The 288,358-nt window shown below is 41.8% G+C and overlaps 2 protein-coding genes and 1 long non-coding RNA gene across 7 annotated transcripts; all 3 read right to left on the bottom strand.

Annotated features, from left to right (window-relative positions):
• Positions 1-108,866: 108,866 nt before the first annotated feature.
• On the bottom strand, positions 108,867-221,660 carry LOC135972931 (uncharacterized). The gene is made up of 4 exons (XR_010589549.1): positions 221,466-221,660; positions 122,924-122,993; positions 120,032-120,099; positions 108,867-112,442 (listed from the first exon to the last, which is right to left on the bottom strand). It is a non-coding gene; the product is annotated as an uncharacterized LOC135972931 (long non-coding RNA).
• A 7,963-nt stretch (positions 221,661-229,623) lies between these two features.
• Positions 229,624-272,815, bottom strand: BMS1 (BMS1 ribosome biogenesis factor). Of its 5 annotated transcripts, none has more exons than XM_065551743.1 (23): positions 272,670-272,815; positions 268,495-268,738; positions 267,882-268,072; positions 264,524-264,603; positions 261,153-261,341; positions 260,142-260,284; positions 258,317-258,438; positions 257,250-257,446; positions 256,403-256,542; positions 252,919-253,736; positions 252,105-252,206; positions 250,563-250,717; positions 249,160-249,241; positions 248,051-248,130; positions 244,787-244,969; positions 240,963-241,151; positions 239,551-239,731; positions 238,894-238,952; positions 234,858-234,980; positions 233,545-233,692; positions 232,355-232,530; positions 231,230-231,391; positions 229,624-230,173 (listed from the first exon to the last, which is right to left on the bottom strand). In XM_065551743.1, exons 2-23 carry the CDS (start codon positions 268,668-268,670, stop codon positions 229,943-229,945), a joined length of 3,927 nt encoding a protein of 1,308 aa, XP_065407815.1. In that variant the 5' UTR covers positions 268,671-268,738; positions 272,670-272,815; the 3' UTR covers positions 229,624-229,942. The 5 variants fall into 5 exon arrangements, with proteins under 5 accessions (XP_065407815.1, XP_008168748.2, XP_042712094.2 ...); XM_008170526.4 differs by lacking the exon at positions 272,670-272,815 and adding an exon at positions 270,792-270,936; XM_042856160.2 differs by lacking the exon at positions 272,670-272,815 and adding an exon at positions 270,792-270,936 and having other exon boundaries at positions 244,787-244,971; positions 248,056-248,130.
• A 4,510-nt stretch (positions 272,816-277,325) lies between these two features.
• On the bottom strand, positions 277,326-283,014 carry LOC135972720 (homeobox protein unc-30-like). The gene is made up of 3 exons (XM_065551742.1): positions 282,855-283,014; positions 282,231-282,415; positions 277,326-279,978 (listed from the first exon to the last, which is right to left on the bottom strand). Exons 1-3 carry the CDS (start codon positions 282,886-282,888, stop codon positions 278,971-278,973), a joined length of 1,227 nt encoding a protein of 408 aa, XP_065407814.1. The 5' UTR covers positions 282,889-283,014; the 3' UTR covers positions 277,326-278,970.
• Positions 283,015-288,358: the final 5,344 nt, after the last annotated feature.

Genomic DNA, 288,358 nt, shown 5'->3' with positions numbered 1-288,358 from the left:
CCCACTTCCAAGTTTAAAATCTCTGCTTGCAGGTCTGGAAACCTAACAATACACTGGTTAATATAAACAGAAACGGAGCTATAGGTCTATTTAAGGGATGGATATTAATTAAATTATACAAAATATTGTATACTTTTATATTCATTTTAATTAACCTGTATGTTTAGTTGTCTAGGGTGCAAACTACCAATCTGCAGAATTTATGTTTGGCTACCATCGGTCCCAAAAAAAACCTATTAGACCTAAAAATGCATAAGTCATTGTCACCAACACTGAGACGAGTGCTAACCCTTGTTTTCAATAGCTCAGTGTCCTAACTTGGTATCTATTAGCGAGAAGACAGTGTTCTATTATTTGAAAAGCTGTTCTCTTTGATTTATGGCCTTATATTAGCCTCCTTGTGGTGAGATATTAGACAATCATACTCTGTCGTGAACAATCTTAGGTGGAAAAACATACCACATTCATCTTTTCTCGCTACCTAGGACACTTCTTTTCATCTATTGTTTTTTTCCTGTGGCATATTATTTCCTTGTAATCAATTTAAACCAGAGGCTGTAATGACTTAGTGTGTTACAAATTCCCTTCCCTACTTTGTGTTTGTTGCAAGAAAGTTAAAGCCCAACCTCCTTTAAGAGAGTTTGTGGAATTTGCCCTACAAGCAGAGACCACTGCTTTCATTGCTGGATACCGGAGGGTTGTAAATTAATTAGAAATGGGCCTGAACCAGAACCCTGGGTCGTGATATCCCAAAATTTCGGGGAAGTTCAGCTTCAGGTGTGAATTTTGTGGCTACAGACTATAAAGGGTAAAAGCCTTTCAGGAGTTCAGCAGAAAAAGAAAAGCAGTTGTGAAACGGAGGTGCTCAGGCCAGCAGGTAGATGGGTCTGTTCAGAGGACAATGAGCAGATATTAGAACGCTACTTAGGACTCACAAGACTGCAGAGCTGGAGGAACTCTGGCAGATACCAGGGCTCAGAACCTCATTTTTAAATCAGCCACTAGAGGGTGAGACAATTGCAAATCAATAAAGGCTTGTGCTTGTTTGAGACTATCCTATGGCAGCAGGTGACGGACGGTATATGGGGTATGCAACAAGAGTATAATGTGACTCCTGTATGTTCATCTGTGTAAAGCTTCTACATTGAGGAGTGACATAAAAAACGCCTGCCACTGCTATTTCCCAACATATCTATGAGTAGCCAATTAGGGGACCACCACAGATATCCAAACATATGAATATGTTCATAAGGCATTACAATTGTAACCCACTGAAATAGTTAGTGAGAATTGCTGATGGTGAGGAGGGACAGAAAGAGCTACAGACACACACCCTCAATTCTGTCTTTGCATATATATATATATATATAAAAGAGAGAGAGAGAGTCTTATATTGTGCTTATGACAGTTTAACTGTAATCTAGACATAAAATTTTAAGTGTTGCCATGTATAGTAATGTGTGTTAGAAAGGGTTACCCACCCCAGTGGCAAAAAAAATAAAATCCCTTTTTGAGAGCAAGGTCTTCTTATTCTCATCTCAAACACCACAGGAGGAAAGCTCATTTTTCTAGGAAAAAGTGCTCTTCCTATGAGAAACAACATAATTCCTTTGTGAAAAGTTATACTTTTTCACTTGAGGCTAATCCACAAGGGAAGCTCTTGCTAGGAAAAAATAAGTTGTGCCTGTTGAAAGAGTAACATTTTGCCTTACACCAGAGTCACAAGTATTCACAAATTGAAAACTGATAGTCATTTCACACAGCTCTATCACAAACCCTCACGTATACCTTAGACACAATCTGCTGCAGGCAAGGAGAATATTTTAAATGATGAAACCGCAAAACATGTAGCATATAGTAGCAGATCTTTATAAGTGCCCTTTTGAAGGATGTATATCCTGAGGTACTTAAGCGTTGAATTGCAGTAGGAATTACCACGACCAGAAGAACCGGGAGGGTGCATGTAGACAGAATTTCTGTCCTCCCAACCCTTGTGCCTAGTTCAGTGAGGATCACTCTACATCCCTGCCCTGTGGGAGCAAGGCTGATGAATTTGGCACTATGGGTATTCACAGGCCCTTGTATTCAGAGCAGTTTGACATAGCAGCAGCAGGGACTACTGCAACTCCTGGCTGAAGGGGAACTGATCTTTGAAGACAGCCCAAGGTTACAAAAACAAGTACTGGATTAACCTACAATGGTTTAACAGGTCAGCTTACACTGTATCCAAAAATTCAGAAGCCTATCCAAAGCTCATTTAATGTCTGCAAAACTGGAATGGAAACCTGAATACAAGCTCACTTTTGAGGAATGTGGCACTTCCTGTTTCTGGCTAAGCAGGAAATCTTGTAGGAGCACTATGTTCAGAGTCAAGAAGTGCAGGGCGTGTTAAGATGAATGCCTCCTAACATGACCTTTCAATCATCTAGTGAATAAGGGTCAGACATTTCTTGGATCTGTACAAGCTGATCCTTCTCTCATTGAAGTCAATGGTGAAAAATGTATTGATTTCACTGGGAAGAGAAGTGGGCGATTCGTTTATTGGAAACAGAACACTGTCAATGACAAGGTTCAGCTCTATCTGACACCTTAACACCTTAGTGTTTTTCTTTGCATTTTTGTATTTCCAGTATTTATAATTGCAATAATCACCTCCAGGTGAGACTTTTCCGGGCCATTAATGACCAACTGAGTCAACTCCACTGGCTGGTCATTCATTCCCACACAATGCTCTCTGCAGTGGTCATTAGTTTTTAAATTGCTGGTTAACTCTGAGAAGTACCCTGGGTGACCAGATGTCCCAATTTTATAGGGACAGTCCCGATATTCAAGGCTTTGTCTTATATAGGCTCTTATTACCCCCCATCCCCGTCCTGATTTTTCACATTGGCTATCTGGTCACCCTACCCTTTGATAACAGCACTTTCTTACTCAAAAGCTCTGTTCCTCCAGGGTATTCAGCGTCATAGTTGCTGACACTAACAACACATCTCTTTACATTAGTGACAAAAATAACATTTTACTACTTTTACTCCCATTAGCCTTGCAAAGATGACAAAGGTAAGAGTGAGCAAGCTAGACTCTATTCTGGCTCATGAATCACCAACAGTTCTTTACTAACTTACAACTGCAAGGCCAAAGTCTATAATTTGTCACACCTGCACAAGTTCACTCAAGAGAATAGGCCAGATTCAGTTACACATGTGTAAATCTGGAATTACTGTAAATTTAAGTATCAGGGGGTAGCCGTGTTAGTCTGTATCTACAAAAACAACAAGGAGTCTGGTGGCACCTTAAAGACTAACAGATTTATTTGGGCATAAGCTTTCGTGAGTAAAAACCTCACTTCTTCGGATGCATAGGAAGAAGTGCATCCGAAGAAGTGAGGTTTTTACTCACGAAAGCTTATGCGCAAATAAATCTGTAAATTTAATTACACTCACATTTTTTTTTAAATTATAACCTATCTCATAGACCTGGAAGCAGGGCCAGCTCCAGGCACCAGCCCACCAAGCATGTGCTTGGGGCGGCGCCTGGAGGGGGGCGGCGCGGCAGGCCGCTCCGGCCCGAGAGTGGGGCCGCGACTGGGCTCACCGCCCTCCCCCCGGCGCTCCGGCCGGTCGGGGAGAGCGGACCCCGACCAGGCTCGCCGCCCTCCCCACAGCGCTCCGGCCAGTCGGGGAGAGCGGAGAGCCGCGGCGGGCTCGCCGCCCTGCCCCAAGCGCTCTGGCCGCCGGGGAGAGCGGAGAGCCCCAGCCGGGTTCTCCGCCCTCCCCTGCCGCGTTGGGGGGGGGGGCGGGCAGTGCGGTGCGGCAAAAAAGCCAGAGCCGGCCCTGCCTGGAAGGGACCTTAAAAGGTCATTGAGTTGAGTTGAATACCCTGCCTTCACAGCAGGGCCAAGTACTGTCCTTGACAGATTTTTGCCCCAGATCCCTAAATGGCTCCCTCAAGGATTGAACTCACAACCCTGGGTTTAACAGGCCAATGCTCAAACCACTGAGCTATCCCTCCCCCCAAGCAGAATCTAACGAAGAGTTTTTGATGGGTGTTTATTTTATATGGCCCTCATGATCACAGCCCAGGTGTAAATGAGAACAGACTTTGGCCTATACAGTCTCTCTTTTACTTTAGATGAGCCGGAGGAAGGCAAGTATTCAACTTGACTTTCACCAGTTGCATTTACAGGACTGTTAATAATTGATAAACCATCTTTTTAGTTGCAAATCAAGCATATATGTGCAGAGCCAGTGAGGCACAACAGACACAGAACCCCACAATAATGTTTTTAGTTACTTGTTAGAGTTAAAAAAACCAAACCCAGCCACCCACCCACATTATCGTATTACTGTGAAGCTAAATCCTCCAGTCCTCACACTCAGGCAAAGCTACCATTGAAGTTAATAGGAGTTTACTTGAGTAATAATTGCAGGATTGGCACATTATTATGGTCCAAAACTTTCATAATGGAAGGTAACATTTTTTCCATTTTGTATAAAATCACAATATGGATCTGATCAGAATATGTAATAAAAATGTTTCAGGAAATCAAATGATACACAACCCTCTCCACCCCAAGATTTCATGAAAACTTAGAAGACTTTTCAGAGTTTCTTGAGACGACCTGTAAAGAGCAAATGTGACTCCATCCAAGGAGGAATGTTGTCTTCCATGAAAAATGGTATGTAAAGTAAGTAATGTTGCAAATAATTGCCCTCTCTCTACCTAACTAGAACCAGTACAAAAGTACAAAAAGTACAAAAAGTCTCATACTAAGGATTGTTCTTTCAAAGAGCCAATTTCTATACAGTACACAGTATATTAAAGTGACTCTATCGACTTAAGAGAGACAAGGTGGGTGAAATAATATTTTTTATTGGACCAACTTCTGTTGGTGAGAGAAGGAAGCTGTGGAGCCACACAGAGCTCTTCTTAAGTGACTTGCACCTTTTTAACTGAAAGCAGAATCTTTCCTAACACAAATGTCTTCCTAAAATTTAAATATACTCTTGCTTCCTTTAGATTCAGATTTACCTTTTCTTTCTTTTTTTTTCATTTTAATGGTCATTCTACATTTTCATTCACCAGATGTTTCTCCTTGCCATGTACATTATCACTAGGTTGTGCTACTCTGAAATTGAGGAAATCATCATTACAATTATCCATTCTCCCTACCATCTAATTCACTCTCTGCATTATAGGCTGCTTATTGGTTGGCCAAGTGAAGTGAGATATTCTACTCAACTCAACAACATTTCTCTATCAGTCTGTAATATCATAACTTGTGATCACTGCATTTGGTCAATTCCAAAATTTCAGGGACTATCCTAGGCACCAATGTGCAGAATCCTACTGATTTTGGTGAAAATCAGAAGAGAGAAATGGAGAGAAACACAGTGGCTTTGGCATGTGCTTAGCAGACCCAGCAGCTTCAACCACCTCTGTAGTTGTATATAGTCCAAAGAATTGGCTGATGGCAGCCATTGAAACCTCCCAACACAACAATACCCCACATCTCAGCTCTACCCTTCCTCCAAATAAAGTTTTAAAATATTGACACCATGAATGACTTCTCTCCCAGAAAGAAAAGAAATAAGAATGTGGGGAAGGGGAAAAGAGGGTATATTGTGGTGCACATGGAGCCCCTGGCATGGGTGGGTGGGGGGTGTACACAGACCCCCCCCCTTGGCATATGGCAGCAGGGAGAATGAGGACAAGTTTTTATAATCGAAAAGACTTCAGCATGGTGCACATGCTGCCATCATGTTATTCTTTTATTCACTCTAACTTACTTGGGGCATCCAGATACCAGAAGCAGGAATGTCAGGCAGAGCCACATTGTCTCCAGAACAGCAATGATTATCCATTCTGGCCAGTACAGGACAATATCTCTGGCTGGAGCCCACCAGTAACCAATCTAAAAAAAGCAGAAAATAAAGGCTGTTAAAGAAATACTGTGAGACAAGTATAGCTGGGCACTTTAGGAAGCTTCACGTAGACATCAATATTTAAAGCTCTTTTTTCTTTTGTGCGATTCAGCAGGAAATACTGTGTTTTAACCAGAGTACAGTCTGTGAAAGAGGCAATTACAATCTGTTATCCACATCCTCTCTCTTTCACTTAAGGGACTTTTTTTTTCAGAACTAAAAGCAACACAAAACTGTTTGCTTTATTATTTAATCTTGTGGAAAGCAAAAGCAGCTTGTCAGTACCTTGTCTAACTCCCATATCACTGTTCCAGTTAGGGGTGATGGGGTAAGGGGTTGGCTATGTGTTTTGGGGAAATTTCAGACACACACTGCACTTATTTATTGTCAGTTCAAAGTTTCTTAAATGAATCTGAATCTTTTGAAGTTTGAGCTCAGTTCATTACCAAGTTACCTCCGGGGGACTGCCAGGGAGTTTTGAGTGACACCATCAAATTGTAGAAAAGCCTGATATTCTTAGTAAGAAGGGCAGAAGATCTTTAACAAAACTCTCAAAGCCCCAGGCCAAGGTAAATTGTGTTACAATGCAGTAAACAAACAGTAATGCAAACCACAGGGAAGTATACAGCAAGGACAGCTATATCGCATGGCTGGGAGGTTAGAAGCAAGAGTCAAGGAACAGACGGTTTCAGTGGAGTATTACTTTGGCTTATAACCCTCCACAAAGAGCTCATTAATCCAGTAGCAAGTATAGATAAACAGCATGGTCCAGTGATTAGAACACTGGAGTAGCAGCCATGAGATCTGGGATCTCTTCCCAGCTCTGCCACCAGCCTCCTGTGTGATATTGGGCAAATCATTTCACCTCTCCATGCCTCTGTTTCCCTTCCCACCCTTTGTTTGTCCTTTCTACTTAGAGCATTAAGTCTCTGGCAGAGGGATTGTCTCTCACTATGAATCTGTAGAGTGCCTTGGCTAATGGAGCCCCATCTCAACTGGTACCTACAGTGGTGACAAATAGTGATAGCACCAGAAGTATGGTGAAGAGCAGCCTGTAAAGGAGAGAAGAGTGGGCAAGGGGCCATGGCATCAACACATTGTAGCAGTATGGTTGAGCAGCAGCAAGTAGCCACAATGGACCAGAGAAGCAGCTGATAGGGTAAGACAGGAACATCTAAGTAAACATGTACATTATTTTAAATATCTTCACTGGTGGTTTTGAGCTCTCATGCAAATATATATTTAGATAATTATTAAAAACATTGACTCAGCACTCGTAAGAGGTTCTATAGAGTCACTATGGTCTGCTGCATATTATATATTGAGATTTTTTTTAAAAAGTGTATCATTAATAGACCATTACAGAAATGAAAAGGCTGTTATGGTCTAGCCTATAAATATGCATTTATACTACATTTAAAATAGAGTCACAGAAACCAAAGATGGAAAAGATTTATGAGGTCATCAGTTCATATGCCTGCCAATGCAAAACTATTTTTTTCCAGTTTAGTTTTAAACACTTTGGAAAATGGAAACTCTATCCCTTTCCTTGGCAGGCTATTCCACAGGCTAACACATCCCACAATCAGGACGTTTCTCCTAGTATTAATCCTCAATTTCCCCTTCCTCAATTTTATCTCATTACTCTTATTTACAGCCTCTTGTACCAAGCACAATAATTCCTATTCCTCCTGTTATTAACACTCCCTAAATATTTGTACAGTAACCTTCCTTAGTTATAGCCATCACATAGGCCAAGTATACACAATTACCTCTCAATCCTTCCTCATAATTCAATCCCTTCAGCCATCCAGTCATTCTCTCCCCTCCCACCCCCCACCCCCACTTTAATCATATCTCTTGGAAATGAGGGATCCAAAATTGAACTCACTAATACAGTCTCTCCTTTGTCAGAGCCACTTAGCTCTATATTGCCCCATGACACCTCTGTGGATGCAGACCAAAATGGTACTGACCCTTTTTCTGTCATATTACATTGTAAACTCATGTCTAATTTGTCCACCACCACCATTAGGTCTCTTTTAGTATTGCTAATCCCTATGCTCCTCACTCCCCTCTCTTCCCCCCCCCCCCTCGAAGTGTGTGTCTGTTACAAATTATTTCTCCCCAGATGTATTCGGTTGCAATGTCCCAGGTTTTTCCTCTGTCCAGATATCTAATTTCTCTAGGTCACTCTGTAAGTGCTCTGTAAGGTCACTGTATCCACGCTGGTGGTTGTCAACAATTTCTAGTTTCCAATAAGGAAATGCAGAAAAACAGTACATGTTCATTGCCACATCAAATGCTCATTCATTTAACCTCAACTCATACAGACATTGAGGGGGATAAAAATAAAACATGGGAGGAAAGAAGATCCTCTTATCTCCAGGGGGAGGAGCGGGAGAAAAGATAGGGCTCATATCTAAAAACCCTGAAAAAACAGTGTTTGTTAATGAGAACAATAATCTACTGCAACCATAACAGCAGCTACATCAATGAACACCCTTCTAGGCCCTGATCCTGCACCATAGGAGTCAATAGGAGCAGGATCAAGTCCCCACCGAACCAAGAGGAGAACTGTATTTGTAGCCACCACTGCCATACTGCCTCTGTGATAGTAGCATTAGTGCCAGATGAGAGGCTGGAGAGAGGGAAAACAGGAGATGGAGCAGTTTGCTTATTCTTACCTTTGTAACTGGACTAAAATCATGAGAGGGAGAGAGGAGGTTTCCTCATATTCTAGACTAAAAATAGATAGGGAGCATTTATTACAGCTACAACTAGAAGGGACGTATTTCTAAGGGTAGGCACGTTATTACAGCTCACCTGATATTTCTGGATATCCTTTATACTGAAGCAGGTCTGCATCAAAGCCACAATGAAGCTGGTGAACCCAAGTCCCTGCAAAACTCCTGGGATCCTTGCTCAGCTCCATGATACTGTGGGGAGAGAGATGAACATGCAAAGTGACATTAGCACCAAAATGTAGTAGATTGCAATTATGTGCCATCTGTGCAAAGCCAAAAAGGTGAGTAAGGTACACCCAACTACCCATTAAAATAGCTGCAGAGTGGCAGATAGAGAATGTCATCATATATTACTACCATTAGTTAACACTAAAGATTTGGGAGCTACACAGGAGCCAGTTTAATCCATTAGGATGCACCCATTGAAAAAAAATGCTTAGAATTTTTTCTACAGCATGAAGTCCAAAAGCCTTGGCCCTGTCTACACTACCACTTATGACGGCAAAACTTATGTCGCTCAGAGGTGTAAAAATAAACACACCCCGAGCAGCATAAGTTACACCGACCTAAGTAATAGTGTGCACATGGCTATGTTGGTGGGAGAACTTCTCCCGTTGACATAGCTACTTGCTGGGGGTAATTTAATTATGTCAGTGGGAGAGCTCTCCCCCATTGTCATAGAGCGGCTACACAAGAGATCTTACAGTGGCGCAGCTGCATCAGTACAGTGTTGACATAACCTAAAGCCGAACATGCATTTAACTTGCAGTACTGACCTGCCTTGAAGTCTACATGGTCAATACGATAGCTCATGGTGCAATAATTAATCAATAGCATTAAGGAGGAATTACCAAAATGATACAGAAGATCCAATGTTGTTAAAATATTTGGATGTGGATTAGACAGCTAAGAAGATTGGTAATGTGACACACAGCCTTTTACCTGGATTCTCAGTTCATATCAAGCCCAAATTTGTAATATGACCAAATGTCACCATCTATGTTGCCCAGCAGCTTGTGAGAAACAAGTTTATGTTCTCTATTTCCTAGAGGACAGGTAACTGCATCACAAATGGTTCTAATAGGCTTGTTTATTTGCAGTCTCAGCAGGTGAAGGATGGAATGGGCATGGAGAATGATCTCTCTTCTCCAACTTAAAGATATTCTCCCATGGTAGGGTTGTGGCACTTTGGTGGAACAGTGTGGGGGGAAGCTTATGGTGGAAAACCACCTTTTCTGTCAATCTAACGTTTTCCCCAGGCATTAAAATTTCCTCCACATTTTCCCCAAAACATTAATGAAACAGTTAATTTATTACAAGTATGTATTTGAAATACATAAAATAAACCCTGAGAAACTATGAATCTTTATTTTGAGATAGACTGACAACTCTATTCTAGGGCTTCAGAGGGATGAGCTCTACTTTTTGTAGCAGCCCTTCACTTGCTACAGAATATACTGAAAGTTGCTGTGATCCTACTCCAGCGTAAGGGTGTGAAAATACACTCTCCGGTCAAACTAATCCCATGTTAGAAAATATAGAAAGACACTTTTCCTAGAAAAAATATAAAGGTAATACTGCAATAATAACTATTATTATTATTTGTATTGTGGTAGTTCCTAGAGCCCATTGTGCTAGGCACTCTATCTACACACATAGAGAGAGATTCTCTGCCTCAGAGAGCAGAGTGTAAATCTCTATTTAGATTTTAAATTTAGAGATCAACAAAAAACCTGTGGTAGTCTGGGGGGGGGGGGGGGGGGGAAACTCGCCTGATTCAACATGAAAACAAAACCAAAAACCAACAATACTTAAAAAAGCCACGTTAGACCTCACGGATTCTGAATAGGTTTCCTACCACTAGAGAGGGGAAGACAGTGCTAGTTAAGTGTCCTGATCTTGCCTTGTTGCCCAGCACCCACATACTTCCCTTCCTCCCTGGCACAGTGTTTCCTAGAAACCGCCTCCAAAACCTGGAAATTAGTCCATTCCTTGATAATAGCCATCTGGGTACTTGTCAGTTTCTTAACAGCCAACACATGCCTACTCTCTCCCCTGATGAGACCCAGGACTTTAAAGTGCACAGGTTATGAAGACAAAGAATGTGAGGATTAATCAGCAGGGTTCGTACTCTTAAGAATTGGGCTCCATCCAACCTATATTGTCCATTTACAGTGGAAGTATTCCCTTCAGTACATTACTGCCATTTATTCTTAATGTACTCTTCAGCTTTTGTTGTGCAAGCATAAAGGGGGCAAAGTCTTGAAAAGGATGCTTTTTAAGAGCATTCTGCTTTCTAGTGTTCACTACAGAGAGGAACCTGGCAGTTCAGACTAACAATGACAAGAGGATAGAGACTGAAAGTGTGGTGGGCTCTCAGGGCCTTAGGCAATGAATCATGTAGTCGTCTGGTTGCTATCAAGAAATCTTACCCTGGAATCAATTAGAAAATCTCTCATATTCATTTTTTGCTTGTTTTTCTAAAATATATAGTTTCGGCTTTTAATGCCATGAGCCCATCTTTTGCAGTGAGAAAATCATCACTCATTCCCCTCCAGACTTGATTTGGAACAAACATTTCATAAAGCTATTTTCTTTCTACTAATGTTATTCCTGTACAAAGATCTAGAAAACGCTGTGTCAAGCCTATCATTGTTTGGAAAGCCAAATCATCATGAAAAATTCAGTTTTCCCCTTAAAAAAAGAAAGAAAAAAAAAAGCATACTGGAAGCTCCATTTCACATTTTGGAGACCATCATTTACCTTGGCCTGCTAAACCCAGGGTTGTGAGTTCAATCTTTGAGGGGGCCACTTAGGGATCTGGGACAAAATCAGTACTTGCTCCTGCTAGTGAAGGCAGGGGGCTGGACTCGATGACCTTTCAAGATCCCTTCCAGTTCTAGGAGATAAAATAAATTAATGGAGATATCCTATTTATTTATTTAAGCAGGTCTATTTTTAAACATAGGTGCCTGTGAGAAGTAGGTGCCTTTTCCAAATCTGCTTTCAAGTAGAGTCTACACACTTCCATCCATCCTGTAGTTTGGGTTAATTAACACAAAAAAATAATAAGAGAAGAAAGTTCAGCTCAAACCATCTCCCCAAGGTTTGGCTGCCCTTAGGGTTCCTTTCTCCAGACTGGTCAGTCCACACCCTAGCTCGAAGCATCCTAGCAGAATAAAACAGCCACGTCTTAATGAATCATCAGAACCAAGTTAACATTCCGTAGCCGAATGAATGCTTGCTGCCAGAATAGGATGTTTCAGGGGTGTATCCATTTGTTACAGAATCTCATTAGAAGATCAAAATTCTGTCAATACTAGCAAGGCTGATGATTCCAAATGAAGGTTGGCCTTGTCATGTCCCAGGTTACTGGGAGTCTAAGGCCTGGTCTACACTAGGAAATTAGGTTGGTATAATTACGTTGTGACGGGTTCGGTCACAGAGACCCCCTTGGGACTGTCACCTGATGTGCTAAAATTACCTTTGAGTCTGTTTTCCCTGCCAGCTTGGGACTCCAGAACCTGCCTTGTTGAGCCAGACACACTAGCCTGCTGTAACACAGATCCAGGTCTGGTTCATGCCCCCAAAGCTGCAGACTTTAACCAAAAACTGCTCAGCAGGTCACCTATCTCCAGCACGCAGACACCCAGTTCCCAATGGGATCCAAACCGCAAATAAATCTGTTTTACTTTGTATAAAGCTTATACAGAGTAAACTCATAAATTGTCCGCCCTCTATAACACTGATAGAGCGATATGTACAGCTGTTTGCTCCCTCAGGTATTAATCACTTACTCTGGGTTAATTAATAAACAAAAGTGATTAAGTATAAAAAGTAGGATTTAAGTGGTTTCAAGTAATAACAGACAGAACAAAGTAAGTCACCAAGCAAAATAAAACAAAACACACAACTCTAAGCCGAATACATTAAGAAACTGATACAGGTAATCAGGGCTGGCTCCAGGGTTTTGGTTGCCCCAAGCAGCCAAAAAAAAAAAAAAAAAAAAAAAAAAAGCCATGATCACGATCTGCGGCGGCAATTCGGCGGGAGATCCTTCGCTCTGAGGTGGAGTGAGGGGCCATCTGCCGAATTGCCGCCGAATATCTGGAGCGGCTGCCCCAAGCACCTGCTTGACAAGCTGGTGCCTGGAGCCAGCCCTGCAGGTAATAGCTCACCCTCAGAGATGTTTCAATAGACTTCTTTCACAGACTAGACTCCTCCTTAGTCTGGGCCCAATCCTTTCCCCTGGTACAGTCCTTGTTAGTTCCAGCTCAGGTAGTAACTAGGGGATTTCTCATGACTGGCAGCCTCCTTTGTCCTCTTCCACCCTCTTTTATAGCTTTGGCACAAGGCGGGAATCTTTTGTCTCTCTCTCTGGGTCCCCACCCCTCCTTCTAAATGGAAAAGCACCAGGTTTAAGATGGTTTCCAGTATCCCGTGACATGGTCACATGTCCTGTGAGACCTCATTTTTCATTCTTCCAGGGCTGGCCCACACGTACCCCGGGAGGTTTGCAAGTAAACAGAGCCATTTACAACCAATTGTCCTACCAATGGGAGCCATCAAGATTCTAAACCATCATCAATGGCCCACACTTTGCATAATTACAATAGTACCTCCGAGCTATACTTTATATTTCTAGCTTCAGATACAATGATACATACATACAAATAGGATGAACACACTCAGTAGATTATAAGCTTTGTAATGATACCTGTGGTAGTCTACACCGCCCCTCATTGCACAAACAGGGGGTAGAGGGTGGAAGCGCACCATCTACAAGTCCTCTCCCTGGCTTTCCAGATGTCCGGGTCAGGATCTAAAGTCCAAAACACAGGTGATGGTGCCTAGGATTGTGGCAGCGCAGCCTATTGGATGGTGTTCAATAGAGCCCCCCTTGGGATACAGGTCAGCATGGCCTAGCGGCCAGAGTTCAATAGAGCCACCCTTGGGGTACAGGGCAGCCAGAGGCCAATGTGGGGGATGCCCACCAATGGGTTTGGCAGCCCCGATAGGGGGGCCTGGGCCCACCTGACTCCATCGGGCCCTGACCCAGGGCCCAAACATTGGTGGAGCAATTTGCCACTGACTCAGTGCGGGGGTCCTACCGAAACACGCCGAGGTTTCCTGGGCGGAAGGTACCACTCCGTCACCCTCCCTGGGTCACTTCCTACCAGTATCTGCATTGAGGTCTCCCATAAGGCTTTGGATTCTCTGTGGTCTGATGGGCCGGTCGCTTCCTGTGGCTCCTCCTGTCGCCAGAGTTCAGGCAGGCCCAGGGAGCTCTGGTTCCCGGCACAGAGAGGGGCTGTGGCTGGTCCTCCGCAGGAGCTTCCCCGACATGTCCTTCCCCTGTAGCCTCCAGCCCAGAATGAGCTCTCTTTATACTTCCTCCCTTTATACTGCTAGAGCATCCGGAGCATGCCCAGTCCTGCCTGGGAGGCGGGACTTCCGCTGTCAATAATATGGGTTTAACCCTGTCTGGGTGAGTACGGGGTAAGTAGACCCCGTCACAATACCTTACAAGAGACCTTTTGCATAAAGCATATTCCAGTTGCATTATATTCACACTCATTAGCATACTTCCATAAAACATATGGAGTGCAACGTCACACACATTGCTCATGGGTAAGAGAAATCCCTATCCCTGAGCCACTCAGTTGAACTGACCTAATACCTGATGTAGACAGCACTAGATCAACAGGAGAATGCTCTGTTGATCTAGCTACTGCTTCTCAGGGAGGTGAAATACTTATGCCCATGGGAGAATTTCTCCCATCAGTATAGTGTCTTCACTAATGTGCTACAGCGGTGCTGCTGCAGCATTTTAAGAGCAGATGAGCCTTATCCACCAAATGGACATTCAGGAAAATCAATCCAAATTAATTAAAGATGTGAATTAGAAGTGGAGTTGTTAAACTGCATTAAATCCCTGTGTGAACACTCTCATTCTGAAAGGCCACTTTAATTCTGAATGAGGGTGTTCACACAGGGATTAAATGTGATTAACTAATCCACTTCAAATTCACATCTTTAGTTAATTTGGATCAATTTACCTTTATGACCCTGTGGCGACAAGACCTATTTTAAATTAGTGATCAAGCAGATTTACTCAAGGCATTCATCAGTCACCCTCCTGACGCTAGCTGATATGCCCTGTCCCAGCATGCCTGATTTCTCATGTAAAACAAAGGATGGATTCTTTAGAGAATCTGTTTCTTTAGCAGGTATTCCAAATTCCTGGCCAAGAATATGGACAGTGTGCTAATAGGATATTATAGCAATTGGTCAGGGGCAATATAGGGATGCTTACACAGCCTAAAGAGCAACAGAGGGTCCTGTGGCACCTTTGAGACTAACAGAAGTACTGGGAGCATAAGCTTTCGTGGGTAAGAACCTCACTTCTTCAGATGCAAGAAGTAAGGTTCTTACCCACGAAAGCTTATGCTCCCAGTACTTCTGTTAGTCTCAAAGGTGCCACAGGACCCTCTGTTGCTTTTTACAGATTCAGACTAACACGGCTACCCCTCTGATACACAGCCTAAGTCTTTGTGGCTTATTGCTAAAATGTACAAAAGTTTCATCTTTCAGTTCTGTCAGTAACTTAATCTTGGTAAGCACAAATATTCACTCATTTTTAAAAATAGAGTAAAAATAAATAAATGGATTCTTTGGAATGAGCACTAAAAGCAATACAATCAGCAAGTTCAGCTAAGAAAGCCCACTGTCTGATACCTATATTATTTGAAATAGGAATGACAATGCATCTTGCAAATCACAGTATAACATTACCAACTTTCCATCACATTACAAAATTTATGTTAGATTGAGTTGGGATTTTATTACATTAGTATTTGGTTTTTGATAATATGATACATAGCAGAGCCCCTCTCTCACTACTCTAGGGAACATGTGCAGTAGGAAGATACTGAAAGCCAGGCATGCCATTTCTAGCACATCAAGCTCATTTTTAACCGAATTCAGGAGCCCAAGAGGATTGCATACAGTAAGCCTCACATTATACCAACAGTCAGTCATTCAACCCTACGAGATTGAAAGTCAGTCATTTTTCTTGTATATTTTCTTTTCCATTTGACATATCTTCAGCCATCAGATCTTTTCAGTTTCATTCATTTTTATAGATTTCGTTTTCATTTTGGATACATCTGCACTAAAATACTTGAACTTTAGGTAATTACACCAGTGGGATAGCACTAGAAATAACAGTACACCTAAGCCAGGGGCTTGGACACCTAGTTGTAGAATAAAGCATTTGGAGTGACCAAGTTCACCTGAACCTAAGTTTCCTCTTCTTCCCAAATGCCCACACATCACCACCTTCTGGCCCACTTCCAGAAAGCTCATAGGAAAGCATTCCCTAAGACCTGCTAACAACTGAGATAGCAGATTTCTGCCAAAGGAGTTGATTGCTGGGAAAACAGAGTGCATATGAGCTCTACAGTGCATGTGGCACTACTTGTACAAATAAGTGGCTTCCAGGAAACGTGGCCCGTGTGTGATAGGATGCACAAAGTAGACTAGACAGGCTACTTCAACACTGTAGGAGAAGTATTTGCACTGTTGAGCTACTGAACCAGTGATACCATCTACGCTAGCACTGTACCAGCGGAGAACGGCATAGTGCAGGCGTAGCCAAACTGCGGCACATAAGATGCATGAGTCTCTTTTACAGTTGAAGTGCAGCTTGTGGAGCCCCTCACCGCCCCCCGTCCCCTATTCTCCACCTGCCAGACTGGGGAGAGGGGTGAGAGCTCGGGGCTTCTGCCTCACGGTGGAGTGGTGCGGCTAGGAGCTTCTGCCCTGTGAGGAAGAGGGTCTCGGGGCTTTAGCCCCACAGGGAGGCATCGAGGCAGAAGCCTGTGCCCTGGCAGGCACCACCTTGGGGGGCAGGTTGTGTATGTCTTGTAGCTTTTGAACTTCTGAAGATTATCGTATGCACCTCAGAGGGTCAGTAAGTTTGGCCACCCCTGGCATAGTGCCTAGTCTTCCTCAACGGAAGTCCAATCCAGATAGAAGTTGGAGTGTCATTGTACCATGGGAAGCATTTTTAGGTGTAGAGGTGACACATATTACAGACATGTTAAGTTGATAGTATACCAAATTTACAAATGGTGGGTAGCATACCAAATTTTTCCAGTGCAGCCAAGGCCTACGAATTAGTATAAGGCCCAGCTAATATATATAGCTAAAATTAGTATCAGATCATGGGGGGGGGGAATATCTCGTGATTTTAAGTCTTAGGAGAACAGTCAGCCTGCTTGATTGATGAGGCTGGCTTCTGTATTTCCTTCCTCATTTTCTGAAAGGTATTCTTGTCTCTCCATTCCAGTAGTTAAAAACTTTTGAATTAACAGGCAAGAAAATAGACATGTTCTGCTTACTAATGTTTATTGGTAATATTTTGTTTTAAGTGTCAGGAAATTGCACTGAAACACAAGTAGTAAAATGTACTGTACTGAGTATTTATATAATCACGTGCTCTATTTTCTGGTAGCTGCTATATATAATTTTCAACATGCAAAAAGAATGGAACACACATGGTATTTTAGTCTTTGCAATTGGCCCCATTCAGCAAAATATAAGTTGGGCTTCTGCCAAAGGCCATAAGCAGCTGTGGTTAAAACAGATGCCTTGTTACAGAAGCTACATAAAATGGGGGCTAATTCTGCCCCATAGAGATTGTTTTCCACACAATGAAATCAACTTTATCACACATCAGAAGGCCTAGGGTAAGATTCACCTAAACATAAGTTACCACAAAATATCAGTGGCCTGCTGTACAGACAGAAGCAAGCACTAGCTAACAGGTTATACATTACCGGCATACATGTCACAAGGACTTACCTTAGTAGTTACAAATCCACTGGATATGAAGTATCTGCCCATTACTTTGAAATTCCACCTGCCTATACTGTAGCATTTCAAACACGGGATTCAAGGAACCTGGGATGAGCCAAGCAGGACAAGAGGGGAGGGGAGAGGAAAGCCTTGCTTTGGTTAGCTCCTCTCTTTCTCACTTCCTTGTAGAGTCCTCTTGCCACAATAGTTTATTTATGTTCCCTGGCTGCAATCAATCTAACTGCTAATTAAGCCCTTTGTAACCTTATTCTGAACTAATTAGGGTTTTCTGAACTTGCCTGTATATCAGCTACTTTTTCACTAACTCAAGAGAGTATCCCTTCCTTCACTGGCCATATGCCCAGGTCTTAATGTCCCATTGCTGCCACGCTCAGCAGTAATGCTGCTCTTTTGTCTCTGACATACAGAGGATGGATCTCAAGAGACTCAAAAAATGCAAAATATCCCTCCGTTGGGCTTTCAGTTTATTGTGCCATTAGGTTTGCTTGTCAGATGTTGCCCTTAAACTTTTCTGCACCTCTATACAGATCACCCTGAACTCTCACCAAAAGGAAAATTCTAACACTTTGCACAACAGGTGGGGCCTCATGCCTGTCAGGTTCTATTAAAATCTGTCTAGTCTCCTAACCTACTGTAGTCACCAAGCAGCAAAAGAGAAGTCTGGGATTTACTGTGATTTTCCCAGATGAAAAGTGGAGGCTAAGAAATCCTGCACCTGTCTCACGAATGATGAGAACTCCAAGTCCTGTAATGCACTCAGGAGAGTTCATTAGAACCACAGAAGTTACGAAAAGAAAAACATGTATTAGTGAAGCTCATATAATCCATCTCCATGCCAATATGAGGAGTTCTCTACCAGTTTTTTTCTTGTCTAGTCAAGTGACTCAGCAATGATGCTCCAACACCTTCTCTTGAAAGTTCATCCCAACACCTCTCCCACTTAGAGCATTTAAACTCACCTTTTAATTTCCGCATGGGATTCCTAAGGATATCGTATAAAACATTTTTAACAATCTCTTCACAATGATGTTAGCAATAATTCCTGGTGACACGTCAAAACTGAAGTGACCACAATACATTGAACATTCCATTAGAGATGGTTTAAATTTAAAAGAGAATCAATTTGTAAGACTAAATACTGTTGAGTATGTCCTAATAATTTCAGTATCCAGTTAGCAAACAGATGCTCTCAATTCATCATTCAAATTTTGCCATATAGCAATATAATTTTTTTTAATCTATGAAAAAATGCACAAAGTAAGTTCATGGAAGGGGAATAAATATATGGTGAAGATTAAATCAATAGCGTTATGTGGGTAGAGCAGCAATTTCTTTTCCAACCTTCAGTGCAGATTTCCTTTGCAATGGGACTTCCTGGCAAACATCGATGGTATTAGAACTCCTGACTCTGGGAATCAGAACAACACGAAGGGTCCATGTATACTGCACACGAAGCCCAAGCTCTGACTCCAATTTGAGCCCAAGCCCCCCTTCCATCCCACACAGACCAGTCTGACTCAGGTCAGCAAGTCCTAGGACCCTGAGAGGAGGATGGGTCAGAGTCCTGAGTCCCACTGTGATTCGGGTTTAAGCCCTAACATTTTGCAGTGTGGACATAGCTCAAGCTGTAGACCAGAGTCAGAAGATCTGCATAGTGCAGTATGGACGTGTTCGCATGGCTGTGAGACCTGGGTTCAGCAATTGTAAACCCAGGTTTACAATGCAGTGTGGGCACATTATAAACACCAAGTCCACAAGCCCAGGTCCCATAGACCTGATTTTACAATGCTGTGTAGACATACCCTAAGGGGGGGATTTTTAAAGGCATAGAACAATGGCTCTCAACCTTTTCAGTCTACTGTACCCCTTTCAGGAGTTTGATGTGTCTTGTGTATCCCCAAGTTTCATCCCACTTAAAAACTACTTGCTTACAAAATCAGACATAAAAATACAAGTGTCACAGCACACTATTACTGACAAATGGCTTACTTTCTCATTTTTATCATATAATTATAAAATAAATCTATTGAATATAAATATTGTACTTACATTTCAGTGTATTGTATATAGATCAGTATAAAGAAGCCATTGTCTGTATGAAATTTTAGTTTGTACTGACTTTACTAGTGCTTTTTATTAGCCTGTTGTAAAACTAGGCAAATATCTAGATGAGTTGATGTGCCCCCTGGAAGACCTCTGAGTAAACCCCAAGGTACGTATACCCCTGGTTGAGAACCACAGGCATAGAGAGCAATGAGTCATCTAACAACCAGTGAAAGTTAATGTGAGTTGGGCACATCAGCACCATTTGTGACTTTGAAAATCTTCCCTTAATCCCAGACTTTTGGATTAAAAAAAAATAATCAATTTTCATTTCCAGTAGGAACGAATGATGAAAATGCTTCCCAAGCTCTGAAGTACCATCACATATAGAATGACAGCTCTAACAAATAACCATCCCTGAATGGATGTACATATGGTATGTGTGTATGTTATAAACATTTATACTCACAAGGGTGCCTCTCCCTTCCCCTGCACCTAAAGCAACTTTATTTCCACTGTTTAAAAAATTTGCACGTAAACATGATACAAGTTTGCATTCATTAAATGTTTACACAGAATTATACGCTCAATAAAAGAAATAGGTTTCATTCAAAATCCACTACTATATCCTCTATGTTACAACTCTGCTATGAGAAAAAGAGATACACATTGCAGCCCAAATCCTCCACTGGCATAAATCAGCATAGCTCCACTGAAATCACTGAACTATATTAAAAGTCTCATTACAAAACTCAGAGAACCAAATAGAATGTCTAAAGAAAGCAAGTTACGTCCATTCAGTTAAGGATTGATTTACATGAACTGTACTTTTGCCTGACCTAAAAAGTTTCCCTGCAAACCAAGATTTCTCTTTAGTACTGATTCAGTTCACGACAGGATCTCCAAGAGCTTTAGAAACAAATTAACCCTCACAACAGTCCTTCATAGCACAGTGTGTAAAAATTAGAGCTGATCTAAAATATTTGAAAATGTAGAATTCTAACAAAAGTTTTTGATAAAAAAATTCTTCTTAATTTTTATCAGATATTATAATCACCACCACCACCACAATTTGATGGCATTTTTCATTTGAGGTTCTCACAGTGCTTTAGGGTGACCAGACATCCCGATAAAATCAGGACCGTCCTGATATTTTGGTGTCTGTCCTGCGTCCCGACCGATCTTTGGTCCCACAATTTGTCCCGATATTCACCGGCAGCACTGGTTTTTTTGTTTTTTGGGTTTTTTTGTGCTTTGTGAAGGTTTCAAATATCAGGTGCAGTGAATGAAGAACAGGGAAGTTAAATGACTTTCCCAAGTCCATACAGCAAGTCAGTGGGGACAGAATACAAGAGTCCTTTCTGACTGCCTGTTGCTTCTTTTAGCTATTGGATACATCATCTCCCTAACAGTGAACAGAATGGTAGAAATGCCAACAACAGACACTGCAGCACTCCACTTTGATCAATTTTTAAAAATTAATTGGGCCTAAGACTAAGAGGGGCTGAGAGTTAAGAGAACAGTTTTTCACATGTGAAGGTCTGTTTAAAAATGCCTTACTTTGGTGAACCCAGTCAGTGCATTTGTGGCTGCCTGCCCATGTTATAAAATCACCACTCAGGTGGTTCTCTTCAGCAGAGGCCCAGCACAGGAACAGCAGTAGTGCTCTAAGACAGGATTGAGTGGCATTACGGGTGTTGAATACAGAAACTTGGACAGAGCGTGTCCAGAGCCAGTGCTATTGGGTCCTGTTGTGATAATTGGGCCTACAAATTTACCCTGATTATGAGCTCAACTGTGAAAGGTTAGGGTACATCTACACTGCAATAAAAGACCCGTGGCATAGCCGCAGATGGCCTGGGTCATCTGACTTCGTCTCACAGGGCTTGGGCTGCAGGGCTATAAAATTGCAATGTAGACATTTTGGCTCACGCAGGAGCCCAAGCTTCGAGATCCCGAACTTCCGCCTCAGTCCAAATGTCTACACTGCCCAGCTGGCCTGGGCTCTAAGACTCAGTGCTATGGGGTTTTTAATCACACTAAAGGTATGTCTACAGGGCAAGTTCATAAGATGTCACAGGTTTCAGAGTGGTAGCCGTGATAGTCTGTATCAGCAAAAACAATAACCTATAACAAGTGCTGATGTGAAAAGGTATGAAATGGAGACAAAGGCCTACTGATAGAATTCAAGGACAGTGTTAAGATATTTGGTAAACTGCAAAATGTGGGATTGGAAATTAATGAACCAAAATTGGAGTGTTAGATATTAAGCCTAATTAGTGGACAAAATAATGAGGGAATAGGCTATTCCACTCTATACACTCTTTTGAAGTCCTTAAAGGAAGAGACTTTGGTGAGAAAAATTGGCTATTGGAGCAAGCTTCACCATCATGACTGCCACCCCCACCATATTCTGTGACCCCAGGCCTTTGTCATCCTGATCCTGAGCGATATCCTGACCAGACCAGGCCAGACAGAGTGAACCAGATGACATCACCACCTCTACTAGCTACAGTTGAATCCCAAACAGCACCTGGGATGAAATGGGATCGGGCTTTAACAACAATAGTAACATCATCTTCAAGCCCTTCTCAACTAACATCTTTTCTTTTCAGATATTCAGGAAACTATTGTTATCTTTGATACCATCTAGGAGACTGACAAACTAAGGGGGTTTTCCTTTTAAAAACTCTTTCCAGGTAAAGGGAAAGGGAACCAGCTATATTGTTAAAATGAAAGCCATATTTAATACTTTACATTGCAAATGCTTTGACTGTTTTTCTTCTTTTTATCTTTAATAAAAGGTTAAAAGGATTTTTAATGGTGTGCTTGCTATGGCACTAAGCAGGCTGGGGGCTCTGTATACCAAACCCCAAACCTTGTTTAATGTTGGACAGTGACTGGGTTATGATAACACCTTTGGCCCATGTATTCCACCTAAAGTAATACAATTGCCCTCATCTTGGTGACTGCTAAAATTTGTAAGGGTGGGATTTTTATAAGTGCCTAGGGTGATTTAGGAGCACTAGTCTTATTGATTTTCAATGGGCGTTGTGCTCCTAAATTTTATATTCATACTCCCTTGGATTGCTTTTATTTCCCACCATGCTAGGTTATTTGGATCAGCAGCATTCAAGAATTTGAAATATGTGATATACATTAATATTGTATATATTTGAATTGTCCTTCTAGTGGAAGTACAGATTATAATGTCATCTATAAAGTAGGTATTTGACTTGACAGCACTGTTGAACTTTGAAAGCGCAATGATCAGCATGATTACTTCAAACAAAACTTAGAAAGCTTGCTTTCAGAAAGACCTAATTTTGAAAGACTCAGCCTCTAATTTTGCACATACGCAAACATTTGGAGAACCACATGGCAGTGCACATGAAACTACATTTGACTGTATGAAAACAGACAGCAACAAGAGTGAATACAAAATTACTTGATACTTTTTGAAGAACTGGTCTTACATCCCAAGTTCCTGTTAAAATTCAAAGTCCAAGTAACAATCTTGTGCTTTGAGGAAGTTTGAGAGGAGTGAAAACCTACTATAAGAATTCTGAGATCCTGAACAAATTCAGAATGCTCATTTTTCACTTCTCTCCTTTCCCTTCCCCCATTCTTTCCTTGCCCCCACCTCTCCGTACAGGTCTTGTCTTTCACTTGCTTACAAAATCCCAGATACTATCATCATCCAAAAGCATACAGTGCAGTGCATTTACATCATTCCATTATCTTCATATCTGCTGCCCCCCATCCATTAGATTTCTTTACTGATTTTGCAACAGAGCAAGAACTTTTTCCAAAGAGTGAAGTCATATCAGTAAGTTGTGTTTCAGATTCTGAGTAGACTATTGCCGAAGCTTTAATATAAATACTGTCTGTGTTTCTAACAATGGTGCTGTGGGTATCCCAGGAAATCAATTTAAGTGATCACTTAAAGGAATGCTTTATTTTTAATTATTTTTTCATGTGAATTCATGTGCTCGGGTGAAGATTAATCCTTTTAAAATCAAATGAGTTTCTCTCCATTTTGAAGCAAAGATTTTGTGACTCACAACCCTATCCAATCAAATTGCCAAGAACTTAGTTCCCTCTCTTTCCTCCTTCTTCCCAGGGGCTCCATAAATGGTGCTGCATTTTGTTTCTGCTGGAAAATGGATGCTGAATATAACAGCCAACTAAAAGAAAATGTTTCAATAAATAAATGATCCCCAAACACTCCAACACCACCACATACACTGGCTTCCCAAAACATAATGCATACTTAGAAGATTTGCCATTGGGCAGCAGAAATGAGATACCACTGGTCTGGTAATTGTTATTTCTAAAAGTCTCCAGGATCTGATTATTGTCACTAAAAGTATCACCATATTTTACTAAACTGAATTAGTGAGCCATTCTTGCTGGAAGCAGCAAAGTGCTAATAGCTTGTTGTTATGATACTCACTTCACTAGATGCCTGGGCTCAGATGGACAATAACTAGCTGTGACTAAATGCAAAGACACTACACAATGCAGCACACTGTGCTTTGCTTTGCAAGATCCATATTATATCTATTACAATTTGCCAAGCAGAAACGATTTCTTAGAAGGAAGCCAGATTTTTAATAAAAAAATTAAACGTGACAAAATTTTCATTGAATATAAAATGTTAATAATGGTAGCCACAAGGCAACCATTGGTGCTACAAGCCCCAACACAATGAAAAACAACTGCAAAGTTATTAAAAGCAATCTTAAAGTGTGTGTGTGTATATATATAGGTGTGTCAGGTGTGTGTGTGTGTGTGTGTGTGTCAGATAAAAAAGCAGAGTTTATTGAAATACATGGGACAACAATGCCTTAGAGAGCATTCTGCAGAGATGCAAATGACAGTACAGACGTTGAGGCAAACGAGAGCCAAACATGCATCTATTTGGCAAGCATGTGCAGCACCACAAGGTGCTTTTAAGATGTGTCATGAAGCATCCCAGTTGGCGTCTCCAGGATATACTACAGAGACAGGGCCGGCTCCAGGGTTTTGGCCGCCCCAAGCAGCCAAAACCAAAAAAAAAAAAAAAAAAAAAACCACTCGCGATCTAAAAAAAGCCGCGCTCGCAATCTGCGGCGGCAATTCGGCGGGAGGTCCTTCACTCCCAGGCGGAGTGAGCGACCGTCCGCCGAATTGCCGCCGAATACCTGGAACTGCCGCCCCTGTCCGGAACAGCCGCCCCAAGCACTTGCTTGAGAAGCTGGTGCCTGGAGCCGGCCCTGTACAGAGACATATGGAAAATTTCACAGCATTAGCAGAAAATACCACGGAAAGAAAGAAAGAAAGAAAGAAAGAAAGAAAGAAAGAAAGAAAGAAAGAAAGAAAGAAAGAAAGAAAGAAAGAAAGAAAGAAAGAAAGAAAGAAAGAAAGAAAGGGTTCTTTATAGGGTGAAAACATTTTCACTAGCAAATACAAAGATAAATGATTGTCCTGCACTGCTCTGATTAAATATGGGTGAAATTCACCCCCATGCATAACACCTATGCACCACCTACACCCTCAGTATAGGGTTTACATGGTACTGGCCCTTCATACAGAGTGAATCTCACTGTATGTCAGCACTAATTCCTCTCTACTGCATATGGGCAACATTCCTGCTATTGACAAGCAAGGATGGGCAAACTCATTCAGATAAACTAAGAATCCACATCCCCACCCAAATTCAAACACACCAATTCTAAACCTGCTTCGGGTTTTGATAACATTATGTGATTTTGTGTGTCTTAATTCATGTCACCTCCTTTTTTCTATGTCAAGCATGTAACTGCTGGAGGATTGAGAGAAGAGCTATTCTCAGGAGAGAGCTGTTCTTGTGAGATTCCCATGGGATTTTTGTTTTGCCTAAGATCCAACAACTGCCAAACATCCTGAGGTTGTGCACCACTACAAGTCAGTCACCAGATTAAATCTCTTGTCTTTCCCCTCTCTTTTTGGACCACATCTTGTTAATCTTTTTTACTGAATGTACTACCATTCTAATTAAGAACATTGTCAAAAGGGGTAGTGAGAGCTATAGATATTTCTTAAAAGATATCACTCCATCACTAAACTCCAATTAGTCCAGTAACACTGCTTACATAATACCCATCTGAAGCTGCTAAGTTTCTATCCAATTGTTCATCCTGTCTTTAGATCATATATTTTTGGCTGTCCTAACTCTCTTTAAATTCCACAAATTGTTGACTTCCTTTCCAACCCATTCCTTAATTGTTTCCTAAAAAAAAAGAAAAAACTGACCTAGACCTGGAAAAAGAAAAATCTCTTATATTCACAAGCAACACCACAAATCATTCAAACCAGCAAAGTTCAACCACACTTTTGGTGAGTATCAGAGGGGTAGCCGTGTTAGTCTGAATCTGTAAAAAGCAACAGAGGGTCCTGTGGCACCTTTGAGACTAACAGAAGTACTGGGAGCATAAGCTTTCGTGGGTAAGAACCTCACTTCTTCAGATGCAAGTAATGGAAATCTCCAGAGGCAGGTATATATCAGTGTGGAGTTAACGAGGTTAGTTCAATCAGGGAGGGTGAGGTGCTCTGCTAGCAGTTGAGGTGTGAACACCAAGGGAGGAGAAACTGTTTCTGTAGTTGGATAGCCATTCACAGTCTTTGTTTAATCCTGATCTGATGGTGTCAAATTTGCAAATGAACTGGAGCTCAGCAGTTTCTCTTTGGAGTCTTGTCCTGAAGTTTTTTTGCTGTAAGATGGCTACCTTAACATCTGCTATTGTGTGGCCAGGGAGGTTGAAGTGTTCTCCTACAGGTTTTTGTATATTGCCATTCCTGATATCTGACTTGTGTCCATTTATCCTCTTGCGTAGTGACTGTCCAGTTTGGCCAATGTACATAGCAGAGGGGCATTGCTGGCATATGATGGCATATATAACATTGGTGGACGTGCAGGTGAATGAGCCGGTGATGTTGTAGCTGATCTGGTTAGGTCCAGTGATTGTGTTGCTGGTGTAGATATGTGGGCAGAGTTGGCATCGAGGTTTGTTGCATGGGTTGGTTCCTGAGTTAGAGTTGTTATGGTGCGGTGCGTGGTTGCTGATGAGAATATGCTTAAGGTTGGCAGGTTGTCTGTGGGCGAGGACTGGCCTGCCTCCCAAGGTCTGTGAAAGTGAGGGATCATTGTCCAGGATGGGTTGTAGATCACTGATGATGCGTTGGAGAGGTTTAAGCTGAGGACTGTAGGTGATGGCCAGTGGAGTTCTGTTGGTTTCTCTTCTGGGCCTGTCCTGTAGCAGGAGGCTTCTGGGTACACGTCTGGCTCTGTTGATTTGTTTCTTTATTTCCTTGTGTGGGTATCGTAATTTTGAGAATGCTTGGTGAAGATCTTGTAGGTGTTGGTCTCTGTCTGAGGGGTTGGAGCAGATGCGATTGTACCTCAGTGCTTGGCTGTAGACGATGGATCGTGTGGTGTGACCGGGGTGGAAGCTGGAGGCATGAAGGTAGGCGTAGCGGTCGGTGGGTTTTCGGTATAGGGTGGTGTTAATGTGGCCATCGCTTATTTGTACGGTGGTGTCCAGGAAGTGGACCTCCCGTGTAGATTGGTCCAGGCTGAGGTTGATGGTGGGGTGGAAGCTGTTGAAAGCATGGTGGAATTCTTCCAGGGTCTCCTTCCCATGGGTCCAGATGATGAAGATGTCATCAATATAGCGTAGGTAGAGAAGGGGCATGAGTGGACGAGAGCTGAGGAAGCGTTGTTCCAGGTCAGCCCTAAAAATGTTGGCATATTGTGGGGCCATGTGGGTGCCCATAGCGGTGCCACTGGTCTGGAGGTATATATTGTCACCAAATTTGAAATAATTGTGCGTGAGGATAAAGTCACAGAGCTCAGCAATAAGTTGTGCTGTGTCATCATCAGGGATACTGTTCCTGACAGCTTGTATTCCATCTGTATGTGGGATGTTTGTGTAGAGAGCCTCTACATCCATGGTGGCTAGGATGGTGTTTTCTGGGAGGTCACCAATGCATTGTAGTTTTCTCAGGAAATCTGTGGTGTCACGGAGATAGCTGGGAGTGCTGGTGGCGTAGGGTCTGAGTAGGGAGTCCACATATCCAGACAGTCCTTCAGTGAGAGTGCCAATGCCCGAGATGATGGGGCGTCCAGGATTTCCAGGTTTGTGGATCTTAGGTAGTAGATAGAATAACCCCGGTCGGGGCTCTAAGGGTATGTTGATTTGTTCCTGTGTTAGTGTAGGGAGTGTCCTGAGTAGATGGTGCAGTTTCTTAGTGTATTCCTCAGTGGGATCTGAGGAAAGCGGCCTGTAGAATTTGGTATTGGAGAGTTGTCTGGCAGCCTCCTTCTGGTAGTCAGACCTGTTCATGATGACAACAGCACCTCCTTTATCAGCCTCTTTGATGATAATGTCAGGGTGGTTTCTGAGGCTGTGGATGGCATTGCGTTCTGCACGACTTAGGTTATGAGGCAAGCGATGTTGTTTTTCCACAATTTCTGCCTGTGCACGTCGGCGGAAGCATTCTATGTATAGGTCCAGACTGTCATTTCGACCCTCAGGAGGAGTCCATGTGGAGTTCTTCTTCCTGTGTTGTTGGTGGGAGGGTATCTGTGTATCTGTGTATTGGACTGAAGGTGAAAAATCCATTGCTATCTACATACTGCACAGACCACAGTGAGAGATTATGCCATACATTATCAAAGAAACTGAGGAACCACCTGATCAGCATCCTATATAGCAAACAGAAAAACATCAAGAAAGAGCTCTCCAACCTGGAGACTTCCATAAATAACCAACCCTCCACACAAATGGACTTTACTAAAATAAGACAGGAGATCTACATTACACACTTCACCTCTCTACAAAGGAAAAAGGACCATAAGCTGTCAAAAATCCTACCTGCCACATGGGGCCACAACAGGGGTACCCCTAACTCACCCAGCAATATCGTCAATTTATCCAGCTACACACTCAACCCAGCAGAAGAGTCTGTCCTATCTCGGGGACTCTCCTTTTGCCCCAGCACCCCCACGAACATGATACAGTTCTGTGGTGATCTGGAAGCCTACTTTCGCCGTCTCCGACTCAAAGAATACTTTCATGATAACACTGAACAGCGCACTGATACACAGATACCCTCCCACCAACAACACCTCAGCTTAAACCTCTCCAATGCATCATCAGTGATCTACAACCCATCCTGGACAATGATCCCTCACTTTCACAGACCTTGGGAGGCAGGCCAGTCCTCGCCCACAGACAACCTGCCAACCTTAAGCATATTCTCACCAGCAACCACGCACCGCACCATAACAACTCTAACTCAGGAACCAACCCATGCAACAAACCTCGATGCCAACTCTGCCCACATATCTACACCAGCAACACCATCACTGGACCTAACCAGATCAGCTACAACATCACCGGCTCATTCACCTGCACGTCCACCAATGTTATATATGCCATCATATGCCAGCAATGCCCCTCTGCTATGTACATTGGCCAAACTGGACAGTCACTACGCAAGAGGATAAATGGACACAAGTCAGATATCAGGAATGGCAATATACAAAAACCTGTAGGAGAACACTTCAACCTCCCTGGCCACACAATAGCAGATGTTAAGGTAGCCATCTTACAGCAAAAAAACTTCAGGACCAGACTCCAAAGAGAAACTGCTGAGCTCCAGTTCTTTTGCAAATTTGACACCATCAGATCAGGATTAAACAAAGACTGTGAATGGCTATCCAACTACAGAAACAGTTTCTCCTCCCTTGGTGTTCACACCTCAACTGCTAGCAGAGCACCTCACCCTCCCTGATTGAACTAACCTCGTTAACTCCACACTGATATATACCTGCCTCTGGAGATTTCCATTACTTGCATCTGAAGAAGTGAGGTTCTTACCCACGAAAGCTTATGCTCCCAGTACTTCTGTTAGTTTCAAAGGTGCCACAGGACCCTCTGTTACTTTTGGTGAGGAGAGGCATAACAGAAGACCTTGACTTTTTAAGATCTTGCCTGATCTGTTTATTTATTTATTTTGGCAAGGAATGTGTAAGGGGGTGGGTGAGGCCCCACTGCTGGAGGCCTCAGCATCCTGCCACACCCCATCCCAGAGAGGAGCAGAAGAGAAGTCCTCCAAGCAGCCAAGAGTGGCTGCAGGGGAAGCAGCCAATCAGAGGGACTGCAGGACCAGGAGGGCCTTAATAAAAGGAGCAGCAGAGACAGAGTCAGTCAATTGTTGCCTGGAGCTGGAAGGTTCCCAACTGGCTGACAGAGCAGCAGGACCACAGACAACTCAGTGAGGGTAGAGACCAGGGGAGCTAAGAAGGAGCTCCTGGCTGGCTGCTGGGACTGAGCAAGGACTCAACCAGGGAGTGCTGCAGGAAGACAATGTCTCCAGGGAGGAAACCCTGGGGGTACGGCACCATACCAGGGCCAGGACAAGTTAAAAACTATATACCCTGGAAGAAGTTGTTCTGTTCCACCTACAGACAGCATGTGAGACTCGGCCAGAGGGCTGAGTCAATGAAGACACGCCAAAGAAACCATTACAGGATGCCTGAGCTATATGCTTCAATGATGGTGCTAAGACACTGGTGGCAAAATATAGTACTTACATGGCCCATCTCTGGCTCCATAGTTGTAGAAGACGACCCCCATCACCAATAAAATGATGGTCTTCCATGTCAATTTACTCAAGGATTGGATGTAACTCACTCCTCTTTTTAACATGCCATAAAAAGCCACAGCCACTGAAATTCCAATAATTAAAGCAAACCTGAAATCAAAGAAACTTGTCAGAATTGGCTGAAACAACACACTAATTTATCTTCCCTTCTATTTTAAAGGCCTCTGGTTCAAACCCAGAATGGATCATATATAATAAAGGCAGTTTGACTCTGCTATACAGACTGTGCTCAGCAAGAAGCCAAGTGTTCCAATCACTTTAATAAACCTTCAGTCCTTTAATAGAATAGCCCCAGATGTGAGAAGAGAGGATCAATGACTAAGTAATTTGGTCAGAGAAATTTTCATCTCAAATGCCCCTTAAATATAATAGAAATTGTGACAAGTAAAGTCACATGTAAAATAGTTTAACCTTTTCCCCTTCATATGATTCTCCTTTTCTATTCTGCCTTTCACTATACTCTATGTTATACCATGATCCAATAGATACCCCAATAAACTATACATCAGTATTGCTCTAAGGGTTCTGGGCATCTTTTTCTGCTTTGTTTCATTTTCCACTCATCTCTCTTCTTCCCACACCCATACTCCCTCACACTCTTTTCCGCCAAGCTTAGCTGAAGTGGAAAAGAGACTAAATTCCTGTAACAATCCATTCTTATTATGGGCAGTCAAAGAACAAAATAGGATTTTCTCTTACTCTTATACAGTCAATGCCTTATGGAATTCACTACCATGGGATATTATTCAGGCTAACGAGTAAGAGTTCCCTTCCTCCATAACTTCCCTTTCATTTATACAATTAAGATTAGCATCTGCAGTTACACTGGCTCATATAAAGTTATGAGAGCTCTCAGTCCTTATGCTACAGGGCATAAATTGATCACTGGTGTCAGAAAGGCACATACCTGTACTATTATGCAATGGAGGGTAAGTGCATTATGGGGATTTATATCTTCATTTGAAGCATCTGTTGTTAATCAATGTCCTAGGCAGAACACCAGACTAGATTATTGGGTCTCTCCTGATACAGAAAATACTATATGCCATCAAAGATCCCAAAGGGCTCTCTCATGTGAAATAGGACCCTCTTGTTTCAAAATTCCAGTAACTTAATTCAACAGCTTCAGCTTCTTTTGCTCCCTTTCTTCTAACCCCCTCAATTTGTCAATCAAAAGGCAAAAGCTAATCATCAGAACAATGACCTCCTCCCTTCCCCCCGCCTCCTGCATCTATGAACTATGATCATCTCAGATGCAGAGATCAAAAACCTAACCTCAGCAACCTGTTCAGACTTTCATCCCCTCCCCACCTCATTCCAGTCACCAGGGGGGTATTCTTTTTTGCTTCAAAGGTAAAAAAAACCTTTTATAATGGAGTTTATTTAGTGGGTCTTGCTTTAAGTAAGCAAGTTTTTAATCTATCGTATACATTCCTGTAATGTGGGTTTGATGTTAATGGATTGTAAAGTGGGTAATAATTTTCTTACTGACCTCTTCAATCAGATTAGATCATATTATTGACCATGCTGTTTGTTTTATAACCACAATCATATTGTGGAAGAACATCTCTTGCAACTTGCACATTTGTAAGTGCCCATTAAGGCAAAGGATGACAGGTCTGCATGTTTGGCACTTTTTAATATTTCTTTTTCCCTTGTTGGCTGTTTTCCCATCTGCATTTTAAAGATATCCCTTTTCATCCTGCTGGGTTCTTATGGGGAGGGATTTTTTTTTTTGGTTCTTTTTTTAAAAGATATCTGGACTACAAAAGAAAGAATCAAATCCAAATTTTGCAAGCTGATCCTACTTAAAGCAACACCCAGATTGAGTTCCAGTCGAGATGCCAGGAATTTTGAGAAACTCCTTTGCTGAGTCCATCTTAATTCATCTTGGGCATAGTTTTCCATTTAAAATACATATTAGCTTTGGAGGCTATTTCATAATCAATTACCATCCATTCCCTCAGTGAGCTGCAGGATTATCTAGATCAAAAGTTCCTTTAAATATCTTGTACGCCTCAGTCACCTGTGCATAAGTGTGTGTTGAGAAAAGAGGAAAGATGATCTGGTGATGAGGCATGAGACTGGGACTTGGGAGAGTGGGCTCAATTTCTAGGCTCTACCAACAAGCCTCCTGTGTGACCTTGGGTAAATCACGTCATCTCTCCGTGCTTCAGTTCTGCTTCTGTAAAATGGGGATAAAATACTTCTTTTTCCCACCCTTTGTCTTCTCTATTTAGATTTTAAGCTCTTCAGTGGAGGGCCTGTGTTCATATAGGGCCTGTGTTCATATACTGCCTCGCATGCCAGGGTTCTCATCCTGTAGGAGCTACTATAATACAAATAATAAACAATCATCCCAGTATTCCCACAAGGATTTTGATGCCATTACACATGGGGATCCCGACTAAACCAGGGCCAATATTTGTTTATGCCTATTACTTGCATTCAGGAGAATATCATACCGTGTTTCCATTTTCTTTAAGTACATCACGCTAGACCTACAAATTGTGTTTCAGGACTGCAATTCAACTACCATAAGGGGTGGGAACTGCAAAAGGTAAATGTTAGAACTCAGTATTGTATCAGCCAGACATTTTTCATTTCTAGCTATTATTTACAGTAATCAACCAGGCTAATAGTCTACAAAGAAGCTCTCCAATAGCCCAATGAATGTCCAGCCATTCTTCTGCTTCCTCAAAAATACCTCCCTGGTTTTGGTTAAAGAGGAGAAGGAAAACTTCTGCTGGTAGTCACCTACATACTGAGACTATTTTAGTACAAATAAAGTCTTATACCTTTACCTTTAAAGCCTTTCCCACTCCTGCAAGTGAAAGAGATCTCTATGCTAGGAGTGATATTTTCAAAAGTGCCTAAATGAGTTAACCCAAAATTCATATCCAAAAGTGACAGACTCCTATGCACCACAGCCTCCTTTGACTTTAAGAGAGACTATAGGCTGGTCTACCCCAAGATTTATAACTCAGGGGATGAAAAATTAACCCCCCTGAGAGACATAATTAAGCCAACCTCAGTCTCAGTGTAGAAAATCCCTTTGTCATTGCAGTAAGTGTCTACTCTTCAGATATTGCTGTTGTAGCGCTTTTAGTGTCGACATACCCTTAGGCTCCTAAGTCACTTCAGGACTTTTGAAAATTTTACCTCAGAGCTAATCTGTGAGTTTGTGCAAAAGCCCCTTATGGGTGATCGACACCAGACTTTATTTAGTTTAACACTTATTTGGGGTTAGGACAACAGGAGTAGAGCTGAGCGAATAACTGACTTTTCAGTGCAGTGGCTAAACTGAAAAATCTGAACAAAAAAATGTTTCGTTTCGTTTCGAACCAAAACTGAAGTTTGGTTTTTCTCACCACAATGGAAAACTCGGGTCAAATGAAACATTTCATTCAACCGGAATTTTTTTTTAATATATATTTGTGTTTAATTTTGTTTTCAGGGGTGAGGGAGGTTACCCTTTTAAGTTGTTGTTTTTTTTGTTTTTTGTTTTTTTTAAAGAAAAGAAATATGCCTAAATCTAGAAACCAAATGTTGTTTGAAAATAAAGTCAAAACATTTCATATTGAAAATGCTGAACTGAATCATTTAAGCTTTTTCAACATTTTCCCCCAATTTTTTTATTTGGCTGAGGCTATGCACCAAATTCTACCTGAATTCACAAATAATTTTGGTTACTCCAAAACTGCATTTTTGATGAATTTACTGTTCAACCAAAAAAATTTGCCCAGCTGTAAATGGTTGTTTGCTTGACTGAGAACTGAATAAACTAGGAACATCAGGATTAAACCCAAAACCAACTGCTACTTCTATTTTTGTCTTAATAAGATTGGAGTGCAGCTTTATGAAATACAAATATGGAACAAAATACAAAGAAAAGGTAAGGACTAAAGAGAGGATGTGACTTCTTCACCCTTACATGTTATCAGTGGGATTTTCCCTCTTTGGTCCATTTGGGACATGGTAATGGATCCAGGACTTTATAAAGTACACCTCTACCCCGATATAACGCTGTCCTTAGGAGCCAAAAAATCTTACCGCGTTATAGGTGAAACCGCGTTATATCGAACTTGCTTTGATCCTCCAGAGTGCGTAGCCCCACCCCCACCCCAGAGCACTGCTTTACCGCGTTATATCCGAATTCATGTTATATCGGGTCGCGTTATATCGGGGTAGAGGTGTATTACTTTTGGCATGTATTATCTCCATTTAAAATAAGCAATCTTGAATGAAGTGGGCTTACCATGGCATCACAAGATCTGTAATTGTCAGCCCTGTAATTAAAACCAAAGATATACCTTCAAAATGTGGATAATGTTTCTTAAAATCAGTTATCAGTAGAAACAAAGTAAACTTAAAAATCAAACTCAAGGATGAGGCACTGATAGTGAAACCACATGCAATGGGGAAAAAAAAACATACAAGTCAGCGAACAACTAATCATCATTGGCTACCTCTGAGGGTTTGAAATAGGAGTATTAATAATAAAACTGCTGTCTTTTTAAAAAAGGCATATGGACATGGATTTAATTACCCTACTACTCAAGCTCTGCACAGATAGCACAGCTCTAAACAGCCGTAAACTAAACTAAATATATACAATTTTTGTTTCTCTCTTGGGAAAGCTGTATGCATGCCTAGATTTAAATTTCTCCCAAAAAGAGCAAGTTTATCAGAAGCAAGGTACCAACTGTATTGTCCAGTCTGTGCATTTTCCCCAGGGGCATCAATATATGTATATATTTTTGCTGAAAATGCCTACCAGATCACCCATAATGGCTAGGTTTTTGAGCTGAAACCACATCTTATTAAACAAATGATAATTGTTTCACAGCTTGTCCTTAATTCCATCCCCTATTTATTTGTATCAGCCACTCTTGTAGTTTAGTCATCTTTAGAGCAGGGCTTGTCTTATTAGGTGTGTGCATTTAGTACCTAGCCAAATGAGGCTCTGATCCCTGGTCAGGGCCACTTGGCATTACTGCAATTCACATAAATATCTTTGAGGATTCACTCTTGACTTATTGGATAATATTTGATTTCTTTTCATTATTAAAAATGTGCTTGGACAAAAACTCTGGGCTCATGTATGCATTGTATAAAACAGCAATGCCAGTTCAAACCAAGTCCCACATAGTGGCTATTACTATATGGCAAGGTAATTTCAAATAAAATGAAAAAAGTTAAACCACAAAAGTTGACCATTGCTACTACTTTGGGTTCTGTTCATAAGCTCTCTGAAATAAATACCTAAATTGAAGGCGGTGTTATTTCTAAGGTTCTGCGAACATTTTATTAGGAAACAAAACTTACTGTTTTTTGTCTAAAGTTTAAACCATGATTGAGTTTTTTACCTCACAAACTCTTCCTCTGTCTACACAAGTACACTGCCACAGGAACATGCAATGTTAACCAGTGTTCTGGGGAATAGCAAGTGGGTAGTTCAGTGAGCTGCAACCATCTTTTTCCCCAGCTCCAGTATCTTCAAGGAGAAATTGGATAGTCCTTTCCCCAGCCCTACTGCATTCTGGGTTGCTATACCTACTTCTATTTTACCATTCCAAGAAAAGATCCCCTACTAGCTCCACTGTTGCTGTTCTACCACCTCATTCTGATCTTTCCTACAATAAAGACTATTCAGCAGGGTAGCTTTTCCTTAACCAAGAAAGGTTAAGAAGTGTCTTGATCTGTGTGTAAGTACCCACATGGGGAGAAGATTTCTGACAGTAGAGGGAATTTTGATGTTGCAGACAAAAAACATAACAAGATCCAATGACTGCAAGTTCAATTGAGACAAATTTAGACTAGGAGTAAGGTAAGACATCTTTAACAACAATGGCAACCAACCACTGGAACAACTCACCCAATGATGTGATGGACTTCTCATCACCAGGAGTTTTCAAAACAACATTGGAGATCTCTAGCTCAACCATAGGTTATGAATTTCATGCAGAAATTGCCAACTGAAGTTCTATGACTCATGCTACACAGCAGGTCAGACTAAATGACCAGAAAGAATGATAGCCCCTTCTGGCCTTAAAATATATGAGTCTGTGCACACCTCTATGTCTAATGTCTCACCGTTCTCCATGGTACAGTCTAAATGATTTGTTTTTCAGGTTAAAGAACAAAAAAGAGTGGCGTCACCACAAAATCACAGTGTCTTCCCTTTGTAACTGACTGCAACTGAGCTGCAAACAAAATGGCAGCTGCCCTCAGCAGAAAGATTTCTGAATACTTAAAGGCTCTTTTCAGAATGAAGCAAAATCATAATAGTTATATAGCTACATACACCATGACAGGTAAAGGAACATTGTTACTTCCATTTCAACTAATCATTTATACAATAAATAGGTAAGTAACGGAAGTGAAGTTAAAGACAATTTTTTCCAGAGTCAACAACATATTTCCTTGACATTTTAAGTTTCCTCTGTTACATTTGTTAGAGCTGTTTGAAATTTTTTGGACAAAATATTTTCCTGAAGAAAAATGGGATTTTCTTCAAAAATGATCCCCCCCCCCCCCCACCGGGTTTATATATATATAAAAAAAATATGAAATTTTGAAATGAAACAAAAAAGTTAATTTGTTTCAAAACTGAAGTCATGCTTTAATCTGATTTTTGAAAACCAAAAAAATTTAGACATTTTTGGATTTTTGATCCCCTCCCCTCCCACTTTTCTTTGGGTCACTGAATACAATGGAATGAATGATGTCCAAGAGCTTTTTTCTTTCACTTTTACACCTTTTTCTTTTTCCTGCCTCCCCCGCCTCCACTTTTTCAGCTCTAACTTTTCAAAACTTCTTCAACATGAGGAAAAACCAAGGAGGAAATTATAAAAAATTGCAGAGTGGCCAAGCTGCAGTTTCATATTACCAAACACAGTCAATTGTGACAGAAGTAGGACTAACCTAGAGATATATGTGGTTTTAAAGATAAAAATGTGCATGTAATTAAAATGTATGTTATGAATATGGTGGTTCATAATCAACATCAATTGATTTGTGAGCTAAAGTAGAGAGAGAGAGGTAATTATTGTACTTGGCATCCTACTTATCCATTTAACAGACATACCAGAATTCCATCGTTATGTTACTGAGATTTTGGTGATGGCAATATGCTCTTAAAAGCTTCTCGCTAGCTTTCAGGAGTCAATATGCTCTAGTGAAAAGGAAAGCTCAGCAGAACTGGGCAGTTACAGATCTTGCTTAAGCATAAAGAAAAAAGCCTTTACAGACAACAGACTAAGACGATAAAATTAAAGAATGAACTCTAGCTAAATAAAGTAATGGTCCTCCAGTGGAAAGACAAAATACAATTAAAATTCACATGCTTATTTTAAGATCAATATTTTTCTGCTGATTTGCTGAAGAGGCTTTTATGAAGTTTAAGCAGAGTTCATTGTTAAATACTCCTACCTACAGAGGATACAGTATGCCATATTAATTCTTTTTCTTTATAGATCAATAATTAGATTGCTGATTTGCTTAAAGTGCTCTAGGATGAAGAAAGAAAATGGAAGTTATACTGTGCCATACCATGGAGCATGCTCAAAGAACCAGTAGCCCCTTCTCCCCACATACTTAAAGATCATGTCAGTAAAAGACAATGTGGAAAAACAAACAAACAAGGAGTGTCCCCCACCCCCACAGGAAAAAGACATGGTTCATAAGAATAAACAAACCAAACCCAGACATAGACTTTAACCTCTGAGGTAAATGTAACTCGACACAGAGATCCACCAAATAAAATTTATTAAAAATAGGAAAATAAGTGTAAAAGCCACTCACATCTAGAAATGGTGGCAAAGAGATAGGAAGAAGACTCCAGCACAAGGCTCTATAACAGTGTTAGTGGTTACAGATGTAATTACAGTGCACGTGTGTAGGTGAATTTGTCCCACCAACTTTCACAGTTTAGACACCACAACCTTTGTCCCTTCCAACTTTCTCTTGTCCCTCTGCTTCACTAAGAAAACCATCTGCAGTATCTCTCTCATTCTTCCCCTCCTCCCTGTCTCAGCTGAACAATGGTTCTCAACAGAGAGAGTGGAAGGGGAGCATCAAAGGAGCTGTGCCCTGAGCTACTCCCCTACTGACCACACCGGCACAGAGTAGGAGCTAAGGAGTGTACTGTTAGGAGCCCTGCTACCATAATGTCATGGGGGAAGAAACAAAATAGAAACAATATGTTGGCTCACCAACCCACACCATGTGCCACAGGGCTGGGAAGAAATTACAGGGGGGTAGTGAGGGTTCACTGCGTAGTTTCTAGGGAGACTGGGGCCTATAGAGAAAAATACTGAGATTTAGGCTTGTGGAGACACCTGGGGCTTTTCCAGCTAAACACATGGAAGAAATTGAGGTCTGAGATTCTTGGACTGAAGATATAAAAGTCCTAGATATTACTTTTGCTAAATCTGGGGCTGTTGCTCCCATCACAGGAATATTGGTAGAGACAACAAAAACATCTTTAGAAGGCCTAATGTTAATACCCAGTAATGATCATGGATAAATTGTGATTCATTTCTCATTTAAACTCAGTCATTGATGTAACCAAGCAAAAATGAACTATGAATATCCTGCTCGCTTGTCATAAAATAAAATCAGTAATTATCATGATGTAGTACTACAACTGCCACAGTATTTGTAGTATTTTCTAGTACAATAGTCCATAAAATGACATCAGACCTTTATATTTTACTTTTTATTCTTTTATTGCATCTTAAAAAATTTAGTAGAGATTTTCAGTCTTCCTCAACACCTTCTAAGAAGGCATATCCAATGCAGTTTAGTCGTTGGCTCAGTTACAGGAGAGAATCAAAGCATCTGAAATGGGACCAACTTCACTTTCTCTGGTGAAGCAAGAAGACAGACTATGCAAAAATATGGTTTGCTTAATTGCTGAGGTGTTCTTGAACAAGTTAAGTATCTTTCTTAGGCCTCTGACGTTTCTCATTGTGCTCACTATACAGAGAACCACTCTGAAGGTACTTACGATGCTTGAGCACAGATTTTGACTTGGCTAACTTGTTTTTCAGCTTAGAGAATTGTGTGACATGATGAATACAGAACACAGACTCTTGTTAATCGGCATCTCATTGTGATGGACTTGGCACCATGGTGACGGAAGAAAAAGGATCATGTACCAAAAGGAACCATTCTATTTTGAATAGGTATTCTGCATCAAAGTTTGGGTTGTCAATGGACAACTTTGATGCAGAACTCCCACCAACAAATCACAGCTAAAAAAAACTGAAAGAAAGTTTTGAAATAGAGACATTGTCCTGATAAAAACAAATCGGTAATTACTTTTTAATATAATGTGTGTGTTCATAGGAAACATCCCAAATTCATTCTAAAATAATATGGAGGTTTCTAAATTTGAATGACAAAATATGTGTTGGTAGTAGAGTTAATGAGCATGAGGGGGGGACAAGGAGCGGTAGCACTATACTGTTTTCATGGTATTACATTTCATATTAATCATAATTTACATGAAAAATGTGTTTTAGAGTTAATGGTGCAGTGTCTGAATGTAATGTTGACAAACACAAAATGAATAGCTTCAGCAAAATCTAAAGTATCATATGTTCATACCTTGACTATTTAAGTCAGGTGATATTGTTCAGTACTTTCAAAGAACTTCAACTTTGTGATGAATGAGAATTAACTGAGCAGTAAAAAGTCCATAACCTGGTTTACAGTGTTCTTGAAGTACCTCCATTTGACATACTGCCTCTCCATATGGGCAAAGATACACATTCCTTTTGAAAGGCCCTGGCACTACAGAAACCACATAGAGAAAGAAATGATGATGATTAAAGTCTTTTGTCTTGTGCCCATGGACTAAATTTTCAAGAGAATTTATGGCCCCTTTGTACTGTGTAATATTATACTATAATACAACCCCAGCAGAGAATTCCCTAGGCATAGGGAAACTTCTTTCTGGCATATTTGTGCCACTGCTGGCCCTGTGCCTCTGTCCTGTCCCACCCCACCTTTTCTGGTGTAAGGGGACAGTCAGGGGCAGGAGAGTGTGTGGTGGAGCTCTGTTACACTTTTCCTCCACTGATGTAGGATCCATTAAGGAACCTACCTCTAAGTAGTGATGGAGCCAGAGCAGAGCTCGGACACAGGAAAGAATCTGCCTCTGTCTATCTCACTTTAGGCAAATGTGTACTTTTCTTATATTTTAGGACCGCAGGTTCTGAATTGCACAGACTGTAACACAGATTTTGGGTCCCTGCAGCCACCATACATTAGAACAGTGAGAAAGGAAAGAATGCATAACCTTTGCCCACAGATATCTGCATAAACAAAACACACAGTTAACAATAAGCAGCAGCTTTCTGAGACGAGAGATAATGTTAGCTGTGGAAATTGATAATTTTGCAGGTTTTGTTTAGGAAGGAGGCACGATCCACAGCTTAGTTCTAATCTGCAGTAGAGTACAAAAATGTATTGCTTTTGGCATCAGATAAATAAAAAAAGAGACAGGAGATTAATGAGTTTTAGTTTACAGAAAGCCCTTCATTATTATTGTTGGGAAAATGTGCCAAGGCAGCTAATAATTATTTTAACTCTAATGAACACAAATACTATATTTGGATTTGGCATTGAAAAAAGAGAGAGTTGTTTTAAGGCTGATTAATATATTAAAAATTCTTCCTATTCATCCACACTGAAAATGTTAATTAAACAACAAAGGTCATCAACACATAAGGGAAGTTCTCCTCAAGTACTATGTGTAGCAACTTTCCCTGGTCACCCCACAACGCTGCATAGGTGCACAGCTGCTCAGGAGTGCAATTATTATGAATTTTATTCCACTTAATAGCACAAGCAGGAAATGGAAGGTTATATTACAGATCAATATATGGGCTAAGGGAATCTGACAACCTTTGGTCAGAATTGGGAGAATAGATAGCATTAATTAATTCACTGGCTTGTTGAAAAAAATCATTCTTTACAGCTGTGACAGACTAGGAAATACTCTTTTCTGCTATTGATTAATATGGGAGGACAGCTATCAACAGACTTTTCAGTTATAAAAGTCCCTCTTCTATAAGACATTTGAATTTCATAAACCAGGGCACTTCAAAAAACACTTTCTTGCTTATTTCCTGTGTTTATTTTAAAAAGTTTAAAGATGTATTGAACCATCACAAAAATTTAGTAGAAATGTGATCCAAGGTATTAAATCCATTTAATCTTTTAGGATTAACAAAAGCACCAGTGCAGCAGATTCTCAAAGTTCAACATTTGGAATTGTGCTCATTTATTTTCATGCAGCTAGCTTTGAAAATCTGGCCTCACTCAGACAGGCATGCTAGAAACTACATCTGCCCATGGTTACTGAAGTGCTCTAATTTATCAGTTGAAAAGATACATGTAATAAAGGTGTGGCACACAGATGCATCAGTAAGAGACTGCTTGATTCTCTGGACACACTCATCTGGCGGTGGGGGTGGGGGTGGGGGTGTCAGGATTACAAAAGGCTATGTCCCTATGACATGGCAGGGTCAGTATGCACTGACTCCAGAGGCTACTGTTACAATAGAGAACAAAAATAACGAAACATGTTAATTGCTTTCTAGAGGGAAGCTAGCTTCTCACCTTTAGTTTCAGGTTCTGTCATTCAGTTGACCCAGGAAGGGGATTAAAATACCAGCACAGTCCTATGGTTTCGAAAGTTCTTGGTCATTTTGAACTTACATATTTTGGACTTCAGTGCCACTATATATACCAACAAACTTCTTGAACTACTTCAGCATACAACCAGGAATTAAAGGAGAACCAGAGGATGAAATGTGCAAGTCAACTAGCCAGAAGAGATGACTTACATGAACTTATTTGACCTGAAAGTGAAAGTCTGTATCTAGAGTCAAACTTACCCTACAATTTGGAAGTACTAGGACTTTGGGTTTACATTGTGTGTTCATCTCCAAATTGATTTAACAACAAATTTTGATTTGGGGATGGTCAGTGTTGTTTTTATTTAAGAAATTATTGGACTATGTCTAGCGGAGAGTTAGCCATGGATCTTATTAGAATATTCCTTTTTGTTAATCTGTAAGCACGTGGTGTTTCCACTCTGCTTCTAACACAGCACGCACATTTAGGATATGGTCCAAATTTACCTACTCCCTGGGGTTTACCTTCATGATTAACAAACTACAAACACATACACTTCCGCCCGACCTTCCTCCTGAGCTCAGATGTTCTGGTTCCAGTTTGCTTAACAGGCAAACATCTCACACTCCACTGCCTGGCTCATCCACTGCTTCTTTACTGCAGCAAGTAACTATCATTGTCATGAGGGGGCAGGTGGTCCAGGATAAGCGTCATCATTCAGGATTAGTGCTGGCAGGCCACAAAATTTATGGCTGCCAGGGTTTACAGAGGAGGCACAAAAGGTTAAGAGTGCACATGGGCTTGCTTTGCACCTAACTCCTCCAGTGTCAGCAACTGAGATGTACTTCACTCTGCCTTGTGGAGTCAAACCATCTAGGCTCAGACAAGATTTGTAAGCTCCGCTGTGCTCCCCACCCCAAACACAGGGAGACATGAAGGGAAGGGATAAGCAAGAGGAGGTGCCGTGTCCTTCTCTTTTCTATCTTGGTCTGGACTCTTGCTTCTGCCCCAGTGGGTTATTCTCTGGACCCACACCCTGCCACCTGTTACTGGCCTGAGGAAGCCTTCCTCCAATGCCTTCCCTTCCCAGGCAACTGCTTCTGACCATCTGGGGGTTTCCTAGCTTTGCACCCCCCATATCCACCACTACTTTTGCAACTTAGTGCTACCAGCTGTCTTTTGTCCTGAAACTTGTCCTGTTGCATGACTGTCTCCAGACCCCTCTCCTCTGTATCTCATCTGCTGCTCACCTGCCCTTCACAACTTCTCCTCTCAGCCTGCCAACAAGTGTGACTGGCCCTGAAACCCTTCTTTGCACCCTCTCTCCCCACAAGCCTTCCTGCCCCTGCACAGCCTCTCCTCCCACTGGTCTGCCTACCTGTGACAAAGTATAGAAAATGTGGGCTCATTTTATGCGCAGAACATAGTTTTAATTAAAAGCTATGCATTGGGAATGAATGGTTACAGAGGAGCGGCCTCCCCTTCAGCTGGCCCCGCTCTCCCTTTCCATACAGATAGCAGCTGCTTTTGCAGGGAAAACTGCTTCTGTCTTCTCCTACCTTCAGCCACCCTCCTGCTGGAGGAAATGTAGCTCTCAGAATCACAGCAGGGTGGCTGCTCTCTGATAGACCGATAGAGCCCATACCCTGTGAAAATTGGTTGGGGGTGAAACTGGGCACAGCCCAGCTTAGTGGGGGGAAATGTTCAATATAGTCTCACAGTGGAGCAGAGAATACCATGCAGAAGCTCTGTAGCTCCAAGTTTGAACAGGCCTATGTAAAATTAAAAAAAAATAAAAAAATTGATGGCTGGCTAGTGATTACTATAGACTCCAGAAGTGCTGTATTGCTTTTTTCAGTATTAAGCATTTTACTAGTGGGTCGTTCCACCACTTCCTCTTGGGGGATACACCAGCTGTAGAGCAGAATGACCAGCCAATTAAAATTCATGGACAGTATTCCTGACAGTCTGGCACATTAATCTGCTGTATCTCTTAGGCAGCAGACACTGCAACTCTGACACCTGGAACTAAGCCATACAGCTCTCTTTCCACAACCATACATTTCCTGTAATTTTGGGCAGTTTTTCCAGACCTGCCTTTGATTTTATCAGCAGCCGGGTGGTAGCAGTCTTCTCAGGCCACTTTGTTAGTTAGACAAGGCTTTTTTATGCTATTGTTGCTGCCTCTAGTTCAAGATGACTGACAGTTATCCCAGCAAGAAAATTCCTAAAGCAGAGGCTGTAGGTTTCTATTGTCTCCATATAGTTTCATTGATTGTTGTAATTAAGGTCAACAAAGCCCCCTACGTTTAGGGGTCCAATGTCCCCTATTAAAGGGCTACTGTTTGAGCTATTTTGAGTTCTTAATATCTGGCAACTTTGCTCTTCCAGCCATGCCATGCAGCAGTGTTTTGGGGTATTTTGATTTTTAAGTTGAAACATTCTAGTACAATAGAATCATAGAATCTTAGGACTGGAAGGGACCCCGAGAGGTCATCTAGTCCAGTCCCCTTCACTCATGGCAGGAGTAAGTAATATCTAGCAATTAAGGGGAAATGGATTCATCCAAAATAATAATCGTGGCACAAAAATATCTCAACCTGTGCCCTCAGAGTTGATTGTTGCAGCAAAATGTTTATTGTTTCACATTTGCCACACATTTAGTTAACTCTCTGGTATACTGGAAATGGCTTTCTGCAGCAGTACACAGCACTTCCAGCTGACAACAAGACTCCAAGTTGTCCCAGGAGTGGACAAAAGATGAATTCTCATTAGATGCAACTTCATAAATATACTCTCTGCTATAGTAAAGCACAGCTATCTGCTGTGAAGCACACCTTTAACACGGCAAAAAAATGTATTTGAAAATAAGCTATTTTGACACCATAATCTCTTTTTGGGAAGTGAGAATATACTATAACTGAGCAAATACAGCTCTCTCGGTATATAGTTACCCTTATCAGTTTGTTTGAAAAATAGTGTCCTATTGACAAGAACTTTTTCTTAAACATAGGTGTTGTTTTATTTAGGAATAGCAACATATAAGGCAAAAATAATGAACAGACTAATTAGGGAGAAGCATAGTCAGCTTAATTATGATTTCTTTAAAACTCTCAAGTCTCGAAGTGTGTGTAGAGGAGAAGGGCAGCACCTCTAGACCAAGAGAAAAACATCCTAAATAATTTCTGACTGGAATTCCAAAAAAATATAACTATGTTTCTTTTCTCAATATTCTATATGTAAAGCCTCAATGAAGCCAACCTGAACTCCATTCAGCGGTGTTGTTTGGATGTATCTGATGGCAGTATTTGATGCAAGGAGTTTAATTTTGTCATGAAGCACCAAATTCTGCTCATGCACAGGTGCAAACCTGAGCTACATTCCTTTTAAAGCTAAAAGGGTTACTATCCATTTACACGAGCATAACTGAGCAGGCGTTTGCCCTATTGGTACACTCCTATTCTCCCTGAGGGGAAGAGAAGTTTTGACAATTTACATTAGTGGGGACAGGATCAGGCCCTAGATGAACAACAGTGTCCATGGCTAAGACTACATCTAGAAAAAAGGGACTATCCGTTTGCAATCTGGTCAATTTCATAAGCCCATCTCAGGGTTTTATACCGCAGCCCATCATGGTAGCATCTGAGCATCTTCTACATAAAATCAATAGCACCAGTGAAGTCCCATGGGCACTTCATGGAGTCTGGCACTTTTCAGGGTAAAAACTCTACTTGCAATTGGAGGAAATGGGGTTTGTTTAAAAGTTCACCAATTTACCGTTATTGTGCTTTTTTTAATTAAAAAAAAAGAGGTTGAACTGCTTCAGGGTTTTTTAATTCATAAATTGAATTAAAAGTAGTTTTAGGTACTACTCCTGCCCCAGAGTAGTTCTGCCAATGTTCATGGTTTCATAATCACATTATTATGTTTCAGAGTAGCAGCCGTGTTAGTCTGTATCCGCAAAAAGAACAGGAGTACTTGTGGCACCTTAGAGACTAACAGATTTATTAGAGCATAAGCTTTCGTGGACTATCCGAAGAAGTGGGCTGTAGTCCACGAAAGCTTATGCTCTAATAAATCTGTTAGTCTCTAAGGTGCCACAAGTACTCCTGTTATTATTATGTTTGTTTCTTACTCACTGTTGTGTAAAAGACCCACCTAAACAACAGGGGAAACTGACTGACTAAACACAACATGTTGTCAAATGCACGAAGGACTCAAATGAGGAGAAAAAGATCCTCATCTCTTCCAGTTAGTCATCTTAGGTGTTATCTGTAATTAAAGTAAGTAAAATATTGTTCAGAGAACTATGACCTGATTGAGGGTGTCCTATAAATGTATTCATAAGTAGAGCGGTGCAAATAACTGATTATTTACTTCACTGGCTGTACTGAAAAATTAAAATATATTTTGTTTCGAGGTGACCCAAAATGAATTTTTTTTCAATTTTTCAATGAACCAACGAATTAAAACAAAACAAACAGCTCAGGTCAAACAAAACGTTTCATTCAATTAAAAACATTGTTTCTTCTCCATTGTTTGGAGGGTTTTGACCAAAACAATTTGAAAAGTTTTACATGAATTCACAAAATGTTTCAGTCAACCTGAATGTGAATTGTAAGGTGAAAAAGTTTTGGATGAAAAATTCTCTCTATTCATAAGTACTTTATACTAATGGAAGTACGTAGTATATACATTAACGTGTATGGGTATGTGATACCACACATGATGGTAATAACCGTGTGACTATCACTTTGATCCCTTGCTTGCTCTGTGACCACTAGCCTATTTCTCTTGGCTGTAATATTATATATATTGTGATAGACCCAGACGAATTGGAAACAGCAGAGTAGCAGAAGGGAGATATACTGGCCACTGGATAAGTAGTTTTCTGTTCCCTGAGTGACCAGAGCAGGGGCTGCTCCAGGCTAATAGACCACCTGACTCCAATTAACCTGCTAAGAGTCAGGTGAGGCGATTAAGCACCTGACTCTAATTAAGGCCCCTCTGATGCTATAAAAGGGCTCACTCCAGTCAAGCCAGGGGGAGCTAGGGAGCCAGAGGAGAGGAAGTGTGTGTGTGTGTGAGAGAGAGGAACTGGGAGCAAGAGGTGTGCAAGAAGCTGAGAGTGAGTAGGAGTACTGCTGGAGGACTGAGAAGTACAAGCGTTATCAGACATCAGGAGGAAGGTCCGGTGGTGTGGACAAAGAAGGTGTTGGGAGGAGGCCATGGGGAAGTAGCCCAGGGAGTTGTAGGTGTCGTGCAACTGTACAAGGAAGCACTCTAAACAGCTGCAGCCCACAGGGCCCTGGGCTGGAACCCGGAGTAGAGGGTGGGCCCGGGTTCCCCCCATACCTCTCAACTCCTGATCAAACACAGGAGGAATTGACCTGGACTATAGCTTCTACCAGATGGGAAGGTCAAAACACAACACACACACGTTGTACTCCTGAGCATCTTAAGAAAGCTGCAATCTTTAGAAACAGACAAAAAAAGAACAATCTGTCCATATGGATGTTTTTACCATCTACTTCCAAATCAGTAATTTCTCCTAAAGTCTTACACCTGCCTGCCTCAGATGGACACGGTACAGTCATGGAGCAGGTTTTCTATCAAACACCGTTAGGTGCTATGTGTCATGGTCTCAAAAATGGGAACTTTATCCTCTTAAGGAGTGGAGATTGCCCATTTCCCAACAGGACCTATATATTTATTTCTAACCCTGGAAAATCCCAAGACTATGGACTCAAAAATAATGAAATTTTAGATATGCAAAAGCTATACCTTGTGTCATTATGACTCTCTGAGCAATTAGATTAATTGGACTCATGTTAACTAAAGATGTACAGATGAAAGGATACAAAAAATGTCTCAGTAATGTTATTGGAGATTTGTTTTTTGAACTCTTAAAACATTTCAAAAATAGCTTTTCTGTAGGCTATATGATGGACACATAATGGTGTGGTCTGGTCCAAACATCAGACGCAACTTGCATAACTTATTCATGCCTTCACCACAATCAAGTCATGAAGTTTTGAAACTTACACAGATTAAACCTTAGTAGCACAGCATCCGAGTCCATAAGCATCACTGTAATACAAACAACAACATATTCTGGATATAAACAGAGAATCAAAAGCATAATAATAAACTGTATAGTTTTGACTTTGATCATCTTGAATATGGACCCACTTGAATATTACTCTGTTGAGAAAAAAAGACACAGCAGATGCAGGATTTATAAACAAACAGGACTATGCAAAACATTACCTATTAATATTTGCTTGCATCTTTAATGAATTGGCTTCAGCCATTCTTGCCCTCCTCTGTTGGTTGCTTTCAAGAAATTCCTCTCCCCCTCGCCCTCCTCTTCACCTAACTGGTTGTATTGTGTGTGCTTGTCCTATCTGCTTCTATGGAAAATGTTACAGGAAATGACAACCTTTCTACAGGCCAGATCATGAAACCCTTACTCAGATAGTATAGTCAGCACACTTATACAGGTCATTCTGGTTTTAAAGATATACCACTTCCAGCAGTACTCCCTATTTTAAAAAAAGAGGAAATACCACTGGAATCTGTAGTACAACTGCAACCAGAATGAACCTTGTAAATATGCCCACTGTACTTTACTCTACAAGTAGCCCCACTGATTTCTTAAGACTACTCTCAGTGTAAGTATAAGGTGCTATACAACATGAATAAGGGTTCTATGTAATTTAATAGAGAATTATATTCATTGTTACAGGGTGGTTTAAAAAAAACAACTATAAAAGGAGATATATATATATATGTTTGTTAAGTGCTGTATGTATTATGGCTCTATATATGGGTAACTGATTTGAATAGTAAAGTAATATACAGGCAAGCAAGCATACCATTTTAAGTAGGTTTGCTGCAATTTTTAATATACAAGGATTAAGCCATGCACTAAAACTCATTCATTTGCACAATTGCACTGATTTACACTGAATATATTAATTTTTCAGATGGTAGGTCAGCTAGTTTAATTAGAGTATTATATTGGGTTTTTTCCTATTCTAATTTCTCAGATTTTCCCCTTCATTTTGGGATTTCATTTCAGCTTGATCTCCAACAAATTAGTACTTTGTCTCTTTTTCAAATCCATTAAACATTTTCATTTAGAAGCCTCTTTTGCCAACTTCCTATCTCATATTCCCCTGCACTATCTATCTTATTTGTAGGGTGGGCATGTCATTACTTGCCTGACAAACATAAGAATAAATATTTGTACCATTGGTTATCTTTCCACTCTAATACTCATGTATATATGGGTGATTTATTAACTATTCCACCGCTGATTATCTCTTGGGTTGATTTGGGCTTTTATCTATAAGAATCATCTTAAAAGGAAGCATGACATTTGGTGAGTGCCAAATGGAACCCTTAAATGAAGAGTGCTTCTCGACCTGTGGAAAACCATACACTGAAATATCCATTTTACAGGAGAAAAAGATCAGGGAGTTCAAAACTGTAGTGATGAGCACCTCATATATTAAACTGAGATACATTTATACAGGAGAGAAAGAGGGTGGAAGTGATGCAGCTGAGGTAATGTCAATCACTATGGGATGGATTGGCACCTTACAATCCAGCCTAAGTAAGGGACAGCGCATAGAAACAAAAGCCCGAACTGTGGCTCTGAGAATCGTAGTTCAGTCCCTGCCTCCCTGTTGCTCAATGGGTGCCATAAAGTATGTCAGCCCTTTTCCTGGTGCATTTCCCTCTGCAATGGCTCAGCTGTACTGGCCAGCATGTTTCAAGGCAGCTGAGCCAAGGCTCTGCCTACTCCTCCAACCATGTCCAGCCCCTTCACATCCAACAGCACAGGAGGGAGAACTAGCAGATGGGTGGCAGCTGCTCCCCACTCCTATAGGATCCGGTGACTCCTATATCTCATGTCCCTTACTCCCCCTGAGTAGCCAGAATCACAATTGAGCCCCATGGGGAAAGAACATAGTCAAGGAGACAGGAAGAAAGAAAAGACAGAAACGACAGATGCCTCCACCAAAATGGTTTCTCTAAGCAAGGTAAGATGAGATACACTGGATTTGATATGGCATTATGAAGCATTTTAGACCATCAGTGTGAACGCTAATGTTGAGACTATTCTCACACAGCAGAATATTACGTAGATGGGGTTCATGAGATCTAGAACTCATCAAACAATATCAGAAAGTAGGAATATCTGGAAAAGGAGAACTGGGGGCATTTCCAAACTACCAAGTGCTTACAGGTGAAAATGAGAAAGTGCATGGTGTGGATCAGGTCCATTGCTGCCAATTGCTGACTCTGCAGACCCCAGGGTTGGGGGCCAAAATGGGTCAGGCCTCCACTGGGAAGAAGGACCAAGACAGGTCTCTGTATGCTCCTCATTCTATTCCATATCAGGAGAGATTGTGAGCGTCTCTTCTTCCTAGCGCATCTGAAGCCATTTAGGCCCACTACCCAATAGCTAAGAGCTGGTTGGACAATGATGGGGCTTTTACTGAGGAAAAAAATTGGACTTTTCATCAAGAAATGAAAATCTAACCATTTTAATCCAAAAACTGCTGAAAACCGAAAAAAGAATTGGTGTCCACGTTTTCGATCAAAAACTAACAAGTTTTTAAGAAAGCACACGCTGTCTACAAAAATTTTATTTCATTGAAAAGCCTAGTTTTCTGCCAGAAAAACGCCTTGATGGAAAAATGTAAACCAGCTCCTCTGATAACATTCCCTGCACATTCCATGAGACAAGGAAAAGGAAGGGAAAGGAGGTCAGTGTCCTTTTTCCCCCCATTTCCCTTGTCTGGTTCCCTTATATTCATGCTCCTGTGGCTGTCCCCAGCTGGAGCTTATGTCTCACTTACTCATTACCCTACAGAGCTAGTATCTCTCTCTCTCCTGCCATCCATCTCCACCCTCTGACAAACAGAGGCTAGGGACACCATTCCTTACCCATCCTGGCTAATAGCCAGTAATGGACTTAACCTCCATGAATTTATCTATACCCTTCTCTGATGGATTATATTTACTGAGGGACAAGCTATCCTAAATTCTCAATTACTGAGGGACAATCTACACTCATTGCTATATTTACTTTCACAAGCTACACTTAGTGTAACTTTTTATGAGTGATGCATCTTAATATTTGGATGCTAATATTTAAACTATCATTTAAATTTGTTAACCTTCATTTGGGATATTGTACTATATGTATTCTATGACTTTTTAAACCAAACTTTGTACTTTTGGATAATTTAAAAATTATACCCACATGTATAGAAAATTTTTTTTAACCTATATATTAGATAATTTTAACATTAGCTTTAATACAATTTTTAAATCTTACTGATGAGCAGACCAATGTCAAGATAAACCCTTCCTTATGCACAGAACTACATACAGAAATAAGGTAACATACTTTCTCCTCCTCTTTACTTTCATCCCATGTTGATGCTCCAAACCCTTATGCACATGAGCAGTATTATGGAAACAATGGAACTATCCATGGTAATACAGTTATGTACCTGCTTAAGTGTTTGCAAGGTGAGGTCCTTATTTTTCAATATTTTGTATTTTGGCTGTAGCAGCTCTGTAAAATTCAAATAAGAAACCTTACCAGTAGTGGCATTAAAGAAAACCCCACCACTTACAATTTAGCTTAATGTAAAATTTAAATCCCAAACTGCAATAGCACAAATTTTCAAATGAATTTTAGTAAGTCTCAACTGGATTTAAACCAATGATTTCTTTTTAAAAGTCAGCTGATTCAAATCATGGTTAAAATCAAGTAATTTAAATCAACTAATTAAATCACTTAATTTAAATACACCACTACCCCGATATAATGTGACCCGATATAACACAGTAAAGCAGTGCTCCGAAGGCACGGGGCTGCGCACTCCGGTGGATCAAAGCAAGCTCACCTATAATGCGGTAAGATTTTTTGGCTCTCGAGGACAGCGTTATATCGAGGTAGAGGTGTAGTCCCACCCAGCAGTGCTCTCTGAGTGTCCCCCCTTCTGCTGCTCCCTTCATGAACCCCCCTTTTCTTCCCACCATCTCCTGGCAGCTCCTGTGAGCTATGCCTAGGTGCTTCCTTTGCCCAACCCCTGGGACTACCCTGCCACTTCACAGCGCTTGCTGTTTCCTCCCCGCGGAGCCTCCCTTTTCCTTTCTTCCTCCCCCACAGCTTCAGTCTGCCCCTGCCCATCTCCTCTGCCAGCCGTAGCCTTTTCCTCAGGGCTATGGGGTTTTTTGAATAAAGATACATACAGTTTTAATTGTAAGTATGTGACAATGGGGATAGGGAAAATAAACCACAGGCAGGGCCCTCAACTGAGTGGACTCCCAGCAACATGGATGTGGTTGAACTGGTCAAAATCTAGAATACACTCCTTAGACAGCAGTTTGTATTGTCACATTGGATGATTAAATTGTATTGTCAAGGTCAACAATAACGTAACGCTCTAGAAATGGGTCCTACTAATGGGGATAAAGTGAGAGGTGATGTACATGGTGGTCTGAATTATATATCTCTAAAATATACCTGGCCAAGGGCCTCTACTTTAATCTCATGCATTCGGTTGCTTTTACTACCACTCTGCCCTTCTTCTCCCTCAGCGTGTAAATCATACTCATGGAAATTCACACCACCAGTTCTCTGAACTTCGGCCCCCGGTGTCTTCAAACACCACCACCTATCAAATGCTCCACCTCGTCCCACTTGAAAAAAAGAAAATGCAGTCTGCAAAAAAGCAAGGAGTTCAAATACTATTTAAAAGTCACCATCAAACATTGTGTCTCTACTCCTGATAGGTGTCATTCCTGGGAGTTGTGAGTGGGTATGTAAAGTGCTCTTTGGGCTTCACCTGTCAATTTTCAAGAAATCCTGCATCATGTTGGTGAGATGAGTTATGTGCATTGAGGTTTAAAGAATAGAGGGCAAAAGAGTGGTTTTCAAGGTTTTTGTCTAAAAATGCAATAGAGGACACCTTATCAGGTATGATCTAATTCTTAACTCTTTGGTGGTTCAATATGAATTTATGCTGAGATTCCACCAAGCACATTACTTTTAGTCCCAGTGGAACAGTTGTTGCAATTTCCATATTATCTCACAGGTTATTATACATACTTTGGTGCATTAATGAACTTGAGTAAGTAGGATGTCATAGGGTTTTAGAGCCTGATCCTTAAAGTTTTGGAAGTGGATACGCAATATCAAAAGATAAATTGAATAGCCTAAAATCAAAGTACAGAAAGGCTTTTGGATGCATCTTGCTAACATAACATTTTAATCTTTTAGTATCATCATACCACAGCTATTTAAAAAAGCTTTAGGCCCTCTGCTTTCTTTCACACATGCAGTTACAATTATGTCCATTAGTTGCCTTAGCAACAGAGGCAGAGGTTAAGTCATTTTCTAGAAGAGGCCCCGTGCAAATTATGGCATTATACCAACTCATTGCCAATCTTTTTAATTAAAACATTTTGCTTTCACCTCAGCTAACACCAGAGATCAGTAAACAGGGCAGATCAAATTACTGATATTTAAACTCCCTTGTCTTTAGAGAGGTCCACTGTAGCTTAATTAGTGGTTGGGCACTACCAATGAGGGGAGAGGAAGAAGAATTAACATACACAGGTATGGTTCAACTCATGAAGAACAGCAAGTTCTGCAGTGACCATGAAGTGAGCTATGAAATCCTGTAATTAGATCACTAAAAAATTTTGAAGAATGAAGCTTAGGTACAATATGTAGCAGTTATCTCATTACTGACCTTTTAACACTAGGAATTATGATTTCACAATGCCAGATGCTGGGGCATTATTACAGTAATTCCTGCCAAAAGGTTATATATTTGTACAAATAAAAAAGGAAATTCCCTTAAAGGAAACCTATCATGTATATTTCAGACAGGGCCCGAACACTACTCATCCTACAAGATTCTAGTTTGCTTTCCTCTGCATTAAAACCTTCTGGAGATTTGAAACAAGAGGTACGCTTATTGGAGAAAACTACCCTTAGAAAATGTCTCCTTCCTACCTTATGTAATCTTTCTTTACTCTGTACAATACAAGCTGCCACTTTAACAAAAATACCCATGAATGAAGATCAATGTGCCATTGATACACCACCATTTTCACAAGGAAATGCATTTCTGAATGGGTAAAATACAATGGAGTGCGTAATGGTCACCACATTTGACAACATTCTCAGTTTGCACCATCTTTCAGATTCCCCCATCATTCTGTCACCACAGCATCTTGGTACAACAGACGTGTTACAGAAAATAGTGGGATCGATATGGGAGGGACAATCAACATCCATCCTGTTCTTGGGTATCTTGACTACGCGCTATAATCTTATATCGGGCACTGGCTGCAAGCACTGTAATTATGGGTGCAAAACAGTTTCCATCATAATTACATTTTATATCATCAATATTTGCCAAAACATCAAACTTTCGACCTGAAATTCCCATATTTGATTCAACCCAAGGTGATTTTTTTAAAGTATGTTCAAAATCCTTCCAGTTATTTCTGAGTTACATCATACAAAAATTCTAGATACTTTTTTTAAACCAAGGCCATAGAAAAATAGCTTGATACTTTTATGAACTCAGGCCTCATTTAGGACTAATATCTCTGATTGGTCTGGAGGAAAAAAATTGGGAAACAATTGAATTGCAAGTTATTGCGGGGAGGGGACGGGAAGCATATCTGAACATGCTCAGTGGGTAATGCTCAGATTTTAGTAGATTCTAATGAAGCCTGGTCTTTTATGACACCACCGGGAAGAGCTAAGCCGGAACAGAGACTGCTACCAGGACAATTTCACAAGCGAGATCTTAAAGAGTGTCACTGAAAAACTCACATTTAATATCATAACGTGGATGCTGAGGGGGAATAACTGTTGGGTCCCACAATTTTAAGACTATTCAACTTTTCAGTGCTTTGCAAAGCTTAAGCTTTCATTGAAACATTAAGTTGTTTTTTTCCATTGCCAAGATACAGCCACCACAAGGCAATCCAATGAGACTCTGTCCCATTAACTCAGAACACAAGCAGGAAAGGGGAATGGAACTACTATCCTTATACGCCTTCTTGAGATGCAAACTTTATAGGCTTAAATGGTCTATTCAAATGCCACCATTAATAAGAAAAGGAGAATATTTGTTCTTGGCAGGATGTGAATTCCAAAAGGAATTATTGTTGGTGCTCTACTGGCAAGAGATGAACTAAATGGACCAATTGTTCTTTCCAGCCAAAATTCTTATGTCCTTACATTTGTGCATAGGATATGTAACCTACATTAAAAAGCAGCTGCAAAGCTACTGCTAAGTAAAATTCTAACACAGCTTATCCATTTCTGTATAGGTAAAGCTATTGCATATATAATATCAGCCATACACCCATTCATCCTCTCATAGATGTAGTGGGAATTATAATACAGCCCATTTTGTTGTTCAAAAAGTAGATTTAGAGGCAGAGGGTTACATTAGAATATCAAGCAATCATCCATTAAGCAAGAGCCATTACTCCTCAACTAATTGGAAAAGGTAATCAGGATAATTAACCTAAGAAAAATCATAAAAATATATCAACCCCCAAATATACAAATTGCAAGTAAAAATCCAGGAGGCATTACAAAGCTTTTCTGAGACAGATAATCTAAACTATTCTATCAACAATGACAGTACTCTCATGCTATCTCAATACCAGTAATTTGAAAGGGAAAATTAGGAGAAAGACCACAGGCTTGTTCAGAAAAGCTAGATCTCCTGGTCACTTTTAGCTACTAAATATTTTACTATTTATGACTTCGGGAAACAAACACCTATAGACATTAACTTCAGTATATGCACTGATCACTTCAAAATCCCAAGCTGCATGACAGAAACTGCTGTTGTACTTGTTAAAATGGATAATAGTTTCTTTTGAGAGTTTTGTCATGGATTTCAAGTGACTAGAACTGTGTCCAACCACAACATGAAAAGAAGAGCTGAGAGAACCCAGCACATCACAGGATCAGGCCAATGGTGCTTGTCTTCCCAACGGATTCCAAAGCATTTTACAAATGAGCATGTGCATGGTTCTATATGTAAACAGACTTCTGCTGTTCGGTAGCATACAACACCACCATTCAGCTGTTTAGGACAGGAAATGAAGCAGCATAAACTCTCCAACTGAAAGCTCAGGGTGACTATGCCTAGTGGTTAGAGCAGTTGGTAACCAGAAATCAGAGCCCAGAGTCAGACATCAGGAATCAGAGCCAAGGGTCAGATGCCAGAGCTAAGGGTCAGAACCAGAAGCAGAGACCAGCTGCCAGAGCCAAGGGCCAGAGCTAGAATCAGAAATCTGAGCTGAGGCTCACAGCCAGGTTACCTGGAGTGAGACAAGACAGAAGCAGGACTTATTGCAGCCTCAGGTGAATCTTTCAGCAGGCAGTACCCTCCTGTTGGTCTTAAAAACTGGTCTGCTGATCCCCTCACCCAATCAGGCGGTTTGGCCAATCAGCCACTAACCTGAGGCCCAGCTGTGGTCATTACAGTACCTGGAGGTTCATTTGCCAGGTAAGCGGGCTAGCTGCAGATCCTGAGTCAGGGGAATTTAAGCAGGCTGACTAGAACTACCAAAGCAGAAATATGGAAAGGTCATCAGGGCAAACTCTACTGCTCTTGCAAAAAGTGTCATAGGACCTTTAAGGTCCACAAGTTCTCAGAATCTCATTAACTCTCATCCAAAATGGGGCACTTGCAGAAGTTCATTGCTCCCCTAATACCACTCCGACTGGGCATTGCCATAATACTGACTACGAATGAACCATCACAACCAGGTTTTCCTTTAAGGTGTCGCTTTACCACACTGACAAGGCCCAAGCCCATGGAGCAGTTTGTAACCTTTAACAAGTTCACAACACAAGATGGTACAGTTACCTGAAACTAGCCAGGAAACAGTTTTCCCATCCCGCAAATGTTTTCAAGAGTTCAATTCCCTTCCCCTCCCTTTCCCCATCAAATCAGGATGAAAAGCTGAACTCTTGAAAATACTCCTGAACTTAAAAACTGGAATGCTTTCATTTAGACTCAATCGAAACTTGTTGCCATAATTTTGAATGCCATTTTTTAACCTTTCTTCAATCTAATTAAATTTCAAAACTAACAGTTATTGTGAACTGGAAAATGATTATTTTGTTTAGAAAACATTGAAGTGAAACACTGAAATTTTTAACATTTTCTATTTTGACATTTTTCAAATAAGGAAATTGATCAACCCTGTTTCACTAACTGTTTTAATTTTGCCAAACTGGCATTTTTCTATGAAAGAAAGATCTTTTGAAAAATTCCCAACCAGTTCTAATACTTATAGACCATTTTTGCTTGCCTTCATTTGGTTACTGCAATATTACCAATCCCAACTGTTCAAAAATCATAAATTAGGCCCTCCAAAATCATGAGTTAGACTTAAAAATCATGAGATTTAAAAATAATAATGTTGGGGCTTTTTTCATTATCTTGTGGGTTCTGAGCATATAGGGTTCCCATTTTCAAGCATTTCCTCACAAACATAATGGCTAGAAACTTATTTTTTTTAAAATGAAAGAATCTCTCACAATAACATGTCTCCAGGAGCTGGAGACTTTAGGGAAAAAAACCAAACACCAGTGTTACTAACTCTTGTGATTTTATTGCAAGTCTCATGAAATTGGGTGTTTGCTTAAAGCCCCAGTTCCCAGAGTCATGTTATTTTTTGAGAATCATAGCTTTTAAAAAATGGAAGTTTCTAGCCCTCATGGTTATGGAGAAAAGCTTGCAAATAAGACATGAGTATAACCTAAAAGCTCAGAAACCTGAATTAAAAAAGGAACCTCATATGTATTGTTTTTAAAGCAAATGCGTGATTCTTGGAGGCTTGACGTGATTTTTTGCATCCTTGGGGTTGGCAACACTAACTATTGTTGCTTTCAGTGCTGCGTTAATTGAGGCTATAGTTAGTGTGACTAAGTGTTTCTGGATAAATTTATACCTAGATCAGCCACTGCTATATAAATATTCCTGGGTTCTCCATGTGTTCTCAGCTCTAATTAGGATGCTGCAGTGGAACTCTGACATCTTTCTTTTATCACTTTGTGTTATGTTCAATTCTCTTTCAATAGCTTTTCAGGCCCAGGCAAAGAGCCGTGTGTTTCTTGAATTAAAGAGACCAGTGCCAGGGCCCCAGCCACCTTAAGAGGCTGGACTTAGTGTACACTTAGAGCAGGGGCAGATGAGATGCAGTAAACTTTAGAGGCAATCAGTTGTGCCTATGGGGCAATATAAGAGCTGCTTCAATGCATAAACCTCATTTCTTCCTATGGCACTTAAGGGTAAGATTGTGAACTTCTTACTATCATGGGTGAGCAGTTACTCATTCCTGTACTCCCATGATGTCAGTGGGACTACTTAGGTCAGTAACACTTTCCAACTTAAGTAAAGGGATCAACAATCTGGCCCTAAACCATTAACCCAAATTTGCAAAATTGTCATAAAAAATTCCTATCCCCGGAACAACAGTTCATTTTCTACCCTTTACCAAGATTACTGATACTTGTGGGGGAAGATGACATTATTGGTAGCTTATTTGCTCATCAAAATGAACCCAATTATTCATTCTGGGCAAGTACAATTTTGTACAGATGGATTAACCCTTAGAACACAGACATTTTGCAAGATGTCAAAAGACAGCTGAGATCCTAAGGCCTGATTCTCCACTTCCCTAGGTCCCAATGCAGCAAAGATCTTAAACACATGTAACTTCAAACATAAAAATAATCCCACTGGCTTGTCTACATTTGTTTTGACTTCAGTGGAACAAACCACATGCTTTAAGTTAGACAAGAGCATAAGTGCTTTGCTGAATCCTTACACCTCGGGTGTCATTTATGCCAGCGCAGAGGGAGCGCAAAGTGGTATAAAACACTCACTGACTTGATAGCATTTCACACCCACTCTGCATAGATGCAGACGATTACACAAGTGGGGAATCTGACCCATTCTGTCACAAGTCTCCAACAGATTAATATTCTGTTACAGCTTAATTTTAATATTTTTATTATTAAAACTCAATTATACTTTGGTCAGTTTTTGAACCCACTGATTTGATTGATCACAGGGATACAATAATTACAAGGATACAATCAAGTACAGTCTGATAAGGAATAGTTCTAATTGAATTACACCTTGATAAAGATGCTCTTAAGCCCACTACATGCTGTTCCAGGCTGCATCTGATATTTAAACTCACTCAGACACATCTGTATTGCCAAAGGAGCTTGCTTTTAACTGACTCATAATTACTGCTAAGCTCCTCTTAAAAAAAAAAAAAAAAAAAAAGATGAAAATGCAAAGCCCATGAAATTTATCACATTAAAGTGCTTGGGGAAAACACAGTGGTAAACAATACAGAGTAAGGTGCATTACAGGGGGACTGGGCACAACAAATTATTCTTCATCCTGTAAAAGCTGAGTGGCAATTCCCTGCACTCCTAAATTTACTAACATTTTGGAAGCTGTAGGATTACAGTTCCTTGGGGAGTTTTATTTTATTGATGGCTCAAGTGAGTCACAAGAGCAAGATGGAGGCATGCTTAATCCTTTGAACTGAAACAAAGCTTTTAATGGACAAAAGTAGGCCTCTAAGACAAGCAATTGGCATTCTTGAGACCAAACTTGCTCATCACGCCTCACTGCCAGGTGTTTCCCTCCTCTACAGGAGCTGTACATATTGATTGCAGGCTTGTGTGCACATGTGTGTGTGCGCGTGCCTAGAGAACAATGGAACTCCTTTTTTTATATTCAAAATAAAATTATTATTTGTTCTGCAGTAGCCTTAATTCATGGAGCAGGACCCTATTGTACTGGGTGCTATACAAACACATAACAAAAAGACAGACCCTGCTCCAAGGAGCTTACAATTTAAAGTAAGTTGGATAGGAGTATTGGTCCTTATCTAAATTAATATTGCAAGCACCTTATGAACCAATGAAGAGAAAATATCAGTCGAGGTGCAGACTGTAGATACAGAGATACGACATACACAAGAGACTACTGCTTTCTTGGCTTTACTTGTCCAAGCAGCATGTAGAGTACAAGTTTTACACACACCTGTGATTTGACGGGATGAGAATATGCGGAACCCTAGCTATTTGGACCCCCCTCCCCAAAAAAAGCTCTTAGAATACCAAGCAACAGCAGAAACTCACATACTGCCTTTTCTTTTAGCCCTGTGATTAGCTATTAGGTTGCATCCTTTCCTCTCACCATTGCCATCCATGTCTTTCTCACCTCCAGGTTTGATTACCATAGCACACTTTATTTGGGGCTACCCTTGACTTTTACAATGCACTGGAACTGGGAACAAAAGTAGGGGCTTTGAAAAAACTCCACTGGTCCAAAATACAATAGATAGCCTGCAACACAAGACAAGTCAATGCAAGTGCATTTGGAGTGTTCCTGATACTAGACTGACTACTCATAGTAGTCCAAATCAAATTCAAGGGGCCAAATTCCACTCTCATTTACATTGCTGCAAAGCCACTGCAACTCCACCAACCTCAATTAAATTACTCCTGAATTACACTAGTGTAAATGAAGCAGAATTAGGCCTGAGATTGTCAAATCCCTCAACAGACTGGCCTTGAGCTATCTCAAAGTCCACCACCATCTGAGATCTCTGTGACCTACAATTGTAACTGGGATAATCAGGAACAATGGAACTGTAAATAGTAAGGACACGACTCTTTGGAGCAGGGGACTTAGCTTTAGAGCATCTTGCCCATGGCCTCTGAACTCTGTGCCACAAAGAAAGTTATTGTCTTTAGGAAAAATGTAACATGTTTTCATCAGAGCACTTCCACAATACCAGCCACTTTTGAACAAAATGACTGAACCAAGAATGAATGCTGAGAGAGACAGAAGACAATAAGGAAGAAACATGGATGGGAAAAGGGGAGAGAGAACCAAAAATATCAACTGGCTTTGCAGACTCTATTTAACTTTTGTAAGGCACCCAGATTCCATGCTAATGAACATAGTATGAATAACCAACTAGATTGAACAACACCACTTGGAAAATACAAATAGCTTCATTCACCTGCTTAATGGAAAGGGTCAGCATGCATGTGTTACTCCTGTGTGCCATGAACTGAAATAGCTTTCCATCTGCTTCTGGGTGAAGGTTGAAGGTTTAATTTTAATCCAGCATATGCTGTTTGGTTCAAGACTTGTCTTCCTCTCTCTCTCTCTGTACCATCACAATGGCTGAGGCTAGCGAAGATGCTCCTCCTGACAGTCACTTGAAGAAGACTGACAGCAGTTTTCAGAAGAGGCTTCCTGTTTATGGAACTTGCTCTCTCTGGAAGTCTGTCGGAGTCCAAGATTACTGATCTCCAGAGCATAGTGTAAGACACAGCTTTTAGGTCAAGCATTTGCTGATTGTAGCTGGGGAGGACTTGTAATGTGTGCATGCAATCAAAAATTAGCCACCGTGGGATCGAACTTGATTATTGGGTGTCAACTAAATTATATTGATGGAGGGCGAAAGCAAGTTTCAACTGTAGAAAAATAATAGAAAAAGAAATGTATATGAAAAGATATTGAATAAAGAGATGGGTAATATTGGGGAGAGGGATGAGGAAGCAGAGATGGGACTGAGCTGCAAAGTTCAGCTTCAAATCCAAGCTTCCTCGAAGTCTGGAGCATTCAGATTCAGGACTTTGGTTTGTCTTATTAAAAGAGAGGGGGCAAATTACAAAGCTCAATTTTCTACCAAGTACAGAGTTCAGTCAGGGCTCATATCTAGAAACAGAAAGCACATTTAAAAGGAAGGAAGCAGATAAAATAACTCTGATAACCCAAAAGTAAATGTTGCCAGGAACAATCTAATACTTGAGGAAACCATTTTTGGCATCCGTTTTTCTAGTTACAATTGGTGAAAGCAAATTATGAAATGTATGCTGGGATTTGAATACTATTATCTAAACCCTAACTCCATTTTGATGCTTAGAATAGATGTGAGCCCCAGTCCACTTTTCCTCTGTCCCCATTCCAAACAAGCTGTTACTATTTTACTTATTAACAAAGCAGATTGAAAATGTCCCCTGTACTAAAGTCTACTGAGTTGAGATGGGACAAAAAAAAAAAACCACAAACAAAAAACACCAGCCTTTTGAACCCTGGGGTTTTGGAAAAGAAAAGTTGCCAACAACCCTGAATTTTGGAAATTATATAGCACTCAGGAGATGCCTACCCTGCACCGAGGTGCGACTACAGTTTAGGTAGGCATCCTCATGCTAGCTTTAGTCTAGCTAGCATGGATAAAAATAGCAGCGAAGACAGGGTGGAACAGGCTTCAGCGCAGGCTGTCTAAGCCCACGTGGGCCCTAGGTACGTACTTGTGTTGTTAGCCCACACTGAAGCCTGAGCCACGACAGATTCATGGCTATTGTTACCCATGTTAGGTAAATTAAAGCTAAAACACGTATGTTTGCCCGAGCTGCAATCATATCAGACACACACACACACTTACAATCTCTTCTTGAAAACAGCTGGATAAACACTAGAAACACAGTTTAGTTTTCTTCATTGTCAGTTCCATGATTATATAGGAGTTTGCTATAATCACAGCATATCTACAGATTAAATGTATAGTATGGATTATATTTTCAGGGGTCTTTGTTAGCAGATGCCACCAGACTCCTCATTGTTTTTGTGGATACAGACTAACATGGCTACCCCTCTGATATTTATATAGACTGTGAAGACTGAGACCCAGATACTCAGCTGGTATAAAACAGCACAGCTCCACTGAAATCCACAGTGAACAATGGGTTGCATAAAGATTTCAAATAATGTTTTAATTAATATTTTATCAAATCAAATTTCAATAACCAATTTTAATGTAGCCCACTGTTCAGCGTGTGTGTGTTATGTGGCCCCTTCTGTGCCCAGTTCACAGAAGATCCAACTGCTCCCGGCTAAAGAACCTAATCCATTAGCTCAAGCTACAGAGGTTTATGCATTAGCTCTGGTGTCCTGAATTCAATCCCTCGTGATAGTTTTAATTTAAAATATTGTAACAATTACAAACCCAAAACACAGCAATTTATTAATTCTTATTATTAAAGCATGAGGTCCGGAAAATATAACTGACTAGTGCAGTTTTATTGTTAGGCTGAGAGAAGGGGAAAAAGCAAACAGCAAGTGAAAGTCAGAAAATACTTCCAGGTTTAATTGTTAAAGGCCCAGTCCTGCAAATAACTAATCCCATTGATGTCATTGAGCCAAATCCTCAACTGGTAAAATGATGCAATAAAACTATTTGCATGAGCATCCCTCATTCTCATGTGCAGGGCCTTAGGTTCTTAGAACAGGGGAGGGGCTTTAATATTTTGCCCTCATTTTTATCTTCCCACTGTTCCTTTAATTTAGTGCTTTTTCTGGATACCATTGAAAAGAATAGAAAATACTCTACCATTTGGAGTCACAGGTAGTTCTTTACATTTTCTAACCCATCCTTTTGAGATGCCACTAAGAAGTATGGTTTTTTTCATCGCATTGAATTGCTGCCAACAAGAAGTAAATGCACTTTCTGCATCCCAACATGAAATTATGGTAAACTATGCAACAAGAGAGGCAAAACCATGTTTGATGAGCACTGCAGCTCCCTATATAAGAAAATAAGAACATAGAATGGCCAGCAGCGGCTCCAGGCACAAGCACGTGCCTGGGGCGGCAAGCCGCGGGGGGCGCCCTGCCGGTCGCTGTGAAGGCGGCAGTCAGGCAGCCTTCGGCGGCATTCCTGCGGGATGTCTGCTGGTCCCGCGGATTCGGCGGCAATTTGGCAGCAGGTACGCCAAAGCTGCAGGACAGGTGGACCTCCTGCAGGCATGCCGCCGAATCCACGGGACCGGGGACCTCCCGCAGGCATGCCGCTGAAGGCAGCCTGCCTGCCGTGCTTGGGGCGGCAAAAAAGCTAGAGCTGCCCTTGAGAACGGCCATACTGGGTCAGACCAAAAGTCCATCTAGCCCAGTATCCTGTCTTCCAATGGTGGCCAATGCCAGATGCCCCAGAGGGAATGAACAGAATAGGCAATCGTCAAGCGATCCATCCCGTCGCCCTTTCCCAGCCTCTGGCAAACAGAGACTAGGGACACCATCCCAGCCCATCCTGCTAATAGCCATTGATGGACCTATCCTCCATAAATTTATCTAGTTCTTTTTCATATGCAGCCAGGGAGCAACCCTCCCCTCTTCAGTCTGTTCACTGGTTATCATTGTACGTCTATTGCTCATTTCACCCTACTGCCCCTTTGGGATCAGTGCCTGTTAATTGAAATGCGCCCTCCTCTGCAACAGTCAGCAGCTGGTTTGATTGCTGTGTTCCAATAAATAACACAGCTGTATTAATTCAGACTGAGCAATTAACACAGGGGCCATACACTTTTACTGTATCAATTTTTCTATGTACTAGCAACTAGTTATTTCTATTGAAATATCTTTTAGTGAGGGACAAACAAATTCAGCTATAGCTTGATCCCTTCAAAGAATATCCCTTCTATTCTCTCACCAGGAGCATCTGACAATGTCCTTTAACTCACTCACCTTAGTCCACATTTTGTTTACAATCTGCATCATGGTCCACACCACCATGTTTCAAGAGCCAAATATACCTTTCACTTTTAAGAAGCAAAAACTGACCCCAATATCTTTGCTCAGATATTGAAAACTGACTTCACATAATTACACATGCTCTCCATTCTGCTTCCTATTATTTAGATTCACTACAAGAGCAGTTCTAATAGAAAGAGAAGAGTTTACTTTTGGGGGAATTTAAATTAATATTTGATCAAGGTACATTTTTAAACGTTGTGTTTTGACAACGTTGTGTCCTTGGTCCCTTTTAAGCATTTCACCAGGGTTAGCATTCGAAGTACCTCTTCTTCCAAAAAAAGGTCAGTAGATTTCCGGTATAGGATGGTATTTATGTGACCATCGCTTATTAGCACAGTAGTGTCCAGGAAATGGACCGCCCAGCTATCTTCGAGACACCACTGACTTCCTGAAGAAACTACAATCCATCGGTGATCTTCCAGAAAACACCATCCTGGCCACTATGGACGTAGAAGCCCTCTACACCAATATTCCACACAAAGATGGACTACAAGCTATCAGGAACAGTATCCCTGATAATGTCACAGCTAATCTGGTGGCTGAACTTTGTGATTTTGTCCTCACCCACAACTATTTCACATTTGGGGACAATATATACCTTCAAGTCAGCGGCACTGCTATGGGTACCCGCATGGCCCCACAATATGCCAACATTTTTATGGCTGACTTAGAACAACGCTTCCTTAGCTCTCGTCCCCTAACGCCCCTACTCTACTTGCGCTACATTGATGACATCTTCATCATCTGGACCCATGGAAAAGAAGCCCTTGAGGAATTTCACCATGATTTCAATAATTTCCATCCCACCATCAACCTCAGCCTAGATCAATCCACACAAGCGGTCCATTTCCTGGACACTACTGTGCTAATAAGCGATGGTCACATAAATACCACCCTATACCGGAAACCTACTGACCGCTACACTTACCTACATGCCTCCAGCTTCCATCCAGGACACACCACACGATCCATTGTCTACAGCCAAGCTCTAAGATATAACCGCATTTGCTCCAATCCCTCTGATAGAGACAAGCACCTACAAGATCTCTATCAAGCATTCTTAAAACTACAATACCCACCTGCTGAAGTGAAAAAACAGATTGACAGAGCCAGACGAGTACCCAGAAGTCACCTCCTACAAGACAGGCCCAACAAAGAAAATAACAGAACACCACTAGCTGTCACCTTCAGCCCCCAACTATAACCTCTCCAGCACATCATCAGAGATCTACAACCTATCCTGAAAGATGATCCTTTACTCTCACAGATCTTGGGAGACAGACCTGTCCTCGCTTACAGACAACCCCCCAACCTAAAGCAAATACTCACCAGCAACCACACATCACTGAACAAAACCACTAACCCAGGAACCTATCCTTGTAACAAACCCCGATGCCAACTCTGTCCACATATCTATTCAAGTGACATCATCATAGGACCTAATCACATCAGCCATACCATCAGGGGCTCGTTCACCTGCACATCTACCAATGTGATATATGCCATCATGTGCCAGCAATGCCCCTCTGCCATGTACATTGGCCAAACCGGACAGTCTCTACGCAAAAGAATTAATGGACACAAATCTGACATCAGGAATCAAAATACTCAAAAACCAGTGGGAGAACACTTTAACCTGTCTGGTCATTCAGTGACAGACCTGCGGGTGGCTATATTACAACAGAAAAACTTCAAAAACAGACTCCAACGAGAGACTGCTGAGCTGGAATTGATATGCAAACTAGACACAATCAACTCTGGACTGAATAAGGACTGGGAATGGCTGAGCCATTACAAACATTGAATCTATCTCCCCTTGTAAGTATTCTCACACTTCTTATCAAACTGTCTGTACTGGGCTATCTTGATTATCACTTCAAAAGTTTTTTTTCTCTTAATTAATTGGCCTCTCAGAGTTGGTAAGACAACTCCCACCTGTTTATGCTCTCTGTATGTGTGTATATATATCTCCTCAATATATGTTCCATTCTATATGCATCCGAAGAAGTGGGCTGTAGTCCACGAAAGCTTATGCTCTAATAAATTTGTTAGTCTCTAAGGTGCCACAAGTACTCCTGTTCTTTTTGCGGATACAGACTAACACGGCTGCTACTTTGAAACTCTTCTTCCAGAAAGCATGTTGACTCATTCTGGAGAATCTTCAGTTTCAAAGAGGCACAAAAGAAAAGAGAGGTAACTTGGGACATTCCATTACAGCCAAAATTGCAGGGGACAGAAGACTTGAAAATAATTATTTATCAACCCCATAGTGGTATTGTTTGCCAGTATTCGTTAACATTTGTAAGTGCTTTAAGATCCTCACATAGGATAAATGACAGAAATGTAAAGTGTAATTTTTCCCCCTCCTCTTAGTTTACAGCGCTAAATTTCCTCCCTCATTACAGATGTTTGTCTGTGTTTCAGTGATTTATCAGGGTTCTTGCCCCGTCTCTTTCTGATGACAGAAAGTCTTTTCATTGATTGTTTGGGCAGTTCCAAAAATTGATCATCCCTGTTTCAGGCATCTGATATCGCCAAAGAGTGAATGAAATTGACTTTACACAGAAAAGAGACAGAAAGGGGAAGATTCCTTATACATTTATATTGTAAAGAAGCACTACAAATGGGCTGGATTGCACTCATTATAGTTAAGGCCCTGTGTACCTCAGTTTCCCATATTTACAGAGCTCTCTGCACCTCCGTTCACCATCTGTAAAATTAGGATAATAATGCTTCCTTTTGCCTACTTTTTGTCTGTCTTGTCTATTTAGATTGTAGGCTTTTGGAGGCAGGGACTGTCTCCTGCTACAGGAGAACCTCAGAGTTGCAAACACTAGAGTTATGAACTGACCTGTCAACCCCACACCTCATTTGGAACCAGAAGCTCGCAATCAGGCAGCAGAGACAAAAAAAAAAAAAAAAGGCAAATACTGTACAGTACAGTGCTGTGTTAAATGTAAATTACTAAAGAAATAAAGGGAAAGTTTAAAAAAATATTTGATAAGGTAAGGAAACTGTTTCTGTGCTTGTTTCATTTAAATTAAGATGGTTAACAGCAACATTTTTCTTCTGCATAGTAAAGTTTAAAAGTTGTATTAAGTCAATGTTCAGTTGTCAACTTTTGAAAGAACAACCATAACGTTTTGTTCACAGTTACGAATAACCTCCACTCCAGAGGTGTTTGTAACTCTGAGGTTCTACTGTATCTATATGTATATACAGCAGCTAACACAATGAGGTCCCTGTCTCAGCTAAGGTCTTTAGGCTGTTTCACAAATAAAAATAAGCAGCACTTATCTCTTAAAGTTGTTGTGAGGCAAACTTTGTTAATGTTCATAAGCTACTTTGAGTCATGTGGATGAAAGGTGCCACAGAAGAGCATACTACTTTTCAATTTGGGTAAACTTTTGCTACAACCCCTTGCTTTGGCATATCAAATAAACACTCTGTTTTGTTATTACAGCTGTGCAATGGAAGCAACAGAAGGTGGTAATGGTTTCTTACTTCAGGGACCCGCACAGATTATTCCCCTCACTAGATTAAATGAATATAATGTCTTATATCATTACACAGCGCAAAAGACAGTACAGGAACTGGCAGAGAGCTTTGCCTCACCGTTCATTGTGGAAATAAATGTATGATACTTTATTAAAGTAGATGTCTCTTTGCAAAAAAACTAAAAAATGAGGAAAGTTCTAGAGATACCAGTAAATTAAAATAAACCATTTCCTGACCATTTATTGATTCTGACCAGTATGTGAGCACAATTAAGTTAATGGTCCTTGTGCAGCACAAGGCTGATGTATCACTCAAATTCCATGGAAGCTCTCAAAACAGAGATTAAGTGTTGAAGTGGCCTTGTTCTGGCTCTGTATAAAGTGGTAAATTTCACCTTACCTGAGCAGAGGATGAATTCTCCAGATGAGCTATTTGTTATGAATTATTTGCTCATCTTTAATTTTTTTTCTCTGCCTTGCTCCTCTGCTCTTGTTATTTGTGCACTGAAGTAACATGAAAAGCTTCTCTCGCTAGCTCTCTGGCCTACTTGGAAGCACCAGATATCTCCTGGGAAAGTCTGTTAACTTCTGTGCCTTTTGAGGTTCATCCATCACTACATACATACAAAACACACACATCAACAAATCCACCTAAGCATTTGTGTGATGACCAGGAAAGTGCCAGCTTTCTAAGGATTGTGAAAATACATGCTCAAGTTAAAACTATATTTATTTTAAATATATAAATGATGCCAGGCCACAATTAACATGAGGAAAAGCTGATGCGCACTGTAAAGAAACAAAATATTAAAAGTAGGTTTTAGTCTATACTTGAGGAGGCTTTGGTTGCAGTCTCTAGGTGCTACCGTAACACAAATAATAAAAACAACATCGGAAAGAATTGTAGCTAGGGAAAAATCCCATTAGAATTGGAAGGGGAATAAACCCCACTAAACAAAGAGTAGCAATAACTGGAAATAGCAGGTGGTTTTATAATTTTCTTTAAAAGTGAGAACAGTCTCATTGCAATGGGGTTTAGAAGGTGGTGGTAGCACAGATTGGAGCAGTCCTGTCCATATTAAAGCAAAGCCAAAGAATATATAAAATTGAGATGTAGATACACTTTATGAAGGAAACCAATTATTCTGACTAAAATGCATTTTTAATTCTCAGTTATAAAGCAGCTCATTTTTAAATGATTTGTTTAAATAATTGTTTATCTGGATGTGTTAGCTAATGATTCGCTGAGCCTGTCATGGGGTCCACTCACTGCTAGGGCTCCTCCTCCTGGTTGCTCTGGGGATTACCGCTCCGCAGGTCCAACGCTCCCTTTTATCAGTTCCTCTCCTAGTGGTGTCTCTCTTTCTCTGATACTTGGGGTGCTCCTTCGTGACTCAGCCCTCCAGGTCCCTATAGTCCTCCATTCCAGTGGTATCAAAGTCCCTCCATACAAAATGACCACCCCATCACAGATCCCCCTTAAGGAAAAAAAAAAGCTTATACAGTAGATGCTCGTGAGTAACAATATATCAGTGCCCTTTGCTATCTTGCTACTAAGCGACTGTTACTGTTCTGGGGAGTGTCGACAATTCACAGTGTTCCCAGGGAATTATTGCTTGTAAGCAACGGTTAGTCTTACAAGGTGTTGCTGCAAACAAGTGTCTATTGTACTGTACTTTTTCATCATGTGAAACTCAATTTAACAGAGAGGTTGTATCATGGAATTCAGATACGATGGACCAAATTTTAATCTCAATTTGACTTTATGATTATGCTATGCTATATATTGAGTGGTGAAGCTACGCTATACTTACACTAGTGCAGATCAGAATCTGGGCAAAGGAATTTACTGTGTTGAACTGAACTGGCATCATGCAGAGCCATGGATGTCCATCCGTTCCTAAGAGTGAGTGAACAATTATCAGTTCTCCTGAGTACAGTGAAATGATGCTAGGATGTCTGCACAACACTGACAAGGAGAAGATGAGAAAACAGGGAAGGGAGATAATCATAGGGGGAAAAAAGCTAAGTGCTACTGACCATTTTCCTTAGCGCTGATCCAGCAAGACACCAAGAAACATGGGGTATTTTGCTTTGCTAGTAGATTTCCCCCTCCTGCTCCCTAAATAATTAGCATCCTTGAGCCAAAGCTTTTACTAGCTTTGTCAGTGAAAGATACCAAGTGACAAAATACTTCATGGTCAGCACTGTCACTCTTTGTATTATTAACATAGGGAAAACACATCATAAAATGCCGTTTAAAAGGTGCAATAAATAGCACCCGAAAGCCATGTTTGACATGTAATCTGTCTTGACAGGCAGTGGGCCCACTTCGCTGGCCTATTAACCCAGCCCATGGGCAAAGCACATCTCTTTGCCACAGCTAATCTTTGCAGCACTTCCCTGTCACAGTGGAACTCCATTTCAAACAGCTGAAAAGGTCAGAGAATATCCCCCTCCACTTTCACATTGAATTCAAGTCAGTTGACATCTGGGCATGAAAAGCACTGCAATTCGCTATAGAAATCTTGTAGGGTTTTCCCCTCTGGTGATTTTAATTACCTTTTTCTACAGATATGTGTATGAAATTGCCATTGCAAGGCCTCATACAGTGTTGCCTTGCTCTTTGTGTAGACACTTACACCTGTGCAAATGCCAAGTAAAATGCTACCATATGAGAACAACACTTTTACACCCACTTTGCACTGATACAAATGACTAAGCAAGGTAAGAGCAACAGTGAATAGGACCCTCAGAGTATACTCCTGCAGCCGTTACACCTGAGAGTAGTTTCACTGAAGTATAGACAGACAGGAGAGTAAGGACAGCAGATTCAGGCCCACTTAGGTGGCAGGATAGGCATATCATGTAGTAGACTATAGTAGGAAAAACTCTATTGATTGTTGTCCATGGCTGATATCAGCTCTCTGGTGCTTCTCCATGGATGCCAGACAAAGGCAGAATGTGCAGCAGCTGTTTAAGTATTGGATTGAAGGGCCAAGGACTTTATGACCTCTTGAGGATAAGAAAACGGGGGGAGGAGGGGGAGGAATCACATTTCAGGTGGGCCATTAAATGAGGACCATCCATAAGTTAGTATTTTTTATTACAACTGGGGAGTTTTATAATGATAAAATGTTGCAAACTAAATTCACTTTAATTTTCACATTAAAACTTCATGGAGCAGCTGGGTGAATTGAAGAGTCCTTTAGGCCCTGAAATGAAGCCACTAGTAGCAGAGGGTAGAAGTATGGACTTCTAATATTGAGATTTTCTCCTAAGTCACTTCCTCTTTAGTAGAAAGCTATATGGCCCTAACGCTTTTTGGGGGGGGTTCATTTTTTAAAGTGTTTATTTTGTTCCTGGCTGGGTATTTAGCTGTAAATGTTGGAATTGTTCAAGAGAACAAGGTACTTTGAAACTACAGAATTACAAGTGAGTCACACTCCAAGATACTTGCTTTTTGTAGGTAAACCAGTAAAAGTCAGGTTGGAGTCAACAGAAAGACTTCCTACCACTTAAAAAGTGAGCTAGGCCATTTATTCCTACTAGGGCTGGTCAAACAATCCATCCCATCAGCCTACCCACCATCAGAAGATAAGCAGATCTGGGGACCTTTAGATCACTATTTTCTAGCTGCTATGGCTTTTGCTATCACCTGACCAACACCAGTCTCCTCCTTGATTTGCATTGCTGTTTTCCAGCTCATCATTTCTTCCTAGCAAGGCTTATGCATAGGGTTGCCAATTTTTTAATTGCAGAAAACCGAACACCTTTGCCCCACCCCACCCCATGCCTTCTCCAAGGCCCCGCCCCGGTTCACTCCATTCCCCCTCCCTCAGTCATTCGCTCTCCCCCACCCTTGCTCACTTTCACCAGGTTAGGGCAGGGGGTTGGGGTGCAGGAGGGGGTGAGGGCTCTAGAGTGGGGCCAGGGATGAGGGGGTTGGGGTGCAGGAGGGGGTATGGTCTCTGGGCAGGGGGTGTGGAAGGGGGCTCTGGGCTGGGGCAGGGGTTGGGGTCTCCGGGAGGGAGTTTGGGTGCAGGAAAGGGTGAGTGGTGCAGGCTCAGGCAGCTCCCGGAAGTGAAATCATGTCTTTCTCCTAGGCGGAGACATGGCCAGGGAGGTGCCGCGTTGCTGCCCCCACCCACTGGCATCGCCCCCGCAGCTCCCATTGGCTGCTCGGGGGCAGCATGCGGAGCCCCCATGGCCGCCCCCCACCTAGAAACCAGACATGTTGCCGCTTCCAGAAGCCGCATGGAGCCAGGCAGGGGAACCTGACAGCCCCACTGTGCCACAGCCAGACTTTTAACAGCTGCCAGGGTCCCTTTTTGACTGGGTGTTCCTGTCGAAAACCAGACACCTGGCAACCCTACTCATGAAGCCTCTCATCTTTTCCCTGCAACATATTGGCAAGTGACCATCTGGTCGCAAAACCATTTATATGGCCCTATGCTATGGACAAGTTAGAGGCAAAAAGACATCCTTTAATAATTGGAAATCAAATCTTACTGAGGAAAATAGAAAGGAGCATAAACTCTGGCAAATCAAATGTAAAAGTATAATTAGGCAGGCCAAAAAAGAAATTGAAGAGCAACTAGCAAAATACACAAAAACTAACAGCAAACACTTTTTAAGTACATCAGAAGCAGGAAACCTGCCAAACAATCAGTGGGGCTACTGGACAATTGAGGTGCTAAAGGAGCACTTAAGGAAGACGAGGCTATTGCTGAGAAACTAAATTAATTCTTTACATCAGTCTTCACTGCAGAGGATGGGAAAGAGATTCCCACACCTGAGCCATTCTTTTCCAGTGACAAATCTGAGAAACTGTCCCAAATGGAGGTGTCAAAACAGGTGGTTTTGGAAAAATTGATAAATTAAACAGTAATAATTCAACAGGACCCAATGGTATTCACCCAAAAGTTCTGAAGGAACTCAAATATGAAATTGTGGATTACCACTTGTGATATGTAACCTATGGCTTAAATCAGCCTCTGTACCATGACTGAAGGATAGTTAATGTAACGCCAATTTTTTTAAAAGGCTCCAGGGGTAATCCTGGCAATTACAGGCCGGTAAGCCTAACTTCAGTCCCAGGCAAACCGATTGAAATGATAGTAAAGTACAGAATTATCAGACACATACATAAACACGATATGTTAGGGAAGAGTCCACACAGCTTTTGTATAGGGAAATCATGACTCATCAATCTATTAAAATTATTTGAGGGTGACAACAAGCATGTGGACAAGGGTGAGCCAGTTGATATATTGTTCTTGGACTTTCAGAAGGCCTTTGGCAAGGTCCCAGACCAAAGGCTCTTAAGCAAAGTAAGAAATCATGGCATAAGAGGGAAGGTCCACTCTCATGAATCAGTAACTTGTTAAAAAAATAGGGAACAAAGATAAGGAATAAATAGTCAGTCTTCAGAATGGAAATAAGCAAAAAATCAGGGTCCCCCAAGGATCTGTACTCGGACAAGTACTGTTTAACATATTCATAAATGTTCTAGAAAAAGGGGTACAGTGAGGTGGCAAAATTTGCAGATGATTACTCAAGTCCAAAAGCTGACTGCAAAGAGTTATAAAGGGATCTCACCAAACTGGGTGATTGGGCAACAAAATGGCAGATGAAATACAATGTTGATAAATGCAAAGTAATGTACATTGGAAAACATAATCCCAGCTATAAATACAAAATAATAGGTCTAAATTAGCTGTTACCACTCAAGAAAGAGATCTTGGCGTCATTGTGGCTAGTTCCCCTGAAAACATCCTCTAGATGTGCAGTGCCAGTCAAAAAAGCTAACAAAATGTTAGGAAACATTAGGAAAGGGATAGATAATAAGACAGAAAATATCATAATGCCACTATATAAATCCCTGGTACGCCCACATCTTGAATACTGTTTACAGTTCTGGTCATCCCAACTCAAAAAAAGATACATTAGAATTGGAAAAGGTACAGAGAGGGCAACAAAAATTATTAGGGGTATGGAACAGCTTCTATATAAGGAGGCATTAAAAAGAGTAGAGCTGCTTATCTTTGAAAAGAGATGACCAAGGTGGGGTGGAATATGATAGAGCATATAAAATCATGAATAGTGTGGAGAAAGTGAATAAGGAAGTTTTATTTACCCCCTTAACATAACACAAGAACCAGGGGTCACCCAATGAAATTAATAGGCAGCAGGTTTAAAGCAAACATCAGGAAGTACTTCTTCACACAACACACAGTCACCCTGTGGGAACTCATTGCCAGGGGATATTGTGAAGGCCAAAAGTATAAAGAAAACAGGGTGACCAGATGTCCCGATTTTATAGGGACAGTCCCGATTTTGGGGTCTTTTTCTTAGATAGGTTCCTATTACCCCCCCCACCCTCGTCCCGATTTTTCACATTTAATGTCTGGTCACCCTAAAAGAAAACTCCCAGAGAAGTTCAACAAGAAATAATCTCTCATGGTAGATGTAAGCAATATTGGATCCCCAAAAAGAATTAGATATGTTTATAGGCTCATCAATGGCTATTAGCCAAGATGGTCAGGGATGCAGTTCCATAATCTGGATGCCTCTAAACCTTTGACTGCCAGATGCTGGGTCTGGACGACAGGGGGTGGCTCACTCAATAATTGCCCTGTTCTGTTCATTCCCTCTAAATCACCTGGCACTGGCCATTGTCAGAAAACAGGATACTGGGCTGAAAGGACTATTGGTCCAACCAAGCAAGGCCATTCTTATGTTCTTATATAACAGAGGTGATTCCATGAAGTAGTTGTCCTTGGGAACTGCTTTCTCAACTTTAGTATTTGTTCACACTTTGCTCCACGTTCTGAAGCTGGAACATATCCAAGGGAGCTTTCCAAGTCTCCTTGCACTCAGGGACCTAAAGGGGATTTACAGATCTGAGTCAATTACATCCTATAGGAGCATTTGAGGCAGTCTTTGATATTCTATTCAGTGAGGAGAAAAACAGTCTAGAAGAGGATCTTGATAAATGGATAGATGTATTGGAGAGTCATGGGCTCAAAAGAAGCAGAGGAAAAACAGAATATATGGTGGGTAATTTCAATAATGTGACCACTGAGGAATTATCCTTGAAACAAGATGGGCAGACAATACCAAAAACAAAATGTTTCAGTATCTAGGTTCCAGAATACAGGAAAATGGAGGGCAAAATAAAAGCTAAGATAATAAATGACTGACTCAAATGGAGAGAGATAAGTGGGGTAGTATGTGTCAGGAAGATACAAGTAAGATTAAAAGGGAAAGTCTATAAAATGGTGGTTCATCCAATATTTGTGTGTGGTGCTCAGTACTGGGCAAGAAAGAAGAAACATGAAAAAATTATCTGTTCCACTGAAATGCGAAAGATTAGATGGATGTGTGGTATAAGCAGAAAGACCACATGAGGAATGTGTATGTTAGTGACATGGTCAAAATAAAACCAATAAGTGAAAAAAGGAGGGAGTGCATGCTCAGATTCAAATCTGACAACTACATGGGTAAAACAGTCCACCAAATCAAGACTGAAGGCAAAAGACAGAGAAGCCGACCCAGGTAGTGGAGGTAGGATGTCATAAAGGAAGAAATGTTAATATGCGATGTGATAGAGTATATGGTATTGATCAGAGCACTTCAGAGGGCGAGGACTCAGAGTGGACCCAACACAAGGAACAAGAATAGCTTTTGAAGCAGCATTAAAGTTGGCACTTCCCCTCCATGTTTCATAAACCCAACTCCCCATTTAAGGGACAAGGGGGAGATTCCAAGGGCATCAGCTGTCAGGCTGAATTCCTGCCATGGTAACCATTCTTTCATGAGGCCAAAGGGGGCAGATAGCCTAATATACAGTCAGAGGCCTGATAGTTTGGGAAGACCAATCCAATTCTTCTTGTTGGTAGGAGAAGAAATCATTATATCCTCCAGGGAATAATGCCAGAATAAAGCTATGGTAACTCACAAAGAGAATTTTCGTAGTTTCCATTCCCCTATGTTGGATAATATCACACAGAGGATCATCTAGACCACTATTATTACTGTTTTCCTTTATCTCCTCCCAGAGAAAGAATCATAGAATATTAGGGTTGGAAGAGACCTCCGGAGGTCATCTAGTCCAATCCCCTGTTCAAAGCAGGACCAACACCAACTAAATCAGCCCAGCCAAAGCTCTGTCAAGCCGGGCCTAAAAACCTCTAAGGATGGAGATTCCACCACCTCCCTAGGTAACCCATTCCAGTGCTTCACCACCTTCCTAGTGAAAAAGTTTTTCCTAATATCCAACCTAAACCTCCCCACACTGCAACTTGACACCATTGCTTCTTGTTCTGTCATCTGCCACCACTGAGAACAGCCGAGCTCCATCCTCTTTGGAACCCTACTTCAGGTAGCTGAAGGCTGCTATCAAATGCCCCCAACTCTTCTCTTCTGCAGACTAAATAAGCCCAGTTCCCTCAGCCTCTCCTCATATGTCATATGCCCCGGCCCCCTAATCATTTTCGTTGCCCTCTGCTGGAATCTCTCCAATTTGTTCACATCCCTTCTGTAGTGGGAGGGCCAAAACTGGACACAATACTCCGGATATGGCCTCACCAATGCCAAATAGAAGGGAATAATCATTTCCCTCAATCTGTTGGCAATGATCCTACTAATACAGCCCAATATGCCATTGGCCTTCTTGGCAACAAGGGCACACTGCTGACTCATACCAGCTTCTCATCCACTGTAATCCCCGGGTCCTTTTCTGCAGAACTGCTGCTTAGCCAGTTGGTCCCCAGCCTATAGTGGTGAATGGGATTCTTCCCTCCTAAGTGCAAGACTAATCCTGCACCTTTGCCCCACTTCTCTTGATATATAGATCAACATGAAAATTTCTCTGTCTTGTGGTAACCTATTCAGTCACTATCCACTGTACAGGCTGATCCAGAGCTCCTAGAAGTCAATAGAAAGACTCCCATTCATTTCAATGGGCTTTGTGTCAGGTCCTATTGCATTTCCTTCAGCAGCCATGATGCATAAAGTAAGCTAAATTGTAGGCAATTACTCATTAAACACAATTCCTGAGGAATAGAACCCATTTAAGGAATACAGTGCCGGTTGAAAGAAGACCACCAGAGCAGTTCAACAAGAAATAGTCACTCATGGTAGATCTGACCAATATTGGAACCCCATGCAGCATATTTGGGGGCCTTGTATAAATTTTTTGAATCTTTATGTATCTGTGTTCTACTCCATGGGGGGAGGGGTTACCACTGCTCTTCCAGGAACTAAAAACTAAAAGGGCGAGTCACTGAGTCTAAACAACTGTAGAGAGGTACTACAGCCTGGAATGGTTTGCATAGAGTGGTTCAAAATGGGTTTTCCAGAGACAAGGAGACAAAGAAAGGGCTTTTGGTATAAAAGGATGAGCTTGAACTGACTCAGGGCCTTCTCTCTGATCCAGCAAACATCCAGGGACCATCTGTCCAAGGGGAAGCCCATCCCTATAAGAAGGGTGGGAAAGACTTTGGCTGACCGGGGCTCCATAAGACTGATGGATGATTCCTGGTATGTTTAGTGGGTGTTTAAATCTATTTATTGTTTTTATTATGTTTTCTCTTAAATGCTTTTACCTTAAGAATAAATGTGCTTGCTTAGAAAGAGCTTCATGGTAACTTGTAACTTCTGTCAATACACTGTTCATATCCCCTGGAAAAAAGGCAAAGCACAGGTGCTGGCCTGTTTAGGCACTCTGGAGTGCTGGGTATATCACAGTGTAAGGGAGGGACCCTCTGCAGTCTTAAATCACCGGTCAGGAGGGAGTGAGATACAGATTTTCACCCAACAGAGGTGATGACTGGGAGCCAAATACCTTAAGAGGGTCCCTTCGAGGGACCATTCAGAGGGAATACAGGAGCAGTTACCCTGAAACTATGACAGTTCATCTTGAATGGTCCCTTGAAATATGTGTTAGCTATTTTTGCTAAACAATCTCTTCCACTTTATGTTTAGCTGTGAACAAGTAAGTTTCCCAGGCCTGAAGAAGAACTCTGTGTAAGCTCAAAAGCTTGTCTCTCTCATCAACAGAAGTTGGTCCAATAAATGATATTACCTCATCCACCTTGTCTATCTAATAGCCTGGGACTGACATGACTACAACAACACTGCATACGGTACAGCCCTGTTACTGTGATCCTATCAACTTGCCAGAACATGCTGGTAACATATTGGTTATAAACAGTGCAATTATCTGTTGCCATGACTGTAAGGAGGCCACAATACAATAGTTAATGAAAGTTACTGTGTCATTACAATCACTGCCAATGGCATTACTATGCATTATTTATCACTTTATTACTGCATTATGATTCCACGCTAACCCAACATAACACACAGTTTTGTCTGAGTAAGGACTTCAGAACTGGCTCCAAAGCAATTAACTTTGTCATTGTATATAGGCATACACCATTTTAGGAAGAGTTCTCCTCTCAGATTCACCCAGTATATCACAGTTTAAGTATTCTGTTCTCCGTGCACACACAGCACTCATGCTGACATGGGAAAAGGGAGCTTTGGTCATGTTGAGAGAGGAGAACATGCTGTGCAGTTCTGAGAGGAGATTTTTGCACCTTTTTTTTTTTTTAATTCTGTATAATTTAACTCTGCTTCTCTTCCGATCCTCTCTATAAATCATTTAGCTGGTCTCAAAGCCTCCAAAAGAAATAACGAGATATGTGTATGCTACAGTTGCTTTATTTAGGGTTACCATACGTCCGGTTTTTCCCGGACATGTCCGGCTTTTCAGCAATCAAACCCCCATCCGGGGGGAATTGCCAAAAAGCCGAACATGTCCGGGAAAATGCCGGCCGGGCACTTCCCCTCCCGCAGCTGCTCTGCTCCTCCCCTGACTTCGGCTCTGTTTAAGAGCCGAGCTGCCCGAGCGCTATGGGCTTCAGGCAGCCCCCATGCCTCCGGACCCTGCGCCACCGGCCGGGCACTTCCCCACCCGGGCTCCGGTGGCATGGGGGCTGCCTGAAGCCCGAGCGCTACTGGCTTCACGGTTTGCTGGGCAGCCTCCAGACCCTGCGCCCCCGGCTGGGCGCTTCCCCTCCCGGGCTCCAGCTGCGCTGGGGAAGTGCCGGCTGGGGGCGCAGGGTCTGGGGGCTGCCCAGCAAACCATGAAGCCGGTAGAGCTCGGGCAGCCCTTTTCGTGTGCTGGGAGTGGGAGGGAGGAGGGGGCGGAGTTAGGGCGAGGTTGGGACGGGGAAGGGGCGAAGTTGGGACGGGGCTGGGGTGGGAAATGGGCGGGGCCAAGGCCCCGTGGTGGGTCCTCTTTTTTTATTTGATAAATATGGTAACCCTACTTTATTGACGTGCACAATATAGGCCCAGTTCTGTTTCTGATTCTGTTGCTGATTGCAGAGAGTGCCTATGGAATGGGGACCTATGAATATTTGTTTCTTAGGTCTTACAGTTAGATTTTGGCATTCTCTGTTGGTGTAAACTGGTGCAGCTCCCCTGAAGTCGATGGACCTGTAGCCATTCACAGTAACAGAGAATTTGGCCCCGTGTGTTCTCCACATATATATATTTGTTCCACATGATCACACAGTGCACTCCTCATCTATACATATGTATTTACAGCAAATATTGCATAAAAGAATGATAGGTCCCAAACCAGAACCCTGAGTCAAATATCCCTGAATTTCAATGAAGCTTGGATTTGGACCCCAAGTTTGCAGGTGCCCCATCTCATTAAAGGGTTAAATCAAAACATGGTAACAAGCCTTTCCAAACTTTTTATGCTGAGACTCCTTTTCCTAAGAATGTTGCAGGGAAATCAGATCTATCTTGCATTTGGATTAAAAGTTTCCTATAAACTTTCCTCCCCTAAGAGCAGTCTACCCTAATTAAAAATTATCACCTCTCCCCACCATGCCGCAAGGGAAACGAAAGCAGAATTGTTCATGAACATGTGCGATACTGTGTGATAGCTCTACACATTCACATTAAAGATCACATGAATCATTTCCAGATCCCTGGATCGTTTCAGGCTATTTGCTGAGGCTCAATATTTATGCCTTTCTGCAGATGCATTTCCAAAGAATTAACATACTGCAGCCATACCCCGCTCCACCAGTGATTGCTTTTCTGTTTACTTTCTATAAATGAAATTTATTAAAACCATTACGTGCACAATGATGCCACAATATCCAGAGCAAAGTTACTAAATCTAAAAGAGCTTTTATTTAATCAGGAGATAGCTAACAGATGTAATGACTGGAGGATGAGGCGGAACCTTGTTTTACATTCACTCCCTGACAATGTGGTTATATCACTTTCATTAATGTGGATTCCATATTTCCCTGCATCTATTACTTTAAATAAAAAGCAATCATTTTTAAAAATGTCCCATTTATTGCATCGGAGCTTTTGGTTCTTATGTGCCCAACAGAAATCAATTTCTTTCCTGTCTTCAGACATCCCACCCCAGTCATTTTTTTAAATGAGTAGTTCCACCTCCCCCATCTATCTTGTCTGCATGTAGAAGAGATAACCTGCAGTTGAATTACAGAAAGCTTATTCTCCCAGTGGGATCTGAGATAAGATAGACTGCATTAACCCTAAGATTAATTTCCCAGTCAGAAATTCCACCCTCCTCTTTTAAGAAGATCACAGGAACCAGGCTGGATATTGGTAAGAGATCTATTGAGTACACTTTCATCACCAGCTTTCAGTAAGAGGGAAACAGTAACAGTAATAAGCTCACAGATGACTGAAATGCCACGGGTGGTTGGGAGAGATTTCCAAGTACGTCAGCATTTCAATCTCGATATATGATGTAACATAGACCATGACTGTCACGACTCTTGCAGATTCTTTGTCCACATAAAATTGGTTCTTGATGGGAATTCTAATCAAGATGTCAGAATCGGTGATCCGTTTCATACACTTGGTCCCCTAAAAGCATTCATTACATCAGAAAACAAAATGATTTATTATTCTTCAGAGGTTTAGATTTCATCTTAATGTTAAGGCTATTTGAAGCCTTTGTTTATATCTATGTACTTTCCACTTACCATCATGTACTTACCATACAGCACAGAGCAGCCCTGTGGGATAAGGGGACCAACTTAAGACATATAAACATCATAAAAAAAAAAAACACACTTTGCATCATCTTGCCTGTCTTCAAAAGATCTTTAAGTGCTTTCCATTCATTCATTAATGCAATATCACTCCTATCAGGTAGGTTATTCATTATTCCAATTAGACAGATGGGTAAACAGACACAAAGAGCTGAAGGCCCTGATCCTTCAAATGCAAAGAGCTCTTCATGGATAGACTTCTCGGCCCACATGGAGCCCCACTGAAGTCAAAGCCTACATAGAGATCAAGACTTAAATGACTTGCCCAAAGTCACACATTAAGATCAGTACCGGAGCCAGGAATTAATCCCAGTAACCGACTCCTCTGACCATCAGACAATATCTCTCTCAGAAGCCACATGCATTGTTTTCTCTCTCTCACTAGCCTGATGTGATGAACACAGCACCACTGCTCTGTTAGAATGCGAGTAGCAAGAACATATGAGTGGACAGGATCAACTTCTCAGTGCTCCTTCCCTAGGCCAGCATCTTTGAGAAATCTCAAGGTAGGTCTGTAAGCGACAGACAGCCCCCCAACCTGAAGCAAATACTCACCAGCAACTACACACCACACAACAAAAACACTAGCCCAGGAACCAATCCCTGCAGCAAACCTCGTTGCCAACTCCGTCCACATATCTATTCAAGGGATACCATCATAGGACCTAACCACAACAGCCACTCCAACAGGGGCTCATTCACCTGCACATATACCAGTGTGATATATGCCATCACATGCCAGCAATGCCCTTCTGCCATGTCCATTGGCCAAACCAGACAGTCTCTACACAAAAGAATAAATGGACACAAATCAGACATCAAGAATTGTAACATTCAAAAAACAGTAGGAGAACACTTCAATCTCCCTGGACACTCAATAACAGACTTAAAAGTGGCCATTCTTCACCAAAATACTTCAAAAACCGACTCCAATGAGAAACTGCAGAACTGGAATTAATTTGCAAACTGAACACCATCAAATTAGGCCTGAATAAAGACTGGGAGTTGATGGGTCACTACTAAAAGTAATTTTCCCCTCTGCTGATTCTCACACCTTCTTGTCAATTGTTGGAAATGGGTGACGTCCACCTTGATTGCATTGGCCTCATTAGCACTACAAAAGTAATTTTCCTCCTTTGATATTCACCCATTCTTGTCAACTGTTGAGACTAGGCCACTTCCACCTTAATTGAATTAGCCTCGTTAGCACTGAACCCCCACTCCCCCTTGGTAAGGCAACTCCTGCCTTTTCATGTGTTGTATAATATTTATACTGCTTTCTGTGTTTTTCACTCCATGCATCTGATGAAGTGGGTTTTAGCCCACGAAAGCTTATGCCCAAATAAATGTGTTAGTCTCTAAGATGCCACAAGGACTCCTTGTTGTTTTTGCTTATACAGACTAACATGGCTACCACTCTGACTCCTTTGCAAGGTACCCTTGACTTGTATTTTTGTTTAAGTTTAAAATCAGTAATGTAATTGTGGCATAGGAGTCAAGTACCTTGGGAGGCTGCATGGGTTGCTTCCTTTCCCATCTTCCCTGCAGGGTTCAGTTTATAGGTTTGGTCCAAAAGACATGAACCAGAGAAGCAGTTGCTGCTGCTGCTCCTAAGAACCATTAACAAGCATCTCAAGCTGCAACGGGTTATCCTATCAAGGTAAGGGGAAATTGTATACTTCAGGTAAAGAGAAGTCAGTGAGGAGCAAGGGAGCTAGATAGTAAGTGCTAACTATTCAGGGTGTTAATGTTGTGTGTTTTGGTTGGTTGGTTATTGTTGTTCTGTTCCTTTTCCCCTGAACTGGAGAGAGCAAAATAAATACAGGGACTTTAATTCTCACCAAATTATCTGGAGCACCAATGTGATATTTACAAGCCAGCCTGCCCGTTCAGGCCTTCTGGAAATAACAAAGAACATAAATCTACCTAGAGGATTTTTAGTGAACTCATCAGCAATGGGGGTACAAAGGGAGGAGAATTGGGGCCAGATTCTCTAATGTCCCAGTCCAATGCCATGTAGTTGCAGCATTGCTGAAAGTTTAGCTTTATAGTGGGGGGGGAGTAGGAAGTGGGAGAATTCTATAATTTTATTCCTCCAAAGAAGATAAATATAATTTGCTGGAGGGATTTTCACTGCCACCACTTGTATATGCTTTTAAAGTTAATACAAATATAAGTTACTCCTCTCTTATTTGTTCTTTTTCAGTATTTTGGTTGTCAGCATTTAGATTTCAGATTTTTCTGTTTGCTTTTTGCCGCACAAACCAAAGATCACTTAGAAGAACATTAATAACCAGAAGCAGTTAATGCAAAATAAATAATCCCACACATTTATAAGACATGCAGTAAGGATGACAGTATGTTTTATGTAGTTCCAGTGAGATTCATTCATTTCCCTCCAGAAGTATGAGGCTGTAAAAGGCCCATTTTACTCTTGGTGATGCCTTATCAATGGTTAGAATATGAAGAATGTTGTCCTGGTGATATTATTGGGAACCTCAGATTTTATTCAGTAAATTAGGGGAAACAAAATACAAAGGTAAAGACCATCAATGGAAAGGATGAGGATAATGGACTTTACCCCATTTTCAGATCATGAGTTTGAATTCAACTCAAAGCCTTACATGAAATAGATTTGGCAGGCAGTCCCTGGTAATACATATGTTCTCACCATTCAAAGTCTGATATGCAGTACTTGGCAGTCTCTGCATGGCAATGGACAAGGAATAAATTAGAATGGAGGCTAAATGACCCAATATCAGTTAATAAATTTGGTCCCTCCACATGTGGTTTAAGGTTACTGGCAGAAGTCTGTGTTTGAATGTTGAAGCTGCATATACTCTATTGTGCATATTATTTTTACATAAATACATACACAAATATATACATTATACACACAGAGAGAGCTTGGTGTGTATATTATACAGATACTTGTATTCCCTTCCCCCATAAAAAGTCAATTAAATACTAATGTTTAAATCCTCTGTATTTGCATCAACAATAGACATATGACAAACCACTAATTAACTCATTAGTGATCAGCATACTATTTAAAAACAAAACCAAAAGATCCTATTACAAATGCCTGTTTTATTAAACCTCCCCCCTCCAAGCCCCCAGCTTTGAGTCAAGCTCCGAAAGACCCATTTTACAACATGTCAGAAATCATGTTATCCAGCTTCCATGGATAAACTACATTGCAAGTGTGTATTTAAATGAGATGATGAGTTGCCTAGTTACTTTGCATGGGAGAGTATTTTTATTAAAAAAGCATAAAAAGAGGGAGTTTTTCACTCATTCAGAAGAGGGATTATAGGTAAACACCCAAATGGGAATAAGCTGAATAGCGGGAGAAAGGGGGGAATTCCAACTAGAACTCAGGATCTGCTGGGAAGAACAGTGTGACCTGAAGAAGTCTGGTTCTAGCTGTGGGCTCCAAAATGCTATTGTGGGTAATTATAGTTAAGGTTGAGACAAGTTTACTTTTAACAGCCCATTTTACTTGAAGCGTCTTGACAATTGCTGAGCCTCTTGGAGACTCAGAGTGGGGTTAGTGTTGCAGATTTGAGGTCATTGTTACAGGGGGGGGGTCTGAGATACAATAATCACCTGCACCAGAAAAATAAAATCATGTGATGTCAAATTTTTTGGGACAGCAATATTTTAAAATTTATTTGGGTGAATCTATCAATGGGGCTCAAGCCAAGCTGAGGAGCCAAAAAAAAACCTGTTTTACCTTAACTCTTTATTTCCTCAAAAAGAACAGGAGTACTTGTGGCACCTTAGAGACTAACAAATTTATTAGAGCATAAGCTTTCGTGGACTACAGCCCACTTCTTCGGATGCATCCGAAGAAGTGGCCTGTAGTCCACGAAAGCTTATGCTCTAATAAATTTGTTAGTCTCTAAGGTGCCACAAGTACTCCTGTTCTTTTTGCAGATACAGACTAACACGGCTGCTACTCTGAAACCTATCTTTATTTCCTGTTTGGCAGTGCCTTATTGGCAGGACTATAGCTCTACTAACACTTCCACATATTTTTCAGTGACACAAAAATGATGAAGATTAAATTGCCCTCTTGCCTGCTAGTCCAAACATTTACCATTTCCAACTCCTATATTAAATAGTATTACTACATGGTCCAATCTAACTTCCATCAAAGCCAATTCCAATTAACTGCTTTGGAAGGAATCAGACCTAAAGGGATGGAACATGAAATTCTTAATTATGCCAATTTCCCATTAAGTCAATTAGTAATGTGCATGTACGTGCTGCTGAATCAAGCATGCTTTTCAACAAAATACTTTTTTCAAAGCAAGAATATTTACAACTTCTGCTTGTGATCACTTGTGCTATTTTAATATAACCATCCATGTTAACAATGAATAAGCCACAAACCCAGGTTTCATATTTACATATTAATTTAGGAACTGATTCTGTAGCCACTCCAAGTCATACATAAGGAACTCCCTCCGACCTATGCAGAATTCCCATTGGAATCAATGGGAGTTCTGTGCATGTAACAATTGCATAATTAGACCCACAGAATGGAAATTTAAACCAAATCAAGGAAAAAATTATCTTCTAAATTGTTTTGCCATATGTGTTTGTGCCAACTTCTATTACCCTTCCACAGAGAATCATCAAAAATTGACTGATCGCTGGCAACTCTGATCGCTGCGCTCAGCATTAATTGCATGCTGCTCCTTCCTCACAATATAATTTCTGAAATGGGTTTCCAGGAAAGAAGCAAAAGATTGCATAGCTTCTAGTTACAAGTAATGACTGTCTTCTTGATGATTTTGACACAGATAAGGGTTTTTCCAGCCCCAATGGGAATCAAACAGATTGACTCTAATAGGTTTGAATGTACAATGATTATCTCATTTATAATACATTCTACCCAATCCTCAATTATTTAGATATGGGTCAAGATCAAGAGAACACATCAAAACAAATCCTGCACCTGTAAGAGAATTTAGATGTTAATTAAATGAGAAACAGATCAAAGGAGTCTCCATACAGAAGAGTAAGAGGAACATATTAAAATCCAGGACAGTCGGGACATCACCACTCTGGATAATGCTATCCCAAGTCATATCAGCTGCTTACACAATCACTGTTCCTTTTTACTTTCTGGAGCTGCATTAAATCAAGTAATAAATCATGATTCATGATTCATTACCTGCCATAGACCAATGACATTTGACCCACAAGAAAAGCTTAATATGTGTAGATAAACTATATGTTGGTAAGTGCATCCTATGCAGAAAAGTTAAAACATTAATTAATCATGGCATGCATAACACATGACATGTCAAGAGCCTGAGATTCATATGCTAGGAAGCTTAAATAATATCAGTCTAGTCCTCAGGGTGGTTCAACAGGTTAGAGAGGTGGAAGTCAGAGTTGATTGACTTTATTATTTCCTCATTCTAGTAATGCTGTTAGTTGGTGGCTGAGTAAGCACTTCCACTGTAGGCATCTATTTGCAAGCTCATAGAGCCCAATATTAGAAGATGCTGAATACTGAACTGAACTCAGAACTGATTTGGATCTGGCCCCTAGAAGACTTCAAAAATTACCCTTGAGATACAATTTTTATTCTAGTCAGCCCTCAGATACATTTTTTTTTTTGGCAGGGGAATAATGGGCTAAAATTCGTTTTGGCCATTCATGTCAGAGAATGGAAAAACAGTATTTTCACTGATTGTTTTCAGATGTTTTGGTGCTCAGAATTCTAACAATGGCACAAGCCAGGTCAATGTACCATGGCCAGAAAATTCTGAATTGTGGTTTACACTACTAATCATCTTTTGGCCATATTGCTTACATGCATACACAAGTGCCACAAACTCCACTGAATCATAGAATATCAGGATTGGAAGGGACCTCAGGAGGTCATCTAGCCCAACCCCCTGCTCAAAGCAGGACTAATCCTCAACTAAATCATCCCAGCCAGGGCTTCGTCAAGCCTGACCTTAAAAACCTCTAAGGAAGGAGATTCCAACACCTCCCTAGGTAACCCATTCCAGTGCTTCACCAGCCTCCTAGTGAAAAAGTTTTTCCTAATATCCAACCTAAACCTCCCCCACTACAACTTGAGACCATTACTCCTTGTTCTGTCATCTGCTACCACTGAGAACAGTCTAGATCCATCCTGTTTGGAACCCCCTTTCAGGTAGCTGAAAGCAACTATCAAATCCCCCCTCATTCTTCTCTTCTGCAGAGTAAACAATCCCAGTTCCCTCAGCCTCTCCTCATAAGTCACGTGCACCAGCCACTAATCATTTTTGTTGCCCTCCGCTGGACTCTTTCCAATTTTTCAACATCCTTCTTGTAGTGTGGGGCCCAAAACTGGACACAGTACTCCAGATGAGGCCTCACCAATGCCGAATACAGGGGAATGATCACATCCCTCTATCTGCTGGCAATGCCCCTACTTATACAGCCCAATATGCCATTAGCCTTCTTGGCAACAAGGGCACACTGTTGACTCATATCCAGCTTCTCATCCACTGTAACCCCTAGGTCCTTTTCTGCAGAACTGCTGCCTAGCTATTCAATCCCTAGTCTGTAGCAGTGCATGGGATTCTTCCATCCTAAGTGCAGGACTCTGCACTTGTCCTTGTTGAACCTCATCAGGTTTCTTTTGGCCCAATCCTCTAATTTGTCTAGGTCCCTCTGTATCCTATCCCTACCCTCCAGCGTATCTACCACTCCTCCCAGTTTAGTGTCATCTGCAAACTTGCTGAGAGTGCAGTCCACGCCATCCTCCAGATCATTAATGAAGATATTGAACAAAACCAGCCCCAGGACTGACCCTTGGGGAACTCCGCTTGATACCGGCTGCCAACTAGACATGGAGCCATTGATCACTACCCGTTGAGCCCGATGATCTAGCCAGCTTTCTATCCCCCTTATAGTCCATTCATCCAGCCCATACTTCTTTAACTTGCCGGCAAGAATACTGTGGGAGACCGTATCAAAAGCTTTGCTAAAGTCAAGGAATAACACATCCACTGCTTTCCCTTCATCCACAGACCCAGTTATCTCTTCATAGAAGGCAATTAGGTTAGTCAGGCATGACTTGCCCTTGGTGAATCCATGCTGACTGTTCCTGATCACTTTCCTCTCCTCTAAGTGCTTCAGAATTGATTCTTTGAGGACCTGCTGCATGATTTTTCCAGGGACTGAGGTGAGGCTGACTGGCCTGTAGTTCCCCAGATCCTCCTTCTTCCCTTTTTTAAAGATGGGCACTACATTAGCCTTTTTCCAGTCATCCGGGACTTCCCCCGATTGCTATGAGTTTTCAAAGATAATGGCCAATGGCTCTGCAATCACATCTGCCAACTCTTTTAGCATCCTCAGATGCAGTGCATCCGGACCCATGGATTTGTGCTCATCCAGCTTTTCTAAATAGTCCCAAACAATTTCTTCCTCCACCGGGCTGGTCACCTCCTCCCCATGCTGTGCTGCCCAGTGCAGCAGTCTGGGAGCTGACCTTGTTCGTGAAGACACAGTCAAAAAAAGCATTGAGTACATTAGCTTTTTCCACATCCTCTGTCACTAGGTTGCCTCCCTCATTCAGTAAGGGCCCACACTTTCCTTGACTTTCTTCTTATTGCTAACATACCTGAAGAAACCCTTCTTGTTACTCTTAACATCACATTTGGTGTTGCAGCTAGCAAGAGTTTTGGCCTTCCTGATTTAACTCTTGCATGCCTGAGCAATATTTTTATACTCCTCCCTGGTCATTTGTCCAATCTTCTACTTCTTGTAAGCTTCTTTTTTGTGTTTAAGATCAGCAAGGATTTCACTGTTAAGCCAAGCTGGTCGCCTGCCATATTTACTATTCTTTCTACACATTGGGATGGTTTGTTCCTGCAACCTCAATAAGGATTCTTTAAAATAAAGCCAGCTCTCCTGGACTCCTTTGCCCCTCATGTTATTCTCCCAGGGGATCCTGCCCATCAGTTCCCTGAGGAAGTCAAAGTCTGCTTTTCTGAAGTCCAGGATCCGTATTCTGCTGCTCTCCTTTCTTCCTTGTGTCAGGATCCTGAACTTGACCATCTCATGGTCACTGCCTCCCAGGTTCCCATCCACTTTTCCTTCCCCTACTAATTCTTCCCGGTTTGTGAGCAGCAGGTCAAGAAGACCTCTGCCCCTAGTTGTTCCTCCAGCACTTGCACCAGGAAATTGTCCCCTATACTTTCCAAAAACTTCCTGGATTGTCTGTGCACCGCTGTATTGCTCTCCCAGCAGATATCAGGGTGATTAAAGTCTCCCATGAGAACCAGGGCCTGCGATCTAGTAACTTCTATTAGTTGCCGGAAAAAAGCCTCGTCCACCTCATCCCCCTGGTCTGGTGATCTATAGCGGACTCCCACCACGACATTACCCTTGTTGCTCACACTTCTAAACTTAATCCAGAGACTCTCAGGTTTTTCTGCGGTTTCATACCGGAGCTCTGAGCACTCATAATGCTCTCTTACATACAATGCAACTCCCCCAACCTTTTCTGCCCTGCCTGTCCTTCCTGAACAGTTTATATCCATCCATGACAGTACTCCAGTCATGTGAGTTATCCCACCAAGTCTCTGTTATTCCAATCACATCATAGTTCCTTGACTGTGCTAGGACTTCCAGTTCTCCCTGCTTGTTTCCCAGGCTTCTTGCATTTGTGTATAGGCACTTAAGATAACTCGCTGATCATCCAGCTTTCTCAGTATGAGACAGGAGTCCTCCCCTCTTGCACTCTTCTGCTCATGCTTCCTCCCGGTATCCCATGTCCCCACTTACCTCAGGGCTTTGGTCTCCTTCCCCCAGTGAACCTAGTTTAAAGTCCTCCTCCTTACTCCTGCTTTAAGGCCTCCTTCCACTGCCAGAGTAAAGTGCCCTTTGTGTAAATGAGAATCAGGCCCTATGAGTTTCACTCAGCTCCCCGGGGTATTCAAGAGAGCTTTGCTTTGTGCTTTCTAGTTTGTTCATATTTGAAACTCTTAGTGAACCTCAAAACAAGGGAGAAAGCTGGATGGGTGGGAGGAAGAGGAGAATACATTTTTAAGAGCAGTAACCAGTACTGTCCATAATTGTCTGTCATGTGTAAGAACACAAAACTTAACTGACTTGATGGTCAAGAGGTAACCCTCCTAAGTCTTTCTCTAATCATACAATCAAGTTGTGAGTTGCTCCTATGCTTAGAACAAAATATTTCCTAGAGCCTCATTTCCTGCTTGAGTAAATGTTTATTCAGATATTATTTTCAAATAGGATGCTATTATATCTCTCAATTATAGTACTTCAGTGGTGACAGGCCAACCCTACACATCCTGTCCTGGAACAGTATGCAGTATACAGCCAATAAAATCCAATTAAGTTTCACTCACGCAGTAGACTGTCCTAAATCAGTTTTCTTTTGCTTCCTATTTTACAATAGAAACTCATTGTTCCTATCCAAAGCAGGCTCATATCTCCATTGACCCAGCAGGCCTGCAAGAGAGGCCTAAATTGCCTCATAACCAGCTCATGACCTCTATGCCATTTCATTATGTAGGTTTCCTTTTAGTTGCTATTTAACAGGGACATGGAGGATGGAGGGCTGGGCTACCACCTAAGAGAAAGAATGATGATAGACTGTAAATTTAACAGTACAAATCCTGTATCTTTAAAAAAAAAAAAACAGCCCTGCACAAACTGAAAGGTGTTTACTTCTGAATTTCACTTTATGCAATAACAGACTTGACAGGACATCAAGAGGAGTCTAGTGGTTCTTTTCAGTAGGGAAATCCCAGCCCATAACTTGAAGAGCAGTTGAAATTTAACCTGCCACTAATGGTTATAACTATTAATTGATTGTTTATTTGCGGATTTCTTTTTCTGCTAAAGTTAAAAAAGGTTCTGAGGGATGATATTTGTACTGGTTTATTTTTTAAAAACATTAAATAAACTAATTCAAATTTAACTAGTGAAAAGGTAAATAGCGTATGGACATATATAGAGAGAAAGAATCCAGGTTTATCCAGTGTGACACCAGTGAGGCTATTCATGTGTTTAAAATTAAGCACATGCATTAGTGTTGCAGGATCTAAGATTTATATGGTAAATTTCCTCTCTATTCTTTCATTATATGTTTACATTTCTTTTCTGTGTCTTCCTTTGTTAAATTTCTATTCATTGTTTCTCTGTATTTCACAAGAAGTTCCAAATAAATATTTTAACGCTCCACAATGTTCTCCATTTAAGCAGTAAAAGTTCTGACAAACTGATTATTCAATGGATGGGCTTTCATCTAAAATTCTATTATAATTTTACAGTTGTTCCTTTCATTTCCCTGGGAATCTTAAATCAATGACTTAAGAATCTGGTTTTTGCTTTTAAATTGCTCTTATCAGCTTTCCTGTGTAGGAGTCTTCTCCAACAATAGGACTGAAAAAACAAATCAGTCTACTAATAAAGTTCAAAAGTAATTGCTTTAGACACAGATTATCATTGTAGAGCAGATATATGTGCATGTACCTTCCTGTTTATTCTCTTGCAATGACTGAAATTTTACATAGTTGCACTCTGTTAGTTTGCCATTCTACAGTGATGTCCCAGTATCTGCATTTTAATGGAAACATTTCCTTGGAATAAATTAACATTGCATGTCTTCAGGGTCTTCAGTGGTTGAGTTTTCTTGCTCTTATTCTTTTAGGATTCTATAGTCTGCCTCTAAAGTCTGATCCAGAAAAAGCCAACCACCCACAACTCCTACCAAAGATAGCATAGCAGAGCTATGATCCTCTCTGGAACATTTGTGTTTTGTGTATTCTTTGCCCAGTGCACCCAATTCACTGCTGTGAACTGCACTTGCTCCAGACCTTGTTTTCTGGTCTGAAGGATGTGGGGCTACTTAATGTACACAGAACCCCCTCTGCCAGCTAATGAAAGAAGCTCATTCTGCTTAATAAAAGTGACAGTGGATGTATATGTGCAAAAGCAAAACCTAAAGCCTTCCCCTCCCCCGGCCCATATGATTTTGAAGCAAATCTTACTTATCTCTCTCTTAATACCTACAAAAAGGATGCAGAACAGGCACTAAAATATTTTGATTATTTTGAGAGCCTTTTTCCAGCTGTTTCAATTACTGTACTGCAAATGTATTAAGACAAGATTTTCCAGTTGTTTGATCAGCACAAAATGGTCAATTCATAAAGCACCATTGATTAACAACAACAACAACAACAAAAAAAAATCTACTAGCCTAGCCAGCCTTTTCTCCAATGCTAGTCTTAAAATAAAACTACAGACACATCAGTAATGAAAAGCTGGTGAACTACTTATTCTTTGTTGGTTTAGGTGATGTTGAATGCAAGTACCTGTTACTATTATAGGCAGGGCTCGTAGCCTTGCCTATTACTGGGGTTGCCTGACACTTCCCACTATAGACCCTTTCAAAGTTGTTTATAATTTTGCTGTAACTTAACATTTGGGCTGATATTTTCAATGCTGTTTGACTGCCTCAATCTTAATGTTTTTGGAAAATTTCAGCCAAAATGGTTCAGCTGTTTCTGAGAACATACAATTTTCCCCCATGTTAAAAAAAAATTCTGGCAACCTTGTCTTTGAGAACCATGCTTTGGAGCAGGGACTTGACATGTGTCAGGGATGTACCTATTGCCACCCCCATGAAAATTCACCAAAATTTGGTCACGCTATCATCAGACTCTGAAAAAATCACCATATGCGCATACTAGAGACTTCAGTTGTGTCAACTAAAACCTTCAAGATTCTGTCCTCCATCAGCATGCTTGAACCTTTCACAGCTCCTCGTGCTAAGCAGACTGCACATGCACCATCCCCACAGAGTGACCGAGCATGTTCCATTCCCTTACAGTTCCTACATATGACCAGATTGCACGTATGCCATCCCTGCAGCGTGGGGCCAGGCACTGGAATAGAGAACCAGGAGACTCACTCTCCTGTGCTCTTAATGACTCCTGACCTATCAATGCTGGCACCCAGACAGCTGCAACTGAAGTCAATGGGAGATTTGCTCTAACATTAAAAAAGGGCTATATAATGCTAAGTACCCTGAAAAATCAGTTGTCTCAGTTTGGACATCCAAAATTAGTGGAAACTTCTTATCCTAATCTCTATCCCTTAATGCCCCATCTGTATAGCGGGGATATCACCCCTGACCTCACAGGGGTGTTGTAAAAATTAATTCATTAATATCTGTGAAGCATTCAGCCATTATAGTGATGACCATGATAGAAAAAAGCCTATGAAGAAATTAATAATTCTGTCTTCAGAGCAGGGTTTGAATAGTGCACAGTAAATAAGGCCTAGGGTCACATTCTGAAAAATGATGAGAAAACAAAATATTGAATAACTGCTTACTAAGTAAGCACTGTCTTCCCTTCCCCCCCGCGCACACTGAATGACGCAAGGGTACTATGGAAAAAATACTATGTGATTATACAGTTAAAGACTGTATCGTAATTAGAACTGAGCCAATAACTGAGTTTTTGATTTAGTGGTCAAACAAAAAATCTGGTTCTTTCCAAACCAAAACTGATTTTTGTTTGTTTTTTGTTTTTCTCATCGCAATGAAAAATTGAAAAAAAATTGTGTCAGACAAAACATTTTGAATGTCTATTCAAATAGACATTTCTGAAATGAAATGCCATTTTGAAACATTTTGTTTAAAAAATGTCAAAATGTTTTGACAGTTCAAATCCACCCGCCCTGTTTTTGCCACCAAAACATTTTCTGAATTTGACCTGAATTCGTGAATAGCTTTAGTGCCTTGAAAATATGCAGTTTTTGGTGAATTTACTTTTCATTATTTATTATTTGCCCAGTTCTAATCATAATGCATATGTGTAAGGGGGCCAAATTAAGATTGAATAAGCAACTTTACATCTGGCATGTCTTAACTTTTGAGTGCTTGATTTTGCAAACTTAGTAATGCTCGTTTAACAATGATCTTCTGTTTGTGTCGTTTAGCATTTATATTACAACAACACCTAGAGGCCCTGTCATAACTATAAAGGGAAGGGTAACAACCCCCCTGTTTACAATACTATAAAATCCCTCCTGGCCAAAGACACCAAAATCCTTTTACCTGTAAAGGGTTAAGAAGCTCAGGTAACCTGGCTGACATCTGACCCAAAGGACCAATAAGGGAACAAAATACTTTCAAATCTTGGGGAGGGGGAAAGCTTTTGTTTGTGCTCTTTGTTTTGGGGGTTGTTCGCTCTTGGGACTAAGAGGGACCGGACATCAATCCATGCTCTCCAAATCGTTCTGAACAAGTCTCTCATATTTCAAACTTGTAAGTAACAGCCAGGCAAGACGTGTTAGTTTATCTTTGTTTTCTCAAAGTGTAAATGTTCCTTTTGCTAGATCATCCTAGGGGCCATTCTGGGGTGAACAGAACCAAAAACTCTTTGGGGAAGTCCTTCCACTGGGAGGAAATGGGCAAGGACGTTTCTAATTATGTCTGGTCTTGTGAGGTGTGCCAAAAAGTGGGAAAACCCCAAGACCAGGACAAAGCCCCTCTCCAGCCACTCCCCATAATTGAGGTCCCATTTCAGCAAGTAGTTGTGAATATTCTGGGTCCTTTCCCAAAAAAGACACCCAGAGGAAAGCAGTACATACTGACTTTCATGGATTTTGCTACCCGATGGCCGGAAGCAGTAGCTCTAAGCAACACCAGGGCTAAAAGTGTGTGCCAGGCACTAACAGACATTTTTGCCAGGGTAGGTTGGCCCTCCGACATCCTTACGGATTCGGGAACTAATTTCCTGGAAGGAACCATGAAAAACCTGTGGGAAGCTCATGGGGTGAACCACTTGATGGCCATTCCTGACCACCATCAAACAAATGGCCTGGTGGAGAGGTTTAATGAAACTTCATAAAGAAAATTCATAAATAAGTGCTCCAATAATTGGGACCTAGTGTTGCAGCAGTTGCTTTTACCTACAGGGCTGTACCACATCCCAGTTTAGGGTTTTCACCATTTAAACTTGTGTATGGCCGCAAGGTTAAGGGGCCATTACAGTTGGTAAAGCAGCAATGGGAGGGTTCTACGCCTTCTACAGAAACTAACATTCTGGACTTTGTAAGCAACCTACAAAACACCCTCCGAGACTCTTTAGCCCTTGCTAAAGAAAATCTAAAAAAGGCTCAGGAAAAGCAAAAAGCCTGGTATGATAAACATGCCAGAAAGCGTTCCTTCAAAGTAGGGGACCAGGTTGTGGTCTTAAAGGTGCTCCAGGCACATAAAAGAAAAGCGTCATGGAAAGGGCCATTCACAGTCCAAGAGCGCCTGGGAACTGTTAACTATCTCATAGCATCCCCCACCTCAACCCTAAAGCCTAAAGTGTACCATGTTAATTCTCTAAAGCCCTTTTATTCCAAAGAATTAAAGGCTTGTCAGTTTATAGCCCAGAGAGGAGATGACGCTAAGTGGCCTGAAGGTGTCTCCTACAAAGAAAAAAGTAATAGTGGCGTGGAAGAGGTGAACCTTTCCATGACCCTGGGACGTATGCAGTGACAGCAGATCAAGGAGCTGTGCACTAGCTTCGCGCCAACGTTCTCAGCCACCCCAGGACGAACTGAATGGCCATACCACTCCATTGACACAGATAATGCTCACCCAATTAGAACCCCACCCTACCAGGTGTCTCCTCACGCCCAAACAGCTATAAAACGGAAGATCCAGAACATGCTACAAATGGGTATAATCCGCCCCTCTAACAGTGCATGGGCATCTCCAGTGGTTCTAGTTCCCAAACCAGATGGGAAAATACGCTTTTGCGTGAACTACCGTAAGCTAAATGCTGTAACTCGTCCCGACAACTATCCAATGCCACGCACAAATAAACCATTGAAAAAACTGGGACATGCCCAGTTCATCTCTACATTAAACTTAACCAAGGGGTACTAGCAAGTACCACTAAATAAACCCGCCAAGAGAAGGTCAGCCTTCATCACCCCTGCAGCAGTGTATAAATTTAATGTGCTTCCTTTCGGGCTGCAAAATACACCCGCTACCTTCCAAAGACTTATAAATGGTCTCCTAGCGGAATTGAAAAAATCTGCAGTTGCCTACCTTAATAATGTGCCCATTTTTTCTAGTTCATGTGCAAAACACCTGAAGCACCTGAAAAAAGTCTTCAAGCACATAAGGCAGGCAGAACTAACTGTTAAGGCTAAAAAGTGTCAAATAGGCCTAAACAAAGTGACTTACCTTGAACACCAGGTGGGTCAAAAAACTATGAACGCCCTACAGGCCAAAGTGGATGCTATCCAAAAGTGGCCTGTCCCAAAGTCAAAAAAACAGGTCCAATCCTTCTTAGGCTTGGCTAGATATTATAGGCAATTTGTACCACACTACAGCCAAATCGCCACCACACTGACAGAACTAACCAAAAAAACCCAGCCAAAATGCAGTTCAGTGGACTAATAAGTGTCAGAAGGCCTTTAACCAACTTAAGGCGACACTCATTTCTGACCCTGTGCTAACGGTCCCAGACTTTAACAAACCATTCCTAGTAACCACAAATGCGTCCAAGCATGGCGTGAAAGCAGTTTTAATGCAGAAAGAACCGGATCAAAAATTCCATCCTGTCATGTTTCTCAGCAAAAAACTGTCTAAAAGGAAAAACTACTGGTCAATCAGCGAAAGGGAATACTATGCCATTGTATACGTGCTAAAAAAGCTATGCCCATATGTTTGGGGATGTCGTTTCCAACTACAAACCGACCATGCTGCGCTAAAGTGGTGTCATAAAGCCAAGGAAAATAACAAAAAACTTCTTCGGTGAAGTTTAGCTCTCCAAAATTTTAATTTTAATATACAACACATTTCAGGAGCTTCTAACAACGTGGCTAATGCACTCTCCCGTAAAAAGCAACAGAGGGTCCTGTGGCACCTTTAAGACTAACAGAAGTATTGGGAGCATAAGATGCATCTTGCATCTGAAGAAGTGAGGTTCTTACCCACGAAAGCTTATGCTCCCAGTACTTCTGTTAGTCTTAAAGGTGCCACAGGACCCTCTGTTGCTTTTTACAGATTCAGACTAACACGGCTACCCCTCTGATACTCTCCCGTAAAAGTTTCCCAAAATCAACTGGTTAAAAATTGTTCTTAAAATGTGGAACATATTGTTAGTTTTTATATAATCAGTAGTACATCTAAAGGTGCATGTGTCTTAGTAACTCTGTTTTCTCCTAGAGCTCCAGAAAATAAATCACAGCCAGTGTGAAACCGGCTGTCCAAAACTATCTGTAATTTGGGGGGCGTGTCATAACTATAAAGGGAAGGGTAACAACCCTCCTGTGTACAATACTATAAAATCCCTCCTGGACAAAGACACCAAAATCCTTTTACTTGTAAAGGGTTAAGAAGCTCAGGTAACCTGGCTGACACCTGACCCAAAGGACCAATAAGGGAACAAAATATTTTCAAATCTTGGGGAGGATGAAGGCTTTCGTTTGTGCTCTTTGTTTTGGGGGTTGTTCACTCTTGAAACTAAGAGGAACCGAACATCAATCCATGCTCTCCAAATCTTTCTGAACAAGCCTCTCATATTTCAAACGTGTAAGTAACAGCCAGGCAAGGCGTGTTAGTTTATCTTTGTTTTCTCAAATTGTAAATGTTCCTTTTGCTAGAGGATTTACCTCTGTTTGCTGTAACTTTGAACCTAAGGCTAGAGAGGGTTCCTCTGGGCACTTTAAATCTAATTACCCTGTAAAGTTATTTTCCATCCTGATTTTACAAAGATGATTTTTACCTTTCTTTCTTTAACTAAAAGCCTTCTTTTTAAAAACCTAATTAATTTTTCCTTGTTTTAAAATCCAAGGGGGTTGAATCTAAACTCACCAAAAATTGGTGGGGAAAAGGAGGGGAAATGATTAATTTCTCCTTGTTTTAAAATCCAAGGGTTTAAATCAGTGTTCACCAAAAAATTGGTAAAAAAAGTCTCTCAAGGCTACCCAGAAAAGGGTTATAGTATTTAAAAATATATATATATTCTGGGGGGAAGGTAAACAAAGTTTCCCAAATAACTCAAATAATTTGTGTGGTGGCAGCAAAACCAAATCTAAGCCGGTAATTAAGCTTAAAGGTTCTCATGCAGGTCCCCACATCTGTACCCTAAAGTTCAAAGTGGGAAAAAAACCTTAACATGGGGCCCCATTGTGTTAGACACTGTAAAAACACTTAATAAGAGACAATCCCTGTTCCAAAGAGTTTACAGTTTAATTAGACAAGACAGACAAAGAACAGGAGAGGAAACAGAACATAGATGAAGTGACATGCCCCAGGTTACTCAGCAGGTCACTAGCAGAGCCACAAATACAACCCCGGTCTCTTGGTACCCACTCCTGTTCCCTACCCATTAGGCCATGCTGCTTGTCTAGAATATGTCATTAATCACAATACCTGCAGCTAAGTGAGCTACAATTAGGAAATGGGTTTTATAATTTTTTTAATGGACCACATTTTCAATAGTATTTTCAACTTACTGTATATCCAAGGCTAGCCCTAGCTTTTGCATGACCCTGTGCAAAGTAACACACATGGGACCCATCCAGCTTCTCAGTCTGTAACCAACTGCATCCACTCCTTCTGTCCCCATTGCATACCTCTCTCTGTGTATCCATGATGGCAATTCCCACTCGGTGTGCGGCATCACCATCCTTCCCCTGGATGTGAGGGCCCAAGGCCTCTGATGGAACATCAACATGGCACTGGAAACCAGGAGAGGAGCCAACAGGCTACTGTCTAGGTGAAGAGGGCAGTTAAGGAAATGTATTATCTACTCAGAACCACAAAGAGAAATCAGGAATAGGTCTCTAGAGGATCAGGGTATTTGTGTGTGATACAGGACTCAGAAAGAGTGGGGACCTATACAGCCATGTTTGCATATTTCTCATTGCTAGAAAATCCATCAGACTACTCCTAATGGTCTTTACTGATTTCTATTGGGCTTTGTTGATTTTTGCTGGAGGATCTGCAGCCTCCGAAAACAACTGACAAATAGACCTCCTTCACTGAGTTCCAAATCTAACTACCAATTGAAACCAATAGAAATCAGATGACTGTTTTCAGCTGGAATTTCCATTAAAACCATGTACAACCCTGCTTTCAGGCACCTGCTACTGGCAATGACTCTCTCATGACGTTGGTAAGGGCATTTATTAGGTTAACTGATGGAGAGCAGCAGAGCTGGTATCTGCTGAAGTAACAACATATTGTTTCTTTCAAACTGGGATCAGGATATCTCAGAGGTACAAGTGAGTTAGTTTGGATAAAAGAAGAACTAACCTACATCTTTGTCCAAATCCAAATGAACCTTTCTGAAGGTCAGAAAAGTTCAATGAGCTTTTACAAATATTTTTTTCCAGTTTTACACCCCTGCCCTTCCTGGTATCACTGTAACCTGAAGTGAAAGTAACCAAAGATCTGGTGAGAAAGATTCTGATCCCACTCCTCAGAAAATGCCACAGAGGAAATGAGAAGAAGAGTGGGGCTGTCCAGCTAGCCCAGATGCACATCAAAAACAGGTAGTAGGCTGATGGGCCTGCCAAGTACCACCCAGATTATAAGGACTATTTATTATTTGTATCACAAAGCTCCTGCAGGCCCCGACTGGGGCTCAGGCTCAGGGTGTTAGGTGCTGTATATACATGCACAGACAGCCCCAGCTCCAAAGAGCTTTATATTGAAATGGATAGATAAGACAGAAAGTGTAAGGGGAAACAGAGACACAGAAAAAAGGACTTAAAACTCTGGGAACAGAAACCACATCTCCTGACTCTCAGTGCAGTGAGGTATCCTGATAGGTAGGTTGCAGGACAACAGGTAGCCCGCACTGCCCTCTGTGCTAGTCAATTAAAACTACTCTGGATTTATATAGCCAGTAAGAATCAACTCTGACCCATGAGTAGCAAGTTCTAGGACATGACTTCATCACTAACATTTCCTTCCCAGTAGGAAAACAGGTTTACACAGGGGGAAAAAGGCTTAAACAGTGTTCAGATCTCTTTCCATTATGGTTTGCAAATTGGAAACAGGTTGACAGATACAAGAGATAGGCTAGTCAGGAGGACTGTGCAAATGAATCCGACAGAAATTCAGTGCATTACAGAGTGCACCCACGCTTCTGGGTGGCTACCTGGCATGTGTCTGAAGAAGAATATGTAGCATGTAAGATAGTGATAAGAAAGAATGTGGAGTGTTTTGTATATCACAGCAGCACATGCTAATAATCTGTATAGGAAGAGCAGGCTGGTGTTTCCCATTCAGAAGAGTAATCAGGTCACTTTCGCAATGCAGTTGGCCTTCGCTGGCCTGCTGCCTATGCCAGAGTCATTCAACTGATAAGAGTACCATGTTGCTGCAGCTCCACACTGCTGCCAGCTCTTGAATTACTGGGAAATTACGAGGCTAAAAGCTTATAGGCACGCAGGCAGAGTCTCAGAATTTGCCCCACATCAGACACAGACAATGCACAATACTTCATTGCTATTTGTGCTTTCTAACAGCAGTTAAAGAAATTGGGTAATTCACAACCTTAGTTGTGCATAAAGACTTTTCACTAGTTCTTATGTTACAAGAGAAAATCCAGTTACCACGTGAACAACATCAACACGAAAGGTCTGCACTGCATGGATGTGTTAATATGCTGCTATTTACTACTTCTGCTGTTGTCCACTGTCTGGCTCCTTTCAAAATGGAAATTTCCATTTAAATATTGCCCAGGGATTTTAGAAATTGGCAATCAGAAGTTAAAATAACTAATGGAATATGTGCCCCATTTAATGCATCTTGAGCTTAATTTGGGTAGAGATGGGCTTTAGTTGCAAAGTTTGTATCTGAATCTGAGCCTTCTCAAAATTTGGGTTTTTTCAAATCTACCTGTGGGATTTGAGTCTCTATTTGATTCTGGAGAAGAAGCATACAACAAAATGATGGGTATATTAGGAATGTGCAACAGCAAATAGAAAAGCTGTTCTATCAATAGGCCAAATGACTGCTTGTTTATATGATCATTTGCAAAATTATTTGAGAGAACATTTAAGGGGATTTCTTTCAAGGAATCCATTGCTGCATCCAGGGCCGGCTCTGGCTTTTTTGCCGCCCTAGGCAGAAAAGCCACCCACCACCCACCACCGCCCCCCCCCCCCCCCCCAGAGCACCGGGGGGAGGGCGGAGAGCCCCCGGCGACCAGAGCGCTGGGGGGAGGGCGGCGAGCCCGCCGCGGCTCTCCGCTCTCCCCGACCGGCCGGAGCACCGGGAGGAGGGCGGCGAGCCCGGCCGGGGCCCCGCTCTCCCCGACTGGCCGGAGCGCCGGGGGGAGGGTGGCGAGCCCAGTCGCGGCCCCACTCTCGGGCTGGAGCACCCCGCCGCACCGCCCCCCCTCCAGGCGCCGCCCCAACCACATGCTTGGTGGGCTGGTGCCTGGAGCCGGCCCTGGCTGCATCTCTTTCAGTAGCTCTTTATACATCCATCTTTTTCTACCACACTATAGAATTCAGCTGCTTAGCAAACAAAGAGACAAGCCACCCTTGCCATGGTAGGAAGTTTTACCCTCTGCATGTGTCCAGAGAAAGAAATAGTCTATGCTTGGGCCTCTCTATTTCTGTCCTTGTGCTTTCTGCAGGTTTGGGATCCTGAAATGTAAACAAATAAAAGTTCTTGCTTTCAGAGACTGCTCTTTTAACTGTCAAGACTTCCCTGGACAACAAACTCCATCTCATTCCAGAGTTTGCAAAAGCTGAGACACGTCCTTGGGAAGAATTTATTTATTAATTATTACTACTACTAGCAGCACATAGGAACCCAAATAGAAGATCAGGGTTCATTGTGCTAAGGACTATATAGATCAGTGACCAGGACAGTTCCTGCCAGAGAACTTAAAAGGTAGGTGTCAGACAGGACACAACAGACAAACAAGGGTGGATGGGAGGACAAGAGACAGTAACAAGTAAAATAACCGAGGTCAGATGAAAATATGTCCTTGTCATGATTATCTCAGGGGCCTGGTTAAGGAAGCATCTGATAAGCACCTGTTGGGGTGCTCTTTGCCACCAAGATTGCTGCTAAAACATGTCCTTTAGTCTCAAAAGACTCTTGAAACTGTTTCAAATGTCTAGTATAAGCTCATTCTGAATCATATTGACCACGCCAGGATTGAAATCTGCTGTAGAACAAATGATTACAGCAAATTTTCCAGACAGGTGATGAACAAGAAGTGGTAGGAAAATGTGCTGTGGTGAGGTGGGGGCTTTTAATTCTTCCTCTGGACAGATAGGGTTAGATCCTCCGCCGATGTAAAATCGGCATAGTTCTGTTGCCATTGTTCTTACACAAACAGGCTATGCCTCAAAGAAGAGAGAGAAGCAGAATCTCAGAGCAGTCTTTTCACATGCTACATTCAGCTGCTATAGGATGGATTGGGTGGGTGACATAAGTGAAGTAATATAAAGAGGCCAAAAAAAATGAATAAAACTGTAAATAAACTTTTGAAACCCCTTTTATTGTAGACATCCCAGAACAACCTGAGACTCTCTGTGAAACTTAATAAATCACATTTCAAGACTATTCCTAAGCACAGGGCAGAAATTCTATTAAGATTTCTGGAGTGGATAGAAAACAACAACAGAAAGCTGATTGTGAAACTGTATCATCGTACCTAGTAAGTACAGTCTATTAGAAGCAGCCCCTCAAAAGTTCAAAATAGTTGATAAATTTCTCCTTTTGTGTACAATATGCCCTTATATCTTGTTTTATATATAGGAAGTTTATATGTTAATGTTTGCATGATGGTAAAATGGAGCTGGGGCACTTCATTAGATTTGAAGAAGTGCCTTTCCCCAGGCCAGGCCTCTGGTTTGACTCATATTGAATTACAAAGCTAAACAGAACAGGAAGGATCTGTACTCCTAATTCTGTTTGATAGATCTCTTTGTCATTTTCAGATGCCAGATTGAAGATAGCTGCCTCTTCCTTGGCAAAGAACAGTGCTTTTAAGCTTCGGGCTATGAGAGAGTGGGAGTGAGCGCGCGCCTACAGTACGTGTGTAGACTGACAGTTGCATTAAGATATTTGCTGCAGTTTCCTTGAAAAGTTATGGCAACCTGCTTATTATTAGCCTTCTGCAGGTGGAGCTCGTTAAGTTGGGCAAGCTAGAGTAGAAGCAGCAGCTGAAGGTGCACTGAGCTCTAACACTTGAGAGTAATAGCATACATCTGCAGATGTGCTAGCTGCAGGAGGACAGCGTATGGGAATAGGAGGCAGATTAGCAGAGGTTAGGTGGACTGATGGAAAAAATCTTCAGGAAATTAGTCTGTTTTCTTCATTTTTTTGTCTAATTCCAAGGGAATTAAGGAGTTCCTCATCGTCTCATGTTTAATTATGATTATTGTAAGCTCTTTTCCTAATTTGCTTTAGAATTCTCAAATTGCTGAATGAAGTGGGGGGGGGGGACAAAACCACAGACACAGAGTCCTGCATTTAGGAGGGAAGAATCCCATGCACTGCTACAGACTAGGGACCGAATGGCTAGGCAGCAGTTCTGCAGAAAAGGACCTAGGAGTTACAGTGGATGAGAAGCTGGATATGAGTCGACAGTGTGCCCTTGTTGCCAAGAAGGCTAATGGCATTTTGGGCTGTATAAGTAGGGGCACTGCCAGCAGATCAAGGGACATAATCATTCCCCTCTATTCAACATTGGTGAGGCTTCATCTGGAGTACTGTGTCCAGTTTTGGGCCCCACACTACAAGAAGGACGTGGAAAAATTGGGAAGAGTCGAGTGGAGGGCAACAAAAACAATTAGGGGGCTGGAGCACATGACTTATGAGGAAAGACTGAGGGAACTGGGATTGTTTAGTCTGCAGAAGAGAAGAATGAGGGGGGATTTGATAGCTGCTTTCAACTACCTGAAAGGGAGTTCCAAAGAGGATGGATCTAGACTGTTCTCAGTGGTACCAGATGACAGAACAAGGAGTATCGGTCTCAAGTTGCAGGAGTATCAGTCTCAAGTTGCAGTGGGGAGGTTTAGGTTGGATATTAGGAAAAACCTTTTCACTAGGAAGCTAGTGAAGCACTGGAATGGGTTACCTAGGGAGGTGGTGGAATCTCCTTCCTTAGAGGTTTTTAAGGTCAGGCTTGACAAAGCCCTGGCTGGGATGATTTAGTTGGGAATTGGTCCTGCTTTGAGCAGGGGGTTGGACTTGATGACCTCCTGAGATCCCTTCCAACCCTGATATTCTATGATTCTATGACGCAAAAACCCCAAAGACAGAGCTGAGAACAGTTGGAGCTCATTGAGAGAACAAATTCATGGCTGATTTTCTCTTATCCTTATTTAGTATTTCCATCTCCCTCTCTCTGTTATTTAGCAGGTGCAAGCTAAACTCACATTAAGTAGGTTTAAACCAATGTATGAATACCCACATCTAAAACTTCACCAATTTAACTAAATCAGTTTGGCATCACACCTTTAGTTAAACCAATGCACCTTGTGTGTATATAGAAAAGACCTCTCTCTCATTTCTTCTCTCTTGATGCCTTGCATTAAATACAATTTGGTATAAGAAAATTCCTAGGCAGTGACCTTCAAAAAGAGCCTATGGGAGTTAGGCGTACAATTGCTATTGAATTTTAATGGGGACTGGGTGCCTAACCCCCCTAGGCTCCTTTGCAAATTCCAGCCGTAAAGAATGATGTATGTCGTAATGACAATACTAATAGTTTACACTTCTGCAACACCTTTCACTCAAGGGCTTCAAAGATGTTGAGAAATATTCAGCTCATAATGACCCTGTGAGGTAGGTGAGTATTATTCCCATTTGAAAAATTGGGAAACAGAGGCACATAATAAAACTACCTAACTCTTTTCTAGCACTTTTCAGGTGATCAGTATCATTAGCTCTATTTTACAAACAGGGAAACTAAGGCACAGCAAAGGGAAGTGACTTGCCCAAGTTCACCCAGCAAACCAGTGGCAGAAGAGTCTTTGTTTGGTGCCCTACCTTAAACGTCTTGCTCTAGGTCACATAATGAGTCAATGCCAGAATCAAGAATATAGCCTAGGAGTTCCATGTTTTAACCACTAGCCCAAACCAACCTTAAAGCAAACCCAATTACTAGAGCCTACCAAACTTCTAATTATTCTGTAAATTTCTTTATGAGCTGCTGGGACCGTTATACACATAATAGAAGACTTAGAGCCTACATAAAAATCTAAGATAGGAAGAAGAACTCAGCCAATCTCACAGAAAAACAGACTATCACAGATCAAGACCACACATACACCTCTCCCCCGACATAACGTGACCCGATAGAACACAAATTCTGATATAATGTGGTAAAGCAGTGCTCCAGGGGGGGGGGGGGCTGCACACTCCAGTGGATCAAAGCAAGTTCGATATAATGCGGTTTCACCTATAACACGGTAAGATTTTTTGGCTCCCGAGGACAGCATTATATCGAGGTAGAGGTGTATATAGAATTTTGCATGAAAGCCTCTGCAGCTGTTGAAGGAAGGTCATTTTGTTTATTTCAGATCAGACTGTTAATTGGCAATCAGGGTAGGACTCTACAGCTGGGGATAAGAGGAAGTTCAAAATTATTTTGATTTAAAATAAATCACCATGACCTGGAATCACTGAGGGAGAGGAGGAGTGTACAGCTGGAGTGTTTAATTGCTCCAGTTTATTACTTTGGGTGGGATTTTATTCCTGGGAGGGAGGAAGTGAGGTGGAAAAAGGGAGGAATTGATTATGTTTAAATCCATTGCTACAATATAGGGTAGCTTGTCCAAGTCCTTACCATTTTAATATTAACTAACATGGCTGCTTTAAATAAAGGGCAATCAAGTATGAGAGCTCATCCTGTCTTTAAGGCCACTGATTTGATCCTACCCAATGTCAAAGCTGTTACCAAAGTGCAACATAAGAACTTTTTCACCGCACTGAGGTTCTCAGCTGAAATGTGTTAATTCCATGGAGATTGGGTTAGTGCCACTTGAACAGTCATAGACTGGATGCAGTTTCATAGACTTGTTATGCGGTTTCAAAATACATGCTTCCATTTTACAACCATTTATTTGTGTTTCAAGGGGCTGCATATTGGAAGGTCCACAGAGTATGCATAAAATGATACAGATAAATAATGTGAACAGGGAAATTCTTAACTCACACACCAGGGTGTATCTGGAGTTGCTCTGTGGAAACCAATGGAGTTACACTAGTGTAAGTTACATCAGAATCAGGCTTAAATGCCCAGAGTTACTCACTTGAGGAACTGGGTTTGATGCAATTAATCATTTGCACACAGAGCAAGCACCCAAACCAGTGTACTAGACTAAATGCAGAAGTTGGCATGACCTCATTTTATATGAGTAGGAAGATGGCCTGCATCAGGGGAAGTGGCCTTGTGCTCTGGTAAATAGTTCTGCTTGTCTAAGTCTTTTCAATTTGTTCTCAGATTTAGACATTGGTTAATTTCTCAGCTTCTTGGGTTGTGAAGTGTGAGGAAGGGGGTTTCAACTGGAGATATTTGTGGAAACCTGACCTTTCTAAACTGTTTGGTCATTTCAAATGATTTTAGCTTTGCAATCTGGAGGAATTGATCTAGGTGAGCCAATTTATTCAGCTTCTATTTCTGGTGAATCCAGCTCTTCTGAAATGTGACTTTTCACTAATTTCATCTCCTACATTCAATAATAGAAACCATTGCAGGGTCAATGAGACTTCCCCATGAAGGTCAAGGGCCATAAGATCTGCACTTGTCAAGATAATGCATAAAACATGAGTTGCCACTGGTGAGCTGAACTCTACACCCTGGGTTAAAATCCTAAATTGTTCTACACTGTTGACAAGGTGGCCTAAAGTTTATTTTAAAGTATGTTATGTAATTTTTTTTATGAGAGTACGGTTACCATACGTCTGGATTTTCCCGGACATGTCCGGCTTTTTGGTCCTCAAATCCCCGTCCGGGAGGAAATTCCAAAAAGCCGGGCACGTCCGGGAAAATAGGGAGGGATGGTGGGGCTTGGATCCGGGCTGGAGCCACTGGGGCCAGAGCCGGAGCCGCTGGGGCCAGCAGTGCTCGGCCGCCAGCCAGCGCCACTCGGCTGGAACCAGGCCCTGAGACGAGCCGGGCTGGAGCCGCTGGGGCCGGGGTTGCTCGCCAGCGCTGCTCGCCCAGGGCCAGGGCCGGGGCCGGGCCGGAGCTGCTCGGCCGGAACCGGGGCCCAAGCTGAGCCGGGACAGAGCCACTGGGACCAGGGTTGGGGGTGCTCGGCCGCCGGCCAGCACCGCTCAGCCGGAACTGGGACCCGAGCCGGGCCGGAGCCACTGGGACCGGGGTTGAGGGTGCTCAGCCGGAACCGGGGCCCGAGCCGGGCCGGAGCAACTGGGACCGGGGTTGAGGGTGCTCGGCTGCCGGCTGGCACCGGTCGGCCGGGGCTGGTGCCCCAGGGCCCAAGCCGAGCTGGAGTCGCTGGGGCCGGAGCCGCCTGGGCGGGCTGGAGCTGCTCTGCCGGAACTGGGGCCAGTGCCCCAGGGCCCGAGTCGAGCCGGGCTGGAGATGCCAGGGCCAAAGCCGCTCAGCCAGGGGGGCTGGACTGGGCCGCGCCTCCTCGCGCCCCCCCTCCCGTCACCGCTCCCGCCCCAGCCCCAGCCTACCTGCTGCCTGCCTGTTTCAGGCTTCCCATGAACATTTGATTCACGGGAAGCAGGGGAGGGGGAGGAGCGTTCAGGGGAGGGGGCGGGGACTTTGGGGAAGGGGCGGGGTTGGGGTTGGGGTGGGGCAGGAGTGGGGCCGGGGTCCCGTGGAGTGTCCTCTTTTTGTTTTTTTAAAATATGGTAACCCTATCTGAGAGAAAGCACAGAGTGAGTTCAAGGAATGATGAGAGCTGCTTGCCTGTACAGAAGAAATGGTTGAGGAGGAGTTTTCAATGCTTTTGGTAAGGCTACAGAATTGTTACAGCCACAGAGCAGAATCTTCTTTAGATGAGATGAAGTGTCAGTATATGGATTGTTAGAAATTTGTTTTGACGAGCAATTTGTATAGCAGAAGGTTGCTACTTTTTTTGGACACTTCGCAGTTCACTGAAATAGGGGAAAGCTGAGTGCAACAGCATCCTCAACACACCAACCTCCATAAGAGATCTGGCCAATTGCATGGTGATGTTCGAGTCCTTTGTGACCTGCCCAGATGATTAATTGATACAATGAAGCACTATAGTGATCACCTTTATTTTCTTAATTGGCATACTTACTGAAATCATACTGCCTGAAAGAAAGGAAAAGATTCCCAGGGTCTCCAAAAGAAGGAACTGTAATAGCAAATACAGCATATTTATATTTAGTTTAAATATAGTCCTTGACAACAGAGCATTTAGAATGTTATAAAGAAGTCCTGTATTTTTCAGTTGAGGTTGTTCTATTTATTATGCAACATAGCACAGCACAGTTGGAAGGTCAAGGAACAGAGTAACCATATATCACACAGAGTCTTCTATGGAGGGTGGCATCTATGCTAATTTGTACAGAGATGAGATAGAGCAGGGTTAAAGGAAGTCTTTGCATTAATTGTGCCATTGCTTACACTTTGTTTTAAAGTCCTAGGATTCATTTTAAAAAAAACAATACAGGAAAAATTCTGTCTAGCAAAATATTTTATAAGTCACTGTTCTGTGATGTCATTTTTATTAGCACTGTAAGGGTTCTTTAAAGAATTCTTTTAACTATATCTACATACCATTTAAGATAAGTACCCTGTTCTTGCTCCCCCCCACTCCCACAATATAGAATAGATCTAAAACTCTACCTCATCTAAAATTCTTGCTGATTTCAGTTATGAGCAGATTGTGAGCTCTTGCACTGTCACTATGAGCACGAAGTCAGTGTTACTCACACAATCTGTCTCAATGAAGTCACTGCCACTAAGTACTGTGGGGTCCAAGGAAAGAATAACTCCTCCTCTTCCAGGTACCTCCAAAACCATTAACACCCTCTACCCTGCCAGCAGGAGCAGAGCTGGTGAACACATGGATACACTGCCCTGCCCTCAAAATGCCTCTCTGCTTTGGGGGACTGGGAGCATGCCATGTTTTTCAACATTCAGGGCAGGGGCCTCATGTGCTGCCTCAAGCACTGCTCTTATTTCCTTGCCCCCATGCAGCAGAATCTCACTCATTCTATCCCTCTTCGGCCCCTCCATGTCCATGAAAGGGGCAGAATTTGCTCCCACTTCAAGAGTTTCAAGATTTGGAACTGGATACACTTGTTGCAATGAACTCACTGATGTAAAACTGTGATGACTGTAGATACACTACACATTACGGCACAATGTATTAGTGAGGCAATGTATATTTATCTGGTAACAGGGAAGCTACAACTTCTCTGTATGAGGTACATGTGAGCTTTAGTCAGCAACTTACTCAGCATTCCCAGAAATAATCTGAGCCAAGCAACTTTGGAAAACAGTCAGCCAGGCAAGGTAAAAGCCGGTACATTTTATAATAGTACATCAGCAATGATGGGAAGCAGTGTGTTATTAAATCAAATAGCAGTAACACATGGCAGTGCTTGGCTTCCAAGAACACCCAAACACCTGTAATGCCCAAAGAGTACAGCATCCAGAGAAATTAATAAAAATAATATGGGGATAGGCCACACTTTGTCTCATCAGCATGATGTCTGGTGTCATGGTTGTAAAGAAGAAAATCAAGTATTTCAGCTGTCATGAAAAGAACTTGAGAGAAACTGTGGAGAACTTGTTGAATGGGATTTTCAAAATTTACTTTAATGGGAGCAAAGTTTGGCCAACATTGGATAATCTTGAAAATCCCACCTGTTCCATCAAATGGTGGACTCATTATCAGATTATCATATTTCATTACTGTGCTGTAGATTTTCCCAGGTAGATTTCACCCCTCATAGAACACTTAGGCATGTATTAGTGATTCATGAATATATATATCCAAGTCAGTTGGATGGCTTACCACTCCCTCCTTTCTATCTTTTGTGTGGTCCCAGAGAGCAATGGAAAAGGTGGGAAGGCACATAGCACAAACATAGCCTGACCCTGCAAGACGCCATTCATGGCTTCACATCCCAGGTCCTGACAGGAAAGGCCACAGGGCACTTCATTGCTGTTTCCTGCTACAGAGAGATCCATCATGAGCCCACCAAATTTACTTACAACACGTGAAGATTTTTCTAGTTACGTGTTCCACTCTGCTTAATCCAACTGCTACCATTTAAATCTTGGTGTCCATCTCCCCTGCAATGGGCAGAGCACAGAGACATAGGAAGCTATGCTCCATCCATGACAGGAGAAGTCGATATTTTCTCTGGGGTAGGGCTGATCATGTACTTACAAAAACACCATCACACACATTGACAGTCATGACCATAACAGGTCTCTTATCCATGGAAGGAACAGTGCTCCAAGACATCAATGAATCACGGTACTCCAATTGGTGGATGTTTTGTTCTCCCTGTTTCTTGTACCATTCCTGACTGAACTCAGACCTTCTATTATCCCCAGCTGTCATCTAACAAAGCTCACTCTACTTAGTTTGCTAAGAGTGAAAGTCTCTCTCATTTGTAAGGGGCTGTGTGCTCATTCAAGAGCCACTACTCCCCCATGAGTGGTAAGGACTTCAAGTTTTAGGTATCATCCCAAAGACAGTATCTGCAGCAGCAAAGTTCACTTTCTCCTTATACCAGGGCATTGGTGCAATACTTACTCAAAGGCATGACTGTCACCAGTAAATCACCATGTTCTCTGGAGGTCTCCCATCCAAGTTTTAACTATACTCAATCCTGTGTATAGCTTATGAGATCAGATGAGATCCCACTCTGAGGTGGCATGGATAGCTTTATTGTGAAAGTGAACAAAACTATGCTATTAAATGTGATGTTTTCATCCCTAGTTGCCACTGGACATAACCAGCTGTAAATGTATCTCTTCATTTTGCAGGCACCACTATTCACTACTAAAATATATAAAAGAGCTCATATGTTTACATGAACTTCATCATTTAGCTTATTTCGTTTCTGTAGATAGTTCCAGACAGGGTGATCCCTGGTAAACAAAGGATACCTATATGGAACTCAAGTTGTATGGGGAAACCTATTTGCTTGGCTGTAATTAGTAGGTTTTTTCCTTTAATAAATGTCTCCTCTGTTTAAGACTGTGATTCCATATTTCATGGCAACAACAACTAAGGACCTTTCTATGCCAGTGAGATACTCAGATATTACCATCAGGAGTTCCAGGACAACACCCTGATATAGATATAGGTAACAGTGAACCATGTGAATAAATGCACAAAATCTTGCTTCTCATCACATTTTCCATTATTGCTGCTCCAAAGTATCCAAGGAAGACTGAGTGAAACATTTTATAGTAATATAAACAGAACTCTAATTTCATTTAAACATAATTTTGGCATTTTGATCAGTTAACATATCATGGGTGAGTGGGAATTCATTGTCTGGGATATTTTCTATAACTTAGTAACCTGCTTTGGAAAGAGATTCACTGAGTATTTCAGTGGAAAAGTACACATCTTTATTAGAAGTTTTCTCTAATGTGCTAGAGCACTGGGACTTGGCATGCCTGCCTATTTCTCATCTAATAAAAAAAAGAGATGATTCATTGTTAATGGAAATGAGTCCTCAAGTAAATTGCTGCCTCTGCTACGCTTTGGTATTTGTAAGCAATAACTGGAAGCTGTTGTACATTTGCCCTGGCCTGCCGTACATTTGCCTAATGTAAGGTGAAACAGCTGTTTTTCACCTTAGAAGAGTCTGCACATCAGTGTTGGCAAGGGGCTTTGAGATTGTGTGAATACATATATAATTTTTTTAAATAAAGGCAGTCCTGTGAAAACTGCTGACCATGGTACTGCATCAGTGAATAAGCTAACAAATAGGGTTAGCCAGAAAACAAGAAGTCTGTTTCGTGAAAAATTGAGCTTTTGAAATCTATTTTCGTTCCACATCTGATTCAGAGCAGGGTCTTGAACCGGAGTCTCCCACTTCCTAGGCAAGTGCCCTACCCACCAAGATATTGGCTTTTCTGGAGAGAATTTCTCTCTTTTTTTCTCAATTGCATCCTGGTCTTGAGAAAGCTTCCTAAGGAAAAAAAATTGGTTTTAATGAATTGGCATTTTCTGACCAAAAAAAAGAGTTTAATTGAAAAATTCCCGACCAGCTCTACTAACAAGTAATAAATTACAGTGATCTCCATTAGCCCATAGGCTAGAAGAAGCAACTTCTCATTTGTACAAGAGGAGAGGATAAATGGTCAAAACAGGCCTTTTCTACCCATAAATTAGGATTCATTGACCCAGTTTTGGATCTTTCATTAATCCATGGGGCAGCTTCTGTTTTTGTCTGTTGTGTTTGAGGTACTGGTATTGGAGAGTTGGTGGTGAATTAGAAAAACAACTTACTATATTAAAAGGGAAATTAAAAGGAAATTAATTCATCTATTCTTAAAAGAAACTGCAAGTGACAACAGAAGAGGGAAATTTCCAATGGTGTCTAATGCCACAAGAACATTTTCTGCCAAAATTCTGACATATTATGATGTTAAAAGCATTGCGACTTCAAAACAAACTCTCATTGGCAGATCATCCCTCCTCTTGAACTTCTCCCAACCCCACAGGAGTATTATTCTTCTGCCTATGGATGCAGTAGCCTTCTACACATTAATCCTTTCATGAGCATCACATGCATCACAATTTAAATGGGAGTTGAGTCTGAATAGGACCAGTGGAAGCATGGCCTTAGTTTCTAGCTCATGTTTTCAATGCAATAGTCCCATTTTTAAGAAAGCTTTGAATATGGAAATCCCGCCCCCCCCCCTCCCAATGTAAATATTAAGTTGCTTAGCTACAGTTAGAGATGAGTCTGACCAGAGCTCTTGGGTTGTTGAAAGCGCAAACTCAGATCTAAGTTTTGAAGGTGATATTCTAAACACCCTGAAACTCTGGGTGGTTAGAATCTGGATCTGATTTTTATGGTTTGTGCATTGTGTAGGAGTTTTCACGCCAACAACTGCTGCTGTGAACTAATACTGGCAATCACATCGTATTAAAAAAAATGTCCTTCAAGATTAAGCGTCTGAGCTACAGGGCAGATTGCATCCCTCTAAACTCAATTCCTTCTTCTCTTGATGAATGGCCCCAGCTTCTTTATTTCAGTTTTATATCATTATACTCACCTAGCCAGCTGAGGCTCATTTCAGACCAACTCATAATTGTGATTCATTTTTCTTGTGGAATACGGAGAAGTACATTATGAACTAAACACAAACTGCAACACATTTTTTAAAAATGATCTAAACATTCACGTCCTTATTGTTCTCATTACCTGCTTTCTTCTCTTCCTTCAGACCAATATTTTTATGAAACATGATTTATCACAGACTGCTCATGTACATGCACAGTTCCTGAAACGTGCAATGTAATATTCATTCTCAATAGCATGTAGTTTTGTATTACCTAGGCAGACAGACCACTGCTGAATAATACATGTAGCAGTAGTATGCATATCCAAAATATGAGACTCATCATTCCAGTAAAGCTTAGAAGATGGGATCTTTAATCTTACATTTAGGACTGATTCGTTGATAAAAACCTTCCATTTGTAACTGTTTATACTGTTTTGCTTTCACATACAATAGATTAAATTTTACTCCATGGTCTGACTGCCTTTTTCCTCCCAACATAGTGTCCGGTTATCAAAGTATTATCTTACACCCAAGTTAGCCCCACAAGAAAAAAATGAATATGCATGTATGCAAGTAGTCATGTCATGAGCCTTTTATTTGTACAATACTTCTATTTAGCATCTTATATGGATGTTCATGTAATAATGTCTATGATACAACTGGTAGGTTGGGTCCTGGGCTGGTGGTGGTGGTGTTCCTAACCGTACTTCCCCTTGTAGACTGTTCTTTCCCCCGCACCTCCTCCAGTGGTCATTTGGCTAAATTATACTTATTTGGTTCTTTTCATCTTTCATTGCAAGTCAACGACTCTCTAAATATAATCATTTTTGTTGCTCAAAAGGTTAAAGTGTTAAGTTTGGGACAATACTCAAAAGTTCATATGCTTATACCTGCCTTTTGGATCTGCCCCACATAACTGAAATGTTTTCCAGACAAACTATGAAAACAGCCTCTCTCATAAGTATTTTATCCTGTACCAGGCAGTGTGGAGATGCACAAAAATTAACATTAAAAACCCAACAACAAAACATTTTCAAAGATCAAATAGAAGTTTGATTGCAATTCTGTCCTAATTTGGGTCAAAGGCTCAAGTCAGTTCTTATTTTATCTGAACTGGTTTGCCCATCTGTGCCTCAGATTTCATTAGGACACATCAGGCCAAATCCAGCTGTGGCATATCCAGGCAAAACTCCACTGAGTACTTCAATACAGAAATGGTTGGTGCTAACGGTGGAGATTTGTTTAGCTCCACAAACTCTCCCACTAGCTGAAAGATGACAGTGCTGACTGCTAGCTGAAGCCAGATGTAGCAGTCTGTTACACAGAAAGATTGAAGAACATTTGAAGATCTCTCAGTGGGGAAAATTTTCCTTGGATCTGTGAGCAAACAGCCAGTTAACCACTAAAACCACATGAGCACAGCATAAATAGATTAATGAGAAGAAAGCTTTTTCCAGATATGCTTAGTCTTCTCCAATATATAGATCTACTGTTGTTTTAATATTGGGAGAAGCAGTTGGGATGAAATGAGTTCAAAAACTTATTTTGTTTCATTAAAATATTTTTCCTCATCTGCACATCAGATTTTGTAGTTGTGACTTCCAGAGTTTTACAAGCAAAGGATTGTTTAGGCTGAATGTAAGGGAAATCATGCCTCATCAATCTACTAGAATTTGAGGGGGTCAACAAGCACGTGGACAAGGGATATAGTGTATTTAGATTTTCAGAAAGCCTTTGAAAAGGTCCCTCACCAAAGGCTCTTAAGCAAATTAAGCAGTCATGGGATAAGAGGGAAGGTTCTCTCATGGATTGATAACTGGTTAAAAGATAGGAAACAAAGGGTAGGAATAAATGGTCAGTTTTCAGATCAAGAGGGATAAATAGTGGTGTCCCCCAGGGGTCTCTACTGGGACCAGTCCTATTCAACATATTCATAAATGATCGGGAAAAAGGGGTAAAAGGTGAGGTGGCAAAATTTGCAGATGATACAAAACTACTCAAGACAGGTAAGTCCCAGGCAGACTGCGAAGAGCTACAAAAGGATCTCAAAACTGGGTGACTGGGCAACAAAATGGCAGATGAAATTCAATGTTGATAAATGCAAAGTAATGTACATTGGAAAACATAATCCAAACTACACACATAAAATGATGGGATCTAAATTAGCTGTTACCACTCAAAAAGGAGATCTTGGAGTCATTGTGGATAGTTCTCTGAAAACATCCACTCAATGTGCAGTGGCAGTGAAAAAAGCAAACAGAATGTTGGGAATCATTAAGAAAGGAATAGATAAGAAGACCGAAAATATCATATTGCCTCTACATAAATCTATGATACGCCCACATCTTGAATACTGTGTGCAGATGTGGTTGCCCCATCTCAAAAGAGATATATTGGACTTGGAAAAGGTTCAGAAAAGGACAACAAAAATGATTAGGGGTATGGAACAGCTGTCGTATGAAGAGATTAATACGACTGGGACTTTTCAGCTTGGAAAAGAGATGACTAAGGGGGGATATGATAGAGGTCTATAAAATCATGACTGATGTGGAGAAAGTAAATAAGTAAGTGTTATTTACTCCTCATAACACAAGAACTAGGGGCCACCCAATTAAATTAATTGGCAGCAGGTTTAAAACAAACAAAAGGAAGTATTTTTTTAAACAACATACAGTCAACCTGTGGAACTCTTTGCCAGAGGATGTTGTGAAGGCCAAGACTATAACAGGGTTAAAAAAAAGAACTAGATATGTTCATAAAGGATAGGTCCATTAATGGCTATTAGCCTGGATGGTATCCCTAGCCTCTGTTTGCCAGAAGCTGGGAATGGGCGACAGGGGATGGATCCCTTGATGATTATGTTCTGTTCATTCCTTCTGGGGCACCTGGCATTGGCCACTATCAGAAGACAGGATACTGGGCTAGATGTACCTTTGGTCTGACCCAGTATGGCCTTTCTTTTGTTCTTAATGCGATGAAAAGTTTCCTCTGGGCAGAGGTGAAAGTAAGCCGGTACAGCGTACCGGCAAGAGCTAGTACACCATGCCGGACCGCACCGGCTTCCGCAGTAGGGATTTAAAGGGCTCTGGGCTCCCCACCAGAGCCCTTTAAATCCCACCCGCAGCTCCGGGAGCTGGGCTGGGGCCGGGCTTTAAAGGGCTCAGAGCTCCCCACTGCAGCGGGGAGCCCAGAGTCCTTTGAATCCCTCCCGCAGCTCCGGTGGCTGGGCTGGGGCTGGGATTTAAAGGGCTTGTGGCTCCCCAGCAAGGCTAGGGGTTCCCCGCAGCTGTGGGAACTCCGGGCCCTTTAAATCCACGCCCTAGCCTGGCTGCCGGGCTGGGGCTGGGATTTAAAGGGCCCGGAGCTCCTGCTGCTGCGGGGAGCCCCGAGCCCTTTAAATCCACCCCGCAGCTCTGGCTGCCGGAGCTGCAGTGGGGATTTAAAGGGCCCAGAGCTCCGCGGCGGCCGGAGCCCCAGGCCCTTTAATTTGCCCCTGAGCCCTGGGGGCTCCCAGCCACCCCTGAAGCTGGGAGCCCTGGGTTGGTTTAAAGGCCCAGGGGCTCCCAGCCACAGCCGGTGCCCCAGGGCCTTTAAATCTTGAGAGGCTCCGCCTCTTCTGGTTCAGGCCACGCCTCTTCCAGATGAGGCCACGCCCCCCAGGACTCCAGCAGTACCGGTAAGTCCTGTAAGTTACTTTCACCCCTGCCTCTGGGTGGGATCTATTGCTCTGCAGATCACAGTCTCCAAAGAGAAGACGACAGACTTTCCATTGCTTGGGTTGTTTAAATTTGGATTTTGTGGGAAGAATTCCCGTACTGGCACAAATGAATTAGATACCTAAACAGATAACATAAGAACGGCCATGCTGAATCAAATCAAAGGTCCATCTAGCCCAGTATCCTGTCTTCTGACAGTGGCCAGTGCTTCAGAAGGAAGCTTCAGGTGCTTCAGAGGGAATGAACAGAACAGGTAATCATCAAGTGATCCATCCCCTGTACTTCACCTTTAAATTATAGCATTCTATATTAATCTAAGCCAGTAACATTGTGTCATTCATTATGCAGATATCTACATCCTATCACATAAATGTACTTATAACAGTTTATGCCACAATGGAAAACTTAGGCCTGCTGATATTACAAATATTGTACCAATTTAATTAAATTGATTTTAAACCAATCTTATTTAAATGGTACAAACCCCCAATGTAGATCCATTTAAACCAGCTTAACACTTGCTTAAATTGGTTTATCTTGTGTTGGTAAACTACTAAATTAAGCTGAATTGATTTAACACTGAGTGAAGATTGTTTTAAGTGCTTCTACATTCAGGGTTTGCATCAGTTTAACTAGATCAGTCTAAAATCAATTTAGTTAGCCTATTTTTCTCATATAGCTGCACTGAAATGGAGTACACACCCTGCCAAAAATTCACTTTTTAAAAGTCCTGACTGTAAACCAAAGAGTTGCTTGAACTGAGCAATGCAGATCCTCACACCATAGAAAAAACTGCTTTCAATATCAACTTCTTCAAATCAATAGCACGTATCCCTCTCCACCCCAGCTCTTCAATCCAAACTTTCAACTCACAGATATGAGCACACCCAAACAGAACACATGCAGAACTGAAGACAGTTAATTGTGGGGTATTATCATCACTCTAACCAGAGCAGTTAAAAAGTAACAAACACTATATGCAATAGACAGGTGATGCATTAAAATATCTCCCAAATCCACTCAATACTCTATTTGTTTTATGGAAGGAAAATAAGACCCTGGTCTATAAACTATAAGCCAGACAGTGTTCCCATTCAAGGGAATTTTCTCATTGACTTCAACAGGTGCACGTCATGTAGCTGGAAGTTATATACGTGATGCAGGTAAAATTCTATGACTTGTGTAATGCAACAGGTCTGGCTAGATGATCATAATGGTCCCTTCTAGCCTTAATGTCTATGAAAACATTATAAAGTACTAGGAATTACAGCCAACTCTTTAGAATTGAATTCAGCGACAGCACAGCTTCCCTAGTTACAATCTATTATTACAGTTGCTCTTTTCAGAACAGAACAATTTGTAAGATTTAGGGCCAAATTTTTGGCTGGTGTTAATGGAGAGAATGTGACCCTTATTCTTTGTGCTACACTTAAAAACAGTTGCAGTAGATATGCTTTTTCAAAGATTTTTTTTTAATTAACCACCTCAATATACAAGATACTGTGTAAATTCTAGAATTATATCTATGGAGCTTACTATAAACATCATAAGAGTTGCAACAAAAGACTGGGTTATTTAGTAAATATGGTCTGTTGGTTAAAACACAGGACTGAGAGAATCAAAAGAGCTTATTCCTCACTCTACCACTGACTTACTATGTGACCTTGGGTAAGTCACTTAATTTCTCTAAGCCTTAGTTTGCAGTCTGTAAAATGGGAAATGATATATCTTCTTTTCCCCTCCCTTTGTCTGGCTGGTCTATTTAGACTTTAAGCTCTTCAGAGCAGGGATGGTCTCATACAGTGTGTTTATAGACTAGGGCCCCAATCCCAGGCAGGACTTCTAGGTACCACCATACTATTAAAACTTCCCTGTTTATTTCTACCTACCATTGCAGATGGGAAAGAGGGGGATGCTGTTAACCAGTCTGCATCTGGGATTGTGCTTCCACCTAATGAGCTATAATTATTATATTTCTACCTCTACAGAATGCAGGTGCTTTTTTAGCACTGGATGATCAACATGCTAACCAAATCAAACATGTACAGACTAAGAATAACACAGATTTAAATTTGGTGAGAAATTTGATAGTTTTACCCTGAAAAGAGGACAAAATCAACACACAGTCTAATTAATCAAAATAATGCACAACAAGATAGCCTCGTTTTAGCAATTACACCACATGGTACTCCTCTGCTACTTTCATGTATTTAAAAAAGGTTTTATATCGTCTGCTGTCCTTGATGGCTCAGGTTTGTCCTAGCAATCACATTCTCATTACCGACATTAAGCTGCCATGTAAAAGAACTGCCTCTCTTCTGACGGAAGCACTATGAAGTGAGCCAGGAACACAAATAAGAGCCCCACAGCAGTTTAGTTACTGGACAGGATTGTACTCTTATCAGAATGAAAACATCTTTTACAAGGCTCCGGCTCCAACAACAAAACATCAGCAACTCTCATGTGCACCCATCGAGCTGATGATATAAGATTATTTTATCCTATTCACTGGGGAGGGCTGAGTGAGTTAGATGGCCATTGTTATGACCACTCTAGTGCCCACCCAGCCAAGATGCCGGATGATAATCAGGTAACTGAATTCACATGATATCTGATAAAGGATGGGTCAGATCCCGTCCATCTGTTAGCAGGAAAACCCTTCTCTAGTTGCTATAAGGCCCAGGAATACAGTTCTGTTAAATTTCACTATTTAAAAAGAGCATGAAAATGAAATGTATGATAACGAGGATTGTTGTTATTACTGAACTTACATAATTAAAGACATAAGGGAGGCCCCTTCCATTGAAGCACATGGCAGCACTCCTCTGTACAGCATAGCCTGGGAAAAGTACACAGTTATAAATTAGGGTTACCATATTTCAACAAGCAAAAAAGAGGACGGGAGGAGCCCCGCCCTAGCCCCGCCCCTGCCCCTCCCACTTCCCGCCCCCCCAGAACCCCCAACCCTCCCCCCGTTCCTTGTCCCCTGACTGCCCCCTCCTGGGACCCCTGCCCCTAACTGCCCCCCGGGACTCCACTCCCTATCTAAGCCTCCTTGCCTCTTGTCCCCTGACTGCCCCAACCCTTATCCACACCCCCACCCCCAGACAGACCCCTGGGACTCCCACGCCCCATCCAACCACTCCCCACCCCCTGACAGCCCCCCCCAGAACTCCCAACCCATCTAAACCCCTCTGCTCCCTGTCCCCTGACTGCTCCGATCCCTCTCCACACTCCTGCCCCCTGACAGCCCCCCCCAGAACTCCCAACCCATCTAAACCCCTCTGCTCCCTGTCCCCTGACTGCTCCGATCCCTCTCCCCACTCCTGCCCCCTGACAGCTCCCCCCCAGAACTCCCAGCCCCCTACCCCCCGCTCCTTGTCCCCTGACTGCCCTCTCCTGGGACCCCTGCTCCTAACTGCCCTCCAGAACCCCACCCCCTACCTAAGACTCCCTGTTCCTTGTCCCTTAACTGCCCCCTCCTAAGACCCCCCCCAACTGCCCCCCAGGACCCTACCCCCTACCTGTACCCTGACTGCCCAAAACTTTCTCCACTCCCCTCCAAAAGCCCCCCCCCGTTTCTTGACTGCCCCCTCCAGAACCTCCCTGTCCCTTCTCCTGCCCCCCCTTACCCTGCTGCTCAGAACAGGGTGTTGGGCTCTGTGCCAGCCGGACACATGGCTGAGCTCCCCTGCACAACACAAAACCCGGTCCCTGGCCCTGCACAGGGTTGCCGGAGCGGGCTGCAGGAGGAGGAGCTGCCGGCCGGCTCAGAATGCAGGGAGGGGGGGTGGGAGGAGGAAGCTGCTCCGGAGTCCAGCCCGGGACTTTCCTGCAGCCCTCCCAGCCGCTCGCTCTGCTCTGCCCGGGGAGGGGGAAATCCCGGACATTGTGAGTGCTTTACAAATTCCCCCCGGACGCTATTTTTAGCACACAAAAGGAGGACATGTCCGGGTAAATCCGGACGAATGGTAACCCTATTATAAATGGCAATATTCACTATCAGGCATGTTTTAACTATTGCCAACATTTTCACACTTGGATGCCTAAGTGTGAAAATGTACCTACATCTATATTTAGGCACCTAAATGAAGGTGGCCTGATTTACAGGGGGTGAATTTATGGGGGATTTTCAAAAGCTTCTAAGGGATTTAAGATCTCAAATCCTGCTGACTTTCAACGGGGCTTGCGCTCTTAAACCTCTTAGGTGCTTTGGAAAAGCCTACCCTCAGGTGCCTAACTTTAGAAAAGCACCTGGAATTACACACAAAGCACTACTGGTGAGCAGAGCTGCAAAGCAGTGCAAAACTCCAAACAACCTTTCCCTTGTGGATATCTGAGATGAAGTCTGTCCATAACCTTCCAACTTACCGTAGGGCAATTCAGAATGCTGTGCTGGCTCTTAGCCACTCATTCTCTCTCAGAGTTTGTCCTTTCAACACTACATTCCACTGCCTAAATTTTCATCCAAGAACCCCAGTGTTTGCCTTAAAATCTAGCCCTGTGCAATCCCAGCTGATGTACAAACTGTGCAAAGGCTTTTCTGAGCTTCCTGAAAGCCACAAATTAGTGTGTGGGAATTCGGCTACATAACTCTTACTGACATAATACATTCCATGTCTGCCCATCAGTTAGATTTGGTATTCTTTATTCCTATGCTAAACAGTTGATAGATTTGACAGCTGCTGCATTTCAACTCAGAGATGGCAGTATTTCAGTAGTGGATGAAGTAATTCCTGTGTACCTGTACATTCAGAAACTGACTCTGGGTGAAGGCCTTTCTACCCCTTAAAGGACACACTCACCATTCTTGCTCAATACTAACATAATGCTCTGTGTGTGTGTACAAATATACTGTAGGTATAAGCAATTTTTGTACAGAATATTGGAAAATGGAGCTTTTTAAAAAAAAAAAAAAAAAAAAAAAAGCCTCTCTGTTATATAATATGCCTGTCATCCTTATGCATGTGTATTCCTGCCCAGAGCATATACATTTCTATGCATATGAAAATCATATGAATTAATTGTACTAACAGAAGCAAGGACGGAGAGATGAAATGACTTGTCCAAGGTCATGCAGTAGGTCAGTGTTCTAGGAGCTGGGAACAGAACGTGGGTCCCCAGTGCACTGCACCACGCTGATTCGCTAACATTATATAATGCTTAATAAGTAAGGCAAGCGTTTGCTGTAAGATGTAGTAAGGCCTAGATCCAGAGTCACTTCTTGAAAACAGATTTTAAAAGGAGCGAGAATAGGGGAGCACAGGATGAAGGCCAAATCCGAGGATTTTTTAGGACTGACCACAGAAAAAATAAAAAGGGGAAAAGAACCCCAACCCTTCTTTAGGGAAGCTAAATTTGCAAAAGGAAAGGCACATACCTGTAATGCAAATGCTTCGAGTCTTTCCCAAGGAATTTGCCTACATGTTAAACAAGAGGGTCCCAATCCATAGCCCCGTATCCAAATACCAACAAATGTTGCAGGTTCAAAGTTAGGAGTCTGTGGCTTATGCACATTTCTAGTGGCTGTGTGTACTTTAAACACTGTCATGTGCAATGTAAATCTGTTTCTAAACGTGAAGATTCCAAGGTAACATTTGCTAGGGTACAGGAGTTATCCGCATATACCAAAGAGACACAAGCCTTGCAAAACGAAGACTTACTTGGAGACATAGGATCTGAAGAAATACAGGAGAATCACAGCAGCAAAGTCACCAGAAGCAACCAACAGAGCTGGAGGCAAAACCAAATATTAGTTTCATGTGGATATGGATGTTGTACACCTCCTCCCCCAACCCTTTCACCACTCAATAGGAAAAAGAAACCATGCTTGGTCCAAAGCACCAGCTGCAATCATTTTGAATATGTTCCCCAAGCAGACCAAGAGAGAAGGAATTACTAATCCTTAAAAGAAAACCACCACATACTTCTGAAGACAAGAAAATCTCATCAATGGACAGATTGATCAGTGTACCTCTTAAACAAAGTAATACATAATTCCAGACCAACCAACCCACCCCTGTCATGGTAAAGTTGCATGGTAAAGCTCTGGAAAGTGAGAAAATGCCAAAGTAAAGTTACAAATGCAGACTTAACTCTGCCCCTTTGTGCATGTGTATTAAAATACTAGGCCAGATCCTCAGCAAGTATAAATTGTTGTAGCTCCATTTCTTTCCACTGAGCTATAACAATTTACATCAAGTGAGGATCTAACTCACGGTCTCAAATTACATGAACAACAAATTCTCAAATAACAAACACACTATACATGGGGTCCACAACCACCTTCTGGACCATTATTATTAATTTGCTTTATGGTACATGAAATCCCCAAATCAACAGCAGGGCCCCATTGTGCTAGGCATTGTACAAACACAAAACACCCTCCATGCTCCAAAGAAATTATCATCCAATTTATTTTTTGACCTGAGCCCAGCTCTGCTATTCTTCTCTATTGGCTCTGTGGATACTTTGGATTTCATTCATGTATAGCTGGAGGGACCCATTTTCTTCTTTTTGCATAAGCCATATGTAACTATTTCCTGTAACTGCAGGCTGAGGACAAAGCTGATCAACTGCAGAATTTTACTGCTGTTGAGCTCAGCCAACAGGCAATATGTGTTCATCAACTGCATTGAAGATACCAGTACAAACAAATGTGTCACTGGACAACTTTCAGCTAAGCTAATAACTCATATGCACGCCTTGCTAGTCAGTGTACTGAAAACTAAACAATCTGAGCCCACAATTTATTTACCATGATACCCGCTGGTATATTTGACATATCTGGTATATTCAAAGTTTGCAACACCAAGTGTCATACATTTGCAACTTCAGGGGCCAAGTGGATCTAATTTCCAATGTCAATATATACACCTCTACCCCGATATAACACGACCCGATATAACATGAATTCGGATATAACGCGGTAAAGCAGCGCTCCGGGGGGGGGGGGCTGCGCACTCCGGCGGATCAAAGCAAGTTCGATATAACGCAGTTTCACCTATAACGCGGTAAGATTTTTTGGCTCCTAAGGACAGCGTTATATCGAGGCAGAAGTGTAGTTAGTTATATAAATCCTCTCATAAGCTGTACATTATAATAATAGTGTAATACATTATGGATGTGTACTTTAGATATCAAACTGGTTCCTCTAAAAACATTATAAGCTATGTCTACATAGCAACTAGGAGATGTATTTCCCCGCTTGAGCAGAAATAGCAGCATGGCAATGGTGGCCTAGGGAGTGGTTCAGGATTGCTGCCCAGGTACAACCCCGTCCAATATCCTGGTACTAGCTGAAACCACCGCCCCAGCCACACCGCTATTATAGTCTGCTAGTTTGAGGAGAGGTAGCACAAGTACATCCACCCGAGCTGGATGAAAAGAAAATGAATTGAGAGGCAAAGCAGAGCATTTATTACTCTCTTCCAATTCTTTTGATTTACATCCCCATTGTACCTGAGTCTCTCACAATCTTTTATGTACTTCTCACAATACCTCTGAGGTAGGGAAGTGCTATTATCCCTTTTTTGCAGATGGGGAACTAAGGCACTGAAAGATTACATGACTTGCCCACGGTCACACAGGAATTCCATAGCAGAGCATAATTGAACTTGGGTCTCTTGCATCCCAAACTAATGCCTTAACCACTGGACCATCCTTTTCTAGGCAAAATACGGAAAACTCTATAATAGGGAAGTAGGGAAGGAAAAAGGGTCTAAGTCCACAACTTAGTCCTGTAAATAAACAATCTAGGGAAATACAACCTAGATGGAGCTACTATAAAGTGGGTGCATAACTGGTTGGAAAACTATTCCCAGAGAGTAGGTATCAGTGGTTCACAGTCATGTTGGAAGGGCATAACGCGTGGGGTCCCGCAAAGATCGGTTCTGGGTCCGGTTCTGTTCAATATCTTCATCAATGATTTAGATAATGGCACAGAGAGAACACTTATAAAGTTTGCGGATGACACCAAGCTGGGAGGAGTTGCAAGTGCTTTGGAAGATAGGATTAAAATTCAAAATGATCTGGACAAACTGGAGAAATGGTCTGAGATAAACAGGATGAAATTCAATAAGGACAAATGCAAAGTACTCCACTTAGGAAGGAACAATCAGTTGCACACATCCAAAATGGGAAATGACTGCCTAGAAAGGAGTACTGCGGAAAGGGATCTGGGGGTCATAGTGGATCACAAGCTAAATATGAGTCAACAGTGTAACACTTACTAAAAAAGCAAACATAATTCAGGGATGTATTAGCAGGAGTATTGTAAGCAAGACATGAGAAGTAATTCTTCCACTCTACTCCACGCTGTTTAGGCCTCAACTGAAGGATTGTGTCCAGTTCTGGGTGCCATATTTCAGGAAAGATGTGGACAAATTGGAGAAAGTCCAGAGAAGAGCAACAAAAAATGATTAAAAGTCTAGAAAATATGACCTATGAGGGAAGATTGAAAAAATTGGGTTTGTTTAGTCTGGAGAAGAGACAACTGAGAGGGGACATGACGACAGCTTTTAAGTACATAAAAGGTTGTTACAAGGAGGAGGGAGAAAAAATGTTCTCCTTAACCTCTGAGGATACAACAAGAAGCAATGGGCTTAAATTGCAGCCAGGGCAGTTTAGGTTGGACATTAGGAAAAACTTTCTGTCAGAGTGGTTAAGCACTGGAATAAATTGCCTGGAGAGGTTGTGGTATCTCCATCATTGGAGATTTTTAAGAGCAGGTTGGACAAACACCTGTCAGGGATGGTCTAGATCAGAGGTTCCCAAAGTAGGCGATACCGCCCCCTGGGGGGCGCTGGAATGATCCAGGGGGGCAGTAGTAGCCTCGGGTGCAATTGGGGGGCGTTGAATAAAAATAAGGGGGCGGTGGAAGCATAAAGAAAGAAGAGAATATAAGAAAAATTTGAAAAACTGTTCGTACATGTTTCATCTGTTGTGTAACATAGAGTTAAAGTTGTAGTGATTACTTTATTTTCCAAATAAATTCACAAATTATAACCGATCAGGTGTCAAGTCCGCTAACAGCTCTTAACAAGCAAGTGTTGGCAGGCGAGCGTGTCGCGCATTGTCGGGAAATCCAGCATGCATCGGCAGGAATATGTGCGTGTAATGACTTGTTTACAATACGATACTGTAAATAGGCGACATCTATGAAAGCTAATTTAGATAGTTTCTGAATTGTGTAAAAAGCAGTTAACAATAGTGCAATAAGTATTTACAAATTTTTATTCGTATTCGATACCTTCGATCTTTACGGATTACAGATCACATACAAAGTAAATTGTATTATTGTTGTTTCAATAAAACAGCAATTTACACGTGAGTATTTTTATACATTTTCTTACATATCTACCTGACGTTTCTGTGTCTCTAGTGCTTACTAATAATAAAATCATAGCAGACTTGTGTCAGTACAGTACTATTTGAAGTGTACAGTCAATATATTTGTTATATTTTTTATTACAATATTAACAAAAACAGGGGAATGAAATTGTAAAAAAACTGTTAACTATTAACATTTATTTATATCTATTGAATCATCTGCGTTAATTGGTAAATCAGGCTGTGTTAATAAGGAACAATTATTTAAATAAGGGCAAACTAAATTAAAACTATTAACTGATTTTTAATTGCATATTTTTAAATTAATTATTTCTTGATAAATGTAGTTTGATATTTGACAATTTAATATCAAATACATATATCTAATGCTGAGCAAAGAACAAAACCCAGTTTATTAGTTTCATTAGTATTTTAGTTTGGTTTTCTTTTGCCATCTTACGCAAAAACCACTGTATGCCTGATGTCGTGGGCGATATTCTAATAACACAACTATTGCAAAAAATTTTGGTTCCGGCAAGAGAAATTGCATTTTTTCAATTATATAAATTGTTATATATCTTGATAATTTTATACCCCTATTATGATAAATAAACACATAAATTTTATTTCTTTTACAGATAATATCATGGCTGAACCCAAGAAAAAATGTAGACAATATAGTATTGAATATTTGAACTATGGCTTTATTCAGTCGCCTTCAAACAATACATTATCGATGTGCCTGATTTGCCAAAAAGTTTTATCAAATGAAGCTATGAACCCTTCAAGACTACAAGAACATTTGACAGAAGTTCATGCTGATAAGAAAGAGAAGGATTTATCTTATTTTCAGGCACTTAAAGAACATTTTTTGAGACAGCCGACATTGGCAACACTCTTTTCAATAGCATCCAAAGAAGATGACGATGGGTTGCGTGCTTCTTACAACATTTCGTTACTGATTGCTAAATCGGGAAAACCGCATACTATTGGTGAAGAACTAATTCTACCGGCTATAAGTGAGGTAATACGCACTATGCTACACAAGCCAGCGTCTGATATTACCAAAAAAATTACTTTGAGCAATAATACAGTGCAAAGAAGAATTGATGAAATGGCTCAAGATGTGGAAGACTTGTTACGTGAGTATTTAAAAACATCCCAGTTCTCTATACAGCTTGATGAGTCAACTTTGCCAGGAAATGAAGACTTACTTTTAGCATACATGCGATTCATAAAAGAAAAAATTTGCCAAGAATTATTATTTGCTAAAAATTTGCAAACAGATACTAAAGGAGAATCAATATTTCATGCATTGGAAGAGTTTTTTAAAGAAAAAGAAATCCCCCTGAGTAATATCTTGTCAGTTGCTACTGATGGTGCTCCAGCGATGATAGGGCGCTACAGGGGTTTTCTTGCATATTTAAAAAAAGCGGTTCCAAATGTATTCGCTGTACACTGTGTCATTCATCGTCAACATTTAGTTGCCAAAAATCTGAGTGAACGCCTACATAGGTCATTACATTATGTCATTAAAGCAACCAACAAAATCAGAAGCAATTCATTGAATGACATTGTTTGGACAACTTTGCATTGAAAACGATAAAGAATTCAATCGCTTGCTTCTTCATACGGAAGTTCGTTGGCTATCAAAAGGTGCTTGTTTGGATCGGTCTTATAAACTCTTTGACTCAGTGCTAGAATTCCTAGAAAACAAAGATGATGCTTTACGAGCCAACTTGATTGATTCCAAAAATGACATGAAACAAATTTACAGCTCCAAGGCGATGAGCTGAATTTAATCAAAACAAACACTGTTATTTCCGCGTTTGTGGCAAAACTTCTTCTGTACAAACGAAATTTAGGATGAGGAGAATTCAGCCAGTTTCCAAATTTATCAACAGTAGAAAAACATGATGAAGACTTGCTTACCTATTGTCAGCACTTGGAGGCTCTCCATTCTGACTTCAATCAACGATTTGAAGATATTCTTAAAATGAACATACCCGATTGGGTTTGGGACCCTTTTTCAAGTACAAACACAGAAGAATCTCCAAAATTACAAGAAGAACTGATAGAAGTAACAACAAATGAGGAATTGAAATTTAAATTCAAAGACGGCTACCAACAGTTCTGGCTGCAAAAGCAGATACCTACACTTTATCCTGGATTATGGGCTATAGTACAAAAGTTTTAAATTGTATTTCCTTCATCATATTTAGTGGAACGTGGGTTCAGTGTGGTCACAAATCTGTTAACTAAAAAAAGAAACCGACTGCAAATAGCTAATCGCGGTGATTTAAAAATGCTGCTGACAAAAATAGAGCCGAACATTAATAAATTGATAGCAGCGCACCAGGTTCATCCTTCTCATTAGGATTTTTTTAATGTTATTCGTAATTTTTATTTTAATATTATCCTTCGTTATCTTAATTTTCTGTGTGTAATGCAAATGTTACTATGGTTGATTTTAATAAATAATTTTATAATTTCAAGCTTCAAGGTGTCATATTTACAACAACATCTTTCTTTACTATATTGTAGAACGTAGGTAGAAATATAGATACATAAAAGAATGCAAATTTGTCACTGCATCTTTCTGTTTGTTCGCTTAAAGAAGGTAGATTTCCAGGGGGGTGCTGAGTAATTTTTTTTCTGAAAAGGGGGCGGTAGGCCAAATAAGTTTGGGAACCTCTGGTCTAGATAATACTTAGTCCTGCCTTGAGTGCACGGGACTGGACTAGATGCCCTCTCGAGGTCCCTTCCAGTTCTATGATTCTATGAAATGTTCCGGGCCATTCCCCTGTCATATAGCTGCAACAGGTGATGGCTACATTTCATTCTATCGTTTGTGACTTCGCATCTGTAACTCGTAAAAAGAATACTGCACTGAACACTATCTGTTCCCCTTCCGTTTATTCATTTCAGAACGGGGGGGGGGGAGGAGGAGGAGAATAGGAATCTGTCCCATCATAAACCTTAACCCAAAATCAAACCCATAGCTGAACAAAATATCTATTAAGGTTTGAAAAAGCTGCATTAGGGTTGTCATCAATTTCCACATGCCCTTTTGCTCCCTAGTTCTGGCTCTGGAAGTGCCAACAATCCCACCGAAAGTCTGTTCTGAAATTCCCAACCTGATTGCGTAGACTCAGCCCACCCAGATAAAGCACCTAAAATGAACCAAAACTGTGAAGCTTTTGAGGCTTATGTTAGCCCAGTTGAGATTCATGGACTCACTTATTAGCTGATTCTCTCATTTGCTTGGTAGCAGCACAAGGGAATTTCTAAAGCAAAGTATATAAAGGTGGGATAATGAAGAATAAGATAATAAGACTTCATGATTTAACTAAACACAGCTAGTTATTTGCCACTGGGTGTTCTGATTAATAATAGGGGAGTTTTATTAAACTAGCTATTCCTCACCTTATAAGAACAGTTGCCAGCAACTCTTTGAAAGGCTGTAATTCCAATTCAGTCATGCTATGCAGGAGATGTGAGAATTTATGGTTAGCTAATATGGTTAATCATGACCAGCTAGGCAGACAGTAATGTAGCTCTCAAGTCACTTATGCTGCCTAATTTATCTCAGATGAGCAGAAATCCATGTCTTGATGTGCAACAGTGAGTGTCAGAGCTCGTGACAGTTCCCAGACCTCAGCTGCATTCCACAGTCATGCAACAAATTTGTAGAAGCAATTCCACTCACAGGAAAAGCCTTGTTAGAATATGGAAATTTACACTGTTGGTAACAAAAAGTTTGCATCAGTGCAACTTAAAGTCACCCAGGTGCAGCGCATCATCATTGGGTGTGGTGTATGTATAGCAGCACTAATGCAAAAAACCCAGTGTGACTAGGAGCACCAGTGTGTACATACACAGCTTCTTCATGCAGTTCAAGTGGGCAACCATTGCTGTAGCTATAGGAAGGACACCAAGCACCTGCCTTCACAACAGACATGGGCTCCTAGAGCCTTTGATGACTTTATGCCTAACCCACTTGGATCCTTATTCACCACTATGTTACTTCAGTATTATATGGATGGTATAAATCCATTGAATGGAATTAGACACACACAAAAGTGAAGTAAGGCAGTGTGAGAACCAGGCCTTAAAATATAACAAGAGTAATGCCAAAGGTATGGTTAGAAATACAGAAAATTACTGTAGTACAGGACACTTAGAACCTTATTCTCCTTTCACTTGCATTGATGTAAACAGGAGTAACAGTGAAGTCAATGGAGTTATATCAGTGTAAAAGTGGACAGAGAGGAAAATCACACATTAGAATGCAACACTGCACACCTCAGTGTTTCCATCTCTTACAATTTTATCATGTGTCTTGTGACATTTAGTGTATTTCTTAAAGCCCAGCCTCCTAGAGTCATGGTATTGCATGAGAATCTTACTTTTTTTATGAAAACTTTTTTAGCCATTGTAGTTGTAAAGCTTGAAAATATGTGACCAGAAAGCAAAGAAAAAGAATATAATATGTATTATATTTACAACTCATGATTTTTTAAGCCTGATTTTTTTGTGGCCTGACTCATGAGTTTTGAGTGTTTTGGGTTTGCAGTACTGACACCTTCACCCTCACTACTATCTGTCCTGCTACAGTAACAGAGAACTATGCTTTCCTTGCATTGATTATAAATGCATGACAAAACCATTGTGAGAAAGTATTTCTGTAGGGAGTGAGGGCTGGACGCGCATTTGTGAAGAAAAAAGTGCTTGAAGCAGAACGTTTCAGGAGCTATATGAGCTTGGGGTCTGGCACCGACCCAGGCTCTACTGAGGTCAATGAGCACTCAGCCCGTCCCAGGGTGACACCACCTAAGGACAGCAGAACTTTGTCCAGAATATTTTTATTTGAAAACATTTATTTCATTTTATTTGAAAATTTCTTTCCAAGAAATTCTGGGTGTGGGAGGAGTTTTCATTTAGCAATTCGGAAAACACTTAATTCAACACGTAACTTCATAACCAGGATTAGATTTAAAACTTTTCTTGTTTCTTAATTCAAGGTGTTTTGTCCTGGCAGCTAAAGTTAGGACATGGCTCTTAATAATTCTCTTAACTGAAAGTGCACCCATTATTCTCCTGAACTAAGAAAAGCATTATCTGAAGTGCTTTTTTATTTGTGCTAAAAGCCCAGGGAGGGCTCCAGCGGAGAAGACCAGGAGATTATTCAACAATGGATTAGCCTTTGTGATACTTATTAAACATGTCACATCAAAAATACATATTCTGTTGTGACAGCACTATTTGAGAGTCAGTATACCGTTATACATTGACAACGCTTGTAGAAACTGCCCACACAGCAGTCTAGAGCTTCAAAACATTCATTTGTATGTAGTTCATCAGTACAATGCACCCGGTTGTTATGACTAACAATTTGCATGCAGTTACTCACTGTGAATATACTTCTGCAATAAGCGTGCGTATAAATTAGGTGTGTGCTTTATCGATTTGCACACCTAAACTGGTTTAAAATTAGGTCATTTAGCTGGGCAATTTCATACACTAGCGGTATGATGGCACAGTTTAGGTGGTTTACTATAGATCAGGGGTCAGCAACCTTTCAGACGTGGTGTGCCAAGTCTTCATTTATTCACTCTAATTTAAGGTTTCGTGTGCCAGTAATACATTTTAATATTTTTAGAAGGTCTCTTTCTATAAGCCTATAATATATAACTAAACTATTGTTGTATGTAAAGTAAATAAGGTTTTTAAAACACTTAAGAGGCTTCATTTAAAATTAAATTAAAATGAAGAGATCTCCCGGACTGGTGGCCAGGACCTGGGCAATGTGAGTGCCACTGAAAATCAGCTCACATAACGCCTTCAGTTGCCTACCCCTGCTATAGATAAAAAGCATATTATTCACTGACAAGCCCAACTCATGCCATAGAACATAAAAGACAAAGTCCTTACCGCATTATGACCAGCTGTATTGTACTGATGGGCTGCATGTAATTTAATGTACAGCAACATCTTGATTTTCCGATCACTAGGCTGCTATGTGGTCACAATCTGTTTAAGTTTCTACAGTAGATATCTGTGAGCTAACTAAAATTATTCTATAATAAATTACTACGGTAATTTCCATGCACAGTTACCCAATGTACTTCATAGGCAATTATAATTGCATATGCAATTAAGTGCCTAACTTGTTTAAAAATTAGGCCTTGTGTCCATTTCACAACCAAACAGCAGGAGTCATGGTATGTCCCACTCAATGGCACACATGCCACTAAATGTTACAAACTCCATTCTCATATTTCAGTTCGGCAATTTCATTGCCAGTTTGCCTGATGAAATAGAGGACAGTAAAACAAACAAAAAAAGCTACTGTTTCATTTTCCTTAGCAGTATGACAATTCAAAACCTGATACCAAATTAATTGTCACATATATAATAAACAGTCTTGTTTAGTTGCTCTCCCCACAATGCCTCATTCTCGGAGGGATGGTCCGTAAGAATTAGGTATGTTTTTTCTTTAAAATTCATAAATAATATTAAGGCAAGATTATATCACAGCTGACAACACTATATTTCTGTCTCATTGTTTTCCATGTATTGGTTTATGGACCCTAAGTCCTCTAGGGAGTGACACAAACCTACAAAACATTCCTGTGTGTTAAATTAGGCATTTGTATCCAATTTTGCTTACAGATGAGAAACTACACACATAGTTTGAACATTCCCCAGTGACTACATAGGTTTAGAGGCTTAAAGGAACTTTTTTTTTTTCTTTTTCAACTAAAGTTGGTCTTCAGTCAAAAAATTCCCCTTCGGGGTTACCTCTCTCTACTCATGCCATATTTTGTTGATTCTATCCCCTTTTGGTCCAATTTCAGACCCCTTTAACAGGACTCTGTTAAAATAAAATATATATTAGGATATACTGACCTGGATGTTAGGGCCTGACTTTCCATTGCCCTGCACATAGTGTAGCCATTTACACTAGTGCAAAGTGAGTGAAAACTGTAATAGTAGCATTTTGCACGCATACTGTACTGCTGTAAATGACTAAACTCAAGAGGCAGAGGAATGGAGAATCAGGACCCGATTCTTTTTGCAAGATGGGAGCATCCCAGCTGATCCTCAGCCACTAAGATTGCAGATTCGCCCCATCAACAAAGTCCCATTTCACAGATTCATAGCACAGATGTGAAGGAAGCCTGGGGAACAATTTAACTGAACTATTTATCATCATAAAAAGAGAGAGTTATGTTCCATTGGCACTAGTAATTCTACAATATAGTTTGCCAGAGATCATAAGGTCCAAAAGGGTTATACCAAAGTAAAATACTGTATTGAAACCAAAGATAAATAAAATGGGGGTTTTAGTAGAATAGGCCTCTCTAAATGTCCTCTACTCCACAGCACTGAGCCAACGTCCTCTCAAATAAATCAACAGCATGGCTTTGTCTCAAACAGTCCATCTCCTGGAAAACAGGCTGGGATCCATTAGAATATTTGAGAAAGTCATTTAAAGTTTCTAAGTTAGAAACCACTTCCAAAAGCAAATTTTAGGCCAATCTTGGACTACTTGATTCTAAAGAGTAGGAATCAGTAAAGTAATAATATGTAGCTTTTAGATATGGAGATTTACTGGTGAAAAGCACTAAGTGTTTTATAAAGTAGGTAAGCATCATATCCCCATTTTACAGATGGGGAAACAGACACAGAGATCCAGTGACTTGCGCAATGTCACCCAGCCAACCAGTGGCAGAGTCAGGAATTGAATCCACGTCTCCTGAATCCGAGTCCAGTGGTCTAGCCACTAAGCCAAATTTAGGATAGGTTAAAAATAGGAGAAATGGGGGCATATAAAGCCTTAAAAATTGAGGGCCAATTCTATAGTAAGATTGATCCTGGAATTTACAGACCAATAAGCCTTACTTCAGCAGAAGGTTAAAACAATAATTACAATATACTGTAATTAATAACACCAAGGTGAAAATGTGATAGGCATAAAGCAGCACAGTGTTCATAAAGGAAATTGTGCCTCTCTCTAATGTATTAGAATGCGCTGAGCATGTCAACAAAACAACAGATAAAGATAAACTGGTTAATATAATTTATTTGCATTTTCAAAAAGCTTTGACAAAATTTCCCACACGGGAATAAAGGAAACTAAGTAGTCATAGGATGATAAGTAAAGGATTACCATGTACTAGAAACTGATTAAGAGAGAGAAAACAGAGTAGGAAATAAATTAGTAATTTTCAATGTGGCAAAAGATTAACAGTGGAGTGCCCAATGCTCTGTACTAAGACTGGTGATGTTTAGTATGTTTATTATGGAAATGGGTGTGAATGGCAAAGTGGCCCAATTTGCCAAGGACATTAAACTAAAATAATAGAAGGCTGAAGAAGTTGAGAGGGACTAACAAGTTGCTGTCAGGTGAATGGCAGCACAATGGCAAATGAAACTGATTGCTGACAATCACAATGTTGAAGGAACTGAAGGAATAATTTGAACTAGTAATACATCTTACTGGTTTCTAAACACACTAGCTACTCAGGAAAAAAAAGTAATCATCATTATGATCAACTCAATTCAAAGTTCTGGTCAATGTGTAACAATGATTAAAAAGCAAACAAAATGTTAGGCTGGATAAGGAATGGTATAGAAATATCAGTCAATAGAGTGGAAAATTCTTCTTCAGTTGTATATGGTTTCACAGAGCTTGAGTTTTTAGTTGCATTGTAACTCAAGCTAATAGACGGCTAATTAACTCAAGTTAACGAACATGATTGCAATGTGACATTTGTTCCAGGGCACAAATCTGCTGAGTGAATCCATGCCTTGGCTGAGGGTATGTTTACACTTAAAATGCTACAGCTGCAGCACTGCACTGTGCCAGTGTGGCACTTCAGCGTAGACACTATCTACACTAACAGCAGACATTCTTCTGTTGGCATAGGTAATCCATGTCTCCGAGAGGCAGTAGGTAGGTTGATGGAAGAATTCATCCATCGACATAGGGGTCTACACCAGGGGTTAGGTTGGCATATTTACTTCTCTAATGGGTGTAGATTTTTCACACCCCTCTGAGACGCAGCTATGCTGATTTATGTTCCCAGTGCAGATCAGTCTTGAATCACATTCCAAATTAACCATTTCCTACTCTCTTTTCTCTTAGTCAATTTCTAATCCAGGCCTAAGCAAATCCAGCACGTGGAGGAAATGTTTGTGAAGTGTTTAGACTAACATTTACAGTCTAATAAATATCTATATTAAGGGGAAAAAGGGAAAGATACTAAAAAAAGTATAATGTCATATAAATCAACAGTACTCCCTCATCCGGTGTCCAGTCACCCAACCTCAAAAAGTAAAAAAACCAAACAAACCATAGATAGGGGTTCAAAGATGAGCAACAAAAATGATTGCCTTGTCTGTGAAGAAAGGTTGAGAGTGTTTACAGTACAGAAGGAGAAGATAAACAAGGGTCTCTCCCATAGTACAAGAACAAGGAGACATTCAAGACAGGGCAATAAGTATTGATAAAAGCAAATCCTTTTTCATGAAACTCAGAATTAACCTATAGAACTCACTGACAAAGTATCAGAGGGCAAGAGCTTAACAGGACTGTGACTAGGGCTAGACATTTGTATGGGTAATGAGAACATGCACAGTTATAGCCGATGGGATATTTTAAAAAATACAATAAAGAATTTCACTGTGCTGGTATTTTGGCTCTATTCTACAGTACATGGTATTGACGGCACGTACAATCTTATCTTTCATCATAAACACAGTGATTAATTAAAAAGAATACTATAGGAATGCCCCTGATTTGACAAGCTCATTTATTTCTTTCCTATTTTCAGTATTGGCCAATTTGTAATACTTCTTTGTCATAAATGCATCAATGACCACAGCAATGCCAACAGAAAGAGAACTAACTCCAACAGCATAGAAGCAATCATCGCTTTGCTAACCAGCTTGCTTTGCTATTACACCTCTACCCCGATATAACACAAATTCGGATATAACATGGTAAAGCAGTGCTCTGGGGGGGCGGGGCTGCGCACTCCGGTGGATCAAAGCCAGTTCGATGTAACGCGGTTTTACCTATAAGGCGGTAAGATTTTTTGGCTCCCGAGAACAGCGTTATATTGAGGTAGAGGTGTACTTTTTAAATAAAAGGCTGAACTGTGTAGCCTTAACCCAATCTCTCTTTTTCCTCCATCTATAAAACGGGAACTGCAGTTCCCTACTTACCTGTGGTGCTGCTGTAATTCAGACCTCTCAGCGAGGGCACTTATTTCATTCATGTTTGTACAGCCCTTTTCAAATATAAAGTGCTACATAAAAATTAAGTGTTACTATTATTAGCTGCCCCAGTAGCGAAAATGTTGACTGTATGCTGTGCCTCGCACAGATGGGGCTATTATCATTCCTTATCGAAAATCATTTTTTCAATATCAGAATGAATTCTAACTTACCATATAAATCAACATAGTTGTAGCACCTATCACCATTAATGTCTATGTGCCTCCCAGGTAAATTAGACCTTCCTAGCAAAGTCTCCGGTGGATCTCATTGAGTTGTCTTTTCTTCCTTTCCTTGATTATAGAAGGTTTTGCTTTGGTTATTTATTTATTTATAATAGTGTATAAATATATATTTTACATACTCTAGTTATGGTGAGAAAGCTTTCATAAGCCTTGCAAAATTTACACTCAAGTTTAACATTAAGCAGGTGAGCAGTTTCAGTGAGGTCAATAGGACTACTCACATGCTTAAGTTAAGCATGTGAACAAGCGTTTGCAGAATGGGGACCCTAAAGAAGAGACGTCTCTCAGTTTGTCTTGAAATGAGTCTGACCTCTCCAAGGAGCTTATTCCACAGCCAAACTCCTTTGACTGAGAAGGGTTTATGTTCAGATACATGTTTTATCCCAGACAATATAAACTGCCTTGTCCCACAGGAGCACAGCTGTTTGGGTCAGACCTATTGTGAATTACTGAATTTTTTATCTCATAAGAGAACACAGCGAAAAAACCAAGGATAGTACATCACTAAATTCACTATATTCAGTTAGTCAATTGTAGATTAGTTTCCATACTGCATATAAAAAAGAAAAGCAGAGCTACTGTATGTTTTAAAGTGACTTCTTTAATGGAAAGTAAGAAAAGTTTCCTTTCTATAACTTTGACGCTTGGTCTCCCTGTCCTATTATCTGCAGATAACAGTGCCTGATAAAAGTGAAGATGCACATTTGCTGCAGGAACTGCTAGGAATGTGACTCCAGATCAATTAGCACTGGCATTATCGTTTCAGGAAGTGATTTATAACCTTGGCCACATTTTGAGCTCTCTTTTGCAGAGCCTAAGTTCAGACCTTTTATCCCTCCGTCAACTCAAATTTGTCTGCTTGGGAAGTTACTGGAAAAGACGACTCAACATTAATTTCAATTACAGCAGGATGAAAGCCCATTCATAAATATTGCCTTCGACAGGCTTCACTTCTGCATCTTCAAGCTGACCTTGAATAACCACCACACACACACTATTCAGAAAGAAAAAGGATTAAGGTTTGGCAACCGTGCTTTCATTCAAAGTGTGGTGGGCCTGGGGAATGAGGAGTTTATGTTTTTTTTAAATGCTGAGGCAACAGAGAGGCTCCAAATAAGGTTTCATTATGTTAAAGCCATTTACTGCAAGCAATGTAATCTCCCCAACATCCTTGTGTGTAAGTACTTCTTCAGAAAAGAGAGAGACTCTCTGAAGGACAAATGTCATTGTGGTACCTCTGCTTAGATTTCTAAAGGACACTGCCAAAGTATTTTCCCAATTACTTTCTATATAAAACCAGCAGGTTACATTGTATGCTTCCTAACTTTAACAGTGGCCTCTTAAATCTTGAGGATGAAAAAAAGCAGCCTCAATGGCATCAAGATATAGTTACTGTAATAATAATTTTATTAGATAGCATATTCCTTCCTGAAAATCCACAAGAGCTCAGTAAACTACACACAGTATGTGTGTATACATAATAAATATATATACACACACAGAGAGAACCAATGAATGGAATGGAGAGTGAGAACAGTCAGCACACAAGGGGCAGTTTTGCTTTGAGAGCAGGGCCGGCTCTAGGCACCAGCAAAACAAGCTGGTGCTTGGGGCGGCACATTTTTAGGGGCGGAATGGCCGGCGCCAAAATGCTGCCCCTAAAAATGTGCCCCGGCCGCCCTAGCTCACCTCCGCTGCTGCTGCCGCTCGCGCACCGCTGCTCACCCTCCCTCCCAGGTTTGAGAGCCTGGGGGGAGGAGGCAGGGCTGGGAATTTGGGGAAGGGGCGGAGTTGAGGCGAGGGTGGGGTAAGAAAAAAACGGGGGCGGGGCGGCCAAAATTGTTTTTGCTTGGGGCGGCAAAAATCCTAGAGCCGGCCCTGTTTGAGAGAAATACATGTGGTCTGTCTAAGGTGCTTATATGGCCCCCATTACCATAGTATCTGAATGCCTCACAATCTCGCAACACTCCTGGAGGTTAGGAAGTGCTATTATTTCTTTTTTTACAAATGGGAAACTGAGCCAGAGAGACTAAATGATTTGCCCAAGATTGGACAGGAAGTCTGTAGCAGAGCAGGGAACTGAACCTAGGGTCTCCCGAGCTGCGGGCAAGCACCTTAATTCTTCCTCCTGAATGGGTCCCCATCCAGCTCTCCCTCCCCCCAATAACTTCCCATGCTATTCCTTCCTCATTCTCTGTCCCCTGCCTGCTGTCCCATCAGCACATGGTGACTTTCTGGACACCTTCACCTGTTTTGAAGATGACCGCAGCCTCTACCAGGAGATGAAGCCAAGTGCATCTTTCCAAATGGGAAATTATGAAGGGCACCTAGGGCATTCCACTCTGCTTTGCTCTCACTGGTATTGGATGCAGAACAGACTACACAGGGAGTATCCAGACCGGTACCCTGGCTTTGGGTCTGTAATGCTCAGCCACTGACAGAACAAGGCTTTAAATGCCACATAGACCTAATATTGCCAGGTCACACAACCACCTAACAGTGAGGGGAATGGAAACTCTGGGCCAAGAACACCAAGATAAATCCCTACTACTGAGAACGAGCGCCACTAAGTTCTAATGTCCACAAAGAGCAGTCACCTCAGTTTTCAAGGTCTTATCTGGAAGACCCACACACACTGTATTGTGTGTCGGGGAGATGTTAAATTAACAATAATTGAACTCACACTAGATTTTCAAAAGAACAACAGTTTTCACACTGTCATCTATGGACTACCACAGGGGTCTGGGCAAAACAGTTACTGATAATTCTTAGAATTAAGCATTTTAATTACCAAGCAAAGGGAGGGATGGAGGTTACAGAACAGAGATAAGTCCAGAAGAGGTTCTCTCTCTCTTGTTATTGAACACCACTATATAAATCCATGGTATGCTCACACCTGGAATACAGGATACAGGTTTGGTCACCCCATCCCAAAAAAGATTATTACAATTGAAAAAAGGTACAGAGAAGGGCAACAAAAATGATTGAACAGCTTCCATATGAGGAGAGATTAAAAAAACTGTGACTGTTCAGCTTAGAAAAGAGACAACTAAGGAGAGATATGATAGAGGTCTATAAAATCATGAATGCGGTGGGAGTGTTATTTACTCCTTCACATAACACAAGAACCTAGAATCACCAAATAAAATTAACAGGCAGCAGGCTTAAAACAAACATATGGACATATTTCTTCACAAAGCGCACAGTCAACCTGTGGAACTCATTGCCAGCGGATGTTGTAAAGGCCAAAAGTATAACTGGTTTCAAAAAAGAATTAGATAAGTTTGTAGAGGATAGGTCCATCAATGGCTATTAGCCAAGATGGTCCAGGAGACAAACCTCATGATCTGGGTGTCCCTGAACCTCTGACTGCCAGCTGAGCAGACTACGACTGAACCAAAGGATGGATCACTCAATAATTGCCTTGTTCTGTTCATTCCCTGAGAAGCATCTGGCACTGGCCACAATTGGAAGACGGATACTGGGCTAGATGGACCATTGGTCTGACCCAGTATGGCCATTTTTATGTTCTTATAATCCGTTTATACATCAGTAGTTGAAGTCCCTCATTATTATCCATTTGTTAGATTTGCTTCCTCTTTGATCTCTCCCAATATAGTGCTCTCAATATCCTCTTCTTGAGCTGGTGGCTGGTAATGTAGCTCCATTAATATATTTACATTCTTAAGGCTTGGAATTTTTAACTGTACAGAATCACCCATGTGGTACTTAAAATTTGTATCTCACTACATTCTAGGGACCCCTTTAGATATAGCATCATTCCCCCACCTCTTTGTCCAAATCTGACTTTCCTATATAGTTTATAGCATGTATTACAGTATCCCATTGATTTTCTACAATCCACATCCTCTTCCATTGCAAGGCATCCTAGTTCACCTAAGCTTTTTGCATTTGTATATAGATCGTTTTTATTTTTGACCAGGTGCTTGTTTTTATTTACCTCCCTAATGTGATATCCTATTGTTTTCACAGTAATTTCCTCTGGTCTTTCCCTATCCCTGCTCTAGGTAAATTGAACCAACATCCTTAACAGATATCTGTCATGCTCCTGTTGGCTTTCCCCATCAACTTATTAAACATCAGCCACTATACATCTTTCCATCACTGGTGATCTGAGCTGGGTTTGAAGGGGTCACCTCGAGAAAATAGAAGAACAGGAGTACTTGTGGCACCTTAGAGACTAACAAATTTATTAGAGCATAAGCTTTCGTGGACTACAGCCCACTTCTTCGGATGCATATAGAATGGAACATATATTGAGGAGATATATATACACACATACAGAGAGCATAAACAGGTGGGAGTTGTCTTACCAACTCTGAGAGGCCAATTAATTAAGAGAAAAAAAACTTTTGAAGTGATAATCAAGATAGCCCAGTACAGACAGTTTGATAAGAAGTGTGAGCATACTTACAAGGGGAGATAGAATCAATGTTTGTAATGGCTCAGCCATTCCCAGTCCTTATTCAAACCGGAGTTGATTGTGTCTAGTTTGCATATCAATTCCAGCTCAGCAGTCTCTCGTTGGAGTCTGTTTTTGAAGTTTTTCTGTTGTAATATAGCCACCCGCAGGTCTGTCACTGAATGACCAGACAGGTTAAAGTGTTCTCCCACTGTTTTTTGAGTATTTTGATTCCTGATGTCAGATTTGTGTCCATTAATTCTTTTGCGTAGAGACTGTCCGGTTTGGCCAATGTACATGGCAGAGGGGCATTGCTGGCACATGATGGCATATATCACATTGGTAGATGTGCAGGTGAACGAGCCCCTGATGGTATGGCTAAAACCTCTCCAGCGCATCATCAGAGATCCACAACCTATCCTGAAAGATGATCCTTTACTCTCACAGATCTTGGGAGACAGACCTGTCCTTGCTTACAGACAACCCCCCAACCTAAAGCAAATACTCACCAGCAACCACACATCACTGAACAAAACCACTAACCCAGGAACCTATCCTTGTAACAAACCCCGATGCCAACTCTGTCCACATATCTATTCAAGTGACATCATCACAGGACCTAATCAAATCAGCCATACCATCAGGGGCTCGTTCACCTGCACATCTACCAATGTGATATATGCCATCATGTGCCAGCAATGCCCCTCTGCCATGTACATTGGCCAAACCGGACAGTCTCTACGCAAAAGAATTAATGGACACAAATCTGACATCAGGAATCAAAATACTCAAAAAACAGTGGGAGAACACTTTAACCTGTCTGGTCATTCAGTGACAGACCTGCGGGTGGCTATATTACAACAGAAAAACTTCAAAAACAGACTCCAACGAGAGACTGCTGAGCTAGAATTGATATGCAAACTAGACACAATCAACTCCGGTGTGAATAAGGACTGGGAATGGCTGAGCCATTACAAACATTGATTCTATCTCCCCTTGTAAGTATTCTCACACTTCTTATCAAACTGTCTGTACTGGGCTATCTTGATTATCACTTCAAAAGTTTTTTTTCTCTTAATTAATTGGCCTCTCAGAGTTGGTAAGACAACTCCCACCTGTTTATGCTCTCTGTATGTGTGTATATATATCTCCTCAATATATGTTCCATTCTATATGCATCCGAAGAAGTGGGCTGTAGTCCACGAAAGCTTATGCTCTAATAAATTTGTTAGTCTCTAAGGTGCCACAAGTACTCCTGTTCTTCTTTTTGCGGATACAGACTAACACGGCTGCTACTCCGAAACTCGAGAAAATAACCACTCCCCTGAACCATCCAGCAACCATGAAGTAAACATGTTATAAATGAAGCTATAGGGGTAATTCTTCCTCTAGTCTGATTTGAAAAAGTCTGTGGAGATATATTTTAAACATATGGATTGAGCAGCTTTAATTTTTGTTTGTTTTTGGCTAGGTCATTTCCACTGATGCAATGGACGGTTTTGCTTGATTGCACCCTCAGCAGAAAAGATCCAACAAGTAATTCAAACAATATAGTTTTCCTCTTCTCATTTTCCCTAGGTTTGTGTGTGCCTTTTCTCTGGAAAAATCTTAGGCCTCCCAGGCAATGTTGGCCCAGATGAAAGTTTCTAAAACCAACCATTTGATCAACTCGTATTTCCATCAGATAAGAGCAGGAACTGTTTCAGCTCTTTTCAAAGCCTCAGTGAAGTTTAACAGCAGTCAATGCTACATAGGAATTTATCCAAGAGAAAAAACTCCAAGCATCTAACAGAGGAAACATTTCACAGATGTTAGTCAATTGAATAACTACGCAGTTGCAGTGTAATTGCCCTGTACATGTGACTGGGGAATTGTAACTTGCAGCTCTTCAGCTGTCTGACACCGCTTATTGATTGGAAAAACAGATTGCTGTTCTCGATATTGTAACATAATATTTTAATTACTGCCTTATACGGCATCTGACCTTCAGTCCATTAGCGTAAAATTAATCCGCACAACCGCTCCCCCTCCCGCCCTCCTCCCCCCCGAAAAAACGGCTTATCAAAGGCACATGGCCAGCAGTGATTTTGGAGTCGAACATCTTAATCCTTCCAGAAGATCAATATGACAATTTATAAAGGGTGTAATAACTGCATGTTTTCCCATCTATTCTATGATCTGCATATAACCTTCTACAAAATGGAACACAAGCAGTTCTAAAATAAAACTATTTTAACTCCATACCAGCTGTATCTGAAGCAGTTGTATTATCTAAAATGCTGCCTTTTTAAAAGTTTTATACTGCAGCCCATCACCATAGCTGGAGCCCCTTCCAATAGAGATGTCCCTAGTGGACTTCCTGAAATGGCTCCATGATCAAAACTCTGCTTGGGATAGAGTTTTGTCTTTGCTTTTTTAGATTTTATTAATTTCCTTTTTTGTTGCTGCTGTATAAGTTTTGTTTAAGAATAAATTTTTGGGGAGGTGGGTGTGAGGGGGCTGGGTAGAAAGGGATGTCAATAATTTAAATTCATCATACACTCACTCATACTTGATTTGCCAAGGAACAGATGACCCAAAACAATCCTGAGTATATCCTGGTTTTTACTTTTTATATACATACTGTGGCATTTGACAGTTGTAGCTGCAGTATCGGTGTATTTCTATAAACAGACAGATGTGGCTCCAATACAATTGGCTCATTCTGCATCACAAGGAAACGTCACTGTAAAAGTCCAGAGGTATTCGGTAACTGTGGCTGTAAATCCAGTGTGGCTTCCTTCACCTGTGACCTCTAGTTATGCACTGTAGTCTGCACACAGAAATGTGTTTACCACGACTGCTTCCAGAGTTCAAGGCAGCAGTCAGATTTGAGAGTGAATATATATGACTGAGATGACCCTTTTCCTTTCAGGCAAGTGAAATTCTTTTGATACAAAAGCAAAATGCAGAAGTCAAGCTGACAAACCAGAAAAATGGGTTGTTCTAGACAGCACCTAAGCAAATAACACAGTTTTTATCCTCAACAATGACAAGCAGAAGATAGCATCAGTTTTCAGCTATGGCTCTCTCTGATGAAAGACAGCATATGTATCACATATGTATCAATGCATCACATGGGCAAACCCACAACTGGAACAGCTAGCCTTATCAACATACTTGAGAACATGACCTGGTTTGTATTAGTCCAATGGTCGGGCAATCGGAGGAACAAGAGGTTGTCATGCATTCTATTGGGTTGCTTTTAGCCTGACATCCAAGTGGCAGATTATTACCAGTCGCTCCCTAGCCATTGGAAAATAAAGCTGGTGGAACAGGAGAAGCTGGAACCTGTTCCTACACATCTCACTGTAAATCTACATGTGGTTTTGTGTTCGGACATATTGTTCCTAAAACTGACCTACATATCAGATACACGGGGCATAGTGAACTTCAGATCTCATTCATCCCAAACTCTGAGACGCAAAACAGAGCCATATCTCTGTAGGTGGACAGGCGGAGATGGCAGTGTTTAGGCTAGCAGAGTTGGGAGAATTAGCACAATTTTGTGTCCAACCTAATCCCTTAAACACCACAGGATCAAAGCTCTGAACTCAATAACCAGCTATGTAGAGAGTGCCAACTGTGAGAAGAAGAAAAATTGAGAGTCTGGACAAGGTGGAGAAGCAGTACTGCAATTCAATTGGTCCCATCTCTTCATAACTGGGGGAGCTGGCCAGCCATCTTTTGAGACTGCACTCAGTACGAGGAGAAGACTCTGCAAAGACTGCCAGCTCCCTCAAAGATTAGAACCCATATTTATCTGAAGGTTCCCCCTCCACAAATCAGGGTTCTGTGGCAGTACTACCTTTCTGTACAGAAACCCAAAGGCTTTTCTCAATAAAGGTGCTTTATTAAAAGCAAAAAATCATCTCCCTAAAAAGCATAATCACTTCATCGTTAACATGAAATGCCTGACAATTCCACATTGTTGCCTATGGCTGGAAAAGGGAGTGTAGCATCACATCAGCAACACTGTGGCTAATACTAAAAGTAGCATGTCATGGAACTAACCTTCATAAGGTGTAAGTTGTACCCAGAAGATAGGAGTAAATCTATGGTAACTGATGATTGCGTGCTATCACCAAGAGATATGATAGCTGGCATTCCTTAATGATCTATCTTATTTTATATTCTTCTGTGTATAGCTATAAAGGACTCTTGGTGCAATCCTACATCACCTGTAATTGTAGGGTAGGAAACACCTGGAAGACCATAGATTTACTCCTATTCCCATAGGGATACAATAAAACCAGACCCACTCCCCTTAATTCCCTGACAGAGTCAGCTACAGAGAGAGAGAGAGAGAGAGACAAGGATTCTTCCTTATCCCTCTCTCTACAGATTAGCATCAGCTTCTCTTCTCCTTACCCTCCTTTTGCTCCACTCACTTACAATTGTTTTGTTTTCTAGTTCTAATCACAATCATGACTTCAATATGCAAGCATTTCCTGGGGATTAATGAATGGATACAGTTATTGCTCTACAGGTCACCAACTCCTCCCAGAGAGTCATTAATCCCCTGGAAATGCCCCCACACTGATAGTTACTGCCTAAACATGACACATCTAAAATGGAACAAACACATTGAATTAAGTAATGTAAATAATTTAGTGTTTTTATGATTGTCAATACAGCATAACTCAGTCCTGTCAAAATCGGCATTGTGTACAGGCCACATTTAATAACCTGTGAAATAGAAAGTAAAGCCCAGGTAGAGAAGCAAAATTAATATCATGGAACTACAATACTAAAGATATTTGTTTAGAAATTTAAATATAGACGACCTCTATCAACCATCAGAGACTACAGTGTGACACGGGCATTCTCCCAAAGGTTATGCTTCTGGGAATTCAAGCTTATTAACATGACTCTAAAAAGCTATGACTGTATTGAGTTTAGTAACTGAAAATAAAACCATGAAGAGGGATAAGGATTCAGTAATTCTTCTTTCACACGGGTTGCAATCTTCTTAGAGCTCTGAAATGGATCTGAGATTGTAATCTTATCTCATTTTCCAGACAATAGATCTCTCTTCAAATGGTCCCACAATCCAAGTCAGCATTTGCATTGACTGAGTACCAAGTCCATACAGGAGCCAATTTTATGATAACTACATCATGCTTTAGCCAAAAACGGGGCTTACAACAACCCTACTATAAGTCCTCACATTCTCTTCAGCTGCTGGACCACCCTGTGGAAGGTCTAGGGCCTGAAGACATATATTTAGTCCTCAAGCATCAACAAGGGACCCTGGATATACTTTGCAGATGGCTTGTGAAAATGAAGCAGGAGAGGAGGAGAAAAGAGTGCTGGTGGTGGTTGTCTCACTCCTAATATGACTGCTTGTCACATAGGAAGGTTTTGCATTCCCATGTGTGACTGAGATGGAGGCTGAGAGAAATCTCTTCTTTGATGGAACTTCTTTGTGTGGTTAGCAGTTTGGTGAGTCCACACTGCCACCACACCGGATACAAAACTGAGTATTTCTGGGTATAAATTACCCATTTGTTTGGCAGATAATCCTACATAAACTGATCCGACCCTTTCCTTGAAAGCAATGCCAGAGCAGTATATCACAAATGCCCCTCTTTTCTCTCATTCTCATGTAATGCGGCTCTGGTTGTGCTGGAAAAGCTGCATACTACCATTTGTAAGGTGGGACTTAAGCCCCTCAGGTGAAAGCCAGCAAGGCAGTTTTCAGTACATTATCCCTGGGGATTAACTAATGTGACCTTTTGAGAAAACAACCAGTGAGCCCAGGCCCTTACTCAAGAAGCAACCATTTGACATTAGTGACTTCACTCCTAATTGCATCTTGACCCTCCACTTCTGGAGAAAGTTATCAAGTTCACAAGAGGATAAAGAGATATCATGATGATAGGTGTGGTTTAAGAACCAAGTTAAATAGAAATAATGAATACTTGCAACTCCAGATTAATCAGATTTTACAAATCCCTATCAGTCCAGTTTACAGCCTGGGTACAGAAATGACCTCGGACAATGATTTATTCTGGCAATTGACATGTTGATTTTATTAGCTCTATCAGCAACCTTTAACACCACCTGCCATGAGATGTGTTATTCTGCCTGCAGAATCTGGCTTTACACAGGGTTAACAATAGTACTAATCCCTCCATTTCCAAGATATCTCAGAGTTGCTTGATTTCTCACCTTCCAGAAGGTTTTCTCTTGTGGATTCTTGCAGAGTTCCATGCTGTCACCCCTCTTGCTCACTATGTGTGAGAGGCATTCCATTTTTTGGTCAACATTGCTATTGATAGTGATATTCAGCTAAGTCAAGTCTATTTCATCACAACTATGCAGTATGGTTTCCCTAATTTCCCCATGTTGAGAAAGCAGTGGAGAAGAAGTGGACATGGATGCGATCCAATGAAGACAAGATGTAAATGACACTGGAAGCTGGGAGGAATTGACAGAACTTGTTTCTATTCTGTCTGCTGAAGGAGTAGTACCTACTGGTTGTCAAAGAGATCTGCAATGTCAAACTCCTTTTGTATTTCCAATAGGCAGCAATGGCTTGTGTTGCCATTTTAAACCTGTGGCTTTTGTTTTGGATACTGTTCTTTTGATTTTAACCTGATTTCCCCTCTCAGTTATTAATAAATCTCCTTTTACTACATCCCACGTGCTTTTAGACTATGAGAATTTCACAGATGGTCTTAGCTGTCTAAGGTCTGGTCTATACTACCCGCCTGAATCGGCGGGTAGAAATCGACCTCTCGGGGATCGATTTATCGCGTCCCGTCGGGACGCGACAATCGATCCCCGAATCAGCGCTCTAACTCCACCAGCAGAGGTGGTAGTAAGCGCCGCCGACAAAAAGCGGCAGAAGTCGATTTTGCCGCCGTCCTCACAACGGGGTAAGTCGGCTGCAATACGTCGAATTCAGCTACGCTATTCACGTAGCTGAATTTGCGTATCTTAAATCGACTCCCCGCTGTAGTGTAGATGTACCCTAAGAAGAGTAGTGAAAGAAGGGGGTCTGGAGTTTTCTCTGCTGATGATTCTCAATCAAGGGAGTATGGATAGACTAAGGAGCATCCTCCCATTAGGTGTGTTGTGGTCAGGCTTATAGACCATGGAAAAGAACAAATTTTAAAAAGCATAAGGTGACTGTTATATAACTATTAACCCAATGGCATTAGCATCTATTGCTCTAAGATTGATTTTAGGCTGCACTCCGCTTTGGTGAAGGTGACACCTTCAAAGTATTTGGAGTTAAGGAGTCAGCCTCCATAAAAGGTGGGCAAGAAATAATACTAGTGTCGGCTGTATTTTAAGCAGAGGGAATAAGCTTGGAAGTGACTGAAAAGGAAGAGATGAGAAGTACAAGATAGGAGAAAGAATAAGAGAGGCCAAATCCTGCAAACACTTAAGTACATCCATAAGTTTACTCACAGAAGTACCAGCATTGACTAGTGGGACTACTAGTGTGCTGAAGAGTTTGCAGGATTGAGGCCTAAGCTTATATCAATAAAAAGCATGCAAGAAACTTGCTAATCAGAAACTATTACAGGTCAAACACACACAAAATGCTAGTTATATGACTCTCATAGAGCCTGACGCAGCCTCCATTGACTTCAATGGGGGATGGGTTCTAGTGATAATCTCCATAGGTGGGCAATTATTACACATCCATACAAGATTAATTAGTAAGAAAATAAACAGGGACCATGAAATCCTACTCTAAATCTTCCTTTCCTTGGAGCAGCAAAAGGATTCAAAAGGAGGGAAAAAACTTCTTTAAGACATAATTCAATTCTATATTGGTTCTGATGCTGCACTCATCACCCTACTATCTGAACATCTTCCAGCAGCACGTTAAGCAATCAGACTAACATCTGTCACATGCTAACGCCGCAGTGCTGCTAATTTCTAACCTTGAGAACTGTTAGAATTTGAACTTGGATCTAAATATCCCAATCTTCAAAATTAAATAGTCCTCACTTAGCATCAGAAAGTCCTGACCACCTAGTCCTAAACAATTCATCCGTAGCACCTAGCATTAGAGATAGCTACAGTAAAAGCAGGGGGTGGAACAGCATGCTATAGGATTTATAGTCACGGGAGGCGGGGAGGAAGGAATTACAGTTTTGACAGTCAATATTAACTCTAAAAGAACAGGAGTACTTGTGGCACCTTAGAGACTAACAAATTTATTAGAGCATTAGACTAATACATTTGTTAGTCTCTAAGGTGCCACAAGTACTCCTGTTCTTTTTGAGGATACAGACTAACACGGCTGCTACTCTGAAACCTGTCAATATTAACTCTGTAACTGTAAGCTGAATTCTGCCGCAAATATAGCACTCATATTTGGAAAAGCATTTATTTAATTCTACTATATAAATATATATTGCATCTAACTGTGGGAACTGTAAAAGTATAAATTAATCAAAGGTAAGAATTCAGCCCCAGTTAATTAAAATCCCTGGGTCCATGAAAACCACACCATTTAATGAAGTACAGAGTTCACAACGAAAGAATAGTTATTTAATAAATGAATAAAACCCAGAACAGGTCAGTGCCAGATTATTTTATCAGACACTGTGCATATTAAGGACAACCCATAACTCCAGCTGTGGAGGTTAATGAACAATCAAGCTCTGAAAAATATATATTTTAAAAAATGCAGGAAGTCAAACTGCCTGTGGAAATGCACCCACGTGGTAGAAGGCAACAAATTTCATATTGCTATTCACAGCACATGGCCTCATTACCTGCAATATGTATTTTTAAACATACACATGCACTATACACAAGCACACCTGGAGTCACCATATGAAAATAAGTAAATTGCATTTTAAAAATACAAATTAAAATAATGGTACAGAAGATCATCCTCTAACATGTATCACTATACCTAATAGGTAAACTTTACTATATTATTTCATGATGTCTCTCAAATAGAAAGTGAAACACTCATTTTTTCAAAGGTGTCAATATTGCATTTTTGGCATTTTTTTATACTTTCTAAATGAATAGTTATAAAAAAATGAATTAATGTCTTCTCCAGAGAGTGTCCTGGCAAAATAAAACAATTCTAATAAATCTAAAAAAATTACATGTGTACTTGTATATTACTTGCATGGAGATCATTAATAACTGGTGATGTCAAGATCATAGTTCAAATCTAAGATATTACTGTAATCAGGGGAAATTACTTTATCATAACTGACCAAAACTTGATTTACTAGCATGCCTATTTTCAATAATAACCATTTTGGTTAGGGGAGCAAAATTATTGGTTGTAATGACTTCTTCACAATGGCTTTCAGAACTTCTTGGTATCCCATAATTATTTGGTTGGGAAAATTTCTGTGTCATTGGATAATGGAAAACTTTCAGAGCATGTAAGGCTTTGGGAGTCCGTCATTAGGCATGTCTGTGTCATGACCCCCAAAGAATGTGTGGTTGCTGATTTTCCAGCACCATACACCTGCGCTGTCTCACAAATGCTATCTATGTTTGAAAAGCCTACAACTATGGCTTTAAACAGTGGAAGCTGTCTATTTTTAGTCTTTTAAAATCATAGGGCATCCTAACTTCACATTTTAAAATGTTAGTTAAAATTCAAATAAGGACCCCAAATTACTCCCTATCATGCAATTCTTTAAATTTTATCTTCAGTGGCTTTTTGAATGTTGAGTAGTTCCCAAAGGATCTATAGATCTTTCTTAAGTCCTTTCAATGAGAAAATCCTAGTGAGACATCCTGTACCCATGGATAGTTTTGCAACTGACTTCAGTGGGGTTAGAATTTCACCCCAACTTTTTGACAGGAAAGAGAAATATCATGAGTTATTTCATTATATTTTACTAACATTGTTGTGGATAGTGAATAAGCAGGTTTTGCATGACAATTTTGCAATGCTAGGTTAACTTCTACATACATGTTTTGTATCCATTAGCATTTGTACCAAGATGCAAAGTCTGAATCCAATTCCAGACTTTCTCAAAGTCCAAAGGTGCTCAGATCCTTGGCTCAGAATCTTTTCTAGTGTCAACACTAATACTAGTGGGAGTGCAAATGTTTACCTAGATCTAATTGTGCACAGGAATATTGTGAATATTTGTGTTCAGATAAATATATTAAAAGCAGAGAATTAAAAACATATAAACATGAAGCAGAACACTCAGAAACTCAGGTTGTCTTGTGGTTTGAAAAGTGTTAAAACAGCAGATTAATGATGTAGAAGGTATTGAGATAACAAAACATATCTGCTCCATACTGAGTCACCAATGGAAATCATGCACACCAGTGTTCTGCCTTATTCAACCTCTGTCCTGTGCTGTATGTTTATATATTTAATACCAGGACAACAAAACAAAACAAAACAAAAGCCAGCTCCACATCAAAAATGTTCATTTATCTGCAGACATGCTGATTCTTGTAAAATTTTATTTACAGAAGCAGCATTTTTCAGGTTTGGGAGAGCAAAAAACTGGCCATTGCTCCTGCATGGCGGGGGTAGAGCTTCCCTCTGGAATTGCCTCTCTCCAGTGTACTTTTATAATTTGGTTTCAAATGAGCTTTGGAACACTTCTTTAAGTAAATGAACTACAATGCAAGGTAAACCAACCAGCCACATTTAAGGGACATGCACTTGATTGCATGGGACCATCTAAGCTAATAAAATGCTGTAAGTTATAGGTTTTTCTTACACACTCAAAAGATATTAACATCTGTTGACATCATTGTCAAGAAACTGGAATTGCCAACTACAAGTGTTCAGACACCACAAATCATGTCCCACAAAAATATTTAAATTAATACATTTGGGGTTCCTTTTGTGTGTGTTCTGGTGTCTGAGCCTTTAGGGTTCACATTTTCAAGCTTTTATGTACAACCCAGAGTACCAGAAACTTGCTTTTTCTTTTAAAAGAAAGCTGAGATTCCCAGGTAATGACCTGATTCCAGCAGCTGAGCGCACCAACCTGCCTCTCTCCAATGACTAGCTGTCAATGAGCCCTTTTTTATACACAGAACCTGTTAAAGATATATAGATATATATTTTATAGCTGTGAATTAATATAAAAGCCCATTATTGACTCCTTTTTACTTTAGCTTTTAATTGGTCTGATCGTGTGCTATTTGGGCATATTTGTTAAAAGAAGAATGGCTCCTTCAGTGTAGAAAGAAATTGCCGACATCTTTCTCTAGTCCATAAACTAAAGCTTTGCTATTTTTCAGACTAGCTCCCTGCAGTGAAATGCCGCACAGATGACAACATTCAATTACATTCAGAATTAATGTACCATGAAAGCACAGTCTTAACGAGAAGGCTGAGTGAAATCGAACAGTAGGATTGCTGGGTATTTTCACCATATTTTACTGAAAATGATCTCTCATTTTTCCTTCCAGGGAACAGTCCAAGTTGGGTGGCAGCTGACAAGCAGCAGCCTCACAAAACAAGTGGCTGCCTTGAAATCTTTAATATAAGAATTAGAGCTGGATGAATAATATTCACTAATTTATTTGATAAATTTTCCCCCTATAAATAAATTACTTCTGAATACATTCTCATTACTCAACCAGCTCTTTTGATTGCTCAGTAATATTCGGATTCGTTATTTGTGAAATCTTTCCCTCAAACATCAAATGCATTTTTGTGAGCAACATTTTACATGATCGTGCCAGCGCTACTAATAATTTAGCACATGTTCACACACACACATGAAAATTTCAAATGTGACTAGTGATTCTAGATGCCTCAGCTTTATGATAGGCCACCCAATATGGAGGTTCTCAGGAGGTTACTGCACCCATAACCATCATTTACAAATTTGTGGCCATGAAGGATATCACAACTGTCACTATGCTGCATGCTAAACCAAATCAGAATTTCACTAAGGCACTGGGATCAAACTCAATTCTCCTTGCTTCAAAAGTACAAGCCGTACCACTGGAGCCAAGAGAAAAGCTGTTAATTAGCAATACAGACTGTATAACCGCCAGTTGTACCAATTCTGATTCCATCCAATAGAGAACTCTGTCTAGGTCATGATGTTATTCCTACTGCACACACCTTTCTCAGGTTTCTCCTCTTCATCGGGCAAAGTGACTGAGGTTCTGGGGAACGCTGGGAATGTACACTGCCCTCCACCCTGCATTCTTCGCACCTTCCCTCTCCCCTACCTTGGGCCTTTTGGGAACCAATATTGACTCTGTTCCCTTCCACAGAACATTTAGACACAATAGCTTTAATTTAGGAGGAAAAAATACTCTAAACATTCTTTCTGAAATCTACTTTACACCATGTGTCATTTTGTCCCCTAGGGTAAAAGGAAATTAGTGTTATCAGTGGGGAGCATAACAGACTCAACATTTAAGAGCTCTGGTGAAGTCTTTCAAGCAAGAGCTTGTTCCTCTCACAAAAATTACAACGAGGCAATGTAATCTGAAATCCAGTGTGGTGAATCGGAGGCTGACAGGTTAAAATAATTGAAAACGAGCTCAAGTTTTGTTGTTAATTGCATGCTGCAAGGAGACATCCCATTTTGCTGCTTTGCATCGAATCAGTGACGAGAGACCTAATATTTATTATCAATCAACATTACGAGTATTTAATAAAATGTCTTCATAATAAAAAGGTTGATGAGTTGAGATGGATTGTTTGCACTAACCATTTCCTCTTCACACTGCAAAAACACAATGCCATAAGAAGCCTGTGACAGCCTTCAATCTCTTCAAAGTTTTTGTGACGGGTTGGATCACAGAAACCCCCCTGGGAGCTGCCACCCGATGTGCAAAGACTACCCCTGCTTCTGTTTTCCCTGCCAGCTCAGGACTCCAGCACCCTGTCTTGCTGAGCCAGACACTCCCGTCTGGCTCCAGACACAGATCCAGTGTCTGAATCACTTGTCCCAAAGCTGCAAGTTTACCTGAAAACAGCTCACAGTAGTGTGCTTGTCTTTAGCACTCAGATGCCCAACTCCCAATGGGGGTCTAAACCCAAATAAATTCGTTTTACCCTGCATAAAGCTTATGCAGGGCAAACTCATAAATTGTTCGCCCTCTATAACACTGATAGAGAGATATGCACAGCTGTTTGCTCCCCCAGGTATTAATACATACTCTGAGTAAATTACTAAATAAAAAGTGATTTTATTAAATACAGACAGTAGGATTTAAGTGGTTCCAAGTAGTAACAGACAGAACAAAGTAAGTCACCAAGCAAAATAAAATAAAATGCGCAAATCTATGCCTAATCAAACTGAATACAGATAATCTCACCCTCAGAGATGCTTCAGTAAGTTTTTTCTCAGACTGGACACCTTCCAGGCCTGGGCACAATTCTTTCCCCTGGTACAGCTCTTGTTGCAGCTCAGGTGATAGCTAGGGGATTCTTCATGATGGTTCCTCTCTCTCCTTTGTTCTCTTCCACCCCTTTATATATCTTTTGCATAAAGCGGGAACCCTTTGTCCCTCTGGGTTTCCACCCCCCTCACTGGAAAAGCACCGGGTTAAGGATGGATTCCAGTTCAGGTGACATGATCACATGTCACTGCAAGACTTCATTACTCACTTGCCAGCACACACATATACAAGAAGACTCACACGTAAATACAGCCATCTGCAGACAATGGGAGTCATCAAGATTCCAAACCATCCTTAATGGCCCACACTTTACATAATTACAATAGGCCCTCAGAGTTATGTTTTATATTTCTAGTTTTAGATACAAGAGAGGTACATTTCTACAAATAGGATGATCACACTCAGTAGATTATGAGCTTTGTAATGATACCTTACAAGAGACCTTTTGCACGAAGCATATCCCAGTTGCATTATAGTCACTTATTGTCAAATCTTTATAAAACTATCCCAGTTACATTATATTCACTTATTATCATATTTTTATAAAACCATATAGACTGCACAACGTCACAGTTTTCTTTTCCCTGCAAGCAATTAACTACTTCAGCATAAGAAAAATGGTCTTTTCTTGAATGTTTCGCTTAGGTATGAGAGAGAAGTTTGGGTTGGAAGATTATTAAGTATGTTTTTCAACTGGGATTCCTGTTAGGGAATATGGAAACAAAGGAAGACTTCCCCTCACAAAAAGATGAACTAAAAAATTTTCTTCAATCAAGAAGTTGTGGTTGAGTGTTTGCATTTAGTTCATTTAAGTAAAACTAGTGGACAGGAAAGCTAAATTCCTGTAAAAGCAATTTGGCAAATGGGTTTAGCCCAGGGTTACAGATCTGGTAGAGGGGGAAATGAAAGAACTAATTGGTTGTTGTCTGATTATATATTTTCACACTTAAAATCTAGGTATAAGCTGATGTTTGCATCTAGACAGGAAATGTGTTATACAGGTGGATTTATACATGTCCATTAAACCATGGAGGGACTTCCTGAGGAAATGGGAAGTCTTCAAAGAAGTCAGGTCCAGTTGTTAGCTTGGAAGTTACAATCAGCTACCGCTAATTTCTGGAATAAGAGCAGATTGGTAGTATTACTGTCCACCATTCCACAGACATTGCTAAACACATAAATGGACTATTGCTGCTATTGTGTATAATCATTAGTGGTACAGATCTTTAATCTAGAAATTTAAGTTTTACCCCACATTCCCTATATCCTATTTGCTCACAGCTGATGTTGGGAAGAAATAGCACCTAACTGAGGTCATAACTTTAAAATGAAGGGATTTTTCCTTTCATGTATACATACTATAAATTTTCCTGTAAGAAAATGTGTATATATTAGCTACAATTCCTATCCCTCAAACGAGACTAACACTCAGCATTATCCTTATTTCTTAAGTAAATTCTGGAAGAGCAGGAGCTCAAATTTTAGTATCCTGTTATGTCGTCATCCAAATCTTCCACAGATTTCACCAAAGTCCTCCAACAAAAAGAGGGAAGCTGGGGACAGATATTTTGAATGTAGAAAAAACACTAGAAATAATTCTGCCTGATTGGGGGTTTTGTTGGACAGAATGAGTCCAAGTCTAATTGCCTGTACACCGCTATACCCATCAGCAGCACTTTAAAACAATCCTTTCTATATATTTAATGACCATAACAGTTACTTAAAAACTACTCTGGGATCCCTAATTCCTCCACATACTGGCATAGGCCCAATTTGAAACCTAACCACCCCCAGGTTTGGTTTTGGGATAAGAGTCTGAGGACCAATGATCTTGCAAAATTTCCAACATCTTAGGCAAAAACCTCACAGGACTGGTCACAAGGTTATACCACTGTCACATCTGAACCCTAACTTTTGCTCCCAGTTTGCCCTATACCCAGGTCCCACCCCTGATCAAACACTAATCCAGATCCAAATGCCATCTCCTCAGTCCATCTCTAATTTAAAGGGAACACTGAAAGGATAGGACAAGTTGTGCATAGGGACTCATTTATTTCCTCCACGGGTTTAGCATCAGTATGGTAATTAAGTTTAGTTATAGCTACCAATGCTTTAAAATGACTATTTTAAAGGAGGAAAGAAATGGAGGAAACAATTTGTCAATGCTGGTAAATCATGTGGCTATCCCAAATTACTCCTAGGGGCATTCTGCACCCAAAAAAAAAAAATTCTGTGCACAATATTTTAAAATTCTGTAAATCTTATTTGTCAAAATAACACCACATAATCACACCAGTTTCAATTATTTCAGTCATTTATTTCAAAATACCTGTCAACAAGTATGTCTGTAACAATACAGACACACACAAAAATCCCCCCAGGAGTAGAGAGTTAAAAAAAGCCCTCTGACAACTCCCTCCCCTTTACCCTGGCAGTGTCTACTATGTGTGCACTAGGCTCTGCTGGGTCCAGCTGCCTCTAGTGGTGGCCAGCAGCATTGCAGCCCATTTCTGTACTGGGGTGGGGAAGGAAATTCTGCGCACACAACATTAATTTCTGCAAAATTCTGCACTGTGCAGTGACGCAGAATTCCCCAAGGGTACCAAATTCATGCCAATAAGACTCTTTATATAGTATTATACCATCCAGTATTTCAAGTATGTGTATGTGTTACTCACAGAGTACATTCAAGCACATGCAAATCTGATCATTTCCTCATTCTAAATTTTGTAGTTTCACCTTTTGCAGAGTTTGGCTCATTAGCAAAGACCCCAGTAACAAGAAATTAAAATTGCAATTGACAAGACTAATCAAACAGCAATACTTACTAGTTATAAAGAATCCAGATCTGCATAAGTACACAACTAAAGTAACAATATCTCTGGACTGCAAAACTAGCTTTGTAATTAAAGCCTCTACTCCTTTGGTTTCGTAATGCTGCTAGGGTTTAAAATCTCTTTTATTCCCTCACTCCCCCCCCCCTTTTTTTTTTAGGCAACCAAACCAATTTATAGACTAAATTATAGACTAAATTATTTCTCCTCAGTTACAGTCACTGGAAGGGAGTCAAAAGCATGACAGCTCCTCCAACTGCCTCCTATCCAGCCTTGATCCTAAGAAGGTTCCCTCTATATGAATCGTGCTCTATGTGTACAGAGGGACAGGATCCCAGCTGCTGATGGCAGCTGATGAAGCCTAAGAGCATTAATTTATGTGGGTTTCCCTGCTCCATGGCTTCGCCCCTGAAGAGAAAGAAGGTTCACTGGGAGTGGACACACTGCCATGAGATCTAGAAAAACCTAAATGCTGTGCAGTGACTTTGATGGATAAAATGGTTACTCACCTTTGTAACTGTTGTTCTTTGAGATGTGTTGCTCAAATCCATTCCAATTAGGTGTGTGCGCGCCACATGCACGATCGTCGGAGAATTTTTACCCTAGCAACACCCGGTGGGTCGGCTGTGGAGCCCCCTGGAGTGGCGCCTTCATGGCGCTGGATATATACCCCAGCCAACCCCGCGCTCTCTCAGTTCCTTCTTGCTGGCTACTCTGACAGTGGGGAAGGAGGGCGGGTTTGGAATGGATATGAGCAACACATCTCGAAGAACAACAGTTACAAAGGTGAGTAACCGTTTTTTTTTCTTCTTCAAGTGCTTGCTCATATTGATTCCAATTAGGTGACTACCAGGCCTTACCTAGGCGGTGGGGTCGGAGTGAGACATCGCTGAGTGCAGAACTGCTGAGCCAAATGCAGCATCGTCTCTAGACTACTGTACTAATGCGTAGTGAGCGGCAAAGGTATGAACGGATGACCAAACCGCCGCTCTACAGATCTCATGGATTGGAACCTGGGCCAGGAAAGCGGTCGAGGAGACTTGAGCCCTCGTGGAGTGGGCGGTGAGGCATGGCGTCGCGACACCGGCCAAGTCATAGCAAGCACAAATACAGGACTTGATCCAAGAGAAGATATGTTGCAAGGAGGCCTTTCATCCGGTCAGCCACTGCAACGAAGAGTTCAGTCATCTTCCTAAACGGCTTTGTATGCTCGATATAGAATGTGAGGGCCCTGCGCACGTCCAGAGAGTGCATACATTGATCTTGCCACGTAGCATGGGCTTAGGATGGAAGACCGGGAGGAAGATATCCTGGTTCACATGAAAAGCTGATACCACCTTAGGGAGAAAGGCAGGGTGGGGGTGAAGCTGCACCTTGTCTTTATGGAAGACTGTATACGGAGGTTCCGACGTGAGGGCTCTGATTTCAGAAACACACCTTGTTGAAGCGATGGCGACAAGGAAGGCTGTCTTTCAGGTTAAGGTCCCACGACTGGACCGGTTGACGCAGTTGTGGGTATAGGCGATCTAAGCCCTTTAGGACTCTGACAACCATCGGGTTAGAGAAGACTGAGGAAGCATGTTCTTCTGGATGGAACACCGAGAAGCCAGGTGCACCCTGATGATATCGCCAGGCCCTGCTGCTTTAGGGATAGGAGATAGTCCAGTATAAGTGGTATCGACACCTGCAAGGGGGGTGTGGCGCACTGCTTGCACCAACAGGAGAAGTGCTTCCATTTGGCTAAGTAGGTTGCCCGTGTGGAGGGTTTCCTGCTGCCTAACAGAACCTGCTGCATGGATTGTGAGCAGAGTAACTCCGCCCAAGTTAGCTATGCAGCATCCACACTGTAAGGTGGAACGATTGCAGGTCAGGATGACAGAGTCGGCCGTGGTCCTGGGAGATCAGGTCCGGTGACAGTGGGAGCGTGATCGGAGGCTCTACCGACAACTCCAGGAGTGTGGTGTACCAGTGCTGCCTTGGCCATGCTGGAGCGACCAGAATCATGCGTGCCTTGTCCCTGTGGACCAGCAGAAATGGAGGGAAGGGGCAGAACAGCTCGTCTTTCCAAGGCAGTAGGAAAGCATCTGACAGGGAGCCCTGAGAGCGCCCTTGTAGAGAACAGAACACTTAGCACTTCCAATTGATGCGCAAGGCAAATAGGTCAATCTGGGGAAATCCCCACCTCCAGAAGATGGAGTGGATGATATCTGGACAAATCGACCACTCGTGAGTTTGGAATGACCTGCTGAGACGGTCTGCCAGCGTCTTCTGGACTCCTGGGAGAAACAACGCCATCAGATGTATAGAGTGGGCTATGCAAAACTCCTACAGGCAAATGGCGTCCTGGCATGGGGGGACGACCGGGCTTCCCCCTTGCTTGTTGATGTAGAACATGGCCGTGGTGTTGTCTGTGAGGACTGCCACACAATGGCCATGTAGGAGACCGTGAAATGACTGACACGCTAGGGGTACTGCCATCAGTTCTCGTACATTGATGTGCAGAGTTATTTCAGACGTGGTCCAAAGGCCCTGCGTCTGGTGTTCCCTGATATGGGCGCCCCAGCCCAGAGATGATGCGTCTGTGACAAGGTATAAGGAAGGTTGTGGGGCGTGAAATGGTACCCCTTCGCACACCGACGAGCCACCAGCTGAGGGAGGACAAGACGGACTCCGGTGACCGTCCCGACCCGGACTATACACCGTTTATACCCAGGCCTGAAGCGGGCGGAGCCGAAGTCTGGCATGCCTGGTTACGTAAGTGCATGACACCATGTGCCCCAGAAGGCTGAGGCAAGTCCTTACCATGGAAGTCAGGAAGCTTTGGAGGCTGCAGATGATGTTTGCCATAGTCTGAAAATGAGTGATCGGCAGGAGAGTGCGGGCAAGTCTGGAGTCTAAGACTGCCCCGATAAACTCTATTCTCTGGGTTGGTTCCAGAGTTGACTTCTCTCTGTTGAGTAAGATGCCCAGCTTGCGGAAGGTGTGCAGGGTGAGCTGGACATGGGATTGTACTTCTTCCCTGGTGTGGCCCCGAATGAGCCAGTTGTCAAGATACAGGAACACCTGTATCCGTTGTCGACGAAGGTAGGCTGCCACGACAGCCATATATTTGGTGAACACTCTCGGAGCCGTAGACAGTCCGAAGGGAAGTACGGCAAATTGGTAATGTTCGTGGTTTACCACAAAGCGAAGGAAGCGCCTTTGTGGAGGGTAAATTGCTATGTGAAAATACGCGTCCTTCATGTCGAGGGCGACGTACCAATCTCCAGGATCCAGGGAAGGGATAATGGTCCCCAATGAGACCATGCGGAACTTCAACTTTACCATGAATTTGTTGGGTCCGCGCAGATCTAATATGGGTTGAAGCCCCCCTTTTGCTTTGGGGATTAGGAAGTAGTGGGAGTAGAACCCACTGTCCCTTAGTTCCGATGGAACCTCCTTGATCGCTCCCATGGACAGGAGCGTAAAGACCTCCTGTATAAGGAGTTGCCCGTGAGAGGGGTCCCTGAAGAGGGATGGGGAGGGAGGATGGGGTGGGGGCAAAAAGAAAATTGGAGAGAGTATCCCCTTTCCACCTTGCGAAGATCCCATCGGTCTGAAGTTATAAGGGACCACGCATGGTGGAAATGGGAGAGACGATCTCGAAATGGAGGGAAAGGATCCTGGGTGGTGACTAGTATGCTGTCCTCGGGTGCACCTTCAAAAATTTTGCCTGGGCCCTGACAATGGTTTAGAAGGGCCTTGGTTCTGACCGGGTTGGTGACCGGTGGATCTCCTTCTTCCACCTCGTCCATGTCTTCTTAAAAGTCTTGCCTGGGACGAGGGGGAGGGTAGAAACTTTGAGGCTGTGGTCTAAAGGCCCTGCGCTGGGTAACTGGGACATGCATCCCCAGGGAGCGCATGATGGTTCTAGAGTCTTTTAGGCTCTATAACTGAGAGTCTGTTTTGTCCGAGAACAGGCCCTGCCCATCAAATAGTAGATCCTGCAGGGTCTGTTGCAGTTCTGGCGGTAAGCCAGACACCTGAAGCCAGGAGATGCATCACATAGCTATGCCCAATGCCAGGGTCCTAGCAGCAGAGTCTGCTACATCAAGAGAGGCCTGTAAGGAGGTCCTAGCCACCTTTTTGCCCTCTTCCATTAAAGCCCAGAACTCATCCCTGGACTCTTGTGGAATCAACTCCTTAAATTTACCCATGGAGTTCCACGAGTTATAATCATAGCGGCTCAAGAGCACCTGTTGGTTTGCGGCTCTGAGCTGTAGGTCTCCCGCTGAGTAAATTTTGCGTCCAAACAAATCGAAGCACTTGGCATCTTTAGATTTGGGCGCTGTGGCCTGTTGACCATGCTGTTCACTTGCATTCACTGAGGACACCACCAGTGAACACGGCTGAGTGCGAGTATACAAGTATTCATACTCCTTAGAGGGAACAAAGTATTTCCTCTCCACCCCTCTGGCAGTAGGTGGGATAGAGGCAGGGGTCTGCCATATTGTCTTGGCGTTAGCCTGAATGGTGTGAATGACGGGCAACGCTACCCTGGATGGGGCGTCAGCTGAAAGGATGCTCACCACCGGGTCCTCCAACTCCACTATCTCCTCAGCTTAGAGGTCCATGTTACGTGCCACCCTAAATAAAAGGTCTTGGTGAGCACATAGGTCTATCGGGGGGGGACCCGAGGTCATTGTCCCGGCCACCGCCTCATCTGGAGAAGATGAGGAAGATGCTACAGGGGCTAATGGATCCTGTGGCAGGTCCAATTGCGAGGGGTCCTGATGTTCAGGATCAATTGTACCGGGGTCTGGGGCCTGCGTAGGAGTGGGCTCAGGCACCTCCATACCCCCCGGGGGGGGGGGGGGGACAACTGATGGTGGCCTCCGGTACTCGGGGCTCTGAATGTGCTGAGCGGGAGGCTGCAGGTGGAACCCCTTGGGCTTGGAAAGACCACTGTGCAGGCTCCTGGCTAGGGTCTTCGGCCTCATCCTGCCAGTGACCCAGGTTGTCCGCTGCTTGGCCCAGTGCAGGATAGGCTGAGCGGCAGGCACCGTCCGACTGGGAAGAGCGTGAGGCGGATCGTGAGGGCCAGGGCGGTGCAGAGCGTGCATTGACGCCGCTGGAAACGGTGCCAGATGGTGCTGACCCACAGGAGAGTGGTCTCTGCGCGGTGCCAGGGAGCAGTACTGGGATCGAGAAAGGTGCTGATGGTCATGTCGGTACCGAGATCCAGACCTGGATCGCGATGAAGACCGTCTGTGGGAGCGGTGCCGGGAGTGGCTTCTCGAGCGGGATCGGCGCTCTGACCGGTGCCAGGAGCCCGAACGGTACTGAGGTCTGGGGCGGTGCCAAGAGGGCGGAACGGTACTGGGAGGAAGATCTGGGCTGCAAGTACGACCTGTGCCATGATAGAGAAAGGTGCCAGGACTGCAAGCAGCACCAGGACCTACTCCTAGATCGGGAGCGGTGCCGAGAGTCCATGCTCGGAGATGGTGGAGGTAATAGGGCTGGGCTTGTCCCTAGACTGCACAGCACGGGTGGGATGCGGTACCATAGCCTGAGTCGGTGCCGGTTCGGTAAGGGCAATGAGGTTCCTCGCCATCGCAAACATCTCCGGCATCGATGGAAGACGGGGCTCAACCACGGTGCGGGTCAGGGAGCCAGTCCACGCCGGACTCAACAGCCCTTCTGCCGGTGCCGGAGTCAACGGTGCCGATATCAGCGCCTGTATCCTCGGTCGCTCCAGTCCCAGACGCGCATCCGAGGTTGGTAAGGGGGATGCCGGTGCCTGTTGTTGGGAGGCAGCCCCCTCCGGTTTGCGAGGGCTCTTCTGACCTGGGGACAGGGACCGGCGCCGAGGTGCTTGCGGTGGACGTGGTGCCGGTGAAGGCCGGTGCCGTGGGACTCTATCCGCGTCGCCTTGCGATGCAGTACTGGAAGTCGGTGCCAGAGCACTGCGCACCAAGGCACTCGGTGCTGGAACTTGGCATGCCGAAGGAGGGTCTGGGCTGAGGGCCGCCTCCATAAGGAGCTGTTTGAGTCTAAAGTCCCGCTCCTTTTTGGTTCGAGGCCTGAAAGTCTTACAGATCTTGCACTTTTCTGTCTGGTGAGACTCCCCGAGGCACTTTAAACAAGAGTCGTGGGGATCTCCCGTTGGCATAGGCTCTGAACAGGCTGAGCACGGCTTAAAGCCTCCGGAGCCTTGGGCAGGAGACTGGATGGCACATGGGGAGGAAGGGGGGGAGGGACCGCTTCCAGGCCACTAACTTCACTTATAAACTTAAATCTATAACTAACAACTACTGTACTACACTAAATCTATAACTATACAACCGGGAAGTAAAAGCTAGGGAGAGTGGATGACAGCTATGCCACGCTCCACAGTTCCAACAACCGTCACGGGTGGTAAGAAGGAACTGAGGGGGCGCTGGGTCAGCTGGGATATATATCCAGCGCCATGAAGGCGCCACTCCAGGGGGCTTCACAGCCGACCCACCGGGTGTTGCTAGGGTAAAAATTCTCCAACGATCGTGCACGCGGCGCGCACACACCTAATTGGAATCGATATGAGCAAGCACTCGAAGAAGAACTTGAACCTTCTGTCTGTTGCATGAAGGGCTTATCACTCTGGGCCTATAATCCTGGATTAAACCACATTGCTTAAAGCTGAGATATGAAGCAGGCCAAGGTAGAACATTCATCTTTAAATGGAAGGCAAGAAAACAGAGCAGTGAGTGAGCCCCCAAATTTATTACTAAGGGGAAAGGAGACAGATAAGGGTGATCCTAAAGGACTGATCACAAATGGCCAAAATACCAGCACTGGTGCATGTGCCATTAGACAGGATTAACTATTCAAGAAGGTAGCCAGTCTGTATTGTAATTGAAATGTTTGTCTAAGGTAATTAGACAGCAGAGGATTTCAAGTTATTGCCATCATATTTTATCCCATCCTTGGCAAGAAAACAGTAAACTTTGAAGGATTCTCATAGATTTTTAGTCCAAAGGTTGATACTGTCCTTGGCTACTGTTTAGCAATGAAATGAGGATGGATTTTTGAAAATAAATGTCTGGCATTAAAATGAAAATTAAGTGCCTAAATAGCCACTTTTATAATAAATATAATTATGTATCCCAGAGTGCCAACTTTCATACAAACTTTCTGAGACAAGCTCATCCCAGCAACTACACCAATGCAGTATAATGAGCTATGGCAGGGATGAATTTGGTTCAATCCTTTGCTTAGTCTCCGGAGCCACACATTTCATTCATTTATTAAAAGGGATACTGTCAAGTAGTTTTGGACCAAAATTTAGCTTTGATTGGGGTGGGAGGAAATTTCTAAAATACAGATGTTCATGATACTTTTCAATTAAAAATTACCTGTGTGATGCAAGGCAAAACAAAAGAGACTCAAAGTGAAAGTGAATACAAGCAAAAGTGAAACTGACAAGTCTAGTCACTGCTGGTGGAGCTGGGAAAATAAAATAATTATTTTATTTGGCAGCTGAACTGAAAAAAAAAATTATTTGGGGTCAACCTGAAACAGTTATTTTGTTTTTTCTCACCAAATCGTAAAATCGAAAATAGTTTCAGGTCAAACTAAACATTTCATTTTGCTGTGGGTCAAAATGATTCATTCTACCCAAAATTATATGTTTTGTTTATTTTTGGGTGTTTTTTTACCCATTATAGTTTTGAGTTGGGGGGGTAGTTAAATCTTGCTAAATTTCAAAGCAAAATGTTGTTTCAAATGAAAAGTTTAAGTGTTTTGTTTAGAAAATGTCAAACCGAAAAGTGTTAATTTTTTTTGGAAAAAATGTCTTTTTTTTGCCAAAACTATTCACCAAATTTAAGAACGTTTTCAGTCAACCTGTAGCTGCATTCTTCAGTGTATTATCTATTCATCAAAAAATTCTGCCTGTTTCTAACTGTTGGCCCAATGATAGACAACAAACAATAAGCAATTGAAGTTGTACCAATTTTTTTTTTAATTCTCCTCTCCATTTCAGTACTGTGGGGTATTACTATTAACAAGTAACAGAGTTAAGGGAACATTTTAAATATATATTTTTTTCTTTGGTGTCCTTTAATTTTATACAATATATCCCAAAACAGAATATTAAAAACTATCTTCTTATGCCAGTTATGACATATCAAATACAGGAGACTGGTTAAAATAATGAAGTGGGAAATGCAAGCATGCCACACTTCACTTAGCTGCCCAGGGCAACTGACTGTACAATTATCATACAATACAGTGATTGTAGTTTTACACATGAGTGAGTTCTGCAGGATTCTGGGAAACCAGGTGAGGCATGTCACTTGACCTTTATCCACTGCTTAGTTTTACTGGGCTATAAAAGCCTCTGATGAAACTTACCTCACAGGTGTATTGTGAGGCTGTTTTAATTTAAGTGCTGGTTCTCTGATGAGACATGCTTTAGAATTGAAAAGTAAGTATCTATATCACATAGATATTAGGAGTTAGGCATAAGCCAAAACCCTAGATCTGAGAGCCCAAATGCTTTTGGGATGTTTAGATCTGTATCTCTGACCTCTGCCAACTCTACTCTTTTAAGTCAACAGAGTCAAACAAAACTCCCCTGCACAGTTTTTCCAATTTGGCAGCCTCTTTGAGCGATTTTAGTTTGTGCAGCAGTTGGATAAACGTAGTGAAATCACTGAGACTCAGCCCAGTTAATCAGACTCTCAGTTAAAGAGACACTGTCAGAGTTGTCTGTTTGCAGGTGGTAGTTGGGCCAGAACAAGCTCATCAACAGCTGCTTCTAGTTCTCCTTTCCACAGATGTGGGTGGGACCCATTTTATTTCCTCTCTTCATTTTTCTATTCATCGTTTTTTATAATGGACGACACACAGCTGTGTCCTAAAAGCCATTGCTCATCTTTGATATCACTAGTGGAAATTGTTATCTCCCACATCCCAGGGCTAGCCTAACATTAACTCAAGCCTCACGCTGCACTGCTACCCCTCTTGTTAAAAAAGTTCCAGAGATTGTGAATTCAAACCTATTTGTACATCAACTATCAATTTCTGAAGGGTGCATCTTTATCTTGTATTGAAAGAGAAAGTGGGGAGGATAGGGGGGGAGAAATAAGTCATGAGAGAAAGTATAACAAAGCATGGCACTTGCCTTGAAATACTTCTGTTTGTGTGTCCTATAAGGGATTCACTTTAGAGGGGTTACAGGTCATTTACTAATAAAAGATGTCTTAGCGGTTTATACTTAGAGGCTAGAAACAATCAAAAACGGCATTCCAAGCATTCCTAATCCTTGAAGCAGAGCACCACCTACATCACATCAGATGCAAGGTCCACTGCCCCAAAGTTGAGTGCCCTCAACTCCCAGTGAGTTAGGGTCTCAATCAATGGGCCTTATTGGGCATCCAAGAGCAACTAGAGAGCCAGTACCAATGGCTATCACACATGCTTTTTCTCTTAGCACTTGGCAAGAAGGTTGCAGCCCTTTTCTTTTGGATGTGGTCTTCGTCATGACTTAACCCATACTTTGTCACCTCGTGGTTAAATTGTTGCCGTGCACTTGACTTGGGATTACATCCTTAAAGCAAGCACTCACCACAGCTAATGTGCAGTGGTCTCTATGTTAAATAGGGCTTCACCCAGAGTGCACATTACACCTTTACCCTGTACCAGTCAATTGCCAGGTGAAGTTTAAGGTGCTGGTCTTTATTAAGGAGTGCTGATTGTGCTATTTCTACATCTTATGTGCTTGGTTCCAGGCTTCGAATAGTGGACCCAGCCACAAGCCAGTCAAGGCTGATGTTAGGCTTTCTGATCCTCTCCTTTTCTATACTTACAACATTTTTGTTCTCAATTACCAAACAGAAGACAACTGCCTTCCAAAATGTTTCTTTCCTAGTGCACCTCATATCTGGCACTGGAAGGAATCCCTTCTTCCTGGTGGCTGAGAGGTAGCTGTTCTTTGGCCAGACTCTGTATCATCTGGAGCTCAACATCAGACAGAGGACAGATGGCAAACCTATTCCCAGCCTTGCTAATATCCACTATAATTCCACTTGCTCATACTCTGTTCCAATTGCTTGAGGTGACTTTAAAAATGCCACTGCTACAGCTAGTTGTTCAGTCTTCAGTGCACTAATTTTTGTGTTCATCCATTGGGCCTATGGGTGAGAAGGGATGGAAAATATCTGAAAATGTGCAAAGCAACTTTGGAAAAGGAGCCAAAGTGAAAAAAATGAACACACAGGAAGTCTACCATCCTTATACTCTAGTGCATTCTTGCTATCTCTATACAGTACTTCCCTGGTAGTCTCTTAGGGTACGTCTATACCCAGCCGCTAGTTCGGCGGCTGGCAATCAAACTTCTGGGTTCGACTTATCGTGTCTTGTCTGGACGCGATAAGTCGAACCCGGAAGTGCTCGCCGTCGACTGCGGTACTCCAGCTCGGCGAGAGGAGTACCGCGGAGTCGACGGGGGAGCCTGCCTGCCGCGTGTGGACCGAGGTAAGTTCGAACTAAGGTACTTCGAACTTCAGCTACGTTATTCACGTAGCTGAAGTTGCGTACCTTAGTTCGATTTGGGGGTTTAGTGTAGACCAAGCCTTAGTGGCTTTCACTATTGAGCTCAGTCCTGGACAACTATGTTCCATAACAGCAGCATAAGGAGGCTATCAGTAAACACAAATCAAACAAATTCACCATAGGTGAAGATATCATGTAGAGAGGCAGTGGGGACTGGTGCATAGAGCACTGGACTATGACTCAGGAGACCAAAGTTCTATTCTTGGCTCTGCCACTGGTCTGTTGGGTAATCTTGAACAAATCATTTCACTCCTCTGTGACTCAGTTTCCCTCTTCTGTAAAATGGGGATGATGATACTCACCTTCTTTGCAAAGCGCTTTGAGATCTACTGACGAAAAGTACCATATAAGAACTAGGTAATATATTATTTGCTTTGTTGGCACAACATTTTACTTAGATTGTTCTAGATTCAATGGGGTGGTAATATTCATAGGACTTCCTGCAAAGAGAAAAAAATTAATATATATTGCTTTTTCACTTGAAATGAATTGTCTCGCAAACAGGCTTGAATATGCTTCTTTTTTGTATTTTCACTTAAAGTATTTATTTTGGTGTTTTCATTTATTTTGTGCTTCTCTGCCTAAAGCCTAGAACTGCTATTAAAAAGTATCTATATTAACCCAAATGAACAGCTTATTTATGTTGCATTATTTAATCTCCTGCAATATCATGCAGATGTGCTCTATTCTTTAAGGGTAGGAACCCATTTTACATATTACTTCAGAAAAGGTCAAGCAAAGGTTGTGTATGTCTTTTAAGCAAAATGTAGGAAATTGTCCTTTAAAAGTAATATAAGAAGCTGAAAATAAGTTAACTGAAGCACAAGGAACAAAAAGGCTGATTAATAGTAGAATAGATAGAACACACTGAACTTCTAAGGTTTGATCCTTCAAAGCCTAAGAGACAACTCCAGGTTCCATAATAACCTCTTGATAATTCCTACTGCAAATGTGAATGGAGCTGTGTAAATAGGAAAGGTAAGGGGGGCAGGTGAAATGGATGTTTACCTTCTCATCCCTCTCTCACTAAGCAATCAGAAGATTAAAGTAAAATTGCTTCTTTCCATCACCCCACCCACACACTTTTTGTAGTGTTATTGTAATAAACCTTTCCTAAGTGCTGGGACTATCTCCTAAGCCCTGTAAAAATTACAACTCTAGCAAATTCAAAGGGCCCAGTTAAATGTTGTGGTGTAGATGGGACCTAACTGTGTTCCCATGACTAGATTAAAATACTGATCAGACCAAGGATTTAGCTTAATGATAGGATATCCAGGTCTCTCGAATCCTAGTCCCTGACACTATGAACCAGACCATCCCACGGTCCTTCACCTAAAAGAGTCAGTATGTTCCCTTTCCTTATTCTCCTCAGCTCGCTATTTTTCTGCCCCCTCCGTTAGTTTTTAAAACTACTTTTTTGTAAGTCTACTCCCAGTTAAGTGTATCCAGCTGGACTATCCAGCCAGGCTGTGTTTCTTTTACCAATTCTGTAATCAATTCCCCATATCCGGATGTTACAATACTACTTTGGCTCCTGGTCCAGATGCTCTTCAGCGGTTGATGGTGTCAAGCAGTTGATTTCACTTCTAAGCAATTTAAAGATTTAGTAGCTGATTCATAGCGCCCTAGAGCTTAGGGCAGCCCAGAAGGGATCTCCGGGTTCATGAAGATGGTAAATCCCGGTGTTCCAGCTCTGTCTCTCAGGAATACATGAGATACTTATTCTCTAATTCCTTCCAAAAGTAAGAGGGTCACTCCCAGTGCACTGACTACTATAATCTGTTCTGCCTTTTATTTTCTCTTATTGCTCATGACATTTAAAGTAAGTAAACAGGGCATTTTCCACTGGGCGTCTTTCAGATCCTGTTATTACGGAGTGACCAGTTGTCAGGATGCGACCATGTTTATTTGAGCCGTCACCTAGAAACAACTTATTTTTCCATTTGGAGCTCGGCAGCATTGCAACATGGACAAAGAAGTGTAAGTGTGTCCTGCAAAAGAGCAGTGGCCTGGATTTAATTTCCAACACATACTTTCAGCTCCCATGCCCTCGCACTGATTTATACTATCTGATTTATACTATACTACCATAGAATTTTTCTTAAGGGCTTCATATTCAGTTCTGCAAGTTTAGACCCAGCTCTCCTGAACTCCTTCATCCTTTAGATTTGCTTCCCATAGGATCTTACCTCCCAGCTCTCTGAGTTTGTTAAAGTCTGATTTTTTAAAATCCATTGTCCTTATACTGGTGCTTTTGCTTGTGTAGAGCTTAAAATCTGCATGTGCACGTCGTTCTCTCCATAATTAAACAAACGGAGGGGCCAAAATCATTTTAAGATCAGGAGTTGTCTTTAATGCAGTTACTCGTAATTTACACTGGTATAAATGAGAGCAGAATCAGGCCTCATTGTCTATTGCTCCATTATCACTGAAGCCATGTAGAATGCTTCAACACCCAGGTTCCTGACTTTGCTGTGAGAATTAATGACACACATGTCAAGTCATAAATTAACACCCATAGCATCTCTAACTGATATTCCATTAAGTGAAGTGTAACATAACTGCTAAATTTCACCTTCTCGTTTGTCCAAACCGAAGCCCATGGTGAGCAGAGGCCACTGGGAAAAGTTAATTTTAATGACCAACCCTTGTGAAAGAGCATTCTCCCTCACTCTCTTTGGTGATTTAGAGGAGAGTGGGGGGACTTAAATTCAGCAAAACATTGATTTTAACCACCATTATACCTTAATCCTGGTGCCAATTTAATGCACCTTACACACACAGGGACTCTCTTAGGCACTGAATAAGTACAAACATTTGCCCTTTTCATGTTCCTCTCAGTAGCACATCAGACACTGAAAGAAAAAGAAAATCAATAACCACCTCTAAGTGACTTTTGAGACCCTCCTGACCACTCTTGCTGAATAAAAGTGACCTCTGAGTACATGCCTGGCTCGATTAAACTGAAGCTTTTCTTATGATCAAAGTATCAGGTCTAGTCTTTCATGTACACACACACACACACACACTGACATATTCACCCACATGGGACAGTTAGATCTTCCTAGCAGACACTGTTGATAGGGCATCACTGTAGCTGGGCCAAAACCTCAGTCTCCCTGTACAAAGCCTCCATTTTATACCTATTCCTATGCAGGGTGAAACAAAGCAATGTATTTTGTGGTTAAGGCTGTATCTTAATACAGCTTATTGAGGCTCCTTCAGCTTTTCTAGATTCCAGTCCTCCCAGCCTTTTTTAAGAATTTCTCATGGTTGCTCTAACATGATTTCTGTGCTGTTGGATGCACCCAGTCATCAGCATCACTGAAAGTGAACTTCCCCTCATCTGTATTTGGCCTCACTATTCATCCGGCCATTTTTCCATTTGTAAAATGTACAAGAGCTCTTTCAAAATAACATATGGATTGCTATAGAAATTCAGTTACACACACTGTATGTTCGAAGGAGAGGGCTGTGATGCTGGCAGACCAGGTGCCAGCTCATGCCAAGGCCTCACTGAACGCTTACAAAGGCACAGCTGGACATCAGTCTTGCTTACCTGTGTGTTAGCGTCATCAAAATAGACATTAGATGTTAAGTTGATAAAAGTGTATTTAGTGTTTAGACTTGTGGGATGCTGCATGTATTGATCTTAGTTATTATCTCTGTTTCCCCAGTATAAAGTTATATTGAGTGTTTGCATTATAAATCTCTGTAATTGTGTAACTCACCAAACAGCAAAGGTAGTATTAATTAAGGTAAAGTGCTCAAGACAGCCCATTGAAGGCAAATAAAGGTATTGTGTAGCATCAAAGGAGAGAGGCCCTGTTGATTTCATTCCGAACTCCCTCCAGCAAGGAGAGACCTATGCATGAATTCATCCCATTAGTTTGGATTCTGGAGTGGAGAGGGATAAAAATCCCTGACAAGAAAAAACAACTTTCATGCTGTCTGGACTCCAAGGGCTAAGATGCCTAAACATAAGCAAAGAAATCCCCATGCTACATGGCATGGGTTAGCCCTGAAAGACATTTTAAATTGGCAGATTTCTACATGTCACCTTTTGAATCACAGACAAACATTTGTGTGTATATGTTGCTTGCTTTAACCTGTTAATAACTCTCTTATTCCTTTTTCCTAGTTAATATACCTTTAATTAGCTACCAGGATTGTCTTTGGTGAGACATCTAAAGTACAAATTGATCTGAGGTAAGTGCCTCGTCTCTTGGGACTGGAAGCAACCTGAGTATTTTATGATTTTTGGTATAAGTGACCATTTATCACATAGTCCAGCTTGCCTGGGTGGCAAGATAGACCTGAGTGTCCAAGGGGACAGTCTATGACTCCATTATAAGACTACTGTAGTACTTTGGGAGTTCACATTTGTTACTGGGTTAGTGAAATCTAATTAAACATACTACCAGTTTGGGGTGTCTGCCCTGCTTTTTGATACTCTGCCCTGAGGTTGGCACCCTGAGTCATGAGCTACTCCAGATAGCGTGACAAGGGCAATCACTGAACTCAAAAAAATCCTTCACAGGCCAAGTCCCACCAACGGAATGAGGATTACACCTTCTACCAAGATGTGGCTATTTACATGGCTCAGGTATGCAACACACGCCTTGGCTAAGAAGCATCTTATGGCACAAACAAAGCCGTAATGTGTGTCATAAAACTTCTGTTTGATAAATGGATTTGACCATGTATGTGATTATGCTTTACCATTGTTGCTTCATTCGGGCTATGCAAGCACGCAGCCACACTTTGCAAAGGAGTTTGTTTTGTTCTCAGAACAAATTTATACTATTAAGCCAGCACATCCGGTCAATATCTAATTTACAGGAGCAGACAAAGCACAGTGGACTGCTTACCAGCCGGGTGGTTGTAGGCAAATTGCACAGAGGAGCATCGTACAAGAGCAGCAGGATAAAAAAATGTAACTCAAAGATCAGCTATTTGAAAAACAGATTACTGTTATTTGCTGGTTTTCCTGGACTACTAACAAAATCCACTTACGTAAGACCAAAGACCAAACCGTGACTTCTCACCAATACTCAACAGATACAACTCCATCCATATTGTGGTTTATACTGCAGCCATTTAAAGTGATGGTCTCAAAGATAGTGTTGTCCTTTATGAAAATATTGTCTTAGTAACTTTAGTTAAGGCACCCAGAGACTGCTGTGGATTGGGGACCATATATGTTATCATTTGTTTATAAAAATAATGGCCTATTGACTGTGTAAATGAAGAGATGGCTTCAAACTAAGGAAATTCAGATCTGAGTTTTCACAGAATTCAAGGTAGTTTCTGGACTGGTGTTCAGCATGAGTCTAAAGTCTAAGGTGAATGGTGCTCCGTTAGGTGCAAAGCAGGAAATTCCAGTCAAAGTGATATTTTTAAGCATACATTCACCACAGGCCAAAATGGATTCAAGATGGGCTTTGACATATACCAGAAACGACCTTTGAAAACATGATTGAAACAAAGGAAATTTCTGCTTTTCCTATTCTCCTCCATACATGTTGTCAATCTTTCATCTCTAATCCTCCTCTCCCCCCAACCACTTTTCATACCATCCATCTTGCATCCTTCTCTCCACTCATCTTCTCTGCCCCTCACCAGTCCCTGTCCTGAGGGACACAAAAGTCAGTCTGTAATAAAGTCTAATGCTGACCTGACTCTCCAGTTTCTGATCAATAGATTTCAGCCACTATAAAAAGCTTTTTAAGAGAGACCCAGCCAATTACTAAGAGAGAGAGAGAATGTACAGACTCACTATGAGGCTAGTCCTCTGAAAATTGTCCATATATTGTGGACCAACATAAAAATTAAAGCACTCCAAATTTTAAGGCATCTACGATTTCCTAATGTCCATTGTTATACATTTTGCATACAAAATGTGTAGGGCTTTTTTTATTCTTGCAAGACAATTTCAGTTGCCTGTGCACTTTGTCTCCCATTCATCAATACCTTCAGTGTGAACCTCATGGCATCAGTAAGACATTTCCATCCCCTGCATTCGCAATCTTGGAGTCTCTTGAGCCAACAAACTGTCAAATTAGTGCCAGCTTGTGACAGCTTTATGATATGTAATCTTGTTCACAAGCAAATGGTGTGAGACCCCCTGTTTGCTACTGCTGTCAAATTGGAAATGCTTTTTTGTGACTCCCTGATAAGCTTACATCTTGAAAGCAGATCCCAGCAGAAAAAGGAGCAAATCTGCCAACACAAAAAAAAACCACCCCAATGTAGTCACACTTAACTGTTTCCTCCTTTTACCTACGTAATAGCTTCTATTCTAAATTTCTGTTTAGGGATGATTGAATTGGTTTAGATTAATCAAAAAAACAATCACCCCTTTGCATTAAACAGAACCACACCAGAACCATATATTCAGCTAACCATTATTAAACCCCCAGGCCTTCCATCGTTAATCAGTTAGTGACACTGTGCTAAAAATTACTTGCCTTGGTCTACGCAAACCAAAGATATAGTTAGCATCATGTCATCCAACGTGATTCCTAACAACTGAGCAAAGTGGTGTCGTGAAGGTAAACCCAGTTTAGCCAAACTTGTTCAAACAGAAGAAAAGGTTAGTAGACAAAGAAACATTATTAATCTTCAGAGAGAACAAACAATGGAACACAAAACAAAAGGTGATTACATTAGGAAAAAATATTTCTTTCAACTCCAAGCTCTTAGGAACTGGGAATGGGTCTTTCCTATATGTCTGTACAGTGCCCTGTGCTACTACTTTGCTACTGTCATATAAATAATAAAAAATACATTGACTGTTTATCAATTATTAATGTCCTGAAATAATCACCTTTACATCCCCCTCCAAGTAAAATTATTTGATCTGCTATTAGCTGCTTTAGTTTACTTCCCAATAGGTGGTAGGATTAACATCAGGAAGCAACAAAAAAGGATTGGAAAACATGAGGGGGGAAAATCCTTAAAAACAAGATTGCTATTTTCAATGCATTTCATTGATTATTCAACAAGATACAGATGAATTAAGGGCTCGATTTTGCAAACTCCCCACAAAGTACTCCAACTGAAGTCAATGGAAGTATTGCAAATAAGGACAGCAGTAAAAATTATAGTCAACTACCACCTAAATAGATCTCTGCTGATGCATATTATCCATGCTCCTCTTCCTACAACCAAATCCCCAAATATTGGGGTATAGCATCATTATGAAAATTGTGTTTATGGTCACTATTTTTTTCCTATTGTGTGTTCGACTACTGTATAATATACTAAAAGTATTATTAGTGAGAGAAATTACATTTCGCTTTAGGAAAACTGTTGGAGTGAATTTACTGTTCACACATGGTGCCAGATTAAGTCTGTAGGTTTAAATTCTCAAATTAGTCATGATAGAAAGCACAGACAGAAGTCACAGACAGAAGCAGTGTAAGATTCCTGTGCTGCCCCATCAATGTGCTTCCACCAGACTCTGCAGAGACCATGTCTCCATGTGAAAAGAGAAGAAAGCAGTGAGTTAGTCTCCAAACCCACTGATCCTTGGCTTCATAGCTAAGGATGCCAACAAGAGTAGCAGTTAGTAGTAGTGGTGATTTTGGTGACTTGGCCCTGGTCCAGAGGAGATCATCCCACAATCACCACCCAGACCAGCAAAAAGCCATCAGCTGGTGGTAACATTCAATCACAATAGAGCTCAGTTGCATTGGAACTATCTTTCTAGAATACTATGGGTTGAAAGGTGCCAGCCTGACAGCCTTGGAGACTTAAATATTTTGGTTTGTTTATAGGTACAACTCCACAGGATCCCCCCTGCATTAGACTGACCTGCCCTAGCACAATTAAACTGTCATCTGGACCAGATTATGCTGGGAGTGCTGCAGAGTTGTTGGGGTTTGTTTATTTGTTTTTGTTTTGGGGGTTTTTTTGGGGGGGAGGGGAGGATGAGAGGGTTCAGATGTGTGGTTTCTTTGGGGGAAGCATCCCTACCTGTGAAACAATTTCTGATCATATCCCTGAAAGAAGAGCTTCCAGAAACTATTTTTATTTTATTTTATTTTATTTACTGGAGATGAGCAAAAACTGGAACGGGTTATCTGAACCGCACACACTTTGAGTGCTTGAGATTTCATGAATTAAACCAGGGATGTTCTTGATTGTTACATAAAAAATAGGTTCCAGCTCCTAACTATGGCTGGCATTAAAATACCAAGAACATTCCTGGTTTTATCCATTTTTTAATTTTTGGCAAAAGATAAGATACAAATTCATTTCTGTGGCTAGTTCAACCCTTTGTTGAAATGCTTTAATTCATGAAACCTCAAGCACTCATTCACTGCAATCTTACTTTGAAAATCCCTTTTTAAAATGACACAAGATGCACTAAGAAGCTAATTCAGAATCATGGGTATCTGGAATCCCCCAGCTATTGAATTTTGCCTCTGGTCAAACTGACCTTGTTGGAAATCGAGCGTAGTTTATTTCCCCTACCAAATCTCCACCCACCCATGCTGGTGAGGCTGCTCTCTGTCTCAGTGGATTACTCATCACTAAGGAGAACCGAGAGAACATCAGGAGACAGGTGCTTTTCTCAGCATTGAAATGTTTTCTCATTTGACCAGTAGTATTGTTTACAGAGGTGTATGGTGGCCCCTGCTGGTACATATATGCATTAGTAAATCACATCAGTAGCTAAGCAGGAAAGGTGCTGCTCTGATATATGGATGACCTACGGTACAGTCTTATCGGACAACTCCAAGGAAGAGGGACTGAGTATATTAAATAATATATTTCCCAATTCTGAAGATTCCAGAATTTTTAAAAAGAATCATTACTTTGGATCTGCTGTGATTATTTTAATCAAAAGTAAGATAGAAAAATATATTCTTGTTTCAAAAGTATTGTCTAACATAGTGGACATGAAAGGCCCAATAAACATGGAGGTGAAGCATCTGAGACTCATTTCATTTCAGGCCTAGCCTTTATGAAAAACTTGCTTAATATTTTCACCTTCCTCTACTAAGTGCTGTTGAAATGTGGTGGGCTTCAGAGCCCTAGAGAAAAAATTCCGTAGGTGTCCACAGAAATCTTACAACACGAGCAGCCAGAAGGACTGTGCCATCCGCACAATGCCTGTAGAAGGGTCCCAGGGTGGGGGAGTAGATCAATCCACACTATTGTTCAGTCCTTGCTCTTTCTGGTGATATTGTAAATAAAGGTGTCAATTAGTGCAAACTGTGGTAGTTTTTGTAATATGGTTATTTGTCCACTAGAGTTAGACTGGGAGCTGTTTTCACATAGGTCACCAAAACAACTGCCAGACATTGGGAGTGATTTACAATGAGGGGCTAGATACAAAGGGCTACGGATGGCATTATCAATCTTGAGCTACATAGCCCCTCTATTTAGCATTTTCTGTATGCAATTGTGAATCTAAACTGTGTGCAGAACAGATCTAGTTTTTCTAGTGGCGCTCATTGAATTCTTACCCTTTGATTTTAAAGAATGAAAGTAAGCATGAATTCAAGTTCAAGGGTGAAATCTCTGCCCCATTGAAGTCAATGGACCTTTTGGCATTGACTTCAGTGGGGCTAGGATTTCATCCAAAATTATGTAAACCTGCAGTTACTTGATGTGATATTTAAAGTTAAATCCAGACAATCTAGCAAACAGCTCTAAGCGTGCTTAACAGCCACAACATACCAACTGTTTCCCTTTTTCCGGTCATGGTCAGACAGTTGAGTTTTGCTGTTTATCCATTAGCAGGTCACAAGTACAGATGCAAGTGACCTCTTCACTCGAAAGCTAACAAGTCAGGATTGTTTACTGATTTGAGTACCTGAATAAACCACTTAACTTCTCTGTGCCTAACTTTAGACTTTTTTATTATTGTTCTTTGTATTACAATAGTGCCTATAGGACCTGGTCCTCATTGTGCTAGGCACTGTACAAACACATAGGTAGAGACAGCTCCTTCCCCAAAAAGTTTACAATCTCAATAAACAAAGGGTGAGAGGAGGAACAGAGAGGTTAAGTGACTTGCCTAAATCATACAGGAGTTTATTGACAGAGACAGGAAAAGAATCCAGCTGGAGTCCAAGTCCAGCGTGTATTTACCAGACCACACTATTTCTCTAATCCAGATGTGAAATGAGGATAATCTTAATCTCATAGGGGTTTTATTGTCTTAATATTTGAAAAGTGTTTTGAGATCCTTTGATGAAAGTTGCTGTTATATTCTGAAAAGTGTTATCTTGACACAATCTCTGGCTCAGCTCAAATCACTCTAACCCTGATCCAGGTCCCACTAAAGTCAGTGGAAAGATTTCCATTTACTTTAGTGGGAAACAAAGCAAGCCCTTGATGCTCATCCCTTTTACAAACAGTGTGGCAGGCAACCACATTTCATGTCTCACCAATAGCACAGTTACTGTCAGCCTTCAAATGAGGTAATGATGAAAAAGCAGAAGGCTGCTATTGTAAACTTGGAAAGAGAGCAGTGAGCACTTTATAAATGCTTCAAACTCCAGTGCCCAAAGAGTTACAGAGAAGTGTCAATAACAAAAGGGAAAAAAAAACGAAGACTGGATTATTGGAACACTTCTAGTTTGGTATCAGCTGAGAAAAACTTTTGGAAACCATATTCATTTATCATGGTTGGTAGGCTCAAAGAAACTTACACACACACACACCCTTCAATTCCTGAGACGAGGTGGATTTCTCTCCTGGATAACTTTGTTCTGTGTGGAAACTAGATTAGTAAATCCCTAGGAATGTGTCAGAGTTGACTGCAGCAGCTCATCTTCCATAATAGAATGTTAACCCCACCTGCCTTTCCTCCACTGCCTCTTCACCTGGCTGAGTATGAAATGTATGGTTAAGACTTCTCAAGAGCTCATATATTACTCTCTCTGTGTCACTGACAGGCTAGTCTCCCCCCTTTTGGAAGTTCATCAGTAAAAAAGTGTGATAGGGTGTACAAACCCACATGCATCAGGAAAAGGGTTAATGGGCTGCCGGGGGCCCCATCAGTGCCACCTCAATCAGGTGAAAGTCTTCAAGGAAGGAACTATAAAGGGAGAGCCCAGTTCAGTTGTGACCTAGACGGCGAGCTAAGTCACCTCAGCCTGGAAGGTAAGTGCTGGAGGCTGGATGGAGCAGTGGAAGACCAAGAGGTAAACAGAGACAGAGCCCTGCCACACCATGCCACTCCGTACTGGGATGCACAGAGAAGGTGCACAGCCACACCAAGATTCTAAGTATCTGTTTACCAGCGAAGATTGGGGTTACATTTGGTAAAGATCAGGTAGAACAGGACATGAAAACAGTACCTCTACATCAATGAAAAGAACAACATGAATCTCATTCATTCTCTCTTCATGGAAAGGCATTAAAATTCATTCTCGCATCCATATTAATGCTTCACATTCATTTTCAAAAAACCCTCTTCAGTATTAACAACAGATGCTCCTTACAACTAATCCCTCACATATCCTGTCATTTGTTTTGGCTTTCAAACTTGCTGCTTTTAATGGATTCTTTTTCCAAATAATGTGCATCATCCTAGATGCCGAATCACTGTAACAGATGGAGTGCGCCCCTCCCCCCCCGAAAAAAACCCTTCCTTTCTGATGCACCTTTCCAAGCCTGTTGTTTAACTAGGAAATAAAAACTACATTAGAGAACATGTACAATGTGGCAAAGAACTGCTAGGAGAACACTGAATTGTTTCAGAGAATAAGGAAGGAACATGGTCTGGCACTAGAAGATTACAATGTTAGAATGAGACTCAGGAAACCTGGGTTCAATTCCTGACAGTCAGACTTCCTGTGTGATCTTGGGCAAGCCACCTAATCTCCGTATCTCATGTTCCTCACCCATAAAATTGGAATAATCATACCCCTGTCTGTTTAACCAATTCGATTTTAAACTCTAATATGAGTACATCTATACTTGAGCAGGGAGTGTGCTTCCCAGCACTGGTAGACACGCATGCCTTAGCTCTCCTTGAGCTCAAAAACTAAATATAGCACTGTAGCTAGAGGTAGCATGGGCGTAGGCTTAGGTTATCTGCTCAAATATTTACCCAGCAGGTCTGGGCAGGTTTGTACTAGGGCATCTCACCTGAGCACTGACCATGCTAGCCCTGGCTACGCTGCTAGTTTTAGTGCGCTAGCTCAAGTGGAGCTAGTGCACACCTGACTGAAAAGCGCAATCTCAGCTCAGTCTAGGCATATCCTAGGTGTATGCATAGCATATTGGCACTGGAAACCCACCACAGTTGGAGCCTCTAGGTCCTCCTGTAATAAAACTAAAGAAGGATCAGTACTTTCAAAAGCAGAAAACATGATCTGCAAGTTACTCTGTCTCTTTCATAATTTAGTTGTATTTATAAGTGTGACAGTCCGGGACTCACCCCTGCGGCAGCGCCTGATGGTCTCTCAAATTAGCTCGTCCACCCTCCTGAGCGCCCTCTGCAGGTCGGTGTCCCACTGCCGCTGGCCCCCTTGTCCCTCCCAGGACCTGGTGCCCCTTGTCTTTGGGGTGCTGTTCCCTGGCAGTACTTCCACAGTAGCAGGGTCTCCCCACCCCAGGGAACCCCCAACTCTCTATCCGCACCGTGTCTCAGTCGTGGGCTACTGCCAGTCACCATCTAGCCCCCACTCACTGGGGCAGACTGCAGTGTAAAAGCCACTCATCACAGGCAAGGGGGGTTTGGACCTGCTGCCTCTGCCTACCCGTAGGCTGCCCCCTACAACCTCAGTACCTAATTGGTCTTCTACTAGGCCGCAGCCTGGGGGGTTTCCACGACAGAGCTCCCCAGCTCCCTTGACCTTCCCCCAGCCCTGCTCCACTCTAGGTACCTTCTCTCAGCTCCCTGCAGCCAAGTCCCTCCCTCTCAAAGCTAGAGAGAGTCTGTCTATCCTTCTGGCCCACTGCCCTCTTATAAGGGCCAGCTGGGCCCTGATTGCACTGGCTACAGCTGTGGCTGCTTTCCCCATCAGCCCAGCTTTTCTCTGCTACAGCCCTCTCCCAGGTTGCTTTTAACTCCTTCAGGGCAGGAGCGGGGTAACCACCCCGCTACAATAGGTAACCAAACTGAGCTTTCACTCACTAGGACCTTATCATCAGGTACCTTACAGAAGGCAAGCACCTCAACACAAATGGGTTTTGATTATCAAACACCCCAGGTTGGCTGGCACAGTTACTACTGTGTAACTTAATGAATGGGGATCATTTCACCTGCTACCTCACACTGACAAGGGCTGGGTTACCTTCCACAACAAGACCATTTTACCCTAATCAGTTGCAAACTGGTCATCACAAAAACTACAGACATAGCAACAACTTGGTACCATACATGGAGTCTATTTTTAAGTGAAGGCGTAGCCAGGGAACCAGATCACTGTGTTGGTGAACTGTTTGTGTGTGATTAAGATACTACTCTGTTTCCTGTGATAGGCAAAAATAGTGCATCAATAGAGAGCTCACTGCAAGAATCCTTTATAAAATCCAGGGTAAAAGCCTTGTATAAAAGTCAAGAGCTGGAATGTCTATTCACTTGCTATTCTCTCTTGCTCTGTTTGATCCTACATACTTATAAGAAATTAAATTAGAGCTGATGAAAGTGCCAGATTGATAGCACTAGAAAAAGAAGTCCTCTATCATCAGAACGGTTATAGAATATGCGGTGGAGTGCAAGCTTCCTCAGACACATCCCTTTTTTACCATGCCACTCATCTATGTTTTGGAATTACATCCTCTGGGAAAGAAAGAGTATAATCTTTCAGTATTTAGCTTTCCCTATGGAGACTGTCAGTGAGGATGTCAATTTGATGATTTTATGGTGCACAGCCACCAGGAACTAGACGGACATCACTCTCCTCTATGGCCTTGATTCAGCCAAACACTTAAGCATAAAGGAAGTTTGTTTGTTTGTTTTTTAAAAAGGAGACAAAAAGATAAAGTATGGGAACTTCAACAAAGTTTGATCTAATTACAAGTGAAGGTTCAGACCCTGGGAAGCAATAAATGTATCCAAGTAGAATCATCCATCCTTAATGAAAACACCAGATATAATTTTGCAAAGAGAAAAAAAGGGAGCAAATGCATTAGCAGATGTACACATAGCATCATATGAATCATGGACACTGCTTCATCAGTAATTCAGCTGCCTCAATGGTAGCACGTGTATCCGGTGCATTTGAATTTCTGAATGATGCACTACATTGTTATCTTAGATGATCTCTAGTATGATTGCTTAACCTACCAGTCTATTCTCTTTCTATTCCCAGTAAGAGTCAGTCACTTCAAAGAAAGACTCACTAGACAAGACATGAACATCAGCATCAGGCATATGCCACAGTCTGTGTGTTTTACAATGCCTGACTTTAATCACGCCTGACAGAGTTAGGCCTTGCTGCTTTGATAACTAGCCAGCAGCTGCTCCTTCCCACCTCTAGAGAAAGCAGCTTCATGTGATCTAGTGGAGAACTGTTTTAAAAAAGGAAAGGACAAGTGAAACCATTTTCACTCCTATAAGGCAATCACAGCTGAATGCAGGGTGATGGATTTCCACAGCACCCCAAGATTTTAGGTTCCAAGAATCTCTCTTCCCTTCCCTCCAGAACCCTTAGCTAGGTGAGAATAAAAGGTAAGAGGCGCAGTGCACTAATAAAGAAAGGCATCTGGGGCTGCCAAGTTTCCTGTTCGCCAGAGTGCTGGCATTGCTCCTGGAAAGAAACGGAAGAACAGTCTGTGAAGGTGCTTTTGTCTCAAATGGCTGAAACAGCTGCTGGAGTAATGAGGGGCTTTATTTGTCTCCTTGGCCATGTTCAACAGAAAGTGATAGGCTGTGCAGTGTCTGCATGCATGTCATAGTGCAGTAGTGTACTGGAGCTCTAAGGCATGAGGCTGGGCAGAAAGGCAGAAATACTTTAGGTTGGTTTGTTTATTTTTTATCCAAAATATGGCAATTTTCCTCAACTTCTGAAAGTGTCAGATCAAGGAAGTGTAAATGAAATGACGATCCACAAAGGCTTATTAAAAATGACTGGCCATTTCTCGTTATTGAAATAAAAGCTCTGGAGTGGGCCACAGAATGTAAAATCCTGAATCATGTGCCCAAAAGGGGCCAGGATTAAGCTAAATATTTAAGTATCTCACAGCGATACTCATGTCTTGCTATGCATAACTGAGAATACCATCCAGGAAACTTGTTTTATAGTTGGTGTAACAAATATTTTACAAAGGAATTTTAAACAATTCTCATATATGTCTTCTTCCAGGAATGTTGGAGGATTTAACCTTTATTAATGACTATGTATTTTGGGTCCTAGACAAGTTAACAGTGTTCTTTTAAAATCAGTAGTTTAAATGGGCACAGGAAAAAGAAGTAGATTCTGAAACCGGAACAATTCCCTCATTTCCATAGTTTAGGGTTACCATACGTCCTCTTTTTCCCGGACATGTCCGGCTTTTCGGCACTCAAACCCCCGTCCTGGGGGGAATTGCCAAAAAGCCGAACATGTCCGGGAAAATGGCGGCTCTGCTCCTCCCCGACTCTTCGGCTCTGTTTAAGAGCCGGGCTGCCCGAGCGCTACCGGCTTCGGGCAGCCCCCGTGCCTCCAGAACCTGCGCCCCCAGCCGGGCACTTCCCCTCCCGGGCTCCGGCGGCGCAGGGTCCGGAGGCACGGGGCTGCCCGAAGCCGGTAGCGCTCGGGCAGCCCGGCTCTTAAACAGAGCCGAAGAGTCGGGGAGGAGCAGAGCCCCCGCGGCTGGAGGCTCTGCTCCTCTTCGGCTCTGTTTAAGAGCCGGGCTGCCCGAGCGCTACCGGCTTCAGGCAACCCCGTGCCTCCGGACCCTGCGCCGCCGGAGCCCGGGAGGGGAAGTGCCCGGCTGGGGGCGCAGGGTCCGGAGGCATAGGGGCTGCCCAAAGCCCGAGCGCTACCGGCTTCACAGTTTGCCAGGCAGCCTCCAGACCCTGCGCCCCCGGCTGGGCACTTCCCCTCCCGGGCTCCAGCTGCGCTGCGGAAGCGCCGGCTGGGGGTGCAGGGTCTGGGGGCTGCCCGGCAAACCCTGAAGCCGGTAGCACTGGGGCAGCCCTTTCCCCCTGGCTGGGAGTGGGAGGGAGGAGGGGGCGGAGTTAGGGCGGGGAAGGGGCGGAGTTGGGGCGGGCTAGGGGTGGGGAAATGGGCGGGGCCAGGGCCTGTGGAGGGTCCTCTTTTTTTATTTATGAGATATGGTAACCCTACCATAGTTTCAGGTTCCTGAATTGATGCATTACCATGAAATTTGTGTCATAAGCCTAGTGGAAATTGCCTCAGACATGTATCCTGGATGTTATGTTCTGAATGTGATGCATGTATAATGAAGTATGTTTAGTCTCGTCTGAATTTGCACACATTTTGCACTTCTGGGCCATCACGAATACACTTCTCTGAGGTGTAACAAGGTTAATTAACAATTGGAACAGCTTACCACGTGATGCAGTAAAATATCCATAAATAAAGACTGGCCATCTTTCTAAAAGATAGGATTTAGTTCAACCACGAATTATTGGGCGAAATTCTACAGCATGTGTGTTCTGCGGGTCATGCTAAATGATCATGATGACCCCTTCTAGCCTTAAAATCTGTTATTCTAATACATTTCAACCAAATTCATTCCTGTATTCCTTTGCTGTAGTTTCATTAAAAGATTTGGTCGGCTTTAGGACAGAGGTGGGTAGGCCCATCAACATTTTATCTTACAGAAGTTTTTTAAATATATTAAGGTATAATTTAGTTTAAATAATAATTACTACTTCAAATTATAATTAGTAATAAATAAAATAATAATAATAATAATAATAATAACTACTTCCAATTATTTATTTTAATTATTCTGTCCTCTAGACACTACTAAAAGACAATTAATAAATAGTAGGCTCCATCATGACACATGCTTAGCCTTGACAAGCCAGTCAGTTGACCCATCAAATAATAGCAATTGACTGACTAATACTTGACCACAGTCAAACATTCCAGAAAGACTGGCCTGATATAGGTGGCTGCCTACCTTTTTGGTTGCATTCTAGTTTTCTTTTATTAGCAAGCCTGCTCAAATGTTTTGTTCACTCACTTGACTATATGCTAATGCCACCTGTTAGAAAAAGCTGAATTAATTGAAGATTAAGAACCTTGATTGGCCAGAATCTTCTAGAACAAACATTTTATGTATGTATGTATGTATGTATTTGTATACCAGGCCATCAATGTAAATGGCAGCTTTCAAAACACATTAAACAAGTTAAAAGAGACAGTCCCTGCCCTGAAGAGCTTACAACTGAAACAGACTAGACAAACATACAGAAGCTAACTCAGAAGGGAGTTGGGAGAGGGAAAGGAGGGTTCACTATCATTAAATCTCCTCTCCCAACACAAAGAGAAAAGATGCACAGCCATTAAACCTCAACCAACAGAAGTATTGCAGTTATTAACTCCCCTAACACCTCCCTGACCCTCATCAAACAACCCATATTAAATGCCCATGTAAATAAGTCCCCCACTCCTCCCTTCTCAATAAAAAATCCCTTCACACCCACCACCACATATCCCCAGCCAAACCTTGCTGATAATATGAAAAATTCTACACTAATGAGGATGTGATATATCACATCTCTGTACAGGCCCCTTCCTTACTGCTCTCTGTTCCTCCTACTAAGATTATGAGTCCATTTTGTTTACTGCCGGGAGAAGGGACTGGTGGACCCCTCCATGTCATCTGGAAGTCTGTAAGGTTCCTGAGAGGCAGCATGCCCAGAAACATTTTGATTTGCTGGTATCTTCTGGAAGAGCAGCAATTCAAAACTGGTTGACTGAAATACAACAGATATCTCATAAACAAATACCCCAGAAGTAGTGAGACTTTAATAACAGTGATGTAATAAATTAGGCAGAGTTGGGGAAAGCCCAAATCATTTGTATAGAATTATTTTACTAGACATGAACATGGAAATACTGTTAAAGCTAAGTGCAAATTCTGTTGTTTTTTTTTTGTAGGTGACATACGTAGGTAGAACGGAGAAACACTTGGTGAATTCTTGTGGTATGTTTCCAGCTACTGTCAAAGATAGAATATTGCAGTCCAACAGCAAAAGAGGGAAAACACATCTGCATCAAATTTTTCTTCTGTGCATTCTCCTTCTACTTCTCTTTGGCAGCAACTCATGAAGCACAGGGTCTTTTGCTGAACATATAAGATATGAGTGACAATGAAAGTAAAACTAATTCAATTTCTTCATCTTCTAATAAGAATTTTGCTTCAGCATCTGCTTCAGCATCAAAAACTCCTATTCCTGGAAAGTCTTCAAATGTTCAACAAAGTGGTATTAAGAGGTTTTTGAATAGAATCTCCCATGACCAGACAACAAACTTAACCAAGAAGGAGACCGCTTGCAAGAAGTCTTCTGAATGCGGAAGCACATGAAGTGAAAGAGAGAGTTGGCATCCTTATTGCTCATGCTCCTCACGTGTCTCACCTGTCCGATGGATGAAGCAATATTCCCAGTGAGGGTGCCATCAACTTCATGGTAACTCCACAACCAGTGCTTTGCTCATTCCAATGCACAGCTGAGCATCAACACACAGCCCAATATATTGATCGATATAAAAACATATAATTGGGCCCAAAAACCATTATTTCGGTTGTGCTGGCTAATATGAAAGCTGCTTGGGTGTTGTTCATAAATAAATATCCATACCTTCTGTGTTATGGATGTGCTGCCCCTCTGATGCAGCTTTTTATAGGTGATGTTGAAAATCTGACCGTTTTCTCATCGTGTGTCAGAAGAGAAAAGCACTATCAAGTTTTTCAAAAACGAACAAGTGCCAGCAGTCATTTTTCAGTGTCATTTAGTGCAGCACTAAATTTCATGGTGGAAAGTGTTGTGTCCTCCTTGCATTCTAACTACATGGGAAGAAATTCTTTTAACTACTCCATATGCAGAACAAAACTGTTTGATTTGGGGACTCATCCACTCAAAAACCAGAAATAGACTGAAGATCCACCTCTGGGAAGCAGGTGACCCTGTATCACAATTTAAGATTAGATAAGAAAGTGGCATATGTACTGTTGACTCATAATTCATCAGGTGAAGAGAAAGAAGATATTGATGGATTTGATGATGGGAACAGAGATATAGATGAAGCAATTAAAGCTGATAAAGAAAAAGATAATGAAAAGCAAGGTAGTTGAAGAGTTGGCCTCCTGACTTCCTAGCATAAGTACACTTAAAAAGGACTTATTTTCTTATAGTTGCTATGTGTGTTTTATTTCTGTTTAATGTCATTTTTCTTTTGCAACTTTCACATTTAAATACTGACCTCACATAGCAAAAAAGATAATTATTCTTTCGTGTTTTAGAATTTCATTTCATGGTGTTTCACATTTTTCTGAGTTAAAATAGCTCAGTTAACAAAACTCGTTTTTGTAATTAGACTAAGTATGCAAGGCTAAAAGACCACAAAAAGTCTTACTCTTTTTTGTTGCTGTTCTAATAAATTCGTGCTTTGAAACATCTGATTTTTTTTTTTTTACATTATCTGACAACATTTAACCAATGTTTGACCAGTCAATTGACCAACTATTTTTGGACAGGTCAAATGACTAGCCCTGCATCTGCTTCAACTCTGACCATTAAAAAGGTACTCCACCACATCTCCCTCACCAAACATAAACAGATAAATTAAAAGTAACACAATATATCTAGCAGTCAGTACTATGAAAATATCTGGGAAAATGACATCATTAAACACGGACATGTGCCAAAAAAAGTAATCATAAGAAATCACATCTTTTGTCTTGACTCCGCAAGTCTGATTAACGGAGACTACCAAAATATAACAAAGGATTTATTAGTCTTAATATTGAATGTATTTGAGTTAAGAGGTTAAACACGGCAGATTCAATACAAACTGGTCACAAATTGCCTTCAGAAAGAAACAGGAGGTGTGTTAAGATTTTGGGGGGGAGGCGTAATGGGAGGCCATCAATCACTTTACTCTAGTTATAAAATAGAACATAGATCCCCAAAGCCTCATAAACCATAGAAAGACAATCAGCATCCTCTTTCTTTCTGGTTTCTCATTCTTTCCCCAGCTGGTATTAACCCTGACAACCTGTCTCTTTGTGTTAGCCTCAAGCTGCCTCTCTATTCTCAGTTTACTCTGGGTAGACGAGACTTCTGTTTGCATGTCTTACATATTGCCAAGTAACATTTCTTGATAAATGTCAAGACTTTCTATAGGTCAGCTCAATACTGGATACATCTTGGCTTCATTCATAGGTGAAGTCAACAGTACAAGAAAAAAACCTTTTGCTTCATCAGTTTTAAAACCTTTTGCTTCATCAGTTTTGTTGTGGAAAAATGTTTCTGTTGAGTATTTTTCATCAGACAGAGGGAGGTAGCATAATTGTAAGGTTCAGTGAGAATGAGTTTAGCTTTCCATGTTTACTTTCTTGCTCTTAAGATTGTCTCTAATAGCGACATTTCTCTGTTTAAAATAAGTGCTGTGAGATGTCATCTCAGAACTCTCCTAAGTGCAACAGAATGAGAAGCCAACTTCCAGCTTCCTCTTGAAGTTGTTGTGATTGGGGTGGGAGACATAGGGGCATGTGCAATGATGTGTGTCCCAGCGAGCTCCACCGAGTAAAGAGTTTGTTCCTTTTCTTTCCTTTTGCCATCTCTCGCTCCCCTCTAGATGTGTTTCTGTCATCAAAGAATTTCAAATTGGAGGAGTCTAATTATATAATAAACCCCTCCCACAGGTGGGGTTATGCTAATTAAGTAAAACCAGGGTATATATAATCTCTGGTGTGTAATGGAATTAGCAGGTGTCCATCAGAGTTTTCTTATGCATGGTATCAGATTTTCTTTCCCACAGTGTAAAGCGCAAACAAAAAGGGACTTAATTACCCACTTGCTTGCTGAGAACACAAGGGGAAATTGTATTGTTACATCAAGACAGCATATAGGTATGCTGCATGTTTGAATTTGATGTGAAATGGCTTCAGACACAGAGACAAAAACTCATTAGCAGGATTTGAATCCAGGGCAGTCAGCATCAAGAGCACAAGCTTCTGATAGTTAAGTGCAGAGGCAGATGACTGTGCTTTCGGACTGCCAGTTCAGCAATGCACTTAAGTACATACTTAAATCCTATTCATAAATTCTAGGACTGGAAGGGACCTCGAGAGGTCATCAAGTCCAGTCCCCTGCCCTCATGGCAGGACCAAATACTGTCTAGACCATCCCTGACAGACATTTATCTAACCTACTCTTAAATATCTCCAGAGATGGAGATTCCACAACCTCCCTAGGCAGTTTATTCCAGTGTTTAACCACCCTGACAGTTAGGAACTTTTTCCTAATGTCCAACCTAAACCTCCCTTGCTGCAGTTTAAGCCCATTGCTTCTTGTTCTATCCTTAGAGGCTAAGGTGAACAAGTTTTCTCCCTCCTCCTTATGACACCCTTTTAGATACCTGAAAACTGCTATCATATCCCCTCTCAGGCTTCTCTTTTCCAAACTAAGGCCAGGTCTACACTAACCCCCTAATTCGAACTAAGGTACGGAACTTCAGCTACGTGAATAACGTAGCTGAAGTTGGAAGTACCTTAGTTCGAACTTACCTTGGTCCACACTCGGCAGGCAGGCTCCCCCGTCGACTCCGCGGTACTCCTCTCGCCGAGCTGGAGTACCGCAGTCGACGGCGAGCACTTCCGGGTTCGACTTATCGCGTCCAGACTAGACGCGATAAGTCGAACCCAGAAGTTCGATTGCCAGCCGCCGAACTAGCGGGTAAGTGTAGCCAAGGCCTAAACAAACCCAATTCTTTCAGCCTTCCTTCATAGGTCATGTTCTCAAGACCTTTAATCATTCTTATTGCTCTTCTCTGGACCCTCTCCAATTTCTCCACATCTTTCTTGAAATGCGGTGCCCAGAACTGGACACAATACTCCAGTATTGAAGTACATGGTACTGAAGCATATACTTAAGGGCTTTGCTGAATCAGGGCATTGGTCTTGGATTTAATGCCTGCTGACTTATCTGTGGTGTCTGTATGCAGACAAGGTTCATTACATTTAGATCTGTGGTGGGGGGGATGTTGTTCAGGCCCATCTTTACCTTAAGGCTCCTAGCACACCTTTTCACAGTATAAGTAAATAAATACTAATAATAAACCAGGAAAACTATATGCTAATTTATCTCTGCATCCTAAATTCAAAAGGTACACAGTTATGTATGGAATAGTTCTGAAATATGATAAATCCCCTACGTACAAGCCAACATTTTGCTAGCAATTATTGCAATGACACACATTCTAAGTATAGCTGAAAAATAGGGTGAAACAAAAAAGAATGACTTAAGAAAGGTTTAGTTATCCAACACAAATAAACCAGCAGAGCAGCCTTCAATTATTTAGATCAGAAGCTTAGCCAAAGTAATATTTCTCAATAAGATGATATGAAGCTGAGCTAGTGAACTGAAAGTCTAAAACCAAGCAAAATATATTATCTATAGTCTCCCAGGAATTGGTAAGTTCACTCCTTATAGCCAAACCCTCACTTTGTCTTTAATGGGACAGCATAAATTCTCATCAACATCCACCAATACACACATGAACTCCTTTCAATACCAGAGGCATTATGGTCAGTTGGGTAGGACACAGGACAGCAAGTCAAGAAACTTTTGATCTGTTCAGAGGTCTACCATGACTTTCTGTGTGACCCTGATGAAGCCTCTTTACCTATCTGTCCATCAATTTCTCCACCTCCACAATGAAGGTAATACCTTTATAATAAGCTTTGACGTCAACATTTGACAAGTGTTCTATAAACAGTACATATTTATAGATCAACTGTTATCCCCTAGACAAATTGAATCCATCAGAAACACACAAATATTCACTCACCAACAATGTTGTTCCTGGGTATATTTAAACCCAGTTAAATTATCTGACCACTGAGTTAATCAAAGTCTCACGTCTAGATTCCAGTGTGAAATACATCATATATATATCAAATACAAACATATGCACCTAGGGTGACCAGATGTCCCGATTTTATAGGGACAGTCCCGATTTTTTGGTGTTTTTCTTATATAGGCTCCTATTACTTCCTACCCCCTGTCCCGATTTTTCACATTTGCTGTCTGGTCACCCTATATGCACCATCATTCTATTGCATCATATTTATATGGCTGCTAAAAAACAACTAGAGCTAAGTTTTCTTCTCATTAAAATATGTGCAGGAAATATATTCCCTTTTCTGGGAAGAAATAAAATGGTATTGGGGCTCTTAGAGCCTGAACCATTTCAATGATTTCTTGTGGGAACACTTTCAAAATGATTTGTGCCTTTCCTGGCATTCTGCCCATAAATTTTTGATCTCTGGTCCAACAAATGAACTTTGGCTTTTCTAACAAACTTGTAAATTTTCCCTGTTCTTCTCTCCAGAAATGATCCTGAGTAAAATACAAGCAGTGAGTGAATTAAAGGTGATGCAATTCCACCCCTCCATAATGACAGGCATTTGTGAAGATGAAAGGGCATATAACCCAGGGGAATCTTAAATGCTACTTTCCTGCAGCAATAATAGTTATGGGAATATTCAAATCTTGTTTCTCCAGTACAATTATAACACCTCCAACGGAGAAGATCAAATTTTAAGTTCCTTTCTGAAGTTTGAGACTGCCATCAATCTGTGCATGGTACTACGCTGAAACATATGGGAAGGAGGAGTGCAGGGCAATAGCAGGATTGGGCTGCTAAATGTTCTGAAGCTGAACCCTTCCTGCCCTATTGCACATTGTTTAGGACACAAACAAGGCTCCGCCATCCCTATGTACCCTTGACCATTCTTTGCCTGCCCTCTGTTGTTAAGTCCCATAACTTTTCCCTCTCCCATAGGGGTCCCAGGCCAGTATATTATAATGTTAACTAGAGGATGTTTCCTGTTTATGAGATATTAACCATAAACAGGGTTGAATAAACTCTGAATTAGGTGTTTATAACAAACTCAGAGGTCAACAGCCAAAGAGTTTACTAGTCCAAAGTTTTGTTAATAGTAAAGCTGGCTGGAAAATAGGAGGGGAAACAAATTCTATCGTTTCCCTTTCTCTTTTTGTCCTTCCCTCCATCTTATTCCGTGCTCCAGCTTTTCTCTTCTGCCCAGAAGAGCTGCAATATACCCGTTCACATTTTGTTTCAAAGCCACGCTGAGGCAGCAGGAGAATCCCAATATAAACGAACAATGTATGCACAAATCCAGAACAATTATTACAAAAGCTAGAGACCTGCTGACTGGTAAGGATGAAAGAGGAGTCTGAGAACTAGCCCAACTGTTGCTACTGAAGTAAATTTTTACTTGTATCACGGTAGTGACTACAGACCGCTATCAGAGATACACTAGACTATGCACTGGACACACACACACACACACACACACACACACAAGCCTCAAAGAGTTTATAAACTAAGTCATGGGCATGATATCCTTTGACTTCAAAGGGAGATTGGGCCTGAATGAAAGAAATGAATCCTTTTCCCTCTCCACGGTTTCCATCTATTTCTTTGTTTCCTCCTCTAGCATTTTTAGCTTGTTTTCAGATTGAGAAGCAGAGGCAAGGGGCTTTGTTGTTGGCAAGCATCTTGAATATTCTAAATAGAGAAACCAGGCAGAGTAGAGGGATTACAATATCCAATCAGAGCACAGAGGTTTGCATAGTCAGAGCTGATTCATTGAAAAGTAACTGAACATTGATCATACATATCAAGTATCTACAACCTCAATGCAAAAGAAATGCTAAATGCACAACTCTATTACAGGAGGTAAGCCTCAATACTGATGCCAAAAAAATAAAAAGTATATAATGTATTCCTGGAACATTAGATTATTACAAACCTGCCTTACCCTTCACCAAGTTTTAGACGATACTTACAATTGCTTTCATACATACAACATATGAAGAATATAACTCACATACTTACATTTTTGTTACTTTTCTAACTGCATAAAATATTAAAGCAGCCTCTTGTGCCAGGATATTATGTTTCAGAGGTTCTTCTCCTCTAGTACCCCCTGTCGTCCATTGTTTTGGTTCTGCTGCAGTCTGCTGCTTCTGTGGCATGGCCTTTCAGTTCAGTCCCCTTCTGGGGTAGCAGAAAAAGTACACACAGAATAAACCCAAATTCTAGTGGTCTTTATATGCCAGGCCTTCAGCCCTCAACCGGGACCCATCTGTCTTTGCTTGTAACTTCCCCTCTTGTTGGGGGAGCAGCAGGAGAATCCAGGCCCATCCTCTCCTCTAGGATCAAGCCCAGAGACCCCCATGGTAGGCAGCAAAGGACCATGCCTTCCAATCCCTTGCTGCCTCCCTTGACTGCTCCTACCTTTTCCCCGTCGATCAGCATCCCTCACAAGCTGCAGACTCCAATATTCCCACTATGGAGTTCTACCTCCTCTTGTGGTTACTTCCCAACCAACTACTCAAGGCCAGCTTCCTCATGGCCACTGCCAGCCTCTCTGGCAGTGGCTAGGTCATATTTCAGAGACAAGCTCTCACTCTCCTTAAGACAGGAGCCTCCTCCTGGAGCTCAGGCTATAATTCAGACAGTCATTCCATCCTTAACACAGGAGTCCTCCCAGCTCTCCTCCTGGGAGCTGGGGGTGTAATTTAGGCAAGCTGTAAGGCCTTAGCCATCTTCTCCTTCAGCTGGCCCCTGTTCCCCCCAATTAGTCCTCAGGTTGAAAGTTCAGCAGGCTTATCTTCTCCTGCTACTGTCTGCCCTGCTATGAGGGAGGAGAAGTATATATGCTGGTCCCCTTTTCCCAGCTCATTGGTTGGGAGAGAGGGGAGCCTGGTCCCCTACAAGGCCCCTAAAGAGACAGTAATGTATTTTCTTCCCAAACACTATTTATCCCTGGGAGCTCCTCCTCTCTTCCAATACCTCCCATTTCCTAGGTCCTTGCACACCTCAGACCTCCCCCACGACCACACAAGAGGTGGGCTGACTCCCAGGGCTCACCACCCTTAAAGGGACAGACAACTTGGTCACACACCCAAAGTGTCAAGGAAGATAACACCAGGTTTATTACTCCAAGTGTATTTACACAGACTCCAGAATGCAGCTTTATAACATCTATTTTGCTTCAATATTCTATACTATTTTCTTCTACACTATGTTTTGAAAGGTGTATATAAATGTTAGTTATTGTGTTTTGTTTAGAATATGTGATAGAAGTCTTTAATTGCAACTTGTAAGATATCATGCAAAAGAACATAAGGATGCTTCAAAGAGGAGTGCTGCCTAAGAGATGATGGCAGAGCCATAAACTAAATCATAAAAAGGGCTTTTCTTTTACCTCCTTTTGCAAGAAAATTAAATCCTTCAGTTTCAAACCACACAAAGTCTACACATGTCCGTATGAAAAATAATTTATTTATAAACACTTGAAAGTCTTCATTCTTAAAACTCTAAAGCAAAACATTTATTTTTGGGAAATGTTTTGTAGACGATTTGTGTTATTTGAAATTAATGTTTCCCAAAACTTTGACTATCCCTGAAATGTTTAAGAGGACATATGCCTCTTTTGAGATGCTCGATTGCAGTGTTGTTGTAGCCATGGTGGTCCCAGGATATTAGGCAGACCAGGACCCACCAACCCAAAGGAGCACCAGACCCTGCCAGAACAACAGATGCAAAACTCGCAGACATCTCTCCACTGCTACAATGATCAATACCCACCACAGCACACCTTTCGAGATCCGTGAGTCCTATACATGCTTAGCACAACATGTGGTGTACCTCATCCAGTGCACTAAATAATCCAACAACTACGTGAATGAAACCAAACAATCACTACGTTCTCAAATGAACCCACGCAGAAAAAGATAAAAGACAAAAACACTATCTCACCTGTGGGTGAACACTTTTCACAAAACAATGACTCCAACAATCACCTCTCAGTCCTTGTCCTGAAAGGAAACCTGCACAACGCCTTGAAAAGATGAGCCTGGGGTTTTAAATTCATAACTTTGCTAGATACTAAAAATCATGGTTTTAATAAAGATTCTGGATTTATGGCTTATCACAACAATCTATAACCCACTAACCCTTTTTGTCCTATGCTTGCAGGGTGTTAACGGGCCACTTCACATTGAACGGTCCCTTAGAATATATGTTAAACTATTTATGCTTAACAATCTGTCCCACATTGTATTTAGCGGTGATGCTCGGAGTACCTTTCCCAGACCTGAAGAAAAGCTCTGTGTAGCTTGAACACTTGTCTTTTTCATCAACAGAAGTTGGTGCAATAAAACTTAAAGATATTACCTTACCCGCTTTGTCTTTTGAGATGTATATTTGCCAATATTTTGAAACTAAATGCAAACCCTCATCTAATAACTGCCCAGTGCCATCGCCATATAAATAGTAAGATGCTTTATGTACAAATATAGCAAGATAATTTGATGCTAATGTAAGAAGTCATCTGAGAAGAAGATATTTTACAATGCTTACGCAATTTCTTGCCAAATTGAGAAAGACAAGAATAATCTCGCAAAGACTGGTAAGCAAAACAGTGACTATTTATGTGTAAAGACAAATATTAAATACGTTAAAGACAAAGTTGAGAGCTAAAAGACCTTGATAGAGGCAATAACAGTGTTTGGACTCATTTAAAACAAAATTCCAATTCCTATTAAGCCTTGGTGGAACTAAAGGGATATCTCAGAAAATGACTGAATAGAAGAAAAAGTTAACATTCTATACTTTAATGATCCACTGAGAAATTTCCCACAACAAGGATAAAGGCAATTCATACCCTGCTACATATACATTATCAGCTTACATATTCAGGAGCTGAAAATACCAACAAGACAATCCCATGAAGGTGATGAGCCAATGAATGGATGACAGCAGCTAATATTTAAATCTAGCCAATCCCCTGAAAGAGTCGTGCTTTCCTCCTGCAGTGAAATTATGGAAAGAGCTACATATAAATCTCTGTGGGATTTAATTTTAATGACTATTAGGAAGCTTAAATTCATTTGTCTGTCTCAGGACCACTCCTGGAATACCTTCTTTTAAGTAACTCCTGAACTGTGTAGTTAAGCTGACCTAACCTCCAATGTAGACAGTGCTAGGTCAACAGAAGAACTCCTCCCAAACCCTCAGATACCTTAAGACAGGACTCACTGCTGATATGAGGAACAACATACTTCAATTGTACCCAAGGGCAGGTCTACACTTAAAACGCTGCACCAGCTGCGCTGCTGTAGAGCTCAAGTGAAGATGCTTAAACCACCTCCCTGAAAAGCAGTAGCTATGGCGACGGGAGAAACAGTGCTGTCTACACAGGGGATTAGGTCAGTATTACTATGTCATTAGGTGGTGTGGATTTTTCACACCCTTGAGCAACTTAGTCTGTAGTGTAGACCTGGCCTAAGATAACAGCATTCCCTCCAAGGATAGACTCATTCTCAAAGGCATGATCTCTGCTGAAAACTCTTCTCAGACAAACAGAAGAGGACGTAACTGAAGTAATCATTGCTTACAGCTCGTTTGGGTTTTATTTTGTTTATTTATTTCTTCTCTTTAATAATAAAATAGTAATAATGATTATTATTGTGATTATTTTTAGTGATTATTTTTCTTGTTTTTCATTGGTACATCCTTAGATGGCATAGTGGCAGCATGGTGGCTCTGTGACACCCACTTCTATCACCGTAGGCCAATGAAAATTAAGGAGCTGGAAGAATCAGAGATGCAAAGATTGAGAGATGTTAAAAGGAATGTAGCGGTGTCCTCTAAGGCATAGAAACAATCCCAACAACCCCTTCATCTTCCCCCTTGTATTCTGATTTGGGAAATAATCAAGGGATTCACACTGTTGCACTGAAAAGTCACCAAGACTGTTGTAGCAGCTGTGAAGTGCTGTAAAGTGTCTACCTCTCAATAGCTGTCTCTCTCTTTTCTTGTATTGTAAGAATTCACCAAGGAAGAGATGCACAAGCTACCGCTTGTTCCACAATATCAAAGAATTGCTCAGGGTGGCATTTCAGCACTGATACAGTGTTCCTCTTCCAGATGTCTCTTGACAGATTAGTACCCAAGTGATACTGATAAGAATGACTGTAACAGAGATGACTTAGTGTGTCCTGCTACCACCACATTTGGCTGATGAATCAGAAGAGCCGGCAGAGCCTGAGAAAAAGGGACCCTCTTAGGAGTCGCCGTTTTCTGCCCAGAGTTATTTCTCTTTTGCATTCTGTTTGACATTCATGAGGCTGAGGTTTGTTACAGCCTATCAGCCTGTGGGGCAGAGGGCTGAGGAAATGAAGCTGTGGCGATAATATACACACAAATAAAACAGCAGAAACAAATGAAAAACATGTGTAAAGTTGCAGTGACAAGATGATTGAGAGTGTGAAGTGAAATGCACACTCGGACACTCAGCCAAACACACAACATACTGTACTATATATGCCCAGAGGAATTTCACACACAAGCCATATTAAAAGAAATTGAAATCCATTTGTTCACATAGTAACATTGACCTGGATCAGCACAAGCCTTCTGTTTAAATTAAACTACCAACATAATGTCAACTACTTACGGATGTGACTGTTCACAGGGGCTTTGTCCACAATGACAGTACAGGAGACCCCAGTAATATTATGTATCAGAGGGGTATCCATGTTTGCTGCTTTCACAGATCCAGACTAAGAGTCCTGTGGCACCTTATAGACTAACAGACGTATTGGAGCATGAGCTTTCGTGAGTGAATACCTGGAAGTGGGTATTCACCCACGAAAGCTCATGCTCCAACACGTCTGTTAGTCTATAAGGTGCCACAGGACTCTGCTGCTTTTACAGTAATATTCTGTTCAGCAGGGACAGACTGACCGAATATCAAATACCATCCATGATCTCTATATAATTTCCTTCATCTAAGTGAATATATAAAACAATATAATCAGATACCATGCACCTGGGTGCAATAATAAGGACACACAAGTATTAGAAAAGCTATATGTTTTAGCAAAGAATTAAATCTTTGCCAACGCCGTCCCCATTCCTCTCCCTCCCACGAGTGAGTTTATACAGGTATTGTTCAGGCAAACATGGCAAACCATTCCACATGAAGCTGACACATTCAATACTCTAATGAAGGACAAAGGTTAGAGTTCAATATCCTCCACCCTTGTCCTGTGGTGAGCGAGACACAATTGCAATTAGAGGTATCAAATTGGGAAGGGAGGAGTTGGGTGAATTTAAGACACTGGCAACAATTTTAACAAATAAATTATTCAGTGAACACTATCTGCAGGGTAATAATACTTAGCTCTAATAGCCCTCAAACTGCTTTATAGTTATTAATTAGTCCTCAAAACACCCCTTGGAAGCATTTTCTCTGTTTTACTGAGGGGGAACAAAGGCAGAGAGGTCAGATGAAATTGCCTCAGAGGAACTCTGCCATAACTAGGATTAGGGACTCAGGAGCACCTGACTAGCCATCTTGTGGCCAGGCCGTAAAGCTCATACCTGTTCAACCTGAGGATTCAGAAAAAAAGGGCATTTTATATATATCCTGTAAATCAGATGAATATTCATTACCTTTGTTAAATAAGTAGTGATAAATGTGCTGATTATCCAAACTTAACACTGACCCAGGCTGTGACATTATCTGATTATAATATGATCATGCAAATTATTGTTGCTACCACTGTTATATAATTGGAACAAATCTTATACAAAGTGTGTCAAGTAAGGTTTCAATAGAAAGGGTATGATTTGCTAGTTATGATTATGCTATTTGTATGCATGTACCATTTTGGTATTTTAAGTTATGACTGTTGGCTCTAAACCTGTATTTCAAAATGTTTGCTGCTGGGTAGTGCCCACAAGGTAGTTAGCCAGCACATCTTGGAGGGACTATTCAAATTGAATGGCCTATCAAAAGAACATTTAACTCACAATGGAAGATGCCCACCAACCCTGACTGGACTTTCCTGGGAACGTGCTGTTTGAGGTATAGGTAATGGCTTCTACTGTGACTAAGCGGAATCATACATGGACATGTGACTTTCCCATGTGACTCCAAACACCATCTCGTCACCTGTGAATTTCCACTAGCTGTGCTGTTTGAAACAATGGGTTTCCCTCCACATGGCAGAAGCTATAAAAGGTGCTGGAAACACCTCTATTTTGCCTCTTTCCTGCTCAAACCTCTGGACTATGGACTTATACTAATGGGAGCATTCTAACCAAGGGACTGAGGACCTTCCAATGATTTGGAAGCAACCAGAGACTTAACAAGCTAGCAGTTTAGTCCATCAAGCCTGAACCAGGAACTTTGCAATTGTTGTATGTATTTGATTCCTTTAACCAAATTTAATTCTCACCTTTCTTTTTCTTTCTTTCTATAAATAAACCGTTAGATTTTAGATACTAAAGGATTGGCAGCAGCATGATTATTGGGTAAGATCCAAGTGATATATTGACCTGGCTGTGTGGTGGTCCTTTGGGATCAGAAGAACCCTTTGTTTGATTAAACTGGTTTTAATCTGTAAGTCTTGAGTTTTGGTGGTGATACAAGGACTGGAATACGTAAGGAAACTGCTTTTTTGACTTCTTGTTAGCCAGTGTGGTGAAACAGAAGTTTGCGGAGAAATAGGGCAGATAACCACCAGTTTTGGTGTGTAAGCCCCCATAAGATATACCAAACCAGCAACAAAAGTAGTTTGTCCTGAATTTGGCACTCTCAGTTGTGGCCCACGGAGGCACAGTTACACAGGCTCCAGCATGGAATGAGCTTTGGGAACACCAGAACTGCTATGCTCCCAGCTGGCTCTGGAACTGCCCTGGTCTGGTCGGCCTCCAGACAGAAGTGGCTTCCTGAGGCTCTGGGTTTTGTTGCTTCTTCTCGTGGACCAGGAGGAGGGCCGGGGTTAGGTTGCTAGATCCTGGTACTGGCTGCTGCTTACTCTGGGCTGGGACTGGAATCGAGCTGCTAACTATCATCCACCGAGGATACTCTGACTGGGCTGCTGGACCCTGGCTCGGGAGTCTGGCTCTTGCTGCTCCTTTTCCCTTGTCTGGCTAGGAGGCCTGGTTCTTGCCCTGGGCTTACTGATCCCTGGCTAGGGGGTACTCTATCTGTGGTCCTGCCTGCCACTGTGGCCAGAGAGCTATGGCTGAAGCATTGCCAGTACTGCTCTAGGCTACATATCTATGGTTAAAGTCCTCAAGCTGAAAGACTCCAGCCTACTATGGCCCTAATCACCGAGAAATAGTTTAGAGCGTCTCCTCAGATCTCCAAATCTGGAGGTTTAAGCTCCAGGGCAGGGGCTGCACAGAATGCAGCTGAAAGTGGGATGCTCCCAGCCACAAAAAGAGACCTTGCAGGTTTGTACCCTCTTCTGTTGCACAGCTGCATTCATCAGAATCATGGGTGGAGAGCATTCACTGATAAACTACCCCTCTAGGGAATGGGCTCTCTACCTGCACGAGAGCAGCACAGGCCGCGTTAAATGCCTTACAGCAGTGAGTCTCACAGGTAAATCCCAATACTAGGGTCTGTTTTCACCCTGCCCAGATTCTAGCTGTGCCAGAGGAGCTGGTGACAGAGCTTGCAAGGTGGGGGAGGGTTTATCAAAACAACAAGCCCTTTAAAATTAATAATAGAACAACAGAAATCAAACTACCTCACATGCTTTCTTTACAGAACGTGTAGCACCAGCTGCAATCAGGAGGCTGCCCTTTGATCTCCCAGCCTTTTGCCATTCATAGCCAAACTAAACAAGCACCTAGGACTTCACTATTTATTGTTCCCAGAGCTTTGCTCAAAGGGTGAACAACTGAACACCAGATCTCTGAAGACAGGGGTGGGCGCATGTGCGCGCGCGCGCACACACACACACACACACACAGTTCCCTACATCTTAATCGGCAAGTCGAAGGGAAAACATTTAAGGGATGCAGGGATTCACACCTTTGGTGCTAAAAATGAAGGCTTTCTAGTAAAGTACTAGATTAAAAAGTACATTAGCATCACCATATTGTCAAGGTGAATACGAGAAAAGTCACTTTGCAGGGATGATGCAAACTCGGACATATAAATGTAGAGCAGAATGGGCTAAATACCTCACTCAAGATATGCTTACACTACAGCAGCACAGCCATGTTGCAGCTGTGCTACTGAGCCATAGACACTTCCTAAATTGATGGAAGAGTTTTTTCCATCTACATAGTTAATCCACTTCTCAGAGAGGTGGTAGCTAAGTTGACAGAAGGGTCCTCCCTTGACCTAGCTGCATCACACCCAGGGTTAGGTCAATCTAACTACAGTGCAGAGTGAAATTTTTCACAGTCCTGAGCAACAGCTAAATCAACATACATTTTAGGTCTAGACCAGGCCTTACACTATTTTATAGCTCTCCTTCAGCCCTAGTGGATCACAGAGCCACCTTGATCTGAAACAACTGCTATGCACGTTTGTCAGGCGAAGTACTGAACATCAAACCATCACAAGTAAAAATAATAGCCTTTTCAACTCTAGCTATGCAAACTGATGGTATGAATCTCTAGGGCCGGACATCTATTTGGAAAGTTTATTTCCCCAGTGACAGCATATAATGACATATATTGACCTGTCTTCCACCTCAGATTTATTACACTCTGGAGGGCATAAATCTTAATATATGAGCAAAATCGATGCAAGCTTATTACAACATGTACATATTGACTTTGTTTTCAATAGTTGGCCAAAGTTTCTTCAGAACAGTCCCATGATCTGGTTAACAGAAAAATTACAAGGCAGACGGTTATACCTAGCTTAACCAAATTAGTTGGAAAAGAGTGTTTCTCTCGCCCCTATCCTAAGGATGTTAGACAACAATACAGTGTAGTATAAGCACACATACTGCTACTACATATGGAGACAAGCAAATGGCAAGCATAGATTAACTGGGTCTTAAGTTACAGTACTTCTGTGCAGATTCACATATAAGTGCCGTTAGCCGTAAGTACGGTTTTGGTTATGGACGGCCAGATCATCACCTGGTGCAAATCAGCACAGGCCTAGTGAAATTAATGCAACTACGTCAATTTACACCAGCTAAAGATCTGGGCCTGAGAGTTCCCCCGACTCAGACTGAGAATTAAATATTTTATACATGTATAACAGAACCTAGTGGTGAATCTAAGCCTATTGCCTTTACAACACATAATACTGGGGAATTTTATCCCATGCATTAACCTGTTCCAGGGGGCATTCTGCCTGCAAAGACAACCTCCCACTCTGCTCTGTACTGTATCCTTCCATGGTTGACGACAATGAGCTCTTTAAGGCTGGGATTCCTAATCGTCGGGCTCATTTTACACCATGGACAGCATTATTTAAACCCACATCATTTTTGTGTTTTCATGCAAACACAATCATACAAAAAGTTACATTAGTAACCTGCCCTAATGAAGGACAAATTTAAAGGTAAAATGCAGAACTCTTGCTCTTTATTTCACTATTTTGTTGTAGCAAAATATTCTGTAAATTGACCATAATTGCCAGGACATTGTGCATACACATTAAGTATGAAGAAGGAAATTATGCTTCTTATAAGCTGATGGTGGTATGTACGTGCACTTTTATTCACATTTTTCTCGTACAGCTCAGTATGTTGCAATACGATTGTTCTGTTCATTCAAGGAACAATCTCAGACACTTTTCTGTAGCTGATTTTACATCAGTTAATTCCTACAGCATATGAAACACAGATTGTGCTGCATAATGGACAAAATATTCACCTTGTATTGCAAAAGTAATGAGTTCAAATCCTGAAGGAGATGCAATTTTATTAAAAATGCTTCCCATCTTTCTTTGCCTCTCAAAATAAAGCGCATCAACTAGCCTATAACATTGAACTTATCTATACGATCGAAAAGTGCTCTGTATTTAGGGTCACATTTTACCCACAAAACTACATTGTTAAGAGCATCTTAGAAACAGAAATGAGAGTTTTAAAATACATATATAATTGCATGCGCAAAATTCCAGTTACAGTTTGATTGAATACTTCTGACAACCTGACTCTTAGCATTTACAAATGCTAGACTCTGTTGCTCCATGACTTTAAAAAATATATATATATATATATATATATATATATATATATATATATATATATATATATATATCAATGGATTTTCAATGACAGATCTGCGGATGCAAAACCCTGACAAAAATATGTTAACAGTCTAAAGTTACAGGACAATAGTAGCCAAACTCCTCCAAAGCAAAATTGCCATCAATTGAAAAACTAAAACAAATTAACAAGGCGGAGGTAACCACAGATTCCAAACCGAACAGAAGATCAGTGAAAATCCTTTCCAGCACAAAAGTTAATGTAAAAACAAACAGATCAAACAAAATCAGCTGCATGTAAACTTGGTAACTGAAGGCAAACATGACGATTAGAATCATATATATACTTATCTGGCACAGAGATGGTTAAGTGGATAAGGAGATAATTTGGATGGACATGAAAAATTGAAAGACAGACAAGTTCGGAACTGATGTCAGGAAACATTTTAATTGCGGAACTGTCTGCCAGATGTTAACACAGCACTGCGGTCATTCAGAGACCGACCAAAGGGCATCCTGGGGGCATAGGGTATTAAGATGGCAACAAGTTTCCATAGGGTGAGTTACCAGTTTCCATTTATTTCCACCACTGCTGTCCTGTTCTAAAACAGCCTGTGTAACCTGTGTTGTGCCAGAAATAAAAGACAAGTCCTATCACTTGCGGTCTCCGACATAAGCAGGATAAACTAGAGGCATTCAAAATAAACTGCCTCTGTAGAGCCCGAGGTCACCTTGTCAGCATCAATCTTCTCATCCTGATGCACATTAGGAGCTACTGCACTGCCCTCTTTATATCCTATGACTGGGAATTGACCTCTGACATTAGTGAATACAATATGGTCATTTAAGGATGTGGTAATTATTGGTAACTGCACTAACCAAGTTAGTAGCCAGCATATAGGGCTCTGATGCTCTGGTTTGCATTGCCACCTGGTCTTTATTTTAAAAGACTAATTCTTATTTCTTAACTGTGTCCCTTGTTCAAGATTATGTTCAGATCTGTTCCTTATTTTTCACTATACTGGACTCCAATAACAATGTACACCTTCTATACAATTCTTTTCATCTGAGAATTTCAAAGCACTTTACAAATTTCAATAAAGCCCTGTAAATACTCATGTATTACAGGTGGACAAAAACTTCTTCAGCTCAGTTTCCTCACAAGATCACAAAAGCAAGTCTCCTTCCCCGTCCCTAAGACTAAATCATAGACATTCTATCCATCAACATTGTTCAAATGCTAAGGGAAAAGACGTCCTAACAGCTTTCTCCTCTTCCAAGTGGAAGGTAGTGCTGGTAGGGAGAGAAGGTATAAACATGTAACCAAGTGTTAAATGTATGTTATATGTTAGGGCTACCATATGTCTGGATTTCCCCGGACATGTCCGGCTTTTCGGTCTATAAATAGCCGTCGGGGGGGGGGGGGGGGGGGATTTTTAAAAATCTAAAAATGTCTGGGATTTCCCCCCCCGGTCGGCTATTTATAGACAAAAGCGGTGGCCAAGAGCTGCTGGGCAGCCAAAGCCCCTTCCCGGCTCCGCCCATCCCCTGCAGCCTTACCACGCTGTCCGGCCCCGCAGCTGTCTTCCCCCTCCTCCCCTCCCCTGAACGCTCCGCCCACCTGCTCCTCCCCCTCCCCTGCTTCACGCGAATCAGATATTCGCAGGAAGCCTGAAAAGAAGCAGGGGCAGGTGGGAGGCAGCAGCAGGTAAGCTGGGGTGCGGGGGCGCAAGGAGGAGAGCTCCGGGGAGGCGTGGCCCTGGCCGAGCGGCGCCCGGCGGCCCCAGCAGCTCCGGCCCGGCTCGGGCCCCAGGGCGGCGGCCCCGGTTCCGGCCGAGCGCGCTGGCCCAGACTCGGTCGAGCACCTCTGGCCCGACCCCAAGCCCCACAGCTCCGGCTGGAGCTCCGGCCGGAGCGCAGCCCAATTCCTGGGCTCTTTAAAGCCGGCCCTGGTCAGTGGACAGGGAGTGGGGGTTGGATGGGTCGGGAGTTCGGGGGGGGGGGGCTGTCAGGGGGGCAGGAGTGTGGAGAGGGTTTGGGACAGTCAGGGACAGGGAGCAGGGGGGTTAGATGGGCCTGGGGTTCTGGGGGGCTGTCGGGGGCAGGAGTATGGAGAGGGGTCGAGGCAGGCAGGGAGCAGAGGGGGTTGGATGGGTCGGGAGTTCTGGGGGTCCTGTCAGGGGGCGGGGAGCAGTTGGATAGGGCATGGGAGTCCCGGGGGTCTGTCTGGGGGCGGGGGTGTGAATATGGGGTGGGGGTGTGGATAAGGGTCGGGGCAGTCAGGGGACAGGTAGGGTCGTAGGGGGGGCAGTGAGGGTGGGGGTTCTCAGGAGGGGGCAGTCGGGACGAGAGGCAGGGCGGCTTAGATAGGGGTGGGATCCTAGGGGGCAGTTAGTGGCAGGGGTCCCAGGAGGGGGCAGTCAGGGGACAAGGATCGGGGGGGAGGGTGGATGGGGACAGGGCAGGGGTGGGGCTAGAGCGGGGCTCGAGCGGGGCTCCTCCCCGCCAGTGTCCTCTTTTTTGCTTGTGAAAATATGGTAACCCTATTATATGTGCTCCTCTGTACCAGCTGCAAGCTAGGGTATTTAGGGCCAGATTTTCAAAGGCATTAGTCACCTAAAGATGCAAATAGATGCCTAGTAGCATTTTCAAAAGCAAATTTAAAATTCATGGGCATTAGGCATATACATGCTTTGAAAATCTCACTTGACCCCTATTGGTATCTTTAAGCACCTAAATACCTTTGAAAATCTAACTCACAGTCCTTTAGCTTAAGCTGAAGAAGCTCATACATTAGGTCTGGAGATCCCAGGTTGAACCCCCCCTAGAAACATCCAAGATGCTGGTCTTTATATACCAGGGGGTCTCAAACTGGGGGTCGGGACCCCTCAGGGGGTCACAAGGTTATTACATGAGGGGTCCTGAGCTGTCAAACTCCACCCCAAACTCTGCTTGCCTCCAGCATTTAAAATGGTGTTAAATATATTAAAAAGTGTGTTTAATTTATTGGGGGGGGGTCGCACTCAGAGGCTTGCGATGTGAAAGGGGTCTCCAGTAAAAAAGTTTGAGATCCACTGTTATATACATACATCCTGCTTAACATAAGAGACATGAGGCTTGTCTACATGTGAGCTTGCATTAGTTTAATTAAACTGGTTTAGTTAAATCAGTGCAAACCCCTGTATGGAGGACCCACTTATATTGGTTTAAAACTAGTAATTTATAGGTCGGCTTGTTAGGATTCATTTTTTTATTGGTAAAGATCAGTAAATGTAAATTTCCCAGTACACACACAAACCCATGGAAAAAAATATTTCCATCGATAACAGAAATTTGCAGATAGGCAAAATGAGAAAAATGCTGCTTGAGAACAGAGATTGATGTGAGGATATTTACTTTGTATATTTTGACATTCAATGTTGATAATTTGTGTTTTAACAGTTATAAAGCTTTAACTTTTTGAATCTCAATGTCTGCTGTCATTGTCATAATTATTGTCTGACCAGCCCCCCCTAGCCCCCCCCCACACACACACACTTTGCTTAAATTTTTACAGGGCCATCACACAAACAAATAAAAATGCATAGAACTCATAATTTTGTGCAACTGTGAACGTTTAAATTGATAAAAATAGAAAAATGCTTAAAAATAAACACTCATATTATCCATCAAAATTATTCAAACATAAAAATTGAATTCTGCCTAGCCTATTGATAGGGGAATGCTAAATTTATAATCCAGATTTAAATCAATTTAAAAGCATCCACACACAGTTGCACTGATGTAACTAAATTGGTTTAAATCACCCCTTTAGTAAAGCCAGTGCAACTTTGTATGTAGATCTAAGATCTTAAAAAAAAAAAAAAAAAAAGATATGCTGTGTTGTTCTAGCCATGTTGGTCCCAGGATATTAAAGAGACAAAGTGGGTGAGCTAATATATTTTATTGGACCAATTTCTGGCACCAGATCTTGCCAGAACAACAGATGCAAAATCTGTAGAAGTATCTCCACTGGTACAATGATCAACACTCCCACACAGCACACCTTCCAAGACCCCTGGGTCCTACATATGCCTATCACAACATGTGGTATACCAGTGCACTAAATACCCAACAACAACTACAAAACAAGACAATCACTACACTCTTGAATGAACTCACAGAGAAAAATGATAAAACACCATATTACCTTGTCTGAACACTCTTCAACAAGCGATCACTCTGTATCTGATCTCTCGATCCTCATCCTCCAAGGAAACCTGCACAACACCTTCAAAAGATGACCCTGGGAGCTTAAACTCATAACTTTGCTGGACACTCAAAAAATCATGGACTGAATAAAGAAATAGGATTTATGGTTTATTACAACAATCTATCACCCACTAACCCTACACACTAGTTTTCCCTCTCCCCTGACTGGAAAGGTGCTAACAGCCACTTCACCTTGAGAGGTCACTTGAAATGTGTTTACACTTATGCTAAACAATCTTTTCCACTTTGTATGTAGCTGTGATACTTTGAATACATTTGCCAGACCTGAAGAAGATCTCTGTGTAAGCTTGAGAGCTTGTCTCTCTCACCAACAAAAGTTGGTTCACTGAAAGATATTACCTGCACCCACCTTGTCTCTCTAAGGATTTGTCTACACTGGCACTTTGTCGGCAAAACTTTTGTTGTTCAGGAGTGTTAAACCCCTCCCCCGCAGAATGACAAAAGTTTTACCAACAAAAAGCACCGGTGGGAACAGCGCTTTGTCGGCAGGAGCGCTCTCCTGCCAACAAAGCCACTGCCACTCGTGGGGGATGGAAGTTTTTTGCTGGCAGGAGAGGTCTCTCCTGCAGACAAACTGCAGCTGTGTTGCTAAAAGCCTTATAGTGTAGCCAGAGCCTAAAACAAGACAGTGAAGTGAGCAGAAAGAAAAAGGATGTCCCATCCTCTGGTAAAAAGAACAGGAGTACTTGTGGCACCTTAGAGACTAACAAATTTATTAGAGCATAAGCTTTCGTGGACTACAGCCCACTTCTTCGGATGCATATAGAGTGGAATAAATATTGAGGAGATATATATACACACATACAGAGAGCATAAGACAACTCCCACCTGTTTATGCTCTCTGTATGTGTGTATATATATCTCCTCAATATTTATTCCACTCTATATGCATCCGAAGAAGTGGGCTGTAGTCCACGAAAGCTTATGCTCTAATAAATTTGTTAGTCTCTAAGGTGCCACAAGTACTCCTGTTCTTTTTGCGGATACAGACTAACACGGCTGCTACTCTGAAACCCATCCTCTGGTAGTTCTTTACAAGCGGCTCCTTACCACCACACCTCCACCCACACACACACACACACGTTAAAAATAACAGTCCAAAATGTGAAAACACAAACAATACCAGCAAGATGTTGTGTTTTTCAATATTCTCCTAGAAACAATCATTTTCTGACACTTTCTGTAGCAAGTAAACATGACTCACGTTAAAACCAAGAGACCTTATAGCAAAGCACATTCTTCTCTGGTCAAAAAAGCAACCGAGCCACTGAAATGGAAAAACAATTCAGAACAACATAAGAATGGCCCTATGGGGTCAGAACAATGGTTCATCTAGCCCAGTATTCTGCCTTCCAACAGTGGCCAGTACTAGATGCTTCCGAGGGAATGAACAGAACAGAGCAATTTATCAAGTGATCCGTCCTCTGTTGTCCAGTCCCGGCTTCTGGTAGTCAGAGATTTAGGGACACCTAGAGCATGGGGTTGTGTCCCTGACCATCTCGGCTAATAGCCATCGATGGACCTATCATCCATGAATGTATCTAATTATTTTTTGAACCCCATTATACTTTTAGCCATCACTATATCACCTAGTAACAAGTTCCACAGGTTGACTATGACTATGTGAAAAAGCACTTCCTTAAGTTTGTTTTAAACTATTAATTTCAATGGGTGACCCCTGGTTCTTGTATTATGTGAAGGGCTGAATACTACTTCCGTATTCACTTTCTCCACATCATTCATGATTTTATAGACCTGGATCATATACCCCCCCTTACAGTGAATTCACTATTACTGTACTCTGGATTATATGGTCCTATTGCCTGTGAATGGCCTTCCCAGCAAAAGAGTACTCAGAATGTATAAAACATTATCCTTCAGTAAGATACCAGAATACATTGTGTCGTGCCACATTTGCTCCTGACATCAGTGCACATACAAATGAATGAATACATGAATCTGAAAGACCTGTCACTGATAGGACTAGAAAGAGAACTGCTTATGTGCGGATTTCCTATCCTTGTCACTGTGCAGGATGTCATGTCAGTCCAGTCAAGTATGCTGTCAGCTTTCCCAGTGAATGGGTTCTCAGGAAATGCACTAGATACCTGCTTATGTGCTGTAAATAAGGCCCTACATAGGGCTTCACATGCCCAGGCTGATATTGCATGCTGTGTGTGTTCTCTGTTAAAAACATATGCCACCTCACACCCTTCAAGTATGTCCAGCTGTTCACAAGAAAAAGCATTTAATTCATAGCACATTTTCTCTAACTCCTCAAAATGTTTCACTGATGAGGTGTATGGTATCGATCAGGCCTTCTGACAGCAAGGAATACTAGAAGATTAGAATATGAATATGCACTCCGGTTGTACACCCATTATAAGGAATACAAAAAGCTTTGTAAGAACAGAAACAGCATTAGCTGACTTTGAGTCTTAGCCCTGAAATGCCACCTGCTGATCCTTTTTGGAATTGCCAGATGTCCTCACCAGTCACAGAAAAGCCGGGGTGCTCATACTTCCTGGTACAGTAGTGTCTCCTGGTCTGAATTCAGCCCTATTGATTTACTAGGCAAGATATATAACACAATCAGTTTAGAGACGAGTTTTTGTAAAAAGAAGAAAAAAAATCAATAGCAGCTTGGGCTATAAAGGGACCTTGGAATTGATTTGAAGATATGTTGGGCCTAAGCCCAAAGCAAAGAGCCCAGTCAAGTGAAATCTAATGCTTTTAGAGTTCATTTAAAGATGACCCCAAATTAAATTTTCAATCATGAAGGTCTAATCCACTCCAGATTATTTATAAATACTCCTAGGGAAAAGAACCTTGACACAAAAATCCTCCTGAGGTTTTGGAGATCAGCCTCAAATTTTTAACCAGTCCTTGTATTTTTCTCCATGTTCATTTTTTTTTTTTTTTTTTAAACACCTTAGATTGTCATTTTCTATTAACTCAAAGAGAATCAGTAATGAAAGGTTCCTTGGCACCTCGCATATGCTTTCCTTTTCTCGACACTTGTCTAATTCACTGAGATTTCTGCCCCAACACCCCAATATTTCCAGTATAATTCCTGATCCGTTTTTTTAAACAACTTTTGACCTTCACCCAATGTAGATGTGAAATAGTGTTGCAAGTTCAAGGGCACAAACTCCCACCTTTAGAATAGACTCCTAAGACATAGCGCTGTGTTTCCAAGGTGTACTGAACAAAGGGCAAACACTGTGTGTAGGTTAGATCATGCTATATGTGCTAATTCGCAGTTCATAAGCATTGAGCTGTAGCTTTCTAAAACCAGATTCTATTCCTTCTGCCCATAATGTGGGAGAAGCACCCAGGTGAAAGACAAGGGATAGGGGAAGAATAGTGACCCACAGTGCAGGACTGGCCATAGGTATATAGATTCTCATAACAAAGACAAAGTCTTTTTGCTCTGCAGACCACTCAGTAACATGTCCTCCTTCTAAAGGATGCCTCAGTTTCTGCTCAATTGTTTGCAGGCGCTCCACAGTGGAGAACAGCAGTTCAGGACTGGTTTATTGATGACAGATCACAATGGATCAAGTGCTAACTGAGGTGCCACCTGATATGTAAAGGCCTAAGTAGCAAACCATTTAGACTATGCTATGCCTAAGGGCAGGATGGCTGGATGAAAGCCTTCTCCTGCTGACTGGCTAAATTCAAAATCTTTTCCAGGATGAGCAATTTATTTGTTAAAATAATCTGAGCCCATCTGAAAACCCATGTTGGAGCTGGGTCGGGCTGTGCAGACTTGGTATTACAACAGCCACGTAGCTAGGACATTGACATGGGGGATGGGGGGGTGATTGAATGCATGACAAGAGGGGCAGTTGTCCTGGCCTTCAGAAATTCACATACTTGGTGAAAAATGCAATCTCAGTCAGCAGCTTTTTTTTAAAAAACTTTGTTTTTATGCAATAAGAAAAAATGATATTTTTGTGATTGTTCACTATAACATCGAAAATATTCAAGCATTCCAAAAATTCAAAGATTCAAAAACAGAAAAAGTAGGGATTTTAACACAAAAGTGCTATGTAACGAAGACTGTCATGAAACCAAAGTTGTAGTCTTCTTAGATAATGGTATGTGAATTCCTCCACAAAGACATCCAGGTTCAGTTCTCATGACATGAAAATTAGGTTTCTCTTCCTTTCCTGGATCATTCTCATCCAGTGGTGTGATAAAATTCTTTTCAAACAAGAAAAGGAATTCTCACAAGCTGCAGATGATGCTCCAAACAAGACCACTATAGACATTTCAAAAATACAATAGGAAAGCATCCTTTAATTCCTTGGAAGTACCTAGAACTTCTTTAAATTCTTTGCAATTTCTCTCATCTATCAGTGGTTTAAATACAGCCACTTTCTCAATATCTAATCCAAGCAATTCAATCAAAGAGCACAGGGATTCCCATTTCATGAAGTCTGGAAAGGTGGTGGAATAGATTATTGACAAGTATTGGGATAACTTGGAGTTCTTCTCAGAAAATCTCCTTTGCAATTCATCACTGGTTTCATCAATCAATTCCTGACAATTCCTCCTGTTGACCACTGATGATCATTTACATTTTGGAATTCTGCTAAATCCTCAGTGACTATGGTATCTTAAAATTCTGGGGGAATATCTCAGTTCTTTTGGTGGCACATGTTAATGTTAGATTTCATCACATGCATCTTGCAAAACAGGGCGCTTGGATGAAATCTCTGAGAAAATATCTTCAAACGTCTCTTTCTTTTCTTGCAGTTCTTCACAGGCAACAGTAATCAATTCAACTCCTTTACCAAGGTGCATTAGTTCCTTTTGAAGGTAACTGTTCACAGGAGCAAAAACTCTCACTCTCATAAACTCAGCAAAGAACAAAAATTTGGATGATTCTGTAACTTCCAACAGCCCTCTTGCTTCTACATTCACAGCATCCCTAATTTAATAAAGCATCATGCCCCTAACCTAAACAGTTATAGTGGTTCAAAAACAGTGCATAGACCAGGCCTGAGATTTCATTACAAAAACTTCTCCCAGCTTTTTTCACTGCAAGCAGCTTTTACAACGGTACCGCATGTGCTGCTGCCCTTGATCCAGTATGGAAAAAGCAGGACCTAGGCAAACAATAGCAGCAGCAAAAGATGTCCAATTCACCTCCCTGAGGTGATTTCACAATTTAGTCCATATCTTACTTTAAGTGCTATAGCAGCACTTATTACAATGACAGAAGAGTTTCTCCCATCGCTGTAGGTAATCCACCCCCCCCCCAAGAGACAGTAGCTAGGTCGATGGAGGAATTCTTCAGGCTTAAGGGCTGTCTACACCGGGGGTTAGGTCAGTTTAACTAGATCTCTCAGGGGTGTGGATTTTTCACAATGTAACTTTTCAGTGTAGACCAACCCTTAATTAGAGCCATTTAAGTACCAAGGCTCTGTCTACACTACGGAGACTATGCCACTACGGAATCCCAAAGGGATTTTTCCGTCCATGTAGGACCACCACCTCCCTGAGCAACAGTAGCTACACCAACAGAGGCGTTCTTCTGTCCACATAACTATGTCTAGATTGAGGGTTAGGACTCAGCATTGCTATGGCAGTCAGGGGTATGTTTTTTTTCACACCCCTGACCCAGCTCGGTCAGCTAAGCCTAACACTATTAACCAAGGCCAGTCTAACTACATGAAATCTTATCATCGGCATCGAAGATGGGCTCTTTTTGAAAGCCTGGTCCTGGTGCTCACTTGTTCATCTACATTAGAAAGAAATCAGGCATTTTCTTTTGCCTTTACGCCTTGTAATATTGCCTTATACCAGTATAGCTTATTCCCCTCCCCCTACGAGAATGAGCCATACTGATATAACTGCATCCACGAGTGGGGGGGGGGGGGGGGCTATACCACTTTAACTACACTGGTATAGTTAAAGCTGTACAACTTGTGTGTTTAGACAAGGTCTTAGTGCACGTCTACATGTGCCATTTAAAGCGGAAAAAGTCCCTATTTTGTGCAAAAACCATGGGAGTGTTTACACTTGCCAATGACATTTGCGGCTAAACTCAGAAGTTTCACCTCAAAAAGAAAACCAGCTCCACAAGAGGTGTACAGCTCTTACTGGTGATACTTTTGCAGTGATGTGCAAGTGAAGAAACGTTCTTCCTGATTACAGAGCTTTTAGCCTCTGCAGGATATCCCACAGTGCCTAGGTGACCACTCTAGCCAGCAGCTCTAGTGCCCTGATGCCAGGTAACAGACATTCACCCCTCCCCCTGTAAAGCCCCGGGAACTTTGAAACTCCCCTTCCTGTTTTCTTGGCAAGTGCTCACTTATCATCTGGCCAGGTGACAATGCCTGCTCCACGCAGCAAACGATCCCCTGCTTGGAGCAATGCTGAGCTACTGGAGCTGATCAGTGTTTGGGGAGAGGAGGCTGTGCAGAGACTCAGGATGCCCCGCGATCACACACACCCCTTCCACAAGACCCATCGTCAAAACAGAGAGAGCTGCACTGTGGGATAGCTGCCCTAGAGCGCTGCTCTCATCAGAAATGGAAGTACTGCTAATGTAAACACACTCTGATGCCTGATGAATTAAGTGAGTACACAAACCAGTGCTTTACTTTCACTGTTTCACTATCACCGGTGAAACTTACAGCGCAAAAACTCTGCAAGTGTAGACATACCCTCAGTCCATGTTCTAACTAGCAATCTATTTTAAAGAGCCCTAGCCTGTCCCTAGAGTCTGACTATGGAACTCTAGTAGGTGTCTACGCTGCAAGTGAAGGTACAGACATACATACCTGCACTAGCTTTAATCTACCTAGCATGGCTAAAAATAACAGGAAAGACAATATGGACCTGTCAGGGAACCAGGATATGCACTCACATTGATGTCCCACACTGAAGCCCATGTGCCGTGTCTTCACTACTATTTATACACATGCTAGACTAACATGGGTATGCAAGCACACCTCCAATTGCAGCGTAGACACAGTGCAAAAATATAAAAAGTTACTTGCAAATCGGTGCAAAAATTGGTTCAAAATCACAAGTGTAGACAAGCCCTAGGTCTGTTGTAGTCTCAAGCACAGTTTCTAACCAAGGGATTACAAATTGGCCCCTGGGATTAAACACGGTCTGCAACTGCATTTGAACCATTTCCCAACATATTTTAAAAACATGATTTCCTGAGCAAAGAAATAATGGCCTAACAGTGCCGTATTAGATGACTTAATACTATGAATCCATTGTGGTGGTCTTCCCCCCAACGCTCTGTCTTAAGCTCTTAATTACAATTGACACGTCTGAGCCCAGTGCCTCTGCATGAAATGCTATGTTCCCCTTGCAGCAATGCCTTGCCTGCACTGGGAGTTTGTCCCATTTCGAGGAATGACGGGTGTGTCCAGTCTTACCAGCCTTGTTTTTCCTGCAGAGTTGATTTTTAATTCAGCAAGAATCTACAGACTGAAAGTCTTCGGGACAAGGTCCATCATCTACAGCACCTAGTACAATGTAGCTCCGAGAGGCCGTAGCCCCCACAATGCAAATGGAACACTGTGTCCAGTCCTGGTCACCCTGTCTCAAAAAGGATATAGTAGCACGGGAAAAGGTTCAGAGAAGGACAACAAAGATGATCAAGGATGCAGAATGTTTTCCATAAGAGGAGAGACTGAACTGCTCAGCTAAGGAAAGAGATTACAAGGGGGGGGGGGGGTGATATGATAGAGGGCTGTAAAATCATGACTGGCATGGGAGAAGTGCTATTTACCCTTTCATACAATACAAAAACTGGGGGGTCACCCAATGAAAGTAATAGGCAGACAAACAAAAGGAAACACTTTTCCACACAATGCACAACTAACCTGTGGAACTCATTGTCATGGGATGTTGTGATGCTCGAAATACAAATGAGTTACAAAAAAACCTGCATAAGTTCGTGGAAGATAGGTCTATCACTGGCTACTAGCCACGATAGACAGGGAAACAAACTCATGCTCAAAGCAACTCTAAACCTATAACTACCAGAAGCTGGAAGTGGAAGACGGGGTGGATCACTCCATAATTTCCCTGAAGCTCCAGTATGGGCTCTGTTACAGATAGGATACAGGGCAAGATGGACCATGGTCTGACCCACTAAGGCAGCTCTTATATAAACCAAACGTAATAAACCATTCTTTATTCCCCATTTAGCCAGTCTAATCTTTGAGGAGGCAGGAATGGAAAGTGAAAACAAAAATCAGAGCTAAAAAGAGCTGGGCAGTAACTTTGAAGCTTATAATTTATATTATAGCAGTGCTGCGATCCCCCAATCTGAGATCAAGATCCCCTTTAGGTAGGGTTACCATACGTCCTCTTTTTCCCGGACATGTCCGTCTTTTCGGCACTCAAACCCCCGTCCGGGGGGAATTGCCAAAAAGCCGAACATGTCCGGGAAAATGGCGGCTCTGCTCCTCCCCTGACTCTTCGGCTCTGTTTAAGAGCGGAGCTGCCCGAGCGCTATGGGCTTCAGGCAGCCCCCTTGCCTCCGGACCCCAGCCGCCAGCCGGGCACTTCCCCTCCCGGGCTCCGGCGCCACAGGGTCCGGAGGCACGAGGGCTGCCCGAAGCTGGTAGCGCTGGGGCAGCTCGGCTCTTAAACAGAGCCGAAGAGTCAGGGGAGGAGCAGAGCCTCCAGCCGCGGCTGCTCTGCTCCTCCCCAACTCTTCGGCTCTGTTTAAGAGCCGGGCATGGGGGCTGCCCGAAGCCAGTAGCGCTCGGGCAGCCCCCATGCCTCCGGACCCTGCGCTGCCAGAGTCCGGGAGGGGAAGTACCCGGCCGGGGGCGCAGGGTCCGGAGGCAAGGGGGCTGCCCGAAGCCCAAGCGCTACCGGCTTCACGGTTTGTCAGGCAGCCTCCAGAGCCTGCGCCCCCGGCTGGGCGCTTCCCCTCCCGGGCTCCAGCTGCGTGGGGAAGCGCCGGCCGGGGGCGCAGGGTCTGGGGGTTGCCCGGCAAACCGTGAAGCCGGTAGCACTCGGGCAGCCCTTTCCCAGTGGCTGGGAGTGAGAGCGAGGAGGGGGCGGAGTTAGGGTGGGGAAGGGGCAGAGTTGGGGCGGGGCTGGGGGTGGGGAAATGGGCGGGGCCAGGGCCCGTGGAGGGTCCTCTTTTTTTATTTAATAGATATGGTAACCCTACTTTAGGGTATGTCATTTCCAGCTCAGACATGTGCTAGCTTTGATCGAGCTAGCGTGCTACAAATTCCAGCATGGCAGCGCGGGTGGCAGGACAGGCAAGCCGCCCGGAATACAATCCCGCTGGGGATCCTAGGTTATGGCATCAGGTGGCTAGCCCATCCTGCTGCCCGCCCTGCCATGGCTGCACTGCTACTTTTAGCATGCTAGCTCGACCAGAGCTAACGCATGCACATCCACCCGAGCTAGAAATTACACCTCTAGCTTAAAGAAGAACAGGAGGACTTGTGGCACCTTAGAGACTAACAAATTTATTAGAGCATAAGCTTTCGTGGACTACAGCCCACTTCTTCGTGGGCTGTAGTCCACGAAAGCTTATGCTCTAATAAATTTGTTAGTCTCTAAGGTGCCACAAGTCCTCCTGTTCTTCTTTTTGCGGATACAGACTAACACGGCTGCTACTCTGAAACCTCTAGCTTAAGTGTAGACGTATCCATAGCGACACATGCAATCCTTGCATGTCTAAATAGACAAGACGGACAAAGGATGCAAACACAAACAGAGGCCTAGAGGGTTGAAATGGTTTGCTCAAGGTCATGCAACAGGCCAGAGCCAGGATTACAACTCAGATCTCCTGACTCCTAATCCAGTGTCCTAATCCCAAAACCACACTGCCTCCCCAGTCTCAATCGCAGCACTAACAATAACCCCCTCCCTGTAACGTACCCACCAAGTTTGTTTTAGCGCAATGCACTGTTACCACAAGCAGGCCTAGTGGTGTTTGTTTCAGCAACTATGTCAAACAAAAAGAACAGGAGTACTTGTGGCACCTTAGAGACTAACAAATTTTTAGAGCATAAGCTTTCGTGGACTACAGCCCACTTCTTCGGATGCATCCAGAGTGGAATAAATATTGAGGAGATATATATACACACATACAGAGAGCATATATCTCCTCAATATTTATTCCACTCTGGATGCATCCGAAGAAGTGGGCTGTAGTCCACGAAAGCTTATGCTCTAATACATTTGTTAGTCTCTAAGGTGCCACAAGTACTCCTGTTCTTTTTGCAGATACAGACTAACACGGTTGCTACTCTGAAATATGTCAAACAAAGGATGTTTTCCCCCCTCATACTCTCCATATAAATGTATAGTGATAACAATGCTCAGGAGAACACACTGAGTGACCAGAAAGGAGAGCAGCATTGCAAAATGGCTCTTTGAAAGAAGCCCTCCCCACACCCATCAAAATGGTTACATCCAGAAGCTACACTGTTTCTTGGCCATCCCTCTGTATTGCCCCATAGCAGCAGCTCTGATGCTTAATAACAATGTAGGCATACATGCAAAGATAAGGTTAACCAGGGGTTTTCAGCACTTTCACCAGCTCTGCCACTGAGTAGCTTGTTAAGTTATGCAGGTCATTTAACTCTTCTATGCTTGTTTCCCCTTCTGTAAACATGGCTCATAACCACCTATCAGGGTTGCTGTGAGGTATACGTTATGGATGGAAGGTGCTATTCAAATGCAAAATATCTGTTCTCTGTCACATCAGACATAGGCCACTTCTGAAGGCAGGATTACTGACTCTAAGGACCAACTGTCTTACTCAATCTGGCAAATCATCTGTTCCTGGAGGCTGCTAGTGGCATGAAATTAATAAATGTGCTTAAAGTGCATTAGTATAGGAAGTGCTGATTATGATTAATATCACCAGCCATCCTTCTGTACATTTCATAGGGGTGTTATGTTGAATTAACCCTTTTCTTATAACAGCGTCAGTGCTTCATTCATTGGAAATTATCTGCATAGATCCTGTTAAAAAAAATCAGACCCACAATTTTGGTGTCTTTGCCCTACATTTGCTGCTTTGCACAGTATTTAACACTTGTGTTTCAAAGAGCCTTCAACAATGCAACTGACTCACTGCTACACTTGCGTCTAGCCCTGCAGAAAACCGTCTCCCATCCAGACAATAGTAGCCTCAAAGATAACTCTATTGCCCCCTGCAACCCCAATACACACATACAATGCCTCAATGAGGTGTCAATTTAAAAAGGAGCCAGGGCCATTTCACCTGCCCAATTGACTTGAACAGGGAGTCTGCAGAGTCACACGATCTTGACCTTGATGCTCAATTCAATGAGATTTTATTAACATGACAAGCTATACAATTGTGGGCCAGCTATGTCTCTGCTTAAGACTTGGAGAATGGAACACTGATTCGTTCAACCTTTACCGCCTGTTAACAGATATGCTGAAGGCCATGTTTTTCCACGTGGATGGAAGTATCCAGCCTGCACAGATCAGCTCATCAGATTATGTTCTATGGCAGCATATTAAGGAGATGGAGGGAGGTAAGATAATGCAGACACAGAGAAATAACCTCTGTTATCTTGTATGCAGCTGATTTGTGTCCCATCTTAAAAAGACAGTAATTCACAGTGACTTGAAAGTAGCTGAAAGAAGAGTACATGAGTGACCGCTACAGTTTATGGTTATGAACATATTTAATATTTTAAGAATCTCTTATTCAAAATATTTGACAATCTGGAATTGTTACAACTGAGCTAACTGACAAGGCTAAAATGAGAGCTGTAGAAGGCAGCAGACAGAACATTTGCAGAACAGCAGCAGTGTGTAGGTTCCTAGAACACTACCAGCTCCAAACTTGAAGCCCATGTTGTTCCAGGTGGGTGGAAGGATCCAGCCTGCACTGACCAACTTATAGGACTAGGACTTTCAGTAGCCTCTTAAGGGGAAGGAGGGAGGTAGAGAATATAGACACAAACATACAAAGAAATAATCGGTTATCTTTTTACAAATTAGTTAAACTGCAGGCACATTTCCCTAATTAGCCCTTACTCTTCCTCATCATGATGAATTAAGTTTAAAATCCATCCTAGTCCACCACTTGAGAAGATTAAATGGTATGTTTTAGATTTTTAGCAGTAAAAGGTTGGATCACTATCTCACTCCTTCGCAAAGACTTCTGGGACTAATGGGCATCAGTCAATCCGGAGACAAATATCCCCTTCTAGCTGAGACCATAACCCTAGAATATTGATCAAATGTCCACATCCCTTGCACATAATAGAATTTCTCAGTGAACTAATTGTTTTCTCTCCTTTCATCTCTGTAAATGAGGTCAACGGCAAGGGCAAAGAAGAGAGAATTAGCTCTAAGTGTTCTTGGCATCAAAGCTGGCTTGCAAGGGAAGAGAGTGAGTTTTCAGATTTCAGAGAGTATCAGATATGGTTTATAAAGCACTGTGAAGCTTTCAAAAAACTCTAAATCTGGAGTTGCCTCAGATTAATGGGGTTTGCTTTAACTACTTGAGGATTTATGCTTTCTAAATCTCCTTTTATGAACCTTGGCTATACACGGGCAAGAAGACCGCACTAATTCAAGCCATACGTACAGTACCACCTGCCTTTCACCTAAGAATCTCAAAGCACTTTACAGATGTTAATGAAACCTCACAACCCACATATAACAGGCAAGTATTAGGGTTCATAAGTGTTCCTGGGACCTTAATTTTAACCAGTTGTCTCTTGCCTGTGCAGATAGAACCAAACTGCGTTTTACCTGTGGGCTTAAGCTTGCCCATAAACCGTGTTCAAATAAGGCCAACCTTTATAACACAGTCCCCATCACACACACAATAGATTAAACTATGCAGGTAGGCTCCTAAAACAACAAGTAAAGGGAGGCACCAAGAGATGGGCAAGTACAAGCATACAGTACAGTTCCTCAAAAAGTTCCTTCCTTAAAATGGTGATTGTTCTCGTAGGTCTGAACTTTCAGACCTTTCATTTTCACCTAGCACTGCTTATTGGACAAAGGCTACTCCTTGTCTGGCAAGGCTTAACCAAATTGCCTCATTGCCCCATACATTCACATATACTCAGATGTCTGCTCAGACCAGCTGGCAGCACACTAATACGATGGTTACATGTCCTTGATGAGTAAAATAATCCCTGTGTATTTGGACCCCAGCTTGCAAAGATTTATACATGTGCAATAGTCCCACTGAAGACAATGGGACGGGATGGACGGCATACACTCAAAGTTAAACATATGCCTGCATCTTTGCAGGATTGGGCATTACTTTGTTATAGGTCAACATAGTCAATTTTTCTTTGTTCTTTATAATGGTAAGTAGGTTAGAATTTTGGTATATTAGATAGTTAATCACCATTAACATCTCACCTACAAACTGAATATCAGAGATGCTTAGGGGAAAAAACAGAACATCTGGTCATCTCTAATCAGTTCTAATTTTTGTATCATATTTGATTATTAAACGTATCCCTGTTGCTCCTACTTACCTTGCTGTACTAGTTATTTAATTTTTAAAACATATCTTCTATTTTTATAGCATTAACATGCCTTATAGTGGTTTCTATTCTCAACAAGGAGATGCCCAATAGTCTCATATCCCACAGAGGTAGCTCAAACAGAAGATTTTCCTGTAATTTCATTTATTTATTTCCTTCCCTTACTTTCTTACTTGAGAAAGAGAATGAGAGTAGCCTGTAAGGACAACAACACTCTGCCCAAACTTGAACATTCCTCCTTTTCTTTCTTCATCTGCCCCTTTCTCTTTCAACTGTACCTTCTTCTGTATACAAGGAACAGCATTTGATAGAACAACAGTAGCCAAAAGCAAACCTGAGCTGGGCAGCCCCTTTATAGAATAAGCCCCTCCCACAGGAAGGAGGTAGGATAATTCCAATTAGAGCACAGAGCTGAACTATGGGATATCAGCACACAGTGCTGAGAATTTTTGAAGAGGCAGCAGCTGTTTATCATTAACTAGCACAAACTTTCTTCCCCCTCCCTTCAATTGGTCTCTGCTGCTCAAAACCAACTTTATGTAATAAAACCCCCACAATAATTGGCCATTGTGTTGAACCACAGCTGTGCTTGGTCTGCTGGTTTAATGCACCAGCTTCCTCTGCTCATCTCATCTGATGTAAGCACTCTGTACCCTTACTTCATTTTGGTGTAGTACATTCACAAATAGTATGGGGGTAATAGAGCGCAGTAAAAAATCCCAGCCTTCTAAGCACTTCATTCCAACATGTTTTCCACAGGTCTCAAAATAAGCTGGAATTGACTCAAAGTCACAATGAACTTCATTACAGCCCCAATCAGTTTCTGCGGAATTGAGGCTTTTGTTAAAAGCCTAGCTGCATCTGCACTGGCAAAATTAGTACCTGTATTTCAGGAACTACTGTCCCCAGACTAGGTGCAAGGGTGCAAACTGACTAGCACAGACTGCAGCCACTGAGACCTGCTCTGAAATTCTGTGGCACAGTGGTAAAAACACCAGGGCTCTTTCTGCATCTGATGGCAAATACAGCTCCAAATTTTGAGGTCTCTGTTTGGGGAGGGACCCCTTCTCTGAGTGGCCCAGTGCAGTGACTGGCTGAGTCAGAAGCCAATCAGCCTGAAACTATCTCGTTAGACAAGTGTGCTCTTTCCATTCCATGCCTATGGTAAGTGTAAGCTTTATCTACTAAGCTTGCACTGTTGACCTTGTTGTCTATGCCTTAACAACATTGACATTTAAATTGGCATTATTCTATTCCAAAAATTGATGCCTTGTTGAGATGAATGGGGCATTTCACACCTTTCAGAGCTATTGTTTCCTGCTCTGTGTCTGCGGAGTCAGGCAGATAAGGTTGCATTGGTTACACTGGATTCACATTTTTAATGAAAAGCTTAGATCCTGGAGTACACTTCAGCAGCAAAGGGGGCATCCTGTGGCAAATCCTATCTCCCCTTCTTTGCTGAAAGAAGAGAGCTCTGTGCTGGGTGGGGTAGAGGGAAAGTGTCTCCAGGTTAACATTAGTCGCAGTAGCAAAGCTATGAACATCCCTTCCATTTACGTCAATGGGGAGATATGATCAAAGCCCAAATTAAAGCCAGTTAAACCTATTAGGATTATTTGTGAATCAAACACTCAAAGGTGCTCTCCAGGCTCCTGTCATCTCCAGCATGGATGCTGCTTTCTGTTTCTTTTGGGTGTGGTAGGGAAGGCGGCAAGGGAAGACTGGGGATTTCTAACAAACAGAACACAACCCAGCACTTTATGGCCTCTATAGCCAGGGCCGGCTCCAGCTTTTTTGCCGCCGCAAGTGGCAAAGAGAAGGGAAAAGAAAAAAAAAAGCCGCAATCGGTGGCAATTCGGCAGCCGGTTTGTTCCTCCGAAAGGGACTGAAGGACCTGCCACCTACTTGCCGCCCCTTTCCATTTGCCGCCCCAAGCACCTGCTTCCTACGCTGGTGCCTGCAGCCGGCCCTGTCCACAGCCATTTCTTCAGGTAACTCCAGGCCCATAGCACCTGCAGAGCAGTTTGGCCAACCTCAAGACATGATGTTTTAACGTCATGAGCCAAACATACATATGCAGGTCATAAGATTCTAGACCCCATAAGATTCATGTTCCCGTGCCGAACATGCCCCTGACCACCCCAAAGGCATATCGGTGTTGCCAATGCTCACACATTCATAGGGAGTGAAGAAATAAGAAAATTCCTGGACCAGAAAGTTTACAGACTAGAGCAAAACACAGTCATCTCAGACCGGGGACTATCAAATATCCATTAAATTGGGACTATTTTTAATCTCTGTTTAGCTGCATGGGATTCTAACTGGTGACCTATCAATTAGTAATACCCTGAGCCACCCAGTCCCCCATAAGTGTTAATGATGCCCCTTCCAGAATGAGACTTGCTTTCTGGAATCTTCATTACATCAAGTTCTCACTTTCTGGAGCTTACACAGGTAAAGTCAGCCACACATTGCTCTCAGTCTCTAACACATGCTGTCTGGCGCACCCTATTCTTCAAGGGACAGCTGCCATTAACCAAATACAAATAATAATAATGCAACAGTAAGTCTCATTTTAGTACAATATCCAAATTCACTTCTAAAGATGTCCGGGGTCCTTGCACTAATATATTTACATAGATGCATTTTTTCCCACCCCCCACATCATTCGCTGGCAGGGAATAACCTGGCAGTCTTCAGATCCATAACACAGACCTCTTCCAATTCAGCTGCATTACACCTGAAGCCCTCAAGGGCAGGGCAGGATTTCCCTCTTGGGGCCTTGTCTTCCCTCGGAAAAGCATGTATTCTTAATGCATGTTAACTTGAGGTAAAATCCTCACAAAAACAAGGAAGTTCTGTATTGCCAACTTTAAATAGTCTTTAACTCCACCTGCTAATTCGTGGGCAGACTACAAACAGCCTTCTTGCTTGTGAATGTCCTACAGAACAGGAATAATTCACAGGAAGTATTCCATGAATAGTTTTAATTAAATTATGATAAAATGGCAAATTATGATTAAATGTCAATTGTTTGTGGACAATTGGTGCACAACAACAACAAAGAGGGAGATTTATCAAATACATTATATAATGCAGATTAATCCACCAGCTCTTGTCTTTTCCATCTCTAATATCTACTAGGCACATGCCTGCCCAAAACCTTAGCAACTTCTTGCACAACCTTCCTCCATACTGAATGTGCAAGGAATTTAGAGCAATCTCTGTTAACAGAGCATAGCTCTGTTTCCCACCAGTGGTTAGACCATGCACAGAGGTTTGAGAGTCCACTACTGTACATGCAATGGACCTGCTTGTTTAGCAGTAGAAACCCCTGCTTTTAAATCCAGCGGTCCTGGATACACTGAACTAGGGTCATTGATACATGAATCTGTTGCCATATCAATTTACTATACAAAAGTCTTCCAGTTAGGAGATAGGGAAAAGCCGAAATAAGAGGGTGTAGCCCAATGTAGTAAGAGTCAAGACAAAGCCAAGGCCAAAGCATGGTGAGCGCTATCCTGGAGAAGGATTTTGGCTTGTGCAAAAGTTGTGGGTATATTTTTGTTATCTGACTTTTCTAGCCATTTACACACTGAACCACTGTTTCTTCTACTCTGCAATTTAAGTGACGCCACATTTTTGCACCATCCTGTAGCAAGCTACTCCTGTGAACAAGGTTAATTTCAAGCTATTGCCTCATTTTAGGCAACTATTTAACACATTCATTTTCTATGCATTTCAATTTCTGCCACCAATGCATTTCTTATAATTGGAATGAGGTGCTCCATTAAGTTTCCTAATAGACTCTGTTTTCAAAACCCAATAATTTAGGGCACAATACATTAAAACAGACAACATGATTAAGCCTGGTGTTTGTGAATATAAGGCTCCATCAACAGTGACCTTTAAAACTAGAGCAAGGGTGGTCTTTAAGCTTGATTCCAGAGAAAGCAATATGCCTAATTGCAATAGGCGCTGTCAACACTATCACCCTCAAAGAATCTTAAAACGCAGTACAGTGTACATATGAACAAACCATAGCCCTGATTTTTAGAAGTGTAGAATATCTGCAGCTCCCCCAGACTTCATTTGGAGTTGTGGTTGCTCAGTCTTTTTGAAAACCAGGCCCATGTTTTTAACTGTATCCCCGAATTATACCAGAACCTTGTCCTAGTTTGGAGACACAGCTAAGACATGTTTACGGCCATGTCTACACTATTAGCTGCTGTAAGATTGCTTGCGTAGCCAGTCACTCTATGCTGACAGGAGAGAGCTCTGCCATCAACATAAAACCACCTCCACGAGCAGCAGGAGCAAGGTTGGTGAGAGCAGCTCTCCCGCCAACATAGCGCTGTGCACACTACCACTTATGCTGGCAAAACTTGTGTCATTCAGGGGGGTGTTTCTTTCACTCTCCTACACGAAAAAGGTCAACCCATGCTTTAATTACATCAGGAGGGTACTGTGTTTTAACAGTCTTCTAACAAGGTAGTTTCTTCAGGAAACCCCTGTACTGTGCTTAAATACTGCATCCATTAACTAGGTTTGCTCTGCCATGTGGATGGAGCTTTTATTTCATAATTTCTTGTCACTACAGAGTAGCTCTCCCATTTTAAAAACATAATGGGTATAAAATAAAAATCTCCCAAATGCTGGTTGGGACTGAAATGACTCCTCTTGGCTTCAAACTTACATAGCTGGATGCATCAATACAAATGGATTTCACAGCACATATTTTATTCCATCTCCCAGAGCGTAGTTTTTCCTCAGTGTGAATAAGTCATGGTGGTGAGCTGCAGCAACTTGACATTTTTAAACTAAGGAAGACAAGTGGGAGAGATTCTCAAAAGACTCAAAGGGCAGTTAGCTGCAATTTGTCCACTAGAAAATCTGCCTTGTAGAAGAGAACTTTCATCAGCTGACCTTCTGCTTCCCAGGACATTTAAAAAATGCTACCTCCTCTTATTGTCCTCATCTAGCACAGGCCTCTACTGTCCTTTCACCTTCCCATCACTGCTGAGGCAAGAACCGCCCCCCTCCCAACCCCCATATACTGCAGCCTTCCTCCTGCTCCTTCCACATCTAGCTCCCTCATTTACTCTCCATCCATTCTCATCTCTCATTCAAAATGATGCATTGCCCAATCCTCTTCGTTTGCAGGCTCTCCCTGCTATTATGTCTATTGTCACTTTGTGGGCTGAATCAGCCCTGTTGTATCTCCACTGAAATCCGTGGCTGAAGGTGGCAAATATCTTGTGATCATTAGCTCTGTGAAATACTTTGGGTATACTTTATTATGTATAGCCTCCTTCAGGGAGAGCTGGATGGTGTATTGACTTGGAAGTTTTGTATGTGGAAAATGTGTAAAGGGATTGTTGTTGTTTTTAAGATTGCCTGGGGATTAGACATGAGCAAAATTGCTTGTTATTTGTACCTCCTGTGGCATTCACTATGTTCACTCAAGATAAGAACAGCTGCAGACCATTGTTCTGCCACCTGCAGGAACATTGCCAATGATTCTTTCAGATAACTCTGGCTTTGTTGTATTCTCCCCACTATATACAGTATTACCAAGACATTATTCTTGTGACAGGGATAGTTCTACTCTGCTTACCTTGTAACAATCTTCGGAGACACGGAGGAGGCGGATTGTTTCAGGTAGGTGAATGTGAAATGTGATCAGAGCCTGGTCAAGCTTCTGTTCATTACCTAGTACAGTGCAAAGAGGGGATGTTCACGAAGACAGATCCTACCACACACCCTCCTGGAACCATCTGCAAATACCCTGCCCTATCAGGTATACTCCATATTTGATAACATGCTAGATAAAGATAGAGTCAGTTTGTCAAACAGCCCCATAAAAAGGCCATTTTTTGCTGACTAATTTTGGGCCAAATGTTCTCACCTCTGCTCAAGGGAGCCAAGAGAAGCCTGGACCTATGGATTCTGGCCCATAGGGCACAGAACGGGTTGGGGGAACAACTATTCCATGATATGCCCCCACCAGCCCATGTGGCAGGGGTTTCACAGAGTTCAGGCTCTGTATTTGGGAAAGGCCAGGCTGGAGCGGGGGGCTGGCTGGGCTTTGCCACCTTCCCCCCTCTCAAGCCCAAGGGCAAAACCAATGAGAGTGAATGCTGAGTGAGGAGTAACATGTCTGTGCACCTTCCGCCAGGCTATGACAGCACAGCGGAGGTCAGGGGAGCTAGGGCAGTATGCTAGCGGAAAGTACATTAGCTAAGGGCGGGTGCAGAGGCACAAAGTCTCCACAAGGATCATCTGTGTTCAAATGTCAAACTCCGTGCCCGTTCTGAACAGGAGCAAAACCAACCCTTCCCCCCCACCCCCTGGAGAATCTGGAATAAACTCCCCATGTACAAATCTTGGGCGTTCCCCTTCCACTTTGGGGGTTACTCCAGTGTCACACAAAGCCATTCATTTCTCCATGCCCAGAGAATGACCAGCAGTTTTGCTCATCTCAGAAAGCTTCCCAGGTGTTCTCATAGAACTGGGCCAAATCACTCTCAGCTCAAATCCACCAGCATCAATGGTGTCGCACCAGGGACCCATTTAGCATTTAGCCCCACTCTAGCATTACAGGATGTTTGAGAGCAAGCCACTTCCCCTTCCTATTCCATGGAGAGAAAACTAAAACATTTGAATGTGAAAAACAGGCCAAAGAAGTGTATTAGAGGCCATTATTGTTATTAAAAACAAATATTTTCCAGTCTTTCTGAATGAAAACCATGTAGCTGCATGCGACCAAGACTCTGTTCACTTTTGGTACATAAAAGTATTAATGTGATCTCCTTGCTGTGCAAAGTCTGTATTATAGCCATTATTTTCCATGGTCATTTTAATCTATACATTGTGTGTCACACTTCCCTCATGTTATAGGCAGGGATTTATAGGGACCTACCTTAGAGCATCCTAAATCAAAGCACAGGAACAATTAGCAAATGTATTGGAACCTGGCCAGACTCTCTATCATCATAAAAGTGGGGGATACTGGGCCCCCTGAAGTCCAAAACAATGAAAAAAAAAATCTGCCTTGATGGTTACTTAATATGTTTCCCCTCATAAATTTCCAAAATAAAAAGGCTCTACTAGTGATTTCAAAATAGTTTTTTCTCTGTTATGGAGGAAGTTACACTTTCATAGTTAAGGTGGAGTTGAGTTTTCCACTTAAAGCAGTTCTACCTTTTTGTTTCACATGGATATAACTTACCCTCCCCAAAAACACATTTAACACACAGATGTTACATCAGTTTAACTTAAAGTTATTTTTAAACACAGGTCAGTTTAAGAATGATTTATCACAGGGTAGTTTAAACTAATTTAAGCTAAATTGATTATAAACCAGGGGTTTGTATTGATGTAAAGGGAGACTAAACAGCCTTTTGCACCAGTTCAATAAAAAAAATACCTAGTTTTTATGTATTGCTTTTCATCCATAGATATCAATGTGCTTTATATAAAAGGTGCATTAAGGGTGTTTTCAACAGTTATGCTAACTTGCGGGGGGGTGGGGGGGGGGAGAGGGGAGGGAAGGATGATCCACACCTTTTTGCTCCCAGGCAGACAGAGTCCCAAAGTACTTACACAAGTTGTGGAGTATGCATTCACGGTTCTAGCCACAGTCCAAGTGGACAATGAAGAACTGCCCAAATACTGACCAGGGGCGGGATGCAGGTGAATCATTTTTTCTTTTGAACACTTGGCTTTGAACTACAGCAGAAGGCATATGGGAAATACTTCTGCAGTGCTCAAGTTCAGGAATGCAAGACCCAGATATAGGGAAGTGACTACTTCCATGGAATTTACTATAACACCAAAGCCAAATAATGCACCCTGCCCTTTCCAGGACGTGGCTGTTGTAGAGTAGTGAGCTTCCTGCCTTTTCACAGTAGCTCTGCTGCAGGGCAGAATTAGGAAAAGATTAAAGGCTTGTTTACACTTAGAACGCTACAGAGGCACGGCTGCGCCGTTGCAGCACTTCAAAGTAGACAATACTTATGCCAATGGGAGGACCTCTCCTGTCCACCTCCCTGAGAGGCGGTAGCTAGGTCGATGGAAGAATTCTTCTGTCAACCTAGTGCTGTCTACACAGGTACTTATACTGTCTTAACAATGCCACTCAAGGGTGTGGATTTTTCACACCCGTGCCATGTAGTTATGCTGACTTAATTTTCTAGTGTAGACCAGGCCTGAGCATTACCAACCCAGAGACAGATTCTGACACCCTTATTTACATTAAGTAGCACCTTACTCCGGGAGCAGTCCATTGAAATCAAGGTAGTCCATTCATAAATGAATGACATTCAATAATTAACATTAAAATAGTTTAATGGTTGCTTGCAGAGCATGCAGTATTGATGTAACTGCACGGAAATACAAAGGAGACAGTTCTCCAGTAGATATGAATTCCCCCCCACCCCCCAAAAAATAATTTACATCTTTTATTTATATGCATTTCCAAATGATAAGAGGTCGTATTAGTATTTTTTTTCCCCTTGTCTTCTCAATAGCAAGTTCAATTTATTCCAAGGCATGGTTTCAGATATTGTCTTTTGATTTGATGTTTGTAGGTACTGCATAGATAACTATCCTTCAGTTCCATTTGAGATCTGATGAGACCTCCAGAAACTCACTTCTCTCTCTCTCCAGATCCCTTCAAGCTTGACTTCTGCCTCTTTTTCTCCTTCTGTCCCATAATTCGAAAGAGTTTTTTCTTGGCTTCCTTTTGCCTCTTAAATTTCTCTTCCTCCTCCTTGTTCTTCCTTTTGAGGTAATCTTTAAGGTGCTGACGATGGTTTAATTTGGCCTTCTTTATTTTGTAACTATGCACGGTACCCAAAGCAGTAAGTAGGGCTGATATCTGATTGAAACAGAAAACAGAGTTAAATATAGAAATAGTTACATTTTGGGTGAGCCACAGAACAGCCTCCCAAAAGAAAGAACAAATTTAACCCCTGGGAAACCATGAGTTAAAGATATTATTTAATGAACAGTGTCAGAATCAGAGACATTGGCAAATCACTTACTCTCACTGTGACTCTGTTTCACCTTTGTAAAATGGGGATAATTACCATGCCGAATCATAGGAACATTAAGAGGCTTAATTATCATTTATGAAGCTATTTTGAGATCCTTGTATTGAAGGTATTATTGAAAAGTGTTGTGCATCATCATTATTATAAGATTATTTAACTTTACAGGAAGGCTAAATTGAAGTTTACATCCTCCCGTTCTTACAAACCCTCTACCTTTCCCCAAATCCTGCATCAATTTCTTTATTTGTGTTCAAAGCCTCTCTTTACTATTAATGGATGGCAAACATAAGAGCAAAGAGAAGCAGGCAATTATATACCTAAAACTCCCATATGGTGCAATAACTGCACACCATTGACCTAAACATCTTGAGAACACAAGGACTAGGACAAACACCTCTACCCCGATATAACGTGACCCAATATAACATGAATTCGGATATAACACAGTAAAGCTGCACTCGGGGGGGGGGGGGGGGGGAGGGGGCGGGGCTGTGCACTCTGGTGGATCAAAGCAAGTTCGATATAACGCGGTTTCACCTATAACGCAGTAAGATTTTTTGGCTCCCGAGGACAGCGTTATATCGAGGTAGAGGTGTACTAGGAGAATTGGGGAGACATACTTTTGCCATACATGATCTACTACAACAATTCCTAGCAACTATCTGCTCTGTAGTCTGCTCAGGACCAATTCAGCACAGAGCTCTGGTATGTACCATATACAGAGATGGAATGATGGCTGGAGGCAAGATATAATCCCAGGAACAAATTTTTGGCAATAGCTGCACATTTCAGTGATCCTAAAATTAAACTGAGAGTCACACATGATGCAAGCAACACCATCTTAAACAGGAAGTGTTAATTTCACAATAAAACATATTTACCTTCTTTTCATGAGGCTCCCTGATAACCGCTGGTCTCCACTGGTCCTTCGTAGGCTTCGCTTTCTTCTCATGATTCTTAGGCTTGTTCTTAAATGGCAGTGCCTTCTGGAGTGCTTTAGGAATGTGGAGCTTATTGAAATGCTTCTTCTCCCTCACTATTGGCTTAAAAAAACAAATCACACACACATAAGAATCATATTTCTATAACACTTTTCCTGTGCACAGTACTTTACATTGCAAATAAAATTAGTTCTCTGTCTTTCTTGCCCTTGGCTAGGGATGATAGACATAGTATAACACAGGTGAACCTAAGGCTAAGATTTTGTCATGGATATTTTTAGTAAAAGTCATGGACAGGTCATGGGCAATAAAGAAAAATTCATGGAAGCCCGTGACCTGTCCCTGACTTTTACTAAAAGTATCCATGATAAAATGGGAAGGGGCTGGGCAGCTGAGGGGTAGGTGGGAGCTCCAGGGTCCCCGCCACCCCTGGGGGGGCTCAGAGCTCCAGGGCCCCCCTGCCTCTGCCATGGTGGTTGGGGAGCAGCTGGGGTCCCTCTGCCCTACCGTGGGGGCCGGGGAGTTGCGAGGTACCCCACTGCCCATGATGGCTCGCTGCCTCAGGTGGCGGGGATACCTCACAACTCCCTGCCACTGCGGGAGGCTGTGGGACGCTGTCTCTCATTACATCTTTTGGATGAGATGTAAAACAAAAGCCCTTATCACTTATGGGTCTTCAAAAAAATCTTATGATGTGGTTTTACGAGATTATAGATATTAGCTTTGCCATCTAGGACAAATGTCTTTGTGGTAATTAAGAAGTCTGCCTATATCAACCTCAATGCCATTTTATCTGGATGTCCCACTGGTTCTCCAACTTTTCATGGGTCACTTTGTAAATTCTCATTGATCCACCATCCAACTCAACACCTCGATCCCCCACAACTTGGTTCTTGCTCTGCAGACCACCCAAAAAGGGCCATGACAACTATTCTGTGAGTGAAGAGATGTACACATACAAACACACACTTATGTACATTGCACTTAATTTTACACTGATTTTAGGAACAGAGGAGGTCACATACACATATTTTAACTCACAGATTGCAAGAATATAAAAGATACCTTATAAAGGGAATCTTTGTTTTGCTTCAGTCTGATGCCCCGTTCGTGCCTCAGTTGGCCAGTTGTCTTCATTCCTGTCCAAGTATCTTTCTCACCTGCTGGCTTCAGCAAGGATGTTACTGGGTTATAGAAGGCTGGGATGGAAACAGGATACCAAGTCCGCATAAAGACAATATCTGAAAGGAAAGAACATGATCACTTAGCTTTTGACAATGTGGTTTACTGTATCCACGCTACAGATAAACATCATTTGAATAAGGAAGTCAACTGAATTACAACCCACACTCTAAATTAACTTCTATTTTACAAGAGGAGCACTCCTCTTATCCTCAGTCTTTAGAACATCAGGCAGAGCAATGCATGTATTAATACCTCTGGACTCCTCAAAACCTGCATACAAGTTACACAAAGAGAAGCATATTCCTGAAGAGTCCCAAGTTGAGTATCACTGTACTAGATATTCCTACACGATTAAAAAACATATAATGATCTACAGCAAAGTAGGTCACATATAGTCTGTGCCTATCAACAGCAGCATGTCCAAATTAGTCTTCCCTCTACATGTTTTTCAAAGCCAAACTATATGCTGCTATAATTTTCCACTAGCACAAATTCAATATGGTGTAACTACAATCATATGAGAACAGAGCATAGGGCACAGTGACCTGATGCACATATCATCCAACTTCAGTCAAGTAGGGAATCCCCAGCAGATCACTAAAAAATTAAACATCTGCTTTGTAATCACAAATCAGACGAGAGAAAAGCTTCTGATTCAGGGCTATCAACTCTCCCCTGATTCATAATAAAAATCCCTTTCTAGCACTCACACCGCTATATACAGCATATGCTTGAGTTCTCTAGGCAAACGGAGTTCTAAGTTCTCCAGAATATAGTTTACAAAACAAACTAACACTGAGGGCAGAAATAGGTCACTAATAGACCTTCATCTGTATTTCCTATTATTCTCAGTAATAGCATCATTGAAAAGAACCAAACAGTGATTTTTTTCCCAACTCTTTGTCACACACACATTCATCAACACGTAATAAATAATCAAAAGATTCTGTTCTCTCTGAATTCACATTTAGGTTATTAGAGAGTCAAGAATACAAACGGTGCTTCCATACTTGGGGAAGGAGGAGGAAAGGCATGGGATGATGATCTCTTATTTGGGGAGTGCTACTCACCACTCATCAGCAGCTTGTCTTCGAATGTTGCCCTGAACGCTCCTTCAGGTTTTCTAAGAGCCTTTTTGATCTGTCCTCGAATACCACTCACAGTGCGAATGGCCGCCCCTTCAAATTTAGCCACTTCCAATGGAGAATTGAACATTCCCTGTGAAACACAAAGATTATAGACCATTTATTAAAGATGGCATGAATAAAATACAATCCCACCACTCTCTATACAGACTTGTGTAGGCTACAAAAACACAATCATCCCCAAGCAGTTTATCATAAACAGGAAATTGGGATCATAAAATGTTGTTCTTAAATTTATACGGTCACTGATCACATTAAGAATCTATGATGGTGATTATTTTTTTCTTCTAAGATAGTCATCTAATTTACACCATATAAATAGAGGTAAAATTTCTTAACAATAAATTCAGGTTTTCACCTTTGCACCCACCCATCTCAACCATGAACATGTTAGAAAGCATCTTCCCATTTCTCCTTTGAAGATTTGTTTGCCATAACATAACATTTGGCAGATGTCTTGTAAGCTGTAATTGCCTTAAATTACTGGGGGGGAGGGGGCAGGGGGGAGTACCTAATATAATGCAGCATTCTAGGACATGAGTTTCTGCATTTATAAAATACAACAAGTCAATGGGACTACTCATGGGCTTAAAGTTAAGTGAGCGATTGAGTGCTTTGTTGGACTGGGTGCAGAGCGCTCAGCAACTTGCAGGCTCAAGCCCCAAGTCCCCTAACCTGAAGCTCTGTTTCCCTGATTTAGGGTAGCCTGCAGGCTTCACCAAAGTGGTTTGGCTCCTTAGAGACTCAGTCTTACACCACCTCCTCCCCCAGCCAGCTCCACAACTGTACAGGAAGTTTTAATTTCTGCAGGAGCTCAGCTTCCGTCCTGCAGTTTGTAAATGCTATAGGACCAAACCCTGCTGGAGAAGGAACAGACTGGGTTAATATTCTGCTGAGATGGCAGACACTGGGGAAGCTGGCCAACTGATTATCCACACCCCACTTTTACGAAACCCGCTGGAAGACAGTACTGTATTTGGCACAACAGAGTTTAGAAGAGTGAGGTTTGACTAATGGACGTAGTCATAATAATTTATATTCCCTGTAAGATACTTTTACAAAATGTATTGAATATGCTTTAAAAAAAAATTACAAGGCCAAAAACCCTATTCAACATCCCTAACTCAGCAAAATTCCCATTACTTTGAGACTTCTGCCTGAAGAGACTGATGAACAGAGCCCAAAGTTGCATTTCCTTCTGACCTTCATTCTAGCAGGATTACAGTATACACACATACCTTAATAAATGATGTGTTTTTGTAAATTTTAAATGGGAAACCAGTCAGCTTTAATTTCTTCACAACTGTTATGGATTTATCTAAATCAAGCACGACTCCTGTGGCAGCTATCCGGAAATCAGGCTGAAATGTACAACAGTATAGATGATTGATAGATCATTAAATGTGTACAACAACAATCCTAATGCAGCGACTGAAGATCTCACTTGATAGATACTATTTCATGACATGTCATAACCAGAGTTCACAGACTGTACAACTTCAACAGTAGCACTGCAGCATGGCAAACTAAAATCAACTTCATGAAAACTGGCTGAGTTACTGCCAATGTCACATCCCTAGCACCCATTAATGAGCTATTCAGAATGGCTATTCAAATGAAAAAGTCATCTTTAAGATTTTTTCCCCATTTTCTACTGTACTCTGCACTCCGTTTCTTCATGAAAAAGAATTTTACATGCACACATGCAGAAGGGCTCAGAGCAAAGGGACTTTGTGTACTGTAATAACAATCATACCTCTCTTGTTGAGATATGAAGATATCCTTTAAATATTTAAAAACCAAACAGAAAGGCAATATAAAAGAAGACACACATGCACTTCTCTCAGGGCTGGGTTAACAAAACAACGCCTCAAGAGTTACTACTGGGCTCGCCAGGGAGCGATCTGAATTCCTTAATATGTGGTGTAAGTGCATACAAGTGTACGTACAATAAAGGCATACCTACACTTGGAGCTAGGGTTGTGATTCCCACCTCACACAGACTTATTTGCACGAGCTCTCATGGATTTAGCATGCTAAAAATAGCAACATAGGCTAGCCATGCCTAGAACAAACTCGCCTTAATCCCCTGCTAAGTTCCTGTGCTGTCACTCACTGCAGCTACACTACTAATTTTTAGCATGCTAGCTCAACAACAGCTAGCACATGTACATCTGCGTGTGCTGGGAATTACAACTCTAGTTCTAAATCAGGGGTTCCCAAATCTTTTGCCTGCATGACCCCATTTTAAAACTTACTCTTTCCTATAACCCCAGACAGCAACATAGCAGCCAAAGAATCCAAGGAATTTACACATTAAGCATCTTATTTAATGATCTCTCAAGTGACACATGGGCTTGCGTGTTGCAACACAGCTTCTCAAAGTCTGGTGGCATGGTGGAAATTGCACCTCTAATCTCCAATGTGACATCAACGGTAGATTGATATCAGCCGATGGACACAAGTGTGCTGAACCCAGCTTCACACAAATATGTGCTTGTGCATGGCACCATCAGTTTCACAGTGCATGTTTGAGAGTGCAGGATATTCATTCTGGACAGTGAACAAGAACACCAGGAGACAAAGTTGGACATATGTTCCTCACAAGAATCAATCACAGGAAATTTCAATGAGCTATTTGATTTCAGCTGCTGGCAAGTCCATGGCATCAGGCTTACACTGAAAGGGGTGTCACATCCAATTATACTTTGTCACATCCAAGTTGTGGAAAAAGGATGAAAACCGTTCCTCCAGCTGGCTGTGATGCTCAGCCATCACCTGTGTGGGAGGCAGAAAAATTTCATTGTCAAATAGGAACTTGCAAAGCTGCGGGAAGAATTCATAGTTTGTCTTCAATAGATTATTCTTCCAGAAAACAATTTTCTTTATGAATCCTGGGATTCTATCACTCAGCTGAAGGATGTGGGTGTTTTTTCCTTGCAGACCTGTTTTCAATTCATTCAATTTCCCAAATGTATCTGTGACATAGGCAAGAAGGCACATCTCCCTTTGGTCACAAAGAAAATCAAAGAATTCACTCTTTTTGCAGTCTATTGCAGGGCATGCAGCTAGTCTCTCAGCTGAAAAAATCATCCCAGTATTTTTCCTCTCGAGAACCATAAACTTCAGTGTGGAACAACAGCACGTCATGATCAGACCCTATTTCTTCATACAGTTTTGCAGAGATGCGAACCTTGATGTAGTTCACAATAGATGAGACCTGCTGCAAAACTTCACCTAGCTCTGGACTCAGAGTTTTAGATGCTGGTTGGTCTCTGTGAAGTATGCAATGAATCCACACAGGAGACAGAGCAACTTTCTTTACTGAGGCACGCAGACCTGCTTTGTGGCCTGCCATAGCTGGAGTTCCATCTGTGAAAAAGCCCACCATGCGATCACATGGTATATTTTTGTCTTGCATGTAGCACATCAAACACTGTATTTCATGGCCCTCAAAAGCCAAGAAATTTGCATCATGGCACTCAGTGCTCACGTGAACTTGAAGAGCAAAAGCATCCGGGTTTTCCAGACGCTCCACCACTGTGTTTTCCTGATCTGCTGCTATTACTTCAAAAGCACACTGAAGCGGAGGATTGGAGAGTGGTATGGCTCTGAGATTGTTTGCCTTGTTTTCTTTGCACATTATGTTCACCATATTGATTGCAGCTCGCAAAATCAAAGTCTCTACAATTGCGAGAGGCTTCTTGGTCTGTGCGATGTGGTAATTCCTCTCAAATGCCTTTTGAGCTTGGTCAGAGACAGACATGGCTCTCTCGAATTGCAAATGTTGATGGGAAAGTTCGTTTTGGAGCTGGACAAGTGACTTTGTTTTTCCTATGTGGTCCTTGTGAAGCGTTTCCAAGTGTCGTTTAAGTTTATTAGGCTTCATGCTTTCACAAGATAACACTGTGTGACATAGCAGGCATTTTGGCCTTTCTTCGTTCTTGACTAAAACACTGCCAGAAGCTGGGAATAAGTGACGGGGGATGGATCACTTGATGATTACCTGTTCTGTTCATTCCCTCTGAAGCACCTGGCATTGACCACTGTCGGAAGACAGCATACTGGGCTAGATGGACCTTTGCCCTGACCCAGTAGGGCTATTCTTATTTTCTGATGAAGCCATAATTAAAGAAAGCCTCATCATTTGTGAGCACGTTTCTTGGACTCTTGTTTTTTGTTCATAACTGCATCAGTCGACTCTCTACTGGAGGCTGAAGCAGATACTATGCATAAAAATGAGTCCATTGTGCCTCTTATCACAAAGCAGAAAGAGGAATTCACTGTTAAGCACATGAGGCCAGGACTCAGGAAAGCTACATGTGGTGAAACTAGGGCAGCACAGAGACAGTGACTTACAATGATTCTTTACCCTTGAGTGCCAACAGGGTACTCAGAGTGGCATAAAAGAAGATAAATTCCCTAAGGTAGGGCCCATACAAGCCACTGCTGATTTCCATGTCAGAAAAGGCTAGCGCAGGCTCCTACCAGCTTAAGTAGAAAGGATGCTCTGTTGATGAGGCTGCTGCCCACAGTCAAGGATCTTCTGCATTCAAGTCCCTCAGCTGGATGCTTGCACAGCCACCTCCACATAGGCAAGGTGTCCAGACCTGCTCCACAAATGCCACACCAGGAGGCATCTGATCTACAAAATGGCAGTGCTCTGGTGAAGTGTCTGTGAAACAGGTCTGGACACGTTCAGGGGAAAGATGACATCGTCTTGCAGGCTGAAACTGATCCCCTGGACCTCCAAATCCAGCTGCTGATGGTGCGACCCACAGTTGGGAATCTGTGCTCTAAGTGTTACACATAGCCTAAATGTATACACAACCAAAAGCATACTTTAATATAGTATGCACACCACCGTTGATCAACAATGTTGAAGAGACACCCGTAATATTTCTGGCAAATAGGGTTTCAGATCAATCACAGTGCAGGAAAGAAACTCTTGTGTCAGGTATGTCACTGCTCTTCAGTTAATCTGATCTCACTATAATGAGGTTATCCTATACACTTGGAACATCAGCCCAGCAGGAGTAGGAATATATCACTCCATTCAAACCTTTACCAAATGAAGTATCTATCTAGCTCCTTCTCTATGTCTTCATCCCATGCTCATCATCACAGTATCTGAGTGCCTTACAAATTTTAAAAGATCTTCAAAGATCCTGTCATATCCTTGTTTTAGCATAAGTACGCTTTCCAATAAAATTCACTGTTTGATACAATGATCTACAGAAAGAGCCAAGTAACATTTTGTGATAATAAACCTACCGTTGTGCCACTGACTGACTGAATTGCCAAAAATCCTGTCCCTTGGGGAGTGATGGGGCCTAAAACCAAAGTTGAATAAAACAAATTATGACCTGTTTGGCTAGACAAGAACTGGCTATTGTTTAAAGGTAGTCTCAGAATGATGAAATAATATTAGCGTGTTTAGAATGATGTATTCTATATCCCCCACCAAAAAAAAAAAAAGACAGGTTAAACTAGTCATTCAGCACATTACTCACATAAGTAGTCCCACTTTGAAGTGAATGGAATTACTTGTGTGAGTGAAATAACTCCCATGAGCAAGTGTTTGCAGGACTGGGCCCTTAACATTCTCTCTCTTTCTGGACATACAGTCACCAGTTCCCCCTTGATGCAATATCCCAGCAGGCTAATCAGAATTTGACTGGAGCCCTGCATGAAGGAGTTAGATAGTTCCCTCTCGACCTCCCTTCTCTCTCTTAACCATACTGCACATTTGCTAATTCTTAGTATTATTTTATATCCTGTGGGGAATAAACATTTGTTTTAAGTGATTCTTCCTTTCCCCAAAGTTATCAGATGGTTATTTGTATAGGAAAATCCTAATGCCTCCTCTAAGGCTAGGGAGTTTTGCAGTTTACCACATGGTTGTAGATTGTAAATCTAAGTAATTCTTACCCCAAAACGTTGCTCCACAATGCATATGCTGTGGTGAATACTTAAGAAGCCTATGACGCCCGTTATGATCTTCAATGTAGTACATAGGGATAGTCTGAAATCGCCTCCACCCCAAGGAGAAGATTATAGGGTCCCGTGTTTTAAGTATCTTCTTATACCAACGATGTTTTTTCAGACGTAACTAGTTAAAAGAAAAGATTAACAATATTAAAAGCACAGAATTAGCCCTAATATCAGTGATTATTGAAGCAATTTCCATCCTTCCTAAATGCTTGTTTAACCACCAAAGAACTTTATTTTTTTAAAACATGTCTATTCGTGATGGTCAGGATGACAAACTAAGACAGCTGGCATTTCATCTATTTAAAATTTTTTAAAACTGTGTGTATACAATACACACACAGATTACATACATACACATACATCTATCTATCCCTTTTCCCAAACCTTTGATTGTAATTTGCCTTATTTAGACTTTGTCTAAACTAGCACTTTTGTCGGTAAAACTTTTGTTAGTCGGGGGATGAAAAAACACCCCAGTGAGCGACAAAAATTTCACTGACAAAAGCATTGGTGTGGACAGCGCTATGTCGACGGGAGATGCTCTCCCACCTACATGGCTACCGCTGCTCGTCAGGGGTGGTTTAATTATGTGGAAGAATTCTCTCCCTCTGGTATAGAGCAGCTACACGGGAGACCTTACACCTGTGCCACTGTAAGGTCTGTGGCGTAGACAAAGCCTTAGGCCAGGTCTACACTACCCCCCTAATTCGAACTAAGGTACGCAACTTCAGCTACGTGAATAACGTAGCTGAAGTTCGAAGTACCTTAGTTCGAACTTACCTTGGTCCACACTCGGCAGGCAGGCTCCCCCGTCGACTCTGCGGTACTCCTCTCGCCGAGCTGGAGTACCACAGTCGACGGCGAGCACTTCCGGGTTCGACTTATCGCGTCCAGACTAGACGCGATAAGTCGAACCCAGAAGTTCGATTGCCAGCCGCCGAACTAGCGGGTAAGTGTAGCCAAGGCCTTAGATTATAGACCCTAGGGAACTGCAAATGTGTTTGCATGAGCTTGTTCAGCAACTAGGAAAATGGGGGGAGGGGCCTCCTTGTTCTAATGTAATATAAATACCAAAATAACAAAAATGATAACATTTTCCTTCTGACCATCAAACCAGTATTAAAACAGGATAGCAGCCAAGTTACAATCTCAAACATTGGACTTTTAAATTAACCATGCCGAAAGCTCTCTCTTTTTTCAGCATAAGGACCTCAGATGAAGGATCTATCTCAATTTTTTTAGCTATTAATTACATTTGCCAAATAGGAAATAAAAATAAACAGCAATACCATGCCTACTGAATCACAGCTATACCACTATCCACAGCACACACAGCTTTGGCTCCATACCTGTACATATCCTACATTTCCTTCGCTGTTGCCTAAACCACCCAGGATGATTGGATAGTGAGGGTCAAAATTAAGCACAAATTCACATGGGATATTCTCAATCTCTATTCGAACATACATCCCAGGGCGGAAGCCCTCGTACTGAACTCTGGATTCATCATCCTGGTCTTCAAATTCAGCCCGATTAAGCTATGTGAGAAAGATGGAGAGGAAAAATTTTAATGGGTATGAGCAAGGCTTGTGCAGAAGGTTTCAGTTTTACTTGAAAAGCAAATTAACACTAATTTATGTGGTATCTGTCTGGATAGCCCTAATAGTTCTAGTAACTTACTTCAGAGTAACAGATGTCTGCCACCACAAATCCTTTCCTTTGCAGCTCCCTTTAGGAAACAGCAGATCCAGCTTTATATAGGAAAGTCTGAAACACATCTGGGCATGTTGCTCTACCCGGAGTACAGTGCCCAGAAGAAACAAGTGACTTTCTGGACAGATCCTTAGAATACTGAAGTTAGGGTAAAATTTCAAAAAGTGCCTAAAAAAAGTGCCTAAATAAAGCACTTGGAGGAGAGGAAGGTGATCAGGAACAGTCAACATGGATTCACCAAGGGCAAGTCATGCCTGACCAACCTGATTGCCTTCTATGATGAGATAACTGGCTCTGTGGATATGGGGAAAGCAGTGGACGTGATATATTTTGACTTTAGCAAAGCTTTTGATATGGTCTCCCACAGTATTCTTGCCAGCAAGTTAAAAAAGTATTTATTGGATGAATGGACTATAAGGTGGATAGAAAGCTGGCTAAATTGTCAGGCTCAACAGGTAGTGATCAACAGCTCGATGTTTAGTTGGCACCTGGTATCAAGCGGAGTGCCGCAGGGATCGGTCCTGGGGCTGGTTTTGTTCAACATCTTCATTAATGATCTGGATGATGGATGGATTGCATCCTCAGCAAGTTCGCAGATGACATTAAGCTGGGGGGGAGAAGTAGATACGCTGGAGGGTAGGGATAGGATACAGAGTGACCTAGACAAATTGGAGGATTGGGCCAAAAGAAATCTGATGAGGTTCAACAAAGACAAGTGCAGAGTCCTGCACTTAGGAAGGAAGAATCCCATGCACCGCTACAGGTTGGGGACCGACTGGCTAAGCAGCAGTTCTGCAGAAAAGGACCTGGGGATTACAGTGGATGAGAAGCTGGATATGAGTCAGCAGTGTGCCCTTGTTGCCAAGAAGGCTAACGGCATATTGGGCTGCATTAGTAGGAGCACTGCCAGCAGATCGAGGAAAGTGATTATTCCCCTCTATTCAGCACTGGTGAGGCCACATCTGGAGTACTGTGTCCAGTTTTGGGCCCCCAACTACAGAAAGGATGTGGACAAATTGGAGAGAGCCCAGCGGAGGGCAATGAAAATGATCAAGGGGCTGGGGCACATGACTTACGAGGAGAGGCTGAGGGAACTGGGCTTGTTTAGTCTGCAGAAGAGAAGAGTGGGGGGGGGATTTGATAGCAGCCTTCAACTACCTGAAGGGGGGTTTCAAAGAGGATGGAGCTCGGCTGTTCTCAGTGGTGGCAGATGACAGAACAAGGAGCAATGGTCTCAAGTTGCAGAGGGGGAGGTGTAGGTTGGATATTAGGAAACACTATTTCATTAGGAGGGTGGTGAAGCACTGGAATTAGTTACCTAGGGAGGTGGTGGAATCTCCATCCTTAGAGGTTTTTAAGGCCCGGCTTGACAAAGCCCTGGCTGGGATGATTTAGTTGGTGCTAGACCTGCTTTGAGCTGGGGGTTGGACTAGATGACCTCCTGAGGTCTCTTCCAACCCTAATCTTCTATGGTTCTAAATGATCTGGGCACCATAATCAGTTATGAAAATGGGATGTGAGCTCCTAAATCATCTAACACTTGTGCCCTATTTGAGGGCCTGTCTTTATCGGCGAGATGCTATGTGTACCTAAGGCTAGGTCTACACTACGGGGGGAGGAGGGGTCGACCTAAGATACACAAGTGTATTTTAGGTCGACTTACCTGGCTGTGAGGATGGCAGCGAGTCGACCGCTGCCACGCTGCTGTCGACTCCGCTTCCGCCTCTTGCCGCGGTGGATTTCCGGAGTCGACGGCAGAGCCATCGGGGATCGATTTTATCGCGTCTTCACTAGTCGATCCCCAATAGATAGATTGCTACCTGCCAATCTGGCGGGTAGTGAAGACGTGCCCTAAGATTCTATGTAATTAACAAAAGATCCTTGAAACTAACAGGAGGGTTCTTTCCCTCTGTTTTTGTACTGCTAGGAACATCTATATTTTGCTATGCCACTACCGATTGTTCTTGATGCTGTTTGTGCAGATGTTGGAGTCTAACATATAGGATAAATCCTGTGGTTCAAGTACATTTCTGAAGTCTTTGGATTTCTCCAATATACTTGGGCTCTCTCTCTCTCTGGCCTGTGTTGGCAATACACTGCTTGAGGATCACTAGAATACGTTTCCCTAACAGGCCTTAAGTGCAGGAGCTCTAAATTGGCTCTCTTTTTTACTGGAAGAGGCTTGTTTACATTTTAAGTGTTCTTATGCAAGCACATTAGAACACAAGGTCTAGTTGTTTGGTACTTATGTCAGAGACTAATGCAAACTGGTACAACTGAGTTAATGGCTAATCTGAGCAAGATTTTGTTAGATAAGATGGTGTACACTATGGGTCTCTTTTTTTTTTTTTAAATAACCTTACACTATGATATAAATCGGCAAGGTTCTTCAGAAAGATGTCAGTGTAATACAAAAAGCTATGTTAAAAACTACATTCAGGGTTTCATTTAACAACTAAACATTGCAGCAGAGTTACCAGTTCAAATTGTGTCTCAAACGTCTTTGAAAATGATCACCACACATCTGGAACAGAGGTTCTCACATTTTTCAAGTGTGGAGTACATTCTGATGTACATTTTGCCTTGTGGACACCTATTTACTTGCTTGTGATGCCTTAATATCCATATGGCAACCACAGCAATTGCTTAAAAGAATAAGTAATTATTAGCAAAGTATTTTTGTATTTTTAGCTGTAGTCAGTACAATAAAGATTTTGATCTCTTTAAAGGTAAATCACAGACTACACTTGCTTTTAATTTCATATCCCCTTCCCAGTTGATATTTCTTTCCATTGAAAACACCTACCACGTGACTAGCTAGCTCTCTGCAAACAACCATTAAGTGTTCCACGGACCACAGCTTGGGAACCCCTAAACAGCTAACATTTACACGGTAGCTTTAGGCGAGTGCCACGTTTTAGTAGCAATAATGACTCAATAAGTCAATTAAAAGGAAGAGCTTCAAAAGACTTAGTATTTTGTTTTTTAAAAAATGGTGATGGAATCACACTATTCACCCATTAAAAACATCCCTCTAAACGTATGGGGTTTTGCACATAAATGCTGAAAAGCTATCAGTGGTTGCTGAATCTAAGGGCTTGTCTACACTGGCACTTGACAGCGCTGCAACTTTCCCGCTCGGGGTGTGAAAAAACACCCCCCTGAGCGCTGCAAGTTTCAGTGCTGTCAAGTGCCAGTGTAGACAGTGCACCAGCCCTGGGAGCTGAGCTTAAAGTCACTCCAGTAAAGTCACCAGCACTGGGAGCTATTCCCCTGGTGAAGGTGGTTTTTTTAAGAGCGCTGGCAGAGCTCTCTCCCAGTGCTCTGCTGCGACTACATAAGCCACGTTAAAGCACTGCCGTTGCCAGTGAAGACGTGCCCTAGGAGTCCCCCAGAGAAAGAGTGCGTGGTACTTAAGAAGCTTCATAGTCAGACAAATAGCCAAGTTGACAGCTTGTACCTGAGCTTGTTTCTGCATTTCCCCTTTGAGATCATCGAAGTATGTGGCATCCCCTTCATCATATTCAGCATCAAACATCTCCTTCAATTTGCGTTTCTTGTCCATGCGCTTTTTCTTCTCCTCCTCCTCTCCTGCTTTGGGTTCTTTTCCTTCTTTATCCTCTTCTTCTCCTTCACTTCCAGCCTAGCAAGAAAGAGAAGACGCTTTTCCATCAATGTAGGCAATCCACCTCCCTAAACTGTGGTAGCTAAATCGAAAGAAGAGTTCTTGCATTGACCTTAACTGCATCTACAACAATGGCTAGGTCACACACACCTGTGCGCCACAGGTAGGTCAATCTAAATTTCAAGTGTAGACCAGGGTCTATTTAATAATGTTAACGGTCATAACCACAGCTTTTCATCCAAAAATGATAAACTATTTAATAATAAATTCACCAGATGGAGAAGGTCTTCAATAAGAAGTGGAAATGTGTTTCCATGGTCTCTCATTCCTTTTGTCCTCATCAGAAAGCTTTTCAAACGAATATTAAAATAAATGGTATTTTTATTGCTATGGATTGCATTTTTAATGTATGCCAAGAGTGCTTAGAGCTTGGAATTGGCATAATTTATCATTCTTAAGTTAAAATAAACATATTAATAAAAAAGAATGTGCATCAGGACTTGAATAATACACGAGTGTTGCCCATCAGGAGTGAGGTACTGTGCCAGAGATGATGGACTGGGGGAAGTTTGGACATTAGCAATAATTTCACAAATAAGCAAAAAAAATCTTCAATTAAAAAAAAAAAATCAAAAATTTGCAATATTTTCTATATCTTCAACATTTATTTGCCCAAATAAATTTGGTCCCTATTACTACAGATTAGCTCATGATTCCATTGTCAACTGAATTCACGTACTCTTCCAGAACATTGAATGCGCCTATACTTAATCCTCTTAACTTTTTATTTCCTGGTTTTCAGAGGTCTAAGGATAGACACTCTGTGCTCTGGAAGGGTACAAGGCACTGCCAGTGAACCTTAATTCTCCACTAACAAAGTTTTGGGGCAGTGAATTTTCCTTGTTTTTTTTTTTTTTTAGTAGGCGGTGATAAGGAGAGGACCATGATTGTGGGAGTGGGAAGGGCACAAGAAGGCTTCCTTGGAACCTTACTCCCACTCAGCTACCAGCTGTGCCTGTCTCCTGTCCCTTCCAGTAGTGTTGGAGAAGCCATGGGAAAAAAAGAGAAGATGGTGACTGATGGGCTAGGAAGAGCACGTCTACCAGCAGGAGGCGGCAAAACGGAGTGGAGGGAACCCCAGACTCCTCTTCAGAGGGAAGGGGCTCTGCACAACCCTCAGCAGCATAGGAGGGTGGCAGAGGTATGAAATGGTTCAGTCATCTCAGTGGGATGTTCTCAAATCAATAACACCACCCCAGGAAGATGAACAGAAGCTGATATAATAGCTCTTAGCGCTCCTCTCAGACTGATCCATTCATCTTAAAGTACCTTCTCCTCTTCCCTCTCTCAAAGTCTATCTCAGTTCCTATTGTGGAATACCAATTCCCCAGACAATTTTACTTCGCAGGTAAGCTTTAGAAAAATTTCATTACTGCAGTCAGCTCTTTATCTGAAATCAATCCTGAGCAGATGATACCAGTTTGGGAAGGATCAGAGCCATAGTTTGAGGCCCAAGTGTGTACAGAAAAAATTATAAGAACTGTAATATTTTCATGTCATGCATTTTTTTTAAGGGAGCTGCATCTCAGAACCACTAATCCTACCCTGGACACACCATGAGGCACAGTAATTTGAAAATAAGTATGTAGATTTCAGAGTACTTAGAAAAAATCACATTTTAAACAATAAACTAGTCTCATCCTTACCCATTGTGGAGCTATTGCTTCAATATAATAGCAAGGTGCATTTCCCAGTATCTCTCTCTATATATTGCTCAACAAAGAACTACTCAGGCAGGTTTAAACAGAAGTAATAGGATGACATTAAGCAAAGAACAAATTAGACTGAATATCAGAAAAAATATATATAACAGTGAGATCTATGAGACAGTGGAATAGTCCCTCCAGAGAAATGGTGGAAGCCCATTGTTTGAAGTCACCAAAGAATATACTGCAGGGAACAATCCTGTATCAGTCAGGGTTAGGTGGGCCAAATAGAAATTAGAAATTGGACAGAAAAAACTATGATTCCATGAAAGATCAAACGCTGGGTGAAATTCATCCACCTGGGACTAGCGCAAGGCCTCATCACCAAGTAGGTGCCACAATAGCCCTCAAAAAAGGGCTGGCTTTCTGTAAAAAGGTGAATGTCACCAATACAAAGGTACACTCTATATTACTATGCCTTGCAAAATTAGAAAGCCCTAATGATGACAAACTTAAAAGCAACATAGCACTAACATAAAACAAATTTCCCCATCATTATTACGAGACCAAGTTTAGAACCGTGCCCTTTCCCATAAAATGTATATTGCACAATACTGATCTCAAAGCATGTAGGCCTGATCTACCCTAGAAAATTAAGTCAGCTCAACTACGTCATTCAGGGGTGTGAAAAATCCACACATCAGACTGGAGTAGTTAAACCAACCTAACCCCAGTGCAGATAGTGCTAGATCGACAGAAGGTGTAGGTAGCGTCTACAGTGAAGCGCTGCAGTGGCACAGCTGTGCCTCTGGAGCATGGTGTAGACAAGCCCATAGACTAGGGCATGTTACATAGCAGCATTTAACACTACAGCATAAATTCACTTTGACAACTTTTGTCTGTGATCCACCCTAATCTTCCATTTGTTTTCCACTATTTTATGACACTACTTAGGAAAAAACAACATGAAAATACAAGGTATTAGCAGTCAGGATCATGTTCGACTTGTACCATCCATCACCCACAAACTTGATTTTCAGACCCAGCAAGTTGATTAAGCCTGCCCTCTACTGTGAACTATGGTAAATTGATTTCTGCTCCCCTACAATTATGAGCTCCATGTAAGGAATAATATAGTTTATTTGATCCCCTGAAATTAAAAGCACATCTGATCCTAATGAAAATAAAAGAAAGGAGACTGTATCTATTTCATTCCAGTCTCTCAGACACCAAAATGTTCTCTTCATTACAGCAGCCTTGTTTCTACTGATTTACGAGCGACTTTCCAGTTGGGCTACGAAGCTGAAGGATGTTCTAAACAGAACAACCCACCATGCAGAGAAACACACATTAAATGTGAGCAGTTGATGAACAATCAAGCTAGAGATCATACCTCATCATCTCCTCCTGCTGCTGGTTTTCCTTTGTGCACAACCCCTGTTTCAAGGTCTTCAAAATCACCATACAGTTCTTCTGTAAATACAGCAGCCAAGAAATCCGTAAGTTAGCAACATTTTTGCACTGCTCTGTAACACTTCTAAGCCCTTTGTTATTTTGTGCATATTTATTTCTCACTAATACTTCACATTTTGGTTGCTGTAAGATTTATCACATTTTCTTCCCACCACTTTTCCACATCCTGTAGAAAGTGAGCAGCAATCCAGCTTTTCAGTAGCTCTTCCTTTTGGAAATGCACCATCAGCAACCTTCTTCACACATCTCCAGCTCCTCAAAATTCAAGTGAAGTTCTGCATCTCTCAAAGTGAAAGCCACACAATTGGAAGCCACCCTATCATTATCTCTGCTTAAACACTGCCCGCTAAGTTATCAGCAAAGCAACCTGAGCCTCCAGCTTCCATCAGGATGTGGAGGCAGACACTGCAGGGAGAGTAAAAATCTAAAATGGATCCAGTAATTTCAAAAAGGTTTTAAAAAATGGAAGTTTGCTCTACAAAAGTTATTAATAGTCAAACAGTTTGCTTTGGAGATAATAAAATTATATTTGAAATTAAAAACAGTATCTCCATAAATTCTCCAACACTAAAATTCCAACTTTTCAGCAAGGCAAAGAGACAAGACTTACTTTCTGCAAATAGGATTTCTGTTCATTTCAATCCCATCTGTTCAAAAGGAACAGCTAAGCTCACCTACAAAACTGAAAGCCGATTATCTCTAAGTGTAAGCCAACCAGCCATGAGTGGGGATTCTATTTTCTATTCTATATGATAAACAGATTCTATATTCAAAGAGTGTAAACTGTTACCTATCTCAATCTGCTATTTCTCTCCTCTTTGTGCACAGATGGATACCAGCTATAGTAATAAAATCAGTTAATGCTTGCATAGTGCTTCAAATATGTAAAACAGGTAGAGAACTTGGCAAGGGTGTTACTAATGTAAAATGTTTTTAAATACATAACAGAGTTTTGGGTTAAATATTAAGTCACAGCATTCACTAGAAGTTCTTCCTCCATTAGTCATATTCTAAGAGCATCAAACCTACCATCTTCCTCCAGCAGTTTTGCTGCATCTTTATCTGCTTCCCACTTTCCTGTTACAAAGCAGTCTCGAATACTGTTCATAACCTGTAAAATGAAAGTGTTACTTGTACACTTCTCACAACTACAAAGCACTTCAACAGCTGACACACTTTGTCTGTAATACTTGTTCTGGCTTAGAGAGACAGCTTGCTCTCAGCCCATTTGCTATCCCAGGGGTGGGCAAACTACGGCCCGGGGGACACATCCAGCCCTTCAGATATTTTAATCTGGCCCTTGAGCTCCCCCAGGTAGGGGGGTCCAGGGCTTGCCCTGCTCTGACGCTCCAGCCAGGGAGCAAAGTCAGGGGCTTGTCCTGTTCTGTGGCTCCTGGAAGCAGCGGCATGTCCCCGCCTCCAGCTCCTACACTTAGGGGCAGCTAGGGGTTTCCGCACGCTGCCTCTGCCTTAAGCACCGCCCCCGCAGCTCCCATTGGCCTCAGTTGCCAGCCAATGGGAGCTGCGGGGGCGGTGCCTGCAGATGGGGCAGCACACACAGCCACCTAGCCGTGCCGCTGCGTAGGAGCCAGAGGGGGGACATGCTGCTGCTTCCGGGAACTGCTTGTGGTTAGCGCCACCTGGAGCCTGCACCCCTGACCTCTCCCTGTGCCTCAACCCTCTGCCCCAGCCCTGATCCCCCTCCCACCCTCTGAACCCCTCGGTCCCAGCCCAGACCACCCTCCTGTACCCCCAACCCCTCATACCTAGCCCCACCCCAGAGCCTGGACGCCCAGTCGGAGCCCTCACCCCCTCCCGCACTCCATCCCCCCAATTTTGTGAGCATTCATGGCCCGCCATACCATTTCCATACCCAGATGTGGCCCTCTGGACAAAAAGTTTGCCCACCCCTATGCTATCCACATCGTAACACAACTATCAAAACTGTCTTCCTGGCTACCTCCACAGAGAGTTGGAGGAGACTGAATTAACCTCTCCCTACCCCCAGAAATCATCCTGCCAGAAAAAAGCAAAAGCTCATTAACTTTTGCACAAAGTCAGCACAGAAGTTTACAGCCTCTGGGGTAACCATTTAGTGAATAAATAATATGACATCAGTCATCACAGCAATCCATCCAGCATCTTTCATTATCATTAAGTTTACTTACTTTAACTTCCCCTTCCTATTTAAAAGCAAAAAACCTAAGATCCTGTTTGTGCGTAAATGTCTCTGGTGAGGATAAAGAGGAGATGAGAATTTCTGAAGACGACACATAGGCAGAACTGTCTGTAATTCATATGAGTTAGTTTCATGTCTCCATGACATATCAGAAGTTCTTTATTAGGGTAATTCAAGACTGGTGTAAGTGGATACATACTGGACGTGCTCCTAAGGATACAGAATGTAAGAGCTGTCGCTCCAAAAGCAGTACCTCATCTAAATCCCAATCCTGGGGGGTTTCCACTGGAAATTTGGAGCAGTCAAGGGCATTAGCCTTTTGTTTGGATTCTTTGTCAGGACGGCTGACGTGGAACAGCCCTCCAAGCTCTTCATCAGCATCATCTTCTTCATCGGCATCCTCAGCCACTAAATAAAATGCCATAGTTAAAAGCATCATCTGCAAATCATATGTATTTATTAGATTAATCAAAAACTTCTCTTGCTCCATAAATCTTTAAATGCCTGATGTAGTTCGAGGAAAGAGGAATTAAATCATAAAAGTGGTGTATTAGTAAGGAGACCAGTGTTCCAACTTGTATTAAGAAAGCAGAAAAACTAATACATTGTTTGATTCCCTTATAGAGAAAGCAGCAGCAAGTGAATTATTCTATATTGAGATCAGAACCCAAAGGCAGGTCTTTAGTTGGAGAACTAATTAGACGGGACATGACGGTGGGAAAAAATATATTCCACATGTAAAATTTCACATACTTTAACGGAAAAATCAGGTGCCTTGCGGATGATTGGATTTATCTGAAAAATCTGTTCTTTGATTAAGCAATTGTGATGTCTTTGTTCAACACCATATGTAACACAAAATTAATAAAACAAAACAAAACCCAATCTATTAGAAAAAGGCTGTCTATTTCTCCAAAATCAAATCCCATTTGTTTTGTACCAGTCTGCAAACTGCTAACACTGGGTTTGTGAATTTATTGGTAATTTCTTAGGGCATTATACTGCAAATCTTAGTATGCAGAACTCCCAGTAACGTCAACAGGAATTGTACATGTTTAGGGGCCAGTCTCTTGCTTGGAAATGTATCCGTTTATGAATTAAACAGGGTGCATACATCATGTAAATGACAGCTTTATCTTCACTTTAAACTAACTGCCCGATTCTTGACAAATTACCATCATTATCTTAAAAAATACACTTTATAACAAACATCATAAATTTAACTTCATTCATAATCTGAATGAACACTTTTCTCACCTTTCAAGGAAGGCTTGGTTAATTTTAGACAAAATTCATTGAGGACAGCAAAAATCTCACCTGATTAGATAGATCATAAATAGCCAGTTGCCAAAATAGGTGGTATGTGCACAGCATCTACTACTAGATTTTTTTTATTTTTAAAAAGCTGAGCTTAAATGTTTTGGAAAAATACTATATACCAAAGGGAACTTAACACACTTTCTATCCACCTGGAAAAATATTGCTGTATCTCAAAAAGGAAGGACCCAACAAATATATGTTTAGCAAGCCTCTGGATGAATACTAGGTCAAACTAGCCTAAGATATGTTTAATTAGGAGAACAAAATTCTCTTTTTATATAGGAAAACTAAATGTGAACTCCTGTTACCAATAAGGAGAGTTAAATCCATTATTTCCTCATTCACCCATGGAAGAGTAGACTCCAAAAGCTATGGCTAACTGATATGGCTATGATTAAAAGGCTATACAGGGATCAGAGCAATAGCATCATGATGCTGGGAGAGAAACTTATACTTATACACATGGGATTTTTACCTGTTCCATAAACAAGTTTGCGAAGGTTGGGAGCCGACTGTTGTTGTCTCAGAAAAGCCTCGGCTGCCTTTTGGGTAAGGTCTTCCTTCCACTTAAGTGCACCTGAAGAGGGCAGGGGGGGAGAGAGAGAGAGAGAACACTGTAAATTCCTTCCTCCGCTGGCAATGTATTAGACTAAGGGACCATCTGCAGTAGGGAGAAAACTTAAATAGGGAGTCAATTATAATACACTTAAAATTGGTAGATAGGATCAGGACTTTAACCTCGTTATGTGACACAGATATACATGGATGGCTCTAATTTTTCATCCTGTATTGTAACACGCTCCGGTGATTTGGTTGGTTTTGCAGTGTAGATGGTTCCTAACTTTTGAAGGAATAAAAGGGTAAAAGAAAGATTAAGACCAGAGCCTGCAGACTAAACTAGACTATTTTCATCATCATAAATTCACCACTGACACTGATTACATCTGTTAATAAAAATCACTGAAAGGTGGTTTACTTTTTCCAAATACAATACAGAAGTTTCACTTTTTTGAAAACTTATCACAGTAAAGATAACAATTTTGCATGTCTTTAGGGCCTTTGATCAGAGAACTCTATAAAAGCTAGGTATTATCAATTTTACTGTCTGGGAAACTGAGGCTTAAGCAGACAATCAATGGTTTACAAAGGAATATAACCCAGGTCTCCTGAGATGCAGTTTCCTGCTCTAGCTACTGGACAACACTACTTCCCAAGGAGGAGGAAAAAAAAAAAAAAAAGACTGCCTCCAGCAATGAACAGTAAAGGAAAATGAGAAATTGAAAATGTACCTGCTGTGTCTGCAGAAAAGTCATTTTCTTCTCCATACTCCTCTTCCTCTTTCAGTAGATTTTCAACATCATCACCACCATCCTCATCTTCTACAGCCTTCGATTCAGCCCATTCAACACCATCTACATTCTTCTCTGGAGCATTCTGAATCCCTTTCCTATCTGACTCTTCAGCTTCTGAGTCATCATTTAATCTTTCTTCTTCCTCCTCTTCCAGGGAGGATCCTTCAGCATCAGATTCAGATGCCTCTTCAGCTGTGCAGTTTCCAGAATCTGTAGTGGGAACCACTTTTTTACCCAAGCGGTGATCTAGGTTATGATTCTCTCTTCGTTCTTTATCTTCCCTGCCTAATTCACAGGGTGTGAATTTACTTATTTGTCTGCTCGAAGATTCAGAATCGCTGTCTGAACTTTCCTTTTCATCACTCTCTTCTTCATCTCCATGGTCTTCTGCTTCTTCCTTGCTTTCATCAAGGTCAGTTTCCCCTTCTTCCCCTGAACTCATCTCAAGATCATCATCACTATCAGCAAATGCTGGCAGTTCCACTGCAGTTTCTTCTGTAGTCTCCTCTCTTTTCAGACGCTTGGCACTCCTGAGACCTAGCTCTTGCCCTGGTACCTCTTTGTCACTTTCTCCCTCAACATCATCATCACCTTCACCATCTTCACTTCCATCCATCTCGTCCTCAGACATTTCTTCATTTTGACCCTCCTCTTCATCACTTGCTCCATCATCATTTTCTTCTTCAAACACTGCCTTCCGACGTACTCTCCCAGTCTTCAAATCAATTTGTCTCTCTTCTTTTGGCATCACAAATCTGCTTTCCCAATGGAGAACAAGATAAAAAAAAAAATGCAATTGGCTTTAATTAAACATTTGATGTCACCAACAAATACTGTAGAACATTTTGGTAGGGTGACCTCAACAGAAGCATGGCTACCTGTGCCATTAAAACAAGTGGCAACACTGTCTGACTTAAAGAAATCTCTTAGTTCAAGAAGCCTCATTGTGGTAATGTCACAACTAAATTAGTGATTCTTCACTGTTGTCCACTAGTTTAGACTGAGTGCCTGCACTAAAGTTGTTTGTTTGTTTTTACTGAAGATTATGATTGCCATGCTCCCAGGACCCTCACAAAAACCAAAAATGTATCACATGTTGCTATGTGAGTGAATTATTTAAAAAAAAAAAAAAAAAAAGGAAGGAAGGAAGGAAGGAAAAATGGACTGTGTTCAATGGTGATGGAGTCTCAATCCTTTCTAATTTGGGGATAAATACTGTTTTATATGGAGAAATAAATGAAAAAACTATTGTTGTATGCAATGCTGTTGTAGCCATGTCCGTCCCAGGATATTAGACAGACAAGATGGGTGAGGTAATAGCTTTGATTGGACTAACTTCTGTTGGTGAGAGACACTTTAAAGCTTAGGCTAGGTCTACCCGACACACTTTATTCTTGGGGGAAATCTGCATCAAAAAATTAAAAATTCTGTGCACAATATTTTAAAATTCTGCATATTTTATTTGTCAAAATACCACAATATAATCACACCAATTTCAGGGATAGCTCAGTGGTTTGAGCATTGTCCTGCTAAACCCAGAGTTGTGAGTTCAAGCCTTGAGGGGACCATTTAGGGATCCGGAACAAAAATCTGACTGGGGCTTGGTCCTGCTTTGAGCAGAGGGTTGGACTAGATGACCTCCTGAGGCCCCTTCCAACCCTGATATTCTATGATGCGGAGGGAGGAGAGGGAGAATACGGGGTAGCAGGTTATAGATTGTTGTAAGAAGCCTTAAAATCCAGTATGTCTATTCAGTCCATGAGTTTTTAGAGTCTAGCAAGACTAAAAATCCAAGCTCACCATCAGAAGCAAGCTCCCCTTAGACCAGGATATAACTCAAAGCGGCACCAGACCCTGCCAGAACAATAGATGCAAAACCTGCAAACATATTTCCATTGCTACAATGATCGACACCCAGCACAACACACTTTTCAAGATCCCTGGGACCTACACATGCCTATCACAACATATGATGTACCTCATCCAGTGAATTAAATGCCCCAATAGCAACTGTGTCAAGGTGAAACCAGACAATTACTATGCTACTATGCTTTCAAATGAACTCACACAGGAAAATGATGAAAGACAAAAACACCACATCACCTATGGGTGAACACTTTTCACAAAGTGAACACTCTTTATCTGACCTATCAGTCCTATTCCCTAAGGAAACTTGCACAACACTTTCAAAAGGCGCGTCTGGAATCTTAACTTCATAACTTTGCTAGACACTAAACATCACGGACTGAAGAGAGACATTGGATATATGGCTTTTTACAATAATCGACAACCCACCAGCAACCCCCTATACTGCTGCTTTCCCACCCTCCTCTCTTCCCTACCAGAAGGGTGTTAACAGAAGGGTCACTTCTTCTTGAATGGTCCCTTGAAATGTGTGTTAGCTACTTATCCTAAGCAATCTGTTCTACCTTGTATTTAGCTGTGGTGCTCTGAGCCCTGGGTCTACACTCCACCCCTGAGCGGTGTAGTTACACTGACCTGAACAGTTAAATAGAGTTAAAGGCAACAGATAACAGTCTTATAATGGGAAGTGGTAAGCAATCTATCTGTAGGGTGGCATTACTAACTTCTTCTATAATTAGAAATATACTCCTGGAGCAGATTCTGAACATCACTTTGAAGTCCGCAATCCCAGAGTTGCTCAAACAAAGACCAGTGATATTTACAACCATGATTACTTATCTTCCAGAAGAAACAACACTAACCAGAGAAAGTGCAAATAAAGCTTGGATTTCTTTTCCTCTTAAGACCTGACAAAAGGAGAACCTTGTACTGATTATTCCATTCTGAAAAGTTAATACCTAATGGATAATCATAATTTACTGTGCCCAAAAATAGAAATGTCCAAGAAAAGAAGAAAAAATAGATGCATGTCTGAAGGTGAAAGCAAATATACTCCTGTCCTACAATTATTTCTCCTATAAACATCCATGTCCACATCCTGAAGCATCCTTACTCCCATGCCCACCTATTTTTTAGTTGAGGTTGAATTATGTTTTCCATGTTTAGGGGAGGACTGCTACAGAAAAGAGTAGGAAACTCTGAAACTGTGCTTTTTAACTCAGAAGACAAGTTCAAACCCTGATAAAATCACTACTGAAAATAAGTGTGATGATCTCATCTTAATCTGGTTCTAATGAAGGTGTGGGAACAGAGTCATGAAGTTTAAACAGGTCTGCTTTAAGTTTCAGAGCTCCATACTCCCTTTTCTCTTCTACAATAAACCTCTCCCAAATTCTTTCTGTGCATCTGCCATGCAAGCAAGCCACACACCTTTAATATCAGCCCACTGAAACAGCTATTAATTAAGATACACAAATGGCCAAAGCTGTTGCCTGTGTTATGCCTCTTCTAGTCAAGTTGTTCTGTCTCCCACTGCTCGGTAAAATTCAAAACTTACTCTTGGTTTTCCACATCTTCTGAACCTAATGGTTTGGAGTCCATGAAAAGAGACACTTTGCTTGAAGCCATCTTAACATCGATGGTGGAATGTGTGGAGATGAGGCTCTGGACTAGTTCATGATTTGGTCTCACTTCTTCCTGACAAACCAAAAGATTTTTTTCTGTTTAACAGATCAATTATGCAAATATCTATTGAACAATCAACAAATTGATAAAACTGCCTAAAAATGGGCAACAGGAACAGACTCAATATTAAACCATGCAAATTACAGAGATGGGCTCCTTACCAGTGTGTAACAAACATACTGTACATTTAATATTATTTTAACTCATGCACCATAATATTTGAAATGGTCTAAGTACAAGACAGAAAAAGTTCTAGCTCTGCCTCGGAGAGCAACTTCCTTGGATGACATACAACCACTCTCCCCCAATTTCCTCACCTGCAAAATGAGACTAAATACATGGGCCCTGCTCTCAGGGATGGCATGACACTTAGCTCATTTCTCTTCAGATACTTTCCGAGCATTAACTATGTAAGTATTTATTATTAATTACTTCCTTAGCTGTTTTCCACAGCTTTTGAGAGAGGGAAATTGGGAAAAAACAAACAAAAACTATTTTGTTTCTCAATCACTGTAGTAAGAAAGGTTGTTAAATAAGATATTTAAGGATAAGGATATGTTTGCATATCATTTGGGTTGATGATGTTTCTTTAAAAAAAAAAAAATCTAAACCAAAACAAAACGACTGTTTCCAAGCACCGTTGCTTTGCCTCTTTAGCTCTTTAGGCAGAAACTATATTCTACTGGAGAACAGAGAACTCAAACAGACTTTCTCCTCACCTCTTCATCTTGATGAGCATGACTTCCACCAAGGTCAATATAAACAGCATCTTTGTCATACACTACACCTCCAACTCCTGACAGTGGGGCATAAATAAGTTTATCCTTCTCATTTAAGGAACGCTTCTTCTGCTGTTCAGGAAGTGCACAGGGGTCTGGCAGGAAACTCACATCGCTCACAGTAAAGTCCCCTACACCTGGGGTGACGGACAAGGAAGAAAAGGATTTTGACAAAGCTCTGATTTAAAAAAAAAAAAAAAAAACCTGTACAATTCACCATAAAGAGGTAAAGGGGCTCTATTGTGGCATGCAGTGATTTAACATCAATGGTACACTGCAAAGATAAACCACATGCAATACTTTTAAGACCTACCACTAAGTCTGGAAAACATTCTACAAGTTAATCAGCTAGTGGACTATAAACCACTGGCAACACACTCCTTTAAATATACACTTGCCTTCATTACTAACATCATCTCAGCATTGTTAAAAAGAAAAAAACTTAAATCATTAATGACAGGTTTCAGAGTAGCAGCCGTGTTAGTCTGTATCCGCAAAAAGAACAGGAGTACTTGTGGCACCTTAGAGACTAACAAATTTATTAAGCATAAACTTTCGTGGACTACAGCCCACTTCTTCGGATGCATATAGAATGGAGATTCTAATAAATTTGTTAGTCTCTAAGGTGCCACAAGTACTCCTGTTCTTTAAATCATTAAGTTATTAATTAGTATTCATTTATTACACTATGTAAAACTTTTCATTTTAAATAAGCCTAACTTACTTTTCACTATTGACACTACCTTTTTTGCATTTCAATCATCCTAGAGATCTACACTGATCAATTTCATTTTCTGGTTTTCGATGCTAGTACATTGTTATTGTGTTTAGATTTAACACTGCACAAAGATTTCTCAATTAAAAGTTTTACAAAATACTAATATTAAAATATTAACTACAGCATGGTGGTCTTTTACAGATGTAAACTATCCCTTTAACAGTAATAGCATTACAAGCTATAAATCAGCAAAATAATTATAAGAATTTTAAGAGATTGGATATATTACCTGGCATGTGAATTTGGCTTTTGTTTTTTAGGTATGCCCCTCTTAAGTAGCCATAAAGTGACACCTTTCTGTCACACTTTGGATTGACTCGAACATCTTCTGGGTTTGTCAAGTCTTCCATTCTAGGGAATATCAGAAGAAATATTAGAAATATATTTTCTCAACTATCATCTTCCATAAAGAAAAGTACTGAAGCAAATTGTTGCACTTGCTATATTAAACTATTATTGCAGCTTTATTTAAAAACAAAAACAAAATCACAAACATTGTATAATCTCATTATTTGAAATTTTCAGTGTTTGATAATAGGAACACAGTAAGGCACACTGTCATGTTAAAGTCATTTTTTTTAAAAAAGATTCTTATGTGTTGAATATTTTAGACGATAATTTTATTTTTAAATGTATAACATTTCATCTAATATTACACCTCTGAAAGATTAAATGTGTGTTCATTTGGGGCATTTCTCCTTTCTCTGGGGGCAGAAAGGGAAAACAGCTGAGTCCGTTTCATTTTTGTTTATAGTCACTTTCTAGCCAATTTCGCTTTTAGGCTCTCATGTACAATAATATTAAGCAAACACCTAAAACTGGAACTGGAAGATTCGAGAATATTTTTTATTCGTTTTCCCAAATGTGCTCTGTGCATTTCAGAGAACTTTGTGCATCATCCTTCTAAGTACTTCTCCGACCACATCACTTGAGCATTGCCCCTGTATTTAAAAGCAAAAAACAAAATGTCTGTTTTTTTACTTCTTTCCCAAATTGCAAGAAAAATATTCTGATCAGTTCATAGGTATTTTTCCCCATTCATTTATGCATGAATGGGACTTTGAAAGAAGAAAGGTTGTTGGTTTTTTTATTGATTTTGGTTAATCTCTTCCAAGAGCAAGCTAGGTCCAGCTCTTCTGAAAGTTCAGTCTTCAGAACTCACAAGCTTCCCCTTCCCATTTTGGTAGACAGATTCATTGTTCCAATGGAACCTAACTGCTGTGTGAGATCATGGACACAGAATGAGAGACAATCTCTCAGGTGGCTAGAGCCAATCCCATGGAGAGCTTTGAAATTCAGGATAGAGACCTTGAAGTAGACTCTGTATTCAATGGGGAGCCATTCCAGTGATTAGAGATCATGGTGATATGTTCACTGTCTGCTGCTAAGCTATTGGGATGCCGTGCTTTCAGAGAAGTTCAACAAAATCAAGCAGCAATTCTGTTTAAATGTTTTATGGACAGTGTTCAAGTATCCTGTAACATTCTAAATACGCATTTAGTGCCTCATCCTACAAGTCTGTGAACAAATCAAGCTTACACTGAAGTCACCAGGCCAAGTTTACCACTGACTTAAGTGGCCTCAGCTCCACGGAAGTCAGATTGCAAATTATTATAACTGATTTTTAAATCAGTGGGGTTGCACTCATTTTGAGCAACAAATACCATGCACCAGCTGCCACAGTAATGGATAAATCCATAAAATTCTAGCTAGACAATAAATTGGTCATTTGCATGCCCAACAGTTACATAACTGTGCTTTTAAAATATCTTTTTTCAGAAGTGTACAGGAACAGAATTACACCATTCCCTCATACTGACATGAGTGGAGCTGCGTGGCTAAACTTACATGCAGAGGATTGAAAATACACCTCTTACACCACTGATTTCCCCTCATTTATGTCAGTAATAAAAAAGAGATTAAACTTTAACTTAGCCATTATCAAATCTCTGGCACTCTCAACTGACTGGCTGTTAAATTCTTATAAAAACAGAACATGGGGGTGGGAGTGCAGAGGACAAACAGAGAATTGAGGAAAAAAGAAAACCACGTACCTGTCTGCTAGAACATATGGGTGAGATGTCTGCCATGTAAGTGGACGGAATTTCATAACAGAGATAAAGCGTCCCAGATTATGAATTTCCTGCTTTTGGTACTCTCCGTGTACCATCCCAGAGAGATAAAACAGTTTGGCACCCTAAATCAATCAAATTTATATTAAAAGTTTAACAAAAAACTTACCCCAATTAAATTCCTACCTCATTAAAACTAAAACAAGAGACTCCATTCAACAAGCTACAATTACCTCCAACAGATTTGAGTTAACTTCTATTATCTCCCCTTCATCAAGGCAAAAAATTATCCCCAACAATTTGGCACCAGGTGTGCAAGGCTCACAACAGCAGCAAAGACTTGCTTTTAAATCTGTTAAAAGGCAGATGTATGTTTCACAGAAACCATGTCTTTTTTCTTCTTTTAGCAGCAGGCACAACACAAATACAGAAGCTACACAACATTAGCATTGCTAGACACCACATTAAAGTCTGCAAAGCAACACCATCTGCCTTTTATGAATCTAGGATTTGATCCTGCAACCCCTTACCCACATTATTACTTGTGTGAATGACTATTGGGCTCTAGTGCTGTAACAGACCTATTGTTTGGTGGTAGAGCTCAATTACACAAGTCAATTTTCAAGAAAGATTGTATAATCTGAGTCTCAATACTAAATGGTACATTAGCAGTCTTCTCTTTCAGTAACATTTGTGAACAAACAAATGCAAATCACAGAATATCAGGGTTAGAAGGGACCTCAGGAGGTCATCTAGTCCAACCTGATACTCAAAGCAGGACCAAGCCCCAGATACATTTTTGTCCCAGGTCCCTAAATGGCCCCCTCAAGGCTTGAACTCACCCCTGGGTTTAGCAGGCCAATGCTCAAACCACTGAGCTATCCCTCCCGTGTATTTAAACGTAGTCCATTTAAATACTTAAACATTTTCCCCACCCCTAAATCAATTTCAACAGTTCAAACATTTATGAAAAATAACTGTTTGGTATTATACCGGATACACTTCTGTCCAGAATCTGTGTTTCAATCTCTTTTTGGTCTTCTTTAACTGTTTGTTGTTCTTGAAGGTATCCAGGTGGGTAAGGACACCCATGATTTTGGGAAAGCCATGTACTTGGCAGATGTTCAAGAATTCAAAGGTTTCCATCTCAAATCCAAAGCTGGCATCAATGAGCATAAGAACCTGAAAGTGAATGAAAACAATTTACTCTGGTGCTATTGAGATGCCCTCAGCAGCATCTTCAACTAATTTAATAGTCATGCTTTTAAACAGGATCCATCTCTTCATCCAATGTGTTGGCTTTGATAAATTTTTAATCTCAAGGAATCAGGCAGTCTTCCCAAGGATTTTTACACAACCTAGAGAGACAATTGTGGCCTTTTAAATTAAAAGTTGTGTCTTAAGCCCTTCTTACTTTAGAAAAGGCTAATAAATCAAATCCCCTCTCCTAAATCTATAGACATTTATAAATTTTTCTTCACTTTGCTTCCCTCTCTCCAGGAAAATTACAGGACCCAAAAAAAAAAAAAAAAAAAAAAAAAGCCACCCGCAGACAAGAGTCAGAACAAAAGTCTCCCTCTGCACAATCACCACTTCCCTCCCTCCCCCGACCCCCCCCAAAAGTGTTAGTCCCAGCAACGAGGGACAGATCCTTATTTAGTTAAGTAGCCTCTTACTGCTCAAACAGTAATGAGGTTCTTTGAGGAGCAAGATAATACTGAACAGGAGTAAGAGTATCGGAATCTGGCCCTTCTCAACTAACAAACTTTGTCCCCTCTTAAAACATGCAAGATTGAGCTTTTATCAATATTTGCAGGAATGTCTGATTAAATTAGTAAAGATAAAGGCCTTGATTGTTTTGGGTATCTGAAAAATGCAACCAAAGATTAGGTTACCTCAAGAGACTACTGCCTTAATGCCTTAAGGGACTAGAGCATCTAAGATCATAAACAGATCTTTGGTACAAGTGAGATAAACAAACTTCCTTCATATGTTGCAATTACTGTAATGTGTCACTGAGAGATGATAACCGAGCAGAACACTGACATAGGATAATCGTCTCCTGTAGTCACATGAACATGAAGCAAAGCTAATTAGCTCCTCAGCAACAAGGAGCCTAAGGACTTGTCTACACTAAAGGGAAAAGTCGATCTAAGCTACGCAATTTGAGTTACGTGAATAGCGTAACTCAAATTGACGCAGGTTACATCTACTTACCGCGGGGTCCACACTACGCGGTGTCGACGAGAGACGCTCTCCCGTCCACTCTCCTTACTCTTCTCGATCAGGTGGAGTACAGGAGTCGAGGGGAGAGCGATCGGCACCCGATTTAGCGGGTCTTCAGTAGACCCGCTAAACGTAAGTGTAGACAAGTCCTAAGATGCAAAGGGATTAATGATTTATGGCTCCGTCAGTAATTAAGTCCTCCTAACCTTGTGACAATCAAATCGGTATAGTGCTTCACACCATCACACACATTCATAACTTCAGGCATATACCATATCTATTATTTATGTTTTAAATGCATCTCATTGTCTCAGAGAGTATGTGTACAGTAGAAGACTACTGAGATTAGCTGGTCAATTTCAGCAATGGCCAAAAATAATCCCACAATCAACTATCAGCGAAAATATATTCCATATCCACCAGCTCAGCTAAAAAATTTGAGTAGACAAGTCAACTTTGCACCCTGTCCTGAAGATGAACAGACTCAGATAAGCTAGACCAAGATGGAGGTAAATTACAGAACTGAGACTCTCATCTGAAAACACTGACTGCAGCACTCAAACCTTCAAATCCAAGGTTCACCAGCTAGAATGCATCAGATGAACCCAAATGATGTAGCAGTATGTTTCCATTTCCACACAGTGAACAATCTGATCATTGAAGAATTTTTTTCTATTAGAGTTCTTTGAGGGGGGGTCCACAAACACGTGGACCTGGGTGATCCAGTGGATATAGTGTATTTAGCCTTTCAGAAAGCTTTGACAAGGTCCCTTACCAAAGGCTCTTAAGCAAATTAAGCAGACATGGGATAAGAGACATGGATCAGTAACTGGTTAAAAGACAGGAAACCAAGGATAGGAATAAATGTTCAGTTTTCAGAAGAGAGAGAGGTAAATAGTGGGGTCTCCCAGGGGTCTGTACTCGGACCAGTGCTGTTCAACATATTCATAAATGATCTGGAAAAAGGGGCAAACAGTGAGATAGCAAAATTTGACAGTGAGGTGACGATACACAATTACTCAAGATAGTTAAGTCCAAAATAGACTGCGAAGAGTTACAAAGGGATCTCACAAAACTGGGTGACGTGGCAACAAAAAGGCAGATGAAATTCAAAGTAGATAAATGCAAAGTAATGCAAATTGGAAAACAATCTCAACTATATATACAAAATGGAGTCTAAATTAGCTATACTACTCAAGAAAGCAATCTTGGAGTCATTGTGGATAGTTCATGGAAAACATCCATTCAATATGCAGCAGCAGTCAAAAAAGCTAACAGAATGTTAGGAACCATTAGGAAAGGGCTAGATAAGACAGAAAATAATATAATGCCTCTATATAAATCCATGGTACACTCATATCTTGAATACCGCATACAGATCTGGTCGCCCCATCTCAAAAAAAAAAAAGATTGGAATTGGAAAATGTACAAAGAAGGGCAACAAAAATTACTGGGGTATGGAACAGCTTTCATATAAGGAGAGATTAAAAAGTACTTCATACAACACAGTCAACCTGAGTAACTCTTTGCCAGGGGATGTTGTGAAGGCCAAAACTATAATAGGGCTCAAAAAAGAACTAGGTAAGTTCATGGTGGGTAGGTCTATCAATGCAACACCATCCTCTCTGTGTCCTTAGCCTCTGTTTACCAGAAGCTGGAAGTGGATGATGGGATGGATCACTTGATTGCTTGGTCTGTTGATTCCCTCTGAAGCACCTGGCACTGGCCACTGTCGGAAGACAGGATACTGGGCTACATTGACTATTGGTCTGACTCTCTATAGCCATTCTTATGTTCTTATGTTTTAACAAACCATTTCAAACATCAATAGGGATTAACTGGAATTTGTTTAGCGTAAAATTGTTGTTCCATTTTGGTTTGTTAAGAGATTTTTCATTAAGGTTCAGAAGTAGAATGGGCAACATAGGGTCTCGTAGCATTCAAAAGCAGTTTCCCTCCTGTTACATCTGGTCTAGTTCCAGTGACTGCTCCAGAAAATTAGGCCTTTTAGGGACCCATCCTGCTCCCACTGAAGTCAAAGGGAGTTTTACCAGTGACTGCAATGGGAGTAAAGATCGGGCCAATGATCTGTAGGTGTGATCTAGGCAAAGGTATTATTTCCACAATTGCTGACTTACCAAATCTGCAACTTTAGCCAGATCAATCATTGTGTTAATGTCACATCCACATTCAATAATGGTTAGCCTACGCCTTTTACCTGTGAAGAAAACGCAAATTTAATGAAAAACAAAAGTGAACCAACTAAAGATATTTTATACAACCTCAATGGTCTCCGCTATTTCATCAATTCTGCTACAATACTGTGTTGATACAGTTGACTTCCCTAATTAGCCATGCTTACATGTTGGAATGCTACTCAAATTTATTTATTGTTAGTGATCAAAACAAGTAATGCCACCTTTGATAGATAAATTTATTTTTCTATAAAAAATATTCAACAGAAGAGCAGCCAGGGAGATTAAACGCACAGAGACGGCAGAATTTTAAATTCCTGTTGGCTTTGTGCTGATTTATTGTGCAGCTGTTCTCCTGGATTACAGGTTGCTCTCCCATAATAGAGGGGCTGGACTAAAATTAGCCAACGTTTTCTTCCCACTTCAAACTTCTTAAACTCCTAATGATGGGGGGGGGGGAGGGCTAGGAGCACCCCCTGGTTCTTCTGGTTGGCTGATATTCCCCATTTTCTAAGACTCATTTTTCAGTTGCTTGTAACTTCGCCAAACTTTAACCACTTGGGCTGAAATTTTCCATGATTATTCAATGTCATCCACAGTGGTAAAGCACAGTAATTCATAATGACAATCAGCAGTCATTTGGCCAGGAAAAAAAGTGAGAATGGCTCTCTAGCCTGGTGATTAAGGCACTCCTCTGGGATGTGGGAGATCCAAGTTCTAGTCCCTGCTCCAATGACTAATTATTTATAAAAGAGGAGAGGTGAGGGACACCTGCCCCAGAACATCCTATAACCCAGTGGTCAGGGCACTATCCTGCAATACAGGAGACCCAAGTTCAAATGTTCAGGAAAGTCATATCTGACCAGGCCCGAGGCAGGCACTTGTAACCTGGTACTGATGGGTTCAGATCAGATTGCAAGGTTCTATTATGACAGTCTGTTACATGATCATATACTAATTTTTCCACAGGCCTTCTGCCTCACTTGGAGCACAGACTAGTCCTGTTCTAGAGATGAAGCAGGACTGAGTAATGAAGACGAGAGTTATCTATAGGTAAGGCTACGTTTTAGTCACGGGTATTTTTAGTAAAAGTCATGGACAGGTCACGGGCCGTAAACAAAAATTCATGGGCCTGTGACCTGTCCATGACTTTTACTAAAAATACCCACCCTGACTAAAACTTGGGCGGGGAGCCACGGGTTCTTTTCAGGGGGGGGAGAGGGGGTGAGAAGGTTTGGGGGGGCAATCTGGGGTGCCATGGGTGCTGGGGGATGTGACCTGAGACCCCCGCTGGTACTGGGGAAGAGGGGACTGGGCCGTGGACATGGCCCAGGACCCCCGCTGGTGATGAGGGTAGGGGAGGGGGCCTTGGCAGGGCCAGTAGGCAGGGCTTTCCTACCTAGCTCTGCGTCCCTGCAGCTCCTACACGGTGGAGGCAGGGGCCAGGGTAGGAGCTCCGCTGCTTCCGCCACAAGCACTGGCTGCTGCAGTTCCCACTGGCTGGGAACCACAGCAAATGGGAGCTGCGAGAGCAGGGCCTGCGGGCACAGGCAGTGTGCGGCTCAGAGGGCCCCCCTTGGCCCCTCCGCCACCTAGGAGCTGCAGGGGAGCCCCCCGCACTCCCCAACCCCTAGCCCTGAGCCCCCTCTCACACACCCAAACTGCTGCTGCTGGCCCAGGGCTGCCGGGCTCAAGCAGCCCCTGAGCCAGCACCAGCCACTGCAAAAGTCACAGCGGTCACGGAACCTGTGACCTCCGTGACAGACTCACAGCCTTATCTATAGGATCCCTGTTTCATTTTTAAAGAAAGTAGGTGTGTATTGACTTTGACGGAGATTACAAAAACAGGATAATGTTTAAGGCAGTTGAATGCTGCCCCAGAGAACTGGATTCTATCTACCACAGAGTTCCTATGCAATGCTAATCAAGCCACTTAAACCAAACTAACAGAGGGTCCTGTAGCACCTTTGAGACTTGCATCTGAAGAAGTGAGGTTCTTACCCACGAAAGCTTATGCTCCCAATACTTCTGTTAGTCTTAAAGGTGCCACAGGACCCTCTGTTGCTTTTTACAGATTCAGACTAACACGGCTATCCCTCTGATACTATGAAACTATTCACAAGTAGTCATTAATTGTGTGTTCCTCACTTTAGGGGACCTGGCTGGAGACCAGGGGTTCCGCACTTGCAAAAGTGTGGAGAACTCAGCTGCAACTGAAGACAATGTGTTTAGGATTTTATATGGTCAAAGCACAAAGTAACTCAAAAAATTAGATCACCCAAATTTCAAATTGGGTACCCAAAATCAAGAGACACTTTTGACCTTAATCTGTGCCATAGACGATACCACCTTGTTCCCGTCACCTCACAGGGGTGTTGTGAAAATAAACTCAATAATATTTGTGAAGGCCTCAGATACTATAGTGATGAGTGCCACAAAAATGTCCATGAAGAAATTAAAGATTCTGTCTTCAGAGCAGAGTTTGAATAGCATATGGTAAATAAGGCCTGGTACCACACACTGAATGAGAAGAAAACAAAATACTGATTAGCTGATCATTAACTGAGCACCATCTGTGTGCTGAATGAAATGGGGTCCTGTGGAAAAATTAGTATATGATCATATAATTAAAGACTGTATCATAATTAATATGCACAAAGGTTGGACAACTTTAATTATGGCATTTCCTAACTTTTGGATGCTTGATTTTGCAACTTTAATTATATCATAACAGTTTTTGTATGTGTAATGTATAGATGAAATTTGTTAAAAATTTATGACAAGGAAAATATCTTATTTTCTTAAGGTACAAGAAAGCCAGGCATCTGTTAGAAAATATTTACCTGCTGTTGTTACAAACATTTAAAATTACTGCAATTGAAAAACAAGAGAAAAATATTTGCTTACGTCGTGTATATATCACATCACTTTGTGAATAGTTTGTCAATTTCTCACATTTGCTTGTGTTTTTCCACACAACACCAGAGAGAGACAAATGTTTTAAAAAGAAATCGGGTTATAAAACTACAAAAATGAGTACGGGGAGTGGTACCTTAAATGACTTAACTCATTTTTTTAAAAGATATTTTCAAATTGAGTTTCCTTAGATTATTGTATCAATACATACTGCCTGTTTGCAATACTTTAAATATGTGAGCTCATAACAAAATGTAGTGTGTGTGTGTGTGTGTGAGAACATGCACATGTGCTAAGATCAAGTCACCCTTCTATTTATGACTATTTATCCAAATCCTACATGTTGTGTATCAAACAAAAGGGTTTTTTTTGTTTTTTTCCTCACCTGATACAATCGTTACAGGACCTCGTATTTCAATCAGTTTTTGCCTTGTAAAGTTCCTAATTAGACATTTTATTAAAGTGCTCTTCCCAACTTTTGGAGGGCCAACTACAACCACCACCACAGGAGGAGGCTCTAAGGGAGTTCGGTCAACTACTGGAATGTGATGTTTTTTCGTCTTCAAATCCTGAGTCCTATTTATGAAGAAATTCATAAAAAAGTTTAATGTGAAGTTATAAAAAAGCAAGAACACTTGTTTTAAGATGCTAAGTGTTTCAGAGACTCATTCACATAGGTGTAATCATTAAGGATTCAGCTATTCCCATAGAGATGCACAACTCCCATCGACTAAGGAGCTAAACAGATTTCCCCATAATGCAGACAAACACAGTAGTGCAGCATGATAGACGCAGTTAGGCCCACACTATTGCCCCATTTATAACAGAGAATAAATATATTGCTGTGTGGATGTGGTAAACCATGTTAGCTGATTGAGCATGTCAGAGCCTAATTCACAAAACACAGTTCTATCAGCACCTAAAAATGAGTTTACTGGGGAAAACAAAACAAAAAAAATCCATCAAGCCCATCCATCATGCTCTAAAAGACTCCATACCTGTGGAAGGTTCTGGCCATCCGCACAGCAGACTGGACCGCAAAGGCCTTTGGGTTTCTCTTCCGAGCATCCTCATCATCTCCAAGTCCTAGATCATTCAGATGACGTTTCCTTTTTTTGTCAGCCTTTGGCCCACTGTGCTTCTTACGGTGCTTCTTCCTGTCCTTTTCCTCCATCTCTTTTCTCAGGGATCACCTGTTACCAGTGTCAAATGGATTGCTTTTGCCAATGATACAGAGCATAGCTGGCATATGGAAAAAAAAACCACTTATTACGCAACATACACAGAAAAGAGAAGCAGCATTATTTATAATAACGGGGGGAGGGATAGCTCAGTGGTTTGAGCATTGGCCTGCTAAACCCAGGGTTGTGAGTTCAATCCTTGAGAGGGCCACTTAGGGATCTAGGGCAAAATGAGTACTTGGTCCTGCTAGTGAAGGCAGGGGGCTGGACTCGATGACCTTTCAAGGTCCCTTCCAGCTCTAGGAGATAGGATATCTCCAATAATTAATTAATAAACCTGTTTTTCACCTAAGACATAAGAGGCTAAACTTTCCTCTAGGAAGGTCATGCCTATCTAAGAGAAAGGAAACTCAAGTGAGTTCTGACAGATGAAGTTGCCACTTGAATATTTCTTTGATGATTGTGGAAGAGGGCCTTGTTCATGGAAGGCTCATCATCTCCACAGAGATCTATGGGTGAGGATGGTATAAATTGATTTTGGGAGAAGTGGGGTTGCCCAGCATTAATTTATCATTGGATGGACTGCAATAGCAGTTTTATTTAGGAGTGACTCAAGATTCATTAATTTATATGGAGCAACATTATTCAAGTAAGTATGTGGTGCGGGGAAGGGGTGTAGGGCCCTACACTAATTGAGGGTAGAATTCAATAAGTGGGAGACCAGGCAGGAAGTGGTGAGACTCAAGGCATGGGGCACTGACAGGCACGGTTAAGTCTGGGAAGTAGGCTTAGTTCTTGGACTAAGTGATGTTGGATAAATGTTTCAGATCCTCCAGATGTGGTTCAAGGGACAAAGTATTTTCAGTAGGAAGACTTCAGCTGTGGAACTCTTTTAATTAAACTGACACTAACCTTAACAGTGTTCAGGTCTAAATGCAAGCCCTACATTGTCAATAAGTCATTCCCTGAGAAACAGCATCCTACTAAGACAACTGAGGAACGGAAAGGAAATGATCAAAACACACACACACAAAGCAAGAAGAATTGTCTATTAAGGCCAGTGCTTAGCTACTATGAAAATACATGCCTTTGAAAAAAAATCCACAGATTTCATTAGATAACCAGACTCCTAGTCCTGTATTTTAACCACAAGATCATCAGTGCCCTATAATCAGCATGAATTGTGAAGTGTATCAGGAATAAAGATTTCTTTATGCAGCTTCAACTCCCTGGTTAACATAAAAAGTTGCAATCACTGGGCTCCATTAATACCAGTTAACTAAATGCAGGGCTTTGGAGCTGTGCTCCGGCTCCACTCCAGCTCCAGGCAAAAACCTGCAGCTCCACTGCTCTGCACTCCGCTCCACAGCCTTGCTAAACAGCAGTGGTAGCACTCTCTCATTCCAGACATACAGCAAATGTTTAACTTTATTTCTACTAGTCCATATGTTGCAAAATACTTCTGCCAATCTTACAGTTAGTATTGCAATAATCACTGATAAAATGCACGTTTAACAGTTAGGCCCCAATCCTATAACAGGATCTGCAGAGACCCGAGTCTGCTGGGGTGGCCTCCGATACAAGCCCTCTGCCAGTGGGGAGTCCCAACACAGACAACAAGGCCCCACGTGGGCACAAAGGTTCACTGAGTTCATTGCAGGAGCGGGGCTGTCTGGGAGACCAGATCACCCACGCAGAATCAGCGCGGTGGCTGTAAGAGATCCCCGCAGCAGCTCCCGCACGAGCAGGGGAGCTTGGCAAAGGATGGGGGCTGACTGGCCAGGGCTGACAGCGGAGGAGCTGGCGCCTGAGGGTCCCGACAGGGACCCCGCTCTCAGCGCCCTGGGCGCTATTGCCACGCGACCAACAGCTCCTCCTAGTTTGAGGCAGGTTTCTTTACACATAGGAAAAAGAGAGCGGGGGGGGTGTTGGGGTCAGCCCCAAATCCCCGCCCCCACAGCCGGGAGATTAGCCACTGATTTCCCTCGGAGCAGGATCCGGCCCCGGACACAACGGGGCTGCCCGCCCCAGGTACCCACCCGCCGGAGAAGGGAGACTCGCAGCCCGGCCCACTCCCCGCGCGGAGGGGCTCAGCGAGTGGCAGTCCTACCTACCCCCGCCGCTCCGGTGCCTCCAGCAACTCCGCATGGGCGCCGCGGCCGGAAGTGCGTCCCACCCAACTCCTCCCGCCCGGAAATAGCCGCTGGCCGGCTCGGCTCGGCCCGGCGGGGGGCGGGTATTGCGGTGACACCAGGCAGGGAGCGGAGGGAGGCGCCCCTTGACTGAGCTAGGCGAGGAGCTGACCCCGCCCCCTCCTTACCGGAGGGTGTTGCCATCGACTGCGCTGGGAGCAGCTGCAGCCCCCACCCAAACCCGCTTGGGACCCGGGACAGCGCCCCGGTGCTGGTGTTTCCCCACCGGCTCCGCCTCTGGCAGCTGGGCCGCAGGCTGGTCACGTCCGTTCCCACCTGGGGGACCGTCAGTGCCAGTGCCAGCCACAGCCAGGGCGTTTGGGATGCGGCCCCTGAGCTCCCCCCGCCCCAGTGACTGCAGGTTTGCATTGTCCTGCCGACAGCCTGCCCGCTCTGCTCGCTTGTGGCTGTGTGCACGGCTCCAAGAAACCAGAGATGCACCCGCGTAGGCAGGGGAGCTGAGCGCCCAAAGTTAACACAGCGGCAAAATATAGAATTGTTTGGGGGGTTGTTTTCCAGTTTCTTTCCTTTTTAGCACGTCTGCTATTGTAACCGGACTAACGTAACAACACAGTAGCTGGACATTTTCAGACAAAACGTGACTTGTAAATTGACTCGTAAAAAGGGCACGTGGCAAATCTCGTTCATGTTATGCTCTGAGATTCAAGAGTTAAGGCCCTCGTGCTGCAAATAATTATGCACCTGATTAACTTTATGCAATGTGAATAGTCCCACTGAGGTAATCACAGCTATTCACGGGGCGGGGAAGAGGGAAGGGTAAGCAGGTGTTTAAGTCTTCAGGAATGGGACTTAAATTAAGGGACCTGTAAACAAAATGGATTCCCATTTAAATATGGGCTGAAGATTCCCAGAGGGAATGTTTATTACTTTCACAGTAGCTGTTAAAAGTGAGACACAGCAGTCAGAAAAGTGATTCTGTAAAAATGGTATGATTTTCCACATTTATTCTCTTAGTAAATCTATATCAGAGTTCCTTGGCCAAAAGTCAAAAGATTTTTTTTCTAGCTAAAAGTCCTGCAAACTCCACTTCGGATTTGGTGATAAAGCTGTAAATGTGGTATCAGGTGTGAAGATTGTGCAATCAGTTAAGTTGACAATTTTGTTAATGACACTTGAAGCACCATTGAACCCAGCTTTCTTCTGTATTGAATCTGCAGGAAAAGCAGGGAAGACTCAGAAAAAGTATGGTGTAGGATAGTAGTGTTTCTCTGTAGTCTGATTATAGCACCATTTTAATCACACTGTGAAGTGCCACATTTTCTATTATAGTAGAACAAGGAAAAGTTTAAAGCCCCATTTCTCTCCAGCTACATACTAGTTATCTGATATGCCCACTACTTCCCTTCCCACCTTTTGTCTGTCCTGTCTATTTAGGCCCCAATCCTGCAGACATTTGCATGCATGCTTAATTTTTACAATTCTGAGTAGTCCTATTGAAATCAATGGGAATAAAGTTAAGTACATGCTTATTTGTGCAATCAAGGCCTTACCTGTAAGCTCTTCAGATACAGAACCCAGCACAATGGGTTCCTGATCTTAGTTGGGGCCACTAGATATTAGTGAAATACAAATACATGAAATAATAATTGGAAACTGCCAATTTATATCTAGATCCTGCAGACTTTTGTGTTTGAATGTGTCAATCCCTGAGGAATCTTCTCTGGGTTTCTGCAAATAAATATGAAATATGCCCGATGCCCCCCTCCCTTATTTTCAAATAATCCTTGCCACAAACATAACTATATATTGTGTGTCATATAGGGACAAAATCCAACATACCTTAAATACATGAGAGTAAGATCTGGCATCTGATTTCAAATATCTTGGGAGTAGTAAGAAATAGTTGTTTAGCAGAGATCTGAACATTTAGGCTGGAGCCCTGATTTATTAAATGGAGACAGCTGTTCGTTGAAGTAATTTGCAACAAGAAAATGCAGGAATGGCCTTATGCCAAACACTACAGGAAGGAGAGCTGCTAAAAAGGTATGCAGGCCATGAATTTATTTTCCCTGTGATGCTGCTACCAGAAGGAGTGACCAAGAGGTTGGTTGTGTCCCTCTAGTCCTGCTGCTGAAGCTTAGAGTGGGTGGCTCGTATTAGAGATTGCATGGGATAAGGGTCCTCAAGCTTCCAGTTGGTTTCATTGTGCTCAATGACATTTCTGAGAAGACAAGAATGTATGTTAAATGTGGAAAATGACAGACTGAATGGCTTCGAAATTTGACAGCAGGTTACAGAATCTTTACCTTTAATTTACCAATTTTAATCCATTCCAAGTTAGTGACTAAAGCTTTTGTTACCATTTAATTCTTTCTCAGTGACCTATGTGAACTGGAGAAGAGCTCTCTGTGGTTCAAAAGCTTGTCTCTCTCACCAACGGAAGTTGGTCCAATAAAAGATATTACCCATCTCTCTATGTGAAATGAGTCAGTCTCAATCAAGCTTCCAGTAGACAAGACATTCACTACACCAAAATCACTACCAAAATTGGCATTAACTGGCATCTTTCTTGGCAGTCTCAGAATCTACTCACTCTTATTTTGAGCTAGTCCCTGGAGAGCAGAGCTCTGGCACTTTGGGCATACAAACCTGGGGAAGTTTGTAATGTCAGTACCTGTACTGCACCTGCTCTGTAAATAACAACCATAAGACTTTAGTCTCCAAAGCTCTTGAGTTCTGCAAGCAATAAATGTAATTCAATAAAAATCTTCTAAAAAGAGATTGTGGAAAGTCTTTAAAATGGCATAAGAAAGGAGAGAGTTGGTATTAAACAAGTCTGGGCAGATTTCCTTATTGTGAAATTCATGCTAAACATGACAGTTTAAGATAAATGCAATTTGCAACAAAGGGAGAGGACAAATAATTCACACTAGATTATCAGCTCATTTGGATAGAGCACTGAAGTGTGCCATGGATATTTGCTACTAAATGTTCTGTGTGGGGAAAAACATGTATTCTATTTGTCCTTGAGATAATGCATGCCTGTGAGAAGTAACCATAATAGACTCTGCTTTCATATTTAAACTACAGGACTGATCAATGAGAAGAAAGCAATTCCCTGTATAAACTATATACACAGAACACAAGCCCTGCAGCCCCATATTACTGTGCCAATCACAAAGGGATACTAAATGGGAGCAGTGTGTGTTTCTCCAAGAGGAAAAAAAAGCTAGTGTAGCTACCTCACATTGGCCATGGAGCAGTTCTGCAGGCTCTACACCTGTCTGAGGGGTAGAGGCAGCTGGAAGATCAAAGTAAATAACCAGCTCTGACAAGAGACCAGGGTGCTCTGTGTACTGTCACACACACTCAGTATTAGCCTATGCGTTCTTTTGTAGCACAGGAGAAAATATCATGTGCAGTACTTCTCTTCCTTCCCCCAACTATACCTTCTCCTTATAGAGCAGGGCTACTGCACATTGAGAGTATCAGAGGGGTAGCCGTGTTAGTGTGAATCTGTAAAAAGCAATAGATAGTCTCAAAGGTGCCACAGGACCAACAGAAGTATTGGGAGCATAAGCTTTCGTGGGTAAGAACCTCACTTCTTCAGATGCAAGAAGTGAGGTTCTTACCCACGAAAGCTTATGCTCCCAATACTTCTGTTAGTCTCAAAGGTGCCACAGGACCCTCTGTTGCTTTGCACATTGAGAGGTGCACAATGCTGCTTAGGCTTCTATCCACCAACCTCCTACTCAGTGGCCATTTTCACCTATTTCTTTTTGTGCTTTTCATGCCCTCTGTGCGTGCAAGGAGAGGGGATGATTTCATCAACCTCTGCCGCTTGAAGAAAAAGAGAAAAAAAAAGTCCTTTTTAGAATCTCATCCTAATAATTTGTCTCCTGAAATAGATTCTCTTCAGACGTGGTGGTGTAGCTTTCAGCTAAAGTCTCTCAGAAGTAGAGATGCCATTAGTTTTTGAAGGCTGATGCAAAGCTTATCAATGGAAAGACTTCTGGAACCAGTGTGCGATAGTCCCAGCATGTCACTCTATGCATGGACGGAAAGATTCAGCCCTTCAAGCTACAGAACCTTTTGCAGGCACAACTCCAACTTTGAAGGCCTGAGGCTGTAGTAGCCCACACTATTGGTGCAATTCCTTTCTCAACTAGGCAAATCCAAAAGCCACTGTCTGTAAAGTGTAGACCTACATTAGCTAAGGGTATATTCAAAATGCTACAGCAACATAAGTTCACCACAGCCATACTTCACTGTAGATGCCCTTCCTGTTGGTGTAGGTTATCTCCTGTGGGCATAGGTAATCCACCTCCCTGAGAGGCAGTAGTTAAGGGAAGAATGCCTCTGTCAATTTACTGCTGCCTACACCAGCGGTTAGGCTGGCTTAACTTCGCTGCTCAAGCATGTGGAGTTTTCACACCCCAGAGCAATGTAGTTAAGCTGACTTAGGCCTAATTTACCCTAGAAAATTAAGTCTTTGCTACTGCTATCCATTCCCCCAAAATCTGTGCTTGCTGGGACACAGCAAGCACTTAGTGCATGTGGAGTTCAGAGTTTCTGCAGGATTCCCCAGTCTTGCTCCTCTTTTCCACAGTAGCCCCTCCTTGGCCACAGCAGAGAAGAGTGGTCAGACTAAGGTTCCACTCTCGAAGTGCTTACTAAGCAAAAAACTCTCAAAACTAATGGGAGCTCAGCCCTTGCCAAACAGCTGTAATGAACCTGATGAGTTTTGGAAACACCACACGCAACAACCTATGCTACTTCTCTCAAATTAAAAACTTCAGAGTGTAATGGTGGATGCTGTTGTGTTTTTTTTAATCATTTTTGTTTTTGAAAATAATTTGAAAGGTCTAGAAAAAAGGACCTCTGAAGGCAGATTGAAAAAAAAATTGGGTTTGTTTAGTCTGCAAAAGAGAAGACTGAGAGGGGACATGATTATGTGCTTAAACTGTTACTGGGGGGGGGGGGAGAGAAGAGAAAAGAGGAGGGGAATGTTGTTCTTAACCTCTGAGATAAGACAAGCAGCAAGAGAGGTTTAGGTTGGACATCAGGAAAAAAAAAACTTCCTAAATTGTCAGGATGGTTAAGCACTGGAATAAAATTGCTTAGGGAGCTTGTGGAATCTCCATCATTGGAGATTTAAGAGCAGGTTAGACAGACACCCGTCAGGGATGGTCTAGATAATACTTAGTCCCACCAAGAGGGAAGGGGACTGGACTAAACTAGATGACCTCTCGAGGTCACTTCCACTCCTATGATTCTATTAGCTAAGGTGGCTATAAGGGGATGCAGCTTCAGTCTCTCCAACCCGCATGGAGCAGGTCCCAAGAGCCCGTTAGTAGCCATTCAGAAGGTGTTACAAAATTATTGGGGACATAGGGTCAGATTCAGTAATAGTTGCCCTACTTAACCCCCATAACAAATACAAATGGAAGGGGCACGGCTCCTGACACAATTACTCTTATCTGCAGTATTGTAGCCCTGTTGGGAGAGGCACAAGACATAAGCTAGTCTAATAAAATATTACCTCATCCATCTTCTCTAAATTTACTCTTATAATTATGTTCCAATGGAACCTTTAGCTCTCTCTTTTTTTTTTTTTTTTTTTAAAAAAGAGCAAAATATTTAAAGAACAGAAGTACAATTTCCCCTTGACATTTGTTTCATTGAACAAAACTGAAAACTTTGAGAAAATTCCTGCATCTGAAGTTTTAAATCTTGTATTTCACACTGTTGCATAGAAGTGTCTTTAAGACAACACAATTCCCCCCCGAGCCACTTTGAAGACAGGCCCAATTTTCAGAAAGGCCAAGTGCCCCACAGCTGCTCTGACTTCAACTGGAGTTCTGGGTGCTCACTCTGAAAGTCATGGCAAAGATCTCCCGACTGGTTTTTATGAGCACAGACTGCCCACTGCTCTAGAATCAGTGGGGGGATGATTCCAGGTGTTGTGGAACCACTGAAGCTCTGCAGTACAGGGTTAAAGTAGAGGCCGGTTCCGGGAATCCAAACAGAAAGCACAAGTGTGATATCCTGGTCCTGTTCAAGTCAATGGCAAAAAAACTCCCATTGACTTCAAAGGAGCCATGATTTCCAGAGCTCAGCTCAAGTGCTATGTGAATTCATTAACAGCAGCCTCAGGACTACTATAAAAGTGGCTCTGAATCTGTTCAGCAGACAAATTTGAGAGGATTCTGTTCCACTTCTAGCCGGACAGAAACCACCTTGTGCCACACTAGGCTACTTAAATAATTAGGGGAATAAAATTTTAGCCTTTAGACCCCAATTAACCTTTCATCACATATTTAAGCGTGAGTAATCTATTGCAACCAGTAGGACTGAAAGTGGTTTTAACACATTAGCATCAGAACTCGTGTCCCAAGCCAGCAAAGTTTTTAGAAGATGCTTGAGAGAGGTTCCCCCCCCCCCGAAGATCAAGAGATTAGAGTGACAAACAATAAATAACCATTACTGAATACATTTTAGAAACCAAGTTTACTGAGGCAATTCAATCACAAAAATCAGTACAAATCATTTGATAATAAATACAATACTTAGCACTCACATGGTGCCTTTTGTGTGCAAAACGCTTATAGATATTAGCCTATTGTTCTTTGTAAGACCCCTATGAGGTAGTTAAGTATTCTTTCCATTTTAAATATAGGGATGATGAAGGCAGAGAGGCTAAGTGATTTGTCCAAGGCCACAGATGGAATCATTGTAAAAGCCAGGACTACAACTCTGGACTTGTTAATTCTCAATCCATATGCAAGCCACTGGACTACCTCTCTGTAGCTACATCAATGTAAAAAAGAAACACTTAGCTTAGATTTGTCTTATTTTATAAAATGAACAATTAAATTGATTTTTAAAAAAATTATCTTAGTTTGAAGCCAACATTTAAAAAAGAATCCACAGCCATTTTTTGAGCATTATACAAATATTTATGAAAGACATATTAAGACATCCTGGCCACACTCCTGCAACTGCATGAGCTTGGGCAGAACCCCACTGAGTTCATTGACTTCAGTCAAACCGCATGCAAAAAACAGGGGGATGCCCATTCAGTAGCCTCTAGGCACTTTGAGCTCTAGGCACAGTTTCTTAAAGGTCTTTTGGTGTCTAACACTCATTGATGTCCAAGATCAATGGGAATTAAGCACCTAAATACCTTTGAGGAGCTGGGTCCCAGTCTCTTCAGGATCAAGCCCTACAGTATAGTATTCAGAGTGCAGCTCAAAAGGATGCTTTCCTTCAAGTCCTGTTACAGCCCACTTAATCGGGATATTGTTAATTCATCTTTTTCTTAGAGGATGAGGACTATGAGAAAGAGAAATGGTAAAGAACGCAAGATTTTGAAAAACCCTTTCTTATGGCAGAATTCACGCAATTCAATTAGAATACCACCAATTTTTACAAAACATTGCCTTTTAAGGACTACACATTTTGTTCAAAAAAAAAAATTACATCAAGTACTTTTGAAAGAGGGGATGCTAGCGACTAACTAAAGGCACATATTAAGTAGGAAAAATACCACCCCACCTCCCTGCAATTTCCACTTAAGTTTTCATTTTAAAAAAAGCTATTTGCTTTTTTTGTGTTCGTGCCTCTTGTGTAAGCTTTCAGTGAAAGAAACAAAGTATACTGAATAGAAAGTGAATTCTAAACATGAGTAGGCACACCAGATCTGTAGTACATTCTGCCCATGAAGAAACCGACATAATCCCCTAAAACTTTTCCCATAACCCCATACCTCCAGTCAAAGCTAACCAACACAGTAGGACTACCAGAGACTAAATAAATAAATACTCAGTGAGCTGTCCGTGACCAGTAAAGTTATCTGGTAGCTAATTATAGACTAATACAAGATCACTGCAAGCAATTTGTTGACAATGCTCAAACAGAAAACACTCAGTGATGAAGTTATTCACTCATTTCTAGCAGCCACCTTCCAACTTCTACATGCTTGCCTTCTCCCCCCCCCCCTTCCCCCTTCCTGACTCTCACACAGCTCTCATAACAAACCCTAAACACACTGGCCAGCAACACTCCTCAGCCTCTTCCCTCTTTCACCCTGACAATCATGCAAATTTATAATGTGTGAACATATCCACCAAGCTCTTTTTCAGGTATGACCTAAGTGGCAGCTTGAACTCTGGTCACCAGAGGTGAAGGGGTAACTTCTACTACCACCACTTTGCTCTACATTTTGTTCACTTTCAAATAGCAAATCTAGACCAGTACCTAAGACTTCATTTCTCATGTATGACCAACGAGGATCAAATTCATCTATCATTTCTTTCAGTTGTTGCCCAAACAAAGGAACCAGAGGAGTCAACATCCTCTGAGATGTTACCTGACAGTTTGCAAATGTTGAAGGGGGAAGAGTAATGCTAGAAGAAACAGGTGAATAAATGTTCCACTCAGCCTGAGCAGGCTCCATTTTTACTTGTGGGTCTCCTCCTTCATGACCTAAAACTGGACTCTTACTAAGATGAGAAGTGCTTGCCTTGACATATGAACACTCCTCATTGATCACTCCTTGGCTAGAGTTTAAGTAGTTGACAGTGACAGGCATCCTGTGTATGTTTTCTTTGGCTGCTTGATATTGAGGACCTTGACCACACTGCTGGCCCCCCAGTTTTAAGGGGGAAGCGGCCTGGAATAAATTTGTATCGGAGTAGTAGTTTTCAGGGAAAGATATCTGATAGTACGGATGTTGCTGTAGTGGCTGCACAGGGTGCTGAATCTGAGAAGGACTCCCCGTGGCTCCTAAACTGAACTGGTTTTCTCTTGACACGTAAGCAGAGCTTAAATGAGTTGATGGGGTCTGGATTTGGGTCCCTGTTCGAAAAGTGCTGTCCAAGCCCTTGAAATGACCATCTAACCTAGGAAGTTGTTGCTCTGAATACTGCATGGGCTGACTAGGAACATTTTGATTCCCTCCTGGCAGACATGGCTGTAGATTGAATTGACTCTGACCAGATGCAAGACTCTCTGTGATTCTTGGCCTGTTTGGAAGATTGACACTGAAGTGGGTCAGCTTCTTGTTGCCATAATTAGGTTTGGGAAAGGTGGGGGCTTCGGTCTTCTTTTGGTTCAGCTGCCTGGCTCTTCTGTTTTGAAACCAAACCTGGGAGGAAATTAACAGAAAATAAGAAGCCATGAGAGGAGCCTTTGCTGGTGAATTTATTGATATAAGCCCACGCACACAAATCTACAAGGTCAAATTCTCCTCAGTTACACCAGTGTAAGTCTGGAGTCAATGCACTACTTCAGTGGAGTTCACAGTGTGCAAGAGTGCGGAATTTGGCCCCAGTTTGCCCTGCCCCCCCTTTCCAGTTAAGAGTTGGTTTCTTTAACTATTTGAATTGCCAGGTATTTATGTCCCTCTCACTCGGAAATATTTTGCTAAGGAAAACTAACACCCTTTAGAGGGCAGAAGCCCCATTCAGTTACCATAAGAGTCAATGGAAAGGCTCCCATTCATTTTAGTGGGAGTTTGATCAGGTTCTTGCCAGCTGTTTGAGGAATTTGCAACTAAGTCACTACTGGAGCTGGTTGAAATGAGCGAATTGTGGGGAAGGATTCAATTGCAACTTACCTTGTCAAAGTTTCCAGAGTTAAAAATAACTCTTGTTGACTACCAGCTTTAGTCAACAACAAAATTCAAAGCTTTGTTTCCCTTTTCCACCCAGTTGGAAAATAGGGGTTTGGCCCTGTTACTTGGCAAATAATGGGCCCCACCCATGATCCAATTGAACCCCTCTGCCCTCAATGGGAGTAGCAGAGATCAATCAGGCCTCAATGTTTCTATTTCCCCTGTCCTTGTAAGGAGCTAAGCTCAGAGAGGTTTTTGTTTTAAATTTATTTACAATACAGATTCAAGTTATAGCTCCCTAGTAAGGGCCAGATTGTGCTCCCCCTTATGTTGGCGAGGGCTTGCTCTCCCCAGTAGTCTAACTCAGTAGTCCTCAACCTTTCCAGACTACTGTACCCCTTTCAGGAGTCTGATTTGTCTTGTGTACCCCAAGTTTCACCTCACTTAAAGACTACTTGCTTACAAAAACAGTGTCACAGCATACTAGTACTGTAAAATTGCTTACTTTCTCTTAACATACAATTATAAAATAAACTCAAATATAAATATTGTACTTGCATTTCAATGTATAGTTTATAGAGAAGTATAAAGTAATTGTATGAAATTTTAGTTTGTACTGACTTGGCTGGTGCTTTTTAACATAGTGTGTTGTAAAACTAGGCAAATATCTAGCTGAATTGGATGTACCCCCATAGAAGATATTGGTGTACCCCAGTTGAGAACTACTGGTCTAACTGACATCTGTGGAATTATTTGCCTGAGTGAGGGCTCAGTTTGAATAGTGACTCCACAACTGGACTCTAAATCAAAGCTTTATTAATTTTGCTGCATCTCTGATGGCCCCACAGCTATGGGAATAAGGTTTGCAAGCAAAAGGCTGCTTGGGGTTGTGTACAACAGTGCGTTTTGGAGGCACTACAGTAGTTATTTAAACAAGCAAACATTTCCAGTGAGTGGTGGCAGGTATTTCCCACCCCCGAAATAAATACTGGAATCTGGAGATCAGTACTCGGCAGATTGTAACAATTTCAGGGAAGGCCACGCTGGAGCCCCGTGCCTTCTCTCGGGTCCCAACTCCCATGGAGATCAATGCAGATTCGGGACACAACGGGACCTTCCTAACAGCGGTTACAATCGCGGGAAGGGAACAGATCTCCGAATTCCGCCAACATCTAGTTGCAGGATCGGGCCCCAAGAGTGCACCAAAGCCATTAACTCAGGAGAGGAGCCAAAATGAAACGGGACATGAGAAGGGGGGGGGGAAGGGGGGCGCTTTCCAGACCGCTCGAGCCTCAGCTATTCTGGGAGGATAGCAGCACGTTGCTCTTGCTGGAAACACTTCTCGATCCAGATCCTCCAGTATCCCTTTACATGGCACAACCGAATACGTGTTGTTGCCACCAGCCAGCTGATTCGGGATCCCGACGTTACAAGAGCCATATCATGTCACTATTGCAGTGCCATTCACAACAAGCCGGCACTCCGGGAGCCGTACACCCCGTGGTAGAAGAACCCTACTATGGACCGACGGGATGGCCTTAGTCGTTCGAGGCCAGGGTTTTTGCTCTGAGCTCCGCCATATATCGGGGCCTTGCTTGTTGTGAACGTCCCCGGAAAAGAGCGCCAGGGCCCGTTCTTGGGGCAGAGGCAATCAAGGGGCACCTAAGAGTTAGCTGTGGGGTGGTTTGTTTACAGAGTGGCACGACATCTGTGATCCGAAAAGCCTCGTTAACCAGAAAACAGGGTGTTGAACAGGCGTTGTAACAAATGACCAAAGCGCTTACCTGAATCCTAGACTCAGGTATCTCCGTCAGGCTGGATAGCCTCTCCCGCACTGTGATGCCAGGGTAGGGATCCCTTTCAAACGTCTTAACCAAGAGGTCCAGCTGGGTTTTGCTAAAGGTGGTCCGTTTCCTCCTGCTTCCTTCTTTCGGCGTATTGGAAATAACGGGGCATTGCGTGACTTGTTCTGTATTTTAAAAAAATAGGTAAGACAAGAACAGGAGGTATTTGGGAAATAAAGTATTAAAACCTTTAACAAAGCACAATAGCGGCTATAAAGAACCATTGAACTTTTTCCGCTAGTAGGACAAGAAAAGAAAATTCTAATGGCATTGGCCCCAATGTGCCACACGTTTCTCGATTTGAGCCAGCCCTTGAAGTAGCAAAAAACCAACTGATTTTACCATCTTGACTCAGCCAAAACTAATTTAAGGTAAGATTTGTGGGAAGGGCTTAAGAAGGAGATCTGGATGATCTTCAATTATAAATTTACTTCGTTATAGAAATAAAGCGTTTGAAGTTAACAATAGATAGGATCCACACAGCTGCAAACCAATAACATCCACACTTGGGCCACCATTTAATTTTAATCTAACTTTGGGTACATTTCTGAATATCATAATTACCTGTAACGCTGTTTTTCACTTTGGCAGCTTCCATCTTTGGGCTAGGAGCTTGCTAATTTGCAAAAATTGTCAGCTTTGTTTTTAAATCTTCACTCCGGGAGACTGATAAGGCCCCACCCGTTTTAACTTAGCAGCAGGCTCCTCGTTTGAGTAACACTGGCTCCTTTAGTTTTATAGTCCTCTTCACCCCAGCAGTTAGCAACCCTCCCCCTGCCTCTGCTGCATCCAATGGGGACAAAGTGCTTTATCATATCCTATTTTGTTACCGATTTAAAAAGAAAACTGAGCTGTAGGTTTGTGTTGGGCTGACCCCTTTTTTTTTTAAGTTAAAGTCTGACTCAGAAAGGTGTCCCACACCTCTATTGTAATCAAATCACCAAAATACACACACTTAGCTCTTGTCCCCTGAGAAGTAGCCAAAGTGTCTCTGACTGGGGCCTTTATAAAGCCAGTGCTGGCAACTTGGAAAAGTTTTTTCAAACGTTCAAGGGTACAATTTTCCCCTCTTATATAACATTTTATGGGGGCAGGGGAGAAGAGCACAGAAAAGAAGGCCTTGGAGCTTCTCCAAACAAAATTCCCCTTGCTTCCAGATTCAAGGTGAGCAGAGCAGGTCTCCTGCTCCAACCGAACCAGCATTGTTTGTTTCTGCAAATCCAGATCTCCGTTAAACATTAGTAGAGCTCTAATTATGATGATGGGCTTCCTGCTGTGGATTTATTCCTTTAGAACAAAAACAAATCCCGATATTACTGTTTTTATAATATAAATACTTGCTTTTCCTGCTTCTCTTTAAAAAAAAAATAATTTTTAACTATTTAGAACTGTTAGTTCAGTTCTATTTCCATCTGGGGAGTTTTACCATTGACATGAAGGAAATCAGTTAGATAAAATGCCAGTGGTTCTACCAAACATGTATTAAAATCAAAAACATACAGTGGAACATGAATACTTCAGTCACATTAACGGCCACAGCCTATAGTCCTTACTGTAGCAAAACTCACACAGTGTTGTCTTCTGATTAAGCACTGCCTTACTGAGCCCAAAAATGAGATATTGTTATGGCCAAATCCTGCTCATACTCCTCATTCAACCAAGTAACCTGTGGAACATGGGGCCTGAGTCTGAAACTCACATGAGTAGTTTAAAGAAAGTCAAGGGACGGTTCCTATTAGTAAGGATTACAGAACTGGGCCTAAGGTGGGATATAAAATCATGACTGAAGTATTAACTCAAAAGAGAAATCAGAATTATTTAAAGTGGTTAATTATAATATATATATGAACTAACAAGGAGCACTAATATGAAATTCAACATTGGGTTATAGAGTAGGAAATAATTATTACTACAGTAGTGAGTCAATTAGTTTGTGTAATAATTTGTCAATAGAGGCCACTGAAGGCTGTCACGGGGGAGGTTTCAAGAGTAACAACATAATTATTGTATATGGCTTTTGTTCCAAACTGTCCCCAAACATTTTGCAAAATCTGGGGTCTATTTCTGCTTACATTGAAGCCAACGGGTACAGATTTGAAGTCCTTAAGCTGTATACACAGCGCTCACATCACCTACCACTGAAGTGCAACCACCTCTGGGTCACAACACAACTTAAACACACAGCAATACCATAGTAGTTTAGAAAAGAAGGCAAATGCACTATCCAATAGAATCTGCATATATGATAGTGTAGAAAAAACATTTGTGGATTTTGTGTAGACAACAATTCTGCACTAATGGAATGGACCAATCCCTCCATGATCCACTCCTTACCCCCGTCCCTGTCCTGCGTGATTTTTGTTTTGTTATGTTTGTTTTCTTTTACCCTATCACTTCCATAACTTGGGCGGTTATGGCACACATCAATTCCATGCAATCTTCTTCATGCATGCCATCTTCAATCACCAACTCTCTGGATGACTTTCCTTTCCATTCAAATGATAAATAAATACATTTTAGGTAGGGCTCAGATTGTGGGGAAGGGGGAAACACAGCAATAATCTCCCAAACTTTGCCCACAAGCCACACTCTCCCCATGTGAGACTGTACTCATGAAATCTTGTGCAGATGTTTAAAGTATGTTCATCTGTGTTCTTGCTTTGGCTCCCCCTTACTGGGGTGTAGATATGCCCAGGGGCAGGTCTGGATTAAGGCATAGGCACAATAAGCATGTGCATAGAGCTTCAGCTCCCAGTGATGTGAGGATGTCTGAATAGAAACTTTCATTTTTAAGTTATGTTTCTAGCCCTCATAGCTGCCAAGAAATACTTGACAATGTGATCTCAGCATAGCTGGCCTGATCTATACGGGGACTTAGTTTGGCTTAACTATGCTGCTCAGGGGTGTGGATTTTTCACACCCCTGAGTGACGTAGTCATGTTAACCTAATTTATTAGTATAGACCAGGCCTACATATCTGCTGCTTTGGAAGAGGGGAGAGAAGGGGAAGGGGATTCCTTGTCTACAGTTGGGCCTAGCAACAAAACTGGTGCAGTGACTAGCCATTAACTGAGGATGACTCAGAGCAAGAGAAGGCCTTGGTTAGCACACCATCCAGATGAATAGGGCGGTTCACACTTCCTAGAGCTATTGTTTCAGACACATTGTCAAGCAGACTCTTTACACTTCCATGTTTCCAAGGTTTTCTTTGCAATGCTAATGGCTAGAGATTTAAGTTTTATTTAAAAAACAAAAAAGTGAGATCCCAGAAAACAAGATGGTAGTTTCAAAGGTCCCTCTCCTCCCTCTCCCACCCCTGCAAAAACACCACAACAGGTCACCACTGATCCAATGTGACCTGGCCTAAAATGAGCTGTGATTTCAGGTATCTGGACTAAATCAGGGTCCCGCTGAAAACTATTGTAGTTTTGCCATTGATTTCAGGGAGGCCAGTCTGCTGGTATAAAGGAGCCTAAGAGAGGGCAGAAACAGACAGGAAATACCCAGAAAATATTTACAGCACAGGGGCAGCATAGGCTTAGCAACATGCTGGGTGGCAGTAACAGCTAACAAGGAACAGATTAAAAATGTTTATTAAAGCTAATGTTAAAAAAATTATATAATACATAGGTTGAGAAAAGACTGACTGTACATCTGGATATAGTGCTTAGGTTATCCACAAATACAAACTTTGCTTTTTAAAGTCATAAGATACATATAGTGCATAATCAGCAATAACCCAAATTTAGGTGAATGAATTTAAGGATACAGTTTAGATATTTAGCATCCATTGGGTACATTACTCATGAAAAAAGTTATACAGAATGTTGGTGGCAGAGAGTAAAATATATCATAGTACTGTACAGAGCACCCCATTGGCAGCTGTGGGGAAACAGGGGAGAAGGCTCTGCATCTGCTCTAATTTATGCCATGGGCTGCATCAGCCACCAGAAGAGCTCAGATTCTGGGAGGTGCAAAGGGGAGTCCTGAGTTGTAGAGCACAGAATGTATCTGAGCACCACATTCTGTATACATAATGATATGTAAAAAACCTACTAAAACAAGACATTCCACTGCCCACACTTCCCTCCCTGGGGAGAGGACAAGCGAACCAGTAATAACCAACATGTGTCAGATGTTAGTAAGCAGAACGTTCCATTGCATCCAGTAGGGAGTTGTGTTCAAAAATCAGTGATACAACTTTGCCCTCAGACATTTACACATCATAAAAGAGTGGCTCATCTCATGCCTGCTTATCTGAAACACCTCGTTATCTTGTTGGTGTAAAATTTTGCAGCCCATTATTTACTAATCAACACCACTTTGATTCTGGGCTTGACACCAATGCAGACAGCAATAGAAGGGAGAGCGTATGCCACTGAAATAAAAATGTCAAAGGACGTCTGAAGTGTTCTAAAAGATTTCACATTCAAATGTATTGTAATAATGTAGCCTAATATAATGTGTTTGTAATGCGTCCATTCTATTCTATATAGGTTCTTATGCCACACTTATTACCATAGTATCTCAGTGCCTTCAAGAAGTACATTAAGCAGCTTTACTAACATCTGACATGTTGTTTGTTTGCTTGTCCTCCCTCCAGGGAGAAAAGTGTGGGCAGGGGAATGTCTTATTTTAATCGTTTCTCCCCCCTTTTTTTTGTTATGTACATATGTCAGAGAAGGCCATGACATGTTGGAGAAGTGCACCTTGCTCTTGGAGTGAAAGGTAGTGAGGTTTGTTATGATCCTTAGTTTCTGGGTGAGTACATTCCAGAGTCTTGGACCAACCCTTGCGGAAGATCAGCCTCTTGCACATACGAGTTTTACCTTTAGTGTAGTAGAGAGTGCCATTGTGTCCAAGGAGCGTTCTGTTCCTGCTTCTGAAGTGAATTTTCCAACCTCAGATAATTGAGAGGCAGCCCAGACTTCCCCCGCATCCATGTCAATAAGAGCAGGATCACATAAAAAAATGTACAGCCCTAAAATTTCAGATGTGTTCAATGTTGGACTAATTCCGCTTCCCCTGAGGGAGTTATACAATTGATTTCAATGCACACAGAATTCAGGCAAAATCTCACCCTTAACTGTTATATTTACTGAACCCTTAAAATCCCTCTTTCTATTGCTTGTAAATCCCTGAAACCTGGCTCTGGTCAGCCCTGAAATTAGTTATCTAAAAGACTGCTGTTTGAAAAACAGCTGGCCTTTTTCTCTTCCCTGCCTGCTGCCGAGTACCTAGGTTCCCAAAGTCATGTGCTGATGTCCAAAGCACAGTTTTCTTAAAAATCTAGCTTTCCTGGTGAAAGAAAGAAAGAAAGAAAGAAAGAAAGAAAGAAAGAAAGAAAGAAAGGGCAGGAAAACATGACCTGTGTTGAACTGATGCAGTGCCTGAGTCTGCAGACAGCCTGAAACAATAGTTCTGAGAGGTGTAGGCTACACCATTCATCTCTATGGGTCAGTAACTCTGAAACTCTCTGCTTTGATGAGAAAGGATGCTGACACCATCTCAGCAGAGGACTGGCTGCCACTGGACAATTATGGCTCTCCTGGGGCAGTGCTAGCAGGCATCCCAATACACATCCCTCTTTTGGGACAGATCCCACCTGAAGACAAGGAGCAATGACCTGGGGATTGGAGATGCTCAGCCTTCCCAATGACGAGGGAGGGTGGCCATCCACCAGTCCAGCAGATGGCTCAAGGCCCCAGTACAAGAGAGCACCTCAGTGCAGGGGTGGGGCAGGGCCATGAAAGGGGCTCCAACTCGGGTGTACCTGCAGTTCAGGATTGTCAAATCCAGCACTGCCTTCATGTTGTCTTCCATACAACACCTTTTACCTGAAAGTGAAACCCTCTCTTGGGCACCAATCAACCTCCCTTCCCAAGAAACACTTTGTCTATCAAGCTTTCCCCCGAAATATCCTCCCCACGTGCAGATGGGTCCTTCCCCTATATATATATCTGATCCATATTGCATGTGTTTCATGGGCAGCTCAGTTCTACAAGCCCTACACACACACAAGCAGTTCTACTGAAGCCAGTGGGTCTGGTACAGCTGTATTGTATCTG

The sequence above is a fragment of the Chrysemys picta genome, chromosome 7 (genome assembly GCF_011386835.1).
Source record: "Chrysemys picta bellii isolate R12L10 chromosome 7, ASM1138683v2, whole genome shotgun sequence".
Classification (NCBI taxonomy): Eukaryota; Metazoa; Chordata; order Testudines; family Emydidae; genus Chrysemys; species Chrysemys picta.
The sequence above is the reverse complement of the archived record's forward strand: the minus strand, read 5'-3'. Positions and strand labels throughout refer to the sequence as shown.

Excerpts from the sequence above, each read along its gene's own strand:
- BMS1 (XM_065551743.1), bottom strand. The coding sequence starts at position 268,670 with ATGGAGGAAAAGGACAGGAAGAAGCACCGTAAGAAGCACAGTGGGCCA. Across the intron at positions 260,285-261,152 it reads TCTGGACAGAAGTGTATCCG|GGTGCCAAACTGTTTTATCT; the intron begins GTATAATACCAA and ends TGATTGATTTAG. Across the intron at positions 232,531-233,544 it reads AGACAAGCTGCTGATGAGTG|ATATTGTCTTTATGCGGACT; the intron begins GTGAGTAGCACT and ends CTTTCCTTTCAG.
- LOC135972720 (XM_065551742.1), bottom strand. The coding sequence starts at position 282,888 with ATGGAAGCTGCCAAAGTGAAAAACAGCGTTACAG. Across the intron at positions 282,416-282,854 it reads AGTGAAAAACAGCGTTACAG|AACAAGTCACGCAATGCCCC; the intron begins GTAATTATGATA and ends TTTAAAATACAG. Across the intron at positions 279,979-282,230 it reads TACCTGAGTCTAGGATTCAG|GTTTGGTTTCAAAACAGAAG; the intron begins GTAAGCGCTTTG and ends ATTTCCTCCCAG.